General features: G+C 42.8%; 5 protein-coding genes and 2 long non-coding RNA genes across 35 annotated transcripts; 4 read left to right on the plus strand and 3 right to left on the minus strand.

Annotated features, from left to right (window-relative positions):
- Window positions 1-3,044: 3,044 nt before the first annotated feature.
- On the minus strand, window positions 3,045-94,763 carry LOC309532166 (uncharacterized protein; the record flags this gene model as incomplete). 7 transcript variants are annotated; one of them, XR_014219605.1, is made up of 3 exons in its annotated part: window positions 3,045-3,095; window positions 13,074-13,143; window positions 23,644-23,771. XR_014219605.1 is itself a non-coding variant. In XM_082222207.1 (3 exons), 2 exons carry the CDS (start codon window positions 24,025-24,027, stop codon window positions 13,075-13,077), a joined length of 483 nt encoding a protein of 160 aa, XP_082078333.1. In that variant the 3' UTR covers window positions 3,045-3,095; window position 13,074. The 7 variants fall into 7 exon arrangements, 3 of the variants coding, with proteins under 3 accessions (XP_082078333.1, XP_082078331.1, XP_082078332.1); XM_082222207.1 differs by having other exon boundaries at window positions 23,614-24,027; XM_082222205.1 differs by having other exon boundaries at window positions 22,996-24,027.
- LOC309532213 lies at window positions 3,104-23,757 on the plus strand. Its single transcript, XR_014219658.1, has 4 exons — window positions 3,104-3,983; window positions 4,346-5,750; window positions 13,069-13,148; window positions 23,665-23,757. It is a non-coding gene; the product is annotated as an uncharacterized lncRNA (long non-coding RNA).
- Window positions 27,019-73,163, plus strand: CHST3 (carbohydrate sulfotransferase 3). 4 transcript variants are annotated; one of them, XM_082222106.1, is made up of 4 exons: window positions 27,019-28,640; window positions 30,688-30,836; window positions 65,859-66,134; window positions 67,737-73,163. In XM_082222106.1, exons 3-4 carry the CDS (start codon window positions 65,998-66,000, stop codon window positions 68,974-68,976), a joined length of 1,377 nt encoding a protein of 458 aa, XP_082078232.1. In that variant the 5' UTR covers window positions 27,019-28,640; window positions 30,688-30,836; window positions 65,859-65,997; the 3' UTR covers window positions 68,977-73,163. The 4 variants fall into 4 exon arrangements, with proteins under 4 accessions (XP_082078232.1, XP_082078233.1, XP_082078235.1 ...); XM_082222107.1 differs by lacking the exon at window positions 27,019-28,640 and adding an exon at window positions 30,247-30,527; XM_082222109.1 differs by lacking the exons at window positions 27,019-28,640; window positions 30,688-30,836 and adding an exon at window positions 60,000-60,021.
- On the plus strand, window positions 94,076-102,544 carry AIFM2 (AIF family member 2). 4 transcript variants are annotated; one of them, XM_082222191.1, is made up of 9 exons: window positions 94,076-94,313; window positions 95,082-95,290; window positions 97,393-97,508; window positions 97,598-97,717; window positions 98,219-98,311; window positions 99,605-99,713; window positions 100,692-100,844; window positions 101,365-101,565; window positions 102,140-102,544. In XM_082222191.1, exons 2-9 carry the CDS (start codon window positions 95,116-95,118, stop codon window positions 102,292-102,294), a joined length of 1,122 nt encoding a protein of 373 aa, XP_082078317.1. In that variant the 5' UTR covers window positions 94,076-94,313; window positions 95,082-95,115; the 3' UTR covers window positions 102,295-102,544. The 4 variants fall into 4 exon arrangements, with proteins under 4 accessions (XP_082078317.1, XP_082078319.1, XP_082078318.1 ...); XM_082222193.1 differs by lacking the exon at window positions 94,076-94,313 and adding an exon at window positions 94,825-94,942; XM_082222192.1 differs by lacking the exon at window positions 94,076-94,313 and adding an exon at window positions 94,837-94,971.
- Window positions 102,545-103,829: 1,285 nt separating this feature from the next.
- MACROH2A2 (macroH2A.2 histone) lies at window positions 103,830-119,668 on the minus strand. Of its 5 annotated transcripts, none has more exons than XM_082222196.1 (9): window positions 119,111-119,668; window positions 114,161-114,385; window positions 113,297-113,403; window positions 110,539-110,736; window positions 109,468-109,578; window positions 107,259-107,358; window positions 106,405-106,494; window positions 105,555-105,729; window positions 103,830-104,555 (listed from the first exon to the last, which is right to left on the minus strand). In XM_082222196.1, the coding sequence occupies exons 2-9, from the start codon at window positions 114,330-114,332 to the stop codon at window positions 104,390-104,392; spliced, it is 1,119 nt and encodes a 372-aa protein (XP_082078322.1). In that variant the 5' UTR covers window positions 114,333-114,385; window positions 119,111-119,668; the 3' UTR covers window positions 103,830-104,389. The 5 variants fall into 5 exon arrangements, with proteins under 5 accessions (XP_082078322.1, XP_082078321.1, XP_082078325.1 ...); XM_082222195.1 differs by lacking the exon at window positions 119,111-119,668 and adding an exon at window positions 118,707-118,846; XM_082222199.1 differs by lacking the exon at window positions 119,111-119,668 and adding an exon at window positions 118,711-118,836.
- LOC309532200 lies at window positions 118,919-125,074 on the plus strand. The gene is made up of 2 exons (XR_014219643.1): window positions 118,919-119,052; window positions 124,423-125,074. It is a non-coding gene; the product is annotated as an uncharacterized lncRNA (long non-coding RNA).
- Window positions 125,075-129,591: 4,517 nt separating this feature from the next.
- COL13A1 (collagen type XIII alpha 1 chain) lies at window positions 129,592-219,116 on the minus strand. 13 transcript variants are annotated; one of them, XM_082222071.1, is made up of 39 exons: window positions 219,096-219,116; window positions 213,857-213,892; window positions 210,829-210,855; window positions 207,246-207,296; window positions 198,666-198,701; window positions 198,093-198,119; window positions 197,149-197,175; window positions 191,874-191,900; window positions 191,742-191,768; window positions 191,277-191,303; window positions 186,098-186,163; window positions 183,708-183,806; window positions 183,292-183,333; window positions 182,308-182,334; window positions 180,745-180,780; window positions 179,474-179,536; window positions 178,742-178,768; window positions 175,771-175,815; window positions 170,232-170,258; window positions 169,619-169,681; window positions 164,911-164,964; window positions 163,945-164,031; window positions 161,834-161,902; window positions 158,927-158,950; window positions 158,531-158,584; window positions 156,607-156,651; window positions 155,167-155,256; window positions 154,447-154,491; window positions 153,892-153,933; window positions 150,538-150,564; window positions 149,676-149,756; window positions 145,602-145,637; window positions 142,536-142,589; window positions 141,687-141,740; window positions 141,053-141,088; window positions 137,968-138,054; window positions 134,204-134,242; window positions 132,538-132,569; window positions 129,592-130,293 (listed from the first exon to the last, which is right to left on the minus strand). In XM_082222071.1, the coding sequence occupies exons 2-38, from the start codon at window positions 213,875-213,877 to the stop codon at window positions 132,567-132,569; spliced, it is 1,692 nt and encodes a 563-aa protein (XP_082078197.1). In that variant the 5' UTR covers window positions 213,878-213,892; window positions 219,096-219,116; the 3' UTR covers window positions 129,592-130,293; window positions 132,538-132,566. The 13 variants fall into 13 exon arrangements, with proteins under 13 accessions (XP_082078197.1, XP_082078202.1, XP_082078203.1 ...); XM_082222076.1 differs by lacking the exons at window positions 129,592-130,293; window positions 132,538-132,569; window positions 134,204-134,242; window positions 137,968-138,054; window positions 169,619-169,681 and adding an exon at window positions 135,560-136,584; XM_082222077.1 differs by lacking the exons at window positions 129,592-130,293; window positions 132,538-132,569; window positions 134,204-134,242; ... (1 more) ...; window positions 169,619-169,681; window positions 170,232-170,258 and adding an exon at window positions 135,560-136,584.
- Window positions 219,117-263,633: the final 44,517 nt, after the last annotated feature.

The following is a 263,633-nucleotide window of genomic DNA, read 5'->3' on the forward strand; positions in this document are numbered from 1 at the left end:
TGCTTCGGCGGCACGGCAGCAGCAGGAGGCCCCATTAGCTAAAGTGGTGCTTCAGGTTAAGAACATTTTCAGGTTAAGAACGGATCTCTGGAATGAATTAAGTACTTAACCCGAGGTACCATTGTACAGATTTGCCTTGCTGGGCTGCTGCTGAGTGGATTTCTAAAATAAATTATATGAAGTATGCCTATTCCCAGGTTAACTAACAGGGTCAGCTGGGGCGAAACAAACCAAATTGGGGAGTAAAAGTTAAAGGCCCCCTGGATGATTAAGTCCAGACAAAGGCAACAATGGGGTGAGGTGCTCATCTCGCTTTTCAGGCCGAGGGAGCCAGCATTTGTCCACAGACAGCTTCCTGGTCATGTGGCTGGCATGACTAAACCTGCTTCCCCATGTTGCCTCTGCCTCCCCATGTCTGTTTATCCCCACCCACTGCCTTATTATCCTGCAGCAATTGGCAGGATTTTGTGTTTTCCTTACCATAGGTGGGTGAAGTGGATGGACACAAGAGGGAGGAATGGGTGGTAACAGCTGTGGCTATCTCATCTCCTGCCTTACTAATGTGATTAAAGGTAAATATCTATTCTCTAGACTGAATTATAGCAATTCCATCAGTTCAACATAAGAGTTGCCAGTTGAGGAGAAACCCAGCCCGCCTCAACTCTGCGCCTTTGACAGAGGTTTGATCTGCAAAGATCTGCAGGTGAAGCTTGTCGTGACGCCAAGCTAAATACCTGTAAATCAAATTTTTGATAAAGAAAAAAAGCCGCTGCAGAGATGGGTTCAATAGTTGGCAATCCCCAACTACACCGCAAGGCACAGTGCCAAGGACTGAGTGAACTTTCAGCTCTACTAACAGAAAACAATGAGCCACATCTTATCAATAGCTCCAAGGAGCGTGGGTTGTAGTGGAGAAGTCAAGGGGTGGTGAATCTCTTTCCCCCACTATTACAGAAGTTAAATGTTTTGCCACCTAAGTCTTCAAGCTATAAAGTACGTTATCCAGTCTTGAATTCACCTAAACTACGGCCAAACTAAGGATAACCATGAGTAAGCCCAAAAAGAGGCTTGACTTAACTAATCACGAATGAGCCAAAGTAGATAAATGCATTGTTGTGCACAGCCTTAAAAATAGCATCTACCGTGTGTGTGTGTGTGTTAATAATGATTATGATTTCACCAGTCAGCAGGCATGAAGGAGAAATTTAATGGCGAAACTGGATGCCTTCATCTGCCCCAGCTATAACATGTCTCTCCCATACTGGTCTCTACAGCTATGGCAGGCGCTGTAACACACTTTACCCTTGATGATGCCTTCTTCCATTGTTTCTTGAGACAGACAGATGCCAACACTATTAGCTCTGTTTACTGAGTTTTACTTGTAATGAAGTATTTTGTATTTTTTTGTATTTCTGATTGTAAGTTGTCATGAGACCATTTTTGATATATGGCAGTCATGATTTATCATCATCTGATAAAGTGACAACTCCTGCCTGTTCTTCCCCGGGGTCTTTCACTTCTCCTCCTCTGCCACCTTCATACAAGATGTTTACTACTTCAGCAAAAGGGAAGGCAAAAGAACCTTATAGTGGAAGGGCTGTAGCTCATCATTAGAGCTTTCTTGTAGAAAGACCCAAGTGTAATTGCTGGCATCTCCAGACAGGGCTGGGAAAATCCCCTCTCTGAAAATCCCCTGTTGGAAACCTTGGAGATCAGCTGCCATGGAGCTAGGCAGATTTTACAGTTGCTTCATGCATAGCTATAAATCTGAAAGTATAATTCTGTAATGTGGCTATGTAATTATGCTCTAGGGACGCGGTGGTGCTGTGGTCTAAACCACTGAGCCTTGGGCTTGCCGATTGGAAGGTCAGCGGTTCGAATCCCCGCGATGGGGTGAGCTCCCGTTGCTCGGTCCCAGCTCCTGCCAACCTAGCAGTTCGAAAGCACGTCAAAGTGCAAGTAGATAAATAGGTACCGTTTCCGTGTGCTGCTCTGGTTTCGCCAGAAGCGGCTTAGTCATGCTGGCCACATGACCCGGAAAAACTGTCTGCAGCCAAACGTCGGCTCCCTCGGCCAGTAAAGTAAGATGAGCGCCGCAACCCCAGAGTTGTTCATGACTGGACTTAACTGTCAGGGGTCCTTTACCTTTTTTAATTATGTTCTGGTTCATGCATCTATGTTGATAGTGTTTTTGAAACTGTATGCAAGATGCATGTGTAAGAGCCAATGTGGCATTGTGTTTAGAGGATCAGACTAGGACAGAGGAGCCCCAGGTACAAATCCTGCCAACCAGAAAATTCACAAGATACCTAGGCCTAATCTATCTCTCAGGGTTGTTGTGCTAATGATAAGATGTGGGGATAGGACACAACCACATATGCCAGCTTGAGCTGCTTGGAGGAAAGGGGATCATAAATAAATGTAATAAATAAAATAATTTAATACCAATAATACTGATACTGCTGCTAATAAAGTGCTTATGAATAGCACTTGATTCATAGGTGCCAGTCAAAGGAAAACCAAAACAGGTTTGCAGCCTCCTGCATTTTAAGATGAACTTTGTATTCTGACCACCTGATCACTCATATGAGACATTTTAATCTGTTCAGGTCAGGTTAAACTCAAGCTGTAAACAAAAGGTTAGTCATCCTTAATGCTAGGATTGTCATATCTTTCTCTTTTTTTGTACAGACCTTCATCTGGGGTTTGTAACTAGTTCTGAGCTGAATAATTTGGCCCCGACATGTTTATCTGATTTTAGGGAGGATTAAAAACACCTCCAAATATTGGATTAATATTTGTAGGGGGGTAGACTTTAAAGAATTTTCATTTCTTACCTTTAAAGACAAGGTGGCCAAGGGTTGCTTTTTGTTTCTGTTTTCATTATAAGGGGTATTCTGACGCAGGAACACAGCAAGGCTGCTATTATAAAATGAGAGAGAAAGAGAGAAAGAAAGAAAGAAAGAATACTCCAACCATCTCATGTGTGAAGGTAAAAAAAAAAACACTATAAAACTTTAACACATACACACACACACATGCCCCACATAAGTTTAAAAATATTCATCCAGCCATTGATGAGGGGGTAAATAGTCCTGTGAACGTAGGAGGGGAAAGAAAGATAATCAGCCTAGCTTGAAGTTTCTCTCTACCTCTGTCTTTCTTTCTTTCTGCCCCCACCCATGTCTTTCTTATTGCCTCTTCATGATGTTATTGGGGCAATTCTGCTTTCAAAACTGCATACACCTGCTAGCATTTTGGGGTGGTCATACAGCTTCATTTCTATTCAGTGCATATCCTGTAACTTCAGTGCGGAAATCACACAACTTTTTAGACCAGAAATGTTGTGTTTTATTTTTGTCCCATTTCTGTTGCGCTATAACCTCTCCAAATGGCAATAACATAGTAGCATTGGGGAAGCACTACAGAGCCAAATCCAATTTATTGTTCTCACCCAAAAGGCCTTCATGAAAATATGTGTCTTTGATTGCACAGGAGCAATTATTTTAAGATGATGCTGTCAAAGGCACTGTAGCAGGGGTGCGGGAAAGTGACCTTACTGATCAGTTTTCAGAGAAGCTTTTTTTGGGGGGGGGACTAGACTCTGTGAAGCATAGTACAAGTCCCTGTTCTCAGAATACTGTTTGCAGAAATGCAGTTGTGCTGGTTTTGGGGATATGTTACATTATAGTCAAGGAAGATGTGAACAAAGAAACCTTATTATGCTACAGAACTGCTTGCACTTTAACAGGGGCCTAAATCAGTACTCAACAGTAACATATTAACTAACAATAAAGACGGGCTTAATCCTTTACGTAAGATTAGGGCAAACTCAGATATGCCTTTTGCAGAGACGCTGTGACGTTTTGTTGCAGTTCCCGCTTGTGGAATCTTTAGAATTTTGCTGAGTGAATCTAGGCCTTTATCACCGTCCGTTTGTCATAGCTTGATCAATTGTGTCCTGTGGACAATATCTAATGAAGGTAAAGGTAAAGGGACCCCTGACCATTAGGTCCAGTCGTGACCAACTCTGGGGTTGTGGCACTCATCTCGCTTTATTGGCCGAGGGAGCCAGCGTACAGCTTCCGGGTCATGTGGCCAGCATGACTAAGCCGCTTCTGGTGAACCAGAGCAGCGCACGGAAATGCCGTTTACCTTCCCGCCGGAGCGGTACCTATTTATCTACTTGTACTTTGACATGCTTTCGAACTGCTAAGTTGGCAGGAGCAGGGACTGAGCAATGGGAGCTCACCCCGGCACGGGGATTCGAACCGCCGACCTTCTGAATGGCAAGTCCTAGGCTCTGTGGTTTAACCCACAGCGCCACCCGCGTCCCCTAATGAAGATAGCCAGATGCAAAAGGGGATAGGGCTCCTGTAGACTTAATACTTGTGTAGAAAAATGAATGGTCATGCAAGCTGCATCCGTTGGTTTCCCCCCGTTCTGTTAAACACAGTAAACGTTCACGAGCCCTTCTTTCTTTTGCATCTGGTGACCCTATTCAGGCGGCGGCCATATTATGCTAGCATGATGTGTGGTGGGCCCTTTTGGACTCAGAAGAGGGCAGAACGGGAACAGAATGGGGCATGGCTGGCTGGCTTATGCAAAGCATGGAGTTTCCCCCAGTCTGCGAATACAGTGGTACCTCTGGTTACGAATTTAATTAGTTCCGGAGGTCCATTCTTAACCTGGAACCATTCTTAACCTGAGGTACTACTTTAGCTAGTGGGGCCTCCCACTGCCACTGCGCCGCCGGCACACGATTTCTGTTTTCATCCTGAGGTAAAGTTCTTAACCCGAGGTACTACTTCTGGGTTAGCAGAGTCTGTAACCCAGTGTTTGTAACCTGAGGTACCATTGCACTTTATTTTCATGCTTGGGCAGCATAAGGAGTACTGCATTTGGATATTAAGATCACTCTTAGTGTATATGGTATCAGCAGCTCTTCAAAAGTACCCAGATTCTTTAAAGTTTATCAAGTTTCACGAGACTGCAAGTCTCTTTTGGAGTGTTGTGCAGTCTGTTTTCCTACCATATGCCACATAACAGGACCGAGGTTTTGTGATTTGGCCTCCGAGTTACAGGATTTTCTCAACTTTTCTTTTTTGAAGAAATTAGCATTTGGTCTGCAGGTGGCAAAATGTTTTTGGTTTTTTTCAAAATTCTGACACTGACACCTGCTTCTGCAGAAATAAAAACCGCCTTGCAGCAGACTTTTAGCCTTCCTGGGCTTCCTCAGCTGTCACTGGAAGAGCCACAAGCAAAGCTTGTAAACCATTTTTTATGGCCTTCTGTTTCAGTGGAACTGGAAAAAACATTGCTTTGTTTTTAAAAGAGTGCTTTGAAGTCAAAGATACCTGACAAGAAAATAACCTAAAAGAGAAATATATCCAGCCACAAACAATATCTTCAAATATAGATGTATCCAAGCCACTGAGAACTGTCCTACTGCTACTCTGGACTGTTGTGTGGTTTACAGGATCTGCTCCTAAACTATGGACTGAGGGCAAAGAATACGGTAACCTTGCTGAAGCTAGAGTGGTCTGGATCTGTCGATGCCTTGATGGGAGACTGATCTATGTCACCTTGAATTTTGTGATGTAAGAAAGGCAGAATATATACGTATTAAACAGATGTATAAATGTAGCTCACATTCTGTGTAATGATGTATGTTGTCCTCAGAAACTCAAGAGGAAGTTGATCAACTTTTTCTTAAGTATGCCTATTCACCATATAACACATCTTGCAACGTGATAAGAAAATTAAGATTGTCAGGTTTTCCCCCTGGTTTTTTTTTTTTTTTTAAGGAAGCAAAAACACCAGGCCTGCTAGTGTGCTTTTAAAAAAGGATCGATACTGTATGCAGCAGTCAGCTGCAGATAAAAGTTTTTCACGACCATGGAAAGAAATGTTTTCACTTGCTAATTGTTGCAGGTCAAAGTGCTATTGAAAAGTTGGATTGCTGCTTCTACTTTCACTTCTTCATTGTAATATGAACATATGGAGAAATACAAAGTGCATCTGGACTAACTACCGTTTCTGGTTGAGGTACCAGTTCTGTTCTTTTTGAAGCTACACTTACCAAGATATATATAAAAAAAGGAAATATAAAAATTAGCTTGGCCGATCTCCAACTGACATCGTCTTTCTGGATCAGATTCATATTGTTATATAGTTGGGGTACCCATGTCTGCTGGGCCTCCCCAAAGTTGATGGGCACTGCCATTCAAATGGTGTGTGTCATATGATTGATTATGCAGGGCTTACCTACCCCCCCCAATTTTATTCAAGTTGGCACGCCTGCTCTGGGCGTTCCTTCTGGCCAGTTTATGAAAGAAGGAGGAAGCCGTACCATAAAAGTGCAGAAATCCAGAAGGGCACTTAGCTGCCCAGATTTATTACACCGTCCTCATTTAAAGAGTCCAGAGAGCACGCCTTCCCCTTCAGTAGGAAAACTGCTGCTGCTGCTACTCCCAGCTAGAGAAGACAGAGGAGCTCCATTGGGTGACCTGTTTATTGAATATTCATTTTGATTTCATCCCATAGGTTCAGTGCAATCAGACCTGTTTTATGGAATCAATTCTAGGGTGAATGCAAGCACAGCAACAGACCCACTAAATCTTCCGTGTGTTCCTGTTATGCTCTCATGAGTTTGCAGCGTCAGATTTTAGTCACTGCATGCAAAATACATTGGGATGCACAATTTGGCAGTCTGCTGGGCCCTAGCATTGAAAGGCTGAGAGATATAACTTGGATGCCCTCCAGATTTTATGCATTATTCAGAGTGATGTTTCCCCCCCCTTCTGTCTTCAAGTGGTGCAGTTATTTTAAATCAGATAACAGTGTGCATGACAGCATGAAGTTCAGTGTTACACTGTTCTTGCTTTCATGGATTGGGCCCTATTGAAATGTTGTCCTGTGAGCCACCTTCAGGGTCACTGGTGGAAAGGCAGGGTAGAAATGTTTTAGGATCAAGGTAGACAGAACGTAGATCATGATCTACTGGTAGACTTCTGAATTACCTGCAGTGGGTTGGCAAGAGTTTCTAACTCCCAGTTGTTTAACAACAGCAAAAACAACGTTTTTACTAACTAAACTTGGCTGTTGCAATGATGAAAGCTAACCTGGAGTGGACTTCTATGTGAAAGGACTGTGAGCTTAGCTCAATTCAGTTCTGCTACTGAAAAGAAATTCTTAGGTTCAGAATATGCTCAGAACAGAGGCACCCCTGATCTTTAATTCTAACTGATTGTCTTTTGCACCTGCCTCAAGCTGGTGGGTGTCGGGGTTCTAGTAAAAAAGTAAAGCAGATCTGGCCATCTTTAAGTCTGCCCATCCTTTTAAAATGATAAAACAGGAAATACAAGTGCCAAACTCTTGCCCTTGGTCATTGGGTGGCACAGGCTTTGGTGCCTATGGAAGGTTGTAGGCATAATAAGATAATTCGTGGAGGTGGTGCAAGGAGACAACATTGTACCCAAGTGCCTGGGGGTATGTCTTAAGCGGTTTCAGATTTAATGGCTCACCACATGGTGGGGAAACTGTTTAGGGATGTGCACACATGTGTATGAACGCGAGAGAACTATGTGCAAGACCAGCCCTATCATTAGACATAGTGAGGCAGCTGCCCAAAGGCAGCAGATGCAGGCGACAGGTCTCCCCCTGCACCCTCTCTAAGCTACCCTTATTGCCCTCCAGCCTGGTGGATGCTGCCCCACTGTCATTCAGTAAGATTCAATTGAGAGTTCAGTTAGCTTCTGCATGTGAACAGGAGCAGGAGGTATTGTATTTGCCTCAGGCAGCAAAATAACTTGACCCATGCACTGATTTATTTGTGTGTGTGTTGCGTTGCGGTTGTGGTTTCCTTAAGTGTAAAGCTGAAGTGAAAGAGGAACAGAAAATGACTTGCAAATTATTTGCAGAACAAGTTAAGATGTGTACACGGAGCTAAACTGCAAAAGGAAGGTGCTGGAAAGTTAGGTCAAGGCAATGTCCCAGTTGAGGCAGCAACAGGCTTTTCATTGGGGGAAGAGCAGTGTCACTCCCTCCCCCCCCAGCACCTTGCACCTGCCACACACCAGAAGGTGACACCTGAGGCGGCTGCTCCCAGTGAAGGCTCATGTAGATGAATGATTCATGCCCCTTTTAAACTAAAATAGTTCTGGGAAATCCTTGAGTATGGGTCCCTCAGAAGGCCTCAAACCACTTTTCACCAGTGGGGAAGGAAGCTCATAAGTGAACTCTGTCACCATCTAGTTAAACCAGCTCTTAAATTTCCCCTAATTCATGGGTGCCGCATGTGCTGTTCTATTCTATCTCACACAGCCATCTAGGGATGAAAAAGAGATAACAACTCAGTTTAGGGCAATGAGATTTTGTGGGACCGAAGGCAGCTGTGATATCAGGCAAGAGGGGTAAATCCCAAGATACTTCACATGGGGGGGGGCAGTGTGCTTTTGCTATGCAGTTAATATTTCTGTTTCATATTTCAAGGAAGCCTGTGAATTTTCACATCTTTGGAGTGACTTCTTTGGGCATAGTTTGATGCATGAAAACTGTCAGGAGAATATTTCCTGTGTACACGTTTCATGGGTGCTTACTTTTTATTTTGCTCGTCCACAGCAACTGTGGTATAGTGGTTAGAGCATTGGACAGAGACCTGGGAGACCAGGGTTCAAAGTCATATAGCTCATGGGGCAGCCTTGCACCAGTTGCTGTCTCTCAGCCTAGCATACCTCACAGGCATGTTGCGAGGGAAAAATGCAGAGTGGGGAGCCACCTTGAGCTCTTTGAAGGAAAGGTGGGATACATAAATGTTGAAACAACAGCTACGGCTGTTTTCCTTTGTGTGTGTCTTGGTTAATGCCTAATGTAAATAATCACTGAAGGTCACAGTATTTGCTTTGGATTAGAAAAAAACCCACTATGCCATTTTTCCAATTGCAGGATTAGCTGCAGCAGTCTTTTGTGTGTTTCCTAAATTGCATGAGGATTTTTCTTAACAAATGGCAGTATACAAATTCACAATATCATGACAATAGATGAATCACATGGGTTACAATGCTCGTGTGAGTTAGGACTCATTTTACCCAACCCCCACATCCAGCATGGATGTGTATTTTCAGGTAGTGTGCATCAATGTTCTCGATTCTCGACCCTCTTCTTTCAGTTAGCATTTCCACATTCCACTATGGGTATGGATCCCCCCCTTTTTAGATACAGCTTTCCATAATAATAATATTATAATACTTATAATAATAATTATAATTTATTATTTATACCCACACATCTGGCTGAGTTTCCCCAGCCACTCTGGGTGGCCCCAAGCAGAATATTGAAAACATGATAAAAGATCAAACATTAAAAACTTCCCTAAACAGGGCTGCCTTCAGATGTCTTCTAAAAGTCAGATAATTGTTTATTTCCTTGACATCTGATGGGAGGGCGTTCCACAGAGTGGGTGCCACTACCAAGAAGGCCTTCTGTCTGGTTCCCTGTAACCTCACTTCTCGCAGTAGGAACTGCCAGAAGGCCCTCGGACCTCAGTGTCCAGGCTGAACGATGGGGGTGGAGATGCTCCTTCAAGTATACTGGGCAGAGGCTGTTTAGGGTTTTAAAATTTAGCATAAGGTTACCAGATGTTTCCGTTTCCCAGGGACAGTCCCCGGATTTACAAATCAGTCCCCATACAAAATCCATTGAAGTTGCAAAGTGTCCCTGGATTCATTGGAAAAAAATCTGGTAACTTTAGGTTAGCACCAACACTTTGAATTGTGCTCAGAAATGTCCAGTATATCAGACTTTCACAATGCAGTGCAAGAAAGATACAATTCACATGCATTTTCATTTGTACACACTCGGGCTGAAGTGCAAATCTATTCAGTTTTAAAATATCTTTTTGCATCAAAACTGGTTTGTGCAGGGGAATGCATGCATTAATTCATTGAAAGAAATGGGATGTGTCTAGATTGGGATTGACCTCATGTATACAAAGCTGAAAACAAACAAGCCCAGCACATTCAGAGTGTACTGAATGCACACTAAACCATAGAGCGTATGGTTATCTAGCGCTTGGACACTAAGATGAAGTTTCCTTGTCTATGTTTTCTACGTACAGGTCAGCAGAGGGAGCCAGAGCATAATACTTTATGTCATGATCTTGGGACCACGGCAAGGAACTCCATGACTCAGTTAGTGCTTATGCTGCCAGTACATAAGGCAGTGTCGTGCTAAGTAGCACCCTCCAGCAAAAAGACAAGATCCAACCCAATAGAAAGGACAACAATTAGCTATTAGGACTAAAGCCCCAAACAATTTTAAGACGTATTTATTTGCCATTGTTATCTGAGGCTTTGTAGCAGGAGTTGGGAAATGGCTCCAATTGTCAGGCTGGATCACTATTTACCCCATTCTTGGTGAGCCAAGTTTCAGTGGTGTAAATCACCTGACACCACAGTGACACCTGTTTTCCCCTCCTGAGTCTCAGGTAGGGGTGGTCAGCATTCCTTCCTCTGATCAACTAGCAACAGTGATTCAATGCCCTGGAATATGTGAGTTACCTGCTGGTGGACTCATCATCCTTCACAACTGTCTTGTTAATAACGTAATATCACTGTACTCCAGCCACTCAGTGAAGAAAACTATTGGATTTTGTTGGCTGCCTAAGGTAGCCAAGTGATTAGGAAGAAACAGCAACCCCACCCGTGCACTTGTGCTTCTAACTTCAGCTCTGTGTGGATAAATTAACAGGTGAAGCTTTTCATGCCATGGAAATAAGAATTATTGCCTGCTAACAACTGCATATCAATCCACTGCTAAAAGTACAACTGCAAAGCTCAGCTGAAAAGTTGGCAGCCCTGTGATGACCAGTGTTGGTCAAAGTTTCTTGGTCTCAAAAGTTGTCAATAAAAATCCTTTTATTTTTTTCTATAAATATTTATTAAAGTTTTCACAGTATTACATAATGAAAAAGAAAAAAGAAAAAAATAGGAAATAAAAAACAGTTAAAAATAATTCCATCTTTACATCACTTATCTTTCATTTACTTGTTTCCTGGACCTCCTCATACCTCCCTTTTTTGTATTCCAGTTCAATTTATTAGTTCAGCAATTCCTTTCCCTCCTTATTATCCTGATCTTTAATCTTAATATATTATAACATTAAATTTTTACCTATTAAAAATCCAATTTTTTCCATATTCTTTTAAACCATTACAGCTAGAAACCACTTAGCTTCAATAATAAAATAAAATCCTTTTAGGCTCAATGGTCTGCAACCCAATTGTTCCTTCCTTATTTCTCCAGTCCTGCCTGGGTTGCAACATCCAGAACCTAAAACAGAAGCTAAGTGAGTCACCTTTTGGAATTGATGGCTTTTCCCATTGCAGCACTACAGGGACTAGTGGTGTGTCCCAGTGGAAAGTCACATTTGTTTGTATTGCAGGTAAAGTAAATAATCCGTTCACAACTGTCTAAAATGGCCTGGCTCCAAAGAACTGCACAACAAGCTACCCAGGGGAAATTTGGACGTGTTTCTCAAGCAACAGCTCCCCAAGCCACAAGGTAAACTTCGCTTGTTTTGAAATGGAGGGGAGTTTCCTAAGCAGTTTGTGATGTAGCATAATGGTCTGCCATTCAAAGGGTCTGTGTGAATTCTACTGAGCATGCCCAATGCCTTGATTGCATCTAAAGTAGCTCTTTGGATCCTCGCCAATGAATTTCTCAGTTCATTCTTTGCAACTTAAGTATAGGTTTGCTTTTTAAAAAAAAAAAAAATTATATTAGATTTTAAAAGGAGATTCTGGTTCTCATTAAAGACTGTTTTGTTAATGGTTGTGCTGTAGGCAATGCACATCTCTTATTCATTTATTTAATGAATTAATAGGTCGTCGTTCAAAGTACACCAAGGAAGTGCACTAGGGGGAGCTGGCTTCAAGCAGCAGGCCCGTTGGCAGACCAATTCTGTGTTTACAAAGATCTCTGCAAAAGTGACTTCAAGGCTGATAACATCAACCCTGCCGTGTGGGAATCCCTAGCGGATTGTATCAGGTGTTGTATTGTGTCAAGTATAGTCAGGTATTGTATCCACAGCAATGACCAGAAGAGGAATGGCCTCTGGGAGAAGCACAGGGAGAAGGAAAAGCCATGGTGTATTTGCAGCAACACAACTCGATACCTTCATCTGCCACAGCTGCAATAATAAACCATGTCTCTGCCATATTGGTCTCTATAGCCACAGCAGGCGCTGTAACTCTCCAACTGTTTGACTTCAACTCCAATAGGTGCATTCCTTTATTGTCTCCTGAGGCAGGCGGAAGCCAACCACAACAAAAAAAAGTACACCATCTCCCTCTTGGTGGCTTACAACATTACAGTCATACCTCATGTTACGTTTGCTTCAGGTTACATGTTTTCAGGTTGCGGACCGCGGGAAACCTGGAAGTACTGGAACAGGTTTTGCCGCTCGCGCATGCGCAGAAGTGCTAAATTGTGCCTGCGCAGATGTGGCGCTTCAGCTTGCGAACGCTGCGGGTTGCAGACGTGCCTCCGTCACAGATTACGTCTGCAACCCGAGGTTCCACTGTATTATGATTATTACTTCATTCCACATAGAAACTGATCCCTATGAAACATCTCAAAGTGATATAACAATAAAGATATCAACAAATAACAACGAGAAGAAGCAATTCCATATGTAAAAACAAGTTCAAATCCAATGTAGACCGGGATAAATATCTGCACTTGTTTGAAAAAGACCACCTTCAACAGGCGCCAAAGAGAAATAGAGGCTGTGTCTGTCTGATATCCCACCGGACGGAGCTTCAAAAGACTAGTGCTGCCATGCTAAGGGCCCAGTTCCTACATCATATAGAACGGACCACCTGATGGTGTCTGTAGGGGCCCTCTCTTGTGGAGCACAGTGACTGGCTGGGTAGAAAAGGGCTGAGATGATTTTTAGGCATCCTGCCCTGAGCTGTATAAGGCTCTCACCAGCACCAGCTCCCAGAACTTAGCTTAGTAGCTAATTCAGTACAATTCTTTCAACAATGGTGTAACACGGTGGAGATAGCTTACCTCAGTGAACAGCCAAGCCGCTGCATTTTGCACCAGCTGCAGCTTCCGGGCCAAGCTCAGTGGGCAGCCCCTGCAGTTGAAACAGAAAAAAAGACAGTATATCATTTATATATTGCAATATGATATAAAAATAATATTAAAACCATACTAAAGATCAAACAATATGCTAACAGTAATAATAATAGCAGCAGTTAAGCATTTCACTTTTCCTTATCCAATTCCACCAGCCATCCATCTACGAAATCAGGCAACTGTATTGTCAAACAACACAGCTGGCCTGCGCTTGGAGGACGGCTATTAATCACTGCTCAAAAGCCCAGCAGGATTCCCTTTCAAGTTTTTTTTTTTTTGTGTGTGTGCAGCTTCTATTCATTTTTGAAACACAGTCGAGTCATAGAAGCACCATGAGGGATCTCAGGCATAACCTCACTTTGCCTTCGCACTCCCTTTTAAGCTGAATCAAGACCAGAAACCCCAAAGTGCCAGCCATTCACCCCACTGCATCTTCTGTGAGATGCAGTCTGCACATCCACTACTCTCTATTACTATTTGCTCCTTTTGAAGCAACCATACTTTCTGCTTCCAAACCGAAGAGGGATAAAATGATATAACTATTTACATATGAAGCTGTTTTCTGTTTCTTTATTTTACCTAAACAAAACAGAAGAAAGTTGTAAAGTGGAAATGTAAAGTAGTATATTCTGGACCCCCCCCCCCCCGTGGCTTTAAAAAGACAACCAGGTTAAGCAAATATCCAAATGCTCCCATATCAAAGGCATCAGAATATGCTTTGCCATTGATCTGCATGAGATAAATGGATTTATGGAGGTGGCCTTCCGCATAACAAAAAATACTTTTAAGGAAAAGTGGAACTGAGTTTTTAGGGATGCACGCTCATCTGCTTAATTGTTCGTTTTTGGCTGACTCGTTCTGTTTCTTTTACATATTTCCAGATGCTTGCCTAATGACTCTGTGGGGTTAATTGAAAAACCCGTCGGCACAAAATCAGGTGACGTTGCTGACACATCACCAGTTTGGACCAAAATGCAGATATTCAGAACTGCTGCGAGATAATTGGAATCAGATGTCTTTTCCCCTACCCTAAGCCTAAGGCATTTTGGTTGCTTTAGCAACTTATTCCCCTTGCTTCTCTTCTGATGTCATTCTTGGACTGCATTGCTTTGGAACGTAGTGGCAGTGGCTGCCAGGATACGGAGGTGTACGGTGGCTGGAAATATAGCCTGTGTGGAGACACACACAGCCACTGGGAGGCTGAGGGTGCAATCCTGCCAGCTAGTCATAACTTCATTGAAAGCAGTGGAGTGCAATTGGGGTTATGACTGATGCTGGATTGGATCCTGTCTGTCTAAGACCAGAGATGGATGTTGGTTTGGTGTTTTTCAGAGTTGAAGGTGGCATGGTATAGCTATACCACTATGATAGAACCAGACCGCCATTTCTCATGCTGTACATACTTTGTCATGGACTGGCTGGGTGCAGAGAAGTGCTGGGAGGCACCAGCTGGGGGAACCCCCAGGGGAAGAAGGCTCAGAGTCAGGGGACTGGTGGTGTGACAACGATGCGTGGTCAGAGGGAGAAAAGGGAGAAGGAGAGGAAGATGTGTCGGGAGCTGAAGAGGCAACAGGGTTTAGTGAGCAGAAAGAGGCTGTGGCAGAGGGCAGTTCAGATTCAGAGACAGGAGAGTAGGAGGGCCAAGAGACAGAGATACGGCAGGCTGCTGAAGAATCCAGGGAATCTCATCCTCCTGCTGCAATCTCAGGTCTCTTAGAACACAGAGAAAAATGAAGAGGGCAAAGCAATGAGAGAGAAAACAATGGAACCTTAGGTTGCTGGGGAAGGAACTGCGGAAGGAGCCATAGAGAGCAGTGGGAAGGCCTTCGGTCCTTGCGACTGCCTCATGGGGGCAAGACCTACCCTGGGAACGTTTGTTGCGACCACTAGGACTGAGCTGTTTTGTTTCTTTGAATAAAGAGTTCAGTGACATCTGGCACTTTATTGTTTTATTGCTGACCTATGCCTGACTCCAGCTCCTGGCATATTTTCTCCTTCTCTTTCCTGTGCTACTATTATTTCTGGTCAAATAGGATGAGGAGGCTTTTGTGGTGCATCAAAACCTTGCAGCACTTGTTGGACCAAAGGCAATAGTGGGACAAAATAAACCAATGTGTACACATTGCTATGGGCACTGATGTCTTGATCACGCCAACTCTCTTAAAAAGCATTGCCTGTTTCTTGAGAGGCTGGATTTTAACTGTTCTATGAAGGCAAAGATATCGCTACATTTGAGTCCTTTGTCACCGTGAGCAGCAACCATATACAGTGGTACCTTGGTACTCGAACGGCTTGGCTCCCGAACAAATCGGCTCCCGAATGCCGCAAACCCGGAAGTAAGTGTTCTGGTTTGCGAATGTTTTTCGGAAGCCGAATGTCCAACACAGCTTCTGAATGAGTGAAGGAAGCTCCTGCAGCCAATCGGAAGCCGCGCCTTGGTTTTTGAATGGTTTTGGGAGTCGAGAACCAAGGTTCCACTGTAATCATCTCAGGACAGATGCCTATTTTCATTTGCAGGGTGCGTATGATGAGAGTCTCGTGGTGTCCACACTGCACAATTATCATGCCATCTTTCCTTATATTTAGGTATTGTTGGACTACACCTCCCATCTTCTCTGATCATTGGCCATGCTGGGTATGGCTGATGGGAGTTGGAGTCCAACACCACCTGGAGGACTGACATGCTGGCAACGTAGGTTGACTTGGCATTTGGCTCCTGAGATTGCTTTGCCATGTGTCCCGCTCACAACCTGCATTTGCTGCACCACTTTTAAAGCTGTCTGCCAGCAGCTGGGTTGCAGAGCAATGATGCGGGAAGTGCGGGAAGAGTTCCAAGCCGGCACATGGCAAAGCAATCATATAACTGCTTGACTGCATGCTGAACCTAGCGCAGCTAAATTCAATCCACATTCCTCATGGGCCGATCTGGTTGTTCGAGTTGGCCCTAACACTGATTGATAATAAAATGGGGAAGGGGAGTTAAGAAATGTTGTGCTTCCAATCCATTCAACGGGAGGAAACTGTTCTTATTGTGTGTGAAAGTACTGAATTTTACAAAAGTGCTGTGAAACTAACTGAAAACTGAGATGCCTGCAAAGTATTTATGCCTGTTTGCATGACAAAGGACTGGTCTCTCAATTTCCTTTTTACATGGGGAGAAAACCACTAAGAACCGTGCTGTCTTGAAGGAGAGCAAGAATGACTTAGTCCTTCTCCAGCAACCTTGATATATTTATTGCTCCAGCTCTTCATGTTGAGGAGAATATTCCCCATAGGTAAAGCAGTTCTCAAATAACACATGCGGCCAATTACAAAACGTCTTGCCTCTGCATTCACTCCCAACATTGCTGTGACTTTTAATTATATTGTTATAAGGTTCTCGCTTAACCGCAACATGTAGGGCACACATTTTCTCGTAACACAGGAAACGATAAGCTTTAAATGTGTCTAGAAATCACACACGGGTCCCAGTGGAATGTGAGCAACCGACAATACCATTATATTTTCACATGTGTATTACGCGTTCTCTACTGCAAAACTATATGCATGGGGAACTGAGAACAGGACTCTCGCTGGCGTTGTCATCTCTTCATCTGGCAAATCATGAGCAGGCCAGCCATTCTGGCCAAAGCATCCATGGTGGTGTGTGAGAAGTTGGGTTGCCATATGTCCTCTTTTCCCAGGACATGCCCTCTTTTTTTAGGGGTAAATAAAATGAGAGTTGTCACAGCGGTGTGTAGTTAAAAGTAGAAGTTGGCAAATGTGTCTTCTTTTTCGCTCTTCAAAATATGGCCACTGAGAAGTAGCTTGCTGATGAACAGCACTGAGGTCGATGTACATTTTTATGCAGAGGGGGTAGTAGAGCCTAGTAGCTAAAATAGTAAGCTGTGAAGGAAGAACGCCCCGATTCAGATTTCACCCCTGACATGAATTCACTGCTTTGGGAAGGCAAAGAGGACAGTTTCACCCCCATTCACATGTTTAAATCTTGCTATCTGTCAGGCTTCAGGGAATCCTATCCCCCTCATGGTGGCAGCAAAGAAGCAGATAAAAAAAGAAGAATTCTTACCAATTAGTTTATTCAATATTCACAGAGAGAGACGAAGGAATGCAATTTCTCTTAGATAATGGCGTTGCTCCGAATAAAGTCCCACCCCCTCAGTCTCTCCTATTCTACGTCACCCTGCGCCGGCTGACCTATGCTTTCTGCCTCTGAGCTTTCTGTTCTACTACAGTGGTACCTCTGGTTGTGAACGGGATCCATTCTGGAGTCCCTTTTGCAACATGAGCAGAACGCAACCTGCGTCTGCACGTGTTGCGATTCTCTGCGTCTGCGCATGCGTGTGACTTCATTTTGCGCATCTGTGCATGCGTGAGTGGCGAAACCCGGAAGTAACCCTTTCCAGTACTTCCGGATCACTGTGGGACGCAACCTGAAAAAATGTATCATGAAGCAAACGCAACACGAGGTATGACTGTACTCTCAATGCATGCCTGGTCCTGGGAGAGCAGGGGCGTGTGTGTGAGTCAGGAATGCTATCCAGAGACACTGAGTCTGTAAGCTGTGTCTCCCCTGATGCTTCTTCTTCCTGGTGCTCTCCCAATATTTCCCAGCTTCTCCCCTCTGCAGCCTCTGAACTGTGACCTTCTGCAAACCGCTGTCCTAAATCTATACTGTCCTCCTCTTCTTGGAAAGGTGCAGGAAGCGGGGGGCAGTTCCCACCATTCCTCCTCAGTTCGGTCTCTGACACTATCATTCTTGAGGAGCACAGTTTGCTTGTGCTCTTTGGGAAAGGGACATAGCTGAGTGGTAGAACACATGCATTGCACATATAACAACTCCTCACCCCCCTGAACTCCTAGAGAGCCACTGTCACTTAAGAGCATACAAGAGTGGGCTAGAAAGAATACTGAAGAGGAAGCTGTGGAAGCCAGCTTTTGAAGAGTCCATCTCTCCTGACCCCTGACTATTGGCCACATTTGATGGGGCTGATGGGAATTGGAATCCAAAAACTTTTGGAGGGCCACAGGTAGTGGCGGAGCTTCATGCTCCAGCACCAGGGGGCGGAGAACAGGTGGGGCGGGGCTGGCATGTATCCTGGGGGCGTGGCATGCCGCCTGCGGAGTTGTGGCACCTAGCGCGGGCAGGGAGGCAGCCGCAATGGCACCCCACCGGGATTGTGCTGCCAGGGGTGGTGCGCTCCCCCCGCACTCCTCTTCCTCTTCCAGTGGCCACAGGTTTCCCGTCCCTGAGACAGGGCAATGTTGAGACTCAGTGTAAGACAGCTTCTTTGTTCAGCACATCTATTTCCCTTGCAGGTTAATATGCCTTTTGGATATTTTTTTGAACTGAAGGGGACAAATAGAGGTTTACCACCACTCTCAGAGGGGAAAATGGTATTTATTATTCATTATCTATTTAAATTAACCCATTTGCTAGCACCTCGGTCATGTCACACAAAGAAAAATTATACTGAGCACAATTCCAGCAAATATAAATGTGGCACAACTTCAATGTACGTACACGCATTGTTAATTATATGCCCATTTCATTACCTGGATGCGCATGTAGAGTTTAACATTGATTTTAAACAAAATTGAGCTTTCCAATAAAATTTGCGTAATTTAAAGCAACGAATGCAACACATTTTGCAAATCCCACAAAGAGAACACAGTGCAAGGAGGGTGTGGAGAGAAGAAAAACAACAAAGGAATGCAGGGGAAAGGATATGATAGGAGGCTCGGAGCTAAAGATGCCTTCTCCAGTACAAAACAGGTGAGCCTGCTGACATCAGGATCTAGAGAGCCCTTTGTAAGAGTGGAAGGCACCTTCACACACGCAGGTGGGATACCTCTGATTTCTGACAGTCCCTCTCCAGCTGCAATCCCTTTCCCCCGCCTCAAGCCATTCCTTCCCTCTGCCCATCAGAAGTTGGCAGCAAAGAGGCAGAAGAGGCCTGGTGCCCGAGCAGAAGGCTGCTTGCATTCCCCACCTTGCTCAACACTTTTGAACATCTTGCATTAGATATATGGTGAACCATTGTTAACGTGGAAATATTGTTTTTTTAAAAAGCATGCGTAATCTGTGTCCATTTGTTTCGGTACGCTAGTTTCAACGACAATGGTGGAAAACCATTAATTAATGAGCTAAGCGGTAATCAAAAGCCATCGTAATTAGTTCACACCATTTCACTATGGCTGTTTTAGAAACACAAGATTATGCCAGAAAATATTAAGTACCTTAAGGATATAATCATATTTGTTGGGGTGATTTAGAGAAACAAAATACCACTCTCCAACTGGAAATATCCAGCTGCTTCTGCTAATATGATTCTGCCTTGAATCTAACAATATGAAGCTCAGAGGGAGCCATAAAACCTCCAAACATGATGTGGAATACTGTTTTCTATGCATAAAAACACCACAGCCTTAGGGGAATTTTTTTTCATGTCTTTCCAAAGCTAGATGTGAGTTCTGTATCCTCCATTTGGAAGCCCAGCAACTCCCCTTTCCAAGGGCTTGACATGTTTCCAGTTCCAGCTCCCAGTACTTGCAGACCTTTTTTCGCATGACAAGGAAAGGAGTCATGGGCTCATAACTTAATCTCGTGTGCTCTGAGCCCAGAGCTGCCAGGAATATAAGCAAAAGCATTTCTGCAATGAAGGCTTATGCTTTAAAATCAGAGTTTGCTCAAGACTTTCAATGTGAGGACTACACCTAAGTAAAAGGAACCAGTGATCAGAAGATGGCACGATCTTCTTAGCTCAGGAGATTTCATCACCCCTCTTTATGCTACTTCTTAACTGTGCTTCTGGTAAGAACTTAGAAGGGTGACACAACGAGCAAGCAAAATCAGCTTGAACAAATCACTTTTTGGGTATGACACAAACATGTTACCGCCATGCAGATGTCAAGGAAATAAACAACTATTTGACAAGATACAGCAATATAAAACAATTTCAAGGAACAAGGCACAAAACCATAGCACCAACAATAAACATTTGGGGTCCTGCACATCACCTGCAAACCCGCAACTTACTCAAAATGTACACAATTCTTCTTTTGTGTGACACGACAGCCATAACTCATTTGCATCCTTTTAAATTCATGTTGCACAGAGGGCATTGTGTGACTGTGGTAGCATGCAACAACCAATTCCATTTTCTCAAGAACTCAAAGAAGAAGAAGAAAATCCCTCACAGAGGTGCAGCAACCTCAGAAGTCACATTACACCTATGGTTCCATCAGTCTGGCAGGCTCCTGTGGTTGCGAGCCAGGAACCAATTTAAAATTGATGCTAGGGCGAGAAATTGAATTTGTTGACCTCTTGCTAAACCAGCGGGGGATTACTATTATTCCCATATCTGAGCCTGTGCTATGCTGTTAAAAACAAAACAAAAAAACCACTGTTTCAAGCCTGTGGCAAAGGGTGAGGCTTGAGGGATGGATGACAAAAAAGCTGCCAAAGGCAGATGATTGGAAAATACGGAAAGACTGAGTAGTTCAAATCCATGGCTCATCTACTAGAGCCTGATTACTTTGGAAATACCATTTTCAGACAGAGCCATTTTGGTGCTTAAAGGATAGTTCAAAAAATCTGCAACTGGGGATATCATGCAGTCCAGACACATTTATCTAGGGATGCATTGGTGCAGATACACATATGTGTGAGTAGTAACTGTTTAGCACATAGTATTTATAATTCATTAAATTTAAAGCATTTTCCACGGATGTTTCAACAACAACAACAACAAAGCTCCCAGAGTGTCCTAAAGTGCCACCAGGTTTGCAATCTAAAAAAAGATGCCAGATAAGGAACAAGGGATGGGGAGGGCAGAGGAAAACAAGCAAACTTGGGTACATGTTCTTAAACAAGGCAGTGGAGGCTTAGGATCAGAGTTTTCCTTCTCCGAGATGGGCTACCTTCCCAGGTTGACAAGCACCATCTGCCCTCACTTTCTTCTACAAGCAAGTGCAATCCACCAGAGTCTGTCTTCACATGCAGGGGAAGTCCCTAACTCAGAAAGGGTTTGAGACCCATTAGCTACCCTCACCTGGTTTAGCCAGCCATATGAAGCCATTCCGGGTGTGTGACCACTGTTGCATGCTGATTGCTTTTAGGAGATGCAGATGAGAGCTGAGCACAGGATGGGGACCAAAGGTGGACAAACTACCCCTAGCAGGAATGTGATGTGTCCCGCACTAAGGTTACAACCCCTCCCCAACTACTAGGTCTATACTGTACATGTAGAACAGCTCCCTCCCAACAGAAGCCCCATCTTCCTTTGCCACATAAATTGCTGCTTTGGCAAGTAGAGGACTTTTTAAAAGGAAAACAAATTGAAAGTCCTGCTGTGTACACACAAGCCCTCATGCATCTGTAAATGGATGCTTGGTCCCTAGGGTGAAGAAGGTGAAAGATGATCAGGGAAGCCTTTGCAAAGGCAACAGTGGAAGGTGGATCAGTTTTCTTAATGCATGAAGGCAAAGCCAATGAAAGATTGGGATTAGTAGAGGAAGGAATACTGGGTAAGTATAGGATGTAATGCATATGGGCAAAGTTAGGCTCCTTGCCCTGAAGAATCACCACAAGAAAGCTGCTTTAGTCACTTCCAGAAAATGCAAGGCAAGATGTAGCCAGAAATAACCACGGTGGAATGAGCGTGCAGGGCAGGGGGTGCCAAGCTTTTGGGGCCTGTGGACATATCTACACACACACACACTGCATCCAAGAACACACCACTATTGTAGTGGTTCTTCTAAGCTCAATTTCAACATGGGTAGGGGAGAGATTCTGGGGTCCCAGGGAAGGCATTTGCAGGTACCTATGTGGCTGGTGGGCCCCATGTTGGTGACTCCTGAGTAGAGGGATGCATCCTGTTAAACTTCCTCATAGCACACACACATCAAACCTGCTTCCTGTGGATTGTACACAGAAGCTGTGTAAGAAACACTGTAAAACTGCAGATTGGGGTAAAGACACTTTGGGCCCCAAGTGTCTTTTGTGATGGTAGGTTGACAGTTAGGAGGTGACATGCCATTAGGTGTGGCAGCCAGTGGTGGGTGGTGCAAGAGTTTATATTTTAACACGACCTGCCACATAGCTTTTTCACTGTGTGTATGCACCTTAGGAAACTGGGTGGCTGTGGCTAATCAATGCATGGGAGGAAGACCATAGCTCAATGGTAGAGCATCTCCATGCATAACGTCTCTGGGGCAATCCCTTGCCTTGATATGCCTGCTTCCTACGAACACCAGCCACGATGTGCTGTATGAGAAGTAAAGACTATGTAGAAGACCATCACGCACAGCAAACCCAGCATGGTACAACTGTTTTCAGGGCGGGTGGGGATGCTCTCAAGTTTACGACAACTCACACAAAAGCAAATTTTGTGCGAGTGCTGCTTTAGCCCTGGCTGCTGGTATTTCTGCCGTAAAAAAGGCTTCCTGTTCATAGTTCCATGGAAGTGCCTCTCATTTGAAAGGTGGCCGTCTGGGGATGCCTTTCGCACATCTTTGGCCATATTTGGCCACTGCATTTGGCATCGCTTTTTGCAAGCATTTCCCGACATCTGAGCACTAGTGCATGCTTCCGGCTCCAGTCCCAGCTCTCACTCAACCTGTGGACTCCTGACGGTATCATTAAAGGGCTTCTTGTGCTCCAGGCGGCGTCCATCCCTACACCAGAGGCTTGCAAGTGAAGGGCCGAACCCTGACACTACGTACTACAAGCCTGCCGAGCTCCTTTCCCTGAATCACACCCTTCCCGGCAAGGTCTGCTGTCAATCATTCCCCGCCACCCCACGCCTGGAGGTGCACTTTTGGACAGCGGCGGCCCACAGATACACACCCACAACTCACAGGCAGGATGAAAGTGGCGCCTTTTCTCTCCGGCTCCGCGCAAAAACCCAGCAACCCCAAAGCACCCCTCGTGCAGCGCGGCTCCTCGCTCCCGCCAGCAGCACGCAAGCGCCCCAGCAACGTAGCCGCATATTTTGTCGGCGAGGGTCTTGGACAAAGCCAACAGAAGGGTCCTTGTTAGCCGGCTACTCCCTGGAGAGGGAGGGTGGGAAGGGAGAGCGCGCGCAAGAAGGAGCGAAGTGGGGAGGGGGCGGCGGCAGCGGCGGCGGGGTGGAGCTGGGCTCTCTCTCTCTCCCGCTGCCTGTCTCCCCCTCCGCCTGCAAAAGCTGAGGGAGCGAGGGCGGGAGCAGCCGGAGCCGGGAGGGGATGCAGCGACTTTGCGAACACTTTGCAACTCTCCCTCGCCGGAGGCAGCGCTTCTCCCCGGCCTCGCCGCGGGCTCCCCCTGAAGCGCACGTCGCGGCCGGGCCGCTGGGGAAGCGCTCCAGGAACCCCGGCCAAGGAAAGGAGCGCGCGTCTTCTGAAGGGAAGCCGGAGAGAGGCGGAGAAGGAGAAGGAGGAGGAGGGACTCCTTTCCTCGTCCCCAGGGCGCGCCCTCCCGCCTGACCTCGCGCACCCCGCGCCTCAGAGGGGGAACCTTTCCAGCAGCTTTCCTCAGCAAAAGACGGCGAGCCGGAGTGGATGGTCCCCAGGCTGCTGCTGCTCCTGCCGTCGGCTGCCTCGAAGTCCCTTTCGGGACAAAGGCTTCCCGGAGCCGGCCCTTCCTTGGAAAGAGGCTGCGAGGATCCCGCGTCCGGTAAGGAGGAGAAGGAGGAGGCGGCGAGACATCTCGCGCCCGAGCCGCGCCTCCCGCGCGCTGCCACGCGGGGCTTCCCCGGCCGGCTGCGCCCTTGTCTTCTCTCTGCCGCTTTTCACGCTCTTTTGTTTCTCGGTGGCGGACGAGTCCTTTTGTGCTGTGCGCTGATGGGTTTCTAGCTTCTCGGATGTGTCGGGAGGGAATGAGCCAAGCCTGATGGCGCATCCTGATGGTGGGAAAGCAGGACAAGGGGCTTTCCTTCCTTTAAAGAGAGAGAGATACCCCCAAATTCCCAAGCGGCTCGCGAAGTTTTGTAGGAAGAGATAGCAGCAGGCTTTTGTTTTCCTATGGTTCCTAAGTTGGATTTATTTGATTATAGGGCTCGATGGGTAGAGAGCAAAGCACCTTTAAAGTTGCATTGTTTCGGTGATAGAAATACGCGTGTTTTAAATCTCTGGCGCTGAATGAAACCCATAGGACTTGGACGGGCTTAACTTTTGGATTGTGCCCGTAGATGTTATTTTTGACACAACCTGTTGTATTGCTGAAGCAGAAAATGGTCCATATTGGCGCTTGAAACACAGAAGAAGGGAGACTTTACCTGAAGTTGTTAGGTTTTTTTTTGGGGGGGGTCGTGTCACATATTGGTGTAAGGTGCAAGTTGTGGGCTTTTGAATTGTACAAGGCTCTTCTTAACCAGAAGGTTGTGGTGCTGAATGGGAGTTTTCAGACAAGCAACTTGAGCGCTGTGTTTCAGAGATTAGTTGCTGGTCCGAACAAAAGTATGTTTCTCGAGGCCTCATCAGACAAAACGAAGGGCATAGTTCACCAGGAGTTTATTCTGCATCAGCCCCATTGAAATGAATGTCAGCTTTGTAAGGGTGCTCCCATTCCATCATCATCATCAATTAAATTTGTATACCGCCTTATACCCACAGGTCTCAGGGCAGTCAATAGGGATGGTATCAAATGTTTTCTAAACAAAGGCTAGTTCTATGTAGCAATAACTCATATGGAGTTTATAATGTATGATAAATGTACACACTTTCATATCACCATGTGTACATCTGGCAAAATAGATATGTATTGGAGTTCACACCATTTCTGCATGTAAGTAGCTATTGTCCAGAGAATTTGTTACACGTGAAATGGTCCTCTCTTGCATTATATTTCCTGTCCTTTGGGAATAACAAAATGACTATGGTGCCTGCTTTACTGATGGGGAACTGAAACCATTGGCAATCAGTGCAAACATTCAGAAAAGGTATTGTGGTATAGTCCTTCCATGACATCAATACATAATACCGGGGGCACGTGGTATAGTCCTTCCATCACATTACCACTAAATAATACTGGAGATGTATTCCCCTGCAGCAGAAACTTCCTGAGCGTTAAGGACAATCATGTTAAAGAGAGAACGTTGGCATACAATTTTCTTCCTCAAATCATTGCTTTCTGTTTGTATAAAGTTATTGACATGGAGAAGCATTTAAACATGACAGCCCCACACCTGTTTTCTAAAGTGGTGCAGTCACTGGGGGGGATGGGGATGGGAACAGTCTCACATGCGTTTTATTTCTGGGCAGGGAGTTAACCAAGTTCTCAGAGGTGAAAGTGCGCAGGTTCATCGTTCTGCCCACCAAACTTGCAAGGTACCTAAACTGCTGTGTGGACTGCAGGGGAGTTATTGTGGTGCATGAATGCCATCTGTCTTGTGGGTTATGATGCACTGATCTGAAAAGCAAATGGGAAGTATCTACGGAGATTACCAGAATCATATCATAAGAGTAAAATGGTATCCGTTGCCAGAATTTCCAAGAACAAGACCTTTTGTTGCCCTTTTTTTACTCTGAAGTGATACCCGACCCCACAGACCTTCTGCATTTAAGACATAATCCAATATGTTTGGCAGAAGGATGAAATCGCAAGAGATGATGAAAAAAATAATCAGAGAAATCCAAGTAGAACAGATCAGGTCTGTGTAAATTCTGCACTTAAATCAGAATCCTGCATCAATGTAACCCAAATTTCTTAGCAAAAAATTAATCCTGTGACACACTCATTTTGCAAATATACCATAATGGCATAACTCCTCTTATTCGGTGTGATTTTGCACATTTTGCTTTATAGTGGGTGGGAAGGATAGGTTATAGTGTTTCTGCCTAGTCATGGAAGAGTAGCAGCCTCATTCCTGACCACTGGAAGTTTTGTTCTGCAATCCTTTGGTTTCTGCAGTTTCTCTGGGCATTGGCCACACGTTTTCAAGTATAACTTCGTAAGTGCCAAAGTACAGAAACTTACTTTTTTCCTGGTTAATTTGTTTAGGAAGCTGAATTCTGCACACACAACTTTTACTGATAGTCATAGCCACAGCCACTAGACGGAAGTTCTTCTGCAAAAGACATAGAAGACAACATCCAAACGTATTTGTTACATTTACACCCCACTTTTTCTCTAGGGAGCTTGAGTACATGGTTCTCCCCCTCTCCGTTTTACCCACATAACAACCCTGTGCGGTTGGTCAGGCTGAGAGACAGTGACTGGCCCAAGGTCACCCAGGGAGCTTCATGACTGAGTGGGGATTTGAACCCTGTTCTCCCAGGCCCTAATCCAACCCTATGGCTGCACCCATACCAGCTCATTCAAAACACATTTTCACCCCCTGTCTTGTTAAGGGTGCTGGGAATTGTGGTTTGTGAGTTGCAAGCTATTATTGTTGTTGTTTAGTAAATTTGTTAGTCACTCCAAGACAACCCAAAGAGACTTACAGTTCTCAGAATTAATGGGGGATGTTTTTGAATGTACTTTAAAAGTCTGGTGTGTATGCAGCCTAAAGCTGCTACACCATTACTGTCCCCATCTTCATCATCTTCATCATTATCAGTTCATTAAATGTTAGTGTACGTTGTGTGGGAAAATATAAAATAGACATGGTTCACACTCAATGGGTTTTATCATATGATGCTGCTGAGAGATAAGGAATAAGTCAGACTTAACTGAAGGTGGGAAATCCAAGCAAATTCTATAGTTCATCTCTGTAAGCAATTATACATTTGGTAGCAATGTTAGCAGTCCCTATGGGCCTTCCAAACTGTAAGGTTGAAGTTCTTTATTTTCCAACTTTGGAATACAATATGTGTTTTCTACAGACAAGCTTTTCAGATGCTTTGTCTGAAAAAGAAACGCTTCATTAAAACCAAAACCGCATACATAATGTAAATTGCCAGCAGATTTCAATAGAAGCAATACTGGTGGTAGGAAATGACAGGCGCAAAGGCACGATAAAGCCTTTGTTTGGACTAGAGGACTACAGCATATGATAGGCTTTTGCCAGATGAGGGTCTCCTGTAACAATGATCTTTAATTGACTAAATAAGGGAAGACATTCATTGGAGTGAAAAGGAAGGCTCACGCTTTGAAAGCTGATGGGAACAAAGGATGGTTAGGGTGTGCCTGTACTAGCTCCTCTTGTTGCATTTCTTGTCATTTCAGCCCAGTTTCCTCCTCACTGCCTTGGCACTAGTCTTGGCCCACATTTTTGCACATACCTTTCTTGTATGCATGAGAATACGCTTCCCAGAATTGAGGGCCACTTAAAACAAAAAAAGCCCAATGCATTTGCTCAAGGAAAGCTTGTCACCTCTGCACTTAATGCCATCATTTGAGAGCAAAAAAAAAGGGGTGAAATGCTCTGAGATGTTCCTATGGAATTGCTACATAGCTATGATTGATCAAGCTCAGTGGTGACTTAATATTTGCCCTCCAGATAGAAATTAGCATTAGAAATTTGCAAGGTGCAGTGGTGGGATTTGTCTGCGCCTAACCAACCTAGCAGTTCAAAAGAACGTCAAAGTGCAAGTAGATAAATAGGTACCGCTCCAGCGGGAAGGTAAACGCTGTTTCTGTGTGCTGCTCTGGTTCGCCAGAAGCGGCTTAGTCATGCTGCCACATGACCCGGAAGCTGTACGCCGGCTCCCTCGGCCAGTAAAGCGAGATGAGCGCCGCAACCCCAGAGTCGGCCACGACTGGACCTAATGGTCAGGGGTCCCTTTACCTTTAACCAATTTTCAAAATGCAAATTGTGGCACTGAAGGAGTAGAGGGCAAGGCGAGAAGTTGGGAAGTTTGGATGAGGGATGTTATGGAGAAGATTTGCCCAAATCAATTGCCAGATGGTTAGCTCCTCTTTAAAGAGGTTCTAGCTTTCCACAAGAAATGAAGGAAGAGGACACAGCACATGAAATGAAAGGAAGATAGCAGCAGCACATGCAGTTAACAGCTCTCCCCGACCCTGCTCCTTCACAAAGGAACATATGTAGATTTGTAGATTAAGCGAGTTATGGACTCTTTTCTTGTCACATTAGAGAAAGACTGTAATTCACGTTGCCAGCTCATGTACTAATTTTCTTCCAATTATGATATTAACGCTTCAAAGAAAAGTGCTTCAATCATACACCTACATTCGCACTGTGGTCTCAGTTCATATATTTTCACCCTGATCTCAATGCGGACGTCAGTTTTTAAAGGCATACCTGATTGCTACAAAACTTATAATACTTTTTGCTCAGTCCACACAAATGCCTGCCTTTCCACTCTTTGGATTCAGAGTGTTATGAACTAGTTGCAAGGCAATCTGCACACAAGGAGGAGTATTGTGAGTGTGCAAAATCACACTTCTTATTTTGGAGGTGCTGCTTCTCACACTACCCAGAAGCCTCCAGGAGGACATGCCATTAGTGATCGGCTTCTGTCCTGAGGGAGGAAGACTGAGAGAATTTGTAACTATATCCTGCCTTTAGAGTCATGACAAATGCCGTTCTGATTTTACACTGATATCCGGTCCTACACATCTCCTCTGCTTCTCTTTCAATTTTTTTTTTTTTAAACCCCATGTTCTCATCTGTTTAACAGCCTGTTTATTGATTCATTCCTTAGCTGGCAGGCTGTGGCCTCAACAACAGGCTACACCAGCCTTTTCTTGACTATGTGGTTTTAATTTGTGATTTATTTATTTTTGAGGGATAGCAGCGGTGTACATAGAAATATTTAAAAGAGCCGCCATGATGCATTGCATAGGTTACTGGATTTTGATGTAAGAGTATCCTACATTGGAAAGATTTGAAGAAAGCCTTGTGTCTGAGCTTCTCCTGATTACCAGGATTATTGTGAAGACAACAGTGAAACGTTCTACCATTTATAAATGATACTAGTAATAACAAGTATTCTCCGGTAAAGAAAGAAAGAAAATAATTTGGATGGCTGTTCCATGTATATATTAACCAGCAAGTGAAATTCAAAGGTGACTTTGTGTTTTTGTTTTTGGAAAGGGACATGATGTTATCACCTAGACAATTAGCTACTGTCCAGAATGTGCCAGACCCTGGAAAAGGGGACTTGCTCAGAATTATCCAGCAATTACAATTACCTCATCCTTCAGGCCAACCTTCCATCTTTAGGTGTGGAAAGTTCTCCTTCCATCCTCCACAAAATCACTCAGTGGTGAAAAAAATGAGCCTGGGCATCATTCTGGATCTGAATGTTCCTGTGAGGCTTCTGCTTCAGGGCTGGCAGAGGCAGGTTCACGTAAATTTCATCCATGGTATTTCTCTTCCAGCTTGGATCTCAGCCGCTGTGATTGGAAGCTATGACTTCTGTTGACACAGTTGATCGCTGCAGCCAAATTCTGGGACGGAGAGACAGACACATGGGTATATTCTTCAGAGAGAGCATGTGAGGACTTCTGTGGGTAATTCCTGTTAGTATTCAGAAGCATTATCCACATAAATCCCTCATTCAAACCGGTGAATAGGGTGTTGTGTATATGTAAACTGCAGTGTTTCATCCTACCTTAGAGTCCTGGGGGTGGGCAGGGAAACGATTGGGTAAGCCCTTGCTCCCTCATGGTATTAGTGCTCAGTGCCTTTCCCACCTACTAATTGGGGAGATTTATGGTTCCCAAAGTGGATGTTGAAAAAACAATTATTTTTCCTGGTATCTTTTACAAACCCAACTTGATGCTTGGACTGGAAATGGAGCAAGGTTTCCTGGAAATGTTCACCCCAGATGCTGGGATATTCAGCGTTCACCAGGAATATGACAATGGATTGATTTACATGAAGGAATTCTTTCTTAGCACTTCTTTGCCTCCCAAGAGCTGCCTTGGGGTGGTGGTGGGGAAACTGAGCACACTAGCTGCTTTAAGGTGGTAAAACAGAAGCAAACACAGATTCCAAATTAGCTTGAAGGAACAGGCGTCCCATTCAGTGGCTTCTCTGGGCTCTCGGCTGTAAGGGAGGGTGGGAAAAAATCAAGTCAAAAGGGGCATGTTTCACTCCCCCACCCCTTTCCCATAACAGCCAAGTAGCAATCTGTGGGCACATATTTTACAGTATAGGGAGAGAAGGAATTTGTTTTATAAAAATAATCTCCCCCCCCCCCAAAAAAAAGCAACACAGTGTTTGAAACCAGAATATCCCAACCTGGAAAAACAGTTTGTTGAGACGCAGATGTAGGTTTGTGGTTTTGAACATGCCCTAAAGGCACAGCAGGGAAGAGTGTGAACAGAGCAAGCCAACATTGTATTTTGCTGTAGGAGGAAGCAGAGGAGCAGCAGCCAGATGCACCTCTGTTGTCTTTAACGGCAGGAATTCTAAGGCCAAAGCCTCCTGCTCTTGGGCTTAGCAATAAGTTTCCCAGCCATTCCTGGTGGTCTGCAGACCATGGCATGTAAGACATCATGTTTTTCACTTAACACCACCTCCAGCCTGAGGTCTGCTGTGTAATCTCTAAGGGTGCCATTTAGGTATACATAGTGTGAGTGATGAGCCCACAGGGAAAATGCACTTAGTGTTCGTTCTCTCTCTCTCTCTCTCTCTCTGCTAAACAGATAACCTTCCTCAGAGAATCAAGCTGGAAGCAACCATTTCTTTTTCCAGGAGAAGCCCAATTATGCAGAGCGCTGATTGGCTGGCCTTTGTGATAGGCCCAAAGCCACACTCTCCTGCCTCTTCGGTCTGCTCTGTGTAACGCTGACCGGTTAGTCCTTGTGGCAAGTCACAGAGTCATTCTCCCCTCCTGCCAAGCTGTATTTCAAGTTCTTTTTTTAAAGTATCTGTGTTTTTTTAAAGAAGGTTCTGAATGAAATTTAATTGGATGAATGTTACAGTGGGGTTTTTTTTTTGGGGGGGGGGATGTGGCAGGGGATTGTAAAACCAAAACACGTGGTGGTGGGAAGGAGAAGAGAAAATCATTGCTAGCTAGGTATTAGTGTGAACAGAGGAGTAAAGCTGGCAAAAAGCAGAGTTTAAAGTTGGGTCAGAATGATTAAGAAAAAACACACTGCACCATTTGCAAGTGGCAAGATGAGGGTTAGTTTCATGGGGAAAACCCTCATTGAGCATGGACTACTCCATGCATGTAGAATTGCTCTTGTGAGAGTTTTTGTAGGGGGGAAATGCCCCCCCCCAACATTAGGTACAATGTTTTTTGTCAGATGCGCCATTCTGAGCAGAGGTGTGTAATGATGTGGTGGTGTTCTCCAGTGGGTTGTGAGAGAAATATAAGAAAGGAGTCTTCCACCTCCAGTGGATTCTGACAAGGAAGTTAAAGAGATGGTCTCTGAGGAAAATAAACAAGCACGACCCTGAAGATGACCTTCCTTGAACTTCAGAGAGATAGCGAAAAGAAAATGTCAGAGCAGAGTTATCGATTTTACAGTTGTAGGATATCTGTGTGGCTTTTTCTTCCCAATTCTTTCAATTTCTGAATTTGTAGCACGGGTGAAGAGATTACTGTTTCATCTCTCCCTCTTTCTGATTAGCGCCAGTCTTGGAGTACTACGCTTACAAGGGTTCTTTGTGGGAAAGTGGTGGCACAAGAATAGAATGTGAGGTCACTGCTTTTTCAAGGAAAGGATGTTGCATTATATATATTGCAATACACAGCATTCCATTGGGGTAGGATATCAGCCCTACTGAGTGACGCTGCCTGCATCCCAGCTGATCTAGGGTAACGTACTCTTGGTTCCAGGCAGCCATTGCACAATCAGGACTCAAATCTACTTGCTGCCTCTTTCTGTCTCCCTACTCATCACTTGTGGATATTATCCCAAGTCCAAGTACACAGATGACTCACCAGGAGTCCACATATGAATAGATTTCTTACCCATGGCGTTTTTGTTTTGGTTTTTGTGAAAGGGAACATCTTTCCAGACTCATTCTGGTAGAAGTGGGTTGAAGAGGGAGGCATAGAATGTCCACATTATTTATGCATGTGGGTTTTTTTCAAAATTTTATTTGCAAGGATCGTTTTGAGGCAAGCAGTAGTTCGTTTTCATTTTAAGAAGCTTTGGCATTAAGCCTCTCCTTTACTGTCCCTTCAGGGTTATGATGACTTTTCCTTCAGACAGCTGTTGCAGGAAAGAAGAGCTTAACTTAGGCAAGGAAACACTAATCTCTCTCTTCTTTTTTGCTTTTTAATTATATTTTCTTTCTGTGCCTCTGTGTGGTCTAGTTGATCCTTAATGCCACCCTGCCAAGTCCACCAGAGATTTCAGTTGAAATGGGCTTGAAACATTAACAGTAAAATCCTGTGCACATCTACTTAAAAGTCAGTTATGTTGAGTTTGGATTGAGGCCGCAGTCCTGTGCGCTCTTCCTTGGAACTGAACCCCATTGAAAACTCTGGAAGTTTCTTCTGAGTGAACGCACATAGGATTGCACTGTCAGTCTGCTTGCATCCTCTTCGTTGCTGTACTCCATTGGGCTTGCAGAATGATTGCAGACGCACAAAGGAAAAACAAACAAAAGCTGCATTGGCTTCTTGGCAGAGAAAAATGGACGAAAGGGCTTTAAATTGTGTAATTACAGCTTTCTCTAAACATATAAAAAATACGAATAATACACACAAGAATGAAAGCAAGGTTCCAGGCATGAACTGCTTCACTGCTGTGGGCTGAGTTAGATCCTGACTGAAAGATGAGTAGGGTGAAAAGGTAATAGACTGGCTTTGGGAAATTGCAGACCTTTCACCAGAGCCAAAACCTAACAGATGCTGCATTCACCCAGGAACAGCAGTAAGAAGAACCTTCTCTCAGTGCCTAGTTAAGGACCCTTGTGGAATTTCCAACCCTTGGACCAGCCACCTCTCTCTGTTTGCATGTTTGAAAAACTGGAAGTGGGAAGTTGAGATAGGCTACAGATTTCAAACATACCCATCGCTTGGTGAACATCTTTCTAGTCTTTATGACGTCTCGGGTGTCTGCAAGCATGCACATCTGACCACCACTGAACATGAACACCATTAGCATGAACAGTAGGTGGTTCTGTCAGAAAGTTAAGAGAAGAAAGTAACAGACTGTTTTGGGACATGTAGTGCTTTTCGGATGAGAAAGACCACTCTGCCAAATGCCCCATGCCCCTAGGAATAGCAACAGGGAAATGGCTTTCTAAAGGCAGAGTTAAGGGTTTTTGTAATAGCCCCAGAATACCCTTTATCTACACATTTGAAAATTCCTGTATCAGAAAGGCAAGTTAGGCCATGCTGCATATTTCACCCCTCCCACCATTGACTGGGCGTCTAATACATTTGCAGTACCTTAGAAAATTCCTACACAGTTCAGTATAAAAGAATAAAAGCTAGAAATATATGTGCAGTGGTATGAGACTATAAAGCAAACAGATTACAACTAAATATCACATAAGCAAAGAATTGCTATGCAGCCAACAGTACATTTTTCCTTTTATGACCATACGTCTAGTTTGATGTTTTCTCACCAGTTTTCTGATGCAGCCCAATTGTATGCATGTTTGCTTAGGAATAAGTCCCACTAATCACAGTGGGGCTTTCTTCCAGGTAGGTGTGCATATGTTTGTAGCCTTAGGCTGGACTCCGCAGCCTACTTTAACCAGATGTGCATAGGATTCTACTGGTAATGATTCATAAGCGGGTGTTCCTGACATAATGTGTTAGATCTCCCTTTTTGGTCAGTTCACATGAGCATTTTCTGATGCTGCTCTGAACCCCTGATTGCAGCAGTTTGGAGTGCATGTGTTGGAAAATCCAAATTTTGTACCTAGGCAGCCTAGTTCTATGTCAAGAGAAACTGAATCCTGCAATAATACATTAATTTGCTTATTTTGTGCACACATTTGCTTATTTTGCACAATTTTGCTTCCTTTAGTCACAGGATGTGATGAATAAATATTCAGGGCTGAACGCCAGTTGGGGGTGGGGGGGTCACCACTCCTCCCCTCCCTCTGCCTTTTTGACACCTACTTCCTCAGTTTCCCCATGCAGAGTGAGTTCTGTCTCCAGGCAAGCAAGCATTCTGAGCATCCTTCAGTTTGGTATCAGCATGGATGGCAAGCCAGAGAACAGTGCCCAGTCTACCATTGGTTCTTTGTTGAATTTGGGGATAGGGTGCTGCTGCTAGAGACAGTGCTATCAACACAACCTGTGGTGGCTTCAAGGGCTGATAATGTGAAACTTCTTATGGCTTCGTGATGACGCCATGCTTTCTGCTTTCATGTTCATTGAGTGCCATACAAAAATACTGTTTGTCTAAAGTTGTCGTATAACTTTGCTACAGTGGTGCCCCGCAAGACGAATGCCTCACAAGACGAAAAACTCGCTAGACGAAAGGGTTTTCCGTTTTTGCGTTGCTTTGCTAGACGAATTTCCCTATGGGCTTGCTTCGCAAGACGAAAACGTCTTGCATTTTTTTTTAAAAGCCGCTTGAAGAGGCGCAGTTGTGACGGACTGTGCTTCGCAAGACGAAAAACATCGCAAGACGAAAAGACTTGCGGAACGAATTCTTTTCGTCTTGCGAGGCACCACTGTATATGGATATCCTAAAAAAAACCCCACAAACATTTTGAAGCAGCGAGCATTTTCATGTGGTGAAACTGCAATAGTTGCTTACTGTATTCCACCATGTGTAATGTGGTTTACTCCCAGGTAGCTGTGCATGGGATCATAACCCAGCATAACTTCCATTTCGTTGCATCCCTATTGTGATAATGGTTTGTAAAGTTATCCCTCCTGGTTTAAGCGAAAGGAGCATTCTGAGCATTTGAAACCACTTTAGCTGTTGATACACACACTCTCATTGGGTATGTACAGGGTGAGTCCTTTAAAAGAGGCCCTGTGGGTACAGAGTACACATCTTCCACGGGGCCAAGACTCACCCTGTAGTTTGCTGCCTTGGCTGTCATCATGAAAGATAGTTTTTTAGGGACAGAGCTGTACTGGTTTGCTTAGCAATGCTTTTGCATGGGTATGCTTTTGTCGCCAAAAGAATACTAGGTAAGGATGGGCAGCAGCTAAGGACATATGAGACCAGGGCCACATATTTGGGCAGGGCAGGACAATGATAATTGAGAACTTGGAAGAGGCTGTCTAGGTTTCTCTTTCTTTCTGCAAAGAGAAGTGTCCATATTGGAACTCAGCCTGCACTAGTTTCACACACCACAGCACATGCTCCATGCCCAAGGCAACTTTGACAGTCCCCTCAGGCTGGAGCAGCAGTTTCCTTTGTGCCTAGACAGGCAAACCATGCCCTTCATCTTATTCCTTGCCTGTAGCCCCACTGCAGGTAATTGATCATATGCAGCCAACAATGATATAAATAGCCCAGCCAGTTGCTCTGTTAATTAGATGTCTGCTGTCTTGGTTGTTTTTACTTTTTTGTGGCTTTCTCAAAATTCTTCTAATGAATAGTGAATTCTTTAATGTAGGGCTTTCCAACCTTTATATTTATTTTCGTGAATGCCCCAGCTGCAGTGTCTGGGGAGTGAGTGGATCACGTCATAGTCATTCCTACAGAGGAGGAAATGTGGGGAAATCCTGACCCAGATGTTGATGCTTCCTGGTCTCTCTGTCTGCAGGAAGGGCTGTAGCCTGGAGGCTCACATCATGCTCATTCCTATAGGGAGGGAAAAGGTGGTGGGAGCCTTCCCCAGATGCTTATGCTTCCTGGTCTGTCTGCAGCTCAGTGGTAGAACCTTCTGCCTTGTATGCAGAAGGTGTTGGGAATCAAGCCTTTATCAGGAGAAACTGGCCACTCTCCAGGCACCCGGCTTGATCTCCGGTTGACCTCCCTGTCTGCATTCCCTGGCAGGATACAGGCTAGGTCGCGATAGGCGTTCCTCCTCTGCGTGAGAAGAACACACACCCTCTTTCCTGCCCCCCCCCCGGGCAGGGGAAAGAGATAGACAGAAACATATTTACATGCCTTTATTTCTGTCTTTGCAGCGTTACAGAAAACACAACTGCTCTCTTCAAACTCCAACAGCCGAGAGACAAACTCCTCCTGTACTTCCTGTACAGCTCATATTACACTCTGGGCTAATTCCGGTGCTTCGCACTGTGAATAGACTGTCCCTCTGTTTCCCACGGAACAGTCCCAACATTCCCATTATGTTTTGCTTTCAAGCTTCCAGCTCACGGCCGCATTGCTTCTATATCGTAACAGAAGGTTCCAGGTTCAATTCCCGGCTAGGGCTGGGTGAGACCCCTGCCTGAAATCCAGAGAGCTACTGCACATCAGTGCAGACAATGCTGAACCAAAAATCTGCTAATGCAGCTTTCTACGTTCCTCTATTTTGTGCCCTCCTTGCCAAAATTATGCCTATTTTGAAAGGCTGCATCTGGACCGCTATGCACAGTTACACTTTGCCTCTAGTTCACTGCCTCCCCAGCTGTGTTCGGGTGAGGTTGGGCTAGAGTGAACGGCACTGTGCAGTCCTTGCTGCTGCAGCGGCACTCTAGACAACATAACATAATCTACACCCCCCCTCCCAGTAGTGCTGTCTGCCATACTGTGAGTGGCTGAGAAAGGACAGCATTCATGTTCAGTATAGAGAAGTGCTTTTGATAGGCAGGAGATCATCCCTCTCTATCCAGAGGCTAAGCCAGGTCACCCCCTGTTTAAATGTGGGGCAAATTTGGCTTCTCCCGAAGTGGAAAGTCTGCTCTCTCTGTTTGATACCAGGTCTGATCCTATTACTTGCAGCTAATTAATACACAAGCTGCATGGAGCCTGTCGTCGCGGGCAAATTCCAGGGAGCAAGAACAGTTTGTTGGAGCAGAGCAGTCATAGCTGTGTATTATTTTCCACTGTGTTTCTCTGCTTTCAGACATAAAAAAGAGGTGGATGGTGGAGAAAAGGAGTGTGAATCAATTAAATAATTCTACGATCATGGTTTTTCTCACTTCACAGAGTTATTTTGCTGAACACTGAGTCATTTTGGGAAAATGTGACTTCATGCTTCCACAGAGTTTCCTTAGTCACCTGCGTAATGAAAGGTACTTCCTTTCTTGTAGGGTGGCCCCTAGATACAGGCACTGATAAATGGGCTAATATTTGCAGTCATCCTTAGCAGCTGGTTGGCTGACTCATCCTCCCTCTTTTAAACCTTGCTTTATTTTTTAAAAAATCAACTCTACACTCTTCATTTTCTTATTCCTCCAGAAGAAAGTATTCCAGGCACATGTATTCCCCACAGAGAAGGCAAAGTATGCTAATTTATAATTATCCTCATTAGGTGGGATGGTGAGAGCACACAGCTGCAAGAAAGAGGAAATTAGTCTCAATGGGCTATAATTGTCTTGCAAATGAAAAGTTCTGAGCCCAGAGTACTGGGAAATGGCACTAAGCGTAAGCTTCCAGTCTAGGCACACTCAAGACGAGAGAAGACCATGCTAGGCCACTGGCATTCTTCACCACTGGCATTAGTTGTGACAGCTGTGGGTGCCGGGAGCAGGTCAGCAATAACTCACACGGCTTCAGTGAGGTTAACTCATTATTCAGAGAAACAAGACAGCTCCAGAGGCCATGCCTAGAGAGCACAGCAACTCTTGCCAGTAGAACTCACTTCTCTGAGGCAGTTGAGAGGACTGAAGTTCCCCACCTTACCACAGCTCCTTAAATCTCCTCCCCAGGGTCCTTCCCAAGCAAGCTGAGGCACTGTCTCTGTTCCTGTCTGTGCTCCACCCTTTTCATACCTCTTCTGGTTCTGGGAGACCAGGGGCGAGGGGAGCTGGTTGCAGCATGAGAGGGAGACCACTTGGCTTCCTCACCTGCCTGACTCAGCTCTGCCTCTTGGTTCCCCTCCTCTCCTGCCTCTGCTTCTGCCACTGGGCTGCTCTCTGCCACAGACACTTCCCACTCACTAAACCCTGTTACCTCTTCAGCTTCTGAAACCTCTTCCCAGTCTGCTCCATCTTCTCTCTCTGGCTCTGAGTCTTCTTCCCTTGGGGGTTCTCCAGCTGGTACCTTCCACCACTCCTCTGCATCTAGCCAGTCCATGACATCTTGCTCCTCTTTGTATATTTTAAGAGCAGGGCTGATAATGCTGTGCGAAAACCAAGGCTTCCCCCACGAAACAGCATCATCTTAAGTTCTCCCCTTGTACTCCGTGATGGAAAGGAATGGGTAGCTGTGTTATGTTATGTTATTCATCTTCCTGCTCCAGCCCGATGAATTTTGAATCATGTAAAGAAGTTTCAGTCTGCATTAGTGCATTGGTTACACTGAACAACTTCTTCTTGGGAGAAAATATGCTGCATTTCACTTGCCCTCCAACCAGACATCTCAAATCTCAGTGAACATTAGCTGTGTCAGAAAGCTGAGCGTCAGCTGGGAGCAGCTTATCCGAAGAGGGAAGTGTTAAAAGGTGCACAGAGACTCTCTCTGTTTCAGCTAACAATAGGCCATTTATTACTTTTAATTCTGCCTCCCTTACCCAGACAGCAAGCATGTAAATGAGGAGTTTTGATCCAGCACTAAAGAAGGTAACAGAAAAAGAGAGAGCACGTGTTACATTCTCTAATAAAGATTATTGCAGAGGGAGACTGATAAGGGGAAGCTTTTAAAAATAGATTTAATTTAAGGTAAACTTTCTACTGCTGCACCTAGTTCCTACTTTTTATTTTAAGTTCAAATATACAAATACGGAAGTTCAGCTGGAAAAAAATCTCAGGCACCTGGTCCTCTAGGTGCCTAGAATTTTTATTCAGGCACCTAATTATTTGAAATATCTTTTCCTGGCTCTGTTTACCAGCGGTGAACATCTGCTTCCTTCAAGTGATTGATTCTCTCCAAGGGACTGAATCATGTTATGTTCCTCATGTGATTCTTTTTTCAAAAATAATAATAACCACTTCCATTTTTCAGAATGTCAGAATCTCAAATCTGGCAAAACGTGGAGACTAGTAGAAGCATTTAACACAGCAATTATGGCTCCACATGTCCATTTTCTCACCACAGTAGTTTTCATGTCAGCCGATTTCATGGTCAGCAGCTACAGCTGCTCTCCAACTACAGGCCTTCCAGGAGCTGTGTAGGAGCTCTACTCATTGAGTAGCTACACCCCTAGATAGACCAGGGTGTACCTAAGTTGCTTTACTGTCTCATTCAACTTCATCTCTTTCAACTGTGATTGGAAACATCCTTGAGCATGACGTTGTCATGCTTATCCACTTGTTCTATATGCTGGAGGAGCAGAACTTATTCTCTCAAATACCTCACACCTGCTCTTTTTGGACTGAAACATCAGAATTTGTCAGTGTATGACTTCCGTATGAGATTCTATAGTGCATCTTTTCCACTTGTTCCCTCATTAAATTTTCGCAGCTGACTTAGCTGTTGGCATTATTTTCAGAGTACCTGCACTGTTTTTGATGTGTCAACTTTTCTGGAATAGGTGGTGATAATTATTTAGCAGTGGACAGTAATTATATTGTTTCCACGCACTACTTCCCTGTTCCCAACAGTCTTTACAGGGCAGAGAGAAAGGAATAAAGATATTTTTGTAACGATCTATTTATAAACATATATTTATTGGGGCACAGAAGCAAGCACACAGACAAGCAGTGCTAGATTCAAGGCCGTATCAGTGCAATGTTCACAGTTCTCTCTGCATGAACTTGTTAGCACCTCTGCTAAACTGATACTCCCCACCCGGCAACCCCCCAAAACCCTGTTTTTCAGCATTGCACACTCCTTTAACTCAAACCGGATACATTAGTTCTCATCTACACTGCAGAATCAGATATATGGTTCAAGGAGACTTTGGACAAAGGGTAGGCTAAGGGAGTCTTGGTGCCCTGTCAGCTACCAGGCCGTGCCTTTTAAAAGGAGGCCTTGTAGCAAACAGGAGTTTTGTCAACTTTATGTGAAAGAATGTCATGCCTTGCTCCAGCCATACGAAGCATTTTGGTAGATAAATTCTTCATTACTCATGTTGGAATTTGGCCAACACACTGAGGACCCCTTTGCCTTGAGGAAGATATTTCAAATGTCACAAGATTTCAAATGCACATGTGTGTATATGCCCTCAGCTTGACATCTAATTGGAAAAAACACACGGCTGGACTGATACATGATACTTTCTGAAGCCTAGTCACATATAAAAATCAACATCTGTAAAAGCTGCATGCAGATACAGTGGTACCTCAGGTTACATATGCTTCAGGTTACATACGCTTCAGGTTACATACGCTTCAGGTTACAGACTCCGCTAACCCATAAATAGTGCTTCAGGTTAAGAACTTTGCTTCAGGATGAGAACAGAAATCATGCTGTGGCGGCGTGGCAGCAGCAGGAGGCCCCATTAGCTAAAGTGGTGCTTCAGGTTAAGGACGGACCTCCGGAACGTATTAAGTACTTAACCTGAGGTACCACTGTACGCCAGAAATGTGAATTGACCATGTGAGGCCTGCATGGTTCCATACTACTACTACTACTACTACTATGTCTTGCATGGGGGTTATATTTCTGGAATGGCACATATAGGCAAAGATACATACCACCCCCCTGGAATTGCCCTGCTCAATCATCCTTACCTTCCAGGTAAGGCAGAGAGCTCGCTTACCAGGCTCTGGGATGGCCTCATGGCTGAGTTCTCACAAGATATTATGGGAACTCAGGTGGCCCTGCCAAATCTCGCAAGACCATCCCAAAGCCTGGTAAGTAAGGCAGGGAGCTTAAAAGCTCTTTCCTTTTTTTGTAAATTTTAATTTTTTTATTGTTAAAATAATACACATATATTACAAATATACAAGCATACAAACATATATTTCATACAATCCTTAAAAGTGTTCAAACATACCTACACTCATTCCCACAGATAATTCCTTTTCCCATCACCACCCACCACCCCTCACCCCACCTTTGTGTTAGACTTCCAATCTACTCAGTTGCAATTTCTTACCACTTCTATTACTTTCTTTCACACACCTTTAACCTAATTTCATGCTTCTTTTTCTATTACACATTGTTATCCATCTTATTTAGTATTTCAGTATTTGAAACGGAACTTGTTTATTCTAATAGGAGTTCTGATTTTTCGATATGGTTTTCTAAGTATATCTTTTAAACACCTTTCAATCCCTGTCTATCTTCTCTTTTGAGATCTTTCCAATTTCTCCCATTGTTTTGGATATATTGTAGAACTCCAATAATTTGGCAAGCCACTCTATTTTTGTCGGTACAATACCACTTTTCCCATTTTTCGCAATCAATAGCCTTGCGGCTACTGTTGTGTATAAATATAAGGTCTTGTCTTCTTCCTTTAGGCTTCCTGGTATTATTCCCAATAGAAAATCTGAACATTTTTTTCATTTCGTTATATATTGTTTCCCAAAATTGTTTGACGTTTAAACAATTCCACCATATATGTATCATAGTACCTTTCCATGCCAGGAAAACTTGGCCCAAAAGAAGATTTTAAGATCTTCACCTTGCACACAGTTAATTTGTGGGATTTTGACTGACCGGCTTTCAATTGCATAAGGTTGAAATCATGCCAGATGATTGCGTGCTAGATGCAATTTATACCGTACACTGATGTTAAAGAGAGCATAGCTTGGGAAGAATGGAAAGAAAAGGATTTCTCATCACAATACTGTACTTGATTTTTTGGAAGACATTTGCTTAGGGTTGCCATATGTTTTGAATTTCCCGGACGTAGCTGGTATTTGACCCTTGTAAACATGACAGCCAATTTCCTAAAAAATAGCTCTAAAACTCTCCTTTTTTGAGATTTTGCATAAAAAAATATATCATGGAAATGCATTCTGGTTTTCAGACAGCCCAGACTACTAAGCTCCCCTGGATTTTATGTGGTTGTGACATATCCAGGTTTAAACACACAATTCTGTTGCTGTCATGTCTAGTTTAACCTTATGGTCTTCTCGGAGGCTTTGGTAAAGTTTCCGCATTCAGAAAACGAGAGTTCAAAAAGAAATGGATCTGAAAAGCATGTTTGAAGCTATGTAAAGGGATTTGCATATTTTATTTCACCCCTCCACCCCAGTTCCTCAAATATATTGACATGTTCACATCTTGGCAGTTACAGACCCTGGACACGACATGGAAAGCTTTGCTGTCTGGGTGGAAACTGATTAATGGAAGCCGTAAGCTCAGGAAACCAAAAGAGCAGCCGTCACACAATCGCACATTCCATCAGAATAGTTAAGTGAACGTCAGCTAGCAGAGACTTTCAAAATGCATAAATGGACGCAGGGCTCTTTTCAATACCCATCGCTGCGAAGATAATCTAAGCAGGGTTTTCAAAACCAAGTACCAGTCTTGCTCTGAGCTCCGAGCTCCTGATCATTTATGCTTTTCAATAGGCTGCTTTATGCACCGGGAGGCAGAGAAGTTAACTGAAACTGCTCTGTTGGGAATTGACTCAGTTCTAAGAATCCAAGTGAAGAAATAGCTTCTTGTAGACGCTTCACTTGTAACACTATTAAGTGAATGTTTCTTTAAGCAGCGCAAATATTACCCGTATTTGTATATCTACTGTGAGCAGGAGGGGCATCCGTTTACTTCATTTAAAAACCCTAAAACCCTGCAAATGGAGTCATTTTCAGATACTGGGTATGCTCATTCAGTACTGGGGGTGCAGCAATGCAGCAACAGGCTGTGTCCCAAATCTACACGCATTCATTGTAACGTCTGAAAGAGAGAGGGCTGCCTCAGGAATTGGGAAAAGCCTTTACAGGTGGTTCAAGGAAGGTGTGTTGCCTGGCAGTGTGTCTGTGAAGTGGGAGAGTGCCATTGTGCCAACAAATAATAATAATAATAATAATAATATTAACAACAACAACTTTATTACAGTCATACCTCAAGTTACAGATGCTGCGGGTTGCGTTTTTTCGGGTTGCGGACTGCTGAAACCTGGAAGTACCAGAACAAGTTTCAGCAGTCATGCATGTGCAGAAGCGCTAAATCGTGCTTTGCGCATGCGTGCCGAATCACAACCATGCATGCGCAGACGCGCCGCTGCGGGTTGCAAACGTGCATCCTGCACAGATCACGTTCGCAACCTGAGCGTCCACGGTATTTATATCCCGCCCATCTGACTGACACTCTGGGCGGCTCCCAACAGAGGACTAAAAACAGAATAAAACTTCAAACATTAAAAGCTTCCCTAAACAAGGCTGCCTTCAGATGTCTTCTAAAAGTCAGATAGTTGTTTATTTCCTTGACATTTGGTGGGAGGGCGTTCCACAGGGTGGGTGCCACTACCGAGAAGGCGCCAGACCTAGAGTCATACAACGGATGTCAGAAGAGAGCCTATGCACACACAACAGTATCAGTCAGGAACAGTTTTCCACTATGATATCACTCTCCCCACAACCGAACCTGTGTAGAGAGCTGGATAGGGTTTGCAAAGGGAAAAAGCCTCCACGGGGGGCCCTGTTACAAATAATGCATATAGATTGGCAGGTGTGGGGAGAGCCTGGCTCTGTGACGCCACCCCTTCCTCCCCTGTGCATTCATTGTCCGGAAAGGGGGAGCCAAATCCTGCAAGGGAGCCAGAGCTTAGCGTTCTCCGTTTGTTCTGCTTCCCCCCTGCTCCCTAGCACCTCCTGTTCTCTACTAGAGTGAAAGCTCCAAATGTATGTTTTTGGGTAAAGGGGCACTTCCTAAATCCAGAACGGCATAAAAATAATAGATCATTAAATATGCGGCAAAGGTATTCAGTTGATAGGAAGGTGGAGGATTCCAATCTGATGTGATGAACTGAATGGTATGGAAACTTGCTGTTCAGCTATGAGCAGCCAACGGCACCGAAGGAAGACAGCCAATCCCTATGGGGTCACTTGGTATTTAATAGTCCGTACCCAAAACATAAACTCCAAACCTGCTAATAGATCTACGGGGGTTAGCGGTTCGAAGAATATTATCCACAGTATCCCCCAAGGTTATGGTGATATGTTTTGCATGTTGCTGCTTTCGGAGGTGGCCCATAGATAGAACTACCGTACTTCCATGTTCACATCCTTGGCTTATTGGTGACTTTGAACTATGGGTGAGCTTGACACATTCACACGCAATGCAATCCAAATAGTGCTTCAGTTTTATGGGGAAGGGAGTGGCTTTGGCAAGTCTCTTTTACTCATTAAAGAGCTGTGAGGGGCCTCCGGCATTAGCATCATGAAGTGTGAGTCAAATGAACGGACTCCCGGTTGGCTATTTCCATATTTATTCCTGTGATTCCTGATTTTCCGGCATCTTCTGGTTCTCCTGGAGCAGATTCCTAGGCTCCCTGCCATTGCGCCGCGGAAACAGTCTGTTTAGGAAGAATCAACTCCTTTACCCAGATGAACACAAGATGCTGAAACCGGCCTTCCTGATTTCCTTCCTTCATCACATGATGTCTTGAAATACTTTCTTTGGAACCTCTTTCATCTGAAAAGCGAAGCAGAGTCCTGGCCTGTTTCAACTAAGTGGTAGATTACCACTTAGCCTAAGGGCCAGCACTGTCACTTATTCTTGTGCCCCAGTGTATGAACTGCCCAAAGTGATTTTTGCCATGTTAAAGCTCTAGGATAGGATCTTGTAGCCTAATATAGTGAATGCTTCTGTCCAAGTGATGCATGCTACTAGATTTCAGGTGAAAATAGCTTCTGCCCCAAGGGATGAGGCCCATGCAATCATAGAGGGCAAAACTCAGAGTAGTTCCTCGACCCACCTGAGCTTAGTACTGTCACCCTCTTTTTATACAGCCCAGTGTTTGAGTGGAAATCTTATTTTAAAGGACATTAATCACTAATTTAGCTGTAGTCAACGGGAAGCTGAAAAAAGGCTCAACCTTCAAACAGGAATTGTTTAAATAAAAGATACAAGGAGCCTGCTAAAAAGTGATCCAATAAGACCAGCTGATGTTATTAATACGTTTTATTGGGGGGGAAATAATCATAAATCAGGTCAGAGTGGTGGAGAACAGGCTGTCAACGCAGAAAACACTGGACTTCAGTGACATTATCTGGATTCTCCATAAAAAGTGAGCAGAGGACGGCAATTCCAGAGACAATCACTACTGTCTCTTGAGCTGTTAATGTTACCAACAACTTCATCCCTGATCTTTAATTCATTGTTTTAGATCAAGGTATGGTTCACAGATGCATGTTCATCAATAAAAATCATACACGTAGGTAAACATTTTATCAAAATTAAAATATGTTTATACAGTGGTACCTCGTTTTATGAACTTAATTCGTTCAGGAGGTCTGTTCTTAACCTGAGGTACCACTTTAGCCAATGGGGCCTCCTGCTGCACGGTTTCCGTTCTCATCCTGGGGCAAAGTTCTCAACCTGAGGTACCACTGTATTGCACAAAACATTAACATGTAGCTTTGCTTTTAACAAATGCATTGTACTGTATTTACTCCAATCTAATGCACACCTTTTTTGGCCAAATTACATTGCGAAAATCAAGGTTTACATTCGTCAGCAAATACCTTTTTTGGTTTCAAGGTTCTGAAAATTGAGGTGCACATTAGATTTGATGACACATTAGACTTGAGTAAATACGGTATTTCTCAATGTTCATCATAATATAGTTGTACCTCAGAAGTCTAACAGAATTTGTTCTGGAAGTCCGTTCAACTTCTGAAACATTCGACTTCCAAAGTTCAGCTTCTGATTGGCAACCCTGCAGCCAATCAGAAGCCGTGGAAGCCCTGTCAGATGTTCAGCTTCCAAAAGAACATTCGAAAACTGGAACACTCACTTCCGGTTTTCAATTGTTCGGGAGCCAGAACATTCGACTCCCAAGGCGTTTGGGAGCCGAGGTACAACTGTACAAACGTTTCCTCTGTCCCTTTGAAATCAAACTTCTGTAATATATGCAAAATTGTTTCCCCAACTCCTTTATGCTTCAAATGGTCTATTTCCTAAGTTAGATGGGTTCCAGGCAAAATTCCTTCGGTCCCTACTTCAGGTTACAAATTGTGTTCCTAATTCAATTCTATTTCTGCAAACAAGTGAATGTCGGCTTTACACCCAAGCGTGATGGGCTGCCTTGAAATATTGGCTAAAGATTTGGCCTGGGGAAGGGATTACTTGTACATTTAACCAGCAAGGAGTCTATCAGTTCCTGGTCAAAAACTATGGCCCGAAAAGCCTCCTTGATTGGACTTTCACCATCCTTTTTATATCATCTGGGTTATGATACTGCCCTTAAATCCCTGAGGCAGAGGTTATAGGACATTTCATACAGCGATCTTCGATCTCGATCTTATGTAACCTGTGGACCATTTGCAACTGGGATTCAATATGGACATGATTTTCAGTTATCTTCATATCTTATGAATCTTTCAGTACCTAACTATTGTTGACCGTTTACCAAAGCCAGATTAAATGTATTTTCATCTGAAGTACTAAATGGCAGACTGGCCAGAATACCCTATCAGTATAGGCTCTGTTTATGTTCTCAGGATGTGGACTGTATGAAGCATATCTTACTACACCGTTGCCAGTATAAACAAGCCAGGGATAAATTAATCAAACCCTTATTGGTAAACTTACTGGCGAAATCTGAAACCTTCTGTCTCAAGTATCTTCTTGAAGATAAGTCAAAGGATAATACCCTGGCCGTGGCTAAGTTTGTCTCAGAGGTAATAAGATCTAGAAATCAACATGCTCCGGACTGCCTTATAATCTTTACCCTGTATTTCTGCTGTATCTTGCTTTCGAAACTGTTTCGTGTGGGTCATTGGACCTTAATAAAGAATGTGTGTGTGTAATATATTGGATTGCAGTAGAGATGGAATTTTTTGAAAATTCAAGAAATTCACATGGATTTCTTTAATTCCTGTTTCGACCCTTCGCCTTGACAAGAAATAAGGATTTTTCCCAACTTTGCTAAAGACGTGAACAATTCTTGTATATTATATGCATAACACAGTTTCATTCCAAATTTCCTAAATTATCCAGAACATGCTTACAGCTGTGTTTATAACTATAAAATAGGTATACAGTATAGGAATATTCTTATGAAATTGTGTTAACAGAAATATAGTACAACATGGCTCTTGACTCTTTTATACATATAGCTGCATATATTTGTACATATAATCCCTTCCCCCCCCTTCCTACAAAAAAACCCCCAGCAGTGTCTGAGCTTGGGTTTGGGTGCTTGTTAACCAAAGGCAATCTCATGTTAGCAAAACTCAATCTTAAGTGAGGTGTAAACAGCACTTCTTTCTTCAGTAGCCAGTTTAAGCATGCTTTTTATAACAAAACAAAACAAAACCATGTATTTTGGGCCTAAATGGGGGAAGATGACTTCAGGGAAAACAGGTGTGTGCTTTTTTTGGTTTTTGTTTGGCAAATTTGGCATTTGATTATACGTTTGTATAACAAATAGCCGGTAGTTTGCCTTATACAGCAGCCTCTCCACCTCCCTTGTTCCCCTGCCAGGGAGAGTTACAAGGGTAGAAAACCCTTGAATTTAAGTTTTGTTCACCGTAGTGTAAACGTTATTTCCTCTTTGTGACATTTAGTAGCGGGTGGCCCATTAAATTCATTCCAGAAGAGAAGATCTACTGACTTCAGTAAAGGAAGAGGGTAGCACAAGCCTTCTAAAAACAGCAAATTCCCATTTTATGCATGTCTTGAAAAGACTGCTGTTAAGAATACGGAATCTCTACTGCCCTGAAAAATGTTAATAGCCACAATAGTCCATGGCAGCTGTTGCCATCAGAAAGAAAGACTTTAAGGCAGACAGTAGTTTTATGAGAGCTGAAAGTGGTTTGAGAGAGGTTTTGTTTCCCATGGAAATGAGTACAGTGGTACCTCAGGTTACATACGCTTCAGGTTAAAGACTCCGCTAACCCAGAAATAGTGCTTCAGGTTAAGAACTTTGCTTCAGGATGAGAACGGAAATCGGGCTCCGGCGGCGCGGCGGCAGTGGGAAGCCCCATTAACTAAAGTGGTGCTTCAGGTTAAGAACGGTTTCAGGTTAAGTACGGACCTCCAGAACGAATTCAATACTTAACCTGAAGTACCACTGTACAAACATATTTCTTGCCTCTGGTCAAATAGGTGGGGCAGGATTTTGAGGCAGTGCGTGAACCTCTGAAATCTTGAAGCAAATAGGTAGGACCATACTGTTACCAACAAGAAAGATGACAGAATAAAAAACAAGTAACCTTTAACTCCTCCTGCGCAGCAAAAGATAAGCCAGCAACCGCTTCTCCAGCCTGTTCCCTGCTTGGTCCTGTTGTCAACGCTCCCTTCCTGTTTGCTATGTTAGCACACCTGGATTCCTGATCAGGTTGGGGAGGGTGAGGACCCCAGGACCAGGAAGAGAGCAAGCAAGAGAAGCTGATGGTTCCTTAGAAGGTATTTGTTGTTTAGCTTTGCCAACAATAGCAGCTATGCCTCATTCAGACTTTCTTCATCCCTTTCTCCTCCTTTCAAAAAAGAAAAGCAGCAGCAGCAGTGTCCTCAAACTGAAAAGCCTTCTGTCATTGCAGGTGCCCAAGCAACATGACCACCTGTTCTGAGCATCGCCACTAGCGCTGCTGTAATAGCTGCAGGGCTGCATGGCTATAGTAAGCAGGCTGTGCCATGTAAATCTGCTGCACTCCAAACAACTCTGAAACAGAATATACCAAATGACTCCATGACTCTGTAGGCCGGTACTGTTATTCCTCTTTTCCCAAATTACTATTTGTGCAGTACAATTGCCACCTCTGTTTAACAAAATGTTAGAGGGCCATTTAAAAACTAGCAAGCCCACTAACGTAAGTTTGCCAGTGTTTCGTGCAAACAGCTCCCCTTGTGCCATTCAAGTAGTACAGTCCCCTACATGAGGACTATGCCATATCAAAGAGAGGCAAGAAGTGATGGTAGGAAGAGATCGTAAGAGATGATCACGGCATCTTTTATTCTGGGGTGGAAACCCATGACTAAGTGCAATGAAGTAATAAATTCTCTATTTCTGATCATGCTGCCATCATAAAACCCCCATCAGTTCAAGCACACAGGCAGTAGAGGAAGTCAAGCACAGCCCAAATGCTTGTCTTTGTTTCCCAGCAACTGTGTCACACAAAGAGTGGCTGATATGTGAAACAACAACAAAATCCTTGTTTTTAGAGGATGCTCCACAAGTTACAGGAGGCAGGCACCATCCTTTAAGAAGCATGTCTTCCTGTGTATGTCCTGAAGAGGTGCTTTCCTTCCATGAGTTTTCAAAATGCTTATCAATTCACCATGTATTGTTGTTGTTTTTTAAAAAATGTGCTGTCTGATTAACATGGGGAAAATAGAGGTGTTGCACAGGTCCATGACTCTCATTTGTTTCACCCAGCAACCCTGTAAGCTAAGTTAAAGGGGGGAGAGTTGCAAAAGGGGAAAGTACACATGGTTCAGGTCCCATAGGGTATCCACTAATAAAAAAAATCAAAATATTTTTGATTAACGAAATATGGCAACCCTAATTGACCTGATTCAGGAATGATGAACCTGCAGCTCTCCAGATGTTTCTGGACTGCGACTCCAATTGTCCCTGCCAATTGGACATGCTCTCAGGAGCTGATGGGAATTGGAATCCAACGTCTGCAAGGCCACAGGTTCCCAGCCCTGGCCAAACTGGAGCTAATCTGATTAAATAGATATTTGTGTCCATCTTCCTTGTCCTGAAACATCATCTTACTCTGTATTATTTGTTTGCATCAATGGGCTGTTTCCTCTTCCAAGAAACGATGTAGGAAGCTTAAGTACAATACTAAAATATGTTTTGTTTTATTTGGACTTTCAGTCTGAGGTTAAGAATCTTGTCTGATGCAATGTCTGGCAGGATTCCTCTGGCTCATGTTCCCATGATGTAATGAGTAAGAATCAGACAGTAAAGAAGCAATAATCCATAATTGGCTGTACCACTTCAGAGCAATCATTTGAGTGTATGCTGCTGATGAAATGGTGTTCTGAATGTAATATACCTATTGGCTTTTATTGGTGCAGTGAGGGGGATTCCTAAAGCAGATATTAAACATGGAATTTAGAAATGTGGTTGAGCAGAAGTAAAGTTACTGAAGAACAACTTCCCCAACGATGCTTCTTCACAACGAAAGTGCTTTCCATTCTCCATAACAGAAGCATTTGAGCTCTTGAGTAGTTTTGCTCCTTTGATTGTATTTGGAAATGCCACCGCCATCTGACATAGGACAACTGCAGATGTCAAGTGAGCAGAGGTTTGAGTGCTTTTGCATCTTGTGTAAAGTGTGCAGACTTATTCCCCTGGAAGTGCACCTCCAGGCTTTGAATAAGATATGGGGACATGGCGAGAGGGAGCATGAATCACACATATTCTCCCACTTCGTTTCATGTAACCAGGTGTGCTGAGTGAGCACACCCAATAACGGTCAAGCCAGATGATTTAAAAACTCGTCCAGCCTTGTTGCGCTATTTATGTTTAGCTTTAAAAGTTCACAAGCAACAGTTCAGGATTCTGATGCCAGGACACAGTTTTAGAATTCTGAAATGAGATTGGAAAAAGTGTGCAGCCTGTGTGTTACACGGGAAGGTACATTTTTTTAAAATTGTTTTGTTATGAAATAAAGAGAGGAGCCCCTGGGATATTCTTTGAGGTGACCTTACTGTTAGGTAGGATGAGGTTCAAAGCGAGCAAGTCGTTCGTTTTAGTGCCATGGAGGTGCCGTTTGGATTCCCATGCACAAGAATTCGTTGGGCTGTATCATCTGGACCAGGGGTTTTCAAACTCATTACCCCCATGGCCCATTGGAGACTGGGGGCAGAGCTTGGCATAATCAGCTGGCAATTACTGGTAATCAGTTTTTATCTAACCCGCCTTGGAAATTGCTAGCTTCTTTGCCACGTCACTTTCCTCAAGCTAAATACAAACATTAGCTCCGGAGGTTTTGTGACAGCTGCCCCACCCCCATTTTAGGCAGAATTTGCTGGCCCAGAGGGTTGAGCCTCAACATACAGAAGGCTTGTTCTTTTTAAATTTTCTCCTTCCCACCCTGGTGTGCATCCCAAAGTATTTTTATCCGTTTCCTGTAATTTCTTCTCCCATTTGCCTTTCACACTCAATTTGTGCCTTTCTCGCTCTCTCTTTCTCCCCCACCCTTGTCCTGAACCCCCCCTAATTTCTTTCCACCCTGGCCCTTTTACATCTGTTTCTTCTTCCTTTAACAGCTTCCCTCTCTTATCCCCGTCCTCTTTCTTCCCACTTGGCTTGCTTGTTTCTAATAAATATCAAAATTTTATCTGTTCATATTATTTTAGCTTCCTATTCCATTTCTAATTTCCTTCAACACCTTCTTGGGCCCTTTCCCCTTAGAGGAAGCTTCCTCCCTCCTCATCCCCAAAGCCCTTCTGTCTCCTGGCCATCTTTACTCAAACATGCAAGAAGTTGCTGGTTCTGGCATTGGTCCAGCTGAAAGGCTTATGGCGACGGCAGGCAAGGGGTTAAGCAAGTGAAGAGGGACAGAGCAGGCTGTTGCACTAAGGCATGCCTGAAAGTGGACCCACTGGTGAGTCCTGTCCCACTGTTTGACAGACACTGTTCTAGAGGAGGGTTTCCCAAACTTGGGTCTCCAACTGTTTTTGGACTACAATTCCCACCATCCCTGGCCACTACTACTGCTAACTAGGGATGATGGGAGTTGTAGTCCAAAAAACAGCTGGAGACCCCAGTTTGGGAAACCTTGTTTGAGAGGGTGGATTTTGCACAGCCCAGAAATCAAATAATTAAAGTACCAGCATGGTGCAAATAGAACCAATATTTTTAATAATCCAAAAATAAGTAATTCTGTCATCAGCAGTTTGCTTTATCTGAGCTATATACTATTTAAATATTACACTCGAATGGCCTGCAACACAATGAAAAGTCTGCTCCTAGTTGCTTGCCCCATGATGTTTCCCACCCTGCTGAGATGAAAGCGATTCTGAAGAGCATCCTTAAGCAAAGTCTCAAATGAAAACTGCAGACCATATTGCTTTGTGAGCCACCGTAGGCTTTTAACAGTCCTTAGAAAAGCTCATAAACAGAAATATGACTTTTAAGAGGAAGCCTGTGGTGAGACAGAGGTCAACGAGCCTGCTTACTATAAAAGTCTGGCTCAGAGCAACAGTTCTGAACTGAAAGGGCACGTACAGACGGAGGAGTAAGGACGGCTTCAAACGATCCGGATTTCTTAAAGCTTTGTGATGAGCAAACTCTTCATCCGGCTCCCAGTGCAAGCACCAAGCTAAAGTTGCTTTTTGGAGGTAGCTAGCACAAGAAAAAGTTAGTGATCTGTAACAGACCTAGGTTTGGAATTCATCCTCAATTAGAAGTATTCTGGCAAGACTATAGATATATATTTTTTGTGTATATATATTTTTACTGGTTTGTTTTGACTTTATTCTTTAACCCTTCTCTACAGGCCCCAAGTTAAATTAATATTCAGCTTACCATGAGCTGCCAGCTGCTTCACCTGGATTTTGCCCTCATTTCAGCCTCATGACCCTGGTTCTTGACTGTCCATATGGAAGACAATTGTTTTCCACGTTAATTTACCCATGGGCGTCTCGTTCATTATTCCTTATTGTATCGTATCCTCATCCAGTCCATACTGACACTCAACTTCATACTTCACATAGCAGCATTGTTGTTTTTCAGCTACATTTGTGTTACCCACAGCAAATGCATAAAATGTGAATGGTGGTCTTAAACACATGGCAGGGAGTCTGAGTGGTTGTGTCCAGCGCATGTTCACATGCACCTGCCCATTGCATTTTATGATGCTGTTTTAGAGAATATTGATGTGACACCAGAGAAGCCATGACAAACGTGACCGCTGTGTGAAGCAGCTGTGAGGACATGCATAGACTTTATACTGGGTATTCTGAAAGACAGGCAACTCCCATTTTGCACGTGTGACCTGCACTGTTTTCAGATCTGGCCACTTTTACTTAACCACCATTAAGGTGCTGTTGTTTGGGGACTGGATAGTCTGGCTGCTGTTAATTATACTCCTGTTGCCTTTATGGGGGGTGGGGTTATGTATATCTGTGGTATTTCTATGTTTTTGTTAATTCTGCATTGATTTTTATTGACTTCCTTTAATTTTGATTCTGTTAGGCTGCCTTGGGTCTCTTTTTATGGGCGAAAGGCAGGGTAGAAGTCTTCTCATAAATAAATTAAATACATTTCCTTACACTGGCTGGGGTTTGTTGGCGACAGAAATCTGCTCACCAGTTGTCCCTCAGAAGCCAGAATTAACAGTACGTTCATTGTTGTCTCTGGGTATTTTGATACCGGTCTTAAAAAACACTGAGGCTGCAAAACCACATTGATTGCAGTTCCATAGAAAGGTGGCATACAAATTAAAAAATGGAATGGGACTAGAACCCTGTACTTGTTTACCTGGGAGTTAGTCCCACTGAACTCAGTCGAAATTGCTTCTGAATAGAAAGGTGTGGACGATTGCATTGTTAGAAGGAGAACATTGGGTGGGTGGGTGCGTATTTAGAACTAGAAAATTTTATCCACATTTTTCCAGGGTAAGAAGCAGACAGCTGGGAGTTAAAAGCAACACAGAGCACACAGTTCTGAGTCTTAAATGAGAAACATAAGCCTCCAGACTCGGTTACTTGGCAAATTACTATTTTTATGGCAATAACATATCTGAGCCAATAGTGCAGGTTGGAAGCGCAACACTCAGCCCCGTGTTTTACAAGAGAAGCTGAGAACACATTCAGCAGTCTTCTCTCCTGATTTCTCAGTCTTAATTTTGTGAAAAGAGACATCTGGGTCCTATGCGTATTTACTCAAAAGTAAGCCTCGTGGGATCAAATAATTGCAGCCTGTGTGTCTGTATGACACAAGTAATATCCCCCTCCCAAACCCTGAATTGGCAGAATAACTGAAAGTTGTGAAAAGGCCTCTAATCTCGAGTTCTATCTTCCTTTAACTGCCAAAAAAAGAGGACATGCTGTAAACTCTGGCTTGGGGGGGAGGGAGACGTTTTGTTATTGTTTTCTGCGTTCAAATAACAGAAAGAAATGGCGTCTCTACAAAGCAATGCCTGCCAGTTAGCTGAGTGCTCAAGAGTAGCTGTTTCCCCTTTGGAGACTGAAGTGGCTGCTTGTTTTTCACTGTGTCACGGCAGCCATGATTGAATCCACACCTGTGACAGTCGTTTTCGGGCCTAGGGCTGGTGGGCCTCGCAGTCAAACTCCATATTCTTTTGTTAAGCACACTGTTTATAAATGGAGTTATAACTCGCCAGCAGCAGCAACAATGGTGGGCAGAGGGCAGTCTGGATTGGGATTGTGTTGTCACGTAGGATGGGGAGAGGAGTAACCACTTTCCGCTTTACTGTTTTCCAATGGAAAATGCCCCTTGCAGCTGCTATTTGCACTTGAGCAAATATCACCTGAGGGTGGGGAGATTTGAGGGAAGTGTGTTCTCCTCCCCTGCCCCAGTGCTATGATCCTTATCTGTATCAGCACAGGGACACACACACACACACACACACACACACACACACACACACAGGCTTTTTGCTAAGAAAGAGAAGTGGAAAATCTTAAGTGCACTTTCAAATAATGTACTTAATGTAATGTTTAGTTTAGCTCTGAGATGAAGTTTGGGGGTAGGGGTTAGGCTTGGGGTTTCAAGTGCAGGAAGCAGATGATAGTTACAATCAAGGTCAAAAAGGGAGGCTTTCGGTCATTGTACCAGGCCTGGCGAATCCAAAGACTTAATGTTATTTGCAGGGCTTGAACAGTACATGCCTCTATTTCCTACCCTACCTAAAATGATGATTACAGTGGTACCTCGAGTTAAGAACTTAATTCGTTCTGGAGGTCTGTTCTTAACCCGAAGCACCACTTTAGCTAATGGGGCCTCCTGCTGCCACTGCGCCACCGCTGCACGATTTCTGTTCTCATCCTGAAGCAAAGTTCTTAACCCGACGTAATATTTCTGGGTTAGCGGAGTCTGCAACCTGAAGCGTATGTAATCTGAAGCATATGTAAACCGAGGTACCACTGTAATTAGAGTCCCACCCCCCTCCAGCCACTGCTATGTTGTAGGACATTGCCTTACTCTTATTCATATGCCACTTCAGAGATACTACTTTATAACTGCTGCAGAAGATACCACTTTATGACTCAAGCAGCATAACCTCCAGAACATATTTTTTTTGTCATCTTTAAACATATGGTATCCATAAGCATAGCACATTTGGCCTGAGCATGCCCTCCACTTTCTGGGACGAAATATACCGCTTCCCGAGACTTTTATGTATAAATATTGGTTTAAAATGTAAAAAGTAAAGAATAAAGAATCTATTTATTGTTTGGGTTCCTCGTTAGAAGTGCATGGGCTTCAATTATAGTCATGTGATTCTGTACCAAAACCCAAAGGCAGGCCAAATGTATTTTGGAAAGGGGGAGGGGGTTCATTAGTAAAAAGCAACCCGTGCCAAAGTTTCGTGAAAAAGCAGGATGAAGGTTCATGGACCCCTGGAGGAAACTTGGATTATGTGCATGTTAAAGAAAGGGTTCTAATAATCTGTTTGCAGTTGGATTCCTGTCACACACAACATCATTTACAACAGTCAGGACGTACCCTGAGGCTGGAGGCAGGCAATAGTTTTAAGAGGGGTGGAAGTGTTTTGTGATGCGTTGGTTCCTCTGGTCTCCACACGCATTTCTCTTGCTGGGCCATCACCTCCTGTCAAGCAGCTTCTGCACAGGGACAAAAATAGGGTGAGAATACATGGTGTTGGCACCATCTCTTCCGCTCCCAGGGTGGGTGGGTGGGATTGTGTTTCTCCAGCCTGAGACACCTGTTCTGGGATCCAAATATTTACAGAATGGCTCTGCCCCTCACTCCGAAACACTGAAATATTGTGAAACCTTTGTGTAAGCAATAAAGGGGCTGTTTCGCTTCACTACCGATAAGGACAGACTGGTTATTTAAGGCCTTTGGCAGGCAGATTTTGGTTTTTTTTTTAATAGTTTCATCTCCTTTTTTCTTAAACCTTACTTCACCGACTTCTCCATACCTCCCCCTTCTACATCCCAATTTCCAAATTTGTTTCAGCAAATCCTAACCCTTGGTTTTATCACATTTCCCCCTTATTCTATTCTTTTACTTAATCTTTTACAGCTGTAATCCCCTTTTTTTTCTAAAACCTCAACATTTTAGCATTCATTAATTTTACAATATTTCTTAAGAAATATTTCTTAAGAAATATTGGCAGGCAGATTTTGGCAGCTAGATAAACTATCCCATGGCAGTTGTTAGGTGGTTCTTGTTTATGATAGATTGATGGACAATTGGAAAGCAGCGACCGTTCCTACTGGCTGCCTTTTAGCTGGGTTTGAAAACAAAAATCTTACTGGGATTCCGTTGAACTTTTATCTTACTGGCCACATTATTAGAGTTTATGCCTAGCTTTAAATATATTTAATTTCCTACACATACACAAGCTCCTGCCAGGAATAATCTGTAGGTGATTTCATTTGCGCAACTGTTAAAAGAAATGGCAGCATTTGATTATGACATTTTTTCCCAGCTGCCCCAAATATCCTGTCCCAGAGCAAAACCGGTCAGTAAATTACACAAGTTCAGAAGGCCCAAAAAACTCTAAAGGACTATTTTGAAATTAATCTAAAGGGCGATGTGGAAAAAAGAGTGATCTGGGACGCAAGTAAAGCTGTGATGCGAGGATTTTTGATTCAACAAAATTCAATAAAGAAGAGAAAACAGATTGAGAAAAAGGGAAAAATTCTGGAAAAGATAAAAGAAGGAGAGAAAAAATTAAGATCAAAACCAAAGTCCCAGGAGATTTTGAGAGAGATTAAGTTGTATCAAACGCAATATATGGAATTGATGAACCAAGAGATAGAATGGAAAATAAAGCAAATGAAGCAAAAGACATTTGAGTCGGCAGACAAATGTGGTAAACTTCTGGCATGGCAACTTAAGAAAAGACAGAAATTAAATACAGTCACAAGCCTAGAAGTGGATGGAAAAAATATATCTAAACCTAACGAGATAAGAAATTGTTTTGTGAGTTATTTTAAAAAACTTTATTCCCAAGGATTACAAAATGAAGAGGACATAGATAAATTCCTTAATAAATATGGACTACAAAAAATCTCTCATCATAGCAAGGTGGATCTAAACCAGAGAATAACAGAACAAGAGATAGAGGGTGCCATTCAGGACATGCAATTGGGCAAATCTCCAGGGCCAGACGGACTGACTTCCAGATATTACAAATCTTTAAAGGAATGGTTGATACAACCGTTAAAGGAGGTGTGTAACGAGATCTTAGAGGGAAAAAAGGCACCCGAATCGTGGAAAGAAGCATATATCTCACTCATACCAAAGACAGAGACTGAAAAGACTCAACTGAAGAACTACCGCCCAATTTCGTTATTGAATGTGGATTACAAAATTTTTGCAGACATTTTAGCAAAAAGATTTAAAAGAGTATTGATGGAGAAGATTCACAGAGACCAAGCAGGCTTTCTCCCAAAAAGACACCTCTCAGACAATGTTAGGAACATAATAGATATTTTGGAAAAGTTAGAGGTGAACATAAATACTAAAGCAGTTTTGATATTTGTGGATGCGGAGAAAGCCTTTGACAATATTTCGTGGAGTTTTATGAAAAAGAATCTTCATGGGATGGGGGTAGGACAAGGATTTGAGAATGGTATGGGTGCAATATATTCCGAACAAAAAGCTAAGCTGATTGTAAATAATGTAATAACTGAGGAACTTAAGATAGAAAAAGGAACACGACAGGGGTGCCCAATTTCCCCATTGCTTTTTATTTCGGTCCTGGAGGTGTTGCTGAACATGATTAGAGATGACCAGCAAGTTAAAGGTGTAATGGTCGGAACCAAACACTATAAGTTAAGAGCATTCGCAGATGACCTTGTATTGACCTTGCAGGAGCCAAACACTAGTACAAAAAGAGTGTTGGAAATAATCCAACAATTTGGACAGGTAGCTGGATTTAAATTGAATAAACAAAAAACTAAAGTCTTAGGGAAAAACCTAACAGATATGGAAAAGAATAAGTTTCAAGAAGAGACAGGTCTGACGGTGGTTAAGAAGGTGAAATACCTAGGGGTTAATTTAACATCTAAAAACTTGAATTTGTATAAGGACAATTATGAAAAATGTTGGTCAGAAATTAAAAAAGATCTAGAAATATGGTCAAATTTGAGATTGTCAATGTTAGGCCGAATTGCAGTGATTAAGATGAATGTATTGCCTAGAATGTTATTTTTATTTCAAACTTTGCAGATTATTGACAAGATGGACTGTTTCAAGAGGTGGCAGAAAGACATTGCGAAATTTGTCTGGCAGGGCAAAAAGCCCAGAATAAAATATAAAATATTAACAGATGCAAAAGAAAGAGGGGGATTTGCCCTGCCGGACTTAAAATTGTATTATGAAGCAGCAGCATTCTGCTGGCTGAAAGAGTGGATGCTCCTCGAGAATACAGATATCTTGGACTTAGAAGGTTTCAATAACGCATTTGGCTGGCATGCATATCTATGGTATGACAAAATCAAAGTGCATAGTGCCTTTAAAAATCATATTGTAAGGAAAGCATTGTTTAATGTTTGGATGAGATACAAAGATCTGTTGGAAAACAAAACCCCTAGATGGTTGTCACCCTTAGAGGCTAAGGCCCACAAGAAAGTTAATATGGAGGTCGGATGGCCAAAGTATTGTGAGATCTTAGAACAGGATGGAGAGAAACTGAAATTAAAGAGCCATGAAAAACTAAAACCCAAAGTACAAGATTGGCTCCACTATTATCAAATAATGGAGGTTTTCAAACAAGACAGGAAAATTGGCTTCCAGGTGGAAAAATCAAAACTTGAGACAGAATTGTTAGAACCCAATACTAAGAATTTGTCAAGAATGTATAACTTGCTGTTGAAATGGAATACACAAGATGAAACAGTTAAATCAGCTATGATTAAGTGGGCACAGGACATTGGTCATAATATTATGTCTGCTGACTGGGAAAGGTTGTGGAACACTGGTATTAAATTTACGGCATGTAGTGCCTTAAAGGAAAATGTGATGAAAATGGTCTATAGGTGGTACATGACCCCAGTTAAGCTAGCAAAAATTTACCATTTGCCTGATAACAAATGTTGGAAATGTAAGGAAACTGAAGGTAATTTTTATCACCTTTGGTGGACATGCCCGAAGATTAAGGCTTTCTGGGAGATGATATATAATGAAATGAAAAAGGTATTCAAATATACCTTCCTTAAGAAACCAGAGGCCTTTCTCTTGGGCATTGTCGGCCAATTGGTGCCAAAAAAGGATAGAACTTTTTTCATGTATGCAACAACAGCAGCAAGAATACTGATCGCAAAGTATTGGAAGACACAAGATTTACCCACCTTGGAGGAATGGCAGATGAAAGTGATTGACTATATGACATTGGCGGAAATGACGAGCAGAATTCGAGACCAGGGAAAGGAGGCTGCGGAAGAAGACTGGAAGAAATTTAAGATTTATCTTAAGAACTATTATAAACTTGATGAAGTTTAGATTGTCGAGATTTTACAGAAAGAAAGGGTTGCAGTAATATAAGAATAGACCAAGAAAGGACTATGAGGAATTAGGATGGGAAAAAACACTTATAAGTTGCTAAAAAATTTGGACATGAGGATGCAGAAAGGGGAGGTATGGGGAAGTCCGAGGAAAGAAGTTTATGAAAGGATATTTTGAAATTATATTTCTTTGTTTGTCTGTTTTTTTTTATGTTTGTTTGTTATAAAAACTTTTGTAAAACTAATAAAAATCTTATTAAAAAAAAAAGTAAATTACACAAGTTCAAAGCTTGTTATTACAGAAACATGATCTTCACACTCTTGGCTGGGTTTCAGGCCTAATGAGCACAGCAGCAGGTAGGTCCGACTCCATGAAATCAGTTGCTGAGTCTAAAAGCCCCTGTCTCCCCAAACCCTTGTAAGTCCTCCCCTCTCCAGGGCTTCTTCCAAGCAACTGGAGACTGTGCCTGCGTGCCTGTCTTTCCCCCACCCATTTCAGCCCTCTCCTGGTTCTGGGAAGGGAGAGACACCTGTTGCTTTTCACTAGCCTGACTCATCTCTGCCTCTTGGCCTCCCTCCTCCCACCCTCCTGCTTCAGCTTCTACCTCCGACTCCTGACTTTTTCTGCAACAGACTCTCCCAACTCTGTGCCCTGTTACCCCTTCAGCGTCTGCCACCTCCTCTTCCCTGTCTTCTCCCTCTGACCACTCACCATCGTTGTCCCACCCCCAATCCCCAGGCTCTGAGCCGCCTTCCCTTGGTGGTTCCCCAGCGGGTTCTTCCCACTATTCCTCTGCATCCAACCAATCCCTGGCATATCCCTACTGAGCTAACACCTGGATTTGCGAGCAAATGCTGGAATTCTGAAGCCATAGCTGCTCGCACCAAGTTAGTGTGCACATCAGAGCATTGGCATGCTTAACCAGCGCTTGCCCACAACAAGGGTCGGTTTTTATGACCTCTTTGCTACCAGAGAGTTACTGTTTATTTATTTAAGACTGTCCCTCCTCACTTAGCAGGGCATTCTAGAGGATGGATCGTACTGGGCTGGTGTTTCCAATTCCACAGTGGAGGAAGAAGTACAAAGATACCCAGCTCTTTCCCCGAATAGGCAGAGGGTGGGCCCAGTGCCGTGTGTTTCATTCAGCCCCTTATTAAGGAGTCGGAGGTGGTTCCTGCCCTCAGTGGGATTCCCTTTCCAGGTTCGAGGCCCCCACCTCCCCTTTTGCAGATCAGAGAGAAGCCTCTGGGCTTCTGCAAATAAACAGTTGGTGGGACCAGCGAGTTCTGCTTGCGCAGAGTATAGACAGTTGCCTTTCAGAGCTTGGAGCGCAAGAGTCTGAAAAGCCAGGAGGGCCTGGTGCCAGAGGGGAAGTGCAGCAAGGGGTCTTTGGGGAAGATTTATTTTTGGGAACGGAGAGATGTTAAGGGGGCAGAGGTTGATGGATGCTCTCAGCAGCTGAGGATGGAGGTTGCAAGGGAGAGGAGGCCCCCTGCTTTCTTTTTATTGCTCTCTCTGCCGAGCTGGAGCCTTGTTCACGCAGCAAAACAGAGCAGCCTTCAAGCCCTTGATGTAGAAGCAGGGTTTCCATATGCCGAGAGCCCCAGATGTTTCCTTGATGGTTTGAGGCAGCACACGGGGGAGATACCAGAGTGCTGTATATTTCCCAGGCCTGTGTGGCGAGATGCGACGTGTCCACTTTAATTAATGGGAGTCCTATCTCTCTCCCACTGATTTATCTTAGTAGGGGTCGGCAGCCTGTGGCCCATGGGCCACAAGCAGCCCACGGGGGTCGTTTAAAGGGCCCATGAGCCGACCGCTTGGCGAGTCCCCGCACGCTGCACTAAACTGGTGCAGCTTGGAGCGGTGACTTGCTTTCGTGGTGCCAGAAATTGCGTCTGCGCAGACGTGATCCGGCCCACAAAGCAATCTCCACGGGAGTGGACCGGCCCAGGAGGCAAACCTTGCCGACCCCTGGTCTTAGGGTGGGGCTGCATGATATGGGGGAAACACAGTTCCCAAATGTTTTTCTCTCCCGCTCCCAAAAAAACCTTCCCCTAGAGCAGGGGTCTGCAACCTTTAAGACAAAAAGAGCCACTTGGACCCGTTTCCGAAGAAAAAACAACAACTGGGAGCCGCAAAACCATTGTGACATTTAAAACAAATATATCTCCGGAGCCATGATCTGACAGCAGGTGGGAAGGTGACGTTGGGACGGTGTGTGACTAACGCACCGCCCCCATGCGACGTCACAGCCAGTACAGCGCCCGCCACAGTGAGGAGTGTCGGGGCGCACAATGCGCCTCCTCCCCTCGCTAGTATCCGCCCCGGAGCCGCGGCAAAGGTGTAAAAGAGCCACATGCGGCTCCGGAGCCGCGGGTTGCAGACCCCTGCCCTAGAGAATTGTTGTTTTTTCTCACGGTGATGGTCTAAAATGGAAAGTTAACCCCCTGCAAGGACAATTGATGGGCACAGGATAGGCAGGAAGGGTGGGTTTCGCAGCCATCCTTCCCTGTCAGTCCTTCTGCTCATACATTTTTTCTCTCAGCAAATGCAGAGAACACAGTATCCAAGATAAGAGTCTAGTTCCACTGTTAGCTGAGTAAAGACAATAAATTTACAAATACGATTATTTTAGAACTGTCGTTGCCTGTGATACAAAATGTCCAGATTTTGTGGCACTCCAAGTTCTCTGATCAAGCCAGGTTTGCAAATTTCCTATAGAGTTCCAAGCTGTGCCTAAGGAAAAGCTAGAACTATCTCCCAACAGCAGTGCACAGTACTTCGGGTACCCATTGGGTAGTATCTGCAATACCTTCAGCAATGTATGCGAACTCTCCCTCTCCAGCACATTCTTTATTTACCTTTGCTGCTTTTTTAAAGTTTGCCTTAAAGGCGTGAAATGAACTGGGTGAAAATCTGCTTTCCCTGTTTGGTTTGGTTTCACCGCTCCATTAACTTCAATATAATTTTATTTAGTTACATTAAGAAATAATGCAGAATATTTATACTTCGTTACAAGGATAATCCAAAAATGTGTATGGAGAATCTTATGTGTATAAAGTTTCTTTCTTTCTTTCTTTTCTGCACCTGAGCTGTTTCGAAACTCCCATTGGCAGAGATGCCATTCTTAAAAAGGAGGTTCGTAGAATCTACGACATAGATGACTATTTCCTTCCTGCCCCTGATATCTGGGGGAGAAACTTTGTTCTTCGTTAAGAGTGGGGAGCAAGCACCCCCACCATGAGAAATGCTTCTGAAATAGAGCCTTAACCTAGTTCCCTTCCCTGCTGCATTCCACTGGCAAGAAAATACATTTTTGTGAAAGGTTTTTTGGTTTTTTTTAAGCTTTTGCTGGTGGTTGATGGATGAGCCTATCTGGAGGCTAGTTTTATACAAGAAATTAGCTGTCAGGCTTGCTGCTTTCTCTTTTTTTACTGTTGTTTATTATGTGACGGTTGAACTTGCTTTTATTGGATTTTTTTTTAATCGTATTTCATTGTCGCCCAGTGCTTTATGCTTTTGTAATTAGAGTATCTCTCTTTGGGTGCCCATGGGCCATGAATGCAGGTAGCCGATATGATGAATAAATAATCAATTTCTGTTGAGCAACAGGTGGGACTTTCACTTCTACTGCTGCTGTCACTCTAGCCCTTTCCCAGCACTGAAAGCTCCAAGGCGAGGGCCAGCCTTGCTTCCTAGGAAAATATTTAGGATTAATTGCCTGATCTATACCTTTCCTTCCATCTGCCATCCCGGGCCGCTCTTGTGAAGCCAAATTGTTCTCACTCCTAGCCGACCAGAACAGCTCGACAACAGAGAAGGTTGCCAGATTTATCGAGAGAGCAACGAGACTGAGAGCTGCTATCTGAATGACATCAGTGTTGTCACCCGGATTCCTCGCCTAGGATCTTATTATTATTATAATTATGTTTTATTATTATCATTTTATTACCTCTGCCAAGTTTTAAGTATTGAGATTATTAATTTATCTGCATCTGGTTATTATTATCTTTCTCCCTGTCCTGACCATCCCTCCGAGGTTATATTTATATTTATAATCTTTCAATTTGGCTGGTCTATTTACTTAACTGACCTGAAAAAATCTACCAGAGAAAAGGCCGCCACCCATGGGACAGAGGGTCGTTGATGAATGATAATCCAGCTTCTACCTAGGGTTTTAATAGGTCATAAGATTTTATGGTAATTATATTTGTAATGTATTTTTGTTGGTGTTTGTCCTTTGATGCTATGGCCTGTCGGCTACGCAAATAAAGTCTATTAGTTAGTTTCCTTCCTACCTTTCCTCGTGCCTTTAAACTATGCAGCTTTGTCTTCCTGCTTGGAGAAAGATGGCCGGTACACATTAAGATTAACTAACAATGCAAACTGCCACATAGCACCCAAGCATTAAATCAGTACTCAAAAAGGCAGTTGAGGCAGAGGGGCCAAACTACACAATCAGCAGAACCTTGTTGCAGCTTTAAGGTCATATGTTGGAATGCTCCCCCTATGCCCTCCTGCCCACCCCACAAAAGCACCCTGCTCAGAAAGAAAGAAAGAAAGAAAGAAAGAAAGAAAGAAAGAAAGAAAGAAAGAAAATAAATAAATTAATAATAATAATAATAATAATAATAATAATAATTTATTTATACCCCACCCATCTGGCTGAGTTTCCCCAGCCACTCTGGGCAGCTTCCAATCGAGTGTTAAAAACAATACAGCAATAAATATTTAAAACCTCCCTAAACAGGGCTGCCTTCAAATGTCTTTTAAAGATAAGATAGCTACTTATTTCCTTCACATCTGAAGGGAGGGTGTTCCACAGGGCTGGCGCCACTACTGAGAAGGCCCTCTGTCTGGTTCCCTGTAGCCTCACTTCTCGCAATGAGGGAACCGCCAGAACGCCCTCGGCACTGGATCTCAGTGTCCGGGCTGAACGATGGGGGTGGAGACGCTCCTTCAGGTATACAGGACCGAGGCTGTTTAGGGCTTTAAAGGTCAGCACCAACACTTTAAATTGTGCTCGGAAACGTACTGGGATCCAATGCAGATCTCTCAGGACCGATGTTATGTGGTCCCGGCGGCCACTCCCAGTAGAAAGAAAGAAAAGAAAAGAAAAGAAAGAAAGGGTGTCGGGAGAAAAGTCAGGATAGGCTAGAAGTTCTCTTCTTGATATGCAATATTTTTAAATGCATACATATAATACACACAGAGAAAGAGAGGGAAAGAGAGAGAGTGTTAAGATATGCAGTTCCCCCCATTTACAGTTTGCAATGGTGCCAGCCAGAACTGGATCACATTGCTTGGCACAGAATCTCGGGAAGGAAAGCTCAGACAACTGTGGGTGCTTCCAGATGGCTTTTTAATATGCAATCTGGTCACTGAGAATATTGCAAATGGATAGTTGGCAATAGGCTTTTTTTTTTTTAACGGGTTGGAGCTGTCCTGGAAAGCAAATATGAAGATTGAATTGGGGGTGGGGAGGGAAAAATACATCATGCAGATCCTGCAAAAACAATAACAACCCCACTTGCATTGATAAGTACCGCTCCCATAATAAACACCCCATGTCGAAGCACCTGCTTCTTTCTCTGCTGATCACTTGAGGTAAAGGGAAGTTTCACAAATCCTGTGCACACTCTCCATCATGAAGTGCCACCTTGGAGGAACTCTGGGTCTTTGCTTGGGTTGTGCCGAGGGATGGAGGAGCCATGCTAGGATGCTGTCCTACCACCCTAGTTGGAATCATGAGACGGAAATTGGCAGCACCCCAAATTTAAGCCAGGAAAGGTGCAAGGGGAAGGATGAAGCCAAGCGAATGTAGGTGTGAGCCAGGAGCTTTAGGGGGAGGGGAGAGGCCAGGTGACACAGCCACCAGGGAGAGATGTCCCCCACTGACATGGGAGGGTGATGCGTACCTCCAGGAGGCAACAGCACAGCCCCAGCCTTCTTGTGGCTACCCTGTTTCCCCCTGAAGGTGGGCAGGGACCTTGGTGATTCACATCCTTTGGAAGCAATCTGGATGAATCTCCTCTGTCGGCAGAGCCAAGGACAGCGGTCTAAAGCCCATTAAGTCCAGATAGAACCAATTTGAAAGTGCATGAATTTTGCATGCAGTTCAGACATGCTCCTAAGCACACAGTATACTTATTGGCACGTGCAATTTCTCTCACATTCTCTCTCTCTGCAGGGCATCCTAATGCTAGACGATGCTTTCCAGATAGCTGAAGAACAACGGGGAAGTTTGAAGAAGGTCCCTTTACCCCCTTCTCCTCAAAGGGGAAAGGCCCTTCTTTGGCAAGTCATCGAACGCAACACTCCCTCTCTCCATGGATAAAGGGCACCCGTTACCTCAAGACTTCTGGGAGCTGCTGCATTGCCTAAGGATGAGGAGCAAATACGCCATCCTCCTGGTCTTTGTGGTAGCCCTTGTCATTATTGAGAAGGAGAACAACATCATCTCAAGGTAGGAGGGGGAAAGGAGAGCTGTGCTGGAAGAGAGGCTTTCTTTGTACCCTAGCGTAGCCTTCAGGCTGCAGCTATATCTTACCACCTTTGCAGGTCCCAACTTGCTACCACCATCTCTCCGGCCTTTCGGAACAAGGTAAATATTTCTTGCCTCCCAGTGTGAATTAAGCTACCTCTTTACCCAGGAATGCAGGCAGGTTGCTCTTTTAAACATCATGCCCCACACAGGGATGGGTGGCAGCAATGGATGGCTGGAATTGGTTTCATACAAATTGATTTGATATGAGCCTTCTAGCAGAATCCGCCTAGAAAGGGGCAAGAGGGAATTTCACGAAGCACACCTTTTCTCCCTCTTGCTTGACAAGCTGCAGCTGCAAAAGTTCACTTTTCTGAACAGCTTTTAAAGGTAGAGATAAGACGCCTCACAGAAACATAGAAAAATGCCTTATACTGAGTGAGGCCACTGGGCTCACCCAGATTAGTGTTGTCTACACAGACTGGCAGAGTTTCACACAGGGTTCCCTACCTGGAACCTGGGGCCGTCTAAATGCAAAGCAAAGTTACGCCCCCCCCCCCGGTCATCCTGCTTGTGTCAAAAGCCGTCTCAGACAGTGGTTATTACACTTTCCATAGACCACTAATAACTGACACTTCCGAGTGCTTATACAAGCATGGTAGTTAACTACCATGGTACATAGACAAGCATTTCTATTTTCAAACACTCCCTTTTGCTACCGGGTAACCTATAACAAAGGGACGCGGGTGGCGCTGTGGGTTAAACCACAGAGCCTAGGACTTTCTGATCAGAAGGTCGGCGGTTCGAATCCCCGCGATGGGGTGAGCTCCCATTGCTCGGTCCCTGCTCCTGTCAACCTAGCAGTTCGAAAGCACATCAAAGGGCAAGTAGATAAATAGGTACCACTCTGGTGGAAAGGTAAACGGCGTTTCCGTGCGCTGCTCTGGTTCGCCAGAAGTGGCTTAGTCATGCTGGCCACGTAATCCGGAAGCTGTCTACGGACAAACGCCGACTCCCTCGGCCAATAAAGCAAGATGAGTGCCGCAACCCCAGAGTTGGCCACGACTGGACCTAATGGTCAGGGGTCCCTTTACCTTTAACCTATAACAGAAGATCACTATTGCCCGGGCTGGCTTTATGGCAAGTTACAATGGCAGGGCAACAGCCTCTGGTGGCAAATTGTGAATGGCTGGCTGGTTGTGCTGCCACTTGTCCCTGCCACTTGTGTTGACTTTGCTGAAGAGATACATACACACAGACTATGCTTTTGGACTAACTGAGGCACCGATTTGCGAATAGTGTTCTGGAGGATATAGGGATTCCTTAGAAGGTTTATCAGGGGTTCAAGTCAGAATATTAGAATTAGCAGGTAAGCATTCTGCTATGAAACTTTTCTTCACCCCGGGCAAGCAAGCCCAAGACATTTTGGTGCCTAATGTCGTCTCTACCCCAGGCCTTTGGCAAGTAGGTGAGAACCAGCAGCTATACTTGATTTATTAAGGCCTGAAATAACCTTTGAAACATTGCATGTTTAATATTGCTGCTGCTATTTGTTAGGGTGACTTTTGTTCTCTTTCTTCACAGGGTGTCTGACAAACTAAAGCAGTCTCCACAGTCCTTGATGGAAGCCAACAGCACGGACTCTGGCTTGGTGCTGCCAGAGAATGGCTCCCTGCTGTCCTTAAGTGAGCTGGATGCGGCTTTCTCCCAGCTCCGGAACCGCCTTCAGAATGTCACTTTGCAGCTCGGGGGGACTTTGCCAGCGCCTGTTCAGGGAACCCGGAGACACATTCTTCTCATGGCCACCACCCGCACCGGCTCCTCCTTCGTGGGGGAATTCTTCAACCAACAGGGCAACATCTTCTACCTCTTCGAGCCGCTGTGGCACATTGAAAGGACCGTGTCCTTTGAGACCGGAGGCGCCAACGCCGTGGGCTCAGCCCTTGTCTACCGGGACGTCCTGAAGCAGCTCTTCCTCTGCGACCTCTACATCTTGGAGAACTTCATCATCCCGTTCCCGGAGGACCACCTGACCCAGTTCCTGTTCCGGCGTGGCTCCAGCCGCTCCCTGTGCGAGGAGCCCGTCTGCACGCCATTCGTCAAGAAGGTCTTTGAGAAGTACCACTGCAAGAACCGCCGCTGCGGCCCCCTCAACGTGACCCTGGCCACGGAGGCCTGCCGCCGTAAGGAGCACATGGCGCTGAAGGTGGTGCGGATCCGGCAGCTGGAGTACTTGCGCCCGCTCGTGGAGGACCCTCGCTTGGACATGAGGATCATTCAGCTGGTGAGGGACCCCCGGGCAGTGCTGGCTTCCCGCATGGTCGCTTTCTCCGGGAAGTACGAGACGTGGAAGAAGTGGGCCACGGAAGGCGCGGCGACCCTCAACAAGGACGAAGTGCAGCGGCTGCGGGGGAATTGCGAGAGCATCCGGCTCTCAGCGGAGCTCGGCTTGAGGCAGCCGGCCTGGCTCCGCGGCCGCTACATGCTGGTCCGCTACGAGGACATTGCCAGGTCGCCCCTCCAAAAGGCCAAGGAGATGTACCGATTCTCGGGCGTCGCCATCACCCCGCAGGTAGAGGAGTGGATCCGCAAGAACACCCAGGCACCTCACAACAGCAACGGCATCTACTCCACCCAGAAAAACTCCTCTGAGCAGTTTGAGAAGTGGCGCTTCAGCATCCCTTTCAAGCTCGCCCAGGTGGTGCAGAACGTCTGCAGCCCGGCCATGAAACTCTTCGGCTACAAGCTGGCCAGCAGCCCTGAGGCCCTTACGAACAGATCGGTCAGCTTGCTGGAGGAGAGGAGGACCTTTTGGGTCACGTAAAGGCGCCGCTTTGCCAGTGGATTTTTCCGCATCGTAGATTTCTTGTCAGATTGGAAAAGCTGGAGCGCAAGAATTGTTGGAGGGGAAGCAGTGTGTAGCACAAAGGGTGGAGAGGGGGGGTGCTTTCGGCTAGCCTGCTTGGTGCTTCTGCTTACCTTGCGCTCTCCGTCCTCGCACCGAGGTGCTTTCTGCTTTTTCTGGGAGCAGGCGTCACCTGCCTTTCAAATCCCAGGCCCCTAGATGGATTTGGGAGGTGGCTGAGCTCCAAAATGAAGGAGAGTTCAGAAGCTGGCACAGGATGGAGCGTGAAGCGCTGGGTTCTGCTTTCCCTACCTCATGTTCACATCCTCCTCAGCAGAGGAGAGCCTGTCTCTTAATGCCTGGGGCATTTGTTCACTAAACACCCAAAGAGAGAAAATATTCTATTTTTGAAAGTTATTAAAAAGGAAGAAGAAAAAGAAAAGAAATTGCTTTCATATCCTGCTGGGGAGATGTAAGAAAAGCAGAGTTGTTGCACTGGTAATCGCCTCAGGCAGCCTTAAATTTAGGGCCGATATTTGCGAGAGGGTGTGAAAGAGAGGAGAGAAACTTGTTCATCCTTTTGACAAGAGGGTGTTTTGAACGTTTCCTACTTGAGACCCTCAGATAAAGTAATGCCTTGTTTAAACTTGAGGAGATGCGTTTGGATCACACCAGTCACCAGGGGAGGTGGGGGGGGGAGCTGGCTCTACCGACAGTAATGAGCGGATTTTGGCTTACACCACGTGTGCTTGCTGCCTTTTGTCTTGCTTTGCACCTAAGCCCTTGGAAGAGAGACAGAAAGCAGGCTATGAAAAACAACATTCAAAGGGAGAGGAGAGGAAGAATGGAATCGCATTCAGCCTGTGTCCCTGAGGATCAAGCTTCCTCAGTGCCATCAGCTGTTTTGGTCTCCGATAGTCTATTTTTAAAAACAAACACCTGCCGTCTGGTTTTCTCACTTGTCACTGAATCAATTGTTACTGAATCTCATCCAGCCGACTGGAGGCGGCTAGAAACAATAGCTGCTTTCTTGTAAGGTGACAGAAGGCTGTGGCTTTAACTGTGTTTCCCACCCTGATTGCTCCTCCTTACCTCCAATAATTGTTTTTGTGTCCTTTTCAAGTGCTGGTTGGAAACTGCCAATAGTTCTTTCTCTGCAATTTCAGAGTGGGGGTTGTTTTGTATAGAGCAGGCCAGCCAAAACACAGAGGGGACGAAGCAACAGGCTAGTGGAGCTGGTTCAGTGATAGGAAATGGAAATGGTTTCTACAACAGCAAGAAACAAGATCTCTGAGAGCCGTCAATAAGCTCCTCTTATTCCTTTCTGGTTGTAGGTTCACACTTTCGTTGCTTTGCTTCAAGTGAATGCAACCAAGTAAGAAACCACCCAATGAATCTTTAGCACATGTCAGCCCCTGCTATCAAACTGAAGCACTTATTAACTTACTTGCCCTGCCTGGACTTGAGCATCCAAGGTGGAAATACTGAGTTTATTCCAGATGAGCATATATATATATATATATATATATATATATATATATATGCCAGAGGGGAAGCTGTGGTAGCAAAAACAACAAAGGGCCTTGCCTTGTGTCACCATGAATACAAAAGGATGTAATATAATGGCATATACCAAGAGTAGCAGGAGATATGTCACATTTCTGAGTGGAGACAGATATAAGACTCTGATCCATTCTTCACAGTTGTCACAGTTCTTTCTTGCAATGCTAATTTAACACCTTAAAAAAGAAACAATTGCTTTCTGTAATAGGTAAAATATCTCCAATCTCAATTGGCTGACATGTCTGTGGAGTCATATATTATTAGAACCTTCATTTTCTTTTGTTTCTTTCTTTCTTTTAACAAATGCCGTTCAGCCAGAAGCTGTTAATGCTTACGGCATTTAAGACCATTGTTTTTTTTTGGGGGGGGGAGGAGAATGGGGAGAGAATTGCTGAATAAGTAACTGCATTTTACTTTAACCCGCTCAGAATAGAACTGTATGCATCACGGTCCTATTTTCCTGACATGAAGTGAGTGATTAGGGAATGAAAAGAGGATTTTTGCACAGCTGCGGGGGAAAAATATCATCTCTCCACCCCACCCAGAAAAAAAACAGTTGATTATCTAAACAGAAAATTTATACCACGGTGTAGTAGAAGATAAAAAGAAAGAGTATGCTGCTGAACAGAAGGTTAAGAAAAATGCTTCTGGGTTGCCATTAACTCTTTCCAAAATGTCTTCCAAAGTTCCAAAGCTAGGTTTTCCACAGAAAGCATCACAGAGGAAGTGGGTGTTCACATCAGCTAATTTTCACCCAGTTGGATGACTTCACACACTCAAGATTACTAGCACCAGTCACCTGTACAGCAAATGAGCACAAATTATTCTTTCCCCTCCACCCTCCCCTTATTAACCTGTCTTCGGTGGAGATAATTTGCCTGACTGATAAGTGGTGACTGATCCTCGCTGTCTCACACATTCAGCGATCAGCCGAGTTACCAAATGATGCCTATGATGTGTGAAATTTCCCTCAGTCGTCATTCAGGGAAGCCTTTAAACAAGGGTTGTGCATTCATTTCCAGTTCAGGACAGCGCCATGGGCAAAGGAGATGGATGTGGGCGCAGTCCGCATGGATCTGGAGTTCTTTTGCACACAGCAGGCATTGAGAGCACCTGCCCCACTGTTGAAGGGAACCCTCTTGTCTGTGGTGGGGAAGGGGTGGTTCTTAGACGCAAGCAAAATTCTCTTTTGGGGGTCACTGTAGGGAAATGTTCATACTCTGTTGCAGTGTTTCCAAAACTTAGGTCTCCTGCTATTTTTGGAGTACAATTCCCATCATCCCTGACCACTGGTCCTGTTAGCTAGGGATGATGGGAGTTGTAGTCCAAAAACAGCCAGAGACCCAAGTTTGGGACACGTTGCTCTTATATAACTTGGCATAGAGTGAAACGGAGTCCTGCTGAATGGTGCGCATTGATGTATATACCTAAAACACTTTTTGGGGATCACTCGAAAGCTCCATTGATATACGTTCATATGTTTTGGACAACCAACTCCCATTGGCCCCACCCAGCACGGCTGCTTCTAGCCCAAAATGTCTGAAGGCACCAGACTGGTGAAACCTGGTCTAGAGCAGGATGGTTGCATCCACAGCTGCAACATCCACTCACATGGCAGCTCAGGTGAATTCTGGGTTTATGTACTAGCAGATATTATTAGTGTGGTGCGGAGCTGCACAATCTGCCCAAACCACGTGGTTAGAGGTTATGGGTGCAGGAGACAGTGTGATATGGCACATGCTACGAAATATATAACTGAGGCTGAAATGTCAGTTTCTACACAGAAGAAATATTGATGAAAAGCTACCTGTGCCATTGTCATAACGTTAGGACACGTGCTTGCTTTTTCCCCTTGGTTGGGAAGCTACATACAGGTGGCAAAGCAAACACTTCTACTGACTTTGCACCAAATGGTCAAATTCTTTCCCCTGCAGGGTGGACATCTCAGTGGAGGCAGAATGCTACCTATGAAACAGTCTTAAGCAGGATGAGGGTCAGATGCAGCATAGCTTGCTCTCTCTCTTGAATATTACTAGAAGGAAGCATGGCCCAAACATGGCCTCTTCCAAAGGACACAGTACAGAGGTGTTGGGATAGCTATGAGAACTTTCTGTCTATGAAAAACAATATGGACAGTCTTTACTTCTGAATCTCAAGATATCCAGTCCACAGGCAGGTAGGATACTTTAACAGCCCCCATGCCCATTGGAAATTATTCTGGTTTATGGCAGGTTTCAGCCAGCACTGTGTTCACTATGTGTTGCTTCTGCTGTTGCTTAATTTTAATTGTGCTTTCACATTCTGTTGTGTTGTTGTTTTCAAAAAAAGTACAACTGTGGCTTTGGTGAAAAGCAGCCATAATTTCTTTACATCTACAAAATGGTTCCAGTTTTGTATGTTTTCTGTCTGTCTTTAGCTGTAAAATGTGCAGTGGGTTTGTTTATTTATTTATTGTATGGGGGGGGAGGGGAAGATGAAAAATAACTTTATTAGCAGGAGTTGGGACTGCACCAAAAGAAAAACAGACTCTGAAATGTTTCCCAATAAATAGAAATGCAATTAAATTAAGAGTAGCTCTGGTTAAAATAAAACATGTCTTTTTTCCCTTCCTGCTTTTTTTGCAAGAATCTTTTACGGGAGAGAAGGGTTCTATTTAAAGGAAAGAACTGGGCAGGAAACAATTACATTTTATTCTCCCTCTGTAATCTCACAGCTGCAAATAGCTCTAACTATCTTAGAAACGATAAGGAGAGCCATTTGTTCTTTTAACAATGTGTTCTGTATCCTCAGCTCAACCGAATTCTTCCTATTGCACTGCAAGAGGTGCATTTATTTATTTATTTGCCAATGAAAAGGTGGTGTGTGTTTGAGGAGGGGGACGTGGTTGCAGTCACATAAGAGGCGGCTTCACAGTATGATGGCATACAGACTTTTTCTTTAAGATCTTAAAATGAAAAAGAAAAGTATTGCATACAGTTTTATCACACCGGAAAATGCAGGGGAGCCATAATCCATTGCCCAGTAAGGCTATACCAATAATTTTAGCCAATGGGGCTTAAGTGTGCCTGAATGGGTGCTGGATTGCAGTCATTAGTTGCATTTATACTTTACAGATCACAGGTGACTGGCAAGTCTAGAATCAAGCTATCCTTTAAATATATTCATGGAAAGCAAAATAGGTATGGCTGTCATGCTGCAGCCCAGACAACCTATTTCATCATTAAAATGTTTTATGTCACAGCGACATTGCCAAACTCGCTTCTGCCTGCAAGGTGGCGAACCAGGCAAACTTTGCTTTTGCCCCATAGGAGGAGGGAGGAGCGACTTGGTGTAGGAAGGGCGATGCCGTGGCAGCAACCTCATCTGGTTGAAGGTAAGGGCAAGTTTTCTGGACTGCAGCCTGGCCAACTCTTTTTCAAATATGGGGTTCATTCCCCCAGAGAGCCCCTGCTCTTGCACTTTGGCAGCTGAGAAAGCTTCCCGTTTTGTAAGGCTGCAGACATTTTTATATACTTATTTTAATTTATATTGACATGGTGCAAGCATATGGAGATGCTTGGTTAAGCACAGTGCCTGCCAGTCTTGCTGTATCCACTGGGGGATAAGAGTCCAGGCCAAAAGTGGGAGTCCAGAATCACTGGGAGGAGCAGACCCAGGAATAGGAGGGGGTGTAATTCTTTGGCAGCTCTCAGGAGATCACACAGAAAGGCTCCCGACTCTAGCTAGCCCGGGGATAGACACAGAGAGGCAATTTTCTCCTAAGCCAATCATTTGACCTTCCTGAGCACAAGGGCGTCATTCAGTGCTGGTATATTTATTTAAGCAAGGGTGGGTGGTTGATGGGGTGGTTTTTTTTTTGGAAACTTGATGAACACATCTTCAGTCTGTGAGAGAGTGAGACAGGCTTTGACCTTCTGGGTATAGAAAAATCAGGTTTCCAACAACACAGCCTCGCACCCCCCTCGTGTCTTCTGTCAAGATTCAATCAGCATGCTGTCTTCACTTCAATCTGTGCTCTAAAAGGATGCAGTTGGCACAGGAGAATGGCGCATAAGCCCAGTTACGGGCTTCCTTTGCTGTGTGGCCTCCTGACCCCCTGTTGCCTTGGGGCAGTGCAAAGCAGCTCCTATCAGCCGTCGGGGTCACTTTGCAAAGCAAAATTTTTGGCACACAAAGCGTCCTACAAGGGTAAGGTTATTGGCTCAGGAGTCTTTGAAGCAGAAAGGCAGCAACAACTATTATTATTTGTCTGATTTCTATACCGCTTTGTATTTTAAAGAAAGAAACCCTCAAAGCAGTTTGCAACACTTTAAAACATCATATAAAACAAACCAGAACAAAACTAATTGACGCTTCAAGGAAAATATTCCAGATCCAAGTGACGTTTTGCTTTCCCCGTATTTATTTGCCTACTTAATTTATGTAGCTGCCCCATAGCAGAAGCACTCTAGGAAGCCAGTGTGGTGTAGCGGTTAGAGTGTTGGACTAGGACCTGGGAGATCAGAGTTCAAATCCCCACTCAGTCATGAAGCTCAATGGGTGACCTTGAGCCGGTCGCAGCCTCTTAGACTACCTCACAGGGTCGTTGTAGGGATTGACTGAGAAGAGGGGTGAACCATGTACTCCATAAATAAAGCTCTTCTGCTTACCTGCTTAAGGAAGCTGGAGGGAGCAGCCAGATGGAGATACCCATCACCATCCTAGCATCCAGAGACCTCCACGTGGTTGCAGTTGGACCCACGTCAGAGGCAAAACACCCCTGGCGCCTGGGGGCACACTGGGCTTGTCATTGCACTAAGTTATTTGTAACCCACCTTTTCCCCAGTCTGGGACTCAAGGCAGTTTACACAGAACAAATATATAGAACAAACTAAAACGTAGAAAAGGCAGTCATTAAAACGTAATTAAATGCAACTAAATGTTCATGTAGTAACACAGAAAAAAGTGAGTTTGGAATGGAGCCATCGGAGTTCCATAGGTATCCCTATGGTTGTCCTGCGAAACATTTTCAAAAAGGGAGGAGTTACCAATGTTAAAAGAAGCCTGCAGTGGCCCTGAACCTCTGATGATAAAGCCTGTTGCCCTACTTCTGGCCTCTGCATCTGTGTGAAAGGAAAAAGTGGTGCATGCTGTAGTTGAGTGCATTTCCCCACATGTGCACAGGATACAAGCAAGATACTGCCCTGAGACAATTGGATTTGGTATTGTTTACTCACCTAATGGCCTAAAATTCTGCAGCTCCGCCACCCTGCCCCATCCAACATGCCTCAGAGACAGAACTGCAGACGTGCATCAAGCCAAAAAGTTTAGCATTTCCAGCTGCTCTCGGCCTTCTACTTTTATCTGTTTTCCCATCTCTTGCTTTCTCGTTTATCCTGGGCCGTGCTTTAACTCAAGCGGAAGAATCATCTGTCCCTCACGTCCCCCTTTTAAACCCCATCTTCGAATGGACAATATCATTCTGCCAGAAACAGCTGTTTTAGTTTGTTTAAAACCAAAACATCAGTATACAAGATTCAAGGCAGGCCCTGTATCTTCATACTGAAGGGGTTCACATGGGTGGAAGGAATCTGTGAGGAAGGAGGCCAGGAAGAACAGCTGTGTTAAATGGTAGGAAAATGTGCTTCCAGTATCTGAAAGAGGAGAGCAGTTGAGAGGTTCAAAGAATGCCCTCCCCTCTGTTTATTTACCTGTACACAGAGATGTCTGTGTTACGAGCTAGGAGATCTCCCCAAAATAGTGAAACCAATATGTAAATATTTTCTTACTGGCTCTATGTGCTGTGATGGAGGTTTTTAGCTGGAGAGCTTTGCCTGGTGCTTAAAACTTGCTTTGGTCCCTGGCCTAAGGCAGTGCCTGCTTGGACGGAGACATGTTGGGGTGGTGTTTCATGCTCCTTCAAGGAGTGGGAAAACTCAAGGCAGCTGTAACGTGAAGGGCATCTATATAGTGGCCCGTTTACAAACGAACGATTAAGAAGGCATTACAGGGGTGCAGACACAAGCACACAGGCAGGGTTTTCCCACAAAGAGATGCCTGTTCGGCTACCTTAAAACCCAGGCTGCTGCTTTTTTATTTTATTTTTTGACAGGCCTTGCGGAAGCTCTTCCAGACAAAGCTGGTTCTAACTCACAACCTAGCAGGAAGCTCTGACTCATTTGCAAGCTGCTTGGAAGAGTCATCAACCATAACTGTGGCTACAAAACCGTCCTAATTTTTGTACGCCTTCGTTTTGTTTGCAATTTCCCCTCATCCCTCCTCACTCCCTGTTTCCTGCACTATACCGCCTGATTAAGAGGTCTGGGAAAGCTCAGTGGCTTGCCACATTTTTGTGACAGTTCAGTTGGTTCCAACGTATTTGGGAGTTTTCACTTTTGGACCAATGTGGTTACCTTTGCTTCTTCTCGGGGGAGGGAGGAACAGTCAGTTGACCATTGGTGGCCTTGTCCCCCCCTAATAACCTGCCACATCAAAGCCCAAAGGTAGATCCTATGGCGCAATAACAGTGCCTAGCTGCCTTGATAGGTTTTATTGTCAAGCAGAGAACTGCTGCACATTTAAAACAACAACAACAACAACAACCCAAGGCTGTGGACCCATCAGAAGATCTGTTTTTGCTCTTAAATAAAAAGAAATGCATAATTCTGCTATTCTAAACTGACATCTGTCTGGCACTTTTGTCTGGCAGTGGGAGATGGCAGCTGAAGATGCGCCAGCTGCTGAGACTGCCTGCTTAAGTAACTACAAGTGTTGACATGTCCTAAGGTACTCAGGAAAATAAAAATAAATGTGGGGTCTAGGAGACAAAGCAAAGCAGAAAGCACCCTCCTATAAAGCTTTTTAACAAGCGCCCAAAAGGAGGCAATGGTATGCTCTCACATTTCCTCATCTGCTGTATTGGTTGCTCACCTCCCTGGATCCTCACCCATTGCTTTCCATTCTCCCCTGTTTCATACAGAGACAGTGAAAGGAGGAGGAGGCATAAAATTTGAGCTCAATTTATTGAAAGGGAGGAGGCAGCTTCAGTCAGCCAAGCACTATTCCCCCCCCCAGATGCATGAAGCCTGAGTGCAGTGGTTTTGTGGCAAATCAGTACTCTGCACATGTTCAGAGGCATTACTGTCGTAGCCTGCCGCAGATACCAGCCATGTAAATACATTTGATATCCAACTGCACATTTCCTGGGATTCTATAGCAAGCCACGATGCGTACCGTAGGCTACGTTAGGGCGGAAAGTATAAACTATCAAGGCACAGAAAATCATGTTTGCACGCTTCTTGTATCCCTTCCCGTCATCTTTTTTTAGCAGTGTTGACTGCAAAGGAAATGGGGGAAAAACACACACCAGAGAGTTAACTTTTCTTCTGTGCCCCTCCAGGAGTAGCAAATGAATTGCCCACCACATGCTCACTGCAAAAGAGGAAGTCTCCTAAAGTTATTCTTCTGTGATGCATTATCAGACAGATGGTCTTAGGAGGATGAGAGAGAGATATATGCAATCTTTGCAATTATGGGGGGAGAGTATGTAAGTTTTGCCGGTTTCGCAGAAATCCTTAACTGGGGGTGAGAGGGATAGAATCCAGGTTTTTTGGATACCAGCTGATCTAGCAAGAGGTGTGAAGCTGATTATCTGCAGCGTCAAAAAGCATTTGCATCTAGGCCTGTATCTCCTCTGGCTGGCAGTGACTCCCCCAAGATCTCTCACACAGGCCTTTTTCCAAGCCCTGTTATCAGAGAGATAACTGGAGAGTGAACTTGAGACCTGCATACCAAGCTTATGCTCAGCCACTGGGATGTGGTCTTCCTCCATGTGTGGAGTTGGCCTCATGGGGAACAGCCAGTATGGCATACCGAGTAATGAAATGGGCTCCTGCTGCTGCTGTAGCCCCAACTAGGTGATGCCACTGCTACCGCTATGTCTGACGCAGGTAAGCTTTTTTCTACACCATCTGCAAAGGAAAATCCTAGAGCGCCTCGGCAATTTATTTTAAAAAACCTAACCATGAAGGCAATTTAATGTTTAATTTAAGATCCTAAGAGTTGGAAGGTACCCTGAGCATCATGTAACTCACCCCCCTGCATTGCACGAATATGCAGCTGGGACTGAACCTGTGACCTTGGCATTATCAGCACCACGCTCTCACCAACCAAACTAATAGATTGCTTTAATTAGACAGTTGTTTTAGCAGGCAGCTTATGAGCGGCCTTATAAAAGCCTGGATAGCTCGGTTGGTTAGCGTATGATGCTGATAACGCCAAGGTTGCAGGTTTGATCCCCGTAAGGGACAGCTGCATATTCCTGCACTGCAGGAGGCTGGACTAGAATGACCCTCAGGGGTCCCTTCCAACTCTGCAATTCTATGATTCTACGAAACAGTCAGAGCTTCCTTTCCTGGTAGGATAGAAGAATAGATAGATGATAAATAGATGATAGATAGATAGATAGATAGATAGACAGACAGACAGATAGATACACACACATACTGAAACCATGTGTCTATGGGCATGTGTGTTCAAATTGCCTTCAGAAGGGTTTTTATTTAGAGATCTAAACATCTTAGTAGCGTTTTTGAGCTTGTAATAGAAAATTGTAGGAAAATGCCATGCATTTTTTCCTAGCTTCACATTTGAAAAGAGGGTTTGGCTTTCTCTTGCTCCCCCTCCCAACCACTGTAATTCCCACCGCGGGCAACAAAAGCTGTGGATTTCATTCAGCTCTATTAATATCCTCTCCATCAGTCTGGCTTTTGAAGCCAGGCTCAAAATTAGTTGGAGGCCAGCTGGAAATAGCAGCCCTTTTGCACTCTTGTCTCTTTCCGTCCCCTTTCCCATGCCACTCCTGCCCTATTAATAGCCTCTAAGTGCAACCCGGCCATTTATTCACTCAGTAAACAAATAGTAAAATGTCAACATGACGGGAATACACAAGCGGAGGGATGAGGAAGGGGTGGCAGGGGGAGGAAAGAGTTAAGTTGCAGGAGCAGGTCTTCTCCTTCACTGGCACAGGGGGCCAAAGGGTGGTGGCATCACCACGCACTGCCTCCTTTGTGGGAGAGAGTGTTGCCCTAGGGAAGCCAGGGCAGCAGGCAAGCATCCTCTGGCCTCTTGCCATACCAGCCGGGGCTCCGAGGGGCCACTGGGAGCTTGCACCCCTGCCTCCCAGGAAGGCCCTCGTCCTCTTGCCAGAGAAAGGGAAACTGCAGGGGGGGGGATGTTGCTTCTTGCCTCCCTATCGAGGAGAAAATATTATTTCCACTTGCACAGCTGAAGGGAATCTGCACACTACGGCTTCAGTCAGCAGTCAGGTTCTTAAGGGTGGCGTGCATGCAAAGTGCAAGTTTTGGACCTCTTTTTTTAAAAAAAGGTTATCACTTGTAAGCTGAGAATATTTGATAGAAAAGCAGGGTATCATGTTGTTGGCAACCGTCTGTCTTGAGAAGCAATGGAGTGCGCCTTGGGGCCGAAGTCAAACAACTGAGTTAGCAGCACCAAATTGACCGCTCTGGGGTGCAAGCCAGGGTAGAGTGTATGGAGGTCCTTGGCTACCCCAGAGGACAAGACTCCCCCACCCCCCTTTGGCCCAAAGGAAAGTAGAGCATTATGTTTAACACCAGCTTGGCTGCAGGAGTTGCTGGAAGGAGGCGTACAAGGCACCCTCCAACCATCTTAGGGACTCCACTCTGGATTTGCATAGGGTTTACTCCTTGGCCTTTTCTTTTCCTGAAGATATCCTGCAAAGCAGCAGAGGTTTAGGATCAGTCTTCTTTCTCCTGGACGGGCTACCTTCCCAGGTGGATGAGCCCCACCTGCCCCCCCCCCTTTCCTCCACAGCATGTGCAGAAACCGCCTTCTTGAGCGTTGGGTTAAATAATTAAATAGATGTTGCTATGAGGATCAGCAGCTGGAGACTCCAGGGCTTTATCTGGCCACACACTGAGCTGGCTCCCTAGGTGTGCTCCAGTCCCCTCTCACTTAAAACTCAATGTCAACACTGTGCACATTCAGTGTTCAACTCACAGTCACCCCAATGTGCACATGGGTTTGTGAGTATACCGCAAGTTTCAAAAGAATAAACTGGGGTGTATCTTCCAAAAGTAACTAGCGTACTCAGTGGGGTTCACGTGTTATCTATTTATCCAGGAGAACCTATAATTATGATCGTTGCTGAGAATCATGTTCAGCCACTAGCTCTTCCTGTTGCAAGCTGACCCTGTGGGATCTTCTAAATGGGAGCATTGAAACGGCAGGCTCTGAGGAAGAAACAGCCTTGCCTTGTGACTCAAAACACTTCCAGACATTCGCCGGCTTGTTTAAGCTAAGAACAAATACCTCCATTCGGGGGGAAAGACAGGCAAGCATGCAGCGACTCGGCGCTTGTTTAGGAAATGCTTTTTACCTTCCATGTCAGCCTGACTTCCAGTGAGGACATAAGAAAAAACATACCCAAGACATTTCCCTTTGCCGCTGCTCCTCCCAGACTGTTCCCTCCACCTCTCAGGCGATATATGTGATTGAATAACAGAAACAAGCCTTCTTCTCTTTCCCGCTTCATCGGTCTATCCAGTTCCCATGTTCTGTGCCTAGACGGATCGCACTTGAATCAGCTACAGTCCTGCAAACACCCTCATTTTCTAGTTAAGGCTGAAATTAATCCTGATGGACAAGATTTGGAACAGCTAGAAAAGTGATTCTCTAGGATGCTGGCCTGGCAGGGCTGGTGGAGTGAAGTTAGGAAGCGGGGAGGGCCAGGGAGAAGGCAGGCAAGCAGGAGTGAGGGGGAAGCTGAGAATGAAGACCACAAGAGTGAATTACGACCGGGGGGGGGGGGGGCTAAGATATATAGCAACTGTCTGTCTCGAGAAACAATGGAGGTGTTCTTCTTCACCTCTGGGGGTGAAGCCAAACTGTGGCGACCTCTCTGGGGCACAAGCCTGGGCAGTGTGTATGGAGGTCCAGGGCTGCCCCAATGACAAGAACACCCCCCAGCCTTGCTGATGTGGCCCCAAAGAGACTCTCCACTCCAGGTTTGTGAAAGGTTTACTCCTTAGCCTTTTCTTCTCTGAAAGATATCCTGCAAGGTAGCAGATGTTTAGGATCAAAGTTTTCCTTCTCCACATGGGCTACCTTCCCAAGCTGACAAGCCTCACCTGCCCCATTTTCCTCTACAGCACATGCAGAAACCAGCATTGGACTGTTAGGCCCACTATTGGTCTTGCCCACTCAATCCGCCAGAGCCTGCCTTCGCATGCAGGGGTGCTAAGAAGATGGGTCTGTGTGTGAATTCAGGTTGACAGATCTGGGCTGCAGGGATGTTGGCAGCCTGAGGTAGAATTCAGGGCTCCAACCATGGGGGGCGGGGGCAGTCTGTTTCCTTCTGGAGCCTACGTGCCAGAAATGAAACACTTTCTGTCAAAGGTGAAAGCATGCATCAACATAACCTAATATTCATCAAGTCTATCAGCATTTCAAAAGCCTATTTCATTGGAAATTGAAAATTCACCACACGTTGAGTGTCTGGAAATAAATCGCCACAGAGGTGTAGGGTGTATAACCTCAAGTATTCCGGCAAATCTAAAGATGACGCTACATCCAACCCTTTCAGAGGAAGTTTAACAAAGAGCAGTGAAAATGTTCTGTTCTCATGGGAATTTGATGCATTAGCCCAAGGGCTATAGCTAGGAGAGCTCTGTTTGTCTCGCCACCTCCACCGGCCAATTCTGCACCGGCCTCGGTTCTGCATCTAGAAATAGGAAGGACACAGAGATGCTGTGTCCCCGCTCCTAAGCCTAGATCTAAGGCTTGTGCAAATGATCGCATATACAAGATGGGTGACACCTGGCTTGAGAGCAGTACATGTGAAAAGGATCTAGGAGTCTTGGTTGACCACAAACTTGACATGAGCCAACAGTGTGACGCGGCAGCTAAAAAAGCCAATGCAATTCTGGGCTGTATCAATAGGAGTATAGCATCTAGATCAAGGGAAGTAATAGTGCCACTGTATTCTGCTCTGGTCAGACCACACCTGGAGTACTGTGTCCAGTTCTGGGCACCACAATTCAAGGAGGACACTGACAAACTGGAACGTGTCCAGAGGAGGGCAACCAAAATGGTCAAAGGCCTGGAAATGATGCCTTATGAGGAACGGCTAAGGGAGCTGGGCATGTTTAGCCTGGAGAAGAGGAGGTTAAGGGGTGATATGATAGCCATGTTCAAATATATAAAAGGATGTCACATAGAGGAGGGAGAAAGGTTGTTTTCTGGTGCTCCAGAGAAGCGGACACGGAGCAATGGATCCAAACTACAAGAAAGAAGATTCCACCTAAACATTAGGAAGAACTTCCTGACAGTAAGAGCTGTTCGACAGTGGAATTTGCTGCCAAGGAGTGTGGTGGAGTCTCCTACTTTGGAGGTCTTTAAGCAGAGGCTTGACAACCATATGTCAGGAGTGCTCTGATGGTGTTTCCTGCTTGGCAGGGGGTTGGACTCGATGGCCCTTGTGGTCTCTTCCAACTCTATGATTCTATGATTCTATGATATAACAGCCAAAGGCCTGTTATGCAATGCACATGCAGTGCTTTGAACGCTTGAAGGCGCTTTGTCGATGATGCTACTCATCTGCATCCAGCCAGATCAATGACACATGCAGATGCACCAACATCTGCCGTGCATGTGCAAGACAGCTCCTGTGCACAAATCTCACTTTGCACTCAGGCAAAAGCTTGCAAGACAGGAAGCTTGTACGCACATCTCTGGGAGCAAAGCCACATTGAACCAAATGGAATTTACTTCTAAGCAGATATACATAGGATTGCGCTGTAAAGCACAATGCAGGGTAGGGCTCCACTCCTGTGTACAAGGAACTTTTGAGCTCAGTAGAGCTACCTTCTGAGTACACTTAGGAAGCTGCCTGGATCAGATCATTTGTCCATCTAGATCCAGGTCCTCGTAGATGTCCATGTCACTGGAAACGGGCTTTTTCTAAGAAATGACATTTTAATGCAAACAATGTCATGTGGACACTGCAAAAAATAATTTGTGTGCATGTACAGTACTGACCCCACAGTAAACCAGCCACCCAGAATTACCCTAAGAAAGATCTGTATCACACGTTGCCTAGGAAGAATGGTAAAACAGTGGCCTCTAATGTCCAATAGGGAGAATGCCAGGTTCACACAACAAATATGTGCAGAATGAACTAGGGAGCAGCTGGCTTACTGCCTGCTCAGTATTTCAAAGTATGATTTCTTATTTAGTAATCTTAATAATAAATGTAGAGCAGGTGACCCAAGGCTATCAGGACCTGACTGCAGGATAGAAATATAGGGTGGTAATCAATTATATTTTACCCCAAGTAGACTCACTGGAAATAATGGACATTGCTAAGGTTCATTAATTTCAGTGAGTCTACTCTTGAGCAAAACTTTATTCACTACCACCCACATTAAACAAGAAACATGAAATTGAAGTACGATCATGTTTCCCCATCATTCGCATCATAAATTCAAAGGGCACATGACTCCCCCCCCCCCGGCAAGAATCTTGTGAACTATAGTTTAAGGGTGCTGGGAACTGTAGCTCTTTGTAAACTGCTTTGAAGTTTTGTTAAAGGCAAGCAGTATACGGATCTTATGAAATGAATAGACCTAAAGACAAATCCAAGAAATTGCTTCCTTCAGACAAAATTACAAGGTAGATTGTATATGAAGGTTCTGAGAAAAAGTCCTTTAGTTGCTGGGAAGGTTTGTGGTGTGTAACAAGCTTTTTAAAGCTAGCAGGTTCTTTGAATACCACAGCCGTGGTATTCCTTGCTGCGGTGGGGACATGAAGGAAAGGTACATTCTGTTGTGAAATGTTGACAGGAAGAGAAGTTTTCTTAAAAGTTGCTGGTCTTTCTATGGTGCTGTAAGGCAAATAAATAAAACGAAGGCTCCCCCCCCCCCCCGACTTGGAAAGAAATGGAGACAGGACAGCTTTGGGATGAATCAAAATCTCTCTTGTGTACATAAAAGGTCTCTTTCTCTTGGAAGCCCAGGTCGGTGTCCAGCCAAGCCAAAAGGGAAGATCTAATGTGTGGTGAACTACAGGCCCAACAGACTCTGAGGAAGCCCACAACCTGTGTACTTTTCAGTGCCCTCTTTTTAGCTAAAGGCATTGGCTGTTTATTTTGGATGCCGTTGCCCCTCCTATATCTCCTGGATTGGGCTGTTCCAAAAGGTGTTATTAATCTTCCATGCAGCTGCTCAGAAAGGACGACTGGGGTCTTTCTTTCAGTCAGAGGGGGAGCATTAACCTCTTTCCAAGAAGGCTGTAGAGGTGCTGGGGGAACCTCCGCCCAAGTCCCTCAACCTCATTTAAGGTTAATCGTGTTTTTCAGCTGAGGAACTGCTCCCAGAGACCGATCATACACTGCCAGCGCCCACTGCACAACTGTTTCTTCTCTCACTGATCAATCGATGAGCCCCTTTGCACATTCAAAAAAATCAGCGAATGGCAAACCTCATGGACAGCTGAATCCATGTTTCCCCAAATCCTAGTCCAACACACCAACCACTAGGCCAGGGGTCAGCAAACTTTTTCAGCAGGGGCCGGTCTACTGTCCCTCAGACCCTGGGGGACTATATTTTGGAAAAGAAAAGAAAAAAGAACAAATTCCTATGCCCCACAAATAACCCAGAGATACCTTTTAAATAAAAGCACACATTCTACTCATGTAAAAACACCATGCAGGCCCCAGAAATAACCCAGAAATGCATCTTAAATAAAAGGACACATTCTACTCATGTAAAAACACGCTGATTCCTGGACTGTCCGTGGGCTGGATTTAGAAGGCGATTGGGCCGGATCCGGCGCTGGGCCTTAATTTGCCTACCCTTGCACTAGGCCATGTTGGAAGGACACTGCTAACAAACAGAGAGCCAGTGTGGTATAGTGGTTAGAGTGTTGGACTAGGACCTGAGAGACCAGGGTTCAAAGCACTGCTTGGCCATGAAGCTCACTGGGTGACTTTGGGCCAATCACAGCCTCTCAATCTAACCTACCAAACAGGGTTGTTGTGGGGATTAAATGAGGAGGCGGGAGAGCAGGGTATGCCACCTTGAGTACTCTACAGCTACCTTGACTCTCCAACAGTTTGACTTGAAGGCTCATTCTTCCATTGTTTCCCAAGACAGATAAATGCTAACGACAACAAATAAATGCAATAAATACAATACAATACTGTAGTGTAACTGCTAATGTCATTAGATGCGGAACATCCAGGGACATCATTTAGGACAGCCCTCCCTGCATTTTGGACCCCACTGACTTTCTTCCTCAGCAGGTTCTGTAACTCTGAATATCTCTGTGTATTGCAGGTGCAAATGGTATTGAAAACACAATTTTGTGTAAGACCCCTGATAACATCATAGGCACAAATCATTAATTTTTGATAAAAAGGATGTCTAGAGGGGTGCTGGAATGCAATAGATTTCTCTTGAGTTGCATCTGCTTTTGATGCAGGTGGTCCCTGCTTCAATCCCTGAAATCTCTACCAGAAAAGCAATATGTCCTGATTCCTCAATTTCCTTCTCCCCAAATGCTCTGTTATTTGCAACCTGTGTGGGCCCTGCTGGGTTTGCCATGCAGAGGACTCTTGTTTCACTTGGCTGGGGTCAGAAGGATGTTCCAGGTATCCTCTACCCAAATAATAAAACAGTTGTCAATATTAAAGTAAGATAGGTTACGGCTTGTCGTGGCCTATAAGACGTTCTTTCATTCAGATTATTTAATCTTTCCCCTCCCTCCGCCAGACCACAGCCTCAAAAAGATGAGTCAGACGAAAGAAGGTACACGAAGTGAGAACATGCACATTGTCTCAGTAAATATACTTCTTCCCAAGTGCCAACCCAATACATTTTGCAGTTTGAAGTAGTGCCCAAGTGGTCCCCCTCACAAGCTAGATCCAACCCTTTAGAAGAGGGGTTGCCAACATTGCACCCATGCAAGGTATCAATAACTCACAGAGCACAGCAGTTTGCTTTTGCTACTCCTTTCCTGCTTGTAGCCGCTCGGCATTTCCTACGTGGAACAGCCTCCCTTAAATATGGCCACTTTTCATTGAGTGCCGAGACAGGATGCCTACCCTGCCTTCTGGTCTGAACAGAGCAGAAGGCAAAGGGCTTCTCATTGTGGGTGAGCATGGCAGTAGCTGACGTAGGTGCCTTTCCCCTGCTAATTGGAAGGCATGCTCGCACCATATTATGGTCCTCTCTCTCTTTCTGCTTTAGATATGGCAGCCACTTTGTGTTGTGCCATGCCCTCCCACAGCAGCCGTTTTGGGATTTGGTGTCCTGGCAGTGTACCGAAATTCCAAATGTGCCCACTGGCCCAAGGAGGTTGGCGACTCCTACTTAAAAACACCACAATGCATTATTTAAACACCAGCTGCTGCCTTCATCTATCCACACACAACCACAACTCATGGTGCTGCCTAAAGGTGGATGCAAGGCAGGGCCAGCCCTGTTGCTCCCAAACCAACATTTGCTGTCATAATTATTTTATTATTATTTATTTAAATTTGTATACTGCCCTTCACCCAAAGATCCCAGTGCAGTTCACAACAGAAAATTACAGAATGAGAAATACAAAATACATAATAAAATATAAAAACAAATCAATAACCCTCCTCCCACAAACACATTTTAAAAGCCGTAAAACGTATTTGCTATCATTTATTAAGGGGCGCGGTGGCGCTGTGGTCTAAACCACAGAGCCACCCGTGTCCCTATGGACAGGATAGACAGGCGCAAAACTATTCCCATGCCTACTAATTCTTCCAGCAAAAGCACCATAGCTCATGGCAGAGGTTATGATCAGTGGTAAAGCAGAAACTCCAAGGTTCAATCACCAACATCTCCAACTCCCGCTAGAAATGTCCCCTTTGAAACCTTGGAGAGCGGTGGTTTGCAGACCCAGCCACCTAGGAAGTGGGCCTCAGGGCAGCTATCCGCATTGGTAGGCCTCACCACAGTTCTGAGCTCCTGGCAGCTGCTTGCCAGGCCTGGGTACTGTTCAAGTAATGGCTGGTTCCTCACTTGGAATCCTACTTGAAAACACCTACATGAACTCCTTTCGTATGCTATTCTGGAACCTAACCCAAGCCATTTCCCTTCCTTTCTGTTTGCTTGCAAAGATGAGTTCGTTCTTGTCAGACTGCTGTTCTTGTCAGATTGCTGGCCTCGTTCACATTACACATACAATTAACAGATGTCCACAGCCAATAAAACAAAGACAAACTGGTTTAGGTGTGAATACACTGTCTGGTGTTCTTTGATCAACGACAGGGACATTAACAATGGGAGGGAAAGCTATAAATGAAGGGCTGTTTTTAAACCATGCTCTGAAGAGTGGTGGGTTGTGTAACTAGGCAGGCATGGATTTCTTTATTCCCTTCAGGCATCTCTCCCCCATTCTCCTTTCAATGTGATCTTCCCAACAGGAAAGTCAAGTGCTAAGGGGCCTGAGTTGGGAATAAATGACCAACCTCTGGCCACTTTTTACTTTGTGAGACCAGCTCTTCATACAGTGGTATCTCGGGTTACATATGCTTCAGGTTACATACGCTTCAGGTTACAGACTCTGCTAACCCAGAAATAGTGCTTCCAAAACAGTCCAAACGGAAACGGATCTTATTTATGATTACATTTAGATCCCTTCTTCCCTCCAAAGAGCTCAAGATGGCAAACATGGTTCTCTCTCTCTCCCCATTTTATCTTCGCAACACTCCTGTGAGGTGGATTAGGCTGAGAGGCAGTGGCTGGCCCAAGGTCACCCAACAAACTTCACGACTCAGTAAAGATTTGAACCCTGGCCTCCCACGTCTTGTCCAACACTCGAACCACTACACCACACTGGTTTAGGACATTTTGCTGAAGGGAAGGCAATGCTTTCACTGTTTTGTCCTGATGCACAAACAATACATTCTTGCTCTTATGTGAATTGATCGTGTGTGCATGTTCTCCTTTCCTTTATTTTTGACATGCTGAGGTTCTGTTGCTGATAACTGGTGGAGCAGTTGAACCAGAGAGTTGAACTCGATATAACAACTGGGCAATTCAGGAACTTCTGAACGCATTTTACTGTGACTCAGATACGGGAGACTCAAACCATTTTTAGCTCCTTCCTCCTTCTCAAGGCTAAATACTTATCTTTTAAATAGTCCACAGAATGAAAACAAACAGAGCTTTGAAGCATACTGGATGTTGACTGAGGGTGCCTGTTTGCAGGCTGCAGTGGGAAAATAACGTCAAAACAAGCAGGTATGCAACAATATTTGTAAAGCCTGGAAAGAAAAACACTTGTAGTGAGCCCAGCAGGTGGGGGGCAGGGAGGGAGAGAAGGTCTCATTTGACCACAGTGACTTCTGTATTCCAAGTTACTTTCCACTTGCTGCTAGTTTGTTCCTTTACACTTCCCCTTTATTCACAAAACTCTCTTTTAGTTCAGCTGTTTTGTTTGGGCTCAGTTTTTTTATATTGGCCAAGCATCCCTGTTGATTCGGGTCCAGAGCTGAAATTTCATTGCTTTTAAAATTTGTTGTGCAGGGTGGACAGGATCTCATCTTTGCCAAGTGCTTGAAGGGGATCTTGGGGAGTGTTCTTTAAATATAGGTGTGTGTCAAATTTTATGCACAATAAACGAGTTCCTGGATGCAATCCTATGCACACTGACTTGGGACAATAAATCCAGCTGCAATGAAGGACTTCCAAGGATAGAACCAGCCTTGTGTCTTTCATGCCTTTTTGTCTTATGCCGCTTAGCTATAGGCAGGCAAATGCTGTGAAGGAGCAAAGATGCAAAATTATAAAGCAAATGCGCTATTATAATTTTAGCCTACCAGCATATTAAAGTTATCCAGGACACTGGCCAGGCTTGTACCCTAGAGAGGTCACTTCAGGCACTGTGATTCTCCAGTGGTTTGATTTCACCCCTAGAGGCGCACTCCATTACAGTGGTACCTCAGTTTACATACGCTTCAGGTTACAGACTCCACTAACCCAGAAATAGTACCTTAGGTTAAGAACTTTGCTTCAGGATGAGAACAGAAATCGTGCTCCGGCGGCGTGGCAGCAGCAGGAGGCCCCATTCGCTAAAGTGGTGCTTCAGGTTAAGAACAGTTTCAGGTTAAGGATGGACCTCCGGAACGAATTAAGTACTTAACCCGAGGTACCACTGTATCTCCCAAGACAGATGGATGCCAACAACATCTAGGAGGAATTTATTTTAGTAAAAATGTGCTTCCATTCCTTGTTGCATTTGCAAACCCCCTCAACTACTGAACTGCCAAAGAGTTGCTCAATCATTACCCCCATTTCCCCCCCCACCAGTTGCTAAGGATGCAAATTCTGGTTTCCTGGACTTGTCAGGTTCTGATGGTTTTGCTTCCACTCAAAAAAGGGGTTTCTGTTTTGCAGATCAATTTAGTCACTTACACCTCCTAGTGGCCATAACCTGAAAGATTTTCTCTGGCAACCTGAATTGATGCACGTTTATCTAGAAGTGTAGGCAGAAGCACACTTTAAATTTAAAGCACATTGCCCCCTGCCCCAAAGAATCCTGGGAACAGTTGTTGTCCCCCCAGCTACAGTTCCTTAACAAGTCATGGATCCCAAGATTCTTTGGGGGAATGTGGCTTATGTATGGTGTAGACCTACTCTCAGCCCACTAATTCAATAAAGCTTTGTTGTTGTTTAGTCGTGTCCGACTCTTTGTGACCCCAGGGCACGCCAGGCACGCCTGTTTTCCACTGCCTCCCTCAGTTTGGTCAAACTCATGTTGGTAGCTTCGAGAACTCTGTCCAACCATCGTGTCCTCTGTCGTCCCCTTCTCCTTGTGCCTTCCATCTTTCCCAACATCAGGGTATTTTCCAAGGAGTCTTCTCTTCTCGTGAGGTGGCCAAAGTATTGGAGCCTCAACTTCAGGATCTGTCCTTCCAGTGAGCACTCAGGGCTGATTTCCTTAAGAATGGATAGGTTTGATCTTCTTGCAGTCCATGGGACTCTCAAATCTCCTTCATAATTCAAAAGCATCAGCCTTCTTTATGGTCCAGCTCTCACTTCCATATATCACTACTGGGAAAACCATAGCTTTAACTATACGGACCTTGGTCGGCAAGGTGATGTCTCTGCTTTTTAAGATGCTGTCTAGGTCTGTCATCGCTTTTCTCCCAAAAAAGCAGGTGTCTTTTAATTTCGTGACTGCTGTCACCATCTGCAGTGATCGTGGAGCCCAAGAAAGTAAAATCTCTCACTGCCTCCATTTCTTCCCCTTCTATTTGCCAGGAGGTGATGGGACCAGTGGCCATTATCCTAGTTTTTTTGATGTTGAGCTTCAGACCATATTTTGCGCTCTCCTCTTTCACCCTCATTAAGAGGTTCTTTAATTCCTTCTCACTTTCTGCCATCAAAGTTGTGTTATCTGCATATCTGAGGTTGTTGATATTTCTTCTGGCAATCTTAATTCCGGCTTGGGATTCATCCAGTCCAGCCTTTCGCATGATGAATTCTGCATATACGTTAAATAAGCAGGGAGACAATATACAGCCTTATTGTACTCCTTTCCCAATTTTGAATTCACCAAGAAGATCAGCCTTATTTAACTAAAATGTGCATATCCTGCCTTTCATCACAAGATCTGAGGGTGGAGACCAATTAAATTAAATGAAAACAACACATCCTTTAAGCAAGCGTAAGGATTGATAAAAATGACTGACATTATCGCATACAGCGATCTGTATTTTTAATATTGACACAGCCTCCCTTTCTCTTCCCCTTCTGCAAAGCAGAGCACGTCCTCAGTTAACACTAGAGTCAATTATACCCTTCAGAAAGGGCTTGAATGATACTTGATATATATTTTAATGATGAAGTGGAGGGGAAGAATCTCATCACAAATTCAGAAAACCAACATTTTATTGGTAAGTTGGACTGGCACAAATGCAGTACTACTTATAGCCAGCCATTTCAGAGGATTTGCAGAACTGTGCACACCTAGGCTATGTACTAAACTACGGGTCCTGATTCTATCTAGCCCCAAATAAATGCTAGAGCACCAGCATATAAAATATGGTGTTGCGCCTTTGATCTGCCTACTTTTAACATCATGGCATCACAGAACTTTCCTGAAGAGGATGAGGTATGCATCAACGCTTATGCAACGTTTCCCAGTAATGCAATGCCATCAGCTTATATAAAAATGTGGGTGGCCAAATGTGGGTGGCCAAAATTTATACGGATCAGCACTGCTCATAAGTTATAGAAGCAAAAACACTATTCAATCTCATGATATGTGACTGATGTACAAAGCAATCCTAGACACGCCTGTTCAGAAGCAAGTCCCAATGAATTAAAACAAGGCTTATTCTCAGAAAAGTGGGTATAGGACCACAGCCCCTTGTGGAAAAAAAAAATTAAAAAATAAAATATGTACTTCTTTAGACTATAAGCAGGGAGGGCTTCAGGTGTCTGGTGCGTTTCCGCATGTAAAAGCTCTCTTCACACAGAAAGCTAGCATGTCAAGGAGAAAGGCTGAGTGTTGGAAATTTTTCACCTGTTACACGAGTTTTGCCCTGGGACTTGGAAATAAGAGTCCAGGGCATTGCTCACAGGTAGAGCTACTGTACTTCAATAAATTGGTTGCAGTGTGGAAAACAGTGTTTGTGTGCAGTATTTTACTTGCTGCAGATGGCACGGGTCATTCAGTGTATGGGGAGAGACAGTCTCAGCTTCATATATGGCTTCAGTTGCAACAGCATAGTTTTTCCCCATGTAAGCCTGGCTCCCATTGCTTTCTACTTGTATTTCATTTAATTAAATAAATTTATATATCACTGCTCAGTAAATATTTCCAAGGCATCTCGCCGACACAAAACTATATATTAAAAAACAAAAACGACAATAAACAAAAGGACAGAATTAAAAATGAAAACAACACAGCAGCATAAACCTTCCAATCAAGGCTTGGGAAAATTAATTCATTTCAATTAACTTCCCAGTTACTCCATGATTCTACCATTCAAATACAGAATATAATTGCTGCCTCTCTGCTTTCAAGAGTTGCCTGACATACGAAAATGACACAAAGCAAGCAAGCTTGCCCAATCACTCATCATTTTTCCTTATATGAGGAAAAATGTCACCTGCTAAAGTTCCACATAGCAAGCTGCTATTAAAAGCACAGTAACAAGGATGGTAAAAAGATGGCAAGCCCAGGGATGACACTTGTAACAGGCCAGGGAGCATGAATTTTGATCTTTTAAGTTTCTAGTCCTTAAGTATGTGAAGACAGACTTGGAAGTGGGTGGGCAACGTCTAGTTTGTTCATTGTACTTATTAATTGGGTTTGGGGGGGGGGGGTTCTGAAAGGTATCTCAAAGCAACTTGCGCACACACACACACAAAATGCACATAGGTTAAACCCAACCAAAAACTGAAACTGAGCCAACATAGTTCTAAACAGCACATTCATCTTTATAAAATGGCAGAACTAACACCCCAATCCACTGAAGGAGACCACAAATTAATTAAATGTCCAAAGGCCTGACAGAAAAGCAATGTTTTTACCTGGTGCCTAAAGTGAAGGTGCCAGAGGTTTTTAACTGCAGTCCTATGTACTTTTACCTCAGAGAAAGCCCCAGCTGAACACAGTGGGGCCTAAAGGTAAAGGTAAAGGGACCCCTGACCGTTAGGTCTAATCGCGGACGACTCTGGGGTTGCGGTGCTCATCTCGCTTTATTGGCTGAGGGAGCCGGCGTACAGCGTCCGGGTCATGTGGCTAAGCCGCTTCTGGCGAACCAGAGCAGCACACAGAAACGCCGTTTACCTTTCCGCCGGAGCGGTACCTATTTATCTGCTTGCACTTTGATGTGCTTTCGAACTGCTAGGTTGGCAGGAGCAGGGACAGAGCAACAGGAGCTCACCCTGTTGCGGGGATACTTCAGAGCAAACAAACATAACGTTGCACCATTAAGTCTCAAAAGCCGCCATATTAAGAACCAAGCACACGTCCTAGCGATCAGGGGACACAAGCTGTCCCCACATAACTCTGGGCCACCTCTTGAGTTGCAAACTCAGAATAGGTTATCCAACAGCAGCAAATATATTCGCACGCATATAACCGGCTGTCCCCAATGCAGAATTCATGCTGTCTATCTTTCCACATGGCAAGCTCACAGATACAGCGCGGATAGCAGTTAACTCCAGAAGGAGATGCTCCCAATAAAAGCCATCGAAACGACTGCCGTTCATAAACCCGGGAGCGAAAACAGCGGGAACATGTCTGCGCGCAGAGTTGGGAGCGAGTCCCGTTGGAAATTACTGCTGCTGCAAATAATGCCGGGAGACCGTACTGTGTAACATTCAGCCTAAAGCGCGCTTCCTTGGGAGTAAGTCCCACTGGACTTCAGGCGACTCCCCGAGGAAGCACGCAGCGCAGGACCGGTTATGAAACAAGATCGCGGCAGTCCCGGCGCCTCGCTAGGGGGCAGAAAGATGGGGAAGGCAGGGAAGGCGGCCGTGCACCACGGCGCCCTCCTTAACCGTCTTCCGGGATATCTGGAGTGACGCCCGGTTCCTTAGTCATTGCCCAGCAGATAGCAATCGAAAGCGGACCAGTAATTCAGGCTACTTACTTGCTACCACCCCCCTCCGCCCCCTGGAAATAAATAGGGCGGAAGCGGCAGCGTTTTCCTGCTCGCTTGCAGACTTTCCATTTTGCAGGTAAGTGGAAATGCGGAAAGCTTCCAGAGATTTCCCTTTGTGGGGCGGAAATAAGTGGAAATAGTAATAATGATAATGATTGTTTCTACGAGTCCAGTTTTGCGAGAGGCCTAACTTTGAGCGAGGCAGTGTTTACGAATATTTTGGAAAGGGGCATTTCTTTGCTCCGTTAGCAACGGAGGATAGTGGCCGATATATGCTTCTCGGCTTTTTAGCAGCATGCCGCAGTTTCATTAAAGCAAACAAACAAAAACAAGGCAGCTTTCCATAATAATAATAATAATAATAATAATAATAACAACAGTTTTAAGGAAGAAGGCACCAAGCATTTCCGTTAGTTGCCTACCTTTTGAGCTTGGCAGCAAGTGAGTCGTTTTCAGCAAACGGCTGAAAGTTTGCATAAGAGGCGCTAGCTGAATCCCGGTTGGAATCGGCTGGTGACGCCGGAGGCTGTTCCCTGCAGTTATCCAACGAGCCTCAGCAGCTCCGGGGACAGCCGGCGACGCGCCTCCTGCGGATGATCCCGGGGACTGAACCGCTGTATTAGGGATCAGGCGGTCCTGAGACTTTCTTATGGTTTCTGGATCCCATGCTTTATGAAGTATCCACAACACAGCATATGCCAATAAGTAATCTAATTAGAATTAGCAAAATTAGGGTTAGTAAAATGAGTAAAAACTAATCGGTGCAATTAGTACATAGATCTGTTCCTCAGCTGAACTCTTCACAGCATTATTAGTTTCCCCCCTCTTTTCTCATTTTCTTTAGCTTCCTTGGCTGAAGACCTTTTGCTCTCTTTGCGATGGGCGGCCAAATCTCTGTGGACAAGTCGGTGCAGGTGGTGATAGTCGGGGGCGGCTTCGGCGGGATTGAAGCTGCCCGCAAGCTCAAGTGTTGGGGAGTCCCCTTCGTTCTGGTGGACATGAGGGACGCTTTCCACCACAATGTCGCTGCTCTCCGGGCTGCCGTACAGAGTGGTGAGCTTCTCCTTCTGGGGGCAGCACTATGTGTGCTTCTTTCTCTAAGATATGGGCAGTTTGTATGAGGGAGATAAGCGGTCAAACAAATTGCACAGATAGGGGCTTATACCATAGAGTTGTGTTGCTTGTAGGCCTTAGAAATCAGTTGGTAGAGAGGGCTCTGTGTGATGTCATCTCCCCTGTTCTCCTGGAGAGGAAGGAGCATATAGTACTTCCTGTTCCCCTCTTCCTGCAACCAGCCATGGGGGCAGATGTGCCCTTTGCTTGCTCCAGCTCAGACAGATGTCTGAAGCTGGTTACACTGTAAATATGCCTATTTCCCCTGCATATATATTTTATATTGTTGCCACTGCTATGAACCAATGCAAGATGATCAGTCAGTTATATTTTTAAACTTACCTCCCAAGTTGTAGCCTGATTCATTGTTAAGTGGAGCAAGGAAGGGAGAGCCGGCTTCCTTCAAAGCTGGACTTGCTCAAAGCAAAGTTTCATAGCTTAACACTTATGCTCTATAAATTTTGCTGCCAAGGATGGGATTTTGAAACTCTGTTCAACCCACACACGTGGGTGCCTGGAGGAATAAATTGCAATTAATTTATCCTCTCCTACCCATTAAAACCCATCCCACAAACAGCTCCAGTGTGCTATGAGAATATTTGTAGGTAGGATTGGAGCTCTTGGATCTATGTTCAGAAATTAAGTACTGAGCCTGATAATCAAACGCCTCTTTCCAGGTGGCAAAACCAGACTGAATCCTGCACATAACAGCAACTGTAGCCTCATTCTTTTCCCTACACTTGTTTCTCACCCTGCCCTTGTCCCCAACAACTTGATGGGTCCTTTCCTGTCAGGGCCATATGCTGGGAAACTACTTTTTTTCTTTTAAATGCCCTGTGAATCTTTAGGCAAATTTTGCTGCGTGAATTGCTAAGCTGAAAAGTTTCCAGGTAGCACCCTGTGATTCTCCCACTCCAAGTACTTGACATTCCTTCATTTTTGCAGTCCCAGATGGGAGTGATAATGAGGTTTACTGCACCCACAGTGACAATATTGGTTTGAGGAGACAAGAAGTTATATGGACCTGCACTAACAAGAAAATGTTTCAAAATTAAACCAGTTCGGGATATTGGGTTGAAATTCTGTGATTGAGCAACTTGAGAAGCCTGAGGGCACCCTGATCCTTTATCGTCTGTTCCGTTTCTGTGTTGTTGATCCGAAGGATTGGTTGTATTTTCTTTGCTTTTAGAAATTGGTAGTTGTACAGTGATTTATGCCACTTTTTTACACTGTATACTGCTCTGAATACATTGGTAGAAGAATCAGACAGAAAAAATATAGGTATATTCATACGGCAAAGTTTTGGGAGCCTTAATGTTTGTGGGGCAGAATTATGACTGAGACCTAGTCTACACATGCAGCAGAATGAGGTGGTTAAGTCCTGTAGTGGTATAAAGGATCCTAATTTATTTAAGTTTTCTCTTTTTTGTGTTGCCTTTTGTAAAAAGTTCACTGTACCTAGAAACTGCAGCAGATCCACGCCTCACATTTAAAACACACCCAACATAAACCTCCAAGGAAGGCGAGTCCACAGCCTCCCGAGGAAGTCCGTTCCATTGTTGAACAGCTTGCACTGTTAGAAAATTCTTCCTGATGTTTAGTCAGAATCTTCTTTCTTGTAACTTGAATCTATTGGTTTGGGTCCTGCCCTCCAGAGCAAGAAGAAACAAGCTTGCTCCATCCTCCATTTGACAGCTCTTTAGATATTTGGAGATAGCTATCATACCTCTTGTCAGTCTCTTTTCCAAGAGTACAGTTGGGTGTGGCTTAAACACATGGTGTGGACCTGCAGGTGGGTTGGACTGAAGTGTTTTTATTTCTGTTATAGGTTGCTATTTTAACTTGCAGAGGGTTTTTTGGGGGGGTGTACACTCTGAATGTAACATGCATCCCCTGCGGTCTACTCCTATTACTTTGGGCTTCTACCTTCTCATCCTGCCACACATAGACTAGGCCATACACGTATTAAATATTTAACTTCTTTGTAGTCTTGCTCTTTAAGTACCATTAATGGCCTGAAAATTCTATACATCATTTTGCAGGATTTGCCAAGAAAACTTTCATCTCCTTCTCCAAGACCTTCGGAGGCAGTTTCCGGCAGGGTCTGGTAGTTGGAATTGACTTGGAGAAACGGCATGTCCTGTTGAATGATGGTGAAGTGAGTGCATTGAGGCTAAAATCTGTGGTAGCCTGTAGACATGAATTGCAAGAAGGTCCGACTGACCCTCTTTTAACATCTCTTTCTAGCACCTCTGCTATTCCCACCTGATCCTTGCCACAGGGAGTGATGGGCCTTTCCCAGGAAAATTTGACAAACCCATGGACATGCAGTCTGCTATTCAGACCTACGAGGACATGGTTCAAGAGGTGATGTTGCAAATTCCTTTTGGTGGGAAATTGGCCTTTTCACCTTGTGTATGGCTATGTCTAGGGTCTGTCCATGGACCTACCTTGGCTCACTAAAGTGCCACTTAAGGCTGACTTCTGGCAAGATGGCAGTTGGGCAAGTCCAAATACTCCCTTTCAGTCAGAAACTCAGACATATAAGCTAGGCACCAAATGGCTCCTTAAATCAGGGTTACAGTTGCCAAATCGGAATGCCTAGTTTCCATTTGGTGGCCAGAAGGCTCAAAAGTTGTATTTTTCAAGACAACGTTGGGGTTCCTGAAATTTGCTATGATGGTGCAGATAAAATATTGCAGATAGAATTCCACAGGATGCGTTGTTAGCATGTGAAAACAGGCAAGCCCCAAGGATCTCCAGGGATGCCCCTCCAGATGGTGGAGATGTCGAGCGCCATCCTGTTTAAAATTATGAAGAGATGTTAATATAATATCTAAACTCTTTCGTTTCTCCTGGTTTTGAAAGGTTGAAAAATCTCCCCGCATAGTAATTGTGGGGGGTGGTTCTGCTGGTGTTGAAATGGCTGCGGAGGTTAAGACGAAGTATCCCAACAAAGAGGTAGGAGCCACAAGTGACGCTACCGCTCACCATTTTATTCCTCTGGTAATTGAAATTTCCCCAGAATAGACAAGGGTTGCCGTAAGTGTGGACTCTTAAATGTTTGTGTGTGTGATTCTAAATATATCTATAGGTTTTTTACATTCCTTTACCCCTGCCCCCAACAGATAACTGCAATTCTGTGCATGGTTACTTGGGAACAAGTTCCACTGTGTTCATTGGGACTTGCTTCCAGCTAAGTATGGGATTACAGCTGAAATTATTTTATTTTTAAAAGTGAATGGGTGCTTGGTGTTTTTTCCTCCTCTATTGCTTTCTCTTTAAATGTATGCTCAACGCTACAGGTTCGGCTAATTCCTTTTTTTTGTTGTTGTCTTTTTTAAGTAGAGAAATTGCAATTTGGATGAGTTTTTGCCCAGTTCTGCTGTTATGTTGAATTGTAATCCAGGGACTCAATTTTCTTTGGCTGTGTAGTGGATTCTAGCTTGCTATGTCTTCTGTAAGCCAAAGCTTTACTTTTGCGGGGGGCAGGGCAGGGAGTGATCTAGATCTAGTTGCCATCATAGTAGACAAAAATTTGAAAAGCTGCATGATTTTATGGGCTCTCAATGGCCACCTTTAGGTGTCATGATATACTAGGTAAACTACAGTGGTACCTCAGGTTAAGTATTTAATTCATTCCAGAGGTCTGTTCTTAACCTGAAGCACCACTTTAGCTAATGGGGCCTCCTACTGCTGTCATAGAATCATAGAATCATAGAGTTGGAAGAGACCACAAGGGCCATCGAGTCCAACCCCCTGTCGCGCTGTCGCCGCACAATTTCGGTTCTTATCCTGAAGCAAAGTTCTTAACTTGAAGCACTATTTCTGGGTTAGTGGAGTCTGTAACCTGAAGCGTATGTAACCTGAAGCGTATGTAACCTGAGGTACCACTGTATTTACTATGCATGAAACCAGTTGCACCCACTTAACCATATTCCCTGGCTTAGTGTAGTATCTGAACCAGGAATTGTGGTTTCTTTCACACCAAGCAAACCATGATAAGCTAAGGTCTACTGATTGTGGTTTGAGAGAAACAAACCATGATCCCCGATTTGGATGGAACACTAATCCACCATGTTTTATTTTCTCCCTAAAAAGAATGAAGGGGCTCATGCATGGGAACACGATTTACCACAACGTGACAATGCTGCCTTTGTAGTAATCAAAAACCTGGTTAAATTGATACTGCAGACAGGTAATGAGTCTTTGCTGTTAACATTCACGAATTCAACAATGTGGTTTTGTCCCCAGGTCACCCTTATTCACTCAAAAGTTGCACTGGCAGATGCAGAAGTGCTCCCCAGAGTTCGGCAGGAGGTGAAGGAGTCCCTTTTAAAAGAGGGGGTACATCTCTTATTGAGTAGGTACATAGCTCATTTATTGCATGTAATTGTCTCCTAGGAAAGCTGAAAATGATCTTTCCTCTTAATCGTTTCCAGACCAATTAAGGGTTGCTTCAGAAGAGTTTCTTTTTGTACTTTGGTATACATACACTGTGCATCTCAATGAAACTATCCTCATGTAATTTATTTAGCTACTTTTAAAATAATACACAGGAACAATTGGCAAAGATTGAGCCCCTGCTTGTATTTTAGTAGCATAAATGGTTAACATGCATGCACATGTCAAATTAGGACATACAGTGTTTGTATTTTGTACGTTGCTCAAAAAAGTTAGTTGGAGTGGTTCATGGGGATTACATACTATGGCAACTTTCATGTAAGTTGGAATACTGTACTTCCATTGGACTTGGAGAGCGTTGCTTCCGAGTAGACAAGCATAAGATTATACTATACTTCGTTCCTCTTTTACTTCAGGTTACTTGGTGAGGATATTGTGTATTTATTTTAACTGAAATGTGTTTTTGCTCAGGAGCTGTATACGATGTGAAGTCCTCCCTGGGACCAAGTTCCAACCCAATTTTTATAATTAGAAGTTGCTCATATAATAGAGTTCAAAGATTTTCTTAATAACCAGGAGGGTTAGTAACACATATTTTTTAAACAAAACCGTATTGGAAGTTTTGAACTGGGCACTTGGTTATTTTTAAGTTATGGTAAATATAAAACAGAGTTGGGGACTGAATGTAGGTTCTCCAGATCTTTTATCTGACCTGTGAGATTCTGCAGGCCATGCCATGTGTCCAGTTTAACATATTCCAGCCTTCCTGAGCACCCTGTCTGAAAAAGTTCCCCCACCCTTGTTCTGAAATTTAAAGTCAACCAAGATCCTTTCAAGGAATAAATACCTTAAAGCACAAGAGGATGGGAGCATGATTGTTGCAGTGGTTCAGTGACGTATGATGTCCTTGTTTTTGTTTTTTGGCTGCTTACAACAGGTCAGAAAGTTGAAAACCTGCAATCGCTGACTTTAAACCAATTCAAAGAGAACATGATAGTGAAGACAGACAAAGGCACAGAGATTGTTACCGACATGGTGATTCTCTGCACTGGGATAAAAGTCAATTCCGCAGGATACAGCAGTGCATTCAGTAAGTTATTTCCCACCCTGATTTCATGTTTAAGGAAACATAGTTCTTCCAGTCCTCATGTCTCAATTATAAATTGGAATTGTAACTTTGTACTTAGTTTCAGAAGGCGCCAGGCTAGCGGTATTCATTTGTTGGCTACTGTTGATGCCTTTTATTCATATAGCTGGCCCTACCACGTAGTATCTGCCTCCACTGCTAGTTTTGGGAAGATAATTAAGGCACACATCCTATGCACACATAGCTGGGAGTAAGTCCCACTGAAGTCTTGCTTCTGAGTAGACATGCATAGGGTTGAACTGAGGGATAACATTTTGCATGTATTTTAATCATTTTTAGACCTGGGACTTTGGAAGAAAATATACTAAAATGGGAACTTCTGATATATCTATATTATAAAGATAATGTTGTTATGTGGCTTGTGGAGAGTTCATGGTTCTCATAAGACCAAGAAAGACAGGTTAAACTGAATTACATAGTTCATGGAACTACATACTGATTTAATTCCATCATCCATCATTAGGCGACAAGCTGGCAAGTAATGGTGCTTTGCAAGTGAATGAGTACCTTCAGGTTAAAGGATATGATAACATTTATGCTATTGGCGATTGCGCTGATGTGAACGAGCCAAAAATGGCATACCATGCTGGGCTCCATGCAGATGTTGCAGTGACAAACATTGTCAACAGCCTGACACAGAAGCCTCTGAAAACCTATACACCAGGTAAGTTTTGTTTTGTGCCTTTATGTCTCTCTTACACGTCTTCGACAAATGTGCATTACAAGGGGTATGACAGGAGCTTCCATAACTGCACCAGAGTTTGAAGCTGCTATTTTAGGGGACTTCCTACAATCTCTTGTACAGTGGTGCCCCGCAAGACGAAAAACTCGCTAGACGAAAGGGTTTTCAGTTTTTGCGTTGCTTCGCTAGACAAATTTCCCTATGGGCTTGCTTTGCAAGACGAAAACGTCTTGCGCTTTTTAAAAAAAGCCGCTTGAAGAGGCGCAGTTGCGATGGACCGTGCTTCGCAAGACGAAAAACATCGCAAGACGAAAAGACTTGCGAAACGAATTCTTTTCGTCTTGCGAGGCACCACTGTACTGCTGGTTCATTCCATACTTTATTGAGCATTTTACTTGGGATTGTTCGGGTGGAGAAATAATAGTTGCTAATTAAATGTGCGAACAAGGCCTCGATAGCTCTTATGAGTGGGGAATATGGACTTTGCATGAAATTTGGTTTAATAAATGACTTAAAGTAAATAATATAGCTTTATAAATCTTTGTGTCCCCTTCAGGATCACTCACATTCTTGATCTCACTGGGAAGATGTGATGGAGTGGGCCAAATCAGTGACTACTACGTGGGACATCTCTTAGTGACAGTAGTTAAAAGTAGGGATCTTTTTGTCTCACAAAGCTGGAGAAAGATGGGTCAGTGTATGCCATGCTAGATAGAAAGAGGCTTGCAAGAAAAGATGCAGGTGTAACAGGACCAGTGCCAAAAAAGAATATACCTTTCAATTAAAGAAGGGTTGGGTAGTTATTACTAATTTTAAAAAGCTTAACTTTTGTCATATATGGTTTGTATATCTTATCCAAGGCTATATTTTACATTGGACCTTGGGATCATTTTTACTATCCGGCTCATAAGCTATAATGGATTCTGAAAGTTCTTGAATTAAAAGAAATAGCAACCTACAATCTGTTTTGTGCTGTATTCGTTGAACTATGTGTCTTGTCTGCTTGAGTTTATCTTTTTTTGGTATATTAAGCTTAAACCTACCTCTTTTAAGCAAACGATTCCCCCTAGAATATATTTATATTGACTTCTAGCTGATCCAAGCCCAAAAGGTTTAGGGCAGCTCCCAAAACTGTGTAAGCTACGATGTGGCATAGCTCAAGCTTTAGAACTTAGCAGTTCCTAGGACCTCAACACTGCAGTTGTTGTTACTTTACATATTTTTTGTGTTGAAAGTTGTTTGTTTCTTAAACAATACAGTATGATGACATCAAAAAGTGAAGTTTTTTGTTTTTGAAAATGTATCTACAAGTTGAGTGTTTTCCTTCTACCCATGGGTCAAGAATGGAACATTAAAACCTTTACGAACAAACCTGGGTGTGTGCAGAATCGTTTTGATTAAAAAATCTAAAATGACAGCAACATACCTATTTTTCCTTGCCACCAACACATGGTCTATTTCAAAGATAAAAGGTAAATGTAAAATAACTTTCCATTATGCACTACTTTTTCCTGTATTCAAAACTTTCACCCATCATAATACAGCTCTTTGTTGTTGATGATGATATTTCAAGAACAAACAAAGGTGCCTCATCATATTACTCCCTTTGTTCATGGATGAGAGCAGAATTTAGTGAAGCTGCTTTTTGTCTTCTTGAGAAGGAATGAACATTGACTTCAAAATAAACTGTATAACACACTGGGCACTATTCAACTAAAGTTGAGCACTTTATGTACTCCCCTAAAGCTTAACAGCTGAAATCTAGGAGATTTACACGAACAGTAGTACCTCATGTTATGTATGGAATCTGTTCCGGAGGCCTGTCCGTAATGTGAAATGCCCGCAACTCAAAGTGCTGCATCTGCATGTGGTGAAACCCGGAAGTAACCCATTTTGGAACTTCCGGGTTGCCGCGGGACATAACACGAAAAGATGCATCATGAAGCGGACGCAACATGTGGTATGACTGTACCTGATTTTTTTTTTTTTGGGGGGGGGAGGAAATTCAACTACAATCTGACTGCATGGTTGCTTTTTTTAGTACATTTGTATCCCCGCTCCATTTGTCAGATTCTGTGGTGTCTTTTAGTAGTGCAAAACTACAATATAGTCCATTCCACACATCTTTCCCATTGGCAATGCTGAATGACACACTGGGATGGAACTGGTCTCATTGTTCCAAGAGACTTCTCTGTCATAAAACTGAATGTTTTCCCTTGAGAATAAGTCTTAAGTGAAAAGGTTTTGTTTCAAGTTTTTAAAAAGCATGATGCCACATTTTTTTATATAAAAACAAATAAGATGACATTTTCTCAGCAATTACAGTTCATTCTGGGGTAAAACAGTAAAGCACCAAGTGAAGTTTTCTTTGAAATTACTTTCTCCAACATAGAATGTAGACATAACAAGGTTTTCTAACTACCAGTGGGGAAAGAAAGAGCAAACAATTCATTTTCCCACCCACTCTGTGTTGAATTGTCTTGCTACTCTAAAATGAGATTAATCTTGAAAAGGTCTAAACTAAAATAACTCGAAACATTAAAAGGTAAAGAGAGCTGGCAATGTAATTTCTTAGGGATGATACAAAATGGTAGAGGGTGCCTAAAGCATAGTATAATTTCCGTTCAAATTCTCCCAAACAAATTCCCCTTCTCCCCCCCCAATTAACAAAAACCCTCCACCCATCACAAAACTTCAAAGCTACTCACATACTCCGTCCTCACAATATTTTAAAAATAAAACCCACTTCTAATTCATTCCTACTCATATTCATGTTGAAAAATAAATTTTCATTTGGCTTCTGTTGCTACTTTGCATCTAGCTTTGCCATCTCTTGCACGTAGATGCCAATGCTCTCACTGTCAAAAAGCACGAAGTAAATGTTCTTCAAGGAAGAAGGGCTGGAGTCATCAAAATGGGAAGAAATGGCTTTGAGTGTCAGCTGGGCTGCAGTCTGTTTTGGAAAGCAATTTCTATATACAGGGGGAAAGAGATCAGCATTAAAGCTTGAACATAAGAGCATTAGCCCAAATTATGAGCTAAATGTACTTTATAAATGCTCAACTCATTATCTCAAAGATGTTATTCCAGAAAATTATCAATAATGTTCAACCTTATAATTGCTAAGATTATAGCAGCTAAAAATCAGAAAAAGCGTATCTCCTACTATATTTGAATGGATTGAGAAAATTTGGACCACAGTAACTATGATCAAGCTAACATAAAAATACATATGCACCAGCCTAATAGACTTATGGAGAAATGGGTATCTGCTGTCCAGGAATATCAGCATATTTATAAAGGATGGATAATCTTTGTTTGGGAAGAAGAGGAATGATAACAGGCAAGGGCTCATAGGGACATGAAGCTTGGAAAGAGTGCAGTGGATCAAGATCAAGATGTAGCTGAATCAATAACAGTAGTTTCAAGATACAGATAGTAGAGCTTACTTGGTCATGGAAATAAAGGGAAGGGAATTATGGGAAGAGAAGCTGGCTGATAGTGCTTCTCAAAGCACAATGGCAGTCATAATGAAATTCAAAAAGATAGTATACCACACAATGTAAGTGATGAATGGCTACTGGGCAGAGGAGACACTGTTTGAGAGAAGTATCTTAACATTTCACCTAGCATACCTAAATCCTTGGACAGCACTGAAAAAGGCCACAGCTATTGAAATATAAAGCCAGTCACAGAAATCATTAAGGCAGCCAACTCCTTTCTAGCAAAGCTCTTTAGTAGTTGCGTGAAATACTATAAGTTCAGAAAGCGATGCTTTCCTTGACACAGAGATACAATGACTTGAAAAAGTTGAACATTATGCAGTCATTAAAGGTGCAAGACCTCTGGCAGGAAAAAGAATATATGGCAAGCCTTCACCTCACACTTACAAATTTGTTTTGTGACAAATTTGACAAGATGTTGAAACATTTATAACTAAGTGGTGGGGCTTTACAGAGAAAACCACATACCTGCCACTGGGGAAAGGTGGGAAAGCCACAGATTTCAGCTTCTTGTCTTCAGCAGCAGTTAAACAGTTCTTTACAGTCTCCTCCAGTTGCTCTTCACATTTGTCTGAACCCCACTGTGGGATGTGACAGTGAATGACAAACTTTGCTGCTAGACCAGTAGACTGGCTGAGAGCAGCTGAGGAAAAAATGGGAGAAAAAAGCAAATATGTTAGGCGTTAAAAACACCCTGTCAGTTTAATCAGGTCTATACTTTTTGGCTACGGAAACCAATACTTTTTGGCTACAGAAGCCAAAAATTGTTGTTGCCAGCCCCCATCCCTCTGTTTGGCTTTTCCTCAGGAAGAACCAGCGGGATGGGAGCAAGCTTGCTTGCATACCACTGCTTGAAGGTGCCTTTGCCATCCTCCACCCAGTGAGGGGAGGGTCGTCATGTGACTCTGGAGGGTACAAAAATCACTGTGCAACCACTAAGCTCTGCAGCTTCAGAATTGGATTTAAGGCTTAACATCTCTCAAACTCCACAGAGGGCAGCTCCACACTTGCTACAGTGAGTGTGGCAAATGAAACTGTTAAGCCTGCTATTCATTCATACTTCCAAACCAAAATAACATTCCTTATAAAAATATAAGGCAGTCTTTATTCTGTTGCAATACAAGCTACCTGTGGGATGGAATACCACAGACACTGAAATAACTCATTCATTTTTCGAAAAGTTATTCCAAAGACAAACAACAAGAAAAAGCAAGAAAAAAACACTATTTGTAAGGAGAAAATACTAAATGATTAATAAAATTAAATAAATTAATAAAATTAATTTTAAAAAAATTCTGCAATAAACAAAAGAGGTTACCTTCTGTGACTTCCAGAGGTCCTTGTGTTTTACGGAGTTCCTTTATGGTTTCTAAGAACTCTTTACCTCCAGACTTTTCCAGTGCCTTACCTGGGGGGCAAAAAAGCAAGACACGTTTCTATTAAAATACTAGTGGATTTTTCACATAAAAATATAGAATCTGAAGTAAGTCAGCTATCAGTTTTGAGCCTACAGCCCTACGGTCAAAGATTCATTTACCAATTCAAATAAAATTATTTCCCCTCCTCCCAGTGCCTCACCTTTCCATTTAAAATGTAGATAAATATTGTGCTGGCTGTCTCAAGTTTATTATAGTTTTATCGCACTGTGGTTTTTATTTTTTCTATTTGTAAGACACCAAGATAATTCATTTTATGAGGTGTCTAAAAGACAATAAACAAACAAAACTCTTAAAACACTAGCAGAAGCCTAAGTACATAGCAAATGCAGCCAACTTTAGGATGGTGTAATTAAAAAGCTAACATAGTATTGCATCAACTTATTGTGTTATGAGATACATAGGCATTTGAAATCTTGAAACAAGACATTTGAATTATATCACTGTTAAAAATAAAACAATTGCTACAAATATGGAAACTGCAATACAAATAAGAGCTTTTGTTACACATAACTCAGACTTCACCAACCTAGAGACCTCCAAAGGTTTGGACTACAACTGCCAGTCAGCTCAACCACACTGGCTGGGGCTGATGGAAGTTGTAGCCCAAAGTAGATATTAGTTTTGAGTTCTGATGTTAAGGTTAGACTTCAACAGTCCCCCTGGAAAATTCAGAATTACAATTCAAAGGTTCAAATATCCCCATCTCCTTAAAAAAAGAGTCTTAGAGACTTACCTACTTCTTCTTTGAGGTCTATTTCACTAGTAGTAGGGTGCACAATGCCTTCTACTTTCATAGAACCAATATGGCTGATGTCACTCTGCGTCAGAGAGAGCTGCAAGATGCCAATGAAACAGGAGAAAGAATTCACAAGCATATAAAGAAGCTGGCTGGATTGGACTAAAAGACTATAAAGTACAAAATCTTGTTTCAAACATGCCAAATAGCTGTCTTCAAGAAACCTGCAATTGGATTGCATGAAATCAAAATCCATCTCCTACTCTATGACCCCAGCAGATTGTATCCAGAGATACTTTTTTGAGATGAGGAAACCAGAACCAAACATAGGATTCAAAAAGTGACCATATCATAGATTCATATAAAGGCATCAGGATACTGACAAGCTCTATTTTCAGGTCCTTTCCTAACATTCCCAGCAAAGAAATTGCCTTTATGCTGCTAACCAAGTTTATGCTTTCAGTGAGCTGCTAACCGTAACTTGTATATTTCCTATGTAGTCTTAGCCTGTTCACATCCCATGTGTGTGTTTGTGCGCGCGCGCTGCTATGCACTTTGCATTTATTTACTGATGCTGTGAAATTGTCTGAATACTAAACTACTAAAACAGAAAGCAGATTGTACTTCATTTTCTTATTGCTACCAAGCTGCTATCAAATTGCAAGCCTCTCACTTTCAAACTAGGGCTACGAGCAGCTCACTTTTCAGACTTCAAACAGAGCCTTTAAATACAAGATGACCACATGCTCTTTTCCTTAGAAACCCCTGCTATCTTTTAAATGCCTATCTTTATAATCAAGTAATGCATTAATCTGGCCCAAACCCAGCTGCACATGTGCACAGCAGTAATTGGGTTTCTGTGTGCATAGCTTGTATCAGATAACTGGTGATAACGCTGATCACCCATTCAGGGGAAGGAGGTAATGGGAGAAAGGGTACAAAATCCAGTCCCCTAACCAACAAAAGGTTACAATAACTGCCAGTTTTCTGACTGCAGCGCAAGCATCTGGATGCAGGGAGGAATTATGCAAGCAATTACTCATTCACCTATGGAAACAATTACTCATTCACCTATAGAAAGAACCCTGCTTTCCCACCCCCAGCTGATCAGGGCACTTGATTTCTGTGTTTACTATATGCATATGTATCTATAGTCACAGAGATTCACCTGAAATAAACTGGACTAAGGGCACATAACTTCCCCTCTAATAGGTTCATTGTTTTCAGTTTGCACAAGAAATACCTAACATTTTTGGATTTCAGTTTTACTAAAGCTGCATCTTCCTATTATTACTATCATTAAATTTATATACTGCCCTTCATTGGAAGTTCTCAGGGTGGTTCACATCACAGAGAAAGAACAAATAGTGAGAACAAAAGCAAAACAATACCCCCCCACACGTGCCCCATTCCCCCCCACACACATTTAAAAGCCCACAGAATATTAATCAGCCTGGTCAAAGAGGAACATTTTCGCTTGGCACGTAAGGATATTTAATGAGGGCATGCAGTGAGCGAACCTCGCTGGGGAGAGCATTTCACAAACGGGGAGCCACTGCAGAAAAGGCCTATTCTTGTGTTGCCACCCTCCGGACCTCTTGAGGCACATGAAGCAGGGCTCCAGATAGTGATCACAGAATCCGGGTTGGTTTATATGGGGAGAGGTATTGCAGCACAGTGCATGAAGTAGCAGCACAGCGTTCAGAGATGTTAAGATTATTGCAGTGCAAACTAATGCAGTCCCAGACCCCTGGAATTTGTGCCTTATAAATAACCCATACCTATTTCATGCAACACTTTCTCACAGAGTCTCTCTCTCTCTCTCTCTCTCTCTCTCTGTGTGTGTGTGTGTGTGTGTGTGTGAGAGAGAGAGAGAGAGAGAGAGAGAGAGAGAGAGAGAGAGAATATTCGTTGCTGTGAATGAGGAGAGGGTGAGACCTCAGTAAGAAGCATAATTGAATAGCAGGGGCATGGCCTGTTTAAAACAGGAGAAAGCTTAAACATGTAGCTCCTAGAGTGAAGATCTGCAGAGTGGCTACTTCATCATGATTTTTTTTTTCTTAAAAGAAGGAATTGCTTCATAAAAATACTTCCTGGATCTTGAGGAAACCCTGACTAAAATATATGCAAAGCGAGAGACAACAGAGCAAATTTTGGTGGGGATAGTGTGGACATAATTTTATTGTACTGTTCTCTAACTTGGTACCTTCTGTCCTGGAAGAAGACTCTTGGAGGAGAGTATAGTGAACCCATCACCAGGTCCATCATCAGCTGCTGAATTTGATGCTCCTTCTTTTTCATTCTCCTTCTGTTTGTTCTATTGGGGGCAGGGAAAAGAAACATTAAGAAGAAGAAAACCTAACAGAGTAGGTGGGGAAATGTACTGTCAGAGAAACACCCCCCCCCCCAATATTCACAACTAGAGTTTCCTCTGACGTGGTAACTTTTTTGTTTTCCACATGAGGGGCTAGTTCACATAAGCATCTTACTGTGTAAGAACAAAACAGAAGAGCCATTGTGTAAGGATCTTAACACCTTATAGGTAAAGGTGTGACTTGGCTCTCAAATGGACAATGTGAAGATCAATGCTAGTATTAAACATAAATATATTTTGCCTTGCAGAGTTGGGTTTCCTTTAATCTGTGCTATCTTGGTCAGGTCAGGTGTCCATTTGCAGCTCTGATAGATTTTGAAAACTGTTAACATATCCATGTGTGACTCATCTATAGTTTTTCTATCTCCTGGCATATGTTGGAAGTGGAGAAAACAAATCAGCTCTTTAAATCTATGTTAAAAACAAAAAACACCAAGACTGTGGTCTTAAGCATAACTACTTGGAAATAAACTCTGTTGAAGTCACCCAAAAGTTCACTTTCTCAGATGGAAGGAGCTTCCTTTGGATATAATTCAATGAGACTAATTTCCAAATTATTTTTTCCCCAAAAATGGTGAAGTCTATTCCCTCTTTATACTATTAAGTATTAAGGATAGCATTATATGTAAGGGTTCCCTCCTCTTATATATTACAACCCTATATGGCAGCCAAACTCTTGAAAAGCGTGAGTTACTCCTTTAAAGTAACTTACAGAGAAAGTTATCTTACAAGAAGTTCTAGTTTGCTCTTGCACAGTATATATTGAGGCTATTAATAATGAGCACCCTCTGAAATGAACCTGACCACAAAGAAAGGCATTATAATGAGACAATGAGACCAGTCCTAAGAGGGATGGCATAGCCTGTTTTCCAAAGAGAGCTGCTTGGTCCAAGTTTTGCTTACCTTTTTGGGTGCCCGGGCTTTTGCAGCCTTTGTTTTCTTTCCAGTCTTCTTGGTCCCCAAATATTTCCTCCCTCTCTTCTCTGGAGAAGGTGAAAGGATAGTATCAGATTTGCTTTTGGTGCCTCGTTTTTTGGCAAGAAGCTCTGGATGAATCCTGGGCAGGACACCTCCACTTGCAATGGTCACTCCTTTTAGCAACTGCAGAAAGAAGCAGTGTACAGAGACAGGACATACCTGAATACAAGTTCTCTTGAGGGTACTCATTCACTTTGATAGATTTGCTTGTTGTTTTTACAAACAATTCACTGTACAAAATGGAAAAAACTCCAAATATGCATCTCTGCTTTCATGCTTAAAAGAATAAAAATGTGATCAAATAAGCAAAATAAAAATAATAAATTCAGTTATATTTCCTACATTTAATACAAAAAGGAAGACACAATTTATAAATCAGATTGCTGATACTGAAGGCCCATGAGCTTTGGTGACAATATACTCGTTTATGCTGTTATCACATTCTCATGGATGAGAACTGAGCCACTCTTTTTGTGCATGTCCAAGTATTTCTGGAGTGGAGTCTGGCACTTCAGCAGCATGCCTGGCTACATAACGCTGCGGCCAACACAATTCAGACTCAATCTGCCAAAAGTAGAAACTGGGAGCTAAGCAGAAGCCTTAAGTTGATAAAACTAGTGAGGCAACCCACAAGCTATCCAGCAAGTAAAAACAACACTACCATGTTGCATTTTAACCACAGAACACTGGTCCACTTTAACTGTCACAGTTAAAGTGAACACAGAGGCACAGTAGTAAATGCCCAGCCCAAGATAAGTGAATGAATTTATAGTAAGAATTCTAGAAAAATAAAACATTAAGCAAGTGTAGCCTCCCTGCCCCCGGTTTGCAGTGTGGTGGCCTAGTTCCCACAGAGATTAAACTACTAGCACTTCTCTCTATAATAGTTAAGTATCCCTCTCCACTGCTGCAAACTTCACCCAGAGAGTGTACCATTTCATCCCACTTCTCATGTTCTTTCCCCAATCTGGCAAAACCAACCCCTGCTTCCCTTCCTATTCTCCCCAATTTCCTCCAATGTAAATTATGCCAAGACCTCACTAGGGCAGCTCAGGAGTCTACTTTCAATGCTGGGCCAGAGTTCTGGGAATAAAGGCATCTCTGAGATTGTGAAGAGTACGAGCCCCTCATCACTAAACTACTGCAGACTTTTGCCCTCCCACAAACTTAACACTCAGGAGTAGGCTGCCTCTGAACACATGCATAAACACTGAACCATCATCAATCCTTTCTGCAATGCCGATGCCCATTGTCTCCTCCCACTCCTTTCATTCCTTAACTTTCTCTCTCACACTCTCCCATCCCTTTTAACAATCTACCACAGTGGTTCTCAAAGGGTGTGGCTGGACATCATAGCAAGTGTGCCAGAAACATTCAAGAATAAAACATTTAAACATTTCAGTGCAGTATAGTATATCCAGCCAACTGAGGAGTTATGGAGAAGTTTATTCACTGTTATGTTACATTTTGGTTGGGTCTTATAAAGGTATGTTTTATTGCAGGCTTCCTCAAACTTGGCCCTCCAGATGTTTTTGGCCTACAACTCCCATGATCCCTAGCTAGCAGGACCAGTGGTCAGGGATGATGGGAATTGTAGTCTCAAAACATCTGGAGGGCCGAGGTTGAGGAAGCCTGTTCTATTGGGTACGTGATAATTTTGGTAGTACTATAGTTTATGGATGTCAAAGATACAGTCATACCTCAGGTTGAAGTAGCTTCGGGATGAATATTTTCAGGTTGCACTCCACGGCGACCCGGAAGTAACAAAGCGCGTTCCTTTCGGGTTTCGTCGCTCACGCATGCGCAGACACTCAAAATGACGTCACCCGCATGCACGGAAGCGGTGAAATGTGACCCGCGCACACACAGTCACATCTTACGTTTACTTCAGGATGCGAATGGGGCTCTGGAACAGATCCCATTCGTATCCAGAGGTACCACTGTATAAAGTAGCACACCTCAATCTGATATGCTACTCTTTGTGACACCTGTCTTGAGCTTCAGCTTTCATCCACATGAATCATGCAAAAAGGAGGGGAGAGAAGAGGGAGGAATGCCCCCCAGCCTCTAAATCAATCTGATTCATTGAAATATTTGAACACTGCTCTGTATAGATTTCAGAGTGGTGTAAAACCATGGCAGTAATGGTTGAAACAAAGCAACTGGAAAACAACAGCACAAACCTCCAGCAGTTAAACTTGGACCAAGTTCAATGGAGTTTACTCCCAGGTAAGTAGGTATGGGATTGAAGTTTAGGTGATTGCATTTTGTGGCATTATAACAGTATAGCTGTTAGTATACCCTTTCTTAAACATTTCTCTGCTGGGGCAGCATGTACTATTCAAATCAGAAGCACATGACTGTAGAGTTGCCCCATGTAGAGCAGGTTGATAAGAATGCTTTAAATTGACTCCAAACACTTCCATGCTTAATGTTTAGTTTTTCACTTTCTCTCTCCCCCCCCCCCCCGAAACCTTTAAACAAAGAACAGCAAACTTATTCATGAAGAATAACTGCAAGCCATGCAACACCTTGTTTGGCAAATTCAGAAAAAACTGTAAGAAACCATGAGATCTTGGTTTTTCAACTTTTTTTCCCCTAGTAGTGTTGAACTACAGCACTACAACAGTAATTAACAGTTATCCAATGCAATTATCTTCTGTAAATTGTTTGTAAAGCATACCTGATTCAGCTCCTCATCATTAGCAACTGCCAGAAGGATGTGTCTTGGAGCAATTCTTCCCTTTTTGTTGTCCCTTGCAGCATTACCAGCCAATTCCAATATTTCTGCTACAAATACATTGGGATACATGTCAGTAACAAGATACATCTGCTCCTGGGACTCACTATATAAATAATTTACACATCTAGGTCACTTGTGAACCACCTCACAGTTTCATTTCCTAGATCTGTAAAATTCTAGGTCCTTCCTTGAAATGGAAAAAAGCCTGGGATGTGGATATTTAAATACCTTTGCTTTTAATGATTTACTGAATTTACTAAATGGGGGAGGAGCAGAGCAGCACATTCCGAGCGTTGCCAGCTTGCAGTGCAGGGGGGTAGCTTCCAATCTTTCTTTTCACTATACCAGTTCTAGGCTGCTAGCATCCTGCTCCTAAAGGCACCATTTCAGAGCTTTCTTCCTGCTCCCACTAGCAGGAGAACTGGCAAGAGCTTTCTGCCCACCTGGACCTTCCAGCACAGTGGAACCCTCTCTACTGGCAAAGAGGCAAACAGTGTGCCATCGTGACCCCTCCAGCCATAATCGAGGGATTAGGATTGCACTATTATTTGACGATTTCTATTTATATCCTGCTTTTCAATTATATAGTGCCCAAAGCTTCTTACAAAAAAGAAAAGCTTTCCCACTTGGGATAAAGCATGCATGATCAAATGTCCACTATTCCCACTGCTCTGTTAAAAGCTTGAACTCAACAACATCAAACAAGCAAATGATTTCTTTACCATTATACAGCCTCATTTCCAGAAGTGTTGTGCAAGCACTTGGCCTTGCCACTTCATTAATTTAATTAAAACATGTTCTTACCTGCTAGATATTCTATGACAGCTGCCATGTACACAGGAGCTCCCACTCCTATCCGGAATTTGTATGTTCCTTTCTTTAAGTATCGCATCATTCTGCCCACTGGAAAAATAACGCCTGCTCTGCTAGAGCGAGACATTTTGGTCATTTTTTTCTTTCCACCTCGGGCCGACATGTTGTCGCTCTGTGTTGTTCAGTCTTCTGGCAGATTATTCTTATTTGCTTGTCCTAATATAAAACATACAAAGGGTGAAACAAGGATTGATATTGGGTGTGATATAATAGGAGCTGGATTTTTTAAAAAATGTTGGGGAGCAAGATTTAAGGCTGTGTACACACTATACCTGACTACGCTATACGTTCAGAACACATTCCCCTCCAAAGAATTCTGGGCCTTGTAGTTTGCCCCCAACAGAATTAGAATTCCCAGCAACCCTTAACAAACTGCAAAACATAAATGATCTGTAGTCATGTAATTGGTATGGAAACAATACTTTCAGTATTGTACCAAGTAGTCCACAACGTGAACAACTAACATGGCACAGCTGCCAACACCCATGATACATCTGAAACAAAGTTTTCATAGCCAGTTTCTTCGTTCGATGTTCATGTGGGTGTCAGTGCTTAGGCAGCAAGACCTTTACCACACACACATATGATGTTATGAACAGGTGTGAAGGAATCCCATGTCGCAGAAGTACAGTACAAACATAAATTGAGAGAGAAAAAACCCTGTGTGAGACACACCTCAAAAACAGGGTGAAGACTGTGACCACAAAACACTGATTTGCCCGAGGGATCTGGAGAACTATGTGGGGAAATGGAATAGAGTATCCTGGAGGAAGGATACTGACTGGAACAGTGAGCAAGAGCACTCCGCGCTGCAACAATGGATAGATGTCCCATTTGTCTGATTCAATTTCTCCTATTACAACCAAACCCGTTCATGTAACAGCCTCTCATATTATCCTAGGCTGTTCCAATGCAAACTAAAAATAGGCTTCTATACTTTTAAAAATTGTGTAAAGTGAAAATAGCTTTGTCATGAAGGAGTGAGCATAACTGTACCTGTTGAAATTGTCTTTGCTACACAACTATGAAAAATATGGAAGCTGTATCCTCCATTGCATCGGAATACACTACATTTTGATACCATATGGCCACAAAGGCATGTATATCTTATATGTAATAAGTAATATATAAGTTATTTCCATTTTTTATTTGACCTGATCTGTGGCTTTTAACCTGGACGCCTCACACACAGATGAAACTTGTCCTAGCATAGAGATAAATGGATCTCAGGGTTGTGATCTAACTATGGAGATGTACCTGACTTACACACATCTGGTAAAATAGCCTGTATTTGCTCAGAAACCAGGCCACACCCCCACACCCTATTCTGTACATAATGCCCATTGTGTGCTTGGCACTTTACAAAGTGAAAGAGGCACACAGGAGACAACAAAGGAAGAGGAGGAAAATGGAGCAGTGATAAAAAGGTCAAGTAACTGCAATTATTTCAGTTACGTGTACTTAGGCTTAGTTAAATGCATCATTATACTGTTATTTGTTTGTGCTGTGTAGCTTTTGTGTGCCTATGTGAAGGGAAATAGGATGGCAACCTTTTCCCCTGGCAAAAGCTCTCTGCCTTCAACGAAGGCAACCCATTTATGCGGGGGTTACGTCCCAGGTCATTGTGTGCAGGCAGTGGGCTGCATGTAAGCTCATTCCACCCTTTTCTGGTACCAAACCTGTCAAGTGTGTGCAGGGTCATATGTGCATCAAATGTGCACAAAATAGGATTTGCCCGTACCAAATTATATGTTGAAATTCAAACAGCTGCAGCATTCTCAGAATGAGGATAAAACAATAAAGCAAACTGCACCTGTTTAATGCAATTCCTGTCAGACTTGTAGTTCTTTAAGATACAGAAACATAGGAAAAGTGAAAACCCCAGAAGGTAGAAGTGTTGTCTGTGGATAGATTCCTGATGTTAGCATAAACAATGTTTTGCATTTGTGTAGAAAGCTGCATGTCTACTTGTATTTCTGAGATAGGGCGACCTAATTCATGTGTTATCTAGGTGATGTGAGCCCTGTTCAGAAATGCTCTCCATGCATTCAGGGAATCAGAGGAGAGGAGGGCGTGTAGCCCACTGGTCCCACCTCCAGTTTGCCTACTGACTTCTCATCCATTGCCTTCATACATTCAGTGTAAGGTTTGGAAGCTTAGGGCTCCCAAATATATAGAAAACCAAACCTTCAACCGAAGGTGTACAGGTTGTGGGCAAGGCCAGCAGACATGCCAATACTGCTTCTCCTTCTCACTTGTTTCCTAAGCACATAAAGGGCACTTCTGATTTTTCTTTTCTTAAAAAAAAATGCATTTAAGACCATTTTTATACTGCTCAATATACAAAATATTTCTAAGCAGTGCACTGGAAAAACACACAAATATTACCTAAATATGTAAAACTACAAATACAAATTACAAAAACAAGAATGAAAAGTTAAGAAATAGAGCATTATAAGTGGCTGCAGCACTTCTGCTCGCAGGGGGAGATATCCATGATTTAATGTTCCCCATACAGAAAAGTATATACACTAGACTAGATGATAGGGAGAAGGGAATCATCAGACTACCAATTCAGTGGGTAAGGTAAAGGTAAAGGGACCCCTGACCATTAGGTCCAGTCATGGCCGACTCTGGGGTTGCAGCACTCATCTCGCTTTACAGGCCGAGGGAGCCGGTGTACAGCTTCCGGGTCATGTGGCCAGCATGATTAAGCCGCTTCTGGCGAACCAGAGCAGTACACGGAAACGCCATTTACCTTCCCGTTGGAGTGGTACCTATTTATCTACTTGCACTTTGACGTGCTTTCGAACTGCTAGGTTGGCAGGAGCAGGGACCGAGCAACAGGAGCTCACCCCGTTGCGGGGATTTGAACCGCCGACCTTCCGGTCAGCAAGCCCTAGGCTCTGTGGTTTAACCCACAGCGCCACCTGTGTCCCAATTCAGTGGGAACTGGGCCTAAATAATAGGGAGATCACATTGCTCAAATTATGTGGCAACTTTATTATTTCCATTGAATCTTCTGGCATGATGCAGAATATATTTATCTAAAACATTTACATTCCTGTCAACAAGCGGGGTTTCAAAGTGGCTGATATAACCATGATATGTGTTCTTTTTTTATTATGGCAGTAGTGATCGATTGAGGGGCTGCGTGGGAGAGTAAGAGAAAATGTAGAAAGAGGTAGACAACCATTTGGAAAAACAAAACAAGAAACCTCAAGACCTCGCAATTCATACACATAGCGCTTCATAAATAGAGAAACGCACTGCGCATGCTCCGCGACCGTTTCCTCCATCCATAACACTCCCTCTCAGAAGAGGGAGGTGTGACATTGCTCGTCCTCATATAAGAACGCCCCACTCTTTAAAGGGGCTGGCCTTTAAATTCAAGCAGGAACCTTTCTGTTTCTTTCAAATTCAAACCGCCAAAGCATTAAAACTTATTTATGTAGCGGGCGAGAACGTGGAGGAAGACGTTGCTAATACGGAGTCGGGGGCGGGGCGCGCGCGCACTGAGGGACCCGCCCCGCCTAACGTTCTTTAGGGCGCGCGCTCATAGGTCGGACGGTTGAAAGACGCGGGCTGGCAGTTTTTTCTTAAAGGGGGTGTGTGGGTGGGCGTGAGGGGGCCAGCGTTTAAAGAGGCAGGATGGAGAGCGTGCGCTTATGCCCGAGCCGCCAGTGAGGCGCAGGGAACTCTGGGAAACCAGCGCCGTTCCCTTTCCCGCGCAATTCCCGTCCTCCTAGCCTCTGGCGGGGCGGGTGGGGGGGGGAGGCGTCTACCTCCGGACTCGGTCGTCAAATTCCCGCCTCTCTCCTCGTTCTGCTTGTGGCCCGAGATGAGCGGCGGGGGGGGGAGTGGTTGGGATGCCGTTAACCGGCTCTCGCTGAAAAGGCGCCCCGGAAAGGGAAGCGCCGGGGAAGTGACCTCTCCTCACCTCACTCCCCCTTGGGACAGCCGTGCGGTGGGGAGGGAGAGAGGGAATCGCGACCCCCGAGAGAAATGGGGGGGGGGGTAGGGAGAAACAGCGCAGAGGGCGGCGCCCCCCCCCTTCACGCCACTCGGCGGCATTTTCTTGACCTCTGAGGAGGACAAAACGGGAGCGGGAAAAGCGCCGCAGCCTCAGCGGGAAGAGATTCTCATCTCTCGCGCTGAGGTGCCGCCACTCCCGCTTTTTTTCTGTTTCAACGGCTCGCTCTGCCGCCTTTTCTCTCTTCCCCTCGCGTTGCTCCCTACCGGGGATGACGCGCCTCTCCCCGCATCGCCTTCATGCGTGGGAATGGGGGGGGGGAGCCTGCGGCTGCTTTCGGGGGCCGCTTCCCCTCCCGCGGCGCCGCTTTGGGTGAGGGGCGGGGGCGGCCAGTGACGGCGACAGGCCTCCTTCCCCACCCTCCCCTGCGGGCCCCAACGGCTTGTCCTCCGGGGGTGCATTAACCGAGCAGCCTTTCCCCCCGCCCCGAGCCTTCCCGGTCACCTGCCCGCCTGCTGCCGCCTCCGCTCCGGCGCCGCCGCAATGCCCGCGTCGCGCTTCCTCCTTTCCCTTCCGTCGCTTTTATTGTATGGTTTCAATGGCGGCAGCTCTGGAGGCCGGTGGTAGGGAGGGGAAGGGGGGTCCTTCTCCACATACCACCTCTAGGAGGAGCCACGGCAGCGCGGTCCTCCGAGCGCCCCCGCCGCCAGCCCTGGCGTCGACGGCGCTCTCCTGGTGCCTCAGGGAAGAGCCGCCAAGGGGGCCGGGTCGCCGAAAGGGAGCAGCGATGCTGGCAGCTGTAGCAGCAGCGGGGCTTTTTAGCCTTGCTCTTCGTTTGGATCGGCTGCGGGTCAGTTTTGGAGCCATCGGGACACCCTTTCGAAATAACCCACTAACCCTCTTCCTACCTCTGAAGGTTCCCAGCGCCTCCCGCTCCCGAATGCTTCGCGATTTCTTCTAATTCTTGCTTCGCAGCGGTGACTTTAGCCTAAAAGAAAGCTCTCTGCCAAGGAATACCTGCCCAAACAGAAAGGGGCGGGGCTCTTTGGGAAAATACTGTGCAGTGGTGCTTCTTTGGACCTGGTGTTACAACACCGCTGTACTCTTTCGCAAGCTGCTTCAGATCGCTGTTGGGCGAGGATGTTGCAGAGCGCGCTTGAGATCCAAGGAAGCATCAGTTAGGAATCTTGTGTTGCTAGATGTCCCTCTTCATCTTCGATGCCGCACAAAAAGTACGAGTCTTGTGTGTTCAAAGCTGCCACCGCATAATTTTCGCCCATAATTATACACTGAAAGGGTGGCACATCATTTCCCCACTTTTCATTACCACTGTTTAGCGCAGTAAGGGTCGAACAGCAACTTGTTTGGAGTTGCGTTTTTTAAAAACTGTTGAGGTGGCATCATCTGTTCCTAAACATTTCAGGCAGATTGCTTCCTGTAATAAATTAATGTGAGTTTATTGTGTGCAAAGAAAGGGAAGGACCATACCTCTGGTAAAATATGCAGTTTGCCCCAGCAAAAAATTATGTGGAAGTAAGTCCTGCTTTGTTTCCTGAGGCTTCCAGTTAGATGTTTATAAAATGCTTCAACTACATAAAAAAATCTCTGGAGAATTGGGTTCATCTCCCTATAGGACTCTACTCAGACTTCGAGATATTATTGAGAGGCCTTACTCCCATGTCTTGCCACCTTCACAGGCATGCTAAGTAGACCTTTTCAGTGACTGCTCTCAAATTGTGGAACTCGTTGCCACAGAGGGCTAGGTTGGCTCTTTCCTTTTGCGGACAGGCAAAAACTTGATTCAGAAACCTTTGGCCATTAACTGGCTGTTGCACAAGGCCTTATGAAGGTGTGTGATCTACTTGTGCTTTTAAATGGTTTAGAAGTCTTTCAGGGCTGTTTTTAATAGGGTTACTTATTTGCCTAAACAACAACAACAACAAAATTTGTTTTTTAATAATTATACCGATTGTGCATGTTTTAGCTGTATTTAGCTGTAAGCTGCCTTGGGTCCTCTACTGAGAGAAAGGCGAGAGAGGAAAAAAGTAAATATGAATAACATAGCAGTACTCAATGCATGGGGGGACGCAGGTGGCGCTGTGGGTAAAAGCCTCAGCGCCTAGGGCTTGCCGATCGAGAGGTCGCGGTTCGAATCCCCGCGGCGGGGTGCGCTCCCGCTGCTCGGTCCCAGCGCCTGCCAACCTAGCAGTTCGAAAGCACCCCCGGGTGCAAGTAGATAAATAGGTACCGCTTACCAGCGGGAAGGTAAACGGCGTTCCGTGTGCTGCGCTGGCTCGCCAGATGCAGCTTTGTCACGCTGGCCACGTGACCCGGAAGTGTCTCCGGACAGCGCTGGCCCCCGGCCTATAGATGTGAGATGGGCGCACAAACCCCAGAGTCTGTCAAGACTGGCCCGCTCGGGCAGGGGTACCTTTACCTTTACTCAATGCATAACTAATAAGATAGAAATAACATTTCATCACTAATACATCAAAATCCTTTTAAATCTTATTTCCTATCACAAATGCAACTACTTGTCACCATTTTATAAGTCCTAAATAAAAAAAAGTCCTAATAGTGAAATACAGCAGGAATCTTGATCACAAGGCAATTATATCTTTTGAAGAATTATATCTATCTGAAGAAGTGTGCATGCACACGAAAGCTCATACCGATAACAAACTTAGTTGGTCTCTAAGGTGCTACTGAAAGGATTTTTTTTATTTTGTTTCGACTACGGGAGAACAACATGGCTACCTACCTATAACTACAGTGGTGCCCCGCAAGACAAAATTAATTCGTTCCGCAAGTTTTGTCGTCTAGCGAATTTTTCGTCTTGCGAATCACGAAATCCCATAGGAATGCATTGAAAATCAATGCGTTCCTAGGGTCAAAAAAAGTCCAAACAAAGCCAAATTTGGTACAACAACAGTTTATTAACTGCTCTTTAAAGTCACACATACTGTAAAGAACAGTTCAAAAATTTGGATACAATAAAGGAACTGGAGGCCCCTCGACTGTCCTCGGGTCCAGTATTGGACCACTTCGACCAGATATCCCCAGCCGATGTGGACAGACTCCTCCGAGCTGGAAAGCCCACCACTTGTTCTCTCGACCCGTGCCCGTCTTGGCTGATTAGAGCGTGTCCAGACGAGGTGCGGGCCCTCCTGGGGAATATCATCAATTTGTCCCTTGGCACGGGGACATTCCCAGGGGAACTGAAGGAGGCAGTGGTGCGCCCGCTCTTAAAGAAAACATCATTAGATCCTTTAGATCTATCCAATTACCGCCCGGTTTCGAATCTTCCGTTCCTGGGTAAGGTGATTGAGAGAGCGGTTGCTGAACAGCTTGGTGGGTTTCTGGATGAAACATTGGCTCTGGATCCATTCCAGTCTGGCTTCCGCGCTGGTCATGGGACCGAGACGGCTCTGGTCGCCCTAACAGATGACCTTCGTAGACAGCTGGATCGAGGCGGGTCAGGGCTGCTGATTCTTTTAGATCTATCAGCAGCTTTCGACATGGTCGATCACGAACTTTTGGACCACCGCCTTACCGACGTGGGGATCCAGGGCACAGTCCTTCAATGGCTGCGCTCGTTTCTCTCTGGTCGGGGACAGAGGGTGGCGCTTGGGGGGGGAATTGTCATCGCGCCACTCCTTGGTGTGTGGAGTACCTCAGGGCGCGATACTCTCCCCGATGCTTTTCAACATCTTTATGCGCCCCCTCGCCCAGCTTGTTCGGAGTTTTGGGCTGGGTTGTCATCAGTATGCCGATGACACCCAACTCTATCTGTTGATGGATGGCCATCCTGACTCGGCCCCAGACACACTGACCAGATGTTTGGAAGCTGTGGCTGGATGGTTACGTGGGAGCCGGTTGAAGCTAAATCCTTCGAAGACAGAGGTCCTGTGGCTGGGACGGGGCGATATGGGATGGGGGGGGCAACTCCCATCTCTTGCGGGGGCGCAATTAGTGCCAGCACCGTCCGTTAAGAGTTTGGGTGTAATCTTCGACACCTCCCTTTCCATGGAGGCGCAGATTGCAGCTATAACAAAGGCGGCATTTTTCCATCTCCGCCAAGCTAAGCAGTTGGCTCCTTACCTCTCTCGCCCTGACCTAGCCACTGTGATCCACGCGACGGTCACCTCCAGACTGGATTATTGTAACTCGCTCTACGTGGGGCTGCCCTTGAGACTGACCCAGAAACTCCAGCGGGTGCAGAATGCTGCAGCGAGACTCCTTACGAGGTCTTCGCTGCGAGATCACATTCACCCGGTGCTATACCAGCTGCACTGGCTCCCGGTGGAGTACAGGATCAGGTTTAAGGTGCTGGTTTTAACCTTTAAAGCCCTATATGGCCTAGGACCCTCGTACCTACGGGACCGCCTCTCCTGGTATGCCCCACAGAGAAACCTACGGTCTTCAAATAAAAACATCTTGAAGGTCCCAGGCCACAGAGAAGTTAGGCTGGCCTCAACTAGAGCCAGGGCCTTTTCGGCTGTGGCTCCGATCTGGTGGAACACTCTGTCACAAGAGACCAGGGCCCTGCGGGACTTGACATCCTTCCGCAGGGCCTGCAAGACAGAGCTGTTCCACCAGGCCTTTGGCCAGGGCACAGCCTGACTCCCTCCCTCGGCAATCTTCGCAGAGCTCTGGCCCAATGGTTGCTAGTGGCTTGAATTAATTAATTTTTATAATGAATGATTTTAGAATGTTGTTTATGTTGTACCTTTGTACTGTTTTATTGTTGTTAGCCGCCCTGAGCCCGGCTTCGGCTGGGGAGGGCGGGATATAAATAAAATTTATTATTATTATTATTATTTATAAACAAAACATGTCTTTGTTTTTAGACAAAGGAAACAAAGTCGCGAGATGTTTTTGTCTTGCGAAGCAAGCCCATAGGTGAAATTTGTCTTGCGAGGCAAATTGAAAACGGAAAAACCTTTCGTCTAGCGAGTTTTTTGTCTTGCGAGGCATTCGTCTTGCGAGGTACCACTGTATATCTTTTGGTGTCTGGCGATGATTTCTGCACTTGTGCATGAATCACATGGGTTGCAATTCAGCGCTTCTGCACATGCGCAAAGTGCGATTTAGCACTTCTGCACATGTGCAAAACCCGGAAGTAACTCGTTTCGGTACTTCCGGGTTTTGGCGGGTCCATAACCCAAAAAAACGCAACCTGAGGCGTCTGTAACCCGAGGTATGACGGTATAGCATTTTAAGCTTTTTATTTCTCCCAGTGGTTTAAAATATATCACTTTCATTGTGAGGAGAGATTACAGTGGTACCTCGGGTTAAGTACTTAATTTGTTCTGGAGGTCCGTACTTAACCTGAAACTGTTCTTAACTTGAAGCACTACTTTAGCTAATGGGGCCTCCTGCTGCTGCTGCGCCGCCAGAGCACGATTTCTGTTCTCATCCTGAAGCAAAGTTCTTAACCTGAAGCACTGTTTCTGGGTTAGCGGAGTCTGTAACCTGAAGCGTATGTAACATGAAGTGTATGTAACCTGAGGTACCACTGTATTGGAAATATGGTCTTTGTTTAGAAATATAAAGGTTGAGTAGAGACTGCTAAGCAGTTTCAAAGTTTTCAGTGAAAACTGAAGCACGGTAAAAAAAAGTTAAAACAATCCACCACTTAATAGCAGGCACACACACAATTAATATACAGATAAGGTTTTGTAAGAGAATGCACACTTTATTTTTAAATCAGCTGCATGAAATAATAAATCGTAAACATTTGCCATTTTAAAAATATAAATATTTACATCATATACAATAAACCAACAGTACAGAATTGCATAAAACTTACGTTTTCCAAATAATAACCTCACTACAGAAATAATACAAGTAAATGTTAGCACAGTGAATGTTTGTAGTTTTCCTCGAGTAGGATCAAATTGTTGCCCCACAGTGCATGATAAAGAATGGAGAACTAGTTATGGTATTTGAGCATATATCCTTGATGTTGCTTATAATCTACTTTGCCTAAGAAAGCTATTCTTATACTTGAGGCTATGTGCATATTGCTGTTTACTTCAGCTCAGTGTGCTCCCAGCACTGATAGTTTGAAACCATGGACACATGGTGCTAACCACAATCCCTATCTATCCTCCAGCTTCTTGGGAATTACCTGGTGTTTGATGTGTTTCCCCTCAAACCAGCTTCCACCTGACTTGAAAACGTAAGCAGCAGTTAATCTGAGGTGTGTTCATTTCAGGTAGCCATTGTCTGGGCCAGCCTAGGACGTTTTTGCCGCATGAGACAAAATAGAAAGTGCTGCTGCTTCCTCTGCAGCGCCCCTGCCACCACTTTTCAGCAGCCACCTGAGGCAACTGGAGGTGGTCTGGAAAAAGCCCAGCATGCTGAAGGTGTTGGTGGGGAGTCAAAGAAAGCCAGAGAGGGAACAGGCTGTGAGCAGAGGAGGAGGCGGCCGACAAGCACAGGAAGCGGTGGGCGACATGCTCCTCAGAGGCTGGATCTGCCACGTGAGTTGACTGCTTCACCAGTCCTCATGGACGGGCTGGCCCATGTGCAGATGAAAGCTTCATTGAATTGGAATGGGTGGGGAGTAGCAGGTAATGCACATTGGTTGAAGACATCCCTGCTCCCTCTCCTGTGTGTACAGCAACATAAAAATGTGATTTGGAAATGTTGCGAAGAAAACCATGTCACTGCTTTTCAAGCCACAAATGTGTATGTATCCTGATTTAGTATATTTTTACATAAAAAGTGAACAATTTTTTTTGCTGCTACTTTATCATCTCCTTACATTTTGTTACAGTATAATGATGAGGTGTATGCTTGATTCCATTTCTCCAAAAAGTAATTTTGTTGGGAATGTTGAAAATAAAACTGCATTTATCCATTGATTTCAGTAGTTCTACTCTGTGTATGACTTGTTGGATATAACCCTAAACGTTTAAATCAGTATTCAGCAGAAGCTTGAAATACTTTTTTTTAAAGTGGACATAAACTTTGGCTGCAGTTAATTTCAAAATAGCTTATCACACACAGATATACTATTTAAACAGAATTATTTAGGTTAAGGCTGTAATTTTGTACCCTGTTATCCGGGATACACTTCTGAGTAGAATTGTATTGGGTTGTACTTTAAAGCTACATATAATTTGATGAGTTTGCATCTCTGATAGATAAAGGCTTACCTGAAGAAAAAGGTAAAAAACAATAGTAACTGCTTAGGTATATAATCCAATTTTAATGGATAAATACCTTTAGTTATCTGTTTGAAGTAAAAAGAGTTTGAAGTTGCTTTCTCACAAAGCTTATTAAATATTACCCTACAATATTTAAAATAAAAAAATTCCTTCCAGTAGCACCTTAAAGACCAACTTAGTTAGTTCTTGGTATGAGCTTTCGTGTGCATGCACACTTCTTCAGATACACTTCAGATTCCAGTGTATCTGAAGAAGTGTGCATGCACACGAAAGCTCATACCAAGAACTAACTTGGTCTTTAAGGTGCTACTGGAAGGAAATTTTTTTATTTTGACTATGGCAGACCAACACGGCTACCTATCTGTAACTACAATATTTAGTTGGCATGCCAAGCAGTGATTTAACAAACTGAAAATTTCATCGCAACCTATGTAGATACAAAGATGTATATCTCGAATCAGTTGAAGCCTATGTAGGAGAATGTAGAAACAATGCCCCAACAATGCAATATATACCAGTTTAATAAAATTTTAAATATTTGTACATCAAATAAAACCAGATAAAAAGCATATTTTGTCATGTAAATTGACAAAACCAGAAACAACAACAAATTGTTTCTGCAAATCAGTTTCCTGCAAAAACTGGCTCCATAACGAAAATCTTTTTTTAAAACAAAAACAAATATTAATTCAAAAGATTAGCTACTCATATAATTTTATTAAAAAAAAATCTGATAGCTTAAATATCTAGAATGAAATGATGACTTTGAAGCTATTACAAGAGCCCCATTGATTATTGTGAGGTAGGATACCACAAAAAGAATCTTAAATGGCATCTTTCAATAAGTCACATGAGTAAGATATGATGGGTCCTTGGAAATATTTCCATGGGTCTTTACTCACAGGAAATTCTTCAAAAAAATCAATTCCTTTGCATGTAAAACATGATTTTTGGACATGCATCTTTAGACATTGTGGTGCTGGATCCCCTAATTAACTGAAGGGGAAGAAAAATTACTGCTAGCATTCCAAAAATGCTTGCACAAGAGTGCACAGAGCTATTGTAGATAGGCTTTTCTAGTTCTCATGCTCATACAAAAGTTTGCATAGCTGCTAGAACATATTTAGAATTAATTTCACTTTCTATATCTTTTTTGCTGTTTGGCATGCACTGATTTCTAGTTTTGGAAGGACATGTAGAATGAAGACTAGAAATTTTTGATTACATATATTGGAGAACATTTGGTAGATACATTGAATAGAAGTTTAAATATATTTTACAAAAATATATTTGTTGCATGAGGAGGATGTGCACTCATTTGCAAGAGTCATTAGAATTAGTGGCACTGATTGAAAGGATATGAAAGATGTAGAAGTAAGGTGTTGAAGTGTATTGGGATGCGGAGACATACGGAATTTTCTCTAAGTGGAAGTTGGCACTCACCAGGAGCAATGTATTAACAGGAAAAGGTAGCTAATTGATTTACCATCAGACCCTTAAACTTCCCATTGCTGTATGAAATCTCAAAATAATATAGTAACTAGTCAAAAATAATAGCAATAAAACCTAAGATTAATGCATGTAAAAACTATAATTCCTTCTCCATACATCATTTATAAAGCAAAGCTGGTATTTAGTTATTTAGATATAAAACTATTGAGAGCTAACTTACATATGCAAGCAACCCAAATGCCCAAAGATTATACAGACTGCATAATGAACTTAGCGTTTAAGTGCTCAATTAATTCATAAATGCATTGGGGATCATGCAAGATCCATTTTGTCCAGCATTCTGTTTTCAATAGAGGAAGCTTACAAGGAGAGTGTGAAGGTGATGGCCGTTCTCTCTTGCTCATTCCTCAACCTCTTCATGTCCAGAGGTATACTGTGTCTCTGAGCAAGGAGTTGTTTACTTAGGACAACTTGGATATTGAAAGTTAAAGCACAGGAAACAATCGCTTCAAACAAAACAGACCTGTTGAGTCTGTTTTCGTTTAGAGAGACCACCTGTCATCAAAAGAGACCATTTCTTTGCCCTTCCTGGTCCCTACATTTTGTGTAAATTGTTACTATTATTGAAAGAGACCATTTTGATCCCACAATCCCGCTCTAGTGGTGCATAATTATACATAACTAATGTGCCAGAATGATGGGGGTGCAGAGTTAGATGCACATTCACTGGAATGTGAATCCCTGTCCTCTTCCTGGTGTTATTAGCCAAACATAACTGAGTTGCTAGAGCTTGACTGGGGGCCTGTATTTAGGGAGTCCACAGTTGTTTGGTCCCCAGGGTAGTCTATGGAAAAAAGAAAACTTCCGAGCTAACATCTGCCCATCAGCAAAAAAGCACCAATTAGATAGTGTACTTGGAAAGCAAGAAAACATTATCCCTAACAACAAATGATTTAGGAACTTGCAATTTTCTTGCTTTCCATTTCAAAATACAGCTACAGAATATATAACAAAATAAAAAAGGAAATGTAATATTAAAATATGAATATACTAAAGTACAAAGGCACACCGCCCTGCAGTTGGACACATTCTTACCTCAACAAAACAAGAACTTCTGCAACAAACCTGATATGCAAAAATAGCAGTCCCTGTTAATACTTACATTGAACAAGTCTTATATCAAAAATGTTTTGAAGTAACATTCAATTTCTTCTTGTTCTTTATGAGCACACACTCTCCCTGATCTGAAGAACATTCAGTCCAATCCAAAATTTTGCAGGTGCATACATAAAGAATTTGTAAGTGCAGAGGGCTTTCTCCTCATTGCTGGGCAGTCCTCTGTATGTATCCCCATTGTCCATATGGAACCTCCTTCAACATCGCAGTGAGCACCTTTGCTGACCAGATTGTATATGTGGAGGTTGGGATGGGAACAATCCTTGAAACCTAGCAGGACATCTAAATTATGGGTACACTGCAACACAGATCCATGCTTATGCCCCATTGATTTCAATGGCATTGCTTCATAATAGTGCACTTAACTGTGCCCAGTGTGGTATAATTATAAGAACTTAAGCGCAAGTCTCATGAACAACTACCCTGTATCACTCCTGACTTGCCCATTTCTGGTTTTTCTGCAGATAAAGCTGTGGCAGAAATCATCTAGTGATGAAATAGTACCCAGTGACAATTAAGGTTTCCAGTAACCAGTTTATACTGTTTGTTTTCAGTATTGTGAAATCCTTCTATTTTCTTACTGAATAGTTCAGGCTCTGCACTAAACTGATTTATAAGCAATCAATGAAACATAATGGTTTAGATCCCAGACTGCTGTTCTATTCAGAAGTGATGGATTTTAATCTGCAGGCCCCCATAGCATATCCCCAAAGTATCCCAGTCCCTATTAACAGACTTTCAGGGGACTAGAGGGAAGGTGGGGGAAGCCTCATTCCATGAATTCTGTCCTGGTGAAAAAGGCATCCAACAATCAAAGCAATCATGTCTTTTTCCTTTAGAATTTATGGGTTGTTGCTATTTGAGTGTTTACTGACAGTTCTCATCTAGAGCTTTGTGGGCATTCCAATGTGAATATGCTATTTCTGCATGAATCCATTTTCAGCAATGTAGGATGCAGATCTGCATGTGTAAACAGATGTATACACAGAATTGCCTCCTGTGAAAGGGATAAGGGAGCCCAAATGTATGCAAAAGTGTTGCATGCAAGGAGCTGCTGGGGCAGTTTAACTGTGCTAGAGCCCTGGGGGAGCATTCAGAAAAGGAAAAAAACCAAGTAAATTACAGATGAACTAAATGCGTTTTTGGCACAAGTCTTCACAATAGAAGACATCCCAGAGATACCTACACTTAAAACAAATTAACAATAATACACATGGACTACAGGAATCAGTAGAAGTTTTAAACCTAGTTGACAAAATAGTAAGTTACTGGGACTACATTGCATCCACTTGAAACTTCTTAAATAACTCAGATTATATTACAAAACTATCAAAATTCAAAAGGGGCGAAGTTGTCATTAAAATTGTCAGCACATTATTGGAAAGCTATATCCCCCCCCCCAATCTTTTGTCCCATAAACTTGTACAGTCTGTTAAAGTGGTACCCTTATGTTTTTAGCACTGCGGTAGTTCCACTGAAAAGGGAACCTAGAGAAATTGAACAGAGTTTTATCATGACAGCAAATATTTCATGACAAATATGTTTCTAGTATGAAAAATGTCTGAAAATGAGTAGAACTAAAATTATGTAAAAAAGAAATCAAACATTTATCAAATTTAAAATTAACTTCTAGTACACAGTACACCAAAAGGATAATAACTTTCTTGCAGAAAAATAAATGGTAGCTTTTGAAGAGAAGCCATGAAAAGGTTAAGGATGGAATCATCACGTGAGTAAATGAATGTTTGTCACTGGGCAACCAGGAAAGATGGCAAAGTGTTGCTGTATCTTCACTGAGCTGCTTTTCAGAATCAATACTGTATTCAAGTTTATTGCTTAGAAATATGAGAAAAATAGCCCCTCTTCTGAAAAAAGCAGCAACCACAGAAAGTTGTCTTATGTCCTAATGTTCTTCACATCAGCTGCTGCATGACATGTCAAGATTTTTGGACGAAGGCTCCTATTATAACAGACTGAATTGAATGAAAAATGATGAAACAGAAGCCAGTTTCTCTCACATCTGGCACTGGTGCCGACCTCTGGAAGGAGAGAGCAAAAACCACTGGGGTGTCCATCTTCTGTAGCCTCACCAGGTCCACTGTTCAGGAACAAAACTCTGGTGCGCGTGGCTCAAGAATACTTCCGTGCTCCTTGGAGGCAACTCATTCAATAGCTTCAGCAAACCTTCAAGCAGGATGTTCTTCTGTCACCACTGTAGGCCTTCCACAAATATCTCCACTCTCTTACTTGTTTCATTATTTGGCTATCAGCCAAGGAGTTTGACCCTTTAAGTGACAGATATATTATTTCATATAGAAATGTCCTTTCAGATGTTAGTAAAAGTGCTGCTCTCATGTACTTAAAACTATGTAAAATCTCAAATCTAATTTTATCTGTGTTCCACTGGGCTCCACTTAAACATAAACGTTTATAATCCTTAGCAGCAAGTATTTTTCACTTGGCTATTTTGGGTTTTGCACCTGTGCCATCCCTTTTATGAAAATGATGGGAATCTATCACACCTCCCTGAAATAATGTGAGTGGACTGCAGCTAGTATGTTGCACAATCCTTTGCTCTACTCAGAATAGTGACATTGTAAACCAGGAACAGTCTAGTTTCCTGTTGTGCCCTGATAGTGAACTAAATCTGAGTTGGGTTTCATAACGATTCATTTGGGGTGCATCATGGAGATGCAGTGCACATTTTGAATTGTCAGCTGCAGAGTTGGGGCAGATATACACCATATATTTAAAGACCATCCAAATTTAAAGCACATAACTCGTCCAAAAAATCCCAGGATCTGTAGTTTCCCCCTTCACAGTGCTACAATTCTGTCTTTTTTAAAACTACAGTTCCCAGGATTCTTTGGAGAAAGTAATGTTCTTTCAATGTCTGTTGGGTATGCTTTAAATGTATGTTGTGGATCTGTCATTAGTGTGGATATTGGTGGTAGTCATGATGGGGAATTTGCATGGTGCATGAACCGAGTGACATCTTTTAAAATACTGGTCTGCGTCTATAGTATACATAACTAGTACTGCTTCCAAGACTAGAGTAATACATAGCAGTAATCTACACAAGGCTAAGCCTTCCCTTGTAGTACTATGTTCTCCATACTAAAGTTCAAGAAAATGCTGAGAAGCCAGAAGAGATTTAGAAGGATATGAGAAGAATGACGAGTCACATGGGGAAATGAGAAAATAATTGGAAATGTTCAGCTGAGGCACACACACCACATGACCTACCAAGCCAAAGCATATCCTGCTGTGGGTTTGTCCTGGTTTCAGTGGATTGACCAGAGAGCTGCTCTTTCCTCTATGTGAAGTGGTCAGCATATATTTAGTTAAGAATCTATCATATGTTAATAATGTCAAGGGAAACTTAACTGACTGTTCACTGATCTGAGGGTACAAATAGATGTGACCTTGAGATCCTTATCATGGATTGCCTGTCTGGGCCTCTTGGGTTCATGTGTTTTAATTGATAGTGGCCACAATTAATTATTTTAGTCTCCTGCATTACCTTTAGTTTGGCACTGAAGTGAGGACAAGAAGCAACATGTGTTAAAACCAGAGGAAAACAGCCGTTGTTTGGGTTGTGAGATCTTGCAGGGTGCATGGGCAAACAGGGAAATGCTGAATAAATGCATCTTAGTGCAATAACATTTGATGCTCCTTAGAATGAAATATTTGAAGAGCAGCAGTGCATGGGAAGAGAGGCAGCAGCTTTAAAAAGATGTCCAAGAACTGAAAAGGGTTATTGTGAATGCTAGAAGTTTCTACTGAGTTCAGTGGGACCAACTTCCTTATTGTAAGGATGTGCAGGATTGTGCACTTAGTTGTGTATCGGAAGCCTGCTGTTCCCACCAATGACTTCCTCATTGAAATGTTAACCTTTGCTTTAACTGATTCTAGAAGATCAGTGCTTTATGTATGTGCATGTTTTGTTATCCACAAATTCTCTCCTACAAATTTAGTTATTTCATCAGTGGTGCCCTCTGCTGGCAATAGGGTTAAACACAGGTGGTCCCTGTTGTTTCTCACTTTGTTGGCTTAAGTTTTCCCATGAAATACCATTATATATATATATATATATATATATATATATATATATATATATATATATATGATTTATTTTACAAATGTTAATTTCATTTCATTTTAATAATGAAAGTCCATAGTATTTTAAATTGTTCTTGCATTCATTGTCAAATGGCTTTGTTGGCCTTCCTATGTAAATAGAGTGATTCTTCCTGGCACCTTAATGCAATAACTTATTTAGCTGTATCACTTAGTATGAGTGCACAAATATCATGCAAATATTGCAACTGTATTCCACAATGCAAGTAGCATAGTATCAATATACATATAACGATACAAATGACTGACAATCAGATAAAAGGGGGGGGAAGTAGCATTTTCTGTACAAAAATATGCAGCTCTTTATAATTTGAAAAATGCATTATCTTTTGGCACTTCCAAAAAGAACACTGTATAAAAATAAATATTCTATGCACAAACACACATACACACACAGGCCAGTCCATGGTTAGAATCTTCACTGCAAAAGAAAAATATAAAACTATGTTAATATCACACATAATAATTTTGAAAGGGATTTTCTGTTGAGAAGAAATGGTGTGAAGGTATGATCCAAGGGAAATAATCTAAGCATGTAATCAAAGCTAAGCATGTTGAAGTCCTATTGATGTAAAAGAGAGATTTTGCATGTTTCATCAGTATGAAAATGTCTAGCTTTGTTGACAGGCATTTTTCTTAGGAACAAGTCCTGGGGAAATCACCTGTTCATTTTGCATTCTTCAGTAATTGACTAGGAGAAATTTGTAACCCATTTGGTCCTATTCCCTCTATATTCACAGTCTGCAGTTTGGAGTTCAAAATGCTTCACTGGAATTCCACTTTAATCAGTGGCAGTCTTACGATCTGCAGAGCTTTTAAGCTTTCTGCTTTGCTTGCTAGGCAAGGCCCACTCAGCATGCTAGCTCTGGAAGGTTAGGGATGCTCACACGACATCTCGCAGGAACTTGGACAGCCCTGTGAGATCTTGCAAGAGCATCCCAGCACTGGTGTGCTGAGAGGACATTGCCCACACAAGAAAGGCAGAGAACTTAAAAGCTCTTTTTGCACTGGGAAAACCTGGCACAAAAAAGCTGCTAAGCTCTCTGCCTTGCTTGCATTTAACTTGTGGAATTTCAACCAGCTGGCCTTCAACCTCTTAGGGTTGAAACTAGACAAGTTAAATGCATGTAAGATGTAATCATACTGTACAAGACATCTTGTGAGAGGTTAATCACAGCATGAACTTTATGGAGAGATACTTTATTACAATGGATGCACCAGGGCATCTTAATGCTGGATTCAGCCATATAACATACTTCTGAATGCATAAAGGTTCACAAATACTTTTACACAGAGAGTCCAATAGATATGTAACCTCTGTACAAATTACAGACTCTGTTATCAAGTGGTTTAAAACCTAATTTTAAAAGTTTTGGATGTTTAATTATGAAAGTCTCTGAATAACAGAAGTGAGTTGTTAAATAAGTCTAACATTCTCATGAATGTCAAATTCTGACTTCTAAGGACCAAACTAGATATGTCATCAAACACATCATTAGTAAGCAGGTATGTGGATTAAAAGAAAAAGAATAGCAGACTTGGGGTGATTTTTGTCAGGACCGAAGTACATGGTGATAGAAGGTTTAACTCCTTCCTCTATCATGCCCCCCCCCCAAGATAATCCCTTCCAGCTGTTTTTGACCCCAGAAGGAAAGTTCTCTTTGCAGCACTCCCCTCCTGTGCCTGCTCTGCATTAAAAGAGAGACAGCCTACAGAGATGTTTGCTAATGATGTGTTTAGCGTCATATCTAGTTAGGCTCTTAAAATATTGGCATACAGTTTATAATTTTAGGCTTTTGATATGATTATATTATGTATACCCCACTCTGGGCGGCTTACAGCATGGTGAATTGCTAATGTGTTTGGTTTGGTCTGAGTTATAAAAGATACATTACCCATGTATTCATCTTATTTTCATATATTTGAACAATAACATAGTACCTATAATATAGACGTTTTTGAATTGGGACAGAAGTGTGCTATGGCCAACCCTTCATGCTTTTCTGTTATAGTTACACCATGCAGAAGCAGCACATATCACAATCATGCCATTACCTTATTCCAGCATCCTTGAACTGGCAAGCCATCTTCCCCCTATAACAAAGAATGATTTAAGGAGTTCAAGACAGCAAAAGACTAAAATAAATCAGGAGAGGAAATAAATAACTTAGCTGCAGAAAATATTCAAAAATTTAAAATCTGTTTAGATGAGATATCCCAATATAATACACCTTGCTTAGCCATAGATTGAATCAACATGTTTGGTACAAGAGGGATGCCTCTGCATATAATAGAAGGCCCACATGTTCCAGATCAGAATCTTGCAACCAAATTCATGTTGGGCCCTTCTATACAATCACTTTACTGTCCAATAAGTGTGGAATCCAGATCCATTAAAACCTATGAAAGTTTTGTCACTGATTTCTATGGTTCATAAATTACTTTCTAAATGTACAGCTACTACTGACTGGTTTAGCCTCCAGAAGCCTCTCCTCTCGGTAGGCAGTGGTAGGGACATAGCATTTTCCCAGTCCTCAAACTACAGTGTTTTGATGTTTTGTTTAGTACTTTGCAGGCTGTGTGTGCACCTATTATTTAAAATATCTGTAAGCACAAATAGAATAATTTTCTAAGGCTATGCTCACCAAGCCATGATTATATGAGGGGAGCCAGTTTAAAGGAAAGTCCCAGTGTGTCCCCTAATACTGTCAAGTGTGTGCAGCAAGCTGTATTCGTGTCACCCAGATTTCTAATTGGATTACCCATTAGACATTCCAGTATTTTAACGTGTGTGTTTGATATATATACATACATATACATTTATACATACACACAAACCTATTAAAACAAAGAGCTGGTCAGATTTGTGGATTGATCAAACTTCAGGCAGAATTATGACTGGTTTGTTCATCTGACAACTAATATGCTTTCTAAATAGAGATTTCTCATGAGAAATAATACCTTTTAAAAAAATATAGTGGCAAGAAGTATGATAAATTAATGATCATTTGACACTGAAATAACATGTTTTCTAAACCTATTATCCTTAATTCAGACACTCTCCTGACAGTACATCTTTCCACTGGTACATACAGCTGCAAAATGCAATAACTGAAGATCCATTAACAATGAATGAAGAAGTTCCCATTGGTACAATGGTCCCATTGACAGGAATGAATTGTATAATGCATGTAAAATCCAAAGTTAGGGAACAGGAGTTACAATTGAGGGGATCAACAGAAGGATGTGGTCATAACTGTGTTTGTTTTGCAGAGACTGGGAGGCAGAAGGAAGCATATTTATTAGTAAAGAGCAGAAATTAGGCATATCACACTTGAAAAGCATGGACTTCATACATGCTCTTAGAATACAGAGCAGTCCAGGAACTATGGCAGCAGAGTGACAAGTTAAAAAGTAAGGGTTTTTTTCATGCTTGAAGCAGAAAGCATATTTTAACATTGGGTTTCTTGCTTTGTTATAAGAATATGGCATCAGTTTGACTTTTCACAAGATTTTGTGTGTGTTTGTATCCATGTAGTGTATCAGAGTAGGAGTGTGTGTGCTTGTGTGTGTAACCAGTAATGAATGTGGTATATTCCACTGGGGGGGGAGCAACACTGAAAAGACCCATTATTGTGTGGCTAACCTTCTGCACCTTCCTTGGCTGGGGCATACAGAGAAGAGCCTCTGGTGAAGACTACAGGGTATGGGCTGGTTCATCTGGAGAGGTGATTCTCTTTAAATGGCAAAAACAGCACTTTGAACTGAGCCTGGAAATTCTTTGGTAGCTGGTGCACTTGGGCCAGAATCAGTGTAACATATTCAGACCTTATGATCCCAGTCAATAACCTGTCTCCTGAAATCTTCAAGGAACAGATTGCAATTGAAGAAATTACAAATTCAGAATTAAAAAACGAAAGAAATATGCATAGTCTTTTGCCATGATACATGGGAAACCTGTAATTCTGAAATAGAGGATATGAAATAGGTGTGTTGCAGGACAGAAGTGGGAAGGCAGGGTGACGTGGCGAATAGCAAGATCTGTGGAAGGCTCACAGTTTATATGTGTGAATTAGATGCTCTTTTCTGTGGTGTGAGATATTTGTAAGATCATGGAAGTTAAAGAAGAAGTAAAGCAGATATGAGCAAGCAACTTTATGTTCCTTAAACCAGCATATTTATCCTCATATATTGCAGGGAAATGGTAGTAGCAACTGGTCTCACTCCAAAAGCTGTTATGGGTGTCAATGGACATCAAGCATTTGGGAGAAAGGAAGGGGATATGGAAAGGGTTTTGCAATAAAGGAAGGAAGGAAAAGCAAACTGAAACATGCAGGAAAGGGAAGGTAACACCATACCAATGGGCAAGGGGCATCCAGCCCGTCCAGCCCTGGTAACCCCGGCTCACCCTTCTCGCCTTTAAAACCTCGAAGTCCCTGTTCGTGAAATCAACCACTAGAATTACTTTAGTCAGTGCAGATAATCTCCATTTTATGGGTGGAGAAACTCAGTAGAACAATGATGTACTCAAAGGCACTCAGGTTATAGTCCCAGTGTTTTTATGTACAATGGCATAGAATGATAGCTTTATAAAAAAAATAGTATTCTGAAATAATCAGAAGCTACTCGTTTTATATGGAGAAGATTAGAGAATGCTGTAGACCTAGACAAGGGGGGAGAAGATCCAAATTTTGGGGAAAGACTTCCCAGGAAGCTGATGCTTAAAAGCAACTTGGTGGCAGGCGTGCTTTAGCTGGTTGGATGGCTTTGCTACAGAATTCACAGAGTTAAGGAAGCAGCTGAAATGGAATACTTTGGGTTTTTGTCACATTTTTTATTAGCTTAACTTTAAAATATCTTTAGAAAATCTTACTGAAGTACTGTTAATTTGATATGATTAAGAAAACAGAATAAAATCTTGTCATGTTCTCTGGCCAGATACAGATACAAGCTATTATAACCCAGATAAAGTAAACCAATTAAACATGGCTTCAAAAGTTAGCACTAGAACATTTCCTTAAAAATATATATATCTTATTTTGAGACATAGGAGGTAAGGAATTCTGGAGCTCTCCACATAGCTGCACGTGTTTCAAATTATCTTTCAGGTAACATCAAAAAGACGCTTGTTTGTTAAAAGTACAATTGGAGTAATTTGCCCATATGTAAGTGGCTTAATGTCAATAACTTCCTCCTTTTTCTTGGACTAGATCAATCTGTTTTCCACTGGGTGTCATAAACTGAGTACCCTGCAACACAATCAGCTGCAACATCTTTCTGATACAACATTTGCTCATCTCCAAAGTGGTCGAAGGAAGAAGGCACTTTTAGATTTCACTTTTACTCAGGCCCCTTTCACACGTACACATTCACTTGATGATTGTAATGTAAAGTGATGACCCTTTACAAACAAACCCCTGTAGATGAGATCACACAGTTTTCACATTGCCTCATAACACATTTCATTTGAGAGAGTTAATTCAGCAGCAGGTCATCAAGTGAATGAGTGAACACACATGAATGAATTGGCCTTGAGTGAACACACATGTATGAATTGGCTTTGAGTCTATGGAAGAAGCGGTAACAGTGAATCTAGAAGTTTTAAAGTGGTATTGCTTTTTCAACTGGGCCAGTTTTACATGGCCAGGGCTTGCTCTAGCTTCCTTTTTCACTTCAGTAGGCATGGCAGAGCTCCCCTCTTTTTTTTTTAAGAAATCAATTCAAGATGTTCCTGCATTGTGGTGTCATTGCCTCTTGTCCTTCTTTCTTCCCCAGTGGCTTAAAATATAAAACAGTGTGCCTTATAAAACACAACATACCAATGGGCAGGGTGCATCTAATCCAGGTGCTCCTTGGTCTCCCTTATCCCCTTTAGGCCCCCTAGAGCCTTTCTTGCCCCTTTCCCCCTGTGAATAATAGTTTATTAAAAAAGATACACAAAAGATTTAGGATTATCCATTTCAAGTCAATGTCTCATAAACAAAAACAAAATACTGTAATGTAAAAACAATTAATTTCAAAAGCTTGATTTTCTTTTTCATTTAACATTCTTCATGGGGTTTTTTTTTTTTGGCTGGCTTTGGCATTTTATGTTTAAATGTATGTGTATTTTGTATTATTAAAACCTCAAATTTAAACAATAGCAAGGTGTTTGTCTTCCATTTTCATGCAGTGGCTCTGCTTTATACATATAGTTATATAGATATTTCTTTTCCTGGCAGTGTTTGTATTGTTTTGTCATGGCCTTTGGCTAGTACAATAAAGCTTATTTTGATTGATTGATTGATTGGTTAAATAATCACAGTGTTCCTCCTGAAATGTTTTAGAATAATTAGCATTAGGAACAACGACTCCTCACATTTGCTCAGAAGTAATCCCATTGAGCTTAATGGGGAATTCTGATCCACAATATCCAAGCGGACAATAAAAGTAAAATGAGTGGTGGGGATCATTACACTTCTTTTCCAATGACTAACTTTGAAAAACAACATAATCCAGCTGAAGTTCTGTATTATTTTTTAAAATAAACCTAGGAAGACACACTTCTGTTTAAAAATCATGTATTAATCAGCTGGCTCCACCATGTTTTTTTATTTAACAGGAGAGGCAACATTGGCAAATTCTTGTAAAAATGCTCTGTTCTACTTAAGTTCTTAAAATAGACCCTCAAAGGGATAAAAATGGAAACCATCGGCCTCATGCTACCTCTCTGAACAATGGTGCAAAGTCACCTTGAATGAATAATGCCAACATCAAGCCAAGGACCAATAGTCAGAAAGACAACAAAATGATGAAATCTTTCCAAGCCAATTTACAAAAATCAGCAACAAACAAAAGAGGGAAACATTTTGATAAGTGCTTGTGGATGTAGGATGTAAGTGGGATTGCTGCAGAGGGAGTTTCATTTAGTAACTGGTATAAGGATTAGGTGGCGCAAGGAGACGACATAAAACCAGGCAGAGTGGGTATATTTTTTTTAAGGGAAATAAATGGGTTTGGTGTTTGTTTTTTTAATAAAACAAAAATAAACTGGCAGGAAAAATGGATGGGAAAGGAGAGGTCACCCAGGATCAAACGTTGGCTTAGAGGGAGGATAATCCAGGAGAAAATGCAGACTGGGTTGCGGCAGGAAGAGAAGGAAGGATCCGGGAGAAAAGAGGGCAGAAGAGCAGGAAGGGATAAGGGGGACAAAGGGAGACCTGTAGAAGCAAGGAACACACACACACGCAAACCACACAAAGACAGGAGAAGAAGAAAAAACAGTTGAAATAACAAATTCAAGTTTAATGCACAGAATAAGCATTGGCACCTTTTCAGCTGGTTTGTCCAAATGAGCACACTCCATTCCCGTGAACTGTTATAATATTGCACCTCTATTTTCTTGACTGCTCTTTCTGGGAGATATACCCCTATGGTATCACACAACAGCCAATGGGACTGATTAGCAGAAAAGAAGGACCAAGCTGCATTAGATTCATGGGTCAGAATCAGGCCTGCCACTGGATCCTTATAAAACAGGACTTGGGGTGAGACTTAAAAGCACATTATGGGCAGGTAGGAGAACCTCCTGTTCTCTGTACTTCTCCCTACCCAAATTATGCCTTCTTAGCTCTTTTTCAGCCAGGAGGACTCCTAGGCTGGAAGTAATCCTGCTAGGATAAAAGCAGCTGGAAAGAAGCAGGTGGGGTGGGAGGGGCAGGGTAAGGGGTCAGCAGTCTCCTGCCCTCTTCTGTGCTTTAAATCAGCCCTTTCCCCGCTTTGTCAACATACAGCATAATGCAACCAATATTGGGTTGTGCTGCCATCAAATCTAGTTTGGAAAGATAATTTCCACACCTGCTGCACAGAGTATCCCGTTGCCAAATCATGCTGCATGTTAAATAACAGGCTGCCCTTGACTGTTTTACATCCATAGCACCACACATTTCATACCTGACTCAAGAAATGTTTCCAAAACAGCAATTAGTTATAAAGTGTCTGCTAATGATATAGGGAAGGACTCTTCATTTCTTAATGACGAAATGGATCCTTATGTAGGATTTGTGTGTGCACAGTTGCCGCTCACTCTAACTCATCCCCCGCCCCCGTATTGTGATTTCAAAGTATTTGTTGCAGTTTTGCAAGACATACTCCTGCATGGTGCTTTGGATCTTTATTCTCTTTAAGTGGTTTCAGAATTATGAATGGCACTGAGAGTGAAACTGGCCTGACTTTCCTCAGAGCTTTATTACAAGCAATTCAGAAACAAAGCTGTCTCTTCTTGATGACTCTTGTCTAACTGGGCAGAAAGTTCACTCATCATTCTGCGACAGTTCTCATCTGCCAATAAACTTGTTGGGACAGAAACCCAGCCCAAAGTGGTTTCTGAATTTTCAGTTTTAGTGAACCAAGACTGTTCTAACATCTTATTCAAATTTAAAACCAACTGAAAAAGTCTCAGGAACTTGCTTGATAGAGTAATCGGAATAATAACTACATTTTATTTATTTTTTAATCAAAAGGAAGTTATAAAAGCAGAGGTGGAATGATTAAGTACTCTACGCAACAGCAGCCTTGGAGAAGTCATAAACTAAGAGGTAATGCTCATCATGACTGTGATGTGCTGTGAAGACTTATCATCTTGTTACTTCATCAAGTATTGTATCACAACTTTATTTTAAGATTTTCCAAGCGTTTCATGAGAATTATTTCGAATTCTGCTTCTATTATTGCTAGCAGCCAATATTACTGCAGGCTCCTACATTCTTGAGCAGGTAACATCCTTGAAAAGGATGATAAGTCTTTGGGTTATACTTAATTAGGCAGTTAGATTTTACCTTATCCCTTTTGATGTCCTCACAAATTTAATCATTCCACCATTCCTTACAGGCCTTAATAGTGAAAGAGCCATAATTTAAGACTTACCCGGTTTCCTTTTTCACCTGGTGAGCCTTGTGAACCCTATAATATAGGTATGAATGTTTAAAGAAGTTACTCATTTTAAAGCCAGTGTGGTACCCTGCTTAGTGTTTGAATCCCCACCTGGCCATGAAGCTCACTGGGGGACATTTGACCAGTCATTGTCTCTCAGCCAAACCTACTGGTACTTCACAGGGTTGTTGGGATAAAATAGGGAGGCAAGGAGAACCACATACATCACATTAGAGCTACAACCTTGCTCACAAAGTGATTAATCTGATGACTCAGATGGAGAAGATATGAATTGCTATTAGGTCACTGGGCAGGTTGGAGACGTCTTAACCTCTGTATTCATCCCATCCATTTGCCTAAATATTACCCCCGCTGTTCTTACACCAGAATTGGTGAAGCCTTGTGGGGAGTGGCAAAAAAATTTCTTGTGGAATCTGATCCAGCCCCCAAGCTAGGAGTTAGTCACCTTTGAACTAGACAGAAAATTGATCATACTTTTTTTTTACTTAGGGAGAAATTTTAAAGCATTTAGCTTTACTCAAGTAACTGCAGCAGAAGGTAGAATTATTAAAGTGAATTTCATGGGGAAAGTGAGGTGGAGGAAGAAGAAGAAATGCTCTATACTTACAGGAAGTCCTGCTGATCCTGTTGGTCCTGCTGTTCCAGGGTCTCCTTTATTGCCCTAAAATGAATTTAGGAAGACAGAAGCATGTCCTGATTTCAAAAGTGTATTACAGGCACAGAGAAGGTAGACCAATACTGTATCTTTCATAGTAGCAAGTTACTTCTGAACCTTAGGCAATAGAACTGTATTTTCAGTTTCACATAATTTTTTCTCAAGCTAGCGTGGAATTGGAGAGGAGAGATTTCCACCTCCATCCCCACAAAAAGGTCCCCAAAGTGTTGGTTAAATTGTATTTTGCTGACTAGCAACAGAATAGTGTTAAATAAACATTCCTTTTACTGTTTATCTCTGAAAAGGTATCATGTTCACATAACAAAACACATTAGAAGTGAAAAAGAGACAGTGGAAATATCCGTTAGGTAAGGTAAAAAGGTAAATGACCTCTGGACAGTTAAGTCCAGTCAAAGACGACTATGTGGCCAGCATGACTATACCACTTCTGGCACAACGGAACACTGTGATAGAAGCCAGAGTGCACGGAAGGACTGTTTACTTTCCTGCCACAGTGGTACCTATTTATCTACTTGCACTAGTGTGCTTTTGAACTGCTAGGTTGGCAGGTGCTAGGACAGAGCAACAGGAGCTCACTCTGTTGCAGGGATTCAAACTGCCAGTCTTCCAATCTGCAAGCCCAAGAGACTCAGTGGTTTAGACCACAGCACCACCTGCGTCCTGCCATCCATTAGGAAGCATTACTTATAATATCAGAAAAGTAAAATTTGCTGCGTTTAAGATGTATTGGACTTGTAACAGACAGCCGGTATATGGACCTGTTTGCTATAGGTTGCTCACCCTCTCTCCTTTTGGTCCTGCTGGTCCTGGAACTCCAACTGGTCCTGGAGTACCCTGAAATTTTAGGGAGAAATAAGTCCATGAAGCCATTTACTCAACATATTTCAAACTGGATAAGAGCATGAAAAAAAAAAGAGGAGTTTTTGGTTATTCAGGTATACACTTAAATACTACAGCTTTTAAAGTTGATGACCATCATTATTGTATATACAAAGCAGAACCACGTCTGAGCTGAAGTTAAGATGATAAAAAATATAAAAGACATTTCCTGAAACATTAGTTGAAATATTTATTCCTTTACAATCATCAACGAAGCTAAAAGCTGTAGCAAAAGGGGGGCAATGCATGTTCATACTTAAAGCCTTTTAAAAGTGGTTGGGTAGAGTAGGGGAAAGTAAAGTTTGCATCACTTTTTACATAGGCAGCTCATCATGCAGGTTGACAGATCACCATGCCACAGGCAGTAATGCAAATGTACAGTAATATAATAGAGAACATGAGAAGGTCTTGTTCATTTTCAAGTCCTTATCTGCCATTTAAATTTAACTTCAGTGGGGCAGAGAATAGTGTGTTTTGGTTTTCGCTCCGGGTGCTTCTAGACAAGACAGAGGTTTTTTTGCACTGTCCACATGATGATGATGTTATCAGCATATCCACCCACATATTGTTTTACATTTCTCTTATTGCAGAAAACCCATTAAGTAACAAATAACATGTTATACATCTGTGGTCACCATAGGCTTGTGGATGTTATTTATTTATTTATTTAATGAATAGTTTATCACATGTGTGGTGATGTGATAATAGTCCCCATTGCCACAACCCTGCTTCCACTTGCTCCTCGCCTGAGCACAACCTATTTTCAGCACACTAGCCTGCCTGCTTCCACCAATCCAAACAATCTAGTTTGGAAAAGCTATTCCCTAAAGATTTCATCACAAGTGCGGGAATACCTTGGAGACTGTAATGACAGTACATAGATCAGAACTTCTTTTTAAAAAGAAACAAGCCAAAGATTTTGTGCAACATCTCTTTATCATAATTTCTATAGAGCTAAATAATGTATTTTTAAAAGCACACACAAACATGGAAAAAGATGTTTCCCACCAATCAAGGACCTCCCACTAATGTGGATGGGAAACAGCAGAATGCATGTGAAAAACAAGTGTGTGGGTGGTTGTGCGCCAACTGCACACATAGAAAACCTGGGTCTTAACTGGTGTGTAATATATAGCCCCCATCTGGAAGTGCCTTCAATAGCATTTCCCCTTTTATAGCTAAGTCCTACCAAAATTTTATTGGGTTTATGAATCAAATAAATCCATGCACAATCTAGCTTATGGATCAGTTCATACACTCAAATTAATCAGTCAATCCGTCTTTCCAGGGAACTCAGGGAGATGTAGCTCTGTGGCTGCACAATTGTAAGTTTAACATAGTATCACATTGATCCCCCTCAGTCCTAGGTATTGCTCTGTAAATTCAAGTAAACATAAAGAAATCTAGTTTTTAAATACGAAACAAGCAGTAGAACCTGCTACAACAACTTGGCACTGGAGGTTCCATTGTGATTTCACAGAAATCAAAATTATGGAGTCTGTGACACAATATGAAGACCTAATGGAAATAGCTGCCCATTTGCAATCCAAGGAGGTGCTTTGTAAAATGGGTTAGTATAGTTATTCTGTCTTTCAGCATGAAGAGTTGGCCAGCAGAATTCATAGGTGGTTAACTCAATATTGTCAATTCTGAACAAGCCAAGTCAGCATAGTCACAGTGTTACAGCATATCTAGCCATACCTCAGAAGCATTCTGACACCTTCACAGTCTCTTGCATTGCCAAAATGATAACCTCTCTATTGCTTTCATTATCACTTATCCCCCAAAAGGTGAAAGCAAGACACACAAATCAAAGCGTCCATATTTATTATAGTTCAGTTTCAGATTTACTACATGAACGTGAGCAAATGAGTCAGGAACTGTTATCAAAGGATTGATGGCTGTGTGAACTGGCTGAAATGACCAAAGCAAACACAGGAAGAGAACTGGAGAGCCTTATTATGGAAGCTGCTGTTAAGCTATTAGCCTCCTGGGACCAACAAACTCAAGAGTATTGTCCATTTTAGATTAGGATGGATCTGAGTAGATCACTGAGCAGATATGGAGGCCCACTTTGACATGTTGCAACACACTGTTCCTAAAATAATGGTTCATCCATATTTTCACTTGCCCTGTATTTTGATCATATTGTGTACCAATTAATTCTCTTGGGTCCGAGACCTTTTCTTCTTGTTCTGCAGCTGTGCCTTGCAAAAATCTGATCGTACCCGCTGAACTGAAGTTTGGTTAAGCAAAATCTCTCTTTGGATTTTCTGTGCATCTTATAAGATTTGATTCAGCAGGCAAGACTGGGTTTTTGCAAGGCACAGCCACAAGATAATGAGAAAAGCTCTCAGACCTGGGGAAATTAATTGGTACACAATATGACCAAAATACAGGTCAAGCAAAAGTGTGAATGAGCCCCTAAGTCTTATTCCCATGTCTCATGCACATATGACAAGCATCCTAGGCTATAGTGAGATCAGAACAAGAAATTGGTTGCAATGCATTGCTTGAATGTGTTTGAACTAAAAATGCAATAGAGTGCCTTTTGCTCACATAAGACATTTACAAAGCATTACTATAGCTGAGAAAAGTGGAAGGAAATGCTTTAAGCATGGCTTTCCATGGGGAGAGAAAAGAAGACAGTTGACGACTGACAATATGAGAGACAGAAGTACATAACATTAATAATGGGTACATGCAAAAATTTCATTTATAATTTACAATATATCACAAGTAAATAAAACCAGGTTATCTTTAGGGCTAAATTCCCAGACCTGTGGAAATGTGTAATGATGTGAATTACAACTTTATGGTTGTTTGGCATCAAAATGTAGCAGCTGCATTTGTTCTGTCTCAGCTTTTTGGAAAGACAATGATACAGATACAATTGTGGCAAGACAAAGAAGACAAACCACAGCATTAGGGGATAGGAATGTAGGGTAAGAGAGAAATGGAACTCACCGGTGGGCCAGGCCTGCCGTCTAAACCTGAAGCACCCTGGACAGACAAGGAAGGGTTAACAAAACAAAAGGCGAGGAGGAAGGGAGGGTGAGGAGGAGGGGAAGGGAGAGGTGAGTGAAGCAGTGACTGGAGACAAACATATGCTCACAATAAAACAACAAAACTTGGATCTCAGGGACAGGTGATGGCACTTACAAGGAAACCAACAAAAAACAAGACACTGAATGTAACATGGTCTGATTGCTCACGGTGACAATGCAGCACACCAGCATACTCTACCAGAATAAACAGGCCTAGCTTTGGGAGAGCATCGCTGCTGTCTCATGCTCTATAGCTGAGGTTGCGATGGTAACAGGAGAGCTGATGGCAATCCTTAGGCCATCAGTGGGAGTTGCTTTGAATCGCAGCACATTTACTGTAGCATCTGATGAAGGCACAGCTCTTTACCTTGGCCTCTATCCCACACCTGTGAGAGATATACCTCACCCTGTATATCCACCCTGTTGTCCTGATTTTAATGCGTTTTAACTGTTTTCAGTAGTGCATTTTTAGATGGTGGCAACCAACCTTGGGATGTCATTGTGAAGGATAGGTAAGACATTAGTGGGGATGTGGGGGGAACTGGTTCAGTTTGCATTCCAATGCAACCTTCCCAAAGCTGTACTTAACAAACAGAAACATTGCTCTGCTTTGAAACATTGCTCTGCTTTGAAATTCATACTTTTCAGAATTTTGCGGTGCAATTCTTCAACCAAAAGACTGCATACAAAAATGTGTTGTTAGTAAAAAAAAAAAATCATTCTATAAGGAGGAAACTGCTTGCTAAAATATACTAGGCAAAATTGTGCACAAAAATGCATATATCAGGAGAAATGTTCACAAAAATGCGCATAGATTTTCATGTGGACTTTTAATTCCTTTAAAAATAAATAAATAGCAAAATGCAAGTCAGGAAAAATGAGAAATGGACCGGGGGGGGGGGGGAATTGACCGATCCGTCCATCCGCAAGCTCTAGTCATACATAGACAAGTTACTGATGCTGCATGTTGTGCACATAGGCTGCATTCTCATTCAGGTATTTGAATACTGCTCTGGTCCATGGGGTCACAAAGAGTCGGACACGACTAAACAACAACAACAACAGCTTATGTCTGTTGTTTCTAACCCAGCAAGTGAAATGTGCAAAAAGACTGATTATATTAGCTAGATAGGAGAGACTATTAGAACTGTGAATGATCAAGCACATAAATTTGTTAAGCTGCCAATTTCTGATGAGCTTCTTTTAAAAAAAACAACTTGAAGGAAGAAACTGGTTGGTTGAAATGCAAATTAAACAATGATCATTGGTGATTTATTAGGTTCTTCAAGCAAAAGAGAGAATACAAAGAAAGATGGGCAATGTTTAAATCTAGACAGGCTGACTGAATTAGCAAACACAATACCTACAGAAGATACACGGCCTCTGAACACAGAATCCATTTAGCTATCACAGGAAATTTCTGTCAATGGAATTTCTCTAATCTTTTTTTAAAAAAAATCCAGCCAAGTTAGTGAATTCTGTATTATGTGTCTTGTGAAGTACTCTCTTTTGGCTTTCCTGAACCTACCATAAATCAATTTCACTGGGTGACCCCAAGCTCTAGTAACTGAAACAGTTTTGTGTGTTTTTGTAATCTGCTTTCTTCCACAGATACACTCTAAAGAGTATAATGATGTGACCCTGAAAGAGAAAATTTTCAGCAAGGGAGCCCCAGTGTATGAAGAAATTCTGACCAGTTCATGCACAACATCTTCTGTACTCTCATCTCTTTGAAAGGTGGTAGCAAGATGCATTTGACATCACCTCTTTCTCTATGCATTGGAATTTGGCTATATTTGTTGCAGTATTTGCTCATGTAATGGTGCTGAATCTTCATATGCACACACCTCATCCTCTGCTAGGGGTACATCAAGAAACTTTAAACTGGCACCAACTTGCAGTAATATTTCTAATGGGATAATGTGCAAGGACAATGGGACATAAGTCTTGGAAAATTAGCCCTCAGTTAATATGGTGATGTATCCATAAGGTTAGCTAACTAAAAACTCTATGAATGCACACTGTTGTTCTTATCCAACAAGGGAGATTCATGTTTGGAGAACAGACTTCCACTCAAGCAACTAATGTTCAGGCACATTCCAATTTTCTCCTGGACTTCATTGAAGTGACTGGATACAGAGCTTTTGTTACGATAGGGATGAACATATACAGCAGGAACCATTAGCTGGTTGTGTCACAGCTAGGATATATAAACCACCGTATAAACGAAAGTAAATGATATAATATTATACGTCAAAGTCAGCCTTTAAGATCTATTAATAGGAAGCAATGTTCTGCTATGTACATTTATTAGCAAATGTAGTATTGTTGACTTGGGTATTTCTTTCTCCAGACTTGTTTAAACTCTCTGTGTTAAGTTCAAAAGTTTAGATTTCTTAAAAATAATAATATTCCACCTATAAATTGGTCCTGCAAAAATTGCCATGTTTGTTATGTCTTGTATTCTGTTGGCAACATTTCTGAACTCTCCGAGTGAGTTTCCATTTTCTTAGTTTTTAAAACCGTTTAGTGCTTCTGCCCTGCTTTGAAAATTCTGTTAAAATCATGTCATTACAGCAACCTATTTAAACAAAGACCAGCAAACCATCAGCCAAACAATCACACAGCTGAAGTCTAGAGAACTATAAAGATAGTTCAGGTTAGTTTCTGAATAACAAGACCTGTCCCTATCCATTTGGTTTTGATGTATGAATGCCATGGAAATCCACTAAAATAGAGATGCTGCCCTTATGGCCCAAAGCCCAGATACAGATATAAGAATTCTCCTTTTTGATCTGCCAGCTGATCCAGCTCATGCTTATCTTACCAAGTTGCCATCCATTTTGCATTGCTTCACTATCACCAATTGATGACTTGAACAGGTGGTAGGGAAGGCAAAGCACATGCAATCTTGGGAATATCAGTGAGGTTGTATAAACAGGGCAGCTGCATAGTGAGATATGGCACTGGTCCATCTCTACTGCAAGCACATGGGTCTCTAGCTTCCAACTTCTGCCACAAGCGGCCTGGTTGCCACTTTTCTATGCAGTCTTTTGTGGTGTTGATCCCAGAATGTGAGCTGTAAGCCAGAAAGTCCCCAATTCAGATTTCATTTCAGCTAGCTGACATCAATACTCCCGTAAAAAAGTGGCTGTCCCTGCCCTAAGTGTCCACGATAACATTCCCTTGAACTTCATAACTGTAGGTTCTGCATAAATAAATGACCAGGTTTGCAGGTTGCCTATGGAAAAGAGTGGCCTATGGTGGGTGGGCACACCAAGCTACAGGTGTCCTATGGATTGAGCAACAGCATGCCTTATTGCAATCCGGAAACTGGAACCATGGCTTGGGATGAAATCTTCAAAGCACCCATTTGCCATTAGCAAACTGCAGTGCAGGAAGACAAAAAGGGTATGTGTGGGCTGACGGTGTCAATTAGTCCATATTTAAGAGAGGAAATGGGTTATCTGGTGAGGAGTATTATATTCTAGAAACAGAACCCTAATAGAAACAGGGAATGCTGGCTTTGTTTGAGAAGAGAACCCTGCCAGACCTAGGCTTAGCAGTTCAGCCTGGTCTTCCCTGATCTAATGTCCTTCACGTTTTGGACTGTAGCTCTCATTAGCCCCAACCAGCAGCCTTGTTTATAGAATAGTTTATAGGATCTACAAACTATTTACGTTTCTTGCTTGAATGTATTGGCACTTGAAGATTATTATGAGCATAAGAAATACATGTGGCAAGAGCCCAGAAGTAAAATTTCTCTTGTTGGTATCACCCAAGCAATCAAAATCCAGGGGACCTTGAGTCAGTGACCAGAATTCTCAAACTCAAGACATCTTTGCAGCTTCGTGGACTTCACAGCATGGCATCGTGTTTTGAAGCTTCTCATTCCATGTGTCATTTTATCAAATTATGCTTCTTATTTTAGTATTTGGTGAAAGCTTGGGTTACAGATGGCCTGTGAAGTTCTCCTTGCTTTCTAGATACTTACGGGCAATCCCAGAGGACCTCGGTCTCCTTTTTCTCCCTGGGCACCCTTTTCGCCTTTCATTCCAGAAATGCCTGCTTCCCCCTAAAGGAAACATGTATCAGGAGAAAGCCTAACACTTCCTTGGAATGTTTCTAAACAGATATTAATTACATAGCAAAGGCACCCAGTAGCATCCAAGACATAGCAATGACTAAAGAACATTTTGCAGCCAATTTCACTCTCACACTAGACAATGCCAAGTTGCTCCACTGGTTTCAAAGGAGATATTTAAAGTGTTCAATAGTGAAAGTGACAGGATAATCAGTCTCTGTAGTCGATGCTAGAGTTTATGCAAATTGAGAAGTTCTGAGCTCCCATAGATGAAGAGTAAATATTTGTAAGATATCCTGATTTTTCAGTGCAAATCACACAGGAAGGGAAGGGCAAATGCATGTATTAGAGTCAAATTTCCACATAAGAAAAAGAAAACAGCTTTGGAGCCATTTTGAGTAAAGAAGGTGTGGGAGGAGGGACCCATAAACCCTTTTATCATGTGTTGTTTTCCTATTTCAAATTGCTCACCTAAGTGGCCTTTTTGCACAGAACAAAAAAAGCAGAAACAAACATGTGTTTGGGCTTTACATGCATGAACTGACACATAATGGTATAAGAAGCATGGGTTTATTTCAGCCTGAAATAAGAGTTTCTGCTTTAAAATCTGACACAATTTGAATGTGGGGAGATGGGGTATATTAGTTCCACTGGCATGTTTGGAAAAATTCTAAACTGTCCCAAGCCAATAATTTGACCTTCAGAACAGCTTCTTATACACTTTCTCTAAAAGGGCCTTATTTAATCCAATGTGATGGTCCTTCATTCTTACCTTAGGTCCTCGACCACCTTGAAGACCCTGTATTTGGAACAAACAAGAATAAAAATTAGGGTGGGTTAAATTTCAGAAGTCCAGTAGCACACAGTTCCTATATTACTCATTCTTTTGCACCCTCTGCTTTCTTGTTAATGATATAAATTACAGCAACTAACAGAGCAAATGCTCCAGTGCTGTTTTTAATCTGTTCCCACCATTTCCTGCCTATAGATAATAGTTATATACTGTGCCAGTAGTGAAGTACCAAGTCTTTCTTGTTGATTGATACATCGGTTTGAAAGGATTGGATTAACAGTAAGGCATCAGTATATATATAAAATAAAATGGGGATTTTTAGATGTCTATTATTGATTGCTACAGCAGTGTCATTAATTGTACCCATACTTTTGTCATTAAACAGGATCAGCAAACAGACATTACATAGCATATCCTTGCATATGGTGGGTGACAGTAGTGGACAGCAGCATAGGGCAGTGACACACACCTGATCTCTGGTCACCTGTGTCACTGCTATATACTGGGATGGAAAAGGAAAAAGGCAGAGTGGCAGTGAGGTGCAAGTGCACTGTTGGGAGTGCAAACAGGCTCTGTTGGTGTATTTGCACCATGCCAACTTCCCTAGCTATCCATCCAGCAATGTGGGCAACTGGAGGTCAGGTGAGCATGACTGCCCCACCCCTGCCAACTGCTACTGGTGTGGGAAAGGCCTTTCTTTGCAGAAGCAGTTACGAGCAGCCCCCTTCTGCCACTCTGCTTTTTCATTAGGAATACAGTGGTACCTCGGGTTACAGACGCTTCAGGTTACAGACGCTTCAGGTTACAGACTCCGCTAACCCAGAAATAGTACCTTGTGTTAAGAACTTTGCTTCAGGATAAGAACAGAAATCGCGCTGCAGCGGCAGCGGGAGGCCCCATTAGCTAAAGTGGTGCTTCAGGTTAAGAACAGTTTCAGGTTAAGAACGGACCTCCAGAACGAATTAAGTTCTTAACCTGAGGTACCACTGTAGAATAGCATCTATTGAATTAGTCTGCAGATCATATTGCGACAAAAACAAACATTCTTCACTGGGATGTGTTAGTCTAGGTACGGTGCCCTGGCTCAGTTCGTACAGCAAACAGCAGATAAAACCGCAGGACCAGAATATGCTGTGCTGCCAGCACTGCAGTTTTGTTGATTTCATCTACCCAGAAATTGCTCCTTATTGCTATATTTTAACTGCAATGATGTTCAATCTTATATATATATATATATATATATATATATTTGCTTTCGTAGATTTTCACGGGTACAGGAATGCAGGTTTTGGTGTCTTCGGGTGTCTTCCCGTGTAAGAGTCGGGGTGTCTGTGCGACGTTTCGACGAGGTCTCACTCGTCATCTTCAGGCTGGTGCTTTCGGCTTCTTGTTACTGGAACAGAGCAGAGTCTGGTGTTTGAGTTCCTATAAATACTGTTGAGGGGTGTGGTGTATAGCCTCCAACGTTCTGGGCAGAGAGGAAGTTCCGATTAGTGTGCCTTTTCTTCTTTTGTTCCCACCCATTGGTATTCAGAATATCACTCATGAAATCACCCAAGATATCCCTCAAGTAATTAAGGAACAAAAGAAGAAAAGGCACACTAATCTAGGAACTTCCTCTCTGCCCAGAACGTTGGAGGCTATACACCACACCCCTCAACAGTATTTATAGGAACTCAAACACCAGACTCTGCTCTGTTCCAGTAACAAGAAGCCGAAAGCACCAGCCTGAAGATGACGAGTGAGACCTCGTCGAAACGTCGCACAGACACCCCGACTCTTACACGGGAAGACACCCGAAGACACCAAAACCTGCATATATATATATATATATATTTGCTTTCGTAGATTTTCACGGGTACAGGAATGCAGGTTTTGGTGTCTTCGGGTGTCTTCCCGTGTAAGAGTCGGGGTGTCTGTGCGACGTTTCGACGAGGTCTCACTCGTCATCTTCAGGCTGGTGCTTTCGGCTTCTTGTTAAGTGTTCGTGGCACCGAGCAAGAAGTTCCAGGTCGTCTGCATGGTAATAGTCGTAACCTGAAGTCCCAAGCACCTCAAAGGGTAAATAACCTATAATAGGTGGGGCCCTGGAACAAGAGGGGAGGAAAGCTGTGAGTACAAAGTTTGCCGTTTTGAGAGCTCTTTAGCGAGGGGGGGGGAGCATTATCCTGAAATTATTTTTTCTTGTCATGCAAGAAAGATATGTTGGTTGCAATCTTATCTGCAATATGCTTGGAAACAAGTCCTACTGAATTCAATGGAGCTTACTCCTGGATAGACAGCATAGGATTGCACCATATCTTAGCTAGCGCTAGACCTCGTCGAAACGTCGCACAGACACCCCGACTCTTACACGGGAAGACACCCGAAGACACCAAAACCTGCATATATATATATATATATATATATATAGTTGTTTGTTGTTTAGTCGTTTAGTCATGTCTGACTCTTCGTGACCCCATGGACCAGAGCACGCCAGGCACTCCTGTCATATATATATATATATGCCTATATATCTTATATGCTGTATTGTTTCCATTTTGTTTCTATTTTAAATTTGTCCACAAACTGTCTCAAGCTAAAGACAAGATAAAAATGGCTTGAACAACTATAATAACTAAGTTACTTGCTTGCTCACGCCGTGCATTGTAGTTAACATTGACTATTGGCAGCCTTGCAGAACCATAGCTGTCAAGGGTCCCTTATTTGAAGGGACAGTCCCTTATTCCAGCGCCATGTCTTGCTGCTGTCCCTTATTGATGGATGTCCCTTAAATGATGTCCCTTAAATTTCAAAGGAAGCAGCTCCTCTCCCACCCTCCCTCCCTCCCTGCCGGCCAGGGAGGAGGGAGGCTGCAACTGTGTTGCTTGGCTGTGTTGCTCACCCAATAAGAAGTCTAAGAACGACTGGGGGGTGGAGCTTGCATGCCCTGTGTGTGGCTAGTTAATGCAAGCTGAGGGGTTTTTTGAATGCTGGACGCCATTTTGTTGCACATGCTGCTGCAAACTTTGCAGTGCAAAGCCAGGCTGGGGAGCCATCTTAAGTTGAGGCTGCATAGGCCTTGTGGTGCATGTGATTCAGATTCTATTCAGTTGAACCTCTGGTTACAAAGTTGGTTGGGCAGTGTTCTCGAAGCTACCAGCATGAGTTTGACCAGACTGCAGGAGGACTGGAAGACTGGAGTGCTTGGAACAGGTGAGGCTGCAAGTCCCTTATTTTGGCTGCTGGTCCCTTATTTTCAAATCTGTAAGTTGACAGCTATGTGCAGAACAGAGTTGTGTATGAAGTTTCAGTGAAATGCTACCATATATGTAGTTGACAGATAGGACTTACTGGTGTTCCTGGTGGGCCTTGGGGACCTGGGGGCCCTGGTACCTGAAACCCCAAACAGAAAAAGAAAAGTCAGTGCCATAGTAAACAGCTTGCATAAGAGCACATTATGTAACCTTCAGAATGGTGGGCTCATGAGAGAAGTGAATGGCTATGGAATAAATGAAAAGAGCAGGTGGGTACCATTTATGTTTCTGAAGTCTATCCTTCTGGGTGTCTTTTCTTCTCAACTAAGCACTGCATTAGAGGTGGGGTTGGCTGGAGAAGTGCTTGGGGAGCGGGGATGCAGAAAACCATGCTGTGAGTAGGGAAGGCTGCTGTGGTCCCCTTTGCTGTTAAAAATGGTCCCTGCCCTTACTCTGTGAGTACTTAGAGGTCAGCCACAGATCAGTTGCCATCACGTCAAGGCAGGCCCCCTTTTCAGTAGAATAGTTTGGAGTAGGCAGTTTAAAGTTCACAACCCATAAAACCCTGACGGATGCTTTGACTACACCAGTGATCCTCCCAGTAAGCTTCAGCTTCTGTTTTTAGAGGATAAATTGTGGAATGACAACTTACTGAATCTCCAGTGTCTCCTTTTGCGCCAGGTTCTCCTTTCTCTCCCTGCAAATGCAGCAAGTATAGCATAAACCCAAGCACTGGTATGATTTTTATTTCTTTGCAGTATTAAGAGCTTTCAGATGGCTTAACATTCAGATGAAGACATCCATTAGAGAAGAAGAACTGCAGTCATCATTTTGCACCCCTCCCAAAATATACGACAGTGTGCCTGAATTAGCTGTGCTACCTATCATGATCTTTGTCAAAATAGCTGGGCACCATTCTATCAAATTTAGATAATGTCTTAAGCTGGCAAAGTATGTTCAGAAATATAATGGCCAAACTTTTAAGAAACACATATTCCATATTTCTAGAAACTGTGCCCTCCCTGCACACAACTGATTAGCACCTGTTTTATCTGAGGCATAGATGCTTCCACTTTCCCCTCTCTTTGTTCAAACATAATCGATTTCAAAAGTAGGTGGTTCTGACAAGCCTTTTTTCTCAAGCAAGCAGCACTATGGTGATACAGTATAATGACTTAAGGTGAGAACTGTGGTCGTGGGAGTTCCTGCTTTAAATCTCACCTCTTACACAAACTTACTGCAGAGCCTCAGGTGAGCCACCATTAGCTCAGCTTCAGCTGAGAAAGAATTCAAGGCAGTGTTTAGTAGTGCTTGACTCTCCCCACAGAAAGGGTTTTTTGGGGGGGATGATCTAATTCTTTGGATAGCTTACTGTTAATCCTGGAAGTCCGATTGGACCTGTTAGGCCTAGAGGTCCTGGCATCCCCTGATCACCTTTTTCTCCAGCTAAGCCATCAAGACCCTACAGAAGAAGAAAAAAATATTTATTTTTAAATACTATACAATGTAATAGAAAAACATGAGCGCACTGCTGGCATTATCAGAGTGGAAACGTATTGAGACCCAAGTACTAAGGGCGCTGAACTCAGTGCTAGCAAGCAGCTATAGACAACACCCTTTGTGGTCTTTACTCACAGAACTCTCTCTAATGTGTTTATTGACACGTCCTTAGTCAACAACCTACTATGCAAAGGTCCTGGGAATGCAGTGCAGATGGACTGATTCGGCAGAAGCAGTGGCAGATGTAATATAAGAAAGAGTGTAATTGAAGAACATTTATAACCCAGAGTATCTTTCAAATGAGCTGTAAGTGGCTAACAGGAAAATCAGTAAAACGATACACAACAAATTATAAATAATAAATATTGTTGTTCATTTGTTGTTGTTTTTATTGTTGTGTCTTTTATGGACTGGCCTTGTAGGCCACCTTGAGGGCATTTGTCCAAAGGTGCACAAATAAATAAATGGGAGGATTTCACCCCATTGTGACATCCCATTTATATGAGTGTGACCCTGAAGTTCATTGAATCATAGAACTGTAGACTTGGAAGGAACATGAGGGTCATCTAGTCTGACCCTCTGCAATGAAGGAATATTTTGACTAATACGGGGCTTGAACCCATGACCCTGAGATTAAGAGTTTCATGCTTGGGGGGGGGGGCTGTGTGAAAATGTGTGGATGGAGGGGTTATATGTAAGTCCATCCCTTTGCTCCTTCCACACCACTGCAAATTACTGTGAATGTCTTCTTAGAACCCCCCCTCCATTAAAACACATTTAAAGTTCTCAGTCTTTCACCATCTTAGTCCTACAGAAAGCTATGCTAAACAGAGAGGCATTCCAAACTTACTTCAAAATAAATGTGTGTAGGATTTGGATTTCTGCATGCAAAAATCACATTGAGTTCATTGAGAAGAACATTTGTGTATTTAACTTGTGAAGAAAGAGGTAGACCCATCAGGAGGGAAGATAAGGCAGCATCTTGCCTTATGACAATTCAGTCAGGTGTTGAAGTCTCCAGGCCCAGTTTGGTAAAACATACAATCTGGAAGTTCTGATATCCTATGGCTAATGGCAGGTACGTATTCAACAGCTGCCATAGATCAGGCCAAGCACTTGGCAAATGGAGCCACCAAAAGCATTCTTGTTTTATGGAAACAGTTTAAATCAAGATCATCATCAGTGCCTTTTATAGTAATTCCAGTTTTAGAGAGCAGATAATCTCACCTTTAGTCATTTGAAACTGTGACCCATCTATTTTCGTGCTTGAAAGGCCAGCCAAATTAATACACTCCCATTACCTAGCCCTTACCTTTTCTCCATCATGTCCGGGAGGACCAGGCAGGCCAATTTCACCCTAAGATGCAGAAACCAATGGAGATTAAAAAATAAACAAAAATGTGAAGGGCTATTTCGCCTCTTTGTGTGTTAAGCATGGGAAGTGACAAAAAACAACTCTGCAGGTAGAGGAATCATAGGTAATTATAGCAAACTTCACTCTCCAGGTGCATGGCAAAATCCAGGCAAAAGAGAGTGGTATCAGCAGGCTTGGTGGGGGAGTTCCAAGGGTTGCATAATAATAATAAAAACCTTTAGATACAAACCTTAAGGTACGGGAAAACACCAAACAACTCAATGAGGATTGAGCATAGTCAGTGGCTACAGAACGTTGTGAGACTGCAACCTGGAAATCTACACTGCACATTGAAATTCCCTAATGCAGGGAGCATGAAGGAGCCATGACCACTCTCGCTTGTTCCACTCTTTTCTGGCGCCTGTATTTCTTGCAGATCTCTGCTTATTATGACAAGTGGAGAACAGGAGGGAGGTTGGGAGGACGGGCAACGCTAAGAGGCGAACATGTGGGGAAGCCTGGGTTGTCTGCTTGGACTGGGATATTTCCAGCCAACAACCTGGCAGTCCTATTCACTTGACAATAGCAGTGCCCTAGAACTCCCACACCACAGGGGGATTCTCACAAGAGCCAAGTTTGGGAAAGAGGTTTTACAAGATGGGAATATCAGGGAAGAAATGCAGCCTGCTCCCCCAGCTGTGCTGATGCCTGTGTACATACTACTTTCCCTCAAAGAATTATGGGTGCTGTAGTTTACCCCTAAATTCTTTTTACAGATAGGTAGCCGTGTTGGTCTGCCATAGTCAAAATAAAAAAATTCCTTCCAGTGGCACCTTAAAGACCAACTAAGTTAGTTCTTGGTATGAGCTTTCATGTGCATGCACACTTCTTTGAGGGGGTAAATGTGCTTTGAATGTATTTCATAGTGTGTATGCACCTAGCGTCCACTATACACACCTAGTGGCATTTACATAACAGAGGCTATTGAAATTCATCCCCCAATTTTGTGTTTTGTTTCCTTTGTGGCCACTGAGAATGAAGTAATTCCCTGCCATAGCATAGATGCAGCACAACCATCAGACACAAAACCAGGTTTTAAATTATGCTTATGGATGGACATACGGTTGTTGGTTTTTTAAAAAAAAATTGTCTGTGGTAAATTAATTTGCAACCAGGTGTGTCATCTATCTGGCTTGTACCTAACATGCACTTGCCTCAGGTATAGCAATCAGGGGGTAAAATGTAATGTGCAGAAAAGCCTTTAGAGTGCAGTTGACTAAAACAAGGGTGACTGAAAAAGTCGTCTCTTGTGTCAGTCATTATCCAGGCGTACTTTCATTTATAGAACATTTCCCCTTAGTAATGGAATGCACAGCACCACCTCATACTAAAACTAGGTTTTATTATTCTGCAGTTATAAAATGTGAGATATAATGAGTAGGAAGAAAAGTTTACAGCTGCCTTTTCATTATGGAGTGATGAGGATACACAGGGAAAATAACTCTACTGGTCATGTAGTACATTAATGCTTATACACAATCTCTTTCAGTTACCCAGGAGTAAGTTCCATTGAACAGGGCTTGTTTTTGAGTAGATCCTATATTTGTTGTTCTTTAGTCACTTAGTTGTGCCCGAGTCATGAAGAGTCGGACACAACTAAAGGACTAAACAACAACAAATATAGGATTGCATTGCAAGGTCCTAATTATTAGTAAGCTTGGAGCATAAACACAAGTTCAGCATTTTTGAATTTAAATGAGAGAGAGAAACATGTGTAGGCATCTATTGCACTGAAACCTTCTGGGCCTTAAAGTGTTTTTGTTCAGTTTTTTCTAGATCATGCCCTAGTCATTTTTAAGGAATCTCAGATTGTGACTCTTACCTTCTGTCCAGGTAGTCCTGGAGGACCTGCGACTCCAGGTAGTCCAGGAGGTCCCTGATGAAAGAAAAACTCATGTTTACAAAATAACTTGCTTTCTTCCTTTAAAAATGAAAACATTCCAAAAGTAGATCCTTCTTAATGCTAAGAGCTCTTTGACAGTGAACCAGGCTGCCTTGGGCAGTGGTGGGCTCTTCCTTTGCTTGTGGTACTTAAGCAGAGGCTGATGGACAGCCATCTGTCAGGGATGCTGCAGCAGCATCTTGCTTTGCTGATCCTGCGCACTAGTTGGACCAGATGACCTCCTAGGCGTCTTCCAAAGGTTGCTGATTCTACCCCTTTTATGTAACAGAACTTTGCTTATAAACCCCAGTGCATATAGGAGGAAAGGTGACTCACCATAAGAGCCAAGGTTCGTATCTCCTGGAAAAAACAAAAAAAATATATTAAAGCTTCTTCTTGAAGAAGCAACTCTCTTCCTTTCACCTCCAAACTAATGCTTAAACAATTAACCACACGTTGCATGAATGTAATGTAGGTTTTATTTCCATTCTGGATTTTCAAAATAGTTTTTACACTGTAATTTTTCTTTAGGAAGAACAGCAGCTTTACAGCATCTTCATAATATGGGCGAGACTCAACTCAGCAAATGTGAAGGGACTTCCTCTTCCCTTCGCCTTCTTGCAGAGGGTCTCCCAGCCCTCTGAACCAGATGAAGAGGGGCATCAATGGGAACAGGGAATTCTGTTTACAGAAGTGGAACTCAGTGCACAAGTAGGGCACCACAACTGGATATACCACCCTATATGTTTACGAATGTCCAAGTTGATCAGCCATTACAGATGCATAGAAGAAAGCATCCGAGTTGGCATTCCTAATCTGAAACAAGCACTACTTCAGTACCTTGAAATTCAAAACCATTTCTCCCCAAACAAGCAATTTCCATACAGCTGTCCCTGTACATATACCATAGACCTGGTTCCTACAGCCCTTCAAGTGGTCATTTTATAGTTCAATGCTTTAGACAGCCATACTACTGATTAGTGTACACTGCTCCCACCCATCATCAATCATCAGGCTGCATTGAACCCATCAGTTTACTTGCCTATTTCTGCTGCACAGAAATAGTTTGAACTCCCATGGTGAAGACCAGAAAAGAATAGGTTAATATGAGGTACAAAATGGAATTTATTAAGCAGACAAGAAATCTTCATTAGGGGGAAAAACCCATATCAGAGAGTTAAGCTCTTATTCAAAATATAAGTATTGCAAGAAGTTCTTTACTGATTCCTACTGCCTAATGGGTCTATAAACATCTGTTGTAGCTAGGTAACAAATCTGAAACATCTGCAGTATTAATCTGGCAGGTGGGGAACTATCTTATTACTACTGCTATGTCTGTACAACTCTTGCAAAAAGTGATCTGCTGGCAGGAGCTATTCAGGCATATTATATAATATTGCATTTTGAATTAATGTTCTCTTTGTCCTAGCTGACAGCCTATTGGTAGGGTATAAAAGAGATCATGGAGTGCAGAAGTTAGAATACTGAGAGACATGCTGAATAGCACCGCAGTGTACAGTCTGAAGGCAAATGAGACTAACATCTTGCTGGAGCTAAGCAGACCTCCTCAGGTATTAGATGTGAGAAACAGACAATGTCTTGTCCCTCCTTCGACTCAGATATTCTGTGGTCTTGGAGATTCAGACAGTCGTTGGTCATCTCCATATCTTGCATTCAGAGCTGTAGGTCTAGCATATTTTTAGAAAAGGACCAATAGCTTCTTAAACATTCCTTGTGATGTCAGTAAGCTTAGGACAAAAAAAAAAATAAAAAAAATGTGATGCTAAATGCATCACTACAAATTAAACCAATCTTTTAAAAACTAAATAAGCAAGTGTTGGTTCCCAACACTGACATTAGCTCCACAGGCCCAAGAGAATAATCCTTTCTATCCCTTCATGGTTTCAAAGAGAATTATCTCCACGTAGCAATGGAAGTTTTGCTCCTGGAGTTAACAGTAACTGCGGGGGTGATTTTGATTGGAATCATGGCAGGGGAATAAAGAGTTTTAAAAAACTCTCTCTATGAGCCACAGTTCTGATTTTGTTCAGGGTCTCTCATGCCTGCTATTTAAAAAAATTCACATAACTCGTAGTGACCTGTTTAGCATCATGTATAGTTTGGCTTGAAATTTACTAACAGTGTAAGGAATGGATATCAGCTCCGAACATCAAAAGAAAATCCAAAATAAGCTAGACCTACTAATACAGTAAGGGACGCAGGTGGTGCTGTGGGTTAAACCACAGAGCCTAGGATTGGCTGACCAGAAGGTTGGCAGTTAGAATCCCCATGACGGGGTGAACTCCTGTTGCTCAGTCCCAGCTCCTGCCCACCTAGCAGTTCGAAAGCACGTCAAAGTGCAAGTAGATAAATAGGTACCGCTCTGGCAGGAAAGTAAACAGCGTTTCTGTGCGCTGCTCTGATTCACCAGAAGTGGCTTAGTCATGCTGGCCACATGACCCGGAAGCTGTACGCCGGCTCCCTCGGCCAATAAAGCGAGATGAGTGCTGCAACCCCAGAATCGGTCATGACTGGACCTAATGGTCAAGGGTCCCTTTACCTTTACTAATACAGTATGGTGTTTAGTGCCACATGTAGTTTGGCTCTTGGTGGACATCTGGATGGTTTTATACTGTAGCCCACTTCACAATAAAGTCTAAATGTCACTCAAAAATCTTATTATTGGTTCATGGTGGCTGCATTATCTTTTTTCAAGGCATAATGTTTTTGATTGCCATAATAGGCCCTTCAGCTTTGTCCAGTGAGTTGGAGTTTGCTAACACTCCCCAAAGTAGAACTTCTGTTCATGCAGTAGTTGGGATTCTTTATGCATATTCCAGAGGAATGCCACACTTTTGCTGATCTACTTTAGGTAAAAGATGCTGTTTTGCATGCAGTGGAACAAGGAGATTGCAAACTAATCCTACCATCTTCAATAGGTGACTTCACCAGAATCCCCTGCACATTCTAAAATCTGAGTAGTCCTAAACATGAATGATCTCCACATCATGATCCAGTGCTGCTCAGTCACTGGCTGTGATTACAATAATTTTTATACATAAATATAACACCCAAGTCTCCATACTATAACTTCTACAGTGGTAGCAATTAACTGTATGACAGGGTGCCCAAACTTTTTTCAAAGAGGGCCAGATTTGATGAAGTAAACATGCATGAGGGCTGACCACAGTTGTTGAGCTTTTTATAGGATTGAAGTTGCTATGTGTCAGCTTAGTTTATTACCTGTAAAGCTTCATTGATATTGCCATTGTAATCTACCATTTCATTCTTTCCTGGTTCACCCTTGGGACCCTGAAAAATAGTACATAGGTGGTTAGAAACCAGAGTTTTCATCTTGATTAGAGATACTTCAGTGCTTGAAAGTATCTCTAAGTATTCAAGTATCTTGAATAGAAAGCCCCAAAGAAGAGGACGTGCTTCACAGAAAAACTGGTAGTGCAGTTATGTGCACATATAGTCAGATTCTAACCCACTCTGGAATAATATTCAGTAAGCATATCTTAAGCATACATCCCAATCCCAAAGAAGGGCAGTGCCAAAGAATGCTCCAACCAGCGCACAATTGTACTCATTTCACACGCTAGCAAGGTTATGCTTAAAATTCTACAAGGAAGGCTCAAGCAGTATGTGGACTGAGAACTCCCAGAAGTGCAAGCTGGATTTCGAAGGGGCAGAGGAACCAGAGACCAAATTGCAAACATGCGCTGGATTATGGAGAAAGCTAGAGAGTTCCAGAAAGACATCTACTTCTGCTTCATTGACTATGCAAAAGCCTTTGACTGTGTCGACCACAGCAAACTATGGCAAGTTCTTAAAGAAATGGGAGTGCCTGATCACCTCATCTGTCTCCTGAGAAATCTCTATGTGGGACAAGAAGCTACAGTTAGAACTGGATATGAAACAACTGATTGGTTCAAAATTGGGAAAGGAATACGGCAAGGCTGTATATTGTCTCCCTGCTTATTTAACTTATATGCAGAATTCATCACGCGAAAGGCTGGGCTGGATGAATCCCAAACTGGAATTAAGATTGCCGGAAGAAATATCAACAACCTCAGATATGCAGATGACACAACCTTGATGGCAGAAAGTGAGGAGGAATTAAAGAACCTTTTAATGAGGGTGAAAGAGGAGAGCGCAAAATATGGTCTGAAACTCAACATCAAAAAAACGAAGATCATGGCCACTGGGCCCATCACCTCCTGGCAAATAGAAGGGGAAGAAATGGAGGCAGTGAGAGATTTTACTTTCTTGGGCTCCATGATCACTGCAGATGGTGACAGCAGTCATGAAATTAAAAGACGCCTTCTTCTTGGGAGAAAGGCGATGGCAAACCTAGACAGCATCTTAAAAAGCAGAGTCATCACCTTGCCAACAAAGGTCCGTATAGTTAAAGCCATGGTTTTCCCAGTAGTGATGTATGGAAGTGAGAGCTGGATCATCAAGAAGGCTGATCGCCGAAGAATTGATGCTTTTGAATTATGGTGCTGGAGGAGACCCTTGAGAGTCCCATGGACTGCAAGAAGATCAAACGCATCCATTCTTAAGGAAATTAGCCCTGAGTGCTCACTGGAAGGACAGATCGTGACGCTGAGGCTCCAATACTTTGGCCACCTCATGAGAAGAGAGGACTCCCTGGAAAAGACCCTGATGTTGGGAAAGATTGAGGGCACAAGGAGAAGGGGATGACAGAGGACGAGATGGTTGGACAGTGTTCTCGAAGCTACAAACATGAGTCTGACCAAACTGCGGGAGACAGTGGAAGACAGGCGTGCCTGGCGTGCTCTGGTCCATGGGGTCACGAAGAGTCGGACACGACTAAACAACAACAAGAAAGCATATCTTCCTCTACTACATTTGCATAAAGATGTTATCAAGCTGTTGTTCATCTGGCCAAGGACAGGTGGTGCTGCAAACTACAGTGGGTTGACAGCTTGCCCAAAACACACAAACCACCCCTTAGTGGAAGAGGGCAAGGTGGAGCGAAGAAATGGCCCAGGTGGGCAGGTGAGCCACAGATGAACATTCAGTACAGACTGGTGCAGCTCCCCAGCAATTGCTCCCTAGTCCTGTTTTGCTGCCACCTGCCCCTCCCCTCCACCTTACCCTATTCAAGGGCCGCTCCTGCAGTGTAGGGAGGGGTGGGTGGTGAGCTGTAAGGAAAAGGGGCTTTGTTGAACTGAAAGGAGTCAGGGGCTTTTCCTTGTGTGGTGGGGAATATAAGAGGGTTGGCAAAGTCTCTAGGGATTGGGCAGTAGGTGGGGCTGGTGAGCAACCCAAGCACAGATGCAGCCCACAGTATGTATATAAAAGAGCAAGGAGAATTTACTCACCTTTGGTCCTGGAGGTCCAGGTAAACCAGGGGGTCCAGGTTCCCCTTTACCTCCTCCAAGTGCATTGTCAGAATCTCCCTTATCTCCCTAGATATACAAATAAACAACAGTGGTCAAATGATTGTAATGCCTGTATTTCTATAACAAGGCTTTTTCTGAATGAGTGAAGGGGAGGAAGTGATAAATGAGAAGCTATTGCTGCTAATACCCCTTAGTCAGTTGAGTGCTGACATTACATATACTAATTGTGAAACCAGTTAGCAAAACCAGCACTGTCCACACAGGAGGAGAAACCTGCCTCTGAGATTTGGCCCGCTTTTCCAACCCCTTAAGGTGGTTGGCCCCCTTGGAACTCCATGCCAATACAGTGGTACCTTGGTTTACGAACTTAATCCATTCTGGAAGTCCATTCTTAAACCGAAACCATTCTTAAACCGAGGTGCACTTTCCCTAATGAGGCCTCCTGCCGCCAGTGCCCTTCCACCGTTCGGCTTCCGTTCTTAGACCGAGGTAAAGTTTGCAAACCGGGACACTACTTCCGGTTTTGCAGAGTTCATAAACCGAATAGTTTGTAAACAGGGCTGTTCTTAAACCGAGGTACCACTGTAGAAGTTTGCTTTTAGGCATCTTCTGGAAAAAACAACCACTGAATTATTCAAACAGGTCTTTCAGTTCTGAAATCCTTTGCCAACCAGCTATCGCTGATGTGTTGACATTTTTACTATAATAGTGTGTTTTCAGTCTGTATACCGCCTTGTGGATATTTCATATGAAAGTGTGGCCTATAAACGTTTTTAAAAAACAAATGTACAAAGATCTGTCCAGTGAAATATTTTTTCCAGTCAGATTATTTGCTATTTTTATGGAAGCATAAAGATGCATACTTGGTGGTGCCCTGTTCCCTGTGCAAGCAAATAAAGAAAATATACCTGTTACCACATCCCCTTCCCAGGTAACAAAACAAACCTTTTGTCCTACGGTTCCAGGAGGTCCCGGATCACCAGGTTTTCCTTTCTCGCCCTGTTGGTAAAATATACACATGGTTGGATACCTGCTGCAATTATTGGTTTAATCTGCACTAGGATCAGCTGAATGGTGGTAAATTTATCTTTGGACACAACATGGCAAGTATGTCTACAGCTTTATTCCTGTTCCTTTGCTAGTTTTCCTTCTGAAGAACCATCGTTTGCCTTTTGATTCTATATCACAGCATGGCCATGTGTCCATTTTCTTTTACATACACACACACACACACACACACACACCTATATATATATATATATATATGGGTTGGTTTTCTTTTTTTAAAAAAAGTTCCGGCTACAAGAAGTTTCTCTCTTTCAAAGAACATGGTTTAAAATGAAACAATCTCTCAAAACTAATCACCATCTAATGAACTTTCCAGTTTTGAAAGGCTGCATTTCACAAACATCTTGTGAAGAAACCATCTTCACAGGACAATCATTTATCTGAAGGTTTCATATTGGGGGCCAGGAACTGGCAGGTGCGTCACAGGTACCAGAATCAAGGTGATGCAATCCTGTATATGTCCAAGATCATCCCTCTACAGTGCCCGTATGGATGGCTTTATACCCTTGCGCTATGCCCAAGTACCTAAGCTTGATAAAACAAACAATATGGATGTTCCCATTTCAGTTATCTAACACAGAAACACCATTATCATCCCTAGTTTCAGGAAAGTTCTGGCCACCTGTTGCAACCCAAGCTTAGCACACTTCCTCTTATCCCACTTTGAGCTAATGAGCAATTCAACGAGCAATTTCCAGATTGACGTTCGCTCAACTTAGAGCTAAAGAGCAAATTTTCCCTGGAAAAGGAGCAGGGAAACCACTTGAACCATACTTTCTAGGTATGGGACAAGCGGAAGTGTGGATGAGCCCTCAGTGATTTTGCCAAGTTTCTGTGCAGGTGTGCATGCTTCACAGAGGCATAGATGGGGGGGAGGGCGGGGGCGCCACTGGGTGCCACACCGTGGGGGTGCCCAAACCAAGCATTTCTCCTGGGAGTGACACGGTGGCTCATGCATCTGCAGGCTCCGCAGTGTCGAAACAGCAGTGTGGAGCTTGCAGCCACCTGCTGCCTCCCCCTCAGCTGCCCTACAGATGAGGGAGAGGCGGTGGCCTGCCCTGGCTAAACCCCACCCAGTGGGTGGCTTCCCTTGCCCCTGGGTGCAGGGCATGCACGCCGCCCCAGGTGTCCTAGTGGCTAGCTACACTGCTGATGCTTCAGCTATAAGGAGAGATCACTCCATAGGTCAAAAGGGTCTGTGGGCTGAATGGCCAAACATTTTGAGCTGCGCCTTTGCATTACATAAAAGCAGCATTCAGTTGCAAACAAATTCATTTTGATCTTTTTATGAGCCACCTTTGGCTTACGCCCCAAAGGCAGTGTGCAGTTAAAAGAACAAACAAAAACAACACAAAAATTCACCATCAAAAACAATGTAAAACACAGAAACAGCAGCATCCATCCCCAAAAAACCAAACCAGACATCCAACTGCAATTTAAATCAGCTATTCAACACACCGAAATGCATGGGAAAATAAGGAAAGGAAATTGCTGCCAAAAACACTTTATAATGAGTGGTGGGGAGACTTCCGGGTTGGCGCCTCTGGCAATGGCGGATTTCCTCTGATCGGGAGGAATCCGCTCCATGGAAATCAGGGTCTGGACCGCCACGGCGAGGCGGAGACCCACCAAAAACCACAGGCGGGAGAAGCCTGTGGACGTGGGATTCGGCTGGCACCTTTTGCGCCTCTCCTACTCGCGGGGAAACCCGGTTTCGGGGATCCGGACCGACGTGGGGTGAATGGCGCGGTGCTTCAAATCGACTGCTTCTTTCACGGAAGTGTTGCCGGAGAGCGCTGACTTTTTCCTGTGGACAATTGGACTCTAAACAACTACCCGTGAGTAGAACGGAAAATTGGATCTCTAAACTTCTTAATTTGGCATCGAAACGGGAAGGCTTCAAACAGGAAGTCCGCCTTCCTCTTTTGTAAATAGATTGAAGCAAAGACATTGCAAGCTAAAGCCTGGAAAGTCTTTTGTAAAGGATTAAATCTCCATCGGTTAAAATTACTAAACCCCCCTTGGAAGCAGGAGAAGAGGGGGGAAATTCTAGATCGTTTAAGCCTGCAGGAGAGAGAGTGAAGAAAGATAAATCACCACCGTTTCGAACCTGGGAACGGGCTGCCAGTAAGATTGACGTTTTGGGAAAGTTCATTGACTGTGAATAAAACGTATGTTGACAGATAGTTAAATAAGAGAAATATATTGTTTCCACTGTTTCCTTTTGCACTTAAAAAGGAGCAAAAAAAGTAACTGAAAATCGAAACTAACTCTGTCGCTGGATCTGCATTTAAAAGGATGGATACAAATAGAAATTGTTTCCCCTAGAGGGAGCTTTTGAAACTGTCGCAGGAGTGGAGCTGGGGAATTTTCCAGCTGCAGAGATTAAAGAGCGTGAGAATCAGAGTCTGACCTTGGACAAGAATGTTGACAGAAGAAGCCTTAGTGATTGCATTTTGCAAGACAAGTGCTTTATTGGAACAGCTTCATGAGAAGATGGATGTGATGATTATTAAAATTGACAATTCGGGACAAAAAATGACTGAGTTGGGACTGAGTTAATGGTAAGATAAGGTTAAAATAAATTAAGATAATTAAATGATAGAAAACAGTGAAAGATGAAAAGGATTTGCTGAAATAATTAATAACTAGAACACAAAAAGGGAGGTGTGAGGAGGTCGATGAAACAGGTTAATGAAAGATAAAGATATGGAAATAATGGATGTGTTTTTAACTGTTTTTGCTTTTGTTTTTGTTTTGATGTATTGTGTCTTTTGCTTTTTTATATGTATTGTAATGTATTGATCTGTACTGTTTATTTTTTCTCTTTCTTTTTTACTTTTTTCTTTTTCTTTTTCAATTCTTAAACTTTTAATAAATATTATTTTTTTTAAAAAATATAATGAGTGGTGGGGTAGCTAGTCCAATAAAGACATTGTAAATACAAGGTCAGATGGTTGTGGGATCCAAACAAAGGCCTTGAGGGAAGACCTTGCATTTTGGGTAGAATCAAGTGGGAGAGAGTAGTCCTTTAAGTAACAGACCCCAAGTTATCCAGGCAATAGCCAGCACTTTCAAATGTGCCTAGAAAGGAACCAGCAACTATTATAGTTATTTAAGAACTGGTGAGATGCAGTCTCTATAGCTAATACACTGTAGCTGCTGTGTTTTGTACTAATGGAAGTTTCCAAGGTCTTCAAAGGATATATAATACAGAGTGCATTTCATGAGTCCACACTAAATGTTACCAGAGCACCAATAATTGTGGCTGGACAATCTAGCAGGGGTTGCAGCCGATCTACCAGTTCCAGTGACAGTGCTTCATCAATCAGCAGCACCAGACTGTGAACTCCAGAGACCGTAACCCCATCCTTAGGGAAATGCAACCCAGTCTGTTCTAACTATCTGAACTGGCCAGAATGCATTTTTGCTCAAGAAATGTCTGGATTTCAAAATAGGAAACATGATTTAAATCATATTGATCACACTGATTTATAATAGCACCAGCTGTACGGAAGGCTATCTTGAGACCATTTATTCTGAATCCATTCCATGTACCCCAGTGAGAGCCCATTTTTGTAAATTTCTGCTTGATGGCTGGATCACATGGGTATGAACCATATGAGCGACACATTGCTTAATGGGAAGGGCATCACTAATATTGCATGTGCAAGCATGATGTATAAAGCAGGTCTGAGAGTTAACAAGGGCAGTTCTTTTTATGGCAATAGGCCTTTGAAGGAAGGGAAACAGAAGGGGGGGCACAGAGATTGACGAAGAATGAGCCAAGTGGTAGGGCAGAATGAAGTACTGAGAGCTGCATGGAGCAAACCTGATTATCTGACCACTGAAAGCTCTGTCTGACTTTCCTTTCCAACTGTTTTCTACAACCAAGACAGCCTTCAAAGTTAAATCACAACAGCTGAGATTCTCAGGATGCCAACTTCTGTTCTAGATATAACTGCTTTCTGTGTCTGCATGGTACGCATATGCAGTGGTCCAAATGGACATCGCAATAACACTTTTGAGTACAGATGGAAATTGTTTACTCAGAGGGCCATTTTCATGTACTATCTGGATCTGCAGTGAAGAAGTTGAGCTCACTTATATTTCAAAGTGCACACAAGGCATTAAATGGAGTGCTTCATTTTCAAATTAAGTTGGGAAATGTGAAGAGTTAATAAGCTGCAGCCAGAGCTTATACTAATCAGTTGCATGGATTTTGCTATCTTCAAAGTCAGCAGCAATTGCATCCTCTTATAAACCGGCATTCCAGCATACATCCAAATCGTTCTGTCCTCCCATCACAATACTTATCCTGTTTGTTATTCCAAGGGTGAAAGCAGACGCAATATATAAACATATCTCTTTCAGAAGACTGCTAATGTTTGAGTATTCTGAACAGGGGTGCTTCAAATTCTGGGTTTAGTTTTGGGCATACACAGCACACTCCACACTTGTAAGAAATAGGATAAAAACATTCTTTGGCAAGCATGAAAATGCAGCTCAAAGCAACCTGGTCAAGGTTTGGGGGAAGGACAAGACAAATAAGCAAACCAAGCTCAAGCATTTGACAATGTCCTACCCTCTGCCCCCTTTTCCCTGGCAAACCTGGGGGGCCCATCTTCCCTGCAACTCCACGGTCTCCCTTTATTTGGAGGATGGGTAAGAAAAGGGAGGCAGAGAATTATGTCTGTTGCGCTTGACTGGTAGCCTCCAAGCACAACATAGCCAAACCCTGAAACACCTAAAAGAAATAGCAAACTTGCTAAAACTTCTACTTTTGTTGCTGATAGCAACAACAACAGCAGTAGGATTTATATAGAGTTTTAAAGTGGTGAAAACACTTCACACACCTAATCTCAGTAATCTACACAGCAACTCTGTAAAGTAGGTCATTATTGGTGCCCTTCTATTGAAGCTTGGGGAGGAGATCTAGAGCTAAGATATAGTAGCTCCATAGATAGATAGATAGATAGATAGATAGATAGATAGATAGATAGATAGAAACTTCTACAGACCATGGTAAAATTTCACTTGTCTCCTGCTGGGGAGGGGAGAGGAAAATAGGGAACATCTCTACTGACCAAAGTATTCACATACTCACATCCTGATTATAACACCAGATCTCCTTAAGAGACTTAAAATAAAACATGGACAAAGCAGACTAAGAACAGACGTTTCTTTAAGTGCAATACCTTTGCTCCTGGCATCCCTGGCTCACCCTGCATTAGGAAAAGATGGAAAAACAAACTGAGAGAAGAAGAGAGGAGAGGGGTGATTCTTTTACTTCCAGCACTAACAGGCAGAGTAGGTGACCATTCTTTGAAGAAGACCTCATGCCAAAGCCCCACTTTAACTTTATTTCAATTTGCATTTACGTCTGTCTAATGGGTTTCACTAGGTCTCACACAGCTGTGTACTGATGTGAAATTCACTCATGCAACTTTCTATCCAGCTTTAAACGGACCAAAAGTATTTTATTTCAAGACTCAAAAATGGAATCTGCAGAAATACAGATGGGCAAGAGTTGTTAATATTCAAGTTTGAGGGTGGAACTAATGAAGAAAACACTGAGTTCTGATGTTTTCCTTCTAATGCAAATGTCAGTCAGGGCTATTTTCTGGGGAGAATCAGTAGATGGGAAAGGATTTGAAGTCTTCCCTCGCTTGCAGATTTTGCCCTGCAAATATTGTCCTAAGGAGGCAACTTGGAAAAAGAGAACCATGACTCTGCAGATAGGAGCAATGTTGATTTGGGCCACCAGAGCCATAGTGCCCTTCTTTACATTCTCCCATAGAAGTGAATGGAGCACAATAACGTGTTGCTCTTGGAGAAACTCTGGTAATGACACTGGGGGCTCAACCACACTTCCCTTCATCCCATGATTTCTTGGTCCAAGAGGTTTTTCTTCTGTCCCACTACTTTCCCTCAGAAAACCTGTGCTTTACTGCTGAATTGGAACCAACATCAATCTGCAGAAAACCCAAATACCATTTGTTCTGATTCAACAAAAACCCGCAGATTTTCTTGGAGAAAGCGGCAGGACAAGAAAAAAACTTCTCAGACCTGTGTCTAGAAATCATGAGACAAATGGAAGTGTGGATGAACTCTGGGTGGCCCAGCCCTCGCCAACAGAATTCCCAGGGAGGAGGAAGTCCCATTTGCTTCAGTGCAGAGTACAAATATAACATTCCACCCTCTGCACATATCCTACCTTTTAAAAGGAATTTTGGTAGCGCTATAAAATTACTCTGATGAGGCAGGTGCCTCGGACTCAGCTATACAGCTGCAAATAAAATGTGTGTTGTGAAGTGCATTATACAAATGTGGCATTAGATGGCAATGGTGAGCTATGGCAAATTCAATATTCTTTTCAAACATTTTTTTAAAAAAGCATTTCACAGTCTGCGAGAAAAGTTATATCATGATCATTTAAAAGAAATCACTCTGGTCTGTGTTTCTGTTTGCAACAGTGTTATAATGTCTCTGTAACACCAGCATCTCATGTGAGTTGTGGTACTATATTTTTGTACACCACTCTAAGCACTGGTTTGCTGGCACATCAAAGCTGCTTTACGTCTTTTTTTAAAAAAACAACAACAGTGCATGATATGAGAATCTGCCATTGTGGCTATTTAATTAATCTGATGGATGCACATTATGAACTTCCTTATGAACTACCAGACATTATCTTAAACATTTGCACTTTTGACTAAGTGTCACTTTGTTGTTTTTTTAACTATGAAGGAACTTTGGACTCATAGGATCTATCCAGTGGATTATAATCTCTACTACATTACAAAACACTAGATGTGATGTTTCGGAGTGCAATAAAACCCCAAAATTTAGCAGTTGAACTGGCAAAAAAGCAAGTTGTATTAAGGATAATTCTTTTTTAAAAATGCTTTTTATTAAAACAGCAGCTCTAATCTCAGGGCTGTGCTTTGCTTTTCAGTTCTCTGCTCCCCACTATTTGATGCTAAGTTGAGAGCACACCTCGGTTTTCATCTCCTAAGAGTGCTCTACAGCCCCCCCCCCCCCGGGAGGTTAGCACTTGAAAACTAACCTTCATGCCTGCCACCGCAATTCCAGGATCCCCCTGACAGAGAAAAAGGAAAGACAGGGATACTTTGATAGATGGTGAAAAAAGGTCTTTGCTCAAGAGAGAAAGTTTCAGAAAGTTTCTCTTTTTTTTCTTGGGGAGGGGGCAAAGCATACCTAAGGTAATGTAAAATAGAAGCCAACAGCCTTGGAAGATTACTAGGACCAAACTAGATGTGACAGCAGCACAGGGCATGTTGGGTGCATCTGGTTTTTCATAGAAAAAGGGTGTGTGTGTGAATGAATCCCTAACCAAACCCGCTGCTTACTTCCCTCTAGCCTCTCCCCGCAAAGACTTTTCTGATGCCAGAGCACAGATAACAAAAGCATCAACACACAAGAGCACAGGAAGCTCCCTGATACTGAGACAGATCACTGGTCCATCCAGCTCAATGTTCCCCAAACTTGGATCTCCAGCTGTTTTTGGACTACAACTCCCTTTAGCCCTGACTATTGCCCATGCTGGCTGGGACTAGCAGAATCTCATAACGCCCGTAGGACTGCAAATTCCCCACCTCTGACCTAAAGGGGCACACTGCTGGGAGATAAGCTGCAGGTAGGAGCAAATTTTCTAAACCTAAATCCACACCTGTGTTCCTCTTTGAGTTCAAAGAGAGAAAGAGAAAGGTGGGGCGGGGAGGGGGAGAGAGGAAGAGGAAAAGAAAGGTCTGCTGCTGTCACCTCTGGCTTGGCCCTAAGGGATTCCTCAATGAGGAATTCAGTATTGGCAGACAAACTTCTCTCAAGCACAGTTTGCCTTCCATTACCATCTCCTGCAATGTTTGGTTGCAGGGAGTGCTAGGTGCATTGTGGAGCACATCACTGGTCCACATGTGCTTGGCTGGGGCACTGTGTGTGCTGAGAGGGCACCCTAGAAATCACTATAAATTGTTCGGTACCACAAAGGGGTTCCTCAACACATGCAATGGGGTCCTTCCGCAGACAAATCAATGTGGAAAGAATTTCCTGAGGGCGGAGGTTTTAAGACTCTTGGGTCTAGACAGGAGTGTGTCACAGTTCCTCTACACTAGCATTATCAATGCATCTTGCTATTGTTTTTAAAGAGAAGATGTGCTATTACTTTTAGCAGAAACCAAACATTGGCTGTTTCATAATCTTAAGGTTTTCATCAACTTTATTGAACAGTTTATGGTCTCATGTATGCAATTGTGCATATCTAGTATTATTTTATGACTGAGGGAAAATGTGAATATTAGTAATGGGACATTAAGGTGGGGGAATGAAATGAAATGTAGCAAGAATGCTATACAGCCATGGGATCTGTCAGGAGATCTTTGTACTTTAAATAGCAGGAAAATGAATAATTCCTCACATACGCAGGATTTTTTGTATAACATGTGACAAATGAGTGATTGGTTTTGTCCTCATATCTCTACCAGTTACTTAATCTTTGCTTTGCACTTGGATTCAGGCAAACTGTTGAGGTGGTAAAGCCACCACACAAGAAACAACTGGTTATTTTTACATATGACTTCACACATTATCCAGGAGATTGTCAGCTACAGTATCTGCATTATGTCAGTGCATTTAAAAGAACAGTCCGCGTAAAAAAATATTGTCCTTTGATGACTTAGCTATTTTGGCTGTTCATCTGAATCAAACTTGGGTGATTCTTTGTGAAGCCTGAAGCATATATTGAGGCTGATGAAAGGGATACTACAGAAAATGGCCTCCCTATGATAAGGGACCCCAGCTCTGTCTATAATGGCTCCATCAGCACGTAATGCTAAACTATGTCTTAACATTATGAGGACAAGCCACAATGAGCCTAGGACTCTTGCATTCACTTCTCTTCTCCTCTCCTCTTTTGGCATAGCTGCAGGAAGGCTAGAATCTTCTGCTTCCATTTTATATTAACCACAGCTGTTCATTCTGTGCAACCCTAAACTGTGGTTAATCATAGTTACAATCTACTCAAACAAGCCAGATTTATAAGTCACAGTTTGAAGCTGACTTGTTTTAGCAAACCATATTTAAGAGTATCTGAAGTCTGCCCAGGTTCGAACATCATAACAAGCTGCAGTTAGTCAAATAAGGAAACATAAACTTATTAACTCCTCTTCATGGTTTTGCCAGAGAAGGAGGGACCAAGCCAAAGGCTCACTGCAACTCAGTTTTGTAACATAAACTGTGGTTTAGCATTACATGTGAACACAGCCAAAGTTGGGAAGTACACCTATAAAGGCTGTTACCTTGTGTCTCCACATATCCTTCCCAATGGCCTCAAGATGGCCATGGATATGCAGAATGTAATGGCTCGATCCACTTGAAATACACTTACAAGTGTTTCAGCAGGAAGAAGGACCAGTCACCATAATGAGGCCACGTTCAGTAGCATTTTTATGGCAAAAATAATGCCCACTGTAGACCACTGTATTTGACTGCACCCTATTAATGACTGGAAATGATGCTAATGGGGAGCAAGCTCATCAAAGCAGCCAATATATAACATGTAACACCTGGGCAGGGAAAGAAAGATACTGGAAGCCTTTGGGAAGGATATCAAGTGGTAAGAATTTCCTAGACAAAAATTGCAGTGCAGATGAACCTTGAGATGAGTGCTTATTGGCTAAATAAAGGAGGTGGGCACATTCTACATATTAGTATCTGTTAGGCTCTTCAACGAGAGCATTTGATTACAAGAGCAAATGGTCCTAGGGAAAGAAGTGGGAACGGATGGAAATATTTAATGTTAGACATAGAATAATGGGGGTTTGGAGAGTTTAGTGCAATAGATGAACAACAAAGAGACTTGCTTGGAGAAGCAGATTTAAATCATAAACCAAGAAGGGCAAACAGGTTCAAACAGTGAAAGGTGTGAAGCAGATGGGGATGGAAGAAGAGGGAGAAGGATCATACCTCTCAACTTTCTGAAACAGAAATCAGGGGCATAGCTAAAAAACACAAGGACAGAAGATGGAAATCAGGGATTCTATGTAATAACAGGTGAAAGAAACATTCAGAAATGCATCAGATGTGAGTAATGTTTAGTAACTATGGGCTAGAGACATGAAGGGGATAAATATATATTGGGAGGGTGGATTTGATTGAAGAGATGGCATGTCAGTCCTTTAACATGTAAATGAATGCAATTCTGGAATCCTTTAAATAAGGGTTATTCTGACCTAAAATATGTGAACTGGAGTTTAATCTGAATCGCAGCTATGAATTTAAATCTAAGCACATACTCAAGTGGAATTCTTCTCCACTCCTCTGAAAGTAATAAACATTTGAACCTTGATCCAATGGCAAATCAGTCAAATTTATGCTCTCTGTTTCCGTAGTGCAGATGAAGCACAGATTGGTTTAGTGGACCACACACTCATTGCAGTGGGTATCTTAAGGCACCCATTTCACTTCACTTCTTTCCACAATGGGAAAACTGTTGAGGAACAGGCATGCCATTTGTTCAGCAAAACATTTCTTCCTGGTTCTTCTTCCTTTTGCTAAATCAGACTTTGAGCTTTTTGTATTTTAAGAGTAGGAAATACATGTACAGAATACATGTAGAGAATGTTAAAGGTAATTGGTGTAATCTCTGAGACTCAGGGTCAGTTGAGAGGTATGGGTAAGGGTGGTTGGATAAGTCAGACTCCATTCCTTGCAGAATACCTGAACTCCTTGTTTTCCTGGTAGCCCTGGCATGCCCCTCTCCCCCTGAAATAGGAAAAAAAGATAAAGATAATGAAGATGGAAGAGTGAGGGGAAAACATAGGTCCCCATATGACCTTTGTTGGTAACCACTGAAACTGGAGAAAACTGTATTCCATAAGATCTCAAGAAGCTCTGACGATTCAGACTAGAAGACAACCATTGCTGTGATAATTTCTTACAATATAATTAGTAAATCCTGAATTTAGTATTAAACATTTGAAGTGTTAAAGTTATGATGAGAACATGGCTTTCTTCATCTTTTGCATGGGGAAAATGTCAAAACGTAATGCCAGAATCAAACTAGGGACTGGTTGTGCCAGCAAATAAATAATCAGTGCAGCTCATGGCTTGTGGTGTTAGGTAGTGTTGCAGAGATATTATGCTAATATGCCATAGGCGTAGGGATTGACTTACGACCTTTTCAATGTCACTTCAACTGGCTGATGTTAACTACCTTCCCAGAAAATACAGAACTTCACTGTGCTGAATTTATTACATCTGAAAACAACTTCTCTGCACGGCGGCCAAAACACAGATCAACTCTTTTGCTGTATGGGTAGTGTGTCAAATTCTCCCCAGCAATGCAAGCGATCATTTACCCTGCCATCATCATATCTTGTGTTTTCCTACCACATAATGACTGCAGAAATGGGATGATGTACAATGGACCACATGGAGCAAGTGAGCCTAAATACTATGGGAGGAGAGAGGCAGTACGATTCAGTGATGCTGGAGTTTTGGATGACACTTCCTTCCTATGTGTGTAACATATAGACATGAACGTCTCTCTGGACTATGGATGGATGATTGTGACAATTTTAGTTACTCCCAGTTCCTCATTTCCCCAAACGTAACTTCAGTTCACCACATTTCCACATCAGTATTCTATTTTTTAATAAACCTTTTCATGAAAATCTGAGTACATTTACGTGCTAATTTCTTTTAATAAACACATTTCTGTTTACAATTTTTCCAAATATACACATTTTTGCAAGCAATTTCAAAAATGCAGAATGCATCTTTGAATGTCATTTTCACTAATATATACAGGCACACACCCCTACTTATGTGTGATCAATTCACACGTGACCGCATATACGCACGACACCAGGAAATAAACAAATAGACAGACAGACAGACAGACAGACAGACAGACAGACAGATAAAAGGGATTTGAACAGTATATAAACCAAACATGTGTGTTCACAAGTGCCAAAAATGGGAGAACAGTTTTGATTGTCACTAAAGCTAACACGAAACAATGTACTGGAATTTGTTTCTGCTTCTAACAAACCAGCAGAGGGCAGCCCAGGATCTCAATTCAAAGTTTGAGGGTGGGCTGTTGGGGGGGGGGGGGAGAGAAAGAGACAAAATGCTGTTCATTTCTTCCCACCAGGACAGTCTCCTGCTGGTTTCCTCTTTAAACTACAAGTTTCATGGAGCTTTGATTTTTCTTAACCATGAAATTGACGCTTCCTTCTCATCACAATCCAATTGGAAAACCTGGATTAAGAAGATCTCCAGATCTCCAGGGTTTAATGATCTGGCTGTGCTCACAGACAGGTTGTGAAACTCTTGATGTATAATCCCTTTCACCTTGGAGAATGTGTATGTATTTTTCAGCTGCCTGGAAAATCAGGAGGCAGCCTCTGGGTAGGTGTGGAGAACATCACTGGGATATGCTAGTTAGCACTGATATTAGTTGCTAATGATTACCCACCTTCCTCTTAATATGCAACTTGCTGTTGGGTAATGACAGACACAACATGTGAATAACTGTGGTGTCTTTGAAAGCAGACTCATTGCAACCTACTATGAAGTTAGTCTAGGCCGCAGCCTAGGGCAGCAGTTTATAAGGGGCTGCCTTTCTGCACAGTAGGTGACGGATGTCAAGTTTTCTTTCCTATTAGTACCTTAGTGCATGTATTTCTCTTGCTCATGAACAGTAAGGAATAAGGGAAGAATGGAGCGTCTGTACTTAAAAAAGAATAGGGAGGATATGACCATTAAATTACCTTGATACATGTGCTGGGAAGCCAATTGTATTAGCATATCTTGTTTTGCACCGTCTTGATATTGTATGTGAGTGGGCAGCACATAAAAACATTAATAAATCAAATTTGTCTCAGTAAGTTGTAGCGGGTACATTGAAAAGACAAGCTATTAAATAGACATTTTTAGATGAGTTTACACACATGAAGTAGTGTGTAATTGTATAGTTGGAAGGGACCCTGAGGATCATCTAATCCAACCCCCTCCAATGCAGGAAAATGCAGCTCTCCCATACGGGGATTGAACCTGCAACCTTGGTTCCAACCATCACACCAACCAACTGAGCTAGAACCAGCTCCAAAGACATTTAAATCATACAGCCTGTTATAGTTTGCCTTGTCTTTTGTGGATCTTGGCCAAAGTTGTAATACCTTTTTAAAAAAAACCACAGGAATAGATTCAAAATTTATAGGCTCAATATACATTTTAATCAAATAGATAACATATGGGCATGAAATCATGTTAGCCTCTCTTAAAAGGGCCCCGAGCATCAGAAGAAAAGAAAGGAGCATGCCAAACCTCAACATCAGGATCTGCTGATTTTAGAGTGGGTTTGATGTGTCAGCTAACCAGACATTGTGAAGAAACCCCAACCCGTCTCACAAGATACAGAAGGGCAAGAAATCATCAGCCAGTTTGAGTAGTCAAAGAAATGCCTTTGCAAAGAGTCAAATTCCACCAAACTCATAAAGATAGATTTCACCGTGTCTCTCTGTGTGTGCCTAGTGGAGCCAGGACATGGAAGTCTGCTAGTGGTTAATCACAACACAGATGGATATGCTATTAAATAGGCCACAGGTCTGTCTTGGGTCAAGATTTTTATAACAATACATTGTTCTAAGTAACAATTCCCATACCAGATTGACACCATGCCTACCTTCATGCTAGGCTCCCCCTTTTCACCCTGTGCAAGGGAAAACAAAGAGAAGAAAATGGGGGGGGGGGTAGAAAAAGAGGGGGGAGGACAGGCAGAAATAAGAAATTAGGGGAAATGAGCTGCATTGAGAAATGGATGAGAAATGAAGGGTGGCACACTTGAAAACTATGTAGGTTGTAGATAGACAAAATTTAAGATGGTATGACAGAGCGCACAGTGTACACATACATTTTTTCCTTCTTCTATTGTCTCTGGCTTCACAGGTTTTTTCAAGCGCTATAAAACCAAGCAACTTTCTTTGACCAGAAACAAGAGCACAGAGTATTGTTTGGGCTAGAACCCAGCCATAGCATCTGTTTTCAATGCCAGGATTCAATTCTAGAACATATGAGATCAGAATACTCCTCTCACCACTAATTAATGGGAGAAAGCCTCTGCAGCAGGAATTAGAAATTCCTGGGCAAAGAGTGGTGTTTTCACCTGCCCTAGCAAAAGTGAGGCGGCGGGGGGGGGGAATGTTTCTACTACCCATCACAATGGGCCACTAAACCTTCAGGTCAAGACTGGGGAAAAATATTTGCCATACATGTGTGCAGAATGTCCTCTGGGTGCAACACCACTCCTCTTGTCCATGTAAGGGGTGCTCATATGAACATCATTGTTGTAACACAGTGAAGTAGCAATCAGTTGAATTTGGGACATGGGAAGTTGCTGGTGCAATGCAAAAGTTACCTTTGGGCCAGAAGGACCAGGAAGGCCAGGGGTGCCAGGTAAGCCAGCCTCACCCACCTCACCCTGGGGAAAAGATACAAGGAAAGACAGGAAGGAATAGGTACAGATAAGGGTCATAAAAAGTCAAGTTTTCTGGCTAAGAAGAAATATGATTAAAGAAGTGGTGGACAGTAATCTCAGGATGACACCCTTGCTGGATTAATACAGGAAGGTATTCAAAAAAGCAACAACAACACATACCTCTCCTGTATCAGTATCTACAGCCACAGCAGGCACTATAACCTTCCAATAGTTTGATTTCACCCCCAAAGGTACACTGCACCATTGTCTCCCGAGACAGACGGATGCCAACCAAACCAAGTCAACACTTTCCCCATGTTTCACCTAACACCTGAGTTCCATGACCCAAGTCACAAGATTTAGAAGCCATCTCTTGGAAACTGCTGGGACTCAACCCTAGCACCAAAATGAACCTACTAGACTTATAACATTCAATATAACTTGCAGCACGATAAATCAAGGAAATCATAATAAAAGGACTCATTGTAAAAATAACAGAAGCGTCACAAACTCCAACAAAGTGGTAAGTAAGATCAGCCATATAAGGCAAGTAGGTAAGAGCTGACCCAAACGTTTCAGTGGACTGTATCATCCCAGAAGATACATGGGGAATTGCTTCTTCGAAAGTGCTCACATTATCAAAATCTCTCTCTGTGTATGTTCCTGACATTAGCTTTCTATGTGCAAGGAGGTTTTCATGTGCCCCTCTGACAGTTTGGATCGGGTCTAATCAGATTCAGCCAAGGGTGGAACCACTGAAGGATACCCAGAGTTTGTACATTTTGCATGTGAATGTGGATTCAAACTCATTTTTATTCCAGATAGGTGTCAAATCTTCAGGGGCTTACAGTTGTTCCTGGCAGAAACTGTCGTAAGCAACCAAGAGAGCCTGAAAAATTGGAAACTTCTCCAGTCCCACCCTCTTGTTAACAGATTCTACCCATGGGGCATGACAGAGGTTGTGATGGCTGCAGGGGAAGAAGTCACACTTACTTCAAGCCCCGTCACTCCCAGCCGAAGCTGCTCAAGGTAGGAAATGAGCAAAGTGTGATAACCAGGATATGCTTGTGTCTGTGTGCATGAGTAAGGCAAGGATGGTGTATCTTTGCCAGCACTTTCCCAGATGGCTCAGATCTACATTAATGCATTTCAAACGCTGCTGTGCTTAGTTCATTTTCTAGTCTTATGCTTCTAAAAAACAACAACCATACCTTTCTTCCATGGTACCCCTGAATTCCAGGGTCCCCCTGTAAATGCCAATTGAAATAAAAACACAAACAAGGATTGAGTTAGGTTGCATTCAGACTGAAACTCCTTTCCCTTTATGAACATGTACGTAAGAATCTGAGGGGGACATAGACAGATACAGGAGTCCCAAAGAAGAGCTGTGGGGTATTCATGTCCCTTGCAAATTTTTCAGCTCACTTAACTCTAATATTGGACCATTCTAGCCTTTAGGGATCTTTGCATGACCAAATGTTGAGTATTACCTGCCCCTCTTTGGAGGAGTAGAAAAAGTAGTGGCATGCAGTAGCAAGGAGAATTTTATAGTATCAAAAATATTGTCCTGGCTCCCGCCCAACACATTCAGACAGAAGCTCTTCCTTGAAGTTAAAAAAGAGATATTTATTCAGGCAAGTAACAGTGCAGGTTTGGCAGCAGACCCAGTGCTCAGGAGCCAGGATTAAGAAGTTCAGGAGCAGGCAAGAAGTTCAGAATTGGACAGAAGCGATGAATACGTCCCAACAAGTTTCCCTGCCCCTCTTGCCAAGCTTTGTAAAGCAAGGCTTGGGATGCTCACTCACGAGACTCTCTCACCTTGTAAGAATGACAATTTTGCAAGTACACACTCCATCGGTGCAAGCTGGTCTGCTCCCTGCCTGGTTCTAAAAGACAAGGTTGCACCCTCCTGTTCAGTCACTGATGCCTCCCTGTTCAGCTTCCCCTCTCAGTTGACCAAAGCCCTTCCTAAAAAAGGTCAGAGGGGAGAACGTGCACCCCTGCTCTCTTTTCCAAAGTAACTGAAATCAGGGTGGAAAGGGGAGATCCCTGTTCCTCGGTTTCTTCTTCCTCCTCTTCCTCCTCCAGAGCCTGCCAACCCAATCTTAATTGTGCTGTGGAGCTCATTACAGATATGCAGGTTTTTAAAGCTAAGTTTCTCTCTGTTCAAAAGGTGTGGAAGAATGATTTTACTTCCTAGCTAGTTCCTGGCATACTTCCCAACCTCTTCTAACTGGCTCTTAGTTTGTGGTTCTAAATCAGGTAGGGCCTGATTCAAAACTGGTCTTATGTGAAGGTAAGAATATGATTAGGAGGAACATGAGCTCTTCACGCATTACTAATTCTCACACTAATAAACACATTAAGGCAAACAGGTTGTCCTTATTTTCCTATACCTTCCAAAGGTACATACACAGTAGGTTTATTCAGAACTTGTTCCTTTGCTATATATAGATTTGAGCCTGTGCTTCTAAGATGCATTAAACATGACAAGTCTAAGATGCATTAAACATGACAAGTCAGGGTCATGGATCCTTAAATAAACAAATTAATTAGAAGATCCCTAATACTTTTGTGTGTGTAGGGTTTTCCCTTGTTCATTCTCAAAGCATGATAGACTAACTCTCTTGTAATTAAACCATTTTGCAGCATCCTGAGAACAGTTTATAACCACATTCTGGACTTCACTGCATTTCACATTTCACTCACAAAGTATTTGAAATTTTAGAGGGCAGTTTTTATATCTGGTATTTCTTCTGAGTTGCTTTACTCACCTTTGGTCCAGGAGGTCCTGGCAAGCCCTGCAGATAAAAGCATATGACATCATGAAGTAGTAAAAACCTGAAAATCCCCACAGCACTGGGCAATATGCTAAGTTCTGTACTACATTTACTTCTCCTTATACCATACCACCATATATTTTATCTTTTATTACTTAAATAATGTATGCAGAAATTATCCTCTGTAGTAAGTAAATGAATTCTAAGCCCCATATCAAGCATGCACCATGTTGCATTATTTCTCCTTTATAGACCCTGAACTATTCATTTTAATAAATGTCAGCTGATAGTTCACAAACATCTTTCCATACACCCAAACTACTAGGCTATGGTCCCAAATTTGAAGAGACAGAGCTTATTGGGATGGCAAAATAATAATAATGCATTTTAGGCCCATGACTGCAGAGAAGCCGCACCATTAAAGCACTGTAAATCACCCCTGATAGAGCTACAATTCTCAACACCCTTAACAAACTACAGTTCCCAGGATTCTTAAGGTAGGAAGGATATGCTTTAAAAGTACTTCAAATGTATGGTGTGTATGCAGCTCAGGACTCTTTCCCTCCCTCTCTTTTTCACAGATAATAAGCCTGTTTGTGCTTATAAGTGCTTATCCTAGGATTAAAGCAAGATGAGTTGAAAAAATTTCTCACTCCCAATTATTTCAAGTTAACCCTCCATCATGCACTCAAATCATTAGGCTGAAGTTCATAGGATTAAAAAATAAATAAATCCTAGAGTTCAGAGGGGTTTTAAAATCCGAGAACAGAGTAACTGGACTTTTAGACGAAGCTGGCAAGAGAATGATCACTGAATGACCAACTCCCTTCACTGCTTGCCTACCCTTCCCTTAATGCATGCAGTTGTATGGCACTGTTGAGCCAGCATTCATTATGTCCCTTAAAGGCACCAAGAAATAAATCACGTTCATGCAAGCAAATGCAGCAACCGTAGTAAAGGAAAAGATGAAACGGATACCTTTCCATCCTTGCCAGGCTTCCCTGGTTCTCCTGCTTTTCCCTAAGGCAACACAGAAATGTGTCTTTCAGAGATGCCAGCTTGGTAAACCCTTATTTCAACAAGAGTGATTTTGACCATTTGAAAATGCTTACTGTCGCTGCAGGAATGGTGCTGTTACCAGAACATCAAATAGAATTTGAGGCTTTTAAAAGTTGGGCGTCCTGCTGAGAGTGACATAATTGCAGCCAGAGTGTGACTTCTTCACCCTGGAAGTTCCCACAGACTGGGGTAGAGGAAATGGAATCCTCATGTAACATGGGAGGATTTGGGGCCCCACCATTGCAGAACCACCATGGAGGTAAAAGCCAGATCTTTGGTTCTTCGGAGAACAGGAAGTATGGGAAACAGACACAAGCAATTGAAGAGGTACTTACAGCTGGTCCAGTTGGTCCAGGTTGTCCTGGAGTCCCTGGGAGGCCTGGTGGCCCAGGTGGCCCTGGAGGCCCTTGGATTCCTGCCTGTCCCTGTTCACCCTGAGGTGTATTGAAAACAACGCTATCATCAGTGCAGCACAATGACCCTGGAGCATGATCTATAGCAAGCAGAGCCTGAGCAAAGGAAGAAGAGCCAAGCCAAGCAAGTTGCTGTTAGTAAGTACCTGAAGGGGGTTTCCAAAACTTGGGCAAAGGGCAACGTGTGGGTGGGCTTTCTACATGGATTCCTGAATGACTTTAAAGCTCCCGTCAGAAGGAATACAACTCTCAATCAGATCTTAGACTGGGAAAGCGAGCATCAATACTAAAGCCCATCAAACGAGCCCTTGCCATTGTTCTTAAGGCTTCTCCTTCTTCTGCCCTTCCTTACAGATTTACAGACCGGAGGTTTCAGGGATGTCTGAATGACACAAGACAACAGCCCCCTAAACTACTACTTCTGTTCCATCTCTGTCTCATTTCTGTACTTGCTTCTGCTGCTTCTTTTCCTGTATTCAAAAGACTCCTTAAAAGCTTGTTTTCTCTCAGGCTTTAAGAATTTTGTTTGCTTGTTTTACTGATGTTGTTTATCATTTATTTTACATTGCACCTCACCCTGGTATCAGTACCGATGAAGGGTGAGCTACAAATCCTTTAAATAAATACAATAAAAAATACAATCTATTTTGGTGCATTATTATCACTATCTCTACTGAATATTGCTCCTTCCTAACAGAATGCAAAATAGAATGTGTGAAGAACGAACCCTGGTTGCATCTGCTTTTTCTCTACCCAACCTTGACTATGTCCTGAATTCCAGCTGTCTGTTTCGTTGACTTCCCTGTTTTGTTTTTTTACACCCAGCCAAAGTGGTTGTGTGAGATAGCCTGCAGTGAACTCTAACAGAACATTAAATCCACACACAATGAAACAACTTGGTGCTTAGCAAAACTTTTAAAAAAATTATATAGCTCCAATTAATGGTTAAAAATAGGCATGTGACATCCGATAAGTATGGCGTTTGATCTCTGACTTACTCCCTCCATCCAGTTACATTCCAGATGAATCCTAGAGGGCCATTCCAGGCTAAAAGTATTCATAAGCATACCATAATGCCACAGTAACAAGAGGCTTTGTGTGGGTTGGCATCTCACTATAGAGAACTCTTGCTGAGATGAACCATCTGCACTCATCTACACAAACACACATAATACTGTCCTCAAACAAAGCCAAGGGCACTGCGGCTGTATCCTCTGAAGGATGTTGTAGGCAGCTGAGCCAGTACTTGCCAAATGCCCATGTATAAATCTCCATAGATATACAAGCTAATTCATTCCAGTGCCTTCATTCAAAGTGACATAGCTATCTCTAGAGGAGTTGAAGAGATTGTCAGCAGAGGTTCCCTTACTGTTAGTGCTACAGTCTGTCTGTCTGGGAAGTCAAAGGGTGTTTGCTGTGGATGCAATCAGGATATTATTTTGTGTGGCAACTGTGTTTAGTAAAGTTACACTGACCTATCAAAACCAACACTTTCCACAGTAAACATATTAAGTGTAGACACTCCCAGAGGAGCCATGACCAGTCTGGTGTCCATGACACAAATCCTCAGGTATTTAGAGATGGGTGCCTGTTTGTCACACTTTGCCAGGCCTTGAGAACGTCTGATCTAGCAAGCTGAAAACAGCCACCCTACAATGTGTTGTGGTGTTCTGGGTGCTTAACAGTCCCCTTGTTTTTAAAGGTCTAGACAGTTTGCTGAGCCTCTGGGTTACCATACACTACATTCTGCTTGATAGGTCCCAAGTTGTGCAAACTTGCCTTAAAATATATGTTTACATGTTTACTGCAGGCGATACCTGCATGACACCAGTGCATAGTCTCGTGGTAAACACAGCCTCAGTATAATGCATGGGGGGGCTCTTAGATTCAGTTCTTCTTCAGATATTCTATAGTATTGCAAGGGGAGGTCATTTGCTCTCTCTCCAAGAAAAAGAAGCAATCCCTTTCTTCAAGTATATCCTGTGAAAACCTTGTTCTTCCTCAATAACACTCTTTCTTGCAGCATCTTGTGTGGCCCTGAAATCAGATCATCAGGAGAAGCAGCCAAAATATTTCTGTTCATGCTTAGCTGCTTAAACTGAGAGCGCAAGCACACAAGTGAACTAAAACCAGCTTGTGGGGTCATTTCTGATGTACAGGCATGTCAAATGGTGGATAAAACTGACTCTCTAAAGAAATCCCTGCTTCTTCTAGTTTTCATGAAACCCTCTTTAAGGAAGAAAGGAAGCTGATTAATCGCCAGTCTCTGAATGAAAAGAAAATGCTTAAAACCAGGAAAAGAAGAAGGATACCTGGAAGGTGCGTCTCTTTATGACTGGGGGTGGAGCCAGCCGCACTGAATTGAGAAGAGGCAACAGCTGAAGAAGACCGAGCCAGGAGGTCACAGGGCAAGGGCCAAAGGTCACAAGGCAAAGGAGGTCAGTAGGGCATCAAAAGTCATACAGAACAGCCAATGAAGAAAATGGAAAGGGGGTGGGGAAGGAAAACAATGAAAGGATGTAATGAAAGTAAGTCACAGTTCAGAGACAAGAATGAAGGGCAATGGAAAAGGTATCTGTCATTAGGAACCTTTTGGCAAGCCTCTTGAGCTCTTCTATGTTCCATTTTAATATTTTGAACATAGGCTTTGGTTTTATTCTTCAGGCTTCAGAGTACTCTAGTTTTTGTTTTTTTAAATACTTTCTAGTTATATAACATGGAAGAGAAAAGGCTGATTATGCTGTCACCTTCTGCTGTGTATCATTGCAACTAAGCATAGCACTTGCTACCCTCCACACCTGTAGTCTCTAGGCAGAGTACTTCTGCTCTAAATTTGCTTCTTGTTATTTGCACTTCTCTGTTTGCATCGTATTCTTCTCTTTGCTTCACCCAAAGTCTCCATTCCTCACTGGTTGTTTTTGTGCTCTCCTTATTACCAGATATAGTTCATTTCTTGACCATTCTTTTTTGTTGCTAGCTAATTCCATAGCAAATTTGCTAATCACTGCAAAGGCTATTCTGATTACAACAGATATTCTCAGCAAACCATTTTTCATCCCTTAGATAGGCCAAACTGTATTAGAGAAAACTAGTCATTATAGTAAAAGAAGTGTGCCTGCTTTTTTAAAACACCCCCCCAGTGAAAATGGATATGAAGAAGGCATCTTTTAAATTTCTGAAGGAATGAATGCAGAATAACTTGAAGACTTCATTCCAACAAGGAATCCAGCTCTGCATCTTGGCAGAACATTCACTCCCTGCCAAGTCCAACTATAGGAGATTTTTCTCAGAACTCATTCCTTCAGTGTTCCAAACATGAGCTTCACATGGAGGTCATTTCACTCTTCAGTTTTACCATACCTGACCTCACAAAAGAAATTAGTATGCATGAGATGCATTTCTAATTTCAGCATCTTTCCAAAGTTTACTCCACATCATTCTACATTGCGTGTGTGAGCGTGTGTATGTCTTGCCTCACAGCTGTCTCTATGCGTGTCCATTTTAAATCCAAAGCCATGTGTTCCATGCTACAGATATCCATTCCACCTCACAAAAATGGCTCAAGGAAAGCAAACATATCTATGCATATCTATGCATATTCTGCCTGCCAAATATTCAATGAACTATTCCAACCGCTGCATATGCTTATCCTCACTCTACAACTAGAATCACTCCTGATTTTCACTAGTATATGTGCAAGAACAATCAGGTCTTGTTACAGCTCAAAAATGCAGATGCCTGTAATTTCATTTGAGGCTGAGAGGTATGCCTGCAGGTCTCCCATGACAGCAACTGTGTACACTTCAGAGAGTACACTTTCTTCCCCTTATTTATGGCTGCTTGCTCTTTAGTGCAGGCCAAGTTCCAGTCTTGTTGCAAAACTGAAATGTCATCACAATATTGCAGCACTGCAACCCAGTCATTCTGGGCAGCTTGTTAAAAATAGAAGACGTGTTGTGGTGGTAAAATTGGAAGAGCAGTGGTTGGATTAAGAAGGCCACAATCAACAGCAGATCCAAAGACCACAGAGGGGCTCAGTCTGTGAATCACAGAAAAAGGCACTGCACATTCCCTGTAATTCTTAAGAGGCGACAAAGGGAGCTGAATTTGGGGAAGCTGTAGCCCTCTTCAGGTGTTTTTCTCCCCACAATCTCTGTTGTGCAGAAAGAGACACACACAGCAGAGCCACATGTGCTTCCTCTGCCCCCACCACAACACCACACATCTGCCTGTTCCCGGCATCATCAACATGTTGGGGGAAGATCTAAAGCAGGGTGGGAACTGCCTGACAAACACACAGGCTGCCCTGTGAGCTGGAACCCTGCGTGCTCCTGGAGGCAGCCTCTGCATGCTCAGCAGGCATATCCCCTTCAGACATTCCCCCAATGTATCAACACTGTGGGGACAGTATAGGGTGTGGTGAGGCATGCAGACAAGCACATTCAGCCCCACTAGTTCTCTTTATGTGAGTGAGACAGTACGGAGATAAACACCTGAATAGGATTTTCATATTCCATCTGTTCTGTGTGAGGTGTTAGATTTGAGCAAACATGGCACTGAGGAAGATTTGGAATGCCATCCTTAGGTCCAGCTGTTTTTTTCTGATGTCTCACCTTTCCTAACAAGAAGCATAGGATTATCTAGGGCAGGTTTGAGGAAACTGTGGCCTGCCAGATGATGCTGATCTCCAAACTCTTATCGGCCCTGGTCAGCCAGGAATGAGGGGAGTTGTAGTCCAGAAACATTAGGAAAGCCACAGGTTTCCTGTTCCTAGCTCATCTGTTAGAGCATGGTGCCAATAATGCTAAGGTTGCAGGTTCAATGCCCATATAGGGCAATTGCATATTCCTGCATTTCAGGGGGGTGGACTAGATGATCCTGAGGGTCCCTTCCAACTCTATGATTCTATGATCTAGGAGTGCCTTTCACATGTCTTATAATCAACTGTGAAATTGCTCAATAGAAGGGACTCCTCTTGAGGCAAGATCTAAAAACACAGACAAGGCAAAATAGTGCTGATCAGTTTAAACCTTCAAAATATCGAGTTGGGTTAAGAATGAAACCCTGGGGAACTGCCACCAGCCAGGGTAGACAGTGCTGAGCTATATGGAACAGGGGCCTGGCTCAGTATGGCAGCTTCCTATGTTCCTAAATAAATATTGAGATGACAGTCATTAACGACTACTGGAAGGTGAGCTCAGGATAGTTCAGATGGCATGACTATGATATACAGAATGTTTTTCTTTACATCATTTGCCTTTTCCCACAGTGAAAAACTGAAGTCTGATGGTAGCATATATTTTACACATTTTCCTTTATTGGAGGGGGGGGGGTAGCGTCCCACAGGTATGTTATTGGATCTTTTGCCACTGAGAACATGCAATATTGGATTCATCTCCTTGGCCTTTTGCAACAGGACCAGTTAAACCCTTTCCCCACAAACCTTCAGTGTAAGGATCTGATTAGAACGCAGGGCTGCAAGTGTGGTGCTTAGGTATTCCTAGGGGGACAGTGGAGACAGAGCAACACAGAGCTGGGTCAATTTGATTCTCTATACCATCAGCAGCAAAATGAATTTCACCAACTCCTAAATCTAGTCCGAAGACAACTTGCAACCCCTGCCCAACCCTGTTGCCTTTTTTACCTGTTTCAGTTACCTCATCTGTCCTCAAGGCTTGCATTGTGCAACGCATACATAACCTCTTGATGCATTCATTTCCTTCGTTGAGAGCACAGTATCAGCTTTCCTAATTTGTTGCTCGACGAACAGGCTAGGGAACTACATAACAGTGGGGCTGGATTCTCAGTCCTTGCTTTACTGACAGTGGTAGAGGAGGGGAACCCAGGCCAAAAATCAGTTCATATGCCACAGACACAATGGTAAGAAACCCATTATCCAGAAATCCTAAGCAAGCTAAAACAAGTATCTGGGCTATTCCTTCCTCTTTTTGGAAAAGAAGATAAGTTTGTTATTATGGAACAAAGAAATTAAATGCCTTCCTTTAAGATCCATGGGGGGGGGCACACCTTACCGTTGATAATTTGCAAAGTATTGCTGCCTTTAAGGGCAACGCTTAACAAAGATGGAAATTGTGACCAGTGCCCTGAGTCCATCCAAGATTTCCAGGCAGCAGGATAGGCCTAATCTAGCACCTCTCAAAGTTCAAAAATCATGAATCTGCTTAACGGCTTTTTAAAAAAGCATAACATTTTAATGACTTTAAGAAATCATTTGGCTCTGAAGTCTTTAAGAACATTTTGGGTATCGTCTTGAGGCCCAGTGTTGTTTTTAAAAAGAAAACAAAAACCTTTAAGTTCCTATAATTTTAATTAGAGTTGGAAGCTAAAATCTCAAACTTCGCTGGCTGCGGCTCAACTCTCAGCTTCCTCACCCCCAGAAACAAAACATAGGCTGCCGGTTAGTAGAGAATGTAGCAGAGGAAGGCTCAAGGCATACTCCCCTTGCAAAGCTTTGCCAGAGCTTCTCCACCTTAATCTATTTGCTCGTAGGATGTGGATCATTATTATATTTCCTCTTATTATGTAGATCTCCTGTAGCTGAAAGCACCATCTGAGATGGGAAGGTATAATTTCTTAAATAACAATTCCAAATATCCAACAGAGACAGTAAGCCACACTATTTTTTTCTTTGTGATGGTATGGTATGGTCAAGTCCTCTTTACCCCGATTAGTTTCTCAGTGCTTTAATATTCTGTGGACCCTCCTTTTCATCTTGATCAGCACTGGGAGAACTTGCAAGGGAGTGCAGCTGAACTCAGAGCATTGCTCAGGCAAAATATGCTTCTAACTTAAAAATAAAAAGCCCATAGCAATTGACTGACACTGCTTTTCTAAATAAATATACTTGGCTCTCTGTTGTTGTAATTATATGGGCCAGAACACTCAGCCAATCAGCCAGCCTTTGTTCCCTGCATTCTTCTGCTTCAGATACCTCTAAAAGGGTCATTATCTGCATCCTGTCATCACTCGGGATCCTGGACAAACAGAACATCTATATCTCTCTGGGATAAGGGCCGGATTTTAGTTATATTTATTAGGAGACTTCTCAAATGCTGAATATGAAGTATTTAAACCTATGTCCCTATAATAATTTCAGCCCCAATGTATGCCTTTCTAGCTGAGATTTCTGCATTGCAGGGGGTTGGACTAGATGACCCTCAAGGTCCCTTCCAACTTTACAATTCTATGGTTCTAATGCAGAGAAACTGGGCAGAGCAATCCTAACTGGCAGATCTGCTAGCCAGATGGAGAAATTGGTGAAATGTTTCCCGAAAAACTCTCTGCACTCACTGTATCTGCCAATAAGGCAGTCAGGTAATAAAATATCTATGTGGATGGGGGGTGGGGTGAAGAAAGGACTGCAGGAGCCAGTGATGAACTCTAAGAACTCTTGTTCTATATTTCCATCCAAATAAACAAGGGATAATATGCAAGGGTCACTTTACAAACAAAATAGAAGAGTCTGCTTACCCTGTGTGGATAATCTCCACATTGACCCTGCAAAAGTAGGAGATTAAAAGAAAATAGTTTACATCATGAATGCTGTAACCAAAATAGATTCGTGGAGACAGGTTCATAGCAGGTGCATTGCTGACTTGAATGCATTCATGTCAGTGAGGATAATGCTGATTTAAGCATCCCGTGGACTGGACTTTGTCCATGAATTCAAATGTGCAAAGGTGACATTATTTTCAAAAGCAACTGTGGATATTGAGACTATTGATTCAGGGTACATGAATAGCCTGGAGTTCCAGGTTGTTTCAGCTTCCAGTTTCCTGAAAAACCTGCGTTTTAATGTGAGTTAAAATCCTCTTTAAGAGAGCACACGACTATTTTAGCCTGCCTTGAACACAGGTATTTCTAGAAACTGAAACCCAAACCAACATGGAACTCCCTTTTTTATTGTAGGTAGAATGTTAATTCTGCTAAGCTCACCTTTTCTCCTTTTTGTCCAGCGGTTCCCTATAGAAAGTAGAAGACAAATATAGAGTCATGTCGCATATATAATGGTGATAAGGAATGCCAAAAATAAGTGTGAGCAGAAAGTATGTACAAGTAATTACTCACTGGTTGTCCTTTGGGACCAGCTGGGCCCTTTGAGGGGAGGAAAACCCAAGCAGAGGTTACATCGAGTGAAAAACAAAGCGAACAATATGATGAATATGACAGCACATGATGTAAGCTTCAGATAAAACTGGCATTACAGACAGGAAACACAGGCAATCTGTACCCCCTTTTGCAATAATTCTCACCCAAACCTTTTAATTCCATAATCAGGTATCCTTAGGATCCTCCAAGTAACATATCTTAATTGGGCCTGTTACAGATGTCACCTACTCCATATGCAGATGTGGGAAATCATTATTTCATGGTGATGCTGAACATCAATTAAATATCCTTACAGCATGTGCAGTCCCCATCAGGAGAGACTATCCACTAGTGACATAATTACCAGGAACATTCAGCAGTGTGGGCAGTGGGATGCATAGTCTGTAGGAGTAGCACCACCAAAAGTAGGGATGGGGGAGGAATTCAGTTCTGTTTGCATTTAAAGACGACAGATTCACACTTTTCAAAACAATACTGTGTACCAAAATGGATATCCTAAGAAAGTCAGACTTATCCAGATTTTGCACAGCAGTTCTCCAGCCAAACAATGTGTACAAGAATGCACAGACTATGGTAACGTGTGCACATAAATGCATATATTAGTGACAATAAAAAATCAAATATACATTTTGATTTGAAAAATGTGCACACTGAGCAAAAATGCATTTAGAATGCACATGAGAAATTTGCACAAAAATGCTAACAAATTTTCTGGAGGACTTAAAAAAATATTCCAATGTAGAAATGTGGAGACTGAACTTAAGAGTGGAAAAGTGAGAAACTGAAAGATACTGAAATTGACAGATTGACCCATTCCTAATACAGGAAGAGTAAAAGCTTTTTCACACATGGGACAAATAAGTCTAAACTGTCCACTGCTTCTTGCAGAGTGGAGGATGGAATATTAGCTACTTCACAGCAGGGCCCCGACCTGTGAATGACAAGTGTGAAATCCACAGTGAGGTGGCGGTCTTATTGTCTTGCCAGCAGGTGGTGGTTCTGGCTCAACACCACTGCACCCCTTAATCTAGTTTGCTAAGGTATGCTGTGACATGTGCACATGTCTGGTGAAATGATCTGGGTGGCTTATAAACAAAAAGAACAGGTGCCCAATTAAAAATAAAATCAGCAGCATTAGCCTATTAATTAACTAAAAGAAAGCAACCAAAAAGTAGCAAAACAACAGCAACAACCGACATTCAAAGGACAATAGCGTCCAGCTGCTAGCTGGTTTCCCAAACTTGGTTCTCCGGCTGTGTTGGACTACAACTCCCATCATCCCTAACTAGCAGGACCAAGTGGTCTGGGATGGTGGGAATTGTAGTCCAAAAACAGCTGGAGACCCAAGTTTGGGAAACACTAAGCTAGACTAATAAAAATCAGGCCATGATGTGAGATGTGTGCTAAATGTCTTTTTACATTCTCTTCAAAGATAAGATAGTGCTGACATGACAAGCTTATCTGAAGAGGGACCTGCATACATTTTTTACAGCAACAACAGGGTGTGGCATACCTCTCATTTGCACACTATTCTGTGATATTTTGGCATGCCTCTGATGCCCATTAGGGATACAGTTCTCTGAGGAAAAGTGATGGAGAAGTCAACTGAAGCACAGTCATAGGTTTTAGCCTATTTAAAATCTCTTGCGCTTGGCCTCTTCCTTTCTGGTGTTTGGGATGCACTGAAAATATGCCTGGTGGAGACTTGCTCCACTTGTGACTCAGTGAGCTGAACACAGGCCACCAGAGGCTCAATAAAACTGTCTTTGGCGCCTGCCTGGAGCTTCCCTCCCCCCCCCAAAGCATTTTGGTTTTCTCAAACACCTGGCTGGCCCACACAACACATGCCTGGTGGGCTGTGTTGACTTAGAGGGTCACAAAATATGTGCATACCGCCCCAAAAACTTAATTTAAAAGAAAATCTCACAATCAATTCATCAGATACAGAAAGCACGGCATGTTTCAGCATCTGCCTGCAACAAATAATGTAGTGAAAATATACTATATTAACAGAGTGACAATTAATTTGAACAGTGGGGTTAAATTGGAATTCTGTAGGCTCTGGGCCAAAGCAAGCAGAAGCTTGCCAGACCACAGGCCTGTAGTATTTGATAGATTGTAGGGTGGGATTATTTCATTAACTCAGAGAGGAAGCAAAGTATACACTATATCCTGTGGTTCGCTCTGCTTTAGACACAGGGTAAAACTCCAGCTTCGTAGAAAATAAAAGCATGACTTGAGCAATCCAGGAATCGAAGCATACATACACTGAAATGAGATACTTTGTAAAGCAGGGCCAATACACACAGGGTGGCAGCAGAATTAACAAGGTGGATAAAATTTATGGACCAGGAATTTAGTATGTGAAAGTGTGTCCAGTTACAAGCAAGATAGGCTAAATGGCCTGTATCTGGCTATTACTAACTCTGCTTTCCAAGTTATTGACTTGAATAATTTTGTGAAGAGTTGATTTTCAAAACTGTGTGGGTTCCCTGACAAGCATTTCTGGGTTTTTAAAAAAAAGAAATCTGGATAATGAAAACAGGATATCCTAACACAGTTTCTCAGCACTCAGCCCCATTCATCTCAAGCAGCACAGCCCCCCCCCCCCGCCCTATCCTTCTATTAAGTACACGTTAAGTTGGATGGAGGAGGGGTGGAGTGATGAGGAGCTACCACCTGATGGTGAAACAATCAGATGACCCAGTTCACCATGCATTTCAGACTTGCCAGTCACCCAGCAAATCCTCCTGAAGGTTCTAATTATCCCAGTGTTGCTTAAGTCTGAAAGGACTTAACAAAGCAGTCACAACAAGGAACAGTAAGCACAAAGGCAAATTAAGCCTTGTTGAGCCATGAAGCTAGCTAAATTCATGGTGACTGGCATCATGGAAAGGAGAGAGATACCTTGGAGATATTGCGGGTTTGGTTCCAGACCAATAAAAGTGAATATTTGCAAGAAAGCGAGTCACACAATATTTTGGTTTCCAAGTACATATAACAGTTATGTTGATACTATACTACCATAGATTCCGGCATATAAGGCGACTTTTTAACCCCAGAAAAGAGGTTAAAAAGTCGGGGGTCCGCCACCCCCCCCCCACTGCTGCAGCGGCTCTGAAGCAGCAGCAGCGGGCGGCAGGCTCAGCTCCGCGCCGGGTGGCTTTCTCCTGGCGTGGAGCTGCCCAGTGTATTAGGCAACTGGGCTTATAAGACAAATCCCCAAATTGCAGCTGCTAATTTAGGGGGTCGTCTAATACGCCCAGTTGCCTAATACGTTGGAATCTATGGTATATTCAATGAAGCCAGTGCCTCCTGGCTGCAGGGTCAGGAGGGGAAAAACCTGGCTCCAGTCCTACCCACTCCTGTGGCTAGAAGAGGGGTGGCAGCAGTTTGCCTATAAAATTTCACTTGATATTAGATGTAGTACTGATTTGCCTTTGGTACAGCTACAGATGCAGCTCGATTCCACAAAAATATGGAATCCAGACGAGGATTTGCAGGCCCAGCTATGAGAAAACCACTGTACCAGGTATATTCACAAGAATCTGGAGTTCTCTTGCAAATTTAGAGCAGGGATGGGGAATATGAGGCCCAGGGGTGTCTATATGGCACTTGCAACTCTTATCCCTTTCCATCCTTGCTTTGCACCCTTCTTGAGTGTCTCTGTCTGGCTGGAATATGTCCTTGAACTGTTCATGTTTCTTGCTTGGAGAACAGCAAGGGGAGTGTGTGTGTGTGTGTGTGTGTGTGTGTGGGCATTTGACCCCTGGAAGGTCTCCCAAAAGGGAATGCGGTTCTCAAGTTGTGGAAGATTCTCCACACCTGGTTTAAAGACTTCATTGATGCTATAAAGCCATACCACACATGCACAAAGGATTCCTGTGCAGTGGTGATGTCATACCCTACAAATAAAGTGCAGCCGACCTTGGCGTTGCCAGAACCTGCCATATTATGATAAGTTTGGTGGTGGAACAAGGGGAGGAATTCAACGTTGCACTCTTCTAATAGATCTGTCAGTGCAAGTACTTCTGCTTGCCGGACAGAACACCCCTCCCCCCTTTTGTCTTGCATGCATTGCTCTGGAGTTCTCCTGGCCCACCCCCCCACCCCCAGAGCAACAATCTAAATTTTCCCATTGGCATCATTCTTTCAAAGAGGAATGTCGAAGATCTAGATATCAATAAGAAGTGACAGTGTTTCCCCAATGCAGAGCTTTCTGAGAGCTATGCCTACAGATTATGCTGTGTCAAATGGTAGAGACAAACAGATACCAGTTTCACAACAGATTTGCATTTGTAATTTAAAGCAGGTGGAGAATGTAATCCGTTATGCACCAAAATGTCCTTTATATGATAGTCCAAGGGGAAAATTGAGAAATATTTTGTCTAGTTTAACAACCCATCCTGACCAAAAAATTATGTGTTTTCTCTTTGGAGTTGTTTATCCATTTGTTACATATAGAACAACATTGTATGCTTTAGCTGCAAGCAAACATCTAACAGAAAGAACTAGTGTATTAAAGGAGGACATGCCTTAGGAGCTTTAAGAGTGTATTTAGTTTAATCTTACCTTGAATTCAGTTTTACTCTAATTATGTTAAAATATTTAATATCATTAGAAGGCACTTTAACTTTCTTATTATACAATGCTTTTGTTGTTTAGGGATTGGAATTTTTTTTGAGTTTATTTTTAAAGTGGTCAAGGCTAGTACAATAAATTTGTTGATGATGACCCAATAACCTAGTGCTGCTTACAGGGTGGTGTGTGTGGGGGGGTGGAGGTCTTATTTACAAAATTGCCAGCAGAAATCACTTTCCTGCTTTCAACTGCTAGAGTAGGAAGAGAAAAGAATGGGAGATCTATTCTAGGTAGGGCTGCCATATGTTCGGAATTTCCCGGACACACCTGGGATTTGTCCTTCGAAAATGGTGTCCTGGTGGAATTTTCGGAAACTGGTTAAAATGTCCAGGAAAACCCAGGCATATGGCAGCCCATATTGGAAGTGTTGCATTTTTGGTGACTATCTGAAAAAATACAAAACAAAACAAAAAGCTTTAAACCTCAGCAACCTTTGTGTCCAGATTTTCACTTATTGAAATATGGCAATCCTAGTTCCATTTTGAAAGGAGGACTCCACAAACCCACCCTGCCAGTCTTGCCCTTTTACAAGCTTGAAAGTCTCCAGCCTCAACCCAGCATATTGCACAGAAATAGATTAAAGTCTTATTACCACTTCTCCCTTCTGTCCAGGTTGCCCCTGAAATGGAAAGGAAGACTGCATCAGGGGTGGCCATTCTAGTTACTAGGACATTTTGAAGTCTCAGACTTCTGCGATTGTCATTACCGTTTAGTCATGCGTTCTCCTGTTGCTTTCCTACAGCAACGGTTTTCTCATGGTTTGAACATCTAAAGCCCTAAGTGGTTTGGGATCATGTTATCTGAAGGGCTGCCTGCAAGTGGATGAGCCTGCCAAAGTATTGAAGTGAAAGCTGTGACCCTGCTCTCTTAACTGGCTAGCAAGAGCCATTAGGCTGGCAGGTAGCAGGAACAAGGCTTTCTTAAAGGTGGCCCCACACATTTGGAACTCACTCCTCACAAAGATACATACAGATGGCCTCTTGCAGTAGGGCCCAAATTTCGGGCAGAGCAGCCTTCCTGACACTGGTTCCTACACAGCCCTGACCTTTCAGCCACTGTGCCCCTGCAGCAATGCAAATGTTGGGAGGATGGCTCTACCTCACCACAATGGCCGCTACTGGCCTCATCGCTTTAAAAGAATTTCGGAAGATATATTTATTCAGGTCTAGTTTTGGCTGAATTGTGATGTGGGTCCATATCTTGTAAGTGTATTTTTCCCCATGTGTCCTGAAAACTGGGTTTTAAAGTTTTCAAAATTTAAACAAACACACACATAGAAATAGAAACACTGGAGTATGATAGGTGGATTTTTTTTAAAGTCTCCAACTATATAAGTTACATTTCTGACAAGTCTAATTTCTAAGACGTGTCTTTTGGTAGTCTGCACACCAGCACCACTTCACATATATGGATTTGCCCAGAATTATTGAAACAAATGATTTAGAGATAAACATTTTGAAAGTGTTATTGACAGAAAGCTGCTGACTAGGAGTATGAGCAAGAACAAGAGTCAGGGGAGGGGAAATATTCACTTACTGGTTTGCCGTCTAAACCAATCTGACCCTGAAATTAAGACAAAAGAAAAGAGGTGAGCAGTTGACTTTTTGTGTAATTCTATACAGGTTTACTCAGAAGCAAGCCCCACTGGGTTCAATAGGGCTTTCTCCCAAGAAAGTATGTAGCAATGAAGTCTAAAACAGGCAAATATTCTGTGTTCATAGCCCATATATACAGCCCACAAGACTGAATACCTTACAGGTCTTGGACAGAAAACACAAGGGAGTCTAGTGACTGAAAAAGCATTGCAACAGATCTAGAAATTAGTTCAAATCACAACACATATTTGTAGTTTTATGTTACAGTTTTTGCTTTAATGACTCATTTGTAAGGAAAATATAGGAGATCTCTCTACCTGCAATTTTTTTAAAACAATAAATGCATTTTTAAAGAAACCAAAGCACTGAATGAAATAGCAATGTCTTTTCTGTGACACAATCCCCAGCCATCCATTTTTAGAACAGATGCGTCAAGAGGCATTTAGTTTAAGGGATGCTGCACTTAGAAATATATCATTCATACATACCAGTATGCATTAGCAGTGCCACTTACCGGAAACCCAGGAAAACCTCTTGTTCCAGGCTGTCCCTGAATAGAATGAAGCGGAAAAAGAGATTAGAAGAAACAGATGAGACAGCAACATGTGTGACTAAATCACTCCATCAGGCCTTGTGATTTCCTACTCTCCATCATTTGCCAGATGAAAATATGTACACTTGTTTTACATGACCTGAGGGATTAGCGCTTGACTGCGGAGAACTAGTACAAAATGAAGCCATTTCTGTGGTGTCTGGAAGCTACCGCAAGTCACTAAATAATATTGGACTCTCTAATCTCAAGTTGCACATTTCTCCACCACTCAGAAAATGCTTATGTTGATGCTCAGCCACCACAAATCTTTAAATGTTTCAGTACCCTTTTAAGTGTAGTCCCCAATACCTTTATTTTCTCCCCAAAATTACAAGTCTTAGACCTTTAAACATATTGCTAATGCGGCTTCTGTTCCATCTGCATTTGCTCCCACACTGTTCTGGGCACAGAGAAAGACTTCCATCCATGTGGTTCAGCTTGACTGAGGATATATTTATAAGCTATGCAAATGATAGGTCTTCTACGAGCTGGGCATTGCTTATGTGTCCTGCAAACACACCATGAGGCCAAACCATGTGGGCAACCTATTCCCGAATCAGTGTGGAAAGAACTGCACAACCTGGAGCAAACACACCAGGAAGGATGATATGTGCAAATAAGGTCTTGGGCCCAAAGGAAATAAGCAGTTGTACAATGGCCAGACACTTGGAATCCCAACTACATGAAGATCGCTCCATGTGACAAAGTGCTGATGTGAAGCTCCTCACCACATGGATTCGACACTTACTATGCTGATTCCACCACATCATTGCAAACCATCAAACAAAGCAAACTGCTGAGCATGCTCAGTCCTCACTGAATTCTTGCGAATTGACTTTGGCTTTTAAAGATTGTCGAGCTTCTGCAAACTTTGGTCTTCCCGTAAGAAGGCTGACAAGTCCTTCTTGCTTCTTGGTGGGTCCATTTTGGCTCCAATCCGGTCAGTGCTTACCACCTGAGCTCACTATTAGAAGGAGAGATGGTAAGAGAAACCTGTGCAAGGTTATCTCAAGGAACCTGTTATTCTACTCCCAAACAGATACAATTATAACTGCTGGAGGATATAACACAAATAACCGGTGTTGAGGAAATTAAAAGGAAAGCAGTTCTGTGGAAGAGACTATGTAATTTCCAATTTCCCTTCAATTGTTCTTCAGCTATAGCCACTCAGGCTGGTTTCACATGAATGATGGGAAATAAAGAGGCCCAGCAGTATTGCAGAAGGGTTCGTTTTGAATTCCAGACAGTTTGTCTGAAGTTTCTGAATCAATTACATGTGTGTTATAAATTCAAGCTTGCTCACCAGTCCTTTTGGTGCAGTTTGCAGTGCCTGGGATCACTTTATAGGAATACTTTATATAACCGCATCACAGTGCCATAAAATGAGGCATTTAATGGTGGTCAATCAGCTGTGAGATGTATACTGAGCCTCAAAGATGATGGTGGTCTTGATCACTCAAGCCCAGTTGTCTGGCTTTCATATCTCCTCATTCATTTTACCCATAAGGAAAATGTTGAAGCAAATATGGTTGCCAGAACAGTCCTAAGCAAGGGTGGTATGCAGTGCCAACAGGAGATGGAGCAACAAATGTGTGCCTGTTCCCAGAAGTCCCTTTCTGGTTGTTCCGTGTATTTCAACTGTACCTAGTGTGCGCTTTCACTGTGTAGCTAATTTTAAGGTTTACTTGCTAAGTGTGCCTGGAAACAATGCTGCCTATTTTTACTTGTCTGATCTGACAATTTTGCAAGTATATATTGGATTTCAAATTTCTGATAAACATCAGTGCTTGGAGACATGTCACAACTCATGACTGGCTACAATGTTTCTGACACATGTGTTGAAAAAGAGAGAGAGAGAGAGAGAGAGAGAGAGAGAGAGAGAGAGAAGGTAATGTACATCATATATAAGTGTTCTTTCACTGGACTTGCTCATATTGTTATAAGCATACTCTTCAATAATACAAAACGGTTCATACTTTGGGTGTGTATAGTCTGGAACTTGATTGCTAGTGGCTTATAAAAGCCACTGCACGAGTATGTGTGCCATGAACAGTTGTTTCATGCATTGGCTTACTGCTTTTTTGTTTTAATTGATATTGTGGGTTTTAAAAAATTGTGATGTGGTTTTACGGCCATGTTTGCATGTAACACTAAAGGATAGTTTGGCATTACATACACAAGCATCAGGCTTGCAGACTCCCCCCACCCAATAATAGCCATGAGGATATTGCAGGCATCTGCTTTCACTTTTGAACTACAGTGGTACCTTGGGTTAAGTACTCAACTCGTTCTGGAGGTCTGTTCTTAACCTGAAACTGTTCTTAACCTGAAGCACCACTTTAGTTAATGGGGCCTCCTGCTGCCGCCGCGCCGCCAGAGCCCAATTTCTGTTCTCATCCTGAAGCAAAGTTCTTAACCTGAAGCACTATTTCTGGGTTAGTGGAGTGTGTAACCTGAAGCGTATGTAACCTGAAGTGTATGTAACCCGAGGTACCACTGTAATTAGAACCAGTAGTTTTAAACTATGGTTTGTTAATCAGCCATATCACAAACCCTGGTTTGAAGCTGGTTTGTTTGAACTAGCCATAGGAGGAACAGCGGAGGGAAAATGTAAGCCCAAATTCATGTACAGCACACCAAACACTAAACCATTGTTTAGGTCCATTATGTTGTAAATCACTAAGTTTGTAAGCCCACACTAAGAAGGAAGGACACGGATGTAACCAAACAAATAAAAAATAACATCCTATCTTCTCACTCTCTATATAACACATACATCTATTATAAACACTACAAGTCTCCAGTTTTCTCTCTTCCACAAGGAAACTGACTCTTTAAAACTTCCCCTGGGACTTGCTAATACTCAGGGAAATGGTGACACCCTTCTTTGTCTAATAGACAAAGAATAATTACATGCTATTGTTCTACAATCTGATCCAAAGAAACATTCTGTGCTTAGTTACAAGTTTACTCATGTGTGTAAATTGTTTATATAAGCAATTGCTTACATTTACCTTAATTGTTGAACAAAACAAAACAAAACAAAATGGAGAAAAGATCATAAACTCTTATAGCAGATTTAAGATTGAGAAGAGTCCAGATAAAGGTGCTGAAAATCTCAAATCAACCTCTTTCCATTTAATACTTAGCACAATCTAAGACAGGCACAGGTAGACCAGGTCTGCAGGATCTAATTGCGTTTGCACTAGAACTGCAAGCTTTACCAACCAAACCCAGGTGCTAAATAGTAGCAGCAGGAGGAGCCAGATGGCAAGCAGTAGCTCATTTGCTAGATATAATTACTTACTACATAGGTTATACACTAGGATAACCTGTACAAAAATAGCCTAATTTCTAATAGCCTAATTTAGAAAGTAGGGAAGGCTTTTTGTTGTTGCCAGTGGAAGTCTGAAATCCTATTATACACAATAATGGTAAAGGTAAAGGTACCCCTGCCCGTACGGGCCAGTCTTGACAGACTCTAGGGTTGTGCACTCATCTCACTCTAGAGGCCAGGAGCCGGAGCCGTCCGAAGACACTTCCGGGTCACGTGGCCAGCGTGACGAAGCTGCTCTGGCGAACCGGCACCAGAGCAGCACACGGAAACGCCGTTTACCTTCCCGCTATAAAGCGGTACCTATTTATCTACTTGCACTTGAGGGTGCTTTCGAACTGCTAGGTGGGCAGGAGCTGGGACCGAACAACGGGAGCTCAACCCGCCACGGGGATTCGAAGCATTGACCATGCGATCGGCAAGTCCTAGGCACTGAGGTTTTACCCACAGCGCCACCCGCGTCCCAATATTATACACAATAAACTGTAGCAAATCTGCTGCTGAAATTACAGCCATTTTAGAAGTAAAAGTAGCCCTAGGGTTTCACAGTTACTTTGTAAGGCAATTGTTTGCAAACTTTTTTCTCTTGAGACATTTGCTTGTCTACCATGGAACCTCTGCTCGTTAGTGGAATGTTCCAAGTAGGGATTGTGGGGGAGGGGGGATTCAGTTCAGTTCACATGTATAGGCAAATCCTTCAGTTTCACATTTTCCAAACCGGATGAGAATTGAAAGACAGTCATCTTTCAAAATTCATACTTAACTGAACTTTGCAAGTCAGTTCTCCAATCAATGTGTACAAAAGATATATTACATTAGGGGAAAGTGTTCATGTTCATATATGTGTGTGTGTGTGTGTGTGTGTGTGAGAGAGAGAGAGAGAGAGAGAGAGAGAGAGAGAGAGAGAGAGAGAGAGAACAACAACCAAAAGTGCATTATGTTAGGGGAAACTGCTTGTAAAATATGCACATTAGTCAAACTGCATACAGAAGTGTGTCTAGTAGCAGAAATTCCCACTAAAATACTGAAGAATTTTCACGGGTATTTTATTTTTTTCAATTCACAAATTTCTGCCGATATATAGAGAACTGAATTTAAGAATGGAAAAATGAGAAACAGAAAGAACTGAAATTAGCAGATCCTTCTATTTAATTCCAGGGCATTTTGTAGAAATGTCATTCAGTTCATATGCGGCACTCATTGGATCCTATTGTTTTCCCCATTTTAACGAAACCTAGAATACATCCACCCACCCTGTACCTGGGAACATTCCTGGTATTAGTGGGCAAGCTGTTTTTTGGAGACGTTTGCCTGCCCGTACTGAATGTTTCATTGAAGAATCTTTAATAAGCTTCCATGGAATCCTAGAATTACCAAGTGCATGCTTTGAAAACCATTGCTTTTTGACCTACACCTCCCCATTTCATATTACAAAAGGGCTTTCACAAGCCAGAGAATGAAGACCAAAATTGTCTTAGAAATTCCTTGGAGAATTACTGGGGCTATAAAGTGCCTTAAATTGCTCCAAACAGCGCTTTTTTAAAATGCTGGTGTGACTGGAGTAGACTTGCTTAAAAAATATTAAGCTTTGTGATGTTGCATTTGGTGATATTGGCTTTGGCAAAATATATAAAACCACCTGGAGCCACGGGCTAAGGACCAAGGGGAGATGATCTGCTATAAATTCCATGGCCTGTCCACTCCGTAGCTTTCCGAAACAACAAGAAAGGAGAGGATCTCACTAATAAATCTCTGCATGTAGATTGTCTCTGAATGTTGATGGACAAGAAAGGGCTGAGAAAAGAATAGTTAGACGAAAGCCGGAAAGGGTGCAACTTGGCCTCTGATACCTTCCTTGTAAACTGCTACGCTGCTCCTTTCGACTCTTTAGGCTGGAGACAATAAAAGGCCAGAGCAAAAGTTCAAGCACTAGAGATTCCAAGAAGCATGGAGCTTTCTCTTCCTCAAATGTTGTTTGTATCAAGTTCTCAAGAATAGAACTCTGGGAACTGCCAAGTCGTGGAACGCGTCTGTTTCTGCCATGCTCAGCACGATGCTTTGCTCAAGCCAGCAAACCCAAGTAATGTTAAGCAGCTGAAAAGCTCTGGATGTGCAACTGCTCACATCATCTCGCCTCCAAAAGACAGTCTGGAAACTATTTGTCATCTCACATCTGTCTAAAGCATGCTGTTATTCCAGAGTACTCCTGCGTTTCTTTGCTATCAAGGTGCTCCTTAGCGCTTATCACCAGGTCACCATAAAACTAAATCATCTTTGCAATTGATTTGGAGAAGGAGATGGAGAAAAAGCATTTTCCCCTGTACTGATGATTATGGCAGGCAACAATTCACTTCAAGCATAATACGTGCCTTATTAAAGCCACAGTCCTGAAATTATTTCCTCTCAAGTAGTTTCACTCTAATAAAGCTTAGGTAAATGCTCTCCAGTGAGGAGTCTCAAGGCAAAATCAACATGCCTTTTCATTTTTGTAAAACTGGCCCGCAAAGATGGGTTGGAAAAGGCAGGTTGCAGGAGTCTTGTGGGCAAATTGCCAAGTTATCAGTGAGAGGGTGTTGCGGACAGTATGATTTCATTTCCTGGTTAGAAGCTGAAATTGCTAGATTCATCATGCACAAAGACAACGCTCTGCTGTGCAATTGCCTCTTTTATATCACTTTAGCCTTCTTAAAACTTTCAGCTCCCAGCACTTCTGTGTCTGCATTTTTCTTTCCTGCCTCTCTTATCCTTGAAATGCAAATCCTGGCAGCAAAATTATTTTACTCCCAAAAGAAAGTATGCTAAGGGACAGGATGAATCAGTACTGAACCTACTCTATAATTATACAGATGCAGGTTGCACCATCACTCATAATTCAAAGTTATAATTTGCCTTCTCCGGCCAAAGCTGCAGCACAATGTGGGCTGCTCATTAATGCAAAACTGAGGGAAAGTATCCATCCCCTTTCACACATTGTGCTTATGATATTCATTACTGTTTGCAGAAGAACACTGTTGAGTCATAAAAAGCCAAGTCATAGCCATTCCGTATAAAATCAACACAAGGAGGAAATTCATGCTCACTAGCCCCGGCCCTGCCTTTCATACGTTTCCCTGGCCTTGCGTATGGACTATGCGCACACATGCTGAACACTTTATGTTCTGAATGCGGAATCTGTATCCTGCTGTGGGACACACTTTGAGGCTCAGGGGTGGGGTCATGAAGTGCAATCCTGCTTCCTCTTCCGTGTAATGTTTGTATGCAGAACAGTGTGAAAGGGGCATATTACGTCTGTTAGCGTGTGGAGCAGTTTTCAGCTTAGTCATGCAATGGAGGAAAAAATCACAGGTCACAGTCCAGCACAGAGATAAATGCACTTAAACCATTGGTTTTAGTAGCCTGAGCATACCTAACTCTGTGCTAGATTGTGGCCACTGAGTATTATGGCAACATATGAACAGTTTGGACTAGTAGGCAGTAAAAAGAGAGAAACTTGGCAACTTTTTGTTTTCAGTCAGAAAATAAAATGGGCTGAAACACATAAAAATGCAACATAAAACAAATAAGCACCTCAGGGATCACCCCCCCCCCCAGTTTGTCTCCTGGTTTTATCTACATCTGCAAGCCCAAGCATAAATAATGCAATCTCCCAAAGATACTAACTTTTAGATATAAATTATATGAAGCTGCCTTGTACTGAGACAGGCCATCTGTCACAGGGCTGCCTAATCTGATTGGCAGTGACTATTCAAGACCTCAGTCACAAATCTCTTCCACCCTAGCTGACATTATTTAACTGAAAGTGACAGGGGTTAGGCCTGGCAACCTCCACCAGCGCATGCCTCTCTCTCTCTTGTAGTCAACTAACAAGACATCCCATTCTGTTTTCACTAAAGTGGACAGTAGTTTTGTGGCAAGACCTCCCTGAGAAATTCTGCTAGTCTTATCAACAAACTTTCTACACCTCTCTGAATTTCACAGATGTTTTGCCTGAGAAGAAACCCAAGAAAACCTCTTAGAATTTTACCATAAATAAAATCTTGAAGCACCACCAATTCATTTCTTACAGTGTTGAATGCTGCTAATATGGTTCACCTTGGGTTGGTGAAGAAGAGCCCTCTCTGGGTCCTTTTTAAAGCATTCAGGTGAAGCAATACCTATTGTTTAGTATATGCACATAAAAATCTGAGGCAAAATAGCAACACATGCCTCCTGCCAAGTCAAGGTATAGCAAACCTAAGGGTGTTCAAGTTGTTTTGGCACCCGAGGCAGAAAAATCCCACAAGCACCTTTCTTGGGGAATAAAAATGCAACAGGAATAAATTTTGCTATTTCATAGAACCTATAAAATCAGGTGCTTGAGGTAACCAATTCACTCCGCCTAGTAATAGGGCTAGCCCTGCTAAAAGCTCTGCAGCAATAATCAAACAAACAATATTTTGACAAAATTCTTTTGTCCACCTGCAGAAAGTAGGTGGCCATGGTCCTTTCTTTTGGAGACACTTGTCAGCAGACCTTCAGTCGTGAAGTCAGATGTAGCAAACAGCCTAAGCTAGTAAGTCCTCTGTAGTAGATCAGAAACTTCTGCTGTGAATTTTCTGTTTTACAATTAAAAAAAGTTTTCTGTTCTTCTGCTGTGAAAGTTCCTTACTTCCTTCAGCTACACTCTCGGTGAAGAGTCTTGCTCCTTGCAAAGTTTTTCTTTTGGGGGGTGGGGGAATACCACCACAAATTTTCTGGGAAACGACGTCAAATTTCTTTCTATCACATTGCACCAGAAATCAGTGACCAGCTGGTATTATCTGAGGGCAATACTATTTTTATTTTTTTGCTAAAAAACAAGGGTGTGTAATATGCTTTCTGTTACTGGCTTTTCCCTTTAGACCAGAAAATATTTCCTTTACTTTTAAACACAGGAGGGAAAACCACTGGTACGGCCAGTTTGAGCTTTTGTGCTGAGACTGATGTACTTTATAACCAATATATATAGTCTGTAATTTCAATATAAAAACAAATCTGGCCAGGGATGTAAACCACATCATGTAGAGTTACAGGCCCTTTGAGCTGACTAGTGGCATTTTCCCACTCCCTGTATTTTTTGGGCAACTCATCCATACCCTTTAAAAATGAAAGTAAAGAAAAAAAGAAAAAAAACAGAGAAGGCAACTTACTGGTGGGCCACGGGGACCGATGATGGATATGCCGGCTTCTCCTGGGGCTCCCTGCAAGGGATGGGAGGAGGAGGAGAGGGAGAACATGGACGTGAAAATCAAAAACAAAACAAGACTGGGAAATGGCTTAGAGTTGGCTGTTGAAGAAAAAGAAGGAAGGGAAGTATTTGAGAGTGGGGGGGGGGAATACACGAATGTAAGTGACAAAGCCAAAGCGAATATTTAAAGTTAAAGATTCAAATGAACAACAACTGAGGGCTGAAAGGAAAGCGTGGCCAAGGAAATAACGAGGAGGAAAAAGGAAAGTTTACAAAGGAGATTAAAAGAAACAATACATCTGCACAGTTAAAACAGCAGGTCCCTTGGCCTTTTCCAAACAAGACGGCGAGCCATTTTGAACCTATTCTGAAATCAGATCAAAGCATCATTCACGGCTCCTTGAAGATGGAAAGTGTAATCTCACTTTGTAGAGATTCTGACTCTACTCTCTTGTGCCAGAGTTGTCTCACCTCTAGTTATCATTATCTTTATCCCCGCGACGGGGTGAGCTCCCGTTGCTCAGTCCCTGCTCCTGCCAACCTAGCAGTTCGAAAGCACGTCAAAGTGCAAGTAGATAAATAGGTACCGCTCCAGCGGGAAGGTAAACGACGTTTCCGTGCGCTGCTCTGGTTCGCCAGAAGCGGCTTAGTCATGGTGGCCACATGACCCGGAAGCTGTACGCCGGCTCCCTCGGCCAATAAAGCGAGACAAGCACCGCAACCCCAGAATCGGTCACGACTAGACCTAATGGTCAGGGGTCCCTTTACCTTTTACACTTCTATGTACACCTAACTTGGCTAGAGAACTGCACCACAAAATTTGGAGAAGTGTTAATTTTGAAGGATGGATGCGTTTAGGTTCTCAAGTTGTTTCAGGAAGTGTGAATTAAGTAGGCTTGCCTTCAAATGCAAACTGAAACAAATTTCCACCCTTCATCCCTAGTGGCCACTAACTGCTATTTTCCAACATTTTGGGTAGAGGAGGTGCTACTTATGTTTACCTTCCTTAACTATTTGAGGTTGCCATGGGTTTTTCAGGGGTTATTTCTTGCTTCAACTTTTTTTTAAAAAAAAACCTCGCACTGCACACAATGGGACAAGGCTCTCTCCCCAGCTTCATACCATCCACATACTTCCTGGAACACCATGGGAGCATCATGCCACTGTGTGGAGCACCAACCTTATTTGTGAAGTGAGAGCTACCCCCACAAAAATCCCTTTAGCCACCTTGTAAGGTCAAGACAGGTAAGCAGTAGCCCCACCTCAAAATGTTGAGAGAATTCCTTTCTCATCCCATATTCTTTCAGAATGGCTTCATATTGTCTTTATTTCCCTCAGTGAAGGTCAAAAATAAGCTGATTGGGTTTTTTGTTTTTGGCAAAGTTCTACGAAGCGCTGTTCTAAATATTTGGAATATGATTCACAACTGTCTATGTCACTGGGGATGGAAAATCAGTTTGGTTTTTGTGTAAGTGGGAGACCTAGATAGTAACTAAATTTCTGGAGACAAGGATGCTGTTGAAGATTCCACAGCACTGATGGTGCTATGAATCTGGGATTGATTGTACGTTTATTCCAGTGCCCCTGGAATGTCTGCTTGGTTTACAAATGTACAATTTGTAAATGAATAGATAACCATTACAAAAGCACTATAAATCTCCAGTTCGTTCCCCTCTAAACCTCACTGTCCTCAACACCTTAAAGGCTCAGGGGAATGTGAATTGCATTTTTGCTGCTTATTAATAACAGGGAATGAACAAATGATGTGGGTTTTGAAGTGACTGTAGTGCAAAGAACCTATGTACCCATGAGTAAAGGGTCTCTGCAATCACATAGGATGGACAGGATGTGCAGCCCATATAGAGTTCCCACATCTTAATTTGGCAAATTATGGACAGACAGCCATTCACTGCACTAGTGGACAAGAGGAATAGGACATAAGAAGAGCTGAATACTTGGACAGATAAAAAGGGACAAGTGTCACACCAGCAGCTTGGAGTGGTGGGTTCCCTCTAATAATAAGCTCAGGGGATGGAGTGCCAAGAGGATTATAGCCAAAACAGGACTTCTGAGAAACAAGAGAGCCTGCTTGGATGAATCCTGAGGTATGCAAAAGTATGAAACATTTTTAAAAGCTCTATGGGGACAAAAACAACGGCCCAATGGGGACAGAGCGTGCTCAGTGGCATCCAGGAGTCACAAAATGTTGAGTCCAGTTGGAAAAGGAAAATGGAAAATGGAGAGTGGGAGGGGAGGGGAGGAGAGGAGAGGAGAGGACAAAGAACTGGCCTGCTTGAGTCCCTGACAACTTCCAATATGCTAGAGGAGGGCTGGAGTGCTGGAAAGAACCCTAAGCAGCATTACTTCTGTTAGCAGGTGAGGGTACACCACAGCGTTATGCTTCAGGTTTCACTTGTTTTACCTAAACATGTCCAAATATTTAATGTCAAACCTAATGAAGGTTTTTATACTAATTGTCTTGGATGACCTAAAGGAAACCAAGGCCTATGTCTGCAAGCTGCTTTGCTCTTCTGCTCCAGAATATATCATGCAGTATCTTTTCTTCTTCATGTCAGGTTGACAGGATTTTTAAACAGTCAATTTTTTTGTGGTACTTCCTTGGGAAGGACAGAGAATCTGCAGCAAACATCCTCCCCCCTTTTTTCTTCTTCTGAGGTGCTGCAACATCTGAAACGATAGTGCTGCTGACTGGCACACACACAACATACATTTGGCGTTTGAAAAAGCCCTAGTTCTGTCTGGGGCAAAGCGAATAAAAATATGATATTTCCACTGCAATCTGTTCTGGGCTACCACTTACCTCTGCCCAAACATAAAAAGAACTGATGTAATGCTTTTCTGGATAGGAGCAAACGAAAACAGCACCACAGATTAAAGTAAACGTTTGAGGGTCCCCTCGCACCTGCTTTCCTCAATTATTTTTTATGAGGCTTTCCCTTTAGATAATAGAAGGCTGCAATCAGGAAATGGTGGACCTGGCCCAACACAACGCATCTGGCCGCTAGGACACAGCTGGTGCAGTTAACCACATTTCCACGTGTATCTTTCCTGAACGCACCAATCACAGCTGTCAGCAACAAAACAGAAAATGGTTCCAGAAAATACCAGAAAGATCCAGCTGCAAATGTTGAGCTTGCCTAGCCAGCCTTCACAATGTTAGTATAAATTATAGTAAACAATTTTTTCCCCTGCTGTCTTGGAACATGTGTGGGCTCTTTCCACAGAGTGCCAGGGGGGAAAAACCCGCCCTGCTATTTCTTATTTGCATATATTAATTTCTGTAAAGTTTGTACTTCTAAACCGGGCCTTTTGGCTCACATAGAGGATGGGATTTCTTCCTTTCTTCTAGTCCAGGAAGTGCAGGGGTGGGAGTTAGAGAGGGATAACTTGGACTAATTTCCAACCAACCACATGGCAAACTTGTTGTCAGGGCAAAATACCTTGGTTAAGGAGGTGTTTCCAGGGGACATAGGATTTTTTAAGGACACAGTAATGAAGTGATGAGCTGGAAAGAGCTGACTCACCTTCTCTCCAGGTTGCCCCTTTAGTCCCTGGGCCACCATTTACACCAGTCGCAGCCACATGCAAGAGGGTGAAGGAAGAGAGAAAGAGAGACACAAACACAGGAGTCAGTGTTAAGGCACACTAAGCCCCCAAACAACATAGATGCACACACAGAAGCACACACACAAAAAACCCCATGTGACAAACATTGAAACATGCTCACGCACAAGCACAGTGGATGGCAACCTTTGCTTCAGACTCCCTCCCATTTAAAGCACTTTTAAGAATCCCCGTCTCTGGATACGGGAGTGCATCATATGGTGAAAAACTGTTCCTGAAACGTACCATAAGGGTTCGCATGAAAGAATGTATATATTTCTCTTTTTTTAAATCTACATACGTAGAAAACTAGTATGCCTGGGAGATGTGCTCCAGCTTGGTCTTATCAATAAGATGCTACTTTTTATGCTTAGGAATTTTATATGTGTGGGACAGAGGGCACATTCAGTCATGCAATTGCTCATCGGCAGTCTGAAGTGGTACGGAACAGGGATTGTTTTGCATCATGATTAACTCTTTGTCCAAAGACCCTAAAGAAGCCTAGGAAGGTGGCAGGAGCTGCTGCAGCTGAAGCTAGGAACCCAGCTTAAGTTCAAGAATGGCAGAACAAATGGTATGTGTTAGCAGTAAGCTCATAGAGTTAGCTAGGCTGGGCTAGATTTAAGCTCAAAAGTCAGCAATGGGGAAGGAGCAAGAGATTTGGCAAGGTTCCTTAGACCCACCGCAATCAAGAAAGATTTACTGTTTGGAAGATCAGTTCTGATGGCCTCACTTAATGCAAGTTCACCCCACCCCAGCCAATGCCACAATAACAAAAAGCATCCATTTGGCAAGGTAATTTGTTGTTACCACCCAACAGACCACTGAAGCATGAGCATTTCACCAATTATAAACAAAATATTAACCTGAATACTAGAGCTGAACTGCTGACTACTCTTCAGTTGATGGTATGTTAAAAAGAACCTGAATGCCAACACCATCCTCAACAGATTTTCCTTGATATTCCCAAGGATATATGTATTTGTTTTGCAGACTTAGAAGTCAACTCATAGCCAAAAGCTGCTGAAGTGGTGTACAATAAGATAAAATAAAATAAAATCCAGAAGACACAGACTTCATAAACTGAAAACAAGAAAACCACTTCTACAATGCTGTACTTAACATTCCATAAAAGACACTGCAGCCTTCATGGATTTATCCTATTGTCAATTTCCCCTAACATTCTATTTAAATTCACTGTCCTCCAATTTAAACTTGTTGTTTCTTGCATTTCTTGTGAAGAATGTGGAAATTCTCACTTGGTTTGACATCTTCTTTCTAATAACGACTTTCAGATATTTGAAATTTGTCAATGCATCTCTCTAATGGAGGCTAAACATGCACAGGTCTCTCAGTCTGTCTTCATATGACTTGATCTTCTAGACCTTTTGTAATTCATGAGCTATTCTGTAAATTTTCTCCCATTTCTCAAGACTTATAAAAACAACAACTGATACCCAGAACTAAACAATACTTCCAATATTGTGCAGCTTTAGCCACCATGAAATATAGCTGCATGCAAGATTATATGACCAACACCCACTAGAAATTTTCACCTATCAACACTCTTTCCAGAAGTGTTGTGCTGTGTTTCCTCAAAAATACAATCAAGTCTTGTATAACTACTTGGATGTCAGATCTCCCATCATTTGGGGCAACATCACAGGTGATAGAGTGAAGTTTTTGATCATTCTGTTTATGTTTGCTAATTAACTTGCTGATTTGAGAAGCTCCTGGTCTTGGTGGCCTTTGTAGAGTACATTTTCAAATGCTCGGGTCTTTATCATTTGGTTATTTACTTGAAATGTTCATGTTTTGACTTCTAATTGGCATGCATTTGGTGTATTACAACATAGATCATTTGGAATCAACCTATGAGGCAGACCATAGGCAGAAGCTTGAGTGTATCTTGACTGAACCAGGAATGAGGGTGCCAATTGTTGCATTTATTTTATGCCTTTTTTTGTACATTGGAAAAAGTTTCATTGTTTTTCTCCTTAACTAGGGGGAAGCTCATTCTGTCAATATTTGAGATTCAAGTTTGAGGTATGTCAAACAAAAACATTTTCTCATAACTACAACACACCCAGGTGCATGGAATAATGCCTTTGGGATTATTAGTTTTTATGCATGTTACTGGAAATGCACACAGACTGACATGCACTTGTATGCATTATAGAGGACAACACTTCTTTGGTCAGTGAGTGTCGGAATATATTCTTGCAGTGTTATTTCTTAACTACAGGAAAGCAGCAGAGTGTACTCCCCCAATCTTTAAATTACAGGTTTCAGACACTTCTTTGGGAGATGATGTGACAAGAGAACATTTAGCAGTGGTTAGCATTAAATTGAAACATGTTCCACCTTTATGGTGTTGACATTGCTATGTGGTCCCAAGCGAACAATGCTCATCCTTAGGCCAAAAATGTATAACTGTTTAATCTTTGCAGTTATTTACACCCTTTTCCAACTCTGGGAAAGCTGTAAGAAAGTAATCTGTTTTAGAAGCAATCCTTCCCTGCCACACACACCCATTACTCCTGTTTCAGCTGAAAACCTGGTGCTATAGGGCCTATGGTATAGGCAATCCTCCAAACAGATCAGTTTCTTTTTCATATCCCACCATTAATTTATGCTCAGTGAGTTTCCATGTAAGTTCTCTTCCTCAATTAATTAAAGATCCCTGCAGTTTTATGCAACAGAAGCATCTAGTCATCGATATTTCCTCTGCCTCTTGCTATGAAGCTCTCAGCAATCAAATCAGTTATTTATTTTTTTAATAGTAGCTGCTTCATGCTTTGCCTTTTGCACAGCCAAACTAGAAATGGAACCAGAGTCATTATTACCCTGAGATAATGAATATATCACGCCTCCCCCACAAAGGGGCCATGGATAGCAAAGGGTTTAGAAGCAGGTGTGTCAGGTAATTGCAAGAGGTTTAAGACTCACCGGTAGTCCACGGATCCCCATGGCGCCTTTGTCTCCCTAACAATTAATGCAAAATCAGAGGGCAGTTGGAAACTGGCCATATGTGGTGCTATAAAGTGACACAAATGAGCTTTTACTTGGCGTTTCAAGCAGCTGCATTGGTTAATTTAAAATTTATGTAATTGGCTTAGATGTTTGTGTGTTAGGTTGAAAATACAGAAGTTTGCGTAATTTATGGAATCTGAAGTTGAAACTAGGTGGTTGGAGCATCTTCAATGCAACGGTATAAATCTGCTTGCATGGTCTTGTGTGCGTATAGGTGTATGTGTAAATATTTTTTAAATATGTCTATAAGTACGTAAGTATAGCTGTGCAGAAAACTGATAAAGAAACATACATGGTGTCATTATATAGAAACATTTTATAGTTTCACAAATTTGCAATATTGCATAACACATCGAAGTTGTTGAGAACATAAGAACAAAACATAAGAAGAGCCTGCTGCTGGATCAGGCCAAAGCCCCAACTAGTCCAGCATCCTGTTATCACAGTGGCTAACTAGATGCCTATGGGAAACCAAGGAAAGAAGAAAACGAGCCCTCTCGTAGTCTAATGACATATTCTGTTTATCAGTATATTTCCTAGTCCATTAGTATAATAAGTGGTAGCCCACTGGTTCTTAAATTGTGTTTTATTTTGGATCCCTTGCTTGTTTGTTGTGAATCATTATTATGTCACCATGTGGGGAAGGTATTTGAAAGGCTTATGATTATTAATCACCTGCTGTTCTTTTCTTCCATTGCTATTTGTGTGATGGAGAATCACACATTAGCATATAAAAAAAAAACTTGCACTGTCAAAGAAACAAGCAGCTTCTCTGTGGCTTGCCTCTTCAGCCTGAGGTAGAACTACTAACAGGAATCTATAGCTCTTTAGCATTTTCCTTTTTTATTAGCAGTGTGGCATCAACATGCCCCTGAAAAATGCACCAGAAGCCCTTGAATCACAGCTAAAGAACCCTTGTATCAGTTAATTTGAGAAAATCAGTTCTACACTTTTTCAAAATGTTGTTCAAGATATTATTAAGGCAAAGGATGATTTAGGGGAGTATGACCAGTTTGGTCACACTGGGTGTGGAGCCTCAGGGATGCCACGACTATGATTTACAATGGAGCGCAAGAAGGGAAGGGGTGCCAAATTTTGGTGTCACACAGGGTGCTGCTGAAATTTGAGATCCCAAGGCCTGCCACTGACTAAGGGGCATAGAAATTACTTGCTTTAAAGGTGCATGTTGTAAGCTGGAAAAAAGTTGAATTTTCAGATCTTCCTGGCTGCAGTCCTAACTATGGCTACTAAGAAATCACTGGGGCTTACTCTCAACTAAGAAGGGGCAGGATTGCAACCTCATAGTGGATGCATGTCTACTTAGAATTAAGTCCCACTAAGTTCATTTGAAATTACTCCTAGGTAAGGATGTATACGAGAGTCACGACGTATATTCTAGCATTTATGAGTCTTATGTCTGGTAATGGACTCTCTATTTTGAACAATGTGCACTGCATCATGCCCTGCCCTCTCTGTGCAAAAACATTCATATATATCTTTGCAACCCTAAAGGCTAGCAACATGCTTTTAGACAATGAAATAAAGCTGATCTTATCAAGAAGTTGAATTCTGAACCTAATATTGTCTTCCAGATTCCTGTTGTCCAGATTCCAGATTCACACCACACACACATCCCTGCCTATGATGTTCAGAATAAATTACTGATGCTTAAGAGAGCAGGATGCCTATCATGTAATGCCAAGAAACACACTCACTCATGAGTAATGTTTATACCCCTCACAGTGCATTGGCACAACCTTCATAGCTTAATAAGTCAGCATGGTTTGCCTGGCTGTCTGCCTACCATGTGTTTCTAAGGTTTTCATCACCAAAGCAGCCAACACACTATACAACCACATGAAAAACAAGGGCCTATCTTGATGTTCTCCCCTAAGATTCCACAAAGTTTGTTCCACAAAGGTCCCTTATTTTTATTTCTTTGCATTTGAAAGTCACACTTGAGGGATATTTTATCCAAAGGTGTCCTGTCTAAGATCTGAACTACCTTCAAGTCTGACCCTTGTATGGTCTTTCTAGAGAAGAACTTTCCAAACTGATTTCTGAAACTGAACACATTTTACTCCCGAATTTCAGAAAATTAATCCTAAAGCTCCCTAATTATCAAAGCTGAACCTTTTGGACAGGTAGATCCCATAGCACATGGGTTATTTCAAATTGAAATCAAGAAATAAAAAGTAGGAGAGCTTCTTACTTGACATTTTGAATTGAGGTATAGATACCTGAGTACAAAGCATGCACACACTACTAATTTGTACATGCCTTGATAAACAGCTCAGCTTTCCCAGATGTTTTTCCATTATCATGTCCATGTATATAACAAGGTTTTTGTTTTTTAATGTACGAAGGCATGCTTTGCAATTGATGGATGCCCAGTCATATATCTTGAGCTCAGATATTTATACACACTGACAAAACAGCAAGCAAGAACAGAACTAAATGTTATGCTTTTCAGACTGAGCTGCCAACAAAAATGATACACCGGCTTCAAGTTCTCCCACTCGTCCCTGTTATGTTTAGGCATATTGAACAGAATCAAGACATCATCATGTTATACATTTCCCCAGCCCTTGACTGTGGTGTAGGCTGTGTTGTTGGCAGGCCAGGGTAGATGACTATCATGGGTGTCTTTGTACATTAATAATAATAATAATTTTATTATATATACCCCACCCATCTGGCTGGGTTTCCTCAGTCACTCTGGGAAGCTTACAGCACATAGAAAAACATAATAAAACATCAAACATTAAAAACTTCCTGATACAGGGCTACTTTCAGATGTCCTCTAAAATTTGTATAGTTCTTTTACTCCTTGACATCTGATGGGATGGCGTTTCTAAAACTTTTGGGGAGAAAACTCAACAAGAGACTATGGTTTTTGGCACCAACCCCATGTTGGAGCTAAAACTGACTTCTGCCCTGAGAAACGTCCCTTTAATAAAAAAGAGAACTGACTTCCAATATCATATTCCCATACTTACAGTGAAAAACAGTGGTACATTTATTGTGGTTATAATTGTTCATATAGATAGGCTCTTTCGCTTTCCCCTGAGTGAACTAGCTTCTGAAGTCAGTAACTTATCATTAGATTAGATTAGAGGGGAAAATGTCAGTCCTCCAGTATGAAGTCCCTCTGGCATATTTTTTGTGACCCATCATGTCCACAGACTATCACTAATACCTGATTTCCATGTGGATTAGCATTGGGTATGTGTTTACAAATCCCATAAAAAGTGACCGGCACCATGCTGGTTTTGTTTTTAATCTCTGATAATAAGACTATTCATATAAACAAGCTTAGAGGGGAAAGAAGAATGCAAGCTGTCAACAAGGTGGGAAAAGAATATTTACATCTTTTGCTGTTTGAGAGGAACTACAAATAGGAATGGGGGATGTGTCCATTAAGAAGAGATTTAATGAACTAGCCATGTTCCTACCTAGCAAACGTAGAAGGATAATGGAATGGATTCTGATAATAGATCCTATCCCAGCCGGGCAAATGCAAAAACACCCAAGGTAAGCTAGGTACAACTTCCATTCCAGCAGTGACAGCTAGTTACGGAGGGGCAGAAAGTGGTCAAGTGACCGCCACTGCTGGTTGTGAGAGAGGGGTGCCTGTGATCCATGACCTGGTGAAAGCAGCCAAAACAATAGTGCCTCACATGTAGCACTGTGCAGCTGTTTTGGTGACTGGCTAGTTCACCATACCCATGTGGATATTACAGACTAATTACACAATTGGCACAAAACTACCAGCACATGCCTTCATGAGTATCTCTTGCCCAGGCTACTCCCAATAGATATTGGTTGGTAAGCCCCAGATGTTCCCCTCCCATTTGATAGTTGCTTAGTGGTATTGTTTTCCATACCCCCTTATCAGCCACTACTATTTCCAGGAAGTGAAATCAATGGTGGCAATGATACTTATATCAACCAGATCAAGAGATCTTAGGTACCAGAAGTGGGGAAGCTCCCCCAAGCTTCTAAAATCAGGGTCACAATCAACATGCTTCCAATCACAGCACTAGACTACATTGACCAGGGGTAGCCAGCCAGCTGTCCTTGGATTACAATCCCCATCAGCCCCAGCCAACAGAGCCAATGGTCAGAGGTGGTGGAAACTGCAGCTCAGCAACATATGAAGGGCACTGTGTTGGTTACCCCTGACATAGACAATGGGATGTCCAATATGAGGCAACTTTTATATTCTTAACTGTGCTATAAATGTGACTAGCAGCTTCCCAAAATGCCAGTGTCTGAATGTGGGCTGGAAGGATGTGTCTTCTCTGTCATTACATTTTCCTGATGCTTGGTTTGTGCTAAACCCAAGCCATAAAATGCATGGTTTTTTGCTCAAGGAATGTTGTGCCACAAATTCCTGAAGGAAATCAACCCACAACACCAAAAAAATCTAATGAACTGGTGCTTCCACTGCACGTGGGCCAAACAGGTCAACTCTCTATTTCTGCATCATTAAGAACACATTCCTCACACAATGGTATTTGTTCAACTGAACCTGCAAATCCTTTCCACGGTTAAATAATATAGGACAGATTTACATCTCTGTCTACTCACAAGTCAATGCTGGGTATGCCAAGAATCTGAAAACTCCCGAGAGCTTTATTATATGACTTGTAAGTAGACCAAGATATAGATCCTTTGTATGTTTCTGCAGGAGTGGCTTGCAGAAGCAACTCCAAGAATGAAAACTGCAATGTGGGAAGGAAATAGCCTAAAGTGCTATGAGCTCATCTGAAATCAAAAGAACTTCTTAAAGGAAATGTGTGCTCTCCATTACAAGAAAGACTTGGGAAATTCTATACCTAGAACCTTTGTCCTGACATTGAGTCAGTCTGCACGTCCCACTGAAATCCAGTTCTCTTTAGCGCAGAAGAGTTGAACATGGCACCCTTCAGATGTTACTGGACTGGGCAGTAGCCACGCTGGCTGAGGATGAATCTGATGTGAGTTCAAAACCATCTAAAGTGTACTATATCGTCTACACCTATTATCTGACAATATGTTCTTTTGCAATGGGTAGCCAGCTATCTCCTCCCCAGCATTCACAGACTTTAGGCAGCTAGCAAGAAAGGACGAAGAGAGGAGGAAAAACACAAAAAGGGGAAAAAATATTTACCGGAAGCCCAGGTCTTCCTGAAGGACCCTGAAAAGAAACACAGCAAAGGACAAGTTGGCACAAGGAGCATGGGCAATTGGATTGGTACAGAGAAACAATAAAGTCATAAGCTAACTGAATCTTGGATGTGAAGAATACCACTCCAGTGGCGGTAGAGCACATTATTTGTGCAGATAAGGTGCCCTATGTTTAATTTGTGGCATCTCCAGTTAAGTGATCATAGACAGGGAAGCCAGGAGTTTCCAGACACTCTGGCAAGCTATTGGAAGTCAGAGTAGACAAGACTGGGCCAGATACAACTCACTTGGTGCAGTTAGCCTTGTGTATCCTAGACAAAGATGTGGGGCTCACTAAAGAAGGATATGTAGCTTGTTGAGTACAATTGTGAACCACACCCGCTGCTACCATTCACTCCCACTGCTGTGCAGTCAGCAGGTACATTTCTGCACTGGGATTAACTGGCATTACCAGTCCATGTAGATTCATTCTAGCATAGGAGAGTATGTGCAGCAAACAAGCACAGAACAAGCACACCCTACGTGAGTGAGAAGGAGAGTCCTTGGATAAACGACAGCTATTTGCTCAAATATGTTGCAGTCTTTCAAAAGAGCCAGTTGTTCAAATATGTTGTCGGCGTGACTCCTCTTCAGGCGTGACCGATTCAAAGGAAAGTTACAATAAAAGAAGGAGCTAAAGAGATCCTTTCTCTCTTCCCCCCCACCCTGCGTCTAAGCACGCACACACATGATGGATGATGGCAGGAGGACTATATTGTATCAATACTATAGGTCGCTGCTGGAAACAATTTGCGTAAAAAACTGGAATGCAAAACTCTTAAGCACATCAACTGTCCAATTCTATTTACTAGCGCTGAGCCAAAATGCCCCACAACTTGACCACCCTGGCTGCAAGCTGCAAAGCTGGGGTGATTTATAAGGGACACAAACATATGAAAAATGCTTGCTCCATTTGCTACAATAGCTTCTAAACTCCCTGCTTCTGCCTGGCAGTTTCCTGTGTGCTTCCTACTCAGAAGATGCCAGCGTGAGAGCAGGGGAAAATATTCCTTGTTTATGCCCTCACTCTTAATTGGCTTTAGAATGATACCACATATAATCATAAACAAGTGGCAACAGCTGTGAAAATAGGTGAAGTGTGTGTGTGTGTGGTTTCATGAAAACCTCTGCCTGTCCCTCTCCAAAACCCCATGTCTGAGCCAGAAAAGGAATCAATAAAACATTTGGCTCAGCTCTAAATTTCTTCAGGCACATGTACTCCCTTCTGTTAAAGCAGATATTGTGTTTGGACCTGAATGTGGAAGACCAGGGTTCAAAATCCCTAGCAAGCCATGAAACTACCTTTGGTTAAGTCACTCTCTGTCCCATCAGAATAACCTACGTGAAAGGGTTGCATACAAGATAAAAGGAGATAACCCTCTGTATACTGTATCCAGGTAATATGAAGCCCTGTGCGAGGCCAAAATTTGACACCCCTCCATCCCAAAACTGCCTTCCCAAAGCTGGGTAAGTGAGGTGCAGGGCTTTGGGAAGGAGGTGTGAGGCTCTGGCAGGGTCTTCCTGCCTCCTTCCCAAAGCTGGGCAAGCACTAACTAGGCTTTGGGAAGGAGACAGGAGGTCTCTAGGACCCTGCTAGAGCCCTCACACCTCCTTCCCAAAGCCCAGCACTTACTAGACTTTGAGAAGAAGGCGTGAAGGTGCCCCCTAGGCCCCTTTGCCGGGGTACTAGTCACGCTGCCCTAAACCCACCTCTGCTGTATCTTGAACAACTTAGAGGAAAGGCATGATACAACTTTGAAACACAAATAAATAATAAATACATGGTTACAGAATTACAGCCCAAAGCATCTCTCTAGCAAGCCAGGTCTGATAGCTTGATTCTTGGCTGGACGACACAACCATATGCCCATGGCGGAGACAGTCAAATAGCCTGTGCAACAAATGGGTGTCAGCTATGGTTTGAGCCTACACAACGCTGATGTACAAGGCTACATGAATGAGGAAACCCTTCTGGGTTTTGTTCAACAAATTGTTAAGAAAGTCCTCAGCCTCTCGGCTTTGGAATGCAGGTTCCAAACAGCTCTTGAAGATGTGAAGCAAACAGGCCATATTTTGTTGAGTATGTTGTGTTTCTTCTGACTACGTGTCTGGGCATTAAAGTTAATGAGATGAGAGACCTCCAGCAAGTCTGAGATCCCGAAATGTCTCAAAAGTCTAGACACGGGAGGCCCATGGTCACAAATTCTGTATGGAGGTATGAGGAGGCATTGTAAATCAACACGAAGCAGAAAAACATCGAATGCAAGTAGTATATTATAAGTTATTTAAATTATTATTTTAAGTTATTTATATGAGACAGATACCACACACAATCACCAATGTGTTCACAAGGCAAGAAAACAAGCACCATGCGCCCACCAAATTGTTTTAAAGGCAGGAAAATCAATGGCCAGAAAATAATGCAGTCATGGCCAACTGTAGCAAATCAAATGCCATAATTCACAACATAAACATCACACTCTTTGCTTAGCAATGAACAGTGAGTTTGGGCTCATTGTTTTAAGCCCCTTCCACATACAGCTAACAGGAATCACACAGCAGTCTAAATGACAAATATTCTAGAGTCTGTATACAGACCCCAGGTAAATGTAATGCATATTTTCCTTTTTTCCAAATTTCCTTTTGGTTGGTTTCACAAGGGGCCATAGCTCAGTGGATAGAGTGCACATGTTGCATACAGAATATCTTTATTCCAATCTGTAGCATCTTCAGTTAAAAAAAAGCTTAGGTAGCAGGACTGGGGACAACTGGTTGGTTAGAGTAGATAGCAACCAATGGCCTGACTCAGAAAGGAGTTCCCATGATCCTCCCTGCTTACATGTTCACAGACACGTAAGGAAGAGCAGGATCACATCCAGCAACATGCACCCTGGCCATGCTCCGTGCCAACTGGACATCTGGCAGCAGTGTGAAGGAAACAGATACATGGACAGATGTACACACGTTGGGCTAATGCATTTGTCATTGACTGCATTTTATGGCAGACTACTTCATGCTGGCCCTATTGGGACCAAGCAGTTTTGCAGCACTTGGGGTCTGTAAAACTATAGTGTTTTCAGAAATTAGTTAGTTGCTGCATTTTCTTAAGGACACAAAGTGAGAGAGATGCAAGGAGATCAGCGGAGAGGACATAAGAGTTTTCTTATTTCCTCTGCACCCGTCTTAACTTTTTGCCCCGGATCTCCCAGATTTTTTTTATGTCATAAAATAAGTGCTCTCTAAGTAAGCTTGCGAGAGCCTCAGAATGTTTCTAGTCTTCCCACAACAAAATATACAGGTACCAAAAATATGGAAGAGCAGGTGGCACAGGCAGTTGAATCTTTTGTGAATCAGAGCAGCAGCAGTTTATCAGTTAAGCCCTTTCTGTCCATTAAGAATTCCTGATGTTTCAGGAATGTTCCTCCCTCTCCCCCAGTGCCCAGTCACCTTACCACCAGATGCATTCTTCACAACACACACAGATGTAAGTTTTGGTACTTACAGGGGGGCCTGAAAGAAAAAAGAAAGAAAAAATAGTTATCATGGTGTTAATGCTATTGAACTCTATTGATAGCATCTTTAATAACATCTTCCTCAACAGATCCATCATTTTTCAGTAGGATTATGAACTGGCAAGTGGATGGTTCATATCTCACCTTAGCCATAAACTTATCAGGATTCTGCAATACGTGAATAACAACACTGACCCTTATTACAAAGCTGTAAGGATTACTGAATAATTTGTACAAGGAGCTTTAAACACTCAAAAGTAGCATGGAAATGTTAAGCTGTGAAGGTGGTGTGTTTTAGGTTTTGCACTACAAGAGCTCCTGTTACCTTGATGCTACAAAAACCATATACATCAACTAATACAGGACAGTAACTGAAATGTCTGATTTAGGGCAGCTCAAGGAACTTTCACCTGCATCAATTCATCTTTTGTGTGTGGCAGAAAATTTTGGAGAACGCTCCTGATCCTAGTCATCAACCAAAGTGGGCTGCAAATGCATTTTAGAATGCAGCTAGCACTCCCTTCTGCATATGCACCTTGCAGGAGGCAATTAGCCATGGCACTTTGGAGCAGCTTTTTGCCATTCTTCTCATCATGGAACTCTGACTAACAAGCTTTCATGGAGCACCAAGCTTCTTTGGAAAATGGTTTAAAAATCCCTGGTTTAGAGTGCTTAGACAATACTGACCAAGGCTGTCAGGATATGGAGATATACGGTACAACACATGACACATGGGGGACATGATTAGTCTGCCATTTTTGGCGGCAGCACATGCTTCTTATTTGATGTAGCTATGCTCTAAGGCTGTTCCCAAAGGCATGTTTATGGTGTATTCTCCAGTCCAGTCTCTCCTTTGCATCTAAAATGTAAGGTTTTCTTTAACACTTCCATTTTCAGCATCAAATCCAGGCACAACCCAGGGTGGAACTTTTCTGATTCCAAGCAGATGGCAGCCCTTTTGATAACATTTTTCATCCCCAATGGCAAGACTTTCTTTCTTTGTTTTTAAAATAAAGTAATACCATATATGATGATGTCATAATCCATTACAGTAGCCACTAAGTGACATCATATGGGAATTTTGGACTGCCACTCAGAAACCTTATTTGCTCTTCAGTGGCTTGGAAGAGCCCAACACACTCAAAGATATGATCATATTGCAGGCAGACCTCTGTCAGCAGCACAATCTACGTATTTGCCGGCAAGCAGCGTTTCACACACAGCTTGCAAAATGCAGCTCAGCTTTGTCTCACCTTGTAGGGATACATGGATCTCACATTCAAAAACCCATCCTCTCTCTCTCTCTCTCTCTCTTCTCTCTCTCTCTCTCTCTCTCTCTCTCTCTGGCTATCTGTATACACCACTTTGGAACTCCCGAGTTGGGTACTGTCTCAGTATATACAATTTAATTTACAAAAGCTACTTAAGTGGATAGTCAGGGTAATGCAGTAGTTAAAACAGTTAATTGGACAGTTAGCTAGCTGATTCAGATAGACTTAGTTTCTATTAAATAATGGGACAACCCCAATATGGAATCTTTACCTCCTTGTGGGAAGAATTGAGTGCACATGCAATTAAAAAATAAAACCTACCCAGCTTTCACCTTACTGCACACATATTACATTAATTTATCCATCAGCTATCACATTCACCAACTTACCTTTCCATCTGCCACTTTATGCAGTTCTTAAACACTTCATTTCTCCACCACAACCAGCCAGCTAGACAGGCACAGCTGTGTAGTCTCAATGGTGGTGTTGGGAACCTCACACCTTACCCAAGACGGTGGGTGAGGGCATGGAAGAAGGGGAAATTTCACATTTGGTGGGAATGCCCTCCAGCTTCATCACTTTGGACTGTGGTTTATCAGAAAATATCTAATATAATGAAACATCCTATCCAGTCTTCTCCATTAATCTCTTGGTTGAATTATTGGGATGATGACCCGATGAAAACTTTTCAGTCTATTGAACTTTTAACCTGCCTCCTGCCAGGATCTCTGTAGCACAGATATGGAAAATGCTACAAGATCTCCAGTTTCCCCTGTGGTATAAAAATATGTGGACCTTGGCCATCACTGAAAAAATAATACATAACCTATGTGTTGCTAGGAGTATTGAGAACCCAGAACAATTTCACACCATCTGTGGGACTTTATTTCATACACCTTGAACTTGCATATACAAAAGTCTCTATCTTACTCTCAGAATTTGGTTATTTTGACAATCTTCTATGTACCAACTGTTTCTTATTAAGATAATATCCAGCGTCTTGCACTGCCCCTATGTCTTTCCCCCCTCTGTTGTTTTCTTTGCATTGCCTGCTATATTTCAACAAAACCTATAAAAATGGTGGTGTTGGGAGAAGAGGTTTGGATTTGTTAGGCCCTGAAGAATGTTTTGGAGCAGGCCAGGCCTGTACAAATGGTACAGGCTCTGCTTGAACCAGGATGGAACCAGACTGTTGGCACTTAAAAGAAAAAAGGTTACAGAGCAGTGTTTACATTGCATCTAAATTGCAGTAGGGTGGAAAAACTTTGTCCTCAAACTGAAGGCATTGTTCTGTGAACATGCTAACATGATTTATAGCTAGCTTTGTACAAGACATCAGGGTTAATGGCAGACACTAACAGTTACCTCAATTCAGAAAAGGAAGCTCAAATGAAGGAGCAGGCTTCCATACACATTGCTGAACACTTTGTTCAGGAAGTGTTAATCAGATTGGTTCCTTCAAAAATGTGACCACACAAAATCCTTGAGCATCCCAAACAAGAAAAAGTAGTTTTTAATACAGGTAAATAATACAACAACCAGAAAACTGGAAGATTGTAAACCAATTTGCACATTAGGAGGAGGAGGAGGAGGAGGTCCTGAAGTGAATTTTCTAACAGATAGCTGAAGTCAGGAGGATGGAGCTATATTTTACAGCTAAGACGGTCTATTGATTTTAGCCACCAGCTTCACTAATCAGAGACAGATGCTAAGTATCTAAGTGCATGAGAAAGGCCAACTGTGAGGGTTGAAAATGCGGAATGTACTGTTAGAACTATGGACTGAGGTGGGTGACCTGTGCATAACCATAACTTTGGCTTTACATGGAGACAATAAAAACCCTGTTCTGCTACCCTCATAGTCAAATTGTAAATGGTCAAGCCAAAATAACTTTCAAGTTGCCCTTTAACCTGGCTTCTCACAGAACAGTGGTTTAGGCTCTCATGCAGAAACAAGTGGCAATTATAACTGACTTATTTTATGTTTAATAAAATAATGTTTAATCTTTTCAGCAAGGAAAACACTAGATTCGAACAGCTAATGTTGTCTCCACTGTGTTTCCAAACGACACTGGGTGATATCCAACAGTCATACTCAGAGTACGACAAATTTGGAGATCACCTACTGTTTGCACTTACATTCTCCACTAAGAATAGGCGAATATGTCAATTTTGGTTCTCCACAGTTTCGCATATTTTCCCATCTTAAATTCAGTTCTCCACATTTCCATATCAGCTTGAGATTTGTTTTAAGTCCTCATGAAAATTCATGAGCATTTTTGTGCAAATTTGTCCTAATATACACATTCTTGCATGCAATTTCCCCTAATATGCACATTTTTGCAAAGTAATCTTCCCGAACGTAATGCATTTGGCATGCTACTTTCACTAATACATGCATTCATAAAAGGGAGTGGGTGGCGCTATGGTGAGCCTCTTGGGCTTGCTGATTGGAAGGTCAGCAGTTCGAATCCGCATGATGGGGTGAGCTTCTGTTGCTCTGTTCCAGCTTCTGCCAACCTAGCAGTTCGGAACCATACCAACAGGAGTAGATAAATAGGTATCACTGCGGCGGGAAGGTAAATGGTATTTCCATGCTCTCTGCCACCCATCATAGTGTTCCATTGCACCAGTAGCAGTTTCATCATGCTGGCCACATGACCCAGAAAGCTGTCTGCAGACAAACACCAGCTCCCTCGGCCTGAAGCAAGATGAGCACTGCACCCCAAGGTTGCGTTTGACTGGACTTAACTGTCCAGGGGTCCTTTACCTTTTACCTATATGCATTCATATGCAGATTAAAGCACACGAAGATGAAAATATAACGTAGAAGCCTATTTTGGCATTAAGTAGTATATCAATTAAATAACAACAATAAGAGCAGTTATAATGCAGGGAGCAATAAGGGCATCATGCCCAAGCCAAAAAAAATCTGGACTCAACACAGGTCAAATAAAAAATCCCAAAGCAACTTTAACTGGGTTGTCACGACCCTACCAAATTTTAATCATGATGTGGGAAGAAATTGCGCTGCATCATACATAGAATTGTAGGAAAGAATGCAGAGGGTCCTCCATCTAGCCCAACCCCTTGCAATGCAGGAATCCCAACACTTCCAATTTGAAACCAAACCGGACCCTGCTTGGCTTTGCTATATTCTGAACCATTCAGAAGAGAAGCAATGAGTCTTCGTGTGTATTTCATATAAAAGTGCTAGGGAATGGCAACATTAATATGAAGCTTGACGAATCTATGAGTGAATTGTTCTCGCCCCCAGCTATCTTGTAAATGGGATGACCACAGAAAAAGTGTCAATATTGAAGCTGACTAACTGACTAAAACATTAAAAATGACCAAATATATGACAATGTTTAGGCCTTGGGACTTGACTACCTCAGATGTGCTTTGCAATAGAGTTTGGGCCTCAGGAATCTCTGGATAGGCAAAGCTTGTCTTCTTTAGCCTGCAGTGTTGGCAAGGAAGAAAGCAGGAAGTATATTTTTCCTTGGAGGGTGTAGGGAGGAGGACTGATTATGTGATAGCTAGAGAGGGGGATTGTCTTCCTAAAGCCAGGGTTCAAATACTCCTGAAAGATAAATGTGTTGGCTGGGTCTAGTGGAAACACACCCCTTGCACTATCAAATCCACAGGACAGCTTTTAATTTTACTATGACAAATTCTAGAGAGTAGTCTGGTTTTGTCTGCAGCAGCAGAAACCAGAGAGTCTCGACTCTTGTGGCACCTCAAAGACAAAATAATATTGTGGCAAAACTTTGTTCTCCAATATATTTGTTAGTCTTTAAGGTTGTTTTACTGTGTGATAATTTTCATATTTTCTTTCTTTCTCTGATCACAGGGGAGCAGTCAGTCCTTTCAAAATATGTTTCCTTTACATAGTCAGTATCTATGCCTTTGGAAACACCCTTTGAAAATAGGCAATTTGTATAGCTGAAGAGAATATATACTGAAATATTTGATTAACTGTGTAAAAATATCTGGGGCTTAGGTTGACAGACTCGTTTCATCAGGTTCCTGAGCTTTCCTCAAAATGTTCACGGATATTTCTAGTAGAAAGCGGATTTAAATACCTTTTTGTGGTTTCCTTTCAAGGAGGGGAAATGGGATACTTAATACAACTGTCAAAGCTGTAAGTGCTTTTCATATATTCTAGACTCTTATTAAAGGCAAGAGGTCACATACTAGACTCACTCATATGAGGCAAGAGCTAACAGAGCTTGCCTTTTAAGTTAAATGGGATGGCAAATGTGTCAGCCCTGAAACAAAAGACTGGCAAAAGGATGAGTTTTCCAACTTTTTCCATTTCACCATTTGAATCTCATGGCAGTCTGCAGGGGCGGACTTTGGTGTTTCAAATTTCAGCGGGTCCCTGTTGCACCCTCCCACCCAGTCTCTTGCCTTCCATTCTGCTCAATTCACTACATCTACATCATAGTTGTGACACCCTGCAACGCCCCCCCCCCCGGGCTTGGCACCCAGTGCGGCAGAACCAATTGTGTTGCCTTAAATCTACCTCTGCAGTCTGCTTGCTGCTAGACTGGCAGTGCAGGGACACACAATATATTTATGAAAGTCATCACCAATCATGGAGGCAGAAGCAACACTGCATAAAAAGACCGACACTTTCAAAACCAGCTTTGGGGTGTGGGGGTGTAAGACAAGTAACAGCGCTGAAAAATTAATCAAGTCCAAATTTGGAAAGTAAAGTCAAATGCCCTGGAATTTCCTTGCAGCCTCTGGCATAACTCCGCCCACTCTCTCTCTGGCAAGATGAAGGCACTTGATTCCGTACATTCAATATTGCTGAATTTGTCAGAGTAGATTGTTAGTGGTCATGGTGCAGCTATTATTCTGCAATTTAATTCTGCAACACAATGGAACATTCAGGCAAGGATCGCTTCCCTCCTACCTCCACACTGGCCAGTCACACTTGCACCACTGCATGCTGGCTATTACATCCTACAGAAGGTCATATGCATCTCCCATATGTACACTGAATCAGCGCATTCTTCTCCAGGGCTCCAAATGTAACATACTGACAAGCACAAGTAACCTGTAGGAGCAGTCCTGGGGAGGTGCTGGGCTCTGGATGCACAAATGGGATGCACAAATGTAAAAGGAAAGTAGGTTGGCACCCCTCTTCATAAGTCTGGAAAAGGCTTAGGGGCTCATATAATAAGGCACTGCCACTTACTGTGTGGCTTCTAACCATTTTATGTTTTATATTAACTGTTTTAATGCTGTCTTTTAAAATTGTATTTTGCATTATGTGGTTTTATTGTTTTTATTATGTGTTGTATGTCACCCAGAGGATACTAATTGTTAGATGACTAATAAATATAGGAATAAATAGATAAATAATTAAACATGGATGCCCCATTGCAGCTAATGGCCAGTGTGCTGAAGTACATGCTTGAATAGCCTTTGTTCAGTGGAGGAGTGAGGGGAACAAAGAGCAGTCCAATGAGGATTTTTTATATATATAAAAAAGCAGAGGTCTTTCTACTGCTTTGCTTAAAATAGATGGTACCACACCTTCCATAACAGATGCATTCAACTCCAGCCACCCAATCAGTCAGGCCTCCTTTATTGGCTTTCACCAGCCAGAACAGACAAGGATCAAGTGGACATGTGGTCGGTCTCTAACCTCCAAGCAAACATACACATTAAAAGATGACAAGCAGATGCTACGGTCACAACCACTGATCCTGCTCTAAATGTGGAGTCTAAGTAAGGGAATATGAGTGACTTTACCAACAAAGTGTTTTGCAGATTGATCACAGCTGGCATCCAAAGGTTCCTCCTCACTACACAAGATGTTCAAATATAAGACCTCCTAAAGAAAATCTCTGTTGGCCAGCACTGTGCTAATGCAACATTGGCAGCGAAGTAGATGAGTGCTGTGGGGTAGTTCCCAAAATGAGCTCTAGCCCATTCTCAGTCAGATTCATTGCAAGTCTTCCTCCAGCTTTGCTCTAACTCTTTCCAGTTGCTTCATCACCCCCGGTTCCTCAAGAATCCAAGAAGCTTGAGCACTTCCTGATGGGAGAGAGGGTTGGGGAGTGATTATGTCAACCATTTGTGCCATTTTTCTATTCCAGAGATCAACCAGCATCTTGCTGGTGACAAATGATTGCTTTTCTGGTACTGTTTAGAGGGATACAGAGTGCAAGGATTTGTGAGGACGAATGTAGTGTAGTGGTTAAAGTGTGAGCTGTGAATCAAAAAACCAGGAGTTGCAACCTCAACCTTATGCATGGTGGTCAACCTTACAGGGCAGTTGGATGGATTACTGGGAGAACAGGAATTGAGGTAGCCCAAAATTGCTTATACATATAAACGAGCATGTGCACATTTTTTTACTGAACATTGTATCCTCTGGCCCCAGGAACCTAGTCTTTTAAATACCTAGCAATGCCCCAAATGGACTGACTAAAGAAAAGGTCTGTGGGGCTTTGAGAGTTGCATCTCGCTCAGAGATGCCATCATAACCATTACACAAGTTAGTCTTTTTGCCTATTAATCCTGATTTTAATGTTATAATAGTGAGAGATCCAAAAGGGGGTACGAATCACCCGGGTTAGGTGTTAATTGTTTTTACCTATAGCCTATAGCAGCTGGCTAGTTTTCACTCTTTGCTGGATCCATGGCACGCCTCTAAGATATACCCAGACCATTCAACTTTCTTGAAAGTCACAGCCAAATGAGCAGGTGGTATTGCCCTTCCAGGGGGTGGCTGGGTCCTCTCAGGGCTCATGCCTCACATCAGTTCTCTAATGCTCCTTCAGCAGCAGCAAATAATGACACTCAATTGACTGCCTGATGAAAGAGAGAACCTTTCTCTTTTTATTATTATTAGATGTATAACCTCTTGTTGACCTCAGTTAAAAATGTTGAACTGAGTTTTTAAACCCTCTTTAACCACCAGACCATAATGAACCACTGCTCCAAAAGTCATGAATGCTCAAGTTCAGGGGACTGTTTAAGTATAACAGTCTGATTAGAAAGACTGATGAATTTATGATGATCTATGAGGGAAAGGTCAAAGATCAAGTTACCATTTTCTCCTCATAGATTTGATGGACCATGACAAATACATTCGCCAGACTTCAGTATTCTATCTCAATGGAGAAATGGAAATTAATTGCATCCGTCCATCAGTCACCCCCTAACAACATCTGCGTTGCATTATAGGTTTTAGAACTGGAGGTGAACCACAATCAGAGAGCTTTAAATCAGAAACCTCTGGAATTGGCAGAAAGGCTAGGTCACATTCTCATTCATGTGTTTAAGCTTACTTGTGTGATCCTCTCAGTTCTTATCCACAATCTGAGAGACAGAGAGAGCACATCATTTTCTTGTTGCTGATTGGATGCAGCTGAACTATTATGAGAAGAATTATTCTTTTGACAATTTGGTTTCCAGTGATGGAAAAAATATAAATGATGAGTCATTTTAATTAAATGGCCAATATCTTTGGCTCACATTGAAAAAAGACATGCTGTATGATTTTGACACCTCCCATTTTGAACCTAAACTGAAGCTAGAAGACTGTTCCAGTTCATTCAACCATTACTGCAAAGAAAATAGTTGGCATGTATGGAGAAATTTAATTGTTATATGGGATCTCACATCCCAGAAGCCACATTGTGGGAAAGTAGAAAAAGAACAACAATCCACAATTAAATAATGGACCTCCATTCATTATGAGCTGGTTCACACCTGTATACTCATCACTGGATGACTACAACATCAGGTGATGTCTTGTCACATCACATTGCTTCGAACATAAAAGTATTTTATTAGAATCATTCAATGCACTCAGACTGGATTAAGAGGTAGACCCCCCCTCCCCAAGATGCATTCTTTGTGGCCAAGTGGGATGAAGAAAAATGCCTACACTTGATCCTGATGCCCCCATCCTTTCCACAAGGTTAGTAGGGACCTTCACAGCAATAGGACTCTGGAGAAAAAGTAGACCTAAGACACAGGTGCAAATATTGGCAGGGCACTGCTTTGTTTTTGATCGGGAATTCACTTTCCACTTTTTTTCATTTTTAAATGTTTGTATGAGGATTTATGTGGAATTGCAAGTAAATGTTCAACCTTTACAGAATAAAATGAAATATACATTTTATTTTTGTTTGGGTTTTTAAACTTTTTTAAAAAATATATAGACATCTCAGGAATGGGGAAGGGAAAATAAAATACCCCTACAAGATACATGAACTAACTTGTGGTAGGGAAAATTCGTATTTTACTATTCACCACAAGTGCTGCAAATTTCCTTGTATAAGAAGAGGAAATTAGAAATGCCCTTGATATCCCCCTCAAAACTATACATGCCTTTATCATCTCTAGCAATTTAACTCAGCAATGCTGTTACATCCTGAGCCCGCAGTAAATCCTGTAATGCCTGCGTCTTGCTATTCATTAAGATGTTCAGATCAAAGGCGTTTCTGAGGTTCATCTTCTTTATATCACCCTCTATAAAATTAAGGATAATGCGGAAGGGAAGTACAGTCATTTAATATAAAGGAACTCTCACTGGTAGGCAACAGAATGTATTTCTGGAATAATGTTACCTGTTATGAGTATTGAAGGCTGAGCTGAAGTGCAAGCGTAGCTGCTCATATAGAAGAATATTCTCCTTAACACCATGCGCATGAATGCAGCTTCTGGGCAGCTTCTGATGCATATGGGAAGCTCCCAGCTTCCCTCTTCAGGGAAATAATGTATGTAGTATGTAATAAAGGTAAAAGGTACGGGCCAGTTGTGTCCGACTCCAGGGTTGTGTGCCCATCCCACTTAAGAGGCCGGGGGCCAGCGCTGTCCGAAGACAGTTCCAGGTCACGTGGCCAGCGTGACAAAGCTGCTCTGGCAAGCCAGCACCAGCGCAGCACACGGAAACGCCGTTTACCTTCCCGCTATAAAGCGGTACCTATTTATCTACTTGCACTTAGGGGTGCTTTCAAACTGCTAGGTGGGCAGGAGCTGGGACCGAAAGACGGGAGCTCACCCCGCCGCGGGGATTCGAACCGCCGACCATACGATCGGCAAGACCTAGGCACTGAGGTTTTACCCACAGCGCCACCCGCGTCCCACAAGTAGTATGTAATAGGCTCACTTAATTTAAAACACATCTGTACATACAAAGTTTTAGAAACTTTTATTTAAAAAATGAAGAAGAAAAGAAGTCAGTTGGGATCAGGCTGGGCCACTCCTTTAGGAATGTGCAGGGAACAAAGACAGCCAAATAGAGGAAGATCTGGAGGACACAACTGGAATGCCTGCAAAGTGCCCAGAGTATGAGAGAGCAGTGCTGGGTTTGCATTGTCATTAAAGAAGATTCCTCCTGGTATTTAGGCCCAGTGTAACAGGTGTCTATTTTGTGTGATGATATTTATGGGGTATTAGTTAGCGGTTACAATAGGCCTCTCTCATGAAGTCCTGCAGCAAAGCATCCTATAAGTGGACAATTTGAAAACTACCTTCCATGTGCTATGTTATGCAGGACAAATGCATTCCACAACCCCTAGAGACACAATTACTTTCAGAAATTTGGGAGTATGTTAAATGATGATGAGATAGCTATGACAAACAGTTAGCTATGAATTCTAATTAAAATATCAACCACCCTAAAGCTGACGTTTATTCATTAGGAAGGGAGAGATGTATTCCTTGGTGCACTTCCGCTTCCTCTCATCTCCCTGCATGCTCTCAAAATCTGTTCTTTAGGATCCCCCAATCCTATGGAGCAGAATTTGAGGGTGCATAGAGGATTTCAGGGAACAGGAAAGGAGAAGGAAGTTCTGTTGCATGAGCAGAACAGCAGCATTTGATAGATGCTTTAGTCTTTTCATAATAAAACTAATTTGATGTGGCATTTAACACCCACATTCAGCTTGTATTTTAAAGATGAAGCACTCTCTTTTTCTTACATGATATTTTGGGATTCTCTTTTTCTTCTTAACCATTTAATCTGGGTTAAGACAGTTGTTCCTGTGTATTTTTTTAGGGTCTATAATTCTTCCATGTAATTGGCTCTTCACAATCCTGTTCAACATATTTGTGAGATACTTAAACATACAGAAAGGACTTTCTTCTAACCAAGCTCGCATCCACCCAAGATGACTTTTATCTCCGATAACCACTAATTAGCACAACTGATTTTAGAACAGCCACAGATCCATCCCTCAAATAGTCAGCTTGCTGTCTCTTGGAGCCTGTGATACTCTGCCCAAAAGGCAGATGAGAATGGCTACCACTGTCTTCCAAATCCCCATAATTAGCAGAAGGATGAATTTGTCCATTATATTTTTTGTGTGCCAAAGAATTCCTATCCAAGCACCAAAGCACAAGCATGCCATTTTTTTATTAAGACAACCTAAAGAGTTCCTGTGGATCTGTAGGGCAGGCATAGGCAAACTTGGCCCTCCAGATGTTTTTGGCCTACAACTCCCATGATCCCTAGCTAACAGGACCAGTGGTCATGGATGATGGGAATTGTAGTCCCCAAACATCTGGAGGGCCGAGTTTGCCTATGCCTACTCTAGGGCTATGTACACATTTCTGGCTTAAAACACAGTTCCTTGTCTCAAGTCTCAATTCATTTCAAAGTTGGCTTGGAGGGGAGATACATCAGAACACAGAATTTCATGCATGAGAAACAACAGGACAGATATGGATTGTGGAAAACATCATGTGTACACCGCTTCCCAATCCAGCAGCGGGAGCACAATGGATGCAGAGGAAACAGGAGTGTGTAAACAGCCTTTGCCTTAGTTTGTATGCACTTAGCAGGCTATATGTGAAGTGGGTGCTCTATGGGAAGGCATGATTTTGGGACGAGAAAGATCACACAAATTTGTTTAACACATCTGTGCAGTCAATCCACCACGTGCCATATGTACCTGGTGGAGGGAAGGTAATGTACCTGCTCCTGCAACACATAAAGAGGACCAACACTAATTGTCTGGTAAAAAAAACAAAACAGACATAAGATGTCCATGCATCACTGGATACTCCTTGGCGCTTGGGATGAATGTAATCCCACTAGGAGCTTTGGTGATTGAACTTCATCGTGGTTGCCTCACCACCACCCCCATAGTTAACTTATTTTTAATTGCTTCCCCCATCATGCCACAGGATCTGCAGTGTGGACTCTCTTCTCTTCTGAGTGCAAGCCACTGCAGGTTTTAGTTGTGCCAGCTGTCATGTGTTGGTTCCTCCAGCTCCTGCAACTCTTTCTAGCATTACAGAGCTCCTTTTGAACTAATTTTCCCTATATATATGTTTTTAAAAGACTTAAAATTGAGATCTAGTTTTGGGAGGAAAGTTGAGTAAACAAATAAAATACGATGTCACATGATGATTCAAACGAGTGGTTCCCAAACTCTCCCCCTCCCTATAATGGGTGACTTAAAAATTACTGATAGCCTTGGCAGAGTACTCAGTGATTTTTCTGATTGTCGTAGCAATCTCAATGACTGTGTTAGATGCTGTATTTTTGAATTTTTATTGCTTCTTTTGTTTCTTATATTGTATTTTATTGTATTAAAATTGGCATTCCATAGAATTCAAATAGTAATTGGTTGAAATCCAGCAAAGCTAAGCAATGGCGACATTCAAAGTTTGGAGTTTACACTGAAGTTTCCAATGCAGTGGCATGTACTAAGGAGCCAAGCCACTTAAAAATTAAAATGGAAAAGTGCCACTTCAGTACATGGTGGAATTTAAAAACAACATCCAGCTTGTCAAAATTTTCTTTGGTTATTTTCACTGAAAGTGCACCAGGGCTTGCCTGCTTGTCCCTGGGTCAAAGGTTAGGATTAGCCAATTGCAGTAATATTTGTGAGTAGCTGCACTCTATATATTGCTTAAAACACTTAACTGACAGAGAAGTATTTAAGATTAAATCAGGGCTTTCCCTCAGCTTGATCAGATCTGCCATAGGATCACAATTCCAGCAGCTGCTACTTTGGTCCCATGCAAAAACCAAACACACAAACTTAGAAAAGGGGAACACTAGAGACCTCAACTTTGCCAATTAGCTTAACTCCATGGGAGACCACACTGTGCAACCCATATGTTTTCTAACTTTTTCCATACACCATCCTGATCTCCCACTGCATCCCTACCTGGCCCAGCCTGACCCACACAGCTGTGATGCTGAGGGAAGCGGGGCAAAGACTGTGTCGCCTCAGAGGAAATTTGCTGGGTGGTCTCTTCTGTACTACACATGTTGCCTGGAGCAATATCAAATCATAATAAACAAGTCCAACACACAACCCCCTGTCAGTTCAGATTCCATTTAGACTGATATAATCTTCATTTTCACTTTGAAAGGCGGGAGGAAGCAGGGGAGAAGATAGACCTCCTTCCAGGGAGCGAGAAAGGCGCATGACATATGAGTAATATTCTTGCTGGCAAAGTGACTTACCAAGTGTATGTATACAAACGTGCTACTCACCAGCCTTTTTGTCCTGTGTTGCACTTCCTCCTGCTATCCTCGTGATTCCATGGGGAATATGCTTATTTAATTACCTTGTCCTGATTGAGCTGACTGATGCCAAAGGAGCACAGCAATGACATCGTGAAAAGAAGAGAGGGCAACCCTGAAGCTTTTGCAGTCTTATTAGAACAAGAAAATCAGTATGAATGAATTACATGAAAATATTTTGATGGATGCCACTCTCTCAAGAGCACATATGGGAATAAGACCAAAGATATAACATGTGTGGCATGAATCGTATAACGTATGCGCAAGAAAGATTTATGGGTGTGCATCACGACAGAGCCTTCCTTTCTCCACAAAGGCCCAGGAGTGCCATAGAGTGTGTTCTGGTGGACAGATCTGTGGTCAGGGCACTGCTAGCAATTGTGCACAAAATTCTGCAAGTGCAGCACTATGCCCCTTTTTCAAATAAGCCTCAAATATTTCAAACACCCAAACAGGTGAAAAGTACAGTGGACCTGGATGGAGAGACTCACCCTTCTGGTTTTGCAATATGGAATCCAAGTATAATATACAACCAGCAGCAGACAGAGCTCTAGCTAAGTGGTTTCCAAACATTTTATTAGAAGAACCCAGCAATGCAGCTTTATCTAGTTTGGGACCCTCCACTCAGTCATATTCCTCTGCTCGGTGATTCTGAGTTATAAGCCTCCAAGTGTACCGGAGGTGAACTCTGCTCTGCCAGTTACCTGACAGCCATACTGTTTTTGTAGTCCCCAATAGGCTGCTACAGCAGGGAGACTAACCACAGGACTGCCTAACACAAAGCGAAAGGCTGTAGCTCTGTGGTAGAGCATCTGCTTTGCCCACAGAAGGTCCCAGGTTCAATCCCCAGTATCTCCAAGTGAGGCTGGAAAAAAGCCCTGTCTGAAATCCTGGAGAACTGCTGCCAATCTGTGTAGACAATACTGCGATGGATGGCCCAATAGTGTGACTCATTCAGGTGGTTTCCGATGTTCCTACTACAAGCCTGTGCAAACTTTGGTGGGATAGCAATGCACATCTGATGGGCTGCATTCAGCTTGGTGCGTGAAAAGTAATTTTCAAGTGTTTCCAAGGCAAAAACAGAAGACTTTGGGGGGTCTATGAAGAGCCAGGGAGGCTGCACCTGAGGACTCAAGTTAAATTTCTTGTAAAAATATGAGTTAATGCTGAGAGGCAGTGTAAGTTGAAAAATTCAACACACCCTATTGTGGCAACATTGGGCTGGCCACTGTTGGAAAGACGATACTGGACAATGTGGACTTTTGGTCTGACCCAACCAAGTCTTAAACTGTGCAGACTAGTCCCAGGGTTTCATACTGCAGACTCTTGAGTCTAAAATGCTAAATAAGTGCACTAGCTTCCAATTAGCTACTGGGCTAATTTCAACGTGCTGGTACTGGTGTGCAATACCCTATAAAGCTTGGGACCAGGACACCTAAAAGATTGTCTCACCCAACCAAGAACTGTGCTGTATACCTCTTGCAGATACCATGTCAATAGGAGATCCATTCCGTATGATGTGGGAATTGGACCTTTAGAATGTGGCACCAACCCTCTGGAGCTCCTTCCCCTCACGTGTTAGACAGGCGCAGTCTCTATTGTCTTCAGCACTCATTGAAGCCTTTTAAGTGGATATTTTTCTCCCAGTCTGTAATATATGTTGGATTAACATTTGCTTCTATATGCATCCTTCTTGTTTTAATTGTTAATCGCTTTGGGATGCTTTATGAGGAATGATTCATAGGTGAAATTAAATCAAACACATAAATAATGGAATTGCTAAAACTCTGGTGTTTAAACCCCCCAGTCTTTTGTATATTGAGATGCTGCAGAGCTCACAGGTTTGTATACAGAGTTGATGTTTAACTGAAACAGACACAGACACAGTATGGAGGGTCAAGTCATCTCCTGGCAATCAGGCATGTCTGGTTCTGGTTCTCTTCATTTGCTTTACACATGACTGGGCAGGCTGAGAATGTTCATAGCCTGCTTGTTACATCTTCACACTCCAGTTATTAGCTTCCTTGCACTAAAGTTCTGTTCAAAAGGCACAGGGAATGAATGTGCAGACGTAAGAAGAGCCTGCCAGATGAGGCCAGTGGCCCATCTAGTCTAGCATCCTGTTCTCACAAAGGACAACCAGATGCCCATGGGAAGCCCCAAAGCGAGACCTGAGCACAACAGCGCTTTGCTTGCTTGTGATTCTCAGCAACTGCCTCCGAAAGTGGAGCTAGAATATAGCCACCATGGCAAGACACAAGTATTATTGGTTAGTAGAAATGTGAACTGGGATTGGAACCTTTTCTGGATGGGGCTGCACTCTCACAGAAGAGCTAGGTTCAAAGGTAAGGGTGCTCCAGAACCCGCCATTGCTCCTAGATGGCTAGGTGGCTGCTGTGGCTGGGAGTGCTTTTGTCAGCTTGAACCAGTATACCAACTGCATCTATTCCTGGAGAAAGCATATCTCCCCTTAGTCAAATCCATCTTAGCTTAGTGCAATGCACTGTACACGGAGATCCTCTTGAAAAGTGTTCTAAAACTACAGCTGGTGTAAATATGCAATAGCCACAATAATTTCTGGTGCCTGTTTTTCTGACCATATTGCTCTAGTCTTGTTTTAATTCACATTAGTTTCCAATTCATTTCTGGGCCAAATTCAAGCTGCTGATTTTATTTTACCTATATAAAGCCCTACATGGCTCAGAACCCTCTCTTCCAACATGAACCTGTCCATCAGTTGTAGTCCTCCTCTCTGCACCCCACTAAGAAGGTAGGTACAGTTGGTAGGATGTGGGACAGGGCCCTTTTGATCGCAGCACCCTGTGGAACTTCCTCCTAAGGGGAGCTGAATTGGTCCCTTCTCTGGTGTCCTTTGGGTGGGTGGTTATATTCCAGTTGGATCACTGAGATCATCTGCAGAAGCATCATTGGTTGTTCCATGAGTTGGCAAGGTTCATTTGACAACAACAAGAAACCAAATTTTTAGTGTCGTCAGCTCACAACTGCCACCTGATTTCTGATTTTAACTTTTTTATTGTATGGTTTAAATGTACGATTGTTGTAAACTGCTCTGGGTTTCTTTTTATGACTTAAAAATGTAAAGGGACCCCTGACCATTAGGTTCAGTTGCGGACAACTCTGGCGTTACGTGCTCATCTCGCTCTATAGGCCAAGGGAGCCAGCGTTTGTCCGCAGACAGCTTCTGGGTCATGTGACCAGCAAGACTAAGCTGCTTCTGGAGAACCAGAGCAGCGCATGCAAATGCTGTTTACCTTCCCACTGGAGCGGTACCTATTTATCTACTTGCACTTTGATGTGCTTTCGAACTGCTAGGTGGGCGGGAGCTGGGACCAAACAATGGGAGCTCACCCCATCGCGGGGATTCGAACCGCGGACCTTCTGATCGGCAAGCCCTAGGCTCTGTGGTTTAGACCACAGTGCCACTTAGCAGTATATAAATAGTTTTATAAATAAATCAAAAATTCCCAGCATTTTAGTGCACATTTCCCCTAATATACACATTTTTAGCAAGCAATTCCCCCTCCAGTCTAATGCATTTCAGTATGATAATAAGTATCTGCACTTTATATACATTTCCCCCTAATATACACAACTACAAGAAAACTGCATCGCAAATTTTGGAGAAGAGCAAACTTTGAAGGAGAGCTGCATTTTGGTTCATGTATTGTTTTAGAAAGTACAAATTTGGTAATTTTCGCAAAAAACAACAACCTGCATCTCTCCAACTATCCCAGTTGGTGGGCCTCAGGATCCTAATAAAATACAAAGTAGATTCTATAAGGCTGAAGTCTGCCCTCCCTATGTTTAATTACTTTCTCACAGCCACATCAAGGCGACCATTTTACCACACATTGTGCCACATGTTTTACTACACAGCTGCACCTGACATGTAAAATCCTCCTTACCACTTGGAAGGATGATACAGTTGACTAAACTTGGCACACTAGCTTGTTTCTTTGTATGGGCTCTCAATGAAAAAGAGAGCAGGAGTTTAATAGCATGATGTAGGCTTGCTAAAATTAAGCACCTGTGAGAATGAAGATAGCACATGTCATTTGAATTTCACACAGTTGTGGAAGGCTGTTACTTTCAGAAATTCTTCTTCCACAGCCACGCAAAGACATACAAAAATGGGAAGTGGTTCCTTTATTCTGAGGGGAAAGAAGTGAGTTCTTCTGTTTTGCTTAATAATCATACATTTGCTTAATAATCAGGAGCACCAACCCAGTAAAAAGAGAACCCGTGTTTACCTCAGGGTGAAGGCAACAGCTTAATCATTAATTGCTGCTAGTTTTAAACGTCAAAACCCAACCCAACCTCAGAAGTATTGCCTGGTCTTCAGTGACTGTCGCTGATGGGAAACTCATTGGAGCATATATTTGGAGGGGAAGAAGGTTAAGATGATTAACTGGTGCTAACAAGTTTAGGATGTGGAAGAAGTATTTTCTTGGACGTCCATCAAAGAGGGGATTGAATGTTCCGAAGCACAGTGGTGGGAGGGGTAGGAATGGAGGAGGCTGGGGGTGTTATGTGTTTACCAGATGATATTTCTCAACCAGCTTTGCCTCCTTAGCTGTCCTTCCCAGCAGGCACAGCAGAACTCCTCTTTCTGCTCCTAACCCCCTCCCTCCCACCCTAGACCTAACACACACACAGAGAGAGAGAGCACCCCAGTTAGAGATGTGTCCTGGCAGCTGGGCAGAAAAATGATCCAGGAGGAAGAGGGCAACGTCACCACTCTTCCTGTTGATCAGTGCATTAAGGACACCCTTTAGATACCGGTCCCAGCAGATCTTCAGCCTCTTCTGTCTCTAAAGGCTGTGGTAAGGCTGGCCAAAAAGACTGATCCGAGCAGCTGAAAGTAAATCTGTCTTAATCCAGCAACTAAATGCTTCCTAGTGAAATAACTACCGATCCTTGTCAGAGACAGGAGCTTTGCTGCATTGATTGTAGGTAGCAAGGCAAGAAGTAAATTTGGGCTGGGGCGAGGTGGGTGGGGGGAATGGCAAAGTATTCATTTTCCTCATAGGATGGAGACAGCAGGACTAGGGCAGATTGGCACACACTGCCAAGGGTCAGCTTTGGCGGCCAATCATGTAGAGTTTGGAAGGTCCTTCATCTTAACTAGATTTGCTGGGTTGGAAGCACTGCAAAGGGAATGCCATCTCAGTGGTGCTTCAGATTGTTTTCACTCCCCGATCCTTGCATGGCAGGAAGTTCTAAGGTAGCTTAATGGAGGTGGCTTCCTGTGGAGGTAAGAAATAGTGGGTATCTCAAGGGGGTTTTATAGGGCTGTGACAAATATTCTCCGTTTTTGGTTTGAAGGCAAAAAACAGTAGTTACTAAGAAATAGAACTATTTCCTGAAAAGCACACTGTGAAAATATTCATGTTTTTGTAATTGTGAAGTGTGACACCACTACTTTGGTGTCATTTCCCCGCCTCCATGGTTGCTGCTCCTTTCTTCTCCTTGGACTGATCAAATGAACAAGCCAAGCCAAACAGGAAGAGCAGGGGTCAGCAAACTTTTTCAGCAGGGGGCCGGTCCACTGTCCCTCAGACCTTGTGAGGGGCCTGACTATATTTTGGGGGGCAGGGGAATGAACGAATTCCTATGCCTCACAAAAACCCAGAGATGCATTTTAAATAAAAGCACACATTCTACTCATATAAAAACACCAGGCAGGCCCCACAAATAACCCAGAGATGCATTTTAAATAAAGGGACACATTCTACTCATGTAAAAACACACTGATTCCTGGACTGTCTGCGGGCTGGATTTAGATGGCGATTGGACCAGATCTGGCCCCCAGGCCTTAGTTTGCCTGCCCATGAGGAAGAGCATGGTGAATGGGATGCCACTGCAACACTACGTGGCTAACCAGAATTGGCTATGACATAACCAATGGAGAATGGGGAAATGGAGTTAACTGAGAGAGGTGAGGCAATGTAAACAAACAGGTAAACATTTTCTCAAGCAGTGCTGAAAACTGAGGGGAAAGGGAGAAAGTCTTTCAATAGTGGGAAGAATGCTCATGGAAAATAGAATGTAGCTTTGGTACAGATTCGGTATTTGGTAGTACTCATTCACAGATCCATCAGGCAGTAAGCAAGCAGTCACACAGAAAGGCAAAGCCAAGCTCAGACTAGCATGTTCGGCACCCCATCAGCCTACAAAGTTGCTTGTGCCTGCCAGAATGCTCTTAGTAACCTTTCCCTGCCAGCTTCAGACTTCAAACTATTCCCCCTGCCCTGGTCAAATTCCAAGCCAAGCATTGTTATTTTTCTTTTTAAGCCCCCAACCCAGACATGTGGGTATAACACACTCCATGAATTCAGACTAGCCCCTAGTTATCAGAGCCCACTGCTTATCAGGAACCTACTGCCTGCTTCATTGTCCCATGCATGAATGTACACTGTACACTTGATCACTAACAAGTCTCCACTGAAAATCACTGCATGGGAGGTAAAATGTTGTCTCTGTTGTTACATCTGTGACGGCCCATTCACATAAGCAAGGATTGCCTTGAGGTAGCAGCCATCAAGAGAAGGAAGTTAAGCTTTCTGGCTACCCTTCTCCCCATGCCTGCGGTTACTTCGAAGTTCTCAACACAGAAAAATTGTTCAGTATTAAACTCTTTGCCCAGGCATCTAAGGATTTGTATTTGGTCAACGCATTACATGCACATTGCATGCACATTTATTTAACTATAGCCAAACAACTGATTTAGGCCAGGAAACAATGCTTCACTATGAGTATTTAACTCTTTCCCTGCCCAAAAGATTTCCACCAGCTTAGAATTATAAATGTGACTGAAATAGTTTTGCACCCATTATAAATCTCATGAGAAACATAAGCTGCTTAGGACTGATTTGAAGCAGAGAAATTAGAAGTGTGAAAGCATTCAGCTCTTCTTTCCTAGCCATTTCCCTGCTCCCTGAAAGACAGCTTGCTCACTGCAATGGGGAGTTCTTTGGGGAAATTATTCATTGTACATAAGGCTGCTTTTGAAGAATGACTGGAAACTGCAGTTAGTAACCTAGCACCTGTTACTAAACTGAGTGAGTCCTGGCACTGGGAATGCATCTGACTTGACTTTCAATAACTTCTAGTCCACTTCCACTGCAATTCAGAGTGCTGGTGCTTATCTTTAAAGCCTTCTATGGCTTGGGACCTGGATACACCAACCTGCCCATATACTAAGATCTTCCTCTGGGTATCCCCTCCATCTAAAGTGAGAGGGCTATATAGGAGAGAGCCTTTTCAGTTGTGGCACCCTACTTGTAGAACTCCTTTCCCAGTTTTGCTTGGCACCTAAACTGGTAATATCCTTTAGGAGCCAGGCTAAGACATATTCATTTCCTTAAGCTTTTAACCTCTGATGCATTTTCTCCCCTCCCGTGATTGATTTTTTAATTGTGTTTGTATTAGTCAGTGTAAACCATACTGGAGATCTTGAACTGAAGGGCAGTATAGCAATATTTTAATAAATAAACAGATAAATTAGAGGCATCCTAGGGCACACTTTCAGTTATATGTAGAGAGCAAGGGTGAGGCCCAGCAGGCCCAGCAAGTGTCGCTCTTGACCTGAGAATATGTCTTAGAACATGACCCAGAATCTTCTGCAACATGCGCAGGGGAGTGTCCCTTGGCCAGTTAACAGGGGCTCCCCACTATACCATGCAGAAATCATTCCCTGATGGCAGAAAGTCTGGAAACCATTAGCCTATAACATGCCAATGTGCATTTGTTTGTTTGTTTGTTTGTTTGTTTGTTTGTTTGTTAATAAGCATTTGTATACTGCTTAATATTTCAAAAATCTCTAAGCTAGTAGAAGAGCTGCAGCATTCCAGACTTTGGCCTGTCAGTCTGAGAAAATGAGATCTTGTTAAGCATTTCAATAATGCAGGCGTACACAGAAGTCAATTGCTGGCAATGCCAATGAAACTCCCTATCTACACCAGATACTCAAGAGAAACATCAGGCATGCATGCCCCAAATAAATCAAGTCTTTGTATATATATATTTGCTAAATCCCATAATACAAGGCATTCTTTGTGCACAACATGGTGTCAGAAGAGCTACATTAATTCTGCATGTCATGTTTTCAAGAATTTCTTCAGTTCTCCGTCTACAGTTGAGACATTGCTTTGACAAGGCACTGGTTTATGTGTGTGTGCTACTAGGGAATTTGTAAAGCCCTGAAAAGGCATTCCCTGGTGTAAACACTTTTGCTGAGTATCTGTGCAGAAGTATATACATACGCTCAGAGCAGTTTTGGAAGGGGGTTAATCAATCACCTGCATAACAGAACTGTTCTACTGGACATTGATCCGGTGTGAGGCTAGACTAGGATTTCATTAAGCCATATTCCGATTTCATTAATTATGTTTAACAGAACCAGAGATCTGGAAGGGGCTGAAAGGACACCTGCCCCACCCTCTGTTCGGAAAGACAATTCGCACAACTAAGTGCTGAAGTGAACAATAATTGACATTTTCAGCAGATTTGCACTTATTGAACTAGTCTTGTGAACAGGCCACAGGAATTTGTCCAGATTCACAGTCCTTAATAAATAAATAAATCTCTGAATAATGTTTTGAGTTAACAGATAAGGGGCATGCTTGTCCACACACAAGGCATATGCAACATACACAAAAGTTTAATTTGTGTAGACCTTAAAAGAAACGGATTATGAATCAGTCCAAAGACGGCTATTAATAATGACCACCTGTTAAGCCAGACAAAATGAATTTGCAGTTGCCCCAAATATGTGGCACCCAGATCATGCTATTGTGTAGGAAGGGGATTAGTAAGGGGCAATTCATTTGACTAAATGGCACGATGAGAATGTTGGTTGAGTTTCAATCTAGGCACGTTCGGACAAAACAGCCAAGCCCTTCATTAGGAGCAGAAGAACACACAACACAACCTCTACTTCAAGTGAAACTGGAGCAACCTTGGCAAGATTCAGGTATGTTTAATGTGTGGTGTGGGCACTCCAAGCAGATGCCCATGCAGCAATCACTTCTTAATGTTACAGATCAGGCGGGGCTCACTTATCACAGGGAGAGTGTTTTCAGATGACAGCACGAAAGGACTCAAGGGAAAATTGCAGTTTGCTTATAATCCCTGTTCAATTGACTGACTCTCTAGTAAATTGTGGTGACTGGAGTGACAATAACCTCAGTCCCAACCTGAAATCTCTGTGATCATCTAAGCTTCTGAAAAAATGGAAGATAAACAGTAGATCCCACATACAGCACATAAGCACATAGAGCTTATTCATTAGTTCTGTACAGACTGGATGAACTTGTGGAGGTTAGAAGCAGGATCCTTGTGTCTAAGCCTGCCACACCCTCAGAACATAGTATTTGTTCAAAGCTTTGGTGAAATGAACAAGGTTCCAGTCAACTTATCTAAGAGACAAAGGATGAAATCACTGAACAAATTGTTTTTTACAAAATAGTTGCTCAACCCCTTGAATCAGCACTCACGTTCTATGCATTCTATACAGAATCATAGAGTCATGGGATTTTAGATTTGGAAGATACCCCAAGGGTCATCTAGTCCAGTCAGCAGTTACCTGTGAGAATTCTTTGCATGTGATAATATGCTGAAAACAGATGACTCATTGGCATTTCTAAAGCAAACAAGCCCCAGTCTTGAATACTGTCTGCCAGAGACTCATTGCATAGGAACAACCCATGGATCATTGTGTTTACATAAACAGCAGGAGAGCAGAACTTTTGCAAAAGCAGCAGTCCTCAATTCCAAAGAATTAAACAAACTCCAAGGGGTTAGCTGTAAGAAAAATACAGTGGAAAATTTATCTTGAGACAGTTACCAGATGTGGCACACTCTAAAGACGTTCTAGTCCATTTATTAATTAGTTATTCTGCTGCAAAGTTATTTTAGGAGTAGTTTATTTGGTGGGGAAACTGCATCAAAAGGAGACACTGGCCATGTTGGATCTAGACACATCAAAGAAGTGTTTCAGTTTAAAGTGTTGTAAATTTAAACAGGAAAACAGGTAGAGAAAAATGTGTGACACAATACACATCACATCACCATCTGGGACTCATGATTCCATTTCTGTTGCATGTTCATGACCCAGTTCTTACTGAGGTGCAAAACCTATGTCCAGGGGCATTAGCACCCCTGACTGCATGTGGAATTAATTAACTCAGGGCTCTTGCAGACTGTTGGGTTTTAGGGGCAGGATTTGTGTGGGTCTTCTGCAACTTGTCATTGACACATTAATAGTGCATTAACGTTGGACTTATACTGGACTATCCACACATAGTTCTGCCTTATTAGTTGTTCCATAATGCTTCTCTAATGCTACTGCATTATTGACAGCTGGAGGGGCATTCCTGTATTATAGTGCAACAAAAGGGAAATAAAAAATAAAGCAGAACATTTTTGGTATAGAAGTTACAGGATTTCATAAAGATGTTGCAGGACATGCACTGATTTGAAGCACAGCGATATGATCACTGCAAAACTGTTACAGGTCAAACAGTATTGAAAGCATATCATACATGTATCATAACTACTATCATATTAGTGAGGGGTTAAATTCCCCTCAAATCAGATTATTCTCTCTGAGTACATGGGGGAAAGTTTTTTAAATTACTTACTTTTTGCTACACTGAAACAAAAATATGAGCATTTCCATCTTTTAAACACATTAAATGGGGGGCGCCCTTTGTGTGGTCACGCGCAGCCCCCTGGACCTTATGCAGCACCATTAGCACAGGCTTGGCTTCACCTTCCCCAGGTGGGATACCTGGAGGTCTCCGCCTACCTCAGCCAGTTGCCCAATCCTGCCTGGGGAGGCACTGCCAAGGTGATCAGGCCAGGTAGGGGGAGGGACCACCCTGCCCACACAATAGGGGGAGGATCTTACCTGGGAATCGTCAGCTGGCTCCAGAGCTTCTCCCACCCTACCCTCCCTCAGTTTAAGACTTCTTTTGCAGGTTAGCCTTTTCCCCACAGGTACACAGGCGCTGCTACATCAAGGTCGCTGTTGAAGGGCCGGAAAGGAATTCTCCTGCATTGGCAGGTTTGCCTTTTCCGTAGCAAAAGGTCACAACTTTGGCGGTATCAGGCCTTGGGCGGAATCCTTTAGTCTATCTTCCCTAAATGGGGGTGGGGGTGTAGTGGTGACCCACGCTCCCCTTCTCTTTGTGGCGGCGATCCCAGGGTTCCCCGTTAAAGGGGTTGTTTTGAGGGAAGGCTTTCGCCATATGCCTAGAGGTTGTCATTGCTCTCCCCTACGATGGCGGCGTAATGGGGGCAGGCTCACTCTGCTTGAACATATGTTCTCCAGAGCCAACCCATTCCCCCACACACTCTCGATAGCCCCGAAGTTCCCCAGATCCTCGATGGGGGACTGGGAGGGATAAACGCCCAATGCCTGGGCCAAGGTCTATCCACAGCTGAAACATAATAAAGTTGTGGCCAATTTTTAATCCCATAGCACATTGTCTCGAGTCGTTATTCCACACAGGTTTGGGGGACTCCGCCTGTCCACACAATACACTCTTATAACTGCATGATTTTTTTTGGGGGGGACACACACATTTTGTTAGTGACAATAGTGTAAAATTGATGTTGATAGTGGTGTACACACAATAAATTTGCTTTGGAAATAATTCTGATACTAATGTGATTTTCTGATGGTTTGTTTACTCTCTGGCCTTTATTTTTCTGCTGGGCTCCACAAACTACATAACATCATGTAGCATCCCTGACAGTAAGTGTGGCAACCATCCTTATGGTTGTAAGCCTATGGGTAAATCCTGTTTTATTTTTACTTTGTTGTACATTGCCTTTTTCATAATCAGGATACCTGATAAATTAATTAATTAAAAACCCATTGCTAGGAAAGGCTTAATGATGTCAAATAATCATAATGGAGGGCCAAGTGGCATACCACCTAACATTTCTCCAATGAAAATAGGAGCATCCTAAGAAAAAGTGGGACATTCTAGGATCAAATCAGAAACCAGGACGGCTTCTGTAAATCTGGGGCTGTCCCAGGGACACTTGAAGCGTCTGAAGTAGTAGTCAATTGCCAGGGCAGAAATCTTGTGATCAATAGGTACAGTCCTGCAGAATCTGTCCTAAAGGGTCATGGGGATACGCAGCAGACATCTCAGTTGAGGTTCACTCTTTTTCAGACCTTGATAACCAGCCAATACAATACTGGACCAGTCAGACCAGTGCAATAGCAGAAAGCTGGCAACCCTAACCTCAGTTTCCTGAAAGCCAAATATGCAATACATGTGTCTTGACAAAGACTAGGTTGTATAGGACTGTGCATAGGTGCTGACTCCCTGGAACCCTGGGTGCCCAAGCACCCACAAAAGTCTTCATGAAGGGGCCGGGCACCCACAAATTTCAGCGCCAGGGCCATGCATGCTGCATAGCACCCACGGCCCCAGGCATCCAGAGTCTCGAGGCCAAGCTGGCACTCCTAGGGCTATGGTGATAAAGTGCATTGTGTGTACTATTCCTAGAAAGCAATGTGGAATATACATTATTGGAAAAAAGAATGTCTACCAATGGCAGCTGCACTTTCACAAAAAAACACCTAGCATAGTACTTTGCTTGTCACTAACTACAACTTCTCTTTCCTCTCCATTTCCTTCTGTATTTGACCAGGGAGTTTTTAGGCATGACAAACAGGCATGGCTGTGGCGGCTGCAGGGGACAGGGTATCTTGTTACAAACCCTGCCTAGCTCTTTTGGTGGCTCAGAGCCAGGCAAACTGACAAATCACACTTCCTCTCAACACAGTCTCTGCCCTGAAATAGTCAGACCACTCCAGTTCAGAGCCCCCCACCTCCAAGAATCCCAAGCATCCCTCTACAATGCATCCCTATGGAGCACAAGCCAAAGCCAAGAGCTAAGCTGGTGTCCAGGCCTTTAATCTTAACAGGCAGGTTAGGAGCCCCAGTGTCTGTCATGTTGTGCCTTATGTCAGAGCCAATTGAGGCCTCTTAAGAGAACATGAAAGGAAATTAATCATCATCATCATAATCACCATGCAAACAAAGGTGGGCACAGGCAATCTTGTTTCCCAACAGGGAATAATTTTTGCAGGCAATGGGTGGTTGTTTTAAAAATTATGCTTACTTGAACAATAATTAAAACATGATCTAAGTAAGGAATCCTGGCTGTATACACCAATGTGGGTCCTCAGAATTATACTTAGCACAGCTGGGATGTTTACTGAATACAAAAGCACAAAAATGCACTGCTAGATAAGGCTATGTTCGTCTCTTCCATCATTTTCTTTCATTCTGTTATTTAAAGCCTCTAAGGATGTTTCTAAGGGTGGTGCTGTGGGTTAAACCACAGAGCCTAGGACTTGCCGATCAGAAGGTCGGTGGTTCAAATCCCCATGATGGGGTGAGCTCTCGTTGCTCGTCCCTGCTCCAGCCAACCTAGCAGTTTGAAAGCACGTCAAAGTTCTTTCAAATAGGTACCACTCTGGTGGGAAGGTAAACAGCATTTCCGTGCGCTGCTCTGGTTCGCCAGAAGCGGCTTAGTCATACTGGCCACATGACCCAGAAGCTGTATGCTGGCTCCCTTGGCCAATAAAGCGAGGTGAGCACCGCAACCCCAGAGTCGGTCACAAATGGACCTAATGGTCAGGGGTCCCTTTACCCTTACCTTTAAGGATGTTTCTGCTCTGCTGCTACTATAATGGTGCTTTATAGCCCCCCTTTTCAGGCAGACCTCTGTTTATATAAAATTATTAAAAACAGTAAGCACCAGTACAGATTACTGTATACAGTAAGACAGAAAAGCAACTTTCTGCCTTAAAGAAACTCTTTCTGCAGCTCCTCATCTCAGAGCAAGGTTTTATTGCAGAAAGGCAAAGCATAATATTGCAAGTAGCAGCAATTAACCAAATCTAAGCTTGAGCGATATTCAGAGTTATACATTTTCTGTATACAGTACAGATGTCCCATTCAGTTAGTGGGATTTTAGCTGTTAATGTACCTATTCTCATGAATTTGCACAATCTATTTGAAAGTTATCTAAGCCAGTGGTCATCACTACATCCTGTAATAGTGTGCTTTTCTATATATGTACTAATTCAATTTTAACCAAGTAAACAACAGAAGAAAATGATGGTGGTGATGACAACAGAAAAACCCACCCTCTTGAATTCCATAAAGTCCGTTGCTCTGTGTGAGAAGTGCTTCCTTTTGTCAGTCCTGAACACATCCAGTCGGTTTCGCTGGCTGATACCAAGATCTAATATTGTGAGGGGGCAATGTCTCTAAATCCACTTTGTCCACCCTGTTCATAAATTTATAGACCTCCATTATATCCCCCCTTACTCATTTTTTTCCTTAATAATAATAATAATAATAATAATAATAATGAATTTTATTTATATCCCGCCCTCCCCAGCCGAAGCCGGGCTCAGGGCAGCTAACTACAATAAAACAGTAAAAAGACATTAAAAATAGAACTAAAATAGTATTAGCCTTTTCTCACACATAAATTGCTGATACACCGATGTTCAGCCTAACTTGGGTGCTATGCAATTAACAAATTTGTTCCTTGTTTTAGGCTGGTGAAAAGCAGCCCCACTGCTGTGAAGGATACATTCACGAGCTCAGTTAAGAATAGCATTTGTGGCTCTGCATTTTCAGACCATACAAATCATAGTTACTGAAGGATGACATGCGAAGGCTGCTTACCAAACAAGGTTCTGCTTCTGTGGAATGAACATGGCAGAAGATCTGCCACAGTACTTATTGTTGTGTTCATTCCACACACACACACTCACACACATATATCCTGTATACAGTACAGATGGGTGGAGGTTGTGATGCTTGCCTAACATGCCCCAGTTGTCCCAATTTGTCAGGTACTGTTCCTATTTTCTGGTCCCTGTCCTTAATGAGTTACTGTTGGAATGGTCTTGGGTTCATACATCTAAACCACAGAATAAGGGCTAACAAATAACCACAATCTGCAGAGCAACTTGATGGTTTACAGTAGTCTCAAAACCTTTCTCTGCTCTAACAGACCCACATGCTCTTAGGGCAATGGTAGCCAACATGGCTTCCTCCACTGTTGGACTACAATTCCTATCATCCCTGTCCTTTGACTATGCTAGCTGGGGTTGATGGGAGCTGGAATCCAACAATATCTGCATTCCTTAACCCTGTTGGCTACACCCATTTTAGATCATGTCCAAAAATCATCGTTTTCTAAGGAAACGTTTAGTATCCCTAATAAGGAAATATCTCTTAAGTCAGTGTTTCCCAAACTTGGGTCTCGAACTGTTTTTGGATTACAACTCCCATCATCCCTAGCTAGCAAGACCAGTAGTCAGGGATGATGGGAACTGTAATTCAAAAACAGCTTTAGACCCAAGTCTGGGAAACACTGCTCTAAGTTACAAACTCTCACTCTTTTGCCTCTGTGGTGGTTGTTTTTAACCTGTTAGTTGTTAGCTTTGCCATTTTTTTAGGCTGAGGTACAGTTTGAACTAGAAGCTTTCTGACCACTATAGTACACCACCAACATCTGTAGTGTTTGTTTATGCACTATTGCAATCCTCCTGGAAGAGTAGCCTGATTATATGTGAGGAAGGAGTTGAACTTCATTCATTTTTGGCAACCCTAATGTAGAGAAAACAATACTCCTGGCTTCTATGTGGAATTTTTGAAGGGCTTAGCCCCTTCTCTTCCCTCAGCTATGGAGAAACATTCTGGGAAATATAAAGGGCAATGCAAAGACAAGTGCTGACCTCTGAGGTATTCCACTCTACCTCAGATCAATATGTTATAAACATTAGCAAAGGCTAGGCCAAGATACCTCTTTACTTTTTTAAAAAAAGAGAGTTTATTTTGGGGGCTTTCCCCCCATTTCCGGATATCCAAAAGTCCGTAGAGTTGACTAGAGTGTAAAAGTCACTCATATCTTGGCTTCCCAGGATGCTATGCAGTAGCACTGTATAATAAATTTCAACATACAAAGATTTAAACAGAATGGTGAGAACAAAATAGTGATTTTTGCTTATGCAACAAAGGAGTAAATAAAATTCCTTTACATTCCTGCCAGGTGGAGCAAATCCAGTGCTTCTTTCTGGGGGTATGCAGGGGTACGCATACCCCTAAACATTTTTGGGCCTCATTGAGGGGCAGTATTACAATATGAAAGAGGGACACAGGTGGTGCTGTGGGTTAAACCACAGAGCCTAGGGCTTGCCGATCAGAAGGTCGGCGGTTCGAATCCCCGCGATGGGGTGAGCTCCCGTTGCTCAGTCCCTGCTCCTGCCAACCTAGCAGTTCGAAAGCACATCAAAGTGCAAGTAGATAAATAGGTACTGCTCTGGCAGGAAGGTAAACGGCGTTTCTGTGTGCTGCTCTGGTTCGCCAGAAGCGGATTAGTCATGCTGGCCACATGACCCGGAAGCTGTCTGCGGACAAACGCTGGCTCCCTTGGCCAGTAAAGCGAGATGAGCGCCGCAACCCCAGAGTCAGTCACAACTGGGCCTAATGGTCAGGGGTCCTTTTACCTTTACTTTAACAAGGCTTTACAGCCGACCAGGGAGGCATTTGCCTGATTGCTCTCAAGCAACCCCCTGATACCCTCACAGAAGCTGACACCAAGACTTTATTTGTGTTGAACATAGGGAAGTGTCTTGCTTTAATTAACAGCAGGCATGGCCTGTGCACATTCCGGCCAAATGGCTCTATCTTTTCCTCAACTCACGCCCGAGACCTAGCCAATGTGGCAGGTCAAAATGAAAGCGCTTTTACAGAGGGAAAAGCTATTCCACACCATAGAAGATGACCCTCCCCCCCAGGAGGATGCAGATGAATGGCCTGAGTGGCACGTTGCAGACATGAGAGCCCAGGGGACAATTGTCTTGAGTGTCTCAGACCACTTGTTGGTAAACTTAGAGGGTCAAGAGACTGCACGGGCTGTTTGGCATAAACTGAGAGATATGCATTTGAGACAAGGTGCTGGTTCCAGCGTGATTTTCTTCAAGAAGCTGTGCAGGCTGCAATTAAAGAAAGGTGGCGTTTTGCCCAGCCATCTGTTCCAATTAAAACACCTCAGACAGGACCTTGTTCAACATACAAAGATTTAAACAGAATGGTGAGAACAAAATAGTGATTTTTGCTTATGCAACAAAGGAGTAAATAAAATTCCTTTACATTCCTGCCAGGTGGAGCAAATCCAGTGCTTCTTTCTGGGGGTATGCAGGGGTACGCATACCCCTAAACATTTTTGGGCCTCATTGAGGGGCAGTATTACAATATGAAAGAGGGACACAGGTGGTGCTGTGGGTTAAACCACAGAGCCTAGGGCTTGCCGATCAGAAGGTTGGTGGTTCAAATCCCTGCGACAGGGTGAGCTCATGTTGCTCGGTCCCTGCTCCTGCCAACCTAGCAGTTTGGAAGCATGTCAAAGTGCAAGTAGATAAATAGGTACTGCTCCGGTGGGAAGGTAAACGGCATTTCCGTGTGCTGCTCTGGTTCACCAGAAGCGGCTTAGTCATGCTGGCCACATGACCTGGAAGCTGTACGCCGGCTCCCTCGACCAATAAAGCGATACGAGCGCCGCAACCCCAGAGTCAGTCACGACTGGACCTAATGGTCAGGGGTCCCTTTACCTTTATTACAATATGAGGAGAAAAATGAGAGTACTCCTAAACATATTTTTTAAAGAAAAAAAGCACTGGGCAAATCTATACCATAACTGAACTGGTTTCATAGTAATTCCTTCTCTGCTGGGTACACTGAAACCTGCAGCTCTGTATCACTCCAAAAGTCAGCTCCCAGGATTATCTGGGAGAAACCATGGCAGTTAAACTGATATAAAATCAATATAAGATTATAGTATGGGTCCCAGAGAGTGTAAGAATGAGAGTAAGAGAAGGCCCTAGCTGTCTTTTTAAAAACTACACTTACTAAGAGCTTGTAAACCGATTACTTCACCTGACATGAACATACTTATTGAGCAATCACAGTGCTCCTCCTAGCAGAGAAGATATATGAGGTGCATTAGGGGAGCAATAATCTCATGACAGGGACTTAAGCAGAACTTGAGCTTGCGAACATCATTCAGCATAGCTGCTCCAACTGCCAGACATTGGCATGCAATGTTGTTCATGGTTAACTTGGACCCATTCAAACTTGCTTCCATGGTGATGTGTCCCATGAACTGTTTGCTCAAAATTAGAAAATAAACCAAGCTTAAACAAGGGTGGCTTCCAACACTGCATTTTGTAACCAAGTGCAGTAACCCAATCACAGAATAGGTATGCACTTTTGAAGGGTGGTAAATATAGCTACTTTTTCTTTTTTCTTAAGTACATGGAATGGGAGGCTCAGTCCTTTCATGGACACCTCTTCCATTATTTTTAAAGGGAATGAGAAGATTTTTTTCATATGTGTTCCTTTTATCATGTAGCACACTAGGCATCTATTTTGTACCCAGGATTTAACTACATGTATAAAAGGTAGTCTGAGCAGCCACCCTATGAAACAGGACCATAAGGGGGAAAGAGGGGGGAAATATGAGACTCTTGACTGTTTCATTCCACACAGAGGTACATACACTACAATATTATATGTGGAAGATTATGCTGTACATCTGACAGGGACACCCTATGCATTCATAGGAAGGAGTCGGCCTTATACAAAGTCACACTATTGGTCCATTTAGCTCAGTATTGTCTACACTGACTGGCAGGGGCTCTCTAGAGTTTCCGCCAGGATTTGTTTCCAACTCTACCTAGAGATGGAACCTAGAAGCTTTGCATGCAAAGCAAGTGCTCTAACCACTGAGCTACAATCTCTCTTAAATAACAAGGTCAGAGATAGCTCAGTTAAGACAGGACTACAGGCAGCGACCATTACACACCAGGGTTCTGTTCCCAGCCCCTGCATGCATTGGCAGAGCATCTCATTACACTACACCCCCATTCTGCTTTCTTCCGGGTCCAAAAGGACCTGCACATCAACAATCACACATCAGCTGGACACACCTAAAACCGTAACTGCCAACAGAGAGCCTCTGGAGAAAAGTAGCATATTTAATATCATATCTTACCCGCATCTCCCTCCAGGTGGCATTCGTATTCTCATATTGTAAATAGGAATTTGTGTCAGAAAGGGTGAACTTTCCTAGTGAGTTCATGGCAAGGCATTTTTGAACCAGGAACTCCCTAGTTCACACACAGTTCATCATTTCACCACACCTGTTCCATTTTCTGCTTACCAACAAATATACTTGGTTGCAATGAGCCCTTAAAGAATGCAATATTCATGCTGCCCTGCTCTGCAGCAAATAGCTGAACTCACCATAAGCTGCCAATTTTGAAGGCTGCCACCCTACATTTAAAATCCACATAACCCCACCACGATGCCAGACCTTCAAAGGACCTGCTGAAATGTGCCTATTTTCATCTGTCAGTGTTCAGAGGGCACGAGTGTCTTCACAAAGCAAGATCTGGATGTTAGAGCCCTATTTTCTTTCTATATATTCTGAGGCAATGAAAAAAAAATGTTTGGAGGAAATAAGGAAGTCATTAGCGCAATCGATTTCCAAGAACGCCTCTAAAATGGGCCTGAAGATGTTCCCCAGCAGAACCCTTTTTCAGCTGACAGATGGTAGAATCATTTCATCAGGCTGTTCCAACGCTCAGCTCATATGACAGGCAGCAGGGTGCGGTCAGGTTGCTGTACTTTGAATGGTGATTATGCAATGCTGCTTTGCATCTTAGCATGAGAAGACACGTGAGCCATCTATGAGCAGTTACCCCCATGCTACAAGTGTAGAGCTTCCACAGCTATCCAGTGTTGCTACCTGAATCCTCTCACACAACTAACCACACCATGTCCACACCACACCTGGTTACAGTTTACAGTTTGATAACTGCTGTTTATTGCAACAATAATCCACAGCCTCAGCCTTTTTCACTTGTTCCCTTCCCACATCTCTGTTTTATAAAATGTTGGTCAGTTGTCTCCCTTCAGATGTTAAGATTATGTGCGCTCCAGGGGTCAGAACTTTCCTTTACTTACATGTACTGTATATCTTGGGTCTAGCACCCAAGAGTCTTGAACCTGACAGCAATGCAGCTTTTAGGTGCTACTATAATCCACAGAAACAATAAAGTGCTACTTGGAAAGATGGAAAACTCATTTTGCTTTCGCCTTGAACCCACTTGGGGGTTCAAAAGTTCAACTGAAGCTCTGACAGAGACGGAAAGGAGTGATGAAGAGACAAAGAAAAAATAACTAGTAGAAAAGTGGGCTGTAAATGGAGGCTGACTGCAGGCAGAATGAAAAGAAGAAAGCCAACACAAAGGAACAGTGGAAACGAGAGGTGTCAAAATCCCAAATCCTATAGTAAACAGTGAGAGGCTGGCAGCGCAAGCCTTCTTCTGGCAAAATAATCAAAATTATTTCAGTGGTTTCTTAGTTACAATGTGATATAGCACACAGATACACTTAGCCTTTCCAGTGCAGGATTCACGGCCCAGCCATGAAGCTCAATGAATGGGTGAGAGCAAGTCACTTTTTAAAATTAGTATCCTTGGACAGAAAAGTAGAGCCTGTGAAAAAGGATGTCTGTTTGCAATGCCCACATATGCAATGCCTCTCTTTATTGTCAAATGCCAAATCAAAATACACATGGAGAAAACAGTTGTCTGTGAATGATGCATTTTTCCACACCTCTGGCTTCAGATAGTTCCTGCTATATCCTGAAGGAAGGCTGTTAATAGAGATTTCATTTCAACTATTTCCTGCCCCCTTATAATAGCCTATCTCTTTATTTTTATTTTTGACAAAGAACCCATTATTCGACATAGTATTTTGGATGGTTTGAAAACTCTTTCTTTCTAGCTTATCCACCCCACTTTAGTTTGAATACCCACTAGCTGCATACTTTTAAGTGTTCCAAGTGGGTTGTCCGTCCGTCTCCCCGTCCCCCCCGCTTAGGGAAGCTGTTTAGGACAGTTTATCTATCTGGCATCAGATTTCATTGGAACCATAGAGCCAAGTTACATGTTATATCAAACCCATTGTTTGGAGTTGTGTGGTTTATTTATTTTTAGAAAAGCTTTAAACAGCAACCATGGGAAGGGTGGGGAGCTGATGAGGATGTGGACGGTGGTGAGGGATGGAGGTACTGGTGAAAACTGCCCCCTAAAGTTGTTTTTTATGTCAAGCTTCTATCGGTATCCCTCCTTATCCAAACAGCAACTTTGGTAGGGGAAATTATTTTTGTTGCAACTGCAGAACTGACACACCCCAGTCCCAACCTGAGCAGTGCCCGCCATAACTTCCTATTTGAAGTTTAAAAAATAAATACCCACCAAACTACAGATTAAATTTATAGCTTTTCCTGTAGCCATACCCTCCAACATCGATCAGGACATGCGTCTTTTGGGATCCTGCTCCCACAGGTGTCACCTGGCTCCTGGGAGAGTACGGTCCTCAAAATGGGTACCTTTGGGGGCTGCTGTCCTGTGGGAGCCAAAACAGGACATCTCAGGATCCAGTCAAAAGCTGAAATGACTTCTGTAATTCTGGGGTGTCCCGCTCAAAGCGGGACAGTAGACAATTATGCCTACAGCTAGAAAACAGGTTTCTTCTAGATATGGAGTGGAACAATACCTCCATGGCCAACTTTGTGCTGGCTATTTCTTAATCCCTTGCACTTCATTCTAAAACTTCTAAGGATTCTCCCTTCAAAGGTGACTTATGAGACCCAAGCCTATAACAACATATGTTGATATTCTAATGCTTAATTAATGAGATGCTTTTGCAGATGTGTGTTCAGTTCCTTCTTTCTTTAAAATGTTTTTTCAGTGGTTAAAAGTTGGGGGATTTTTTCTTAAATGAAAATGCAATCATGAATTTTAGACAATTGCATAAGCAATTGAAATCCAAAAACAGTTCAGCTCCTTAGCCGATAAAGTGGGTAGGCTGCCCATGAAAGCTTATGCTCCCATAATGTGTTAGCCTTTAAGGAGTCATGGAATTATCTCATTTAACCAGAAACTTGTTGTATTAAGAGTACCTTGAAAATATTATTTTGGGAATGGGGTCAGCATGTCACACAACATGCAGCAACTCTTGTTCTAAAAATTGGGTGAAGTACAGGCTTTGACAAAGTTCACAATAACATTTATCAGATCCAAAGATGCTAGGCACCAACAGCCAAGACCACAGCAGCTAACAATCACGGACACAGCTCGGAGACTTCCTGTACAGTCTTATGGTGATCTTTAAACCTTTGGTGACCCTAGAGAAAAACTCAACTCACAGCGGGTGCCACACCTATCCCAAAGCATGACAGATTAGTAGTGTCGGTTTCCTGAGCCTAAGGAAACATAGATTTCCTTATCGTGTCTATAAATAACATTAAAACACTGTGTTTTTACTTCTGTCTATATTGTTCTTATCTTTAGTGCTAAGATAACCAAGACACACACACACTTATGTATCCTCCTTACAGCTTCACTTTACTCAGTCTTCTGTTAAACTAAAAGTACAAATTTTACAGTTTGGACCATTTACAATTTCCCTGCTGCTTTCAAAAAGTCTGCAGATGAACTTGTGTTCTCTTTTCCTTTCTGCACACTAGGCAGAACTCGGAAATCGGGGAAGAATCTGTGGGAAATATGGTGCAATGTCACTTATGGTAAACATTTATTTTCAAGAAGGAACATGAGGTCTCCTTGTTTATAGGCACCATAAGGGGCTGGCTTTAGAAGAGAACCTTGAAAACATCATGCTGACTCTCCTAAAATTTGAGAAAGCTTCACGTCTGCCCACAAGGACCACAATGTCTAGGATCAAGAATCCATCTAGGCCATAAGCATATCAGGCATTGGGGTGTGTGTGTCAAGAGTGTAGTGTTTTCCAAGGTCTTCTTCTGGTTTAATATTCACAGTGAGAAAGCACACTTGCATTGTTCAAAGTCAACCAGAGCCCCGCCTGCCAAACCACTACTCCAATTCCACATTCCACCCATTGAATTCAGTAGAGTGACTGAAATGGATGAGAGTGGGAATTTTGCAGATGGCATCCGTGTCCATGGAATCTTTGGTTATGATACAACAGGTGCCTAGAGGCAAGAAAGGAAGTCACAGATTCATGTATGCATGTTACCCAATTATTCCTTGGTTATGTAGTTACTCATCCATTCATTCGAAACAAGGCTACCTCTCCAGAGGAGAGTAGGAACAACACAGAATGATTGCTGAAATATTGGGAGTGGGGCATGTCACAGAGAGCAAAGTTTTCTTGAAACGCCCCCCCCCCATCTTCGCTCAACACTAAGTGGAAGCATATGATTCAGCTACCCAGTAAAATAAAGACCCATTTCTCATTGAGAAATGTGGCATAAATAGCTACTCTTAAGTTGAGAGGTGTCCCAAGAGTATTTCAGCAGCTGACTAGATCCCTCCTTTTGATAATGGCCAGTGCAAAAGAAGACAATGACAGACATTGAGGGATATAATTTCACAAAATGCTCCAGTTTGCTTGTGGACCTCGAGGCATTATGAAAGTCATGCTTTCTCTGACCTGCTGGTATGCAGACAGACAGCACTACATCACTCTTGCTGTCTGCTCTTGCTCACACTGTTTATGTTTTAAAGCGTTTGTTTCATACACATCTTCCAGAGCAATTACGCAATCAGATGTCTCAACCTCCGTGTGTGGTGTTTGCAGTTTTAAAGTCCACACACCACACGTGTGTTCTCTCAGGTGTATCAGTTGTATTGGTGAGATATTGCAGCACTTTAAGAAAATTGTCATGAATGTAGAATTGGGGGGGGGGGACTCTTAGGGCATATGGAGGTGCCAGTGCAGCTGCAACAGGGGTGCTATTTGGTTAGAGAAAGGAAGAGTTGCAGGAATCTCAACGAGGTTCCATTTTTTTGTTACTTTTAAGCAGGCACTAAGTATTTATTTATTGTTTTGTCCAGCCTTTCTTGATGTTTGTTTTACACTACTAGTGTTTGCCTGGTTTTTAGTTTTGAATTAATATTTTAAATTTTTTATTGTATTGCTCTTGTTGGAAGCCGCTGCGAGGGGACATTGTTCTAAAAGGCGGGTTTCAAATATTTAAAGGAAATATTTGGTACAAGATTAAGTTAGGACTGTCACTATACTGATGGGCCAATCCGGATCTGAAAGTAAATAAATACATAAAAAAATGCTTATATGCATCCGTATAAAACATACATGGATAACCTTTTTTGGCTCAATGGCCTCTTTGTCCTCCAGGGACCCCTCTGGGGGATGCATGCCAGTTCTCCGCAAATGTTTCTGACCCCTACACAAACATCAGCAATCACACACATACACCATAGTTTTCAACTGTTCTGAAAATGCCAGGACTGCCATGAAAACCCTACAGCCATCATGGCTTTTTACTATGACATACAGAGGTCCAAATTCTGCAAGCGGGGAAAGGGAGCAGGGGCAGGGAAGGGTGGGGGCAGGGGAAAGAGGAGGCAACCTGGCCCCTCATTGTGGTGCAGCAGGAGCCATGGGCAGGGTTAATGGTGGCAGCATGGGCCTGGCTCATGCAGTCATAAAAGGACCCTTCAGCAACCATAGCCACTGATCATAGAGACTACTTTGCTGTCGTGGAAGAGCCGCCTTGCAAACATCTGGTGCAGGTGCCTCCTCTGACGCCCAAGATGGGATGATGGAAGCCTCACAGTTTCACTATATAGCATCTAACGGTCCTGCATATAACAAAGACATTTGCCGGTATAGTATTGTTACATACCCCTGCTCAGCCAGCCCCATCCTTTCCCCATATTTCATCAGCAGTGTGCATATATAGGGAGGACAGGGTGGGGGACACACACTGATTTAGAATAGAATGTTCCTATTTTCATCTGAGGAGTGTTGGAGAGTTTGATCCACATAGACATGCATAAAGCACCACCAACTTTTCAGTGGATCCTTTAGATCCATAGAAAAGGGCGAGTACTTTCCTCCCCATTGGTGCTGGGCTTGATGTAGATGTCTCTACCTAACCCAGCACTGTGATGAAGAGGAATATCATGCTATCCACTATTAACAGAAGAGAGTGGATGCAATGTCCGTTTTTGCTGTGGTTCTGGATTATGTGGAGGGGTTTAAATTGCCCAGCTCAGTATTACAATGTTACCTGTCTGCCCCCAACCCAGTCCACCATTGGTGCTGCTGAACAAGGCACCCTTCCTGTCCAATGTCATGTTTCAATCAAATACAGATCAAAGTATTCTGGGAACAAGAAACGGCACTCCTACCTGCTCTGTTTCCCAAAGGTGCATTCAGGAAACGTCAGAGCAGAGGAGAGTGCTGTTCCCTGTTTTTGGAGTGCTCTGATCTATTTTCAATGGCAGCAGCTACAGGACGAAAGAGACACTTCATTCAGTGGTTTTGCCACTATATGGTACTAGTGGGATTGTTGTCCACAGAACAGACAAGCTGGATTGGAACTATGAGTCATCAATTCCCCACCCCTGCTATACTCAGTCTTGTACATGTACATGTACACACTGAAACACACACACACACACACACACACACACACTTATTTGCTGACTCATTGTTACATAGGCATGTGTAAAATTAACTTAACAAATGTTGCTCGTATCATTGAAACTCTTCTGGCTTCAAATTCCTCAGATGTTTCACTTGAGAAAGCACCATCAAAACTGCTTTGAATTTTGCTTTAGGCAAAATTTTGATGACAACTGTACTCTGACAACTGCAGAAATTCACTAGTATAATTCCACTTCTTTCCACATTTACCACATGTGTGAGATTATCAAAAGTTCTGCATGGCCATTCATAATTCCCACCAGCCCAGTGAATTACTTCTGAGTAAGACATGTGTAGGATTGCACTATTAGAAATTAGAAAAATGCATGATGTTACATTTTGAATAGGACAGCAGTGTTCATAGCTTTTCTACAGCTGTGTCCAGTGGTATAAATTTGAAAAAACACATTAATACAAAATATGTTGGCTTTAACAGCCACATTTTATATTGCTGGCATTGATCACCTTGCAGCCCTGACATCATCATCATTATTATCAAAAGCAGGAGTAGCCAAAGGATGTCATTCTAAATCATTGCCTTAACATACTGAATCCTTCTAAAATTGTGCTTACATTCCAAAGGTATACATTACTTTGATTCAAAGCAGCCTCAATGTCCTGAGCTAGCAGTCTCACTCATTAAAATATGTTTTATTAAAACATTTCATGAGCAAGTCTCTACAGAGGAGACTTGCTCTCCCCCTCCTGATTTCCTTGAGAAATGAAGATTTTTCAAATGTTCATTCTCATCAAAGGGCTTTTGGGATGTCAATAAGAACATTCAAAACCACTGCTACAGCCAATCCCCTTCACTGCTACTTCTCCTCCTTTCCCAAGGAAAAGCCTTGGCTTAGGGAAGATGGATGGATAGTTGACAGCAGAGGGACTGACATGTGGAACACTTTTTCCAGTTGGAGATCATAGGGGTTGATTTTAAGCGTAACAATTTCTGGGAGAAAATGAACCCACACACATCATTTGTATCCAATAAGAGGGAATATACAGTCAAACCCCATGATGCCCAGTAGGAAAAGACATCCCATGTGTCATTTGCTGATGAGGAGAGACTCTCCTGTGTAGATGAAACCATTCTCTCCTCCCTTTCCCCAAAGGAATGTTGTTGTTTTTTCATTGGAGAAGGGAAAGTGGCAGGGAGTGTTAGAGGTGGTGTACGGGTCCAATGCAAACCCCGATCAAGATGGCCAATCTAAAATGCCATTCAAGCACAGGTTGGTTTGCCTTTTCAAGCACTTATATATTTGACATATGTCTAGATATTTCTACCAGTGTGTTTCGTTTTTATTATTTAATTAATTATTATTTTTTTAAAAAAATACCTGGAAGTACTCAAGCATTCTGAACAAACATGGTTTGCAGGAAATGTTTATATAAAATAGGGATGAACGAACTACCTAGGTGAACACTCAGTTTTGCATACATTCAATCTTAAATTCATTCCGTCCTATTTTCCGTGAAGTGTTTTTTTAAACCATAGGAAAACTTTACATCAAAATAGCACACATTTTTGTATGTGCTTTCCTCA

This window comes from Podarcis vaucheri (assembly GCF_965113315.1).
Source record: "Podarcis vaucheri genome assembly, chromosome: 5".
Classification (NCBI taxonomy): Eukaryota; Metazoa; Chordata; class Lepidosauria; order Squamata; family Lacertidae; genus Podarcis; species Podarcis vaucheri.

Excerpts from the sequence above, each read along its gene's own strand:
- COL13A1 (XM_082222071.1), bottom strand. The coding sequence starts at position 213,877 with ATGGGGATCCGTGGACTACCG. Across the intron at positions 198,702-207,245 it reads TCGGTCCCCGTGGCCCACCA|GGACAGCCTGGAACAAGAGG; the intron begins GTAAGTTGCCTT and ends CATTCTATTCAG. Across the intron at positions 156,652-158,530 it reads CAGGACTACCTGGACAGAAG|GGTGAAATTGGCCTGCCTGG; the intron begins GTAAGAGTCACA and ends TCTGCATCTTAG.
- CHST3 (XM_082222106.1), top strand. The coding sequence starts at position 65,998 with ATGGATAAAGGGCACCCGTTACCTCAAGACTTCTGGGAGCTGCTGCAT. Across the intron at positions 66,135-67,736 it reads GAGAACAACATCATCTCAAG|GGTGTCTGACAAACTAAAGC; the intron begins GTAGGAGGGGGA and ends CTTTCTTCACAG.
- AIFM2 (XM_082222191.1), top strand. The coding sequence starts at position 95,116 with ATGGGCGGCCAAATCTCTGTGGACAAGTCGGTGCAGGTGGTGATAGTC. Across the intron at positions 97,718-98,218 it reads ACGAGGACATGGTTCAAGAG|GTTGAAAAATCTCCCCGCAT; the intron begins GTGATGTTGCAA and ends TGGTTTTGAAAG. Across the intron at positions 101,566-102,139 it reads TCTGAAAACCTATACACCAG|GATCACTCACATTCTTGATC; the intron begins GTAAGTTTTGTT and ends TGTCCCCTTCAG.
- MACROH2A2 (XM_082222196.1), bottom strand. The coding sequence starts at position 114,332 with ATGTCGGCCCGAGGTGGAAAGAAAAAAATGACCAAAATGTCTCGCTCT. Across the intron at positions 105,730-106,404 it reads ACCTCTGGAAGTCACAGAAG|CTGCTCTCAGCCAGTCTACT; the intron begins GTAACCTCTTTT and ends TTTTTTCCTCAG. Across the intron at positions 104,556-105,554 it reads CCACCTTTCCCCAGTGGCAG|AAATTGCTTTCCAAAACAGA; the intron begins GTATGTGGTTTT and ends CCCTGTATATAG.